The sequence below is a fragment of the Triturus cristatus genome, chromosome 5_2 (assembly GCF_964204655.1).
Source record: "Triturus cristatus chromosome 5_2, aTriCri1.1, whole genome shotgun sequence".
Classification (NCBI taxonomy): Eukaryota; Metazoa; Chordata; class Amphibia; order Caudata; family Salamandridae; genus Triturus; species Triturus cristatus.
Window position 1 is genome coordinate 838,908,087 of NC_140588.1, and position 288,358 is coordinate 839,196,444.

The window sequence follows — 288,358 nt, forward strand, 5'->3', positions numbered from 1 at the left end:
TCTAGCAAATGAAAAAAATGTAGACTCATTCGAGGTTTTAGAAATAATTGGATGGTTCCAAAAGTTATAGTAGAAATGCAATTATTTATTAATCGTTGTATAAAATCTAGAAATTATTTTCAACAGTGGAGAATCACAATAAGCGTACTTATGGTAGCACGTTTCATAATAAAACGCAATAAATGTGTCACTTAATCAGGGCTTAACAAAGATTGAGGATAAATGTATCAACTACAAAATAAGATAGGGGGCCGTCAACAAGCATGCACATATTGGACTAAAGACGTGACAACATTGACAGATAAGAGGAAAATGAGATATAGAACATAAAGTTGAAGCACCAGTGAAATTAAAACAAAAACTCTACTCAACATCACGAAAAATGCATTAAATCATTTATCAAGAAAACATTGTTAGAGCTAAATGATATATGTGGCTTAACATATAGCCTGAATCGAATTTCATTTTTAAGTATACATTGATTCGTACTACACCTATTAATAGATGATCAACATGAAGGTCACAAGCAATGCTATTTGGAGTCATTATTAAATATTGAATTAGAATAGACCAAATGGCTCTAGTTGCAGTCTTGTATTAGATGCTCACAAAAGGGTATGGGTGTGGTAGTGTTCACTGCATATCTCCTGCTAGTTCTTGGTAAACTGTGGCTGAATTTCCAGTTGGGTTCCAAGGGTTAGCAACTAATGAGGGAAACTCTAGTTAAAGGTTATGTGCATTAGGTACCAATGTTGATAATATTTAGTTGGTGAATAGGATAATTGTTTTATTTGGAAGGATCTAATCGTTTCTAAGTTTTAGAGTATGAGATTCATGCTCATTTCATCAATTCACTAAACTCATTTCAGGGGTGTGACCAGAGCACTAACCAGGGAAAGCCAGCTACATTTTGGGAGCACAAGGCACTGTCAGATTGTTTAAGGTCAAACCCCAGGAAGAGGCCTTTGCTCATTGAAGAAAGTACTTGCAAGGAGAACATCACAGAATATTGGTCTTATTGGACCACAACAATTTACTTCATCTCACATCCGTGAAATGTACAAATATGACAAATGTAAAGTGGGCATCATTCTTTTCTAGTTTAGACTACTTAATCACCTATGTATCTGACAACAAACATGGCCAAGCGCCACAAGCTTTACATTTTCTGCTTGTGTGCTCTACTGAATTTTTATGTATTCAAGTTTTTGAATGAACATTTCTTATTTATAAATGCATGCTTCATTTAGTTGTAACTGCACATACATAGTGTATTAGGTTTGTATTATTTTTTGTCATTTATTTTCTTGTTTTCAATACAAACAGAAGAAGGCAATGCATATCATTGGCAATGAGCTGTTTGGCAAAAAGCAAATGTTAATATTGATAAATATGATGTTGATGTACACCATGATGTATAATAACGAACTTGGCCTTGTGACCTGGACCTAAAACAACTGATTGATAGATCGCAGGTGGGAGGACGCAGAAACGTTAGACAAACATTCGAACAGGAAAACCCAGATTAATCCCACAGATAGGCAGCAACACTACAATGGCCTCAGGAGATTGGCCCCAATAAAACACGTTTGGCTGGAGGGGCGCCATGAAGTCAGATTACACACTTAGGCCCCCATTAGGATGGCGGGCAGACCTCAGTTCGCCTGCCACCCTAGCGGTGCTGGAACGTCCGCCAGTGGTGCGGTGGTCCCGCACTACCAATTAGAATGTTACCGCCACCCTGGCAGTCGCATTCCGCATATTTAACATTGTGGCGGGCGGTGCTTTGAGCAGCACCCGCCACAATGTTGAAAATGCATGTTGTACATTGGCATGCACAATGTGACAGGCACCGCGTGGTGCCTGCCACCTTGTGAATGCCAATGTAGGGGGGGTACCATGGGTATCCCCCACGTGCAGGCCCCTACCCCCAACCCCCTGAGGGGCCACAACGGGGCCCCAAAGTAAACTCTACATGCCTTTCCAAGGCGGAGTCTCTGCCACGGAAAGGCATTCCACAGCACACATAAAACAACAGAATGTGCAGCTCCTAGCAGTGGGGGGAGAGAACAAGTCTCTTATGGATTGCCCTCACACACCCAGAAGGGTGTCATGCTTCATCATAGGGCTGTGCTCCTCGTCGGGTTGGCGCTGCAATGACTTACGGGCTCCCGCGAAGGGGCTCTTTGCCGGAGATCTTTTAAGAGACAGCCGCTTGGTGTGTGAGGGTGAGTGCTCAAGGTAGTGTGTGAGTGTGAGTGGTGGTTTAAAATAGGTTTAGCACTGCCCTGAGGGAACTAATTTTATTCACGGAGTGTGCTAACGGAATTAAAAAATGTGTAAGCCCTGTTTAGAATAACAATGATCCCACAGGGTCTAGTACGTGAGTGTGGTCGACATGTTTCTTGCCTTCTACCCCTAGCGGGTCACTCGGCAATTCTTCAGGACCAGTGTCTATAAGAGTGAATACTCAAGAACTTTAACACTACTACAAGGCTGGTGCTGAGTACTGTCACTGTCACCAGCGTTGTTAATAGAAGATCCAGAGGGGAGGACCCGGATTGTAGAGTCCCCCAATGATGGGTTCGTGGGTTTTATGGGGTGGCTTTGCGAGCAGTTAGTTGCTCACTTTAGAGGGGGGCGCGCAACTAGCGGTGCTCCTACTCTTGCTCAGTAGCACCGGCCTTGTAGTAGTGTTAGAATTCTTGAGTATTTACTCCTATAGACACTGGTCAAGAAGAATTGCCGAGTGGCCCGCTAGGGGCAGAAGGCAAGAAACAAGTTCCTCTTTGATTCAAATTCCACCGCACACATCATAATATGGATAGCGGTGCCTTGCAGGCACCACCACCATATTATGGGCCTTTTCCGCCCTGCAGGCAATCGTGACGATTGCCTACCTGCAGAAAAGCGGAAGGACAGTCTGCCCGTCTGCTGCGGTACCCCCCACCATGCTAATGTGGCAGGTGTAAATGGCTGTCCGGTGAGGTGTTTTGGCCAGTCGGGCAGTGGCAATCTGCCTGCCATGCTAATAGGCCCCTAAGTTAGGAACACACAGCCAATCAGAACAAGTACCCACACTACACACAGTGAGCACATGCATATCATGCCTGACATCTAGACATGTAATCACTAGCCCTGCATTGTGTCCACACAAGGTCGCCGCCCACCTGCGCTTCTTATGAAACAATCCCCAACTATGGCCCTGTGACTAAGCCCAAAATTCTGCCTCCAGAGGAATTCATAAATTGTTTTACGATGCTTCATGTAATGGATTAAATGATGACTGAAACCCATGTGCTTTGAGACAGCCTTCAGACTCCGACTCTGTTGCCTGATATCCCGGCACCTCCGTTTTCTTGAACAACTGTTCTTGTTTTGCCAGACGCCTCTTACCTTTAATTTTTTTACAAGGTAAATTGATATTAAAGCAATACATATTCATCAGTAGTCCAAACTCTGTAAACAATATGAGAATAAATCAACATACAAATGCAATGAAAAGCAACAACAGCAGAGAAATCTAAAGGGGGATATAGGTAATGTCATATCAGAGCCCCATCAATCAATCAATACATCAATCAATCAATCAATCAAAGATCCTTTATACATTGAGGCAGTGATGATGATTGTCTGAGGTGAAGAGGAAGGGTTTTCACGACTTTGTAGTGCGGTAGGAGAAGGATGTTTCTCTGCCCATCATCCTGCTGATACCTGGAATTGTATTGTATTGTATTGTATAAAGATTTATATAGCGCGGAGAAACTGTAACCCTACGGGTATCCAGGCGCTCTGACCAGATAAGATGTTTTATCGCGCGAGAAAGGAAGATCAGGGACTTCAAGCTACTGGGAAAAGGCAGGTCTTAAGGCCCCTTCTGAAATCTGTCAATGACTGCGTCTGCCTAAGAGCGGGTGGGAGTGCATTCCAGCTTTGAGCTCCGACCACCCTAAAAGCCCTCCCTCCTAGTCTAGCCCGTTTAAAGCTGGGCTGTACCAGCAGGTTGGCCCTGGATGACCGCAGCTGCCTTATGGGGGAGTACCGGGCAAATCTTTCCTGTAGTGGGATCGGGCCTGTTCCGTGAATTGCCTTATGCACCAAGCACAGAGATTTGAAAAGGACCCTCTCTCTAACAGGTAACCAATGTAGTTCCCTTAGTGCCTGGGTGGAGGATGAGTCGAAATTGCGACCGAGTGCCAACTTGGCAGCAGCTGACTGCACTCTCTGTAGCCCCTGCAGAATGTGATGGGGGGCTCCGAGGTACAGAGAGTTACAGTAATCCAGTCTGCTGAGGATGACGCTTCTAACAACCATGTTGCGAGAGTCTATAGGCAACAATGGGAGAACACGGCGTAGGAGTCGTAGCAGGCCGAAGCAGGTGCTGGAGGTTTTCCTAGCCTGTGAGACCAACTGGAGGTTATTATCAAATAAAACCCCCAGGTTCCGTACAGTACTAGCTGGGGTCAGTGGAGCTGAGTCTGGTGTAAGCCTAAGTTCCACAGGAAGATTTTGGATCCGTTTCGATGGTGCATAGAGCAGCAATTCAGTTTTGTCTCCGTTAAACTGTAAACAGTTTTTCCGTAGCCAATCCATGGTCTGCCTCATGCAGCTTTGGAACTGCTCCAGAGGAACTGCCTGTTTGCCTTCCAGGGAGAAAGCCAGTTGGGTGTCGTCCGCATAGTTTATCAGCTCCACCCCGAACGCTTTAATGATGGAAAATAGCGGTTGTAGATAGATATTAAACAGGATGGGGCTGATACTAGATCCCTGTGGGACCCCAAATTCCACGGGTGTATTCTCTGAGACAAAAGGTCCCATAGTCACCATTTGGTGCCTTCCTGTTAAGTAGGAGTGAAGCCATTGTAATGCCTGGCCCTCCACCCCAACCTCCGTCAACCGTCCCAGCAGCATTTCATGATTCACGGTATCGAATGCGGCTGACAGATCTAGGAGCACCAGCACGGCGGTGCTCCCTGTGTCAGCCCGCATCCGCAGCGAGTCCATCATGGTGACTAGTGCAGACTCGGTTCCGTGACAAGGGCGGAAGCCGAACTGGTCCTTGTCCAGCAGACGATTTGTCTCGAGATAACTCGAGAGGGATCTGCTCACCGCCTTCTCCAAGATTTTAATTGGGAACGGGAGGAGAGAGATAGGCCGGAAGCTGGCGGGAACCGCTGGGTCCAATGTTGGTTTTTTAATGAGGGGGGAGACCGTGGCCTGTTTCCATCTGTCCGGGACCGTACCCTCTGCCAGCGACTGATTGCAAATCTGGCACAGCCAGGGGAATGGTGGCCAAGGCCAGTTGTGGGGGGTGGAGGTCTTTGGTGGGTGTGTGGAATGCGAGGTGGTGATTAAGGTATGTAGGTCCTGTGTCATGTAGGGCTTTGTAGGTGTGTATGAGGAACTTGTAGGTGATTCTTTTATTGAATGGGAGCCAGTGGAGGTCACTCAGGAGGCCGGTCATGTGGCTGTAGCAGGGGATGGTGAGGATGAGTCTGGCAGAGGTGTTCTGAATGTTCCGCAGTTTCTTAAGGAGTTTCAGGGTGATGCTGGCATAGGGTGCATTGCTGTAGTCAAGTCTGTTGCTAATGAGTGCATGGGTGACCGTCTTTCTGGACTTGGTGGGGATCCACTTTAAGAACTTTCAGCGCAGGCATAGCATGTGGTAGCAGAATGATGCGACTGCGTTGATCTGGCAGTTCATGGTGAGCGAGGAGTCCAGGATAATGTCACAGATTTGAGCATAGTGTGCAGGTGTGGGGGGTTTCCAACTGCTGCGGCCTGCCAGGAGTCGTCCCAGGCAGAGGGGTGGGGGGTAAGGATGAGGACATCGGTCTTCTCTGACTTTAGCTTGAGGCAGCTGTTCTTCATCCTATCGTGTAACTTGTTTTTGGTGACTGTGGATTTGTCGGGAGAGAATCAGCTGGGTGTTGTCGGCATATGAGACGATGTTTTGTCTGTGGATCCTGATAATGGATGCAAGTGGGACCATGTAGATGTTGAATAGAGTGGGGCTCAGGGTGTAGCCCTGAGGCACTCCACAGCTGATCTCTCTGGGTTGAGAGTGGAATGGTGGTAGTCTGACCCTCTTTGTTCAGTCGGTGAGGAAAGAGAGGATCCATTCCAGGGCTTTGTTGCAGATGCTGGCATTGTGCAGTCTTGTGTATAGGGTGTGAGGTTAGATGGTATTGAAGGCAGCCAAGAGGTTCAGGAGGATAAGGGCTGCAGTTTTGTCTCGGTCTACGAGGGTGCAGTCGTCATCTGTGGCAGCGAAGAGGGCAGTCTCTGTGTTGTGGCTGCAGAGGTCTTGGGTGGGTGGAATATCTGCTGTCTCTGTACTAGGTTGGTAAATTCTTTGACCATGACAAAAAGTTCTTTGTTATTGAGGGCCACTTTATTTCTTGTTCAAATGCGGTTGTGGTGTGCAGTGACAGCGGTTTTGAAGGCTGAGTGGGCTTCTGTGGTCCCCTGCAGCTCTTTTGCCATCTACAGGTGCGTGTGGACTCATGAAGGGTGGGAGAGAACCAGCTGGCTTTCTTGGAGTGTCACTTGCCTGGGGATTTCTTTATGGGGCCAGTGTGTTGGTGGAGCTGGAAATCCATTGGTGGAGGTTGCGTGCTGAGGTATTAGCGTCCATGCATGTTGGTGGTGGGGTTTTGCTGAGGGAGGTTGTGAGCTGTTCTTCGGTGACCTTGTTCCAACTTCTGCAAGGGTAGTGGTGGACGAGGTGGTGTACGGTGGGTTTGGTGAGGGAGAAGTGGACACAGCAGTGGTCAGTCCTAAGGAGCCTGAAGATGTGGCTGAAGGTGATGTTTTCACTAGCGGAGAAGATGGGGTTGAGAGTGTGTCCTGCTGAGTGAGTTGGGGATATGACCAGTTGTTTGAGTCCAATGGTGGAAAGGTTCTCCAGCAGGAACGAGGTATTCCTGTTGTTGGAGTTGTCCAGGTGAAAGTTGAGGTCACAGAGGAGAATGCAGTCTTTTAGAGGTGAGAGCGTGGGAGTGATTAAATTGATGATGGAGTCACTGAAGGGTGGACAGAGTATAGGGATGCTGTAGATGAGGGTGCTGCGGAGGGTGGTGTTGGGGTTAGCCTGGACCTGGAAGTGGAGGTGCTCATGTTGGTTGAGTGGTTGTTTGAGTGGGTGGTGAGGTGAAGGGTGCTTTTGTGTATGATGGCGGTGCCTCCACCTGGTTTGTTGATGCAGTCCTTGTGAATGATCTGGTAGCCATCCGGGATGGCGATGTCGGGGGTATAGGTGGAGTTCATCCAGGTTTCCATGAGGAAGGCAATGTTGGGGTAAATGGAGGTGAGTAGGTCCCATGTGTTGAGCAGGATACAACTGAGGCAGAAGGGTGTAGTATTTGTCGGTTGTGTGGTGGGTGGGGCTGGTATGCGGTGGCAGGTGAAGGTGCAGCTGCAGTTTCAGCAGGACAAAGGGCCTTCGGTGTCATTCAGTGATGCCCGGCAGCAGGTGGTGTGGAATCTGGCATAGAGGGTGCTGACGTCCTTGTGGTGGATCTAGGGGGAGAGGCTTGCACATTCAGAAGGGCAAATCTACACCACAGTGGAAAGTGTCCCCTTAATACTAATCTTATCATGCCTGCTTTTGCGGTCCTCTTCGGTATTATAGTAGCTGTTCCACCAAGGAAATCCAGCATCAGGGTTCCAGACTGTAAATCCGTCATCCCTTTGAATTTTGCTGGGGTCTTATTGTCTAAACATTCTTATGTCAGGCACTCAGATACCTTGGGAAATCATGGATTGGGGGCATTGGTGCAAATAACTTTCCCATAAGTAAAATACACTGCAAGGGTTCCCATCTGAACAATCAGTGCATTTAGGGTGGAAGGTTGTTGTTTTTTGCCCCCACCTTTCTGATGAACATCTCCCAGCACGCCTCCTCCTCCGCTGACCCCTACCCTAGTGGGCAGGTACATCAATACCATCGCCTCAGTGTGTTCCCACTGCAATAAAACAGAAAGCTAACATTGCAAATCCAGGGCCACTGAGGCGTCCTTCGAATTGGACAAATGCAAGGTCAATAAACTGATGGAGATGTTTATCCCCTTTAGCTCTGGGTCTCATACTCAGAAGGCATGATTTAGGTGAGGAGGTCAGCGAATGGTCTGCAACTTGGACACTATACTCGTGACTTCCACCCATGTTCTCTGCATCACTTATCATTCCCAGACATTATAATAAAATTTGTTTCTGTGTTTCTTACATATAGGTCAGTCAGAGGATGTTGTGTGAAACATATATGCGTTGTGGAGTAGGATATTCCTGATGTAGGTAGTTAAATTGGGTGAATTGGAATCTTGGGTTACAGGATACTTCCTTGACAAGCCGAAGGGCTCAGGTCAGTTGTGCATCTGTGAAAGGTTGTGGTAAGTCATCGGCCCACCTGTTCCTGGCTTTGGTGGTCACCCCCGCCTGCCTCGATGTGAGTGCATCTTACAGTACTGAAACAGTGATCTGCATGCCTGCCATTGACAACAGAATATTTTGTGTCTGTGATTGAGGTGATAAGGCTCCCTCTGGCCCCCAGCTACTATGTACCACATGTTGTATCACATGGCATGTCACAGAGTACCCTGCCGCCACACTATGAATGTCCATAATGGTCTGGAAGCACAAAAGTATCTCCTCATTAAAGGGGTCCCCTATGTAGTTAAATTTGACCTCATTCCAGGGCCCTATCTCAAATCTCCAAGCCACCTCTTTTAATTCAGGTAACCTGCCTTTCGGGGCTAGCATATGTACTCAGCCATCACATCAGCACAGCTGCCACATTATACCATTCATAATTAGGGGCGCCTAGACTGCTCTCAAGCAGAGGTCATTGCAGCACAGAGAGTACTACTTGTCTCCTGTCTGCTCCCAAAATCAATTCCAGAATAACACCATGCAGTTCCCTGAAGAAGCCCCTGGGTAGTGATAATGGCAACACAGTAAAAAGATAAAGAAGCTGAGGAAGTGTGAGCATTTTAGATATCACCAAACATCCCACAGGTGACAGCTGCAGTCACAGTCAAGAGGGGTGAGATTTATGGATCGCACCAACTATTCTATCTATATTGCCCTCTTTGACATCCTTATCTGTGTGGTAAATCTGGACTCCAAGCTATTTGAACGTGTCATAGTACCATGTGAGCCTCCTGGCAAAGACCATCAGTCAGGCTCTGATTCCAGAGACAACAGGAATAATCATGATTTGGGCCAATTGACACGGACACATCTCCAAACTCATCTAGAATTCTCATCAAGCACAGGAGTGAAGTAGCCACGTCCCACAGGAAGATAAGGGCATTATCCACGTAAAATAAATTCACATGGCATTGACCATTAGCTATCAGTGCTCACTGGGACACCTGCATGTGCATGCGACAGGCCAGGGGTTCCATGGCCAGGGCAAAAAATAGTGGGGACAGTGGACAGCCCTGTGTAGTGCTCTGTGTATGGGAAATCTGTCAGAGACTAGTTGCCTGTTTGGACCCACACCATTGGCTCCCAGTAGAGGGTCGTGATCTAACGAAGGTATTCATGCCGCACCCCCATGTACTCCAGTGTTGCCAACAACTATTCCTACCCAAAGTATCAAACGCTTTTTCGATATCAAGTGATACCATGACTTGCCTGTCAGACTCATGAGGTGTGCTATGCATCATACATGGCAGATGACTGACATTCAATAAGGTGCTATGACTGGGTATGAACCTGGATTGGTTTTTGTGTTCCAGCCCTCTGATTATGGAGAACAGTCGATTGGCCAGCACCTTACCCAATAACTTTTATTCTATATTTAATAGACATAATGTGCAATATGAGTGAACGTCCAAAGGGTCTCTGCTCGGCTGGAGCAGGACCAATATAAATGCCTCACAAAGTGATGGCCGTAGGAGACCCTTAGGTTTGGCTTAGCTGTACATGTTGAGGAGTTTGTAGGAGACATTCACACTAGAGGTGGCATAATACTTAACCGGGAGACCATCCATTTTCTGTGTTTTATTCCTGGTAGTTTAGGCAATAGCTGCCTGTATTTCTTCAAATTGGAGCAGCTCTAGGTCGGCTTATTGGAGAATGGTCAGTCAGGGGAGTGGCAGTTCTACCATGAAGCGCATCACCCCATTGGGAATGGTGCCTCAGTAGCTGAGTCTGATAATAGCCCTGAAAGGCAGTATTAATGGATACTTTTGTGGTAACAATAATGCCATGTTCTAGCTGAATTGTTCCAAATCATGGGTGCTGTTGGTCACCCTTAACCAGCCACGCTAAGCACCGTCCTATGCGGTCATCATCAGTGCACAGCAGGGCAAACCAACGCTTATCATCTTATAAGCTTCCCCAGTCACAGAATCATGTTACCTGTAGATGTGTCCATCTGGTATGTCGTGAAGCAAGTGGGTAATGTGGCTCATGGGGATACCCTTCAACCATCGAGGTATGAGGGATCACCTGTAACAATCCTCCCCCAATAGCCATACCACCCCTATACAGATGATGGCTCCAATCTGTACCTAAGAGATATTCAAGAAAAAAGTAAAGGAACAAGAACATAACAACCCAGCCAAGACTATGCAACACATCTTTAAACAGAAATAAAGTAAACAGAAGGAAAAACTGTCCTGTTTGGATACCATGTAGGGCATGGTATGCTACAAATTTGTATTATTCTTCAGTCGGGCCCATTGTGAATGTTGACACATTTTACTCCTACCCTTAACAGCTACCTTGGGGATATTGCTGTGCACCTTCCCAATGGTCTGTAACATGGAATGAGCCAAAGTGTATAAATCATCAGTCTGGTCATCAGCCAGTCTGGGTGTCAACACGGGTCCTTGAGTCGTGCCCTCCATTGAGGCTCCGGAACCCCAATATCTGAGTCAGTGTCCAACGCATGAGTGATATTAAATGTTTTACACACCTGTCTCTTGAGTTAAGCCTGACTGCCCTGAGCCAAGCTGCCAAGGGATGAGAAAGGATTAATTTATTGAAACTTAACTGAACTGGACTCTAATTGTGATTGTGATGTTATAGCTGTAGCTACCTATCTACACTTAATAATAAACCCCCTTCCGACAGCTTACAAGAGCTTTAGATTCTTCTCTTTACAGATCAATTGTCTTCCTATTTAGAATGTGTCGCATGACACACTTAGCAATAGATACAATAATAAGAATTGCATGATAGTTACTTGGTAATATAAAATTTCTCATGACTGTTAGGGATCTGAAATTTCCATATATCAGAATTGTTTCTACAGGCTTGCAGCTGCATCATTTGAAAAATCACCCCTTCCACACCCTGCACTTGTTCTTTGGCCATTAGGGCTTGTGCGGATTGAATCTTCTCTCCCCGAAGCCTCCTGCAGCAAGGCCAGGGCATCAACCACTCGTAATCTTTTTGGGTAGCCGTCTGGACTGTTGCCAGTCTCTTACCATGCAGCCAGGTCCACACATCCTCTAGTGTGGAGAAGAAATGAGAGGTCTCGCCTTCCGTTACTCTTGGCTTTGCAATGTACAATAGAGAGTAGTTCTCGGAGCCAAGTTTCCACCACAGTATAGGAGTTGCAGAGACATTGCACCTCATAGTGCAGTCCAAGTAACCAGAGATGACTCCCTTACTGAAGCACCAGGGCCCCTTCATTCCGAACAGCTGTAGTATCAAGTCTCTATCTGTGTAGTTCAGAAAGCAGATGACCACCAGGTGTGAAGGGGCCCCCCCAGGGGTTGAAATCTATCCATGTGCGTTGGGCACGCTCCACTGAGAAAAACTTGGGAACTCTGCCCTCAAGGGCAGTGAATAGTAACCAGTTCTCAGAAAAGAGCTCCAGACTCATGCCCTGAAGCATTCAGGAAACCCCAAAAGTGGATTTCATTTAATCTAGAGCGACCCTCTGCATGTTCTGCTCTTTAGTGGAGGGAGGACGTCTCATTCTTCATGCGTTTCATTGGGAATTTGATATCCAGCAACGTGGGGTGCAAGGATGTCACAGAGGATTCCATTTTATCAACTCAATCCGCTAGCTACCAGTGGTCCATCTGAAGCAGGTTCACCTCAAAGAGACCCTGTCAATTTTCCCCTCTAGCGTGGTTTTACAATTGAGGATAACATGGAGACCTTTTCAAACTGGGCCAAATGAGTGAGCAAGGTGGCTTCCAGATGACTCAGTGACCCTGCGTTGTGATCAGGGGGGACAGTGAGGTCATCTGTCCACGTAAATCTAAGGACAGGCTTTCAGGGGGGTTGTACTTCACCATCATGGCTTGAAGTAAGAGAACACCGAAACATTCTGTCCGGGTAAGATATCACTGCCCTGGATTTCAAGGTCAACATTGAGACCCACTTCTTGCGGGTCCAAGAAGTTGCGGTGGGGCAATTTGTTGTGCTAACTGTTTCATGTAGTCCCCCTAGAGTTCAGGTTCAGCAGCTCAGGCAAACGGTTGGGCAGTGGGAAGAGATGCAATGTCAAAACGTATCGTTAAGCGCCTAGTAGGTCTCACCCAAGTAGGCCCACACCAGCTCCCCAATCCGTCCTCTATACAGCTCCTGGGGGGGGGGGGTTCAGCTCACTACTTATGAAATGGCTGCTGTCTCGGCTGTTTGTCAGTGTCTAGTTTAGGGCTGGGGGTCCCCAAGGTAGTAGATGTGCAGTGGGCACTACGACCCCAGTCCTTCTGGTGGGAATTGGCACAAACAGCTCAATGCTCCCCCCTCTTCATATGCCAACAATCCAGTGCGGGCCCCAAAATCACTGAAAATATATTATGTGTTTCACGCTCTACACCAGGTACTTGGTGCCAGGCACATTTTCATCCATAAAATGTACGTAGACTCTGTGTTAACTCTGCTCGCTGCCATTGCTCATTGCGTTTCAGGGCCAGATTTGTCCTATGTAGCACCAGGCACTCCCCACCAGGATAGCTGTCTCTGGGAGTAGCAGGCCCCAGAGGAGCGTCCTATAATGCTCCCCGGTCTCCTCAGAGAAATGCAGGTGCTGAGTCCTGCCTGCGCTCAGCAGGTCTTGGGTTTGGATTAATGGGGCAGTGCAGTCCCAATTGAGGCCTCCACCGCTGAAGGGGAGAGGCCTTACTCAATCACAGTCTTAGGTGATCTCCCTTCCAGTGAGTCTTCGCTGGTTTTTCCAGTGGCACAAATGGATTCAGGCTGAGTTTCAGGGCACCACAGTCCAGCCTGCAGACCCACCCAGTCCAAGTCCATCGGGCCCATGGCACACTGCATCAGTGATAGCTCCCCTGCAGACCTTCAGGCCTGGCGGCACCTCACAGTCCACTGGGCAGTTGTGGTGATCATAATGCCTCACACGTCCACAGTCTCAGCGGGTCGTATGCAGGCCTCTACCACTCATCAGCAGTATCCTTGGGGGGATCACCAGCAGCACCCCGGATGTCTCGTTTCTGCCAGATTTGCCAGGATTCAACAGGATGAGGTGCTGGCCCGTATTGGAGCTAACAACAACATGTCTGATGCAGCCACAGTCTTGGCCACGCCCCCCTAAAGTTTGCTTGTTGTACATTAATAGCACATCAGTTATATATATATGAATTATTGTGATTTATAATGTGTAATATATTTTGGCAAATGTGCAGCAGAGTTCACAGGCTGAATCTTACATTTTGAAAAATGTACCATGAGGCCTGGCATTTTCATAATAATAATGAAATATAATTTTCAGGCCGATGCAGATACATCTTCAGGGGGAGAGATCTTCAGTTTTCCTTGGGAACTTTGTTTGAGCTGCGTACTATAAATATCCTCACCCTCACAAATGCTGCAATTCTTTTTGACATATTGCTTAATCATATAATTATTTGCAACTGTTCATTTTGTGCTTATAGTAACAGTTATTCAAATAATCTGTACTAGATTATGGGATTGATTTTTAAATGCATTCTTTTAAAATTCATAGTGTGCATTTTGAGTGTTTGTCTATCCACGGGGAAAGAAGTTTTGGAGTTCACTAATACAACAAATAATCCTGTAGGCCCCCAGCACTATAACCATTGCCCTTTGATGCCCAGGAGGCTCATGGGTTTCAGTCCATCAGATTCCTTGGCTCTGGTTGGTAAATTGTCTCAGCCTGCACTTTGTCAGAGGGTTTAGGGTATCTAAAAGTAGGACACCTTTGCTTCTAATGTTGCAAAAATGTGTAAGCACATCTTGAGCTTTCAGAGGGAGCTTTGTTCGAGCTCTGTACTGCAAGCATCCTCAGAGAAGGCCATGGGCTCTCAGAGCAAGGCCTTATCTGCATATTCTTCAGCTCGGTAATGCCATCATAGAAACAGACAATGACCTTCTCAATTCACAATACCTGATTGGAAGGAACTCGGTTATTCATCAAAGGAATGCAGGTGATAGATCACTTCAGAAACTCAGATGGACGCTGCTGCTAAGGAGGTTACCAAAGACAGGTTTTGTCAATTAATGTTTTGATTTAATGAATGCCATTTCAATTTCGTCGAATATCTGAAAATCTTTTTAAATATATTGCATACAACTATTCTCTTTGTTGTTATAGTAACAATCTCTTCAGATATTATGCACATTAATTATTAATAAAGCCGGTTTTTTTAAATATACAAAGTAGATTTCGTGTGTGTACTTATCCATCCGGAAAAAGGCTTCAGAAATCACTAAAATAAATAATCCGATATTTTCACAGGAATGATTGTTGCCCTACACGCCCCCATCTATTAATGAGTCGAAAGTTCAAGGGTTACAGTTCGCCTTATTTCCAGACTCATGTTGGGAGGCTGGATAATCCTGCTCCATCCAAAGAGTTTCAGATTTCTACCATATTTGTAGATACCTGTGCAGAAACATATCGAAGTCATTTGGCCTCTCAAGTTAGACAGAATATACAGACATTTCTTTTAGCCCTCCACACATTCTCCCCTCAACGACGAAGCAAATGAATGAACTGGCTATGCTCCTAACCGCAGTATAAAACAAATTCAATCCAGTAGCTATACATACAAATTGAATAAACATGAAGCAGACCGTGGAAAATGCAGCATAATTAATTGTAGTGGAAAGAAGCTCTCCACATTCTGAACAGTGCAATGCAACAACAAGCTATGACGTAGTGAAATTACTCCCGTGCAGCAGGAAATCTAGGATTGAGGAAGATGCAAGAAACCGTAGGTAGACATTTTTTGGGTGGCTACCTCTAAAACCAACAGTTTAGCAATATGCACAGCATTGTTTTTGTACGTGCAAAAGCCAACGCCAAACAAAGTCCTCCAGCTGGATAAAAGTCCTTACCAACTTCCACAAAACCATGGAAAATGATGAACTTTTTTGAAGGCCTACCACCTTCAAACGGGTTCACTTTGTTGTTCATTGTAGCGGGATACTTCATTTAAGTCAGTTACCTACAGCAGCAGGACTAGCAGGAATCATTTCAGTGCATATTTTCCGTTTGCTTGTACTGCTACAAACATTTATTACTGCAGATCAAGGTATGCAGTTCACAGCATTATTTTGGAAAAGAAATTATGAAAAAATAGGCATTAAACGTTTTGAATATTCCAGCTATCATCTCCAATTGGATGGACTGACAGAATGATTGAATCAATCTTTTTAACAGTACTAAACGTATTTCCTCAAGAACTATCTGAATGAATGAAGTGGATGGATTGTCCTTGCAGAGTTCATCTATAATAATTTCATGCATGCCTCCCTGAGAAGATCTCCATTTTATTGCAATTATGACTATCATTTAACTATGTGACCAGCCAGGAAAAACGTTTAATCAGTTCATTTGGTCATCATTTTTTTGAATCTCTTCCAAATTATTCCAGGAGCAGCTTAGCAATATTTGTAATATACAAAAATTATTTGCGAACATTTTGCAGACCACCAAGGAAAGACTGCAGTGACTTTTAAACGAGAACACTGTGCTCTATAAATTCTGGCGGACACACTAACTTTGTTTTGGCAAAACCCAGCACAGCAACCAAAATTGCAATGCTGCACTGCATCAATGGATGAGAGAAAAACAGTGCCATTATGATATGGCACAGTTTTTCTCTCTTAGGTGAACTTTAGTATGCCAGGTACCACTGCAAACACACATGTATCATATTACATGGGTGCCTGTGTTTAGACAGCACAGAATTTAAACTGGAAGGATACCCTTGCCTTGAAACACCCATGAACCACCCAAAGTTGCCTCCTTGAAGCTAAGTAGGTCCTTGATACTAGGTAGGCCGTTGGTTCGCTTCCCAATCACTCCCAGATTTGCAAGTTTCTTTGAAATTTAGAATTAGGAACCAACCTTAGCATTTCCTTTTGGACTTCCCCCACATTGGTTCAAACATCCAGTGCTTCATGCCCCTAAACTCGAGAGAGCCTCAAACAACATTTCTTGAACTTCATCCCCAGTAGTGATAGATGATTCCCCAGAGTACGAGGCAGAGGCTATAATTCACTCTACATTACACCTCAGACACATGCAATGCTTAATTGCATGGAAGGACTATAATATTTCAGAGGTATTTTGGAAAGTTGCCGGTTTGTTCACACAACCTTATTAGTTATGATATTTCAGAAAAGTTTCTAAAAAAAACAGGCCCAATAATTTCGTCATGGGGGTGGTTAATGTTCAGAAAGCCTAGGTACATCGTGTCTTCTGTAGAGTCGGAAAAGGGTAGAACGTTTGGATAAGAAAGCTCTGGAAAAGTGAATCATACTAATACTAGACCACACAACACAATTTACTGGCAGATATTCACTTCCTGGGTTACTTGATCACTTCCGAGTTACTACCTGAAGAGTCAATATTTAGGCTCCTGTCAAGATGGAGCAGATGTCATGCAACATGTTGCATGGCATCGTGTGTTTTCCTAATTACGTTATTTCGCACCTGTTTACCATTTACTGTCCTTGCACCTTTGTCATTTTCTCTCTTTCTAGCATCCTGCAGTTCTTGCCTGATATACTGGTCTTCCTGGAGCTTGCTACATTACAATCTGCCAGTACAATGGGAATGTTTACAGGTCTCCCAATAACTTTTATTATAGCCTGTCTTAACACAAGTAAATAACAAACTCCTGCACAGCTACAGCTGGTGTCGCATTACCCAAAGTCCTCTAGGTTGTGTGATAGAGGGCCCCAATATGGACACCTACTGAGACAAATTCATTCAGAGGGTGAATTCATTTCTGGTTTTCTACCAGTTTTCCCCGGGTTCATCCTTTGGGTGTATCATCTAACCCATACCCTGCATAGGGATTTAGGAACAACTGGGTTTCTCAAAGGTTCCGAATTTCTTGATAATATCTTACAATGATAAATTTAAAACATTGTGCAAATTGAACATCACTACCATCTGTCATATTTGCTAAAACATTGCGCTTTTGTTTGACAACGTGTAGTCTTTATTTTAAGTCGCAATAGAATATGCAGTGCTTAATTTGTAAAATATTAAGTGCCAGGGCTCTGACCAGGAGGCCACTGTAGCTTCACCACCCATCGCCCTTGTCATTGCTGCCAAAACAACTGCTAACCATCTCTCTCGCATGTAAATGCGACAGTTCTAAATATTCCAGATCCCCAAAGCTAAAGGAATGGCTGGGGAGGCAGGTATAAGCAACTTTTTAATGTATATTGTTTTCCTAAACAACTGTTATACTGCTCATCTCTAAATCACATGAGCAGTGCCACCTTGCGGCAGACTGCCTTAAGTGTGGTGTTGGCAATTAGGTGCCGGTGCCGAGCACCGGCAAACAATTAAGTGCCTGTGCTTAGCACCGGAAAGCACCGGCTCAAACTGAGCTCTGAGAATATGTACTGTATATTAGGGAACTCATTTATGAGGTTTTGACAGAGGGCAGCACAGCAAATCACCTTGCTGCACTGCCCTACTTCAAAGTGAAACGGGAAGGAATTTAATGTAATTTATCTAATAGGGCGCATTTCTGTCCTTCCCCCGTGTGCTGGTGCCATTTTGGCAGCTTAGCGCCAATGCAGGCACGTTTGCTCCATGATGCAAAGGTGCCTGTGTTGTTGGCAAGCTTGTTTTTTGTGCAAGAAGGGGCACCTTCCTGCACAAAAACAACCTTGAGAGACGGTTTTTCTTTCTATGTCTGCTGCAGAATGTCTGCTGCAGAATGCAACAAACATGGAAAAAGGAATAAATGAGGAGAAATAAAATAATTTCTCTTTGTTACGCCTCACCTGAGTGCTCCCACAGGTTTACCTGGTCTTGTAAATCTGGGGGAGCGTCAAAATCCATGGGTGAAGCATAGAAACACCAACGACAACGCCCATGGAATTCCTCCATAACGCAGTGTAAGGCAACGCTGCGATTTTTGTGCTGCCTTGCCTTACTCTGCTGGGGCCCAATTTTCTTGTTTACCATTTATCTCCAAGAACCCACTCTGATCGATTGAACCTTTTTACTTGCCCAATAGCGTGGAGGGCGCAAACACAATTATCAGAGAATACCTTCCGCAATTTGACATAATTAAGGACTCGAAACTAAATCTCTATTGCTCTCGGGATTTTATTATCAACATAAACATCTGGAGATATAAGCACCTTAGCACAAGGCACAACAGGTAGATGGGTACTAATACAAATGCCACTCTACGAAGAATCCGCATTCGACTAAATATAAACAAGAGTACAGCTTCTAAAAGCATGAGGTAGATAACTACCAAGCTAATGTCGATATTAGGAATCATTAAACCAAAGCATCTCTGTCCCTACTCTAAGCTAGATGACGTTCCTGCTTACCATTCCCTTAAGACCCAAGGAATCGTGAAAAGGTGTCAGAAGTGAACTTCCTAAGAAGTCTTCACTTAGAGAGCTTGATCTAAAACGCTCCTTCTAGCTCCTCACCTACCTCTTCTCTGCTCAACCCTCGGGGCGCTGTCCCTAATACAAAACCCCAAATCACAGAACACGCCCTCCGGCACACCTCCTCGACCTGGTCTTCTTCCAGTAATTTTCCATCCAGCTCTGTCCATCTTCCATCGTCCATCAGCTTGGCCTTGAGTCCCAGACACCGTCCGTACTAGGATTTGCGATTGGCACATTCCAATGCACTCCCATGTCTGGCTTCCCCCATAATTCAACTCTCAGACAAAGACCTTTTCTATTAACGAACCAACTGTCCTTGCACCTGCGGTGAGATCATGGGATGGAGAAATACTTTGCATCTTTTACCTTTACAATTTACTGCAGCCCAAAACCTCTCTTAGAATAAATCATTGCGGCCTACCGCATTCGGCTAACATAAGAAATACCAGGCCTTTCTTCTCAACGATATATGTGTATTCGGACCTCCACTAGGTTAAACACGCTATTAAATCACATTCTACACATTAGTGCTTTTACTTTCATATACATGAATAAACGACATACATGAGTTAATTCAATCAGGTTACACATTTAGCCAAATACATTGCATTGAACGTGAACTAATCGTTATGCATTTTACTAAATACGTTCACAATATGTGTTCACATCTCTTACACTTCTACATTGCGATCTAATCGATACATTTCTTAATACATTTCGCACGACACATCTAAATATACATTGATTATACGTGGATGCCAACTAACAGTGAATATGATGCACCCCTACAAATTTCAAAACCTTTAGGCGCTACATCAACTCCATATCTATGAGGACATTCATAGCCTCGCAAAGTAGATTTTACGTGACCTCATATATATTATTTTGGAGTTTGCGCCCTCGGAGCATCACAAAAAGTGACGATCCGGCACACTGGCATAACGAAAGTTGAGGGGCCTCCCAACAAGGTACGTGGAGGGGCCCCCACGGGACTCAATCAGCAGCTCTCTGGCAAGAGTGCAGTGCTGAGGGGTGATGCAGCAGAGTTCACCAGCTCTACACATTCATACACACAACACTCTTTTGGGCCTATATACATTCATACACGCAATGAGCTGGCAAATATCCACTGGTCATCAATTTCGTTTTTACTCTATGAAACCCTTTACACCAATATTCTTACCATTCCTGTCTCCTAAGTAAATGAACATCAATAAGATCTAGTGGTAGATTAGAATAGAGAGGAAAGACATTAATGCATTTAACTTTTATTTTAAACAACCACAGACTCTGAAGGAGTTTTAAAAGTTTATCTGAATTAATGGTTTTGTGAGTCAAATCAAATACACATGAATGTATTACCAGAAATCTCCATCAGGAAAAATAGTAAAATTAGCTCATAATCAGTCTGCATTAATAAATTCTTGCAATGACAGCACCTGAGGAGAGAAAGGACAGAGAGCAAGTACGGAGCATTTACCCAACAGATATATTTACCTAGATTGGTGTGAGGACCCCGACATCAGAGTGTCAAAGATTCAGGATCAGCTCAGAACAGGGAAGGTGACCTCTTCTAGAGCAACGCCAGCGTTACACCCCTCTCTGGTGCTATTCTCTCCAGCTCGGGCGCGTCCGGAACCTTCCCTAGATGTGCCTACTCGGTCTCTTCCGCAAATTTCCCTAGTGTTGGTTTCTTCAGTCAGATTGCAGCAAAATCGGGCAGCATCTCAGCATAGCATCAGCATCTTGTTGTGGCAAGTGTCTCTAACTATCTATACCTACCTCTTGTTATACCAAATTCAAGTGTATGATCCACCCCCAAATGTTTCAATTCCATGTTCACCCGCAATTTGATTGGGCCAAGCATTGGGGAGAGGACAACACACCATACCAAGTGCAATGATTCTTCATTAGTCTATTGTCTAATTCCCCGCCCATTAATTTTAATACCCACAAGCTTTATTCCCACAAGCTTTTCATATATTATGATCGATAATTTTAAGGTACAATGTTGCTGGGTCTTCCTCTCGTAGGGTCAGGAGTTTACTTTCTTATGTCCTTGCTAGGCTTGGGTTTGGCAGTCCGTCAAATGACTTAATTGACTCGAGAGCAGAGATGTAGGGTGCATGCGGGGTTGCCACAAAGAATGAGGACATCAGTCACCCTCCAAGGCCCAAATGCGAACTATTAATAAATTCAAAGAGAAACATGTTGGAATACGAAATTAAATGAATTCACTGTATACCACTTACTTCTACTCTAACCCCATTTACTTAACACATCTTTTGCATTAATAGCTTAGTAGTACGTGCATAGGTTAGTTTCAGCTCTACATGTGCATTAGTATGTTACCTTTGAAGCGGCCATATTAGAAGCTATTGCGCAGCTGCAAAGTTTCCCCCCAAGCGACAGAAGAACGTCACACCACGTGATGTGGTAGACGCATGCGCAAAAGAATTCCCACGTTTAAGCGGCCATTTTAGAACACTCGGGCTATTCATTAGGAAAAGCACATAGACAGGCATCCCCTAGATACAATAATATTGAATGTGGTGCACTGTTAGTACTCACAGACGGGTTGGTTACAGTATTACACGTTATTCGAGAGGATTGCATCAGAGCAAGTTTCTTTTCATGTGAAACCTTGCTCCATCAGGGGGCCCCCTGGAGCTTGGGGCCCCCCGCACCGCATGGGCTGCGGGGGCCTGTGTTACGCCCCTGATTCAGCAGTGCAAGGGGATCATAAATATACCTCTGAGCCTTTTGTGACATTGTGGCTCTCTACTGCACTAACATAGGCTTTATGAAAATCAAATATTACATTTTCAGAACTGTCAACAACGTAACTGAACAGGTATGTTGTGATCAAAAAGTGAGATATAATAACTTTAATGAACGCTTTTAAAGTGTTTGTTGAAAGAGATCATGTGCAGTGTTAAACTGTAAGGGCCGCTTGATAGAGTGCAGGTGGACAGCGACTTGAATGCATTCTTTGTCTAGGGTTCAACCATCAAGACATAACAAACCCAAACAAAACAGCACTCTTAACTGCCCTTGGATGTCATGGGCTAAGCATTCAAGGTGAAGTAAAATGAATGAATACAAACTTATTTATCACCGGCAGGGTGAACTTGCACTAAAGTTAAAGAGAACAACGGACTAAGGGCCATATTAGCAAGCAAATGCGATAAATATCGCAAAACACGCTTAGCGCGTTTTATTTTGTCGCCGTCTATCGCTGGATCACATCGCACTCTTAGCGGCGTATTATCAACGCTTTGCTAAGATGCAATGTGAAATCCAGCGATAGCGGGGATTAGCGGGAGAAATCCTGCGATAATGCGAGTGCAATACTGAAAAGCTTGCTAATGGCAAGCGTGGACTCAACTTAACAATCCACCTCCCATGTTAAAGGTGGTTAAGTAAACAATTTTACAGGCGCTAAATAGTTGCGATGAACGGTGCTTAGCACACCTTTATTCATCGCTTCGCGGATCTGGCTCCGCATTGATAACAGAGCGATGGTGTGTTAGCGGCATTATTCACTACATTTTAGTGGGGAACGCCTACTTTGCATGTCATTAGCGATAGATATCGCCGTCATGCAAAGCGGCAAAAAAACGAGCGCTATTGTCAGAAAACTGTCGCCAACACCTGTTAGCGACATCTTGCTGATAGGGCGATAAAAATATCGCTGCTTTAGCGGCAAAAAGTGCCGCTAAAGCGGCGATATTGTCCTTGATGATATGCCCCTAAATTAGATGGGAAAAAGCAGTCTTTAGTGTTTGTTATGGAAGATGAAACTCCCTTGGTCTGTAATCACTCCTTGTGTTCTGATCCCTGAAAAAGAACCTCAACATGTCACAGTAAAAGAATACTTGTCATTCAAAGCCGGCAAAGATCAGAACCGTGTTCCCTTTATTGAGAAATCCCGTTCCTCTCTATGATGCATAACAATTACACAAGTATTCCAGCAACATAATCTATGGTAACATAAAATAAAATTGTGGGCGCGCATTGCTGGCCAGCCTAGGGCTTCCCATATCGATGCAGTTTCAGCATCTATATATGATATTCATGTACTGTACGTTTCACTGAGTATTGTGGTAAGAACACAATGCACGTATTTAAACACTCTACTAAAAAATCTGGAGTATAACACTTTATTACATACAATACATAGACATAACGCAATTTCGTTTACACTGAGTACGGAGGGAAATCCCTTCTGTGGCCTGCTTACTTTTCCTTTATTACAGCAGAAACATAATTAAATGCATTTATCACAGTAAAGATGATCCATGCAGTAAGCACAGGACAGCTTCCTCGCGTTAGGACAAAAAACAATTGGACTGCTCCACTGTTCTGCTTGCACCATCTTTTAAAGCTAAAAAATCAAGTACAAAATGGATGAAAGGGATGGAAACAATTTCAAAATCATATTTTCAGAGCACACTCTTATCACTCACATTAATGAAACTGCTAATTTGACAAAAAGCATACAAAAGATAAAAAAGAGTCTTAACGACCTTAATATGGTTTATGTAGCAATAATGGATTGAGGTGCTCAATCGTATTTCTTTTTTCACTTTAGCATCTCTTATACATTTTCCCTAGAGTAGAAAGGTTCTGGAATATGGAGCATAGTTAACTAATTTCATAAATACGTTCACCAGAGGATGCAGTGAAGGGGTTCGTACGTGATGACTTTATTTGCAATCTCATGTTTAATGGTGCTTAATTTAGGTTCATTTTTGAAAATATAATTTGGTAGCATTTTGCCCTGCATTGTCTATAGTTCGACAATGTGCTGAAAAAATACAAACATACTGATGAAATTCCAGGGCACGTGCTACCTCCATGTTTTGGCCTGTCCTCATTCAAGGTTTTGAGACAGAGACACAGAACAGGTAGAATGGAGGTGAGAAGGAAATTGTGCACTGGGAAGACATGTGACTGAAAAGGCAGAAGTCTCAGCCAGTCGGACAGAGGGATGGCATGGTGCCTAAAAACACAAGCTTGTGCTTATGTAATGAATACGGGTGTATAGTATAATGGCTGCGTTTGGGTTTATAGTTCCATCAGTGGCTCTCAGGAGAGGTTAATATGTAAAGAGAGCCTGTGGGACACAGGGAAACCCCACTGTCCTACCTACAACATATGTTGTAGGTAGTTATTAGAAATTGGGCTTCTGGTTGGCAGCGGTATGCACTCTGCCAAAGCAGGAACCACAATCCTTGAAAGGGTAAGCCAGATACACACCATAAATTAATCTGTGCTCACCCTCCGGTAACTTAGCACATAGTAGGCAGGCTTAATTTAAGAGGCATTGTGTAAAGTATGTGTGCAACATTTCAAGCAATAACACAGTAAATACACCAAAAAAGACTCCACAACAGTTTCGGAAAAAAGTTTACATTTCTATTAACAAAACAAGATTAAAATGACAAAAATCTATTAGGTATAAAACCAGCGTTATGAATTTTTAATGATTAAATGGAACAGTAATTCTTAAATGCTTAAAACAGCAAACAGGGCTATCTAGTTGTGCGAGACCGGGGTAAATCCGAACGTTCATCACAACCGCGACAGATTATGGGTTGGATACAGGGACTAGCCTTGACCCACTGAAGAAGTACCTTGAACGTTTCGACATCGAGGAAAATGCGGGGAGCAGAGGAGGCGATGCGTGGTCATTAATCCTTATGTGGTAAATATTTCATTACCGGTACTATTTTTTATGCGGTAAAGTCTAGTAAGAATAACTCAGTAAATATAAGAGGCAGAATCCGTGGTATTAGAGGTTCTAAAAGGCTTTATTCCTCTACAAAGGAAATACAATTCGAATTGCAGGCTTCACACTCCATCACCATGAGGGTTCAGGAAGGAAGGCAATACATTATTGACAGGTAAGTATTTTTATAAGAAATGCATTATAGTGTAACAGATGCAGGAGGCGTAACAGTTGATAAGAGAGATAAAATATGCATACGTAACCAAAAAGGCGGACATATAGGCGTAACTTAGAAAACGTCATTATACATGATGTCACAAGTGGGTGGATCCATAAGAGAATCCTGCAAGATCAGCAGAAATATTTGGCAGAGATGCGTGCGCAGCCGCATGACGTGTGATTGACGTGCAACTAGAGGGTGAAGGGGACTTGACATTTAGCTCTACGTGTGGAGACAGAAGTCTGAGGGGTCATGTCAACCTAATCCCAAATCATATCTAATATCTTATGTTTAAAGAACTGTATTATCCAAAAGGAAAGGTCTCTCGGACGGAATCTATTCTATACTGACTGTTAGTGCGTGTACGAGCGTCTAAGTGTCTACATGAGATGCGAGGGGGCAGGAATCTTCCATGGTAACAGGGCTATGAATTACTTGCACGAGGACAGTGAGGCCTGGCCCCTTGCACGGTAGCTGGAGGAATGTTTACCTAAACTACTAGACAGGAATGCATCGGATGAGGAGCGAAGCAGATAATCTTGAAGGTGAAATACAGTTTTTGGCAGGCAACAGGCTGGATCAGGCACCGTTAGCCGCGCAGGGAGTAGGACAAAGTTCATGGATACAGATGCAAGCTCGGGCTGGAGCTTCCAGAGGCAGAAAGCAGGAAAGGCTTGATGGCAGAATTCAGGGCCTACTCGCCTGAATCTGTAAAATGTGGAAAGTGAACCACATAAAGTCGGTGGCCTTTCATACTTAGGAATGGAATATCTGACCCATTCATGGTGGATCTGAAAGAGGACATGTTGACGGTGGACGCACATGTATTTGCGTCTTCAAAACTGGAACTGGAGGGAACATACATGTACTTATAGCATGCACATGGAGCCGTTGGGGTCTACGATAGGGGACATAACTGATCACAAAATTCATATTTCCTCATTCCCTCCTTGTCCCCTACGGACCCTCAGGAGATATCGATCTTCATCAATCCATTGATCTGTTCATATAGCATCATTTGTTCTTCTTTCTTCTTCCGGGATTTTGAACGAAAACTTGGAGGTGGGATACACGTTGTGGCACACAGGCCACAAATCGCTGGCCCACATTGTAGACATAAGCAGCAACTGAATAGTATGAGAAAGCCAATACCTAGGAAGGATAGGATCCTCCATCCCCAGGTGGACAACACGCTCCAGAACCAACCGGACCAAGTCCAGGTGCCTGGACTCTGGTGTATCTGGCTTATAATCTTATGAAGGCGGGTTATGGCTTTATATACTGACGGTGAATTTTCTGGTATGAAAATGCAGCAACTTGATCCGATGACCCTACAAGCTCCGCCCCTATCGGCCAGGATGACGTCAAGGACAAGACGATTTTGAAGCACAACAATCCGCATAGCAGACTGCTCTTCTGTTAAATTGCCTAAGGCGGAAGTAGTCTCGTTTACTACTGCTTCAAGAGTTCTAGTTAATCTACGTATCAGTTTACTATTAGTGACTGTTCCTATATAAGGAAAGAAACCTTTATTGAAATCTGTGTATTGCTCCCATGCTGTTTCAGTGTAATCGACAATCGGGAGATCTCTCTGCTGTCTATTGTGTACTAAATGGGTATTTCTGTGATAATCAGGAGGAGCTAGGAAAACAGGTGGCAGAAGGAATGCTATGTAACAGGTACCATCCCAGTCTAGAGGTAGACGTATATATGCGGTTTGGCCACATATGAAGTAGGAATGACGGGAAGCTCTAAATGTAGATTTGCCTTGATCACTGAATTTTATTACAGTGGTGCATTTACTATGGCCCATGTGCATGGAACCATTCTTTCTTACACATAATTCCCCTTTTACTGGGAATACTGACATAGCGGGCAAGATTGGTGTGGCTTCGGATTCAACATTCAGGATCATGAGGTTAAGTGTAAAATTACCTAATCCATATACTTCATTTTCTAGATCAGTTCCTGTTCTTTTGGGAAGTCCCTCCTTGTTAGGGTAGCAGACTTTAAGCAAAACTAGGTTCAGGTTTCCCCATACCCAGTTGTCTTGATAAACTGCGGAATTTGAATCTAGGGAATTAATCAAACTAAACCATGCTCCACAGGAGCCATTGTGTGTGAACGGATATGGAAAGAGGGGCAAAACTCCCTTATAGTTCTGATAGGGAGGGAGTCGGCCACATATCCAACAATTTGTGGCATTGCTGGTCTGGTGGGAATGATGTAACATACTAATGAATGTGTTGTTGCGCAGCGCAAATCTATAGGACAACTCATGCGGAGGTAATTCGCTAAAAGAATGTTCAGCAGTAACATTGTAAGCACGTTTAGAAATAGGGTAAGACATATGAAGCAATATACTAAAGATGATGATCAGAAGACTTAGAAAAAACAAAATTAATAATGTTACTGTGCAGTGACTACGAAGTGATTTACAATACGCATGCTTTTTAAACTGCATCTGTTGATTTCTTTCTCTATTCCGGTCTAGAGGATACATGTCAGGGACAAATTCAACCGATTCACCTTGGAGAGGACTTAAACAATCAAATTGTCTGACTTGCTAGACCTTAACTTCAGTTTATAAAGTTCCGTTTTTGTGGGTTCAACCAAGGGGAGCTTTGAGTCTGTCTGTGATGAAATGCAGGGCTCAGTGTCCACACTGGACGGTAGTCCATAAAATTTCTTGATATGACTCGAGTGCAACCACCCTTTACGTCCCTCGATCTTCACGGCTGTCCTTGTTGCCAGTAGAACAAGTTTTGGCGATCTCCACCTAGGCTCCAGTTGGGTCTTCCGGTCGAAATTCCGTACTAGGACCAGATCACCGGGAACCACGTCATGGGGCTTCACCTCAGTGTTATCGGGAAAAGCTGTAGCTACCTGTGAACGACAAGATTGTAGTGCAGACATCAAGGAAGCCAGGTAATCTGTCAGCATATTACAGTCAACATCAGTGATTTTGCGAGGTATAGGCGTCCCCCACATATTTGGTGGTCTACCGAAGATCACCTCGTACGGGGATAGCCCTGTTCGAGAATGTGCTACCATTCTCATGTAAAAGAGTGCAACTGGTAAGGCTACTATCCAATCAACACCTTTTTCTCTACATATTTTGGACAATCTAATTTTCAGAGTTTGATTATGACGTTCCACGAGACCTGCTGCCTCAGGATGTCGGACACAGTGGAATTTCCATTGGTAGCCTAATAAGAGTGAAACGTGTTTCATTAGTTCCGATGAGAATGGCTGGCCGTTATCTGAGTAGACAACACGTGGCAAACCATACCGTGGGAAGAATTCTCGAACTAACTGTTTGGCAGTAGTCGGGGCAGTGTAATCTGAAACCGGGTAGGCTTCTGTCCAACGGGAAAGAGCACAGACAACTACGAGAACATATTTGAATCCTCGACATCGTTCCATCTGGATATAATCCATCTGGAGGACTTCAAAAGCATGATCGGGAGGTTGAAATCCACCCTGCTCTACGGGAATGCTTTTACCTGGATTAAACTGACAACATATCATACAGGTACGAACTTTTTGTTTAGCTGCGGCTCGTAAATGTTTGTTGAACCAAATGTGTTGAATGCTGTCTAGCATAGCTTTTTCTCCTAGGTGCGCTGGACTATGTATTGTGTTAATGATGACTTGAACCATGGAATCGGGAAGAAACCATATAGATTTTTCCTTCGTCATCCATCCTTGATCCGTTTGGATCCCTCCTAATTCAGTCCATTTCTTTATTTCTTCTGGTGTAGCATGTGTCTGTATGTCAATTATATCAAGGGCGGGATCCTTAACTGTCATGCAATGTGTTGGTGTCGGAACTATTGTCTTTGTCGCGTCAGTTGTATGAGTCCGGTTCTGAGCAGTCTGTTTAGCTGTTCTGTCAGCTAGGTCGTTACCCTGAGAAATGATATCGGTAACTTTTGTATGAGCTTTGCATTTCATAATCGATATTGCAGTAGGTAAATGAATCGCATCTAATAGGGCTTGAATGAGGGGTCCGTGTTGGATGTGGGCACCATGAGAAGTTAGATAACCTCTCTCTCGCCACAGCACGCCGAAGTCATGGACGACTCCGAATGCATAACGTGAATCTGTGTATATGTTGACTTTCTTATCTTTTGCTTGAGTACAGGCTTGTGTCAGAGCGATGAGCTCTGCTGCTTGAGCTGACAAAGTGTTAATACAATTTGTTTCAATGACTTCAGTGTCTGTTGTGACTGCGTAAGCGGCCACTAACTCTCCTGTGCTTGTTCTCATACATGAACCATCTACATACAATGTCAAGTCTGGATCTGATAAAGGGATATCTGTCAAGTCTTGTCTGGGTTTTGTCGTGATAGTAATGACTTCAATACAATCATGTGCTAATGGATCTGTTCCGTTTACTGGCAACAGTGTGGCAGGATTTAACGTATTACAACGTCTGATTTCTATGTGTGGTTGAAACAATGTCAATTCGTAACCGGTGAGTCTCGCTATAGTCAAGTGTTGTGTTTGTGTGCGGTTCAAAAGAACCTCTACTGCGTGTGGTACTTGTACTGTCAATTGATGTCCTAACACTATGGCATCGCTTTGTCTGATTGCTAAAGCTGTTGCTGCCACTGATTTCAGGCACGCAGGAAGAGCCTGAGCTACTGGATCTAATGTACTAGAGAAATAAGCACATGGTTTGTGTGATCCTGCTTGTTCCTGAGTGAGTACTGACAAGGCAGTACCTTCGCGTTCTGTAACAAATAGTGTAAACAGTTTATTGTAACATGGTGTTGCTAAAACAGGTGCTTGGCATAAAGCTTTCTTTAAGCTTTCAAAGGCATGTGTGTGTTCTTGAGTCCAAGGGAGGACAGTCGATGTGGCGACTTCCTGTGTTGTCAACTGGATGAGTGGTTTTGCTAGATATGCATATTGAGGGATCCACTGCCTACAGTACGAGGTGAGGCCTATAAAAGCCCGCACCTCCTTTTGTGTCTTTGGTGGTGGCATGTTAGCAATTAACTGGATGCGATCAGGTGTAAGCTGTCTTCCCTCCTTGGACAGCGAGTGCCCAAGGTAAACAACTCGCTGGACACAGAATTGCAGCTTAGAAGGGGACACCTTGTGCCCCTTGTCGGCCAGAAATTTTAAAACCGTCAGTGACGCTGTTTCACATTCAGGTTCGCTTCGGGCGGTGATCAGTAGATCATCGACATATTGAAGCAAGGCAGTGTTAACTGGCATGTGGATACTGTCAAGTTCTCGTTTCAGTGCTTGGCTATAGATGCTGGGGCTTTCTGTAAATCCTTGAGGTGCGCGTGTGAATTTAAAACTTCGTCCATTTAAACTGAATCCGAACAGATATTGACTTTCCGGATCTATTGGGACGCTAAAGAAAGCATTCTTGAGATCAATTACAGTGAAGAACGTTGCTTCTGAATCAATAGCAGTTAGTAGTGAAGAGATATCTGGGACCACAGGGTATTGTGGTACAATACATTTATTTAATTCGCGCAGATCAATAACTAATCGATATACTGGTGGTGCTTTTGGATCCGTTCTTTTAAGAATCGGAATTATCGGGGAATTGCATATATTGGAGTCTGTTTCTACAACCACTCCTTGTGCAATGAGTTTGTCAATGATTTGCAGCAAAGCCGCAACAGCATCTGGTGGTAACCTATATTGTCGCATTCGTGGTAGTACTACTCCTGTTTTTAGTGTGACTCGATATGGTGTAATGTTCATGCAACCAACATCAGTGGGGCCTTGTGCCCATAAATGCGTAGGTAAACTCTGCAGCCGGTGATCCATGTCTCTGGACACGTAGTGACCTTTAAAATCACGTAAAAATAATCGTACTCCTTCCGGAGAACAACATATTATAGCTCCTAGAGCTTTCAATGTTTTTATACCTAACAAGTTTTCTGGACATGATTTAGTAAGCAATAAATCTGTAGTACGAGTCAATGGACCAACCGTAAGTGGAAGAGGCTGTGTTACTTCATTAATGATAGGCTTTCCTGAGAATCCAAGGGAAATATTCTGTGAGCCTGCGAGGGGTGCCCCTGGAACTTCACTGCGTCGTATAGTTGTTCTGCTTGCCCCTGTATCAAGTAAAAACTTTCTGTCTTCCCCTAATAGTTCACTATGTACATAAGGTCCCTCTTGATCTACAGGAACCTCAATAAGGGGTAAGCCAACTTCCCTCTCTAGGCTATTTCATGTGTATCGCTGATAATCGGGATAATCTGCTTGTGCATACTGGTACATCTGTTGCGTTGTTGCTTGTGTGGCAGCAATAGGCTGCGCTGGTGGTGGTGCTACGTTCTGTTGTGGAGCTGCCTGTTGCGGAGCTAATTGTTGCGGAGCTGACCTATGTTGTGCATGCTGAGGAATTTGTTGTTGATTCTGATCTTGTCTAGGTGGACGTGGTCTTTCTTGGGTTCTACCTGTGGCAATATTATGTTTCAGGACTGGACAATCGTGTATATAATGACCTTGTTGTTTACAATAGTTGCATGTCCCTTTCGTTGGACCTGCGGAATCACCCTTTTGATGACCATCAGCTGGAACTGACTGAGCAACAAGCATTTTCATTTTTGTATCTTTCATACGTCTTTGTTCATGTTCTTGTTCTTCTCTAATTCTATTGTGGTGATATTGTAACATCTGTAACATCTGTGACGGGGTGTTACCCTGCCAGGTACTCTCAAATTTCAATACTCTATTCTTAACTTGCGGTAGGGAATTTTCAACTAATTTTGTCACAAACAGATGTGGATATGACACGCTACTTGCTTTTATGCCACTATTTATACCAAAACATTTTTCAAATCGGGAATAGAAATCACTAGTGTCTTCATCTTGCTTTTGTTTACAGGCTGAGATTGCACCCCAGTCCTCCTTTTTCGTAGTTAGTAAACGTGGCAGTACCTGCACTAGTAATCCGGGTAGTGCTGTAGTCTTTTCCCCAAGTCCTGCTCCTGCAGCTCGGGCCTTTTCTTCGTTTTCTAATGCTGTCCAATCTATCTTTTGGTCTCCCACCTCCCATTCCTTTTCTTTGAGTTTCTCGTAAACACCGGCAGGCATTAACACTTTTAATATTTTCATAATGTCGGGGTAGGTATACTCTCCCATGAGTAGCATGTCTTTTATCTCACGGTGGAAACCTGCTGGATCCTTGTCATGGCTGGGTACTACTTTCTTCATCTCTAATAATTCGATTTTAGTTATAGGCGTGTACACAAACACGCGTGTAAAGTTATTACCTTCACCTCTGATTGGGTGTACTTCGCGTAACGGATTCAGTCTATCTATGTGATACATTTTTCTTCCCATAATGGGAACTGGAACGTGTTCTGGGCACACGAAAGTTATATACTGGTTTCGAAATTCTAGAATTTCTTTAATCAAATCAGTACCTGACCCTCTCCATTTATTCGTGAGTAGTTCTATCAATATGTCAGGTAAGGGTCCTGGATCGGAGTGTTGGCTTTTATATAATATAAGGAGGTGTTGAATCATGTATATACTAGCTAAGCGTTGTTCGTATGGGGTAAGATTCAGAAACGTGTGTGCTAGTGCATCATCATTGTATTTGTCGGGACAGTCGGCCCATTGTACTGCTGACCTGGCTAATTCTTGTTCATCCATGGAATCGAGCATATGGTACCCCCTTCGATCTCGGAGTAATTTATCAGCGGCTTGGAATAGGTGTTCAGGGGACCTTGTATTTAACATAGGGGTTTGAAAATGTCTATTACATTCTGGACGTATCGAACATATCGGATCATTGAAGCCTCTAGTAATATTATGGGGTCTTCCTCTACCTACGTAAGCTATCGTTTCTATTTGTTCTGATTCTTGCTCCTCCTCTCCCTCTGATTCAATTCTGTCTGCTTCTCGTCTTTCTTTATGTATTCGTTCTACTTCCTTGCGGATTTTTCGATACATGGCGATTATACACGCCTGTTTATCATGTTTCTCTTCTGATATGTTCTGACCCCATTTGGCAAGTTTTTGCATGGTATCATGGTCTGCCCCAGGCCTGTCTTGGTTCCTGATCACGCAGTTTATGAAAAAACGTAGTAGTTGTCTTTGTACATCCACTTTCTGGTATTCCATAGCTTCGTTAATACTTTCTGGACCTCGCCCTGTTTGGACAAAGTGATATATATTGTCTAGGTGTTCAACCATTCCTGGTATTGTCATTAGATATAATGTAGCTCGTCGTATACGTAGTGATGATATTAGCAATCTGTCCTGTTTACCTGGCACTGGATCGTATCTACAATCCACAAGATGTTCTTTAAACATGTCGGATGTCACTAGTTGGGGTGTACGTTGGAGTGCTAAATCTCTAAGGGTCTGTTTATTTCGTGGCGGTGTGGCAAACATGTCTGTCGTACCTCCTGTAGCACCGTCTGAGGTGCTGGGCACGAAAGGATTCGTTGGGCGTAAGATAGAAATTGTAGATGCGGGAAAAACAGAAGAAACGGACGGACCTGTTGGAACTAGTGCCGGAGTTTGTTGCTGCGGAGATACAGACGGATGCTCTTGGTGTTGAACACCATCGGCAAGCGGTGTGTGTGGTATGGTATTAGCATACTCGGGAGCTACGTCATCTAAATAGGAGGAAAGGAAAACGTCCTTTGCTGTTTTGGGATGTGCTTTTATCGGGAGCAATGGAGGAGTCAAGTCTTTTGGTATCTCCGGGGTAGCCTTAGGTAATCCTTCGGCCAGAAGAGGATACATACCATTCATAAGAGTATTTCTTTGTCTATCTACTTGTTCTGTTTTTACTCGGGTACCTTCCTCTATTAATAAATTTTCTCGGGTTTTATTTGAATTCTCCCTACCTTTCTCTTCCTGTCTGAGCGCTTTTTCTGTACGTCTATATGATTCTTTACGCATAATTCAATGGCATCTTTCTGTGACTGTCTGGCTTTCTTTTTCCATAATTCTTCTTCTACTCTCATGATGCAATCTGCATCCCAGGTCCCCGCTGCGGGCCATCTTTGACTCTCTGGTAAATCTTTGGTGTAGTCCACCCATAAATCAAGAAATAACACGGCATCTAAGCCATGCTTATGATACATAAAGTATCCTGGAGTATCCCTAGGTGGAATGGGAACAGCTTCTTCGAGTACCCCTTTTCTAGTTTTGATCTGTCTTAGTTTTGAAAAGAACGGCATTTTTGATCTGGTTACTTAATTTTAAACACACTTAATACAATAAACATAATAATGAACAATCATTCACACCACAATGTATAGAACGTATTAAAACATTTAACATTTAACATTTAACGAACAATGATAACTAATAGGAAACTAGTTACTGACATAATACTGACACTAGGTAATACTTATTTATATGCAAGACATACTAGATATACTGCTAAACAGTACAGATACACTGCTAAAACAGTGCAGACCGGATTTGTGTACCCAAACCCGTCTTGACCGGCACAGATTATGTGCACGTTTAAATGCCTCCCCGGCAATGGTCCTCACCGGGTAGCTCGGAACGGAAGGCCTCGGAACTGAACTGAAACTGGACCGGACTGGACTCGACTCGACTGGACTCGGAACTTCGGAACCTGGTGGGCCTCTGTATACCTCGGATCATGCTCTCTCAGCTAGGCTCTGGTCGGGATACTTCGCACTTCTCACCGCCTCGTCTGGGTGTTGATCGCAGCCTCAGTCACCCCCGCTTGGCCGGAGGGAGATACAGGAAATCCTGCAGGTACGCGTTTTTGTCCGTTCAGCTGTGGCAGGAGACCGGGCCTGCAACGCACCTCCGGCGCGTGAGATGAGAAAGTGTCCCTATTCGGGCGCCAATTTCTGTGGTAAATATTTCATTACCGGTACTATTTTTTATGCGGTAAAGTCTAGTAAGAATAACTCAGTAAATATAAGAGGCAGAATCCGTGGTATTAGAGGTTCTAAAAGGCTTTATTCCTCTACAAAGGAAATACAATTCGAATTGCAGGCTTCACACTCCATCACCATGAGGGTTCAGGAAGGAAGGCAATACATTATTGACAGGTAAGTATTTTTATAAGAAATGCATTATAGTGTAACAGATGCAGGAGGCGTAACAGTTGATAAGAGAGATAAAATATGCATACGTAACCAAAAAGGCGGACATATAGGCGTAACTTAGAAAACGTCATTATACATGATGTCACAAGTGGGTGGATCCATAAGAGAATCCTGCAAGATCAGCAGAAATATTTGGCAGAGATGCGTGCGCAGCCGCATGACGTGTGATTGACGTGCAACTAGAGGGTGAAGGGGACTTGACATTTAGCTCTACGTGTGGAGACAGAAGTCTGAGGGGTCATGTCAACCTAATCCCAAATCATATCTAATATCTTATGTTTAAAGAACTGTATTATCCAAAAGGAAAGGTCTCTCGGACGGAATCTATTCTATACTGACTGTTAGTGCGTGTACGAGCGTCTAAGTGTCTACATGAGATGCGAGGGGGCAGGAATCTTCCATGGTAACAGGGCTATGAATTACTTGCACGAGGACAGTGAGGCCTGGCCCCTTGCACGGTAGCTGGAGGAATGTTTACCTAAACTACTAGACAGGAATGCATCGGATGAGGAGCGAAGCAGATAATCTTGAAGGTGAAATACAGTTTTTGGCAGGCAACAGGCTGGATCAGGCACCGTTAGCCGCGCAGGGAGTAGGACAAAGTTCATGGATACAGATGCAAGCTCGGGCTGGAGCTTCCAGAGGCAGAAAGCAGGAAAGGCTTGATGGCAGAATTCAGGGCCTACTCGCCTGAATCTGTAAAATGTGGAAAGTGAACCACATAAAGTCGGTGGCCTTTCATACTTAGGAATGGAATATCTGACCCATTCATGGTGGATCTGAAAGAGGACATGTTGACGGTGGACGCACATGTATTTGCGTCTTCAAAACTGGAACTGGAGGGAACATACATGTACTTATAGCATGCACATGGAGCCGTTGGGGTCTACGATAGGGGACATAACTGATCACAAAATTCATATTTCCTCACTTATGATGGAGGGGATGCGTTGGTTCCAATCTGCACAACATCGAGGATGCATCGGGAACGGAGGTGATGCGTCAAGCAGTCATATAAGCAATGTCCTTGATTCTCTCAGCTGCTGCGTTGTGGATGGAGGTGTGCTGGTTCCAAGTGCTTTTCGTCATCACACAGTTATTGAAGCAATGTACAGGATCCTCTCAGCCACCGAGATGCATCAATGGAGATGCATCAGTTCCGATCTGCGCAATGGTGTCAATGCATTGATTTTTGCAGTTGGAGCACTTTATGACCACTTCCAAGGGCCCAGGAATTTATTCACACCGCCTGGCAGGGCAACACTTCCAGCAAGCAAAGGCCAGGGGCTGTTGCATGTTGATGAGAAGTCTCTGATGTTCCTGAGATTTAGAACAGGTGGCAAGACAGCATGCCCTTGGAGTCTGGGTTCAAGTGAGATGGTTCCTGTACTTCACAGTCAAGGCATAGGGAAGGAGGCAGCCGGGCAGAACAGCAGTTCCTGCAGAGGAACAGTTCAGCAGAGTGGCAGTTGTTTTTAGCAGCACATCAGTTTTTCCTCTTGGCAGAGTTTTTCATAGGTCCAGAAGTGTACTGAGTTGGTGATATATCAGCGGTCCAGTGCTTATTCCCAATTGTTCCTTTGAAGTGGGAGAAACTTCAAAGAGATGTATTTGAAGTGCACAAAGTCCCTGCCCTTCCTGCCCTGGTGCCAGACTTACTGCAGGGGAGTACGCAGCCACATGTATAGGGACAGGACACAGCCTATTCAGTTGGAAGTTACAGCTCCCCCACCACCATTCTGCCCAGGATTGCACATCAAGATATGGATAGCCCATCAGTAACACCTACGTTCCCTTTGTGTGTGACTGTCTAGAGGGAATGCACAAAACCCAGCTGTCACCCACCCCAACAAGTATTAAGAGACAGGCAGAAGACACCAAAAGGCAAAAATATGAATATGCCAACTTTCTAAAAACTGCGCCCAGTTGGATCGGTGCCTATCCCGTGTGTCAAGTGAGTATATGTATATTGTTTTGAAGAAGGGAGTGTGTACATGGGTGCTGAACACACCAGTCTCTCTTTTGGGCACTACATCACCCATGAGATATTATAATTGAAACACTTTTTTTTATTATGTTGAGGGTGAAAACTATTGAACCTCCTGAGTGACTAAAGCATCAGTCTTGTGAGGTAATCCCATCGGTAGCTTTGAGATATTTTAGAGTTAGAGTTTAGAGATAAGTTTGGTTAATATTTGTTTATATGTTGCTTTTAGAAACAGACATCAGTTCCTTGTTCTGATGAGAACCCTACAAAGGAAACTTCAGAGGGTTCGAAACCCGTTGACCATCATTTAAGGAGCTAGTGTATTAATATTTGCATGATTTGAAGAATATCATTGTCATCCAGGGCATTATGCAATGTTAAATGTCTCAAATCATATCATGGGTGTAAAAAGTACGCTTCTCCAGAGGTGCTGTGTCCATTTTATTTGAGAGCAATGCAATGAATTTTCAAATTGTATTCAGACCCTCATTAATGATCATTCTCATTTGGATTTGTGCATAATGTGAACTGATAATTTGTTTTGTCTTGAATCCATAATTTGTTTTGTAATGTACATTGTCATTTGTGGTCTTGTCCAAATTGTGTTTATGTTTACTGTGTTGTTTAGATATATGTTGCTGCATTTTTTATGTGATCTTCTGTGTGTGTTAACAAAAAACAATTATTGCATGACATTCATATACAGTATCCAAAAACTAAATGAAGTACAAATTGTAAAATAATAGTCAGTGTAGCATTGTTTGTTTAATATACCTTGTTCAGAGGTTTAGCCTAACCCCTTTGTTTGATACAACTTTCTAAAAGTGGAATTTTCATAATTACAATTTAAAGTGCGACTTCACTATAAGTTGTGATTTCATATTGTGATTTCAGAGCACCAAACTTGGGGGTCCAAATTCTTCCCGTTTTGAAATTACATGTAAAAATGAAATAAGGTAATCCTAATGTTAACCAATGGGAGAGCTAGGCCTTGCAGTAGTCCTAGTTTTTAAATACACTGTCTCCTGCTCTTGGGCTGTCCAGGGTCTACCTTAGAGGTGGCTTATATGTTCTAAAAAAGAAGGCTTGGGTCTAGCAAGAGGGTTAACTTGCGAGGTCGACATGGCAGTTTAAAACTGCACACACAGGCTCTGCAATGGCAGGCCTGATACTTGTTTAAATGGTTACTTTAGGGGTGGCACAATCAGTGCTGCCGGTCCACTATTTGCATTTAATTTACAGGCCCTGGGAACAGGCAATGCACTTTACTAGGAACTTATAAGTAAATTAAATGTACCAATTGTAGATTCACCAATGTTACCATTTTAAGTAGAGAGCACATGCATTTTAGCACTGGTTTGCAGTGGTAAAGAACCCAGGGACCAAAAACCAAATAAAACTAATTCGACAAAAAGGAAGGCATAATGTTTGTGGGTGACACTGCAGAAAGGGTCATTTCCAATAGTAGGAAATGTCTTTTTGCTATTGAATCATTATAAAACTAACAAAATGCGTCTTTAACCTATATGTTGTACAGACTGAATATTGAACAAATACACAGCATGTCCTACATAGATTTACACTTTAACACATCTCGCCACTTCTTTATGACTCTATCAATCACTACATACTTCACACTTATTTAGTGGGTTCTAGAGATTTTAATCTTTTCTCTTTTTATGGGTCTATGGTTTGTTGTCAGGCCTACTAGCGTCTTCTAGACAATGACAGCGGATACAAGTTACAGGGCAAACTGAGGAGACTGGAGAAATTAAGTTGCTGTGAGATCTCTAGATGGTAAAAGGCCATCTCACTTCAGAATTACTTGGCCAAGGGCATGGTGCCATGTATCTTCGTATTTTTACAGTATTGTTGTATGAGTCCACCAAGAATGCTGCTGCCATTTTGAAAAGAATATTGGGCAGTCTAATAAAGTGCACTGAGTTGGGCAGAAAGGTCCTTCTTTAAGAAATAGCAGCAATCAAAGCTGAATTTGGTGGGAGACCTGAAAAAGAGAAGGAGACTATATGTCAATTCCTGACAGACATGAAGGCATGTCTGCAGAATTATGAAGACATCAAAGTACGTAAACAAACCAAACTACAGCGCAACTATGATAGTTATGAGTGCAGACAGATTTTGACTTCCAACCGAAGATATGACAAGGAGATGAAGAAACTAACAGCTTTAGCCCCAACAAGCAAATTCACTGCAGCGACAGATGACACAGGCAACATCAATGGCAATGGAACAAATATCTCAACAAGCAGTAATACCACAGGAAATGAAAGGAGCTGTTGATAGGGTAATTGTTTTTAGATGAGTGCAGACTGCTAAGGGCGGGGCATCAGACAGCATGAGGAGCAATGATGACACTGAAGAACAGAGGCCAGGTATCATTGACAAAGAACGAGAAAAGGGAAGAGGAAGAGGTCAGGGAGGAACAGGCAAAGGCAACAGAGACTCCAGCAAAGGAGGCAGAAGAGGTGAAACAAGAGGATGCCTGGTAAACAATGTCCACTAGTGGAACTATGATGGATATCAATGTGGAATACTGTCATTGATCTATCACATAGATGTCTCACCGACACTGAAAAGAGCTTGTTATGTTTGGGTCTGTCCTTTTGCTTCCTGCCAGGTTTTTATTATGAAGATACAAGAATAGACATGTTTAAATACATAAGGAAATTTGCACTATCCAAATGATATCACCTCAAATCTGTCCATGACAATCCCTCCTACCCCTACAGTGATCCCAAGTACACCAATATCACCCCGGCTAACATCACCATAGGTGACACCGGTCTAATGGTTACTCTCTATGAAACAGTGACCAGTAGTACTAATGGCAATACTCTTACCAACACCCACACTAGCATTGAAAGTCTAGGCAGTGTCCATGATGATGCCTTCCCCAGTGGTTTTAAACAACCCTTCACTAGAAAACATAAGCATGTTGCTAAGAACTTTAACATATCTTTTGTGCAGATGGACCCCTGTAAGGGGGTCAGGAGGATACACTTCTAAGATAAACCCTGCTCACCACCTTGGTAGCTTGGCACTACCAGACAGGCTTATCACAGAGGCAGTGTGTAAAGCATTTGTGAACTAATTCAGTAATACAGTGAAAACACTACAAATGGACACCAAATCTAAACCAACAAGACCAAATACAATAAAAATCCAACATACAATATTGTTGAAAAATAGTACTTGTGCAAAATAACCTTTAAATTGCAGGGAAATGAAAAAAAACACAGTTCCTCCGACTCGGTAGCTCCTCCTGGGGAGTCAGTGGGACCAGGGCTTGCATTGAAGGGTGAAACAATCCTCGCTGCAGTTCTGGCAGGTCACGGTGCGGCGATGGAGCCAGTTCATGTTCGGGTCAGGCAGCGACAGGGTCAGTGACGTCCTTGCAGCGTGTAGCAAAGCATTGCAGAGTGCAGTGCCCACAGGACACGGTGCAAGCAGCAGCTCAATGACGGAGTTGGTGAGACCAGGGTTGCGTTGGGAAGCGAGGTGTTGCTCTCAGCGGTGCTTTCAGGACACAGAATCCTGCGATGGACTTGATGACAGAGTCAGTTACCCGTTTTCGTCTGCGGAGACGATCAGAGATGGTGCCCACAGACACCGCAAGGTCTTGCTGTTCCTTAGACTTCTAGAACAGGTGGCAAGCTCAGTTCAAGCCCTCAGAGATCTTTTCCTCAAGCAGTGGACAAAGCAAGCAGCAAATTCCTTTTCTCCTTTCCTTGGCAGCAAGCAGCCTCTGCAGGCCAACCCCAGACTGCAATCAGCACAGGGGCAGTATTCCTCCTCAGCTTCTCTAGCTCTTCTCCTTGGCAAAGGTTCCTCTTGATTTCCCAGAAGGGATCTAAAAGTCTGGGGTCAGGGCCCCTCTTTTTATACACAAAAATCATTTGTTCTCTGAAGGCAGAGAGTGTTGGTACCCAGCCAAAACCAGTTCTGTCCTCACTGGTGCAGCTTCCTGGCAGGAGGTGGAGATAGCATTGATGAAGGCAGACCAGGCCCATTCAGGGGAAGGTAAATCTCCTCCCCCTACTCTAAATGCAGCTCAGGTATATTCAGCCCAGCCCTGACTCATCAGGTTTTCTGGAGCCACTGCCCCTTTCCAGCCCATGTCATCCAAAAGCCAGACATGCAATACACAAACCAATCAGAGGCGTTCTGGATGGCTAAGCAAGAAAATACCTACTTTCTAAAAGTGGTATTTTCAAACACAGAATGTAAAAGCCACCCTAACTAAAAGATGCATTTTAACATTCTGAGTTCTGGCATACTAAACATTATTTTCCTACCTTGTTCCCAGGGATAGTTATGTATATAAGATGTTATAAGATGTTATAAGCAAACTCCCCATTCTGTATGTATATAAGATGTTATAAGATGTTATAAGCAAACTCTCCATTTAGTCCTATGGGAATAGGTAGCCTTGCAATAGTGAAAAACGAAATTGGCAGTATTTCACTATCAGGACATGCCACACATATTAGGACTTGTCCTACCTTTCACATACAATGCACCCTGCCCACAGGGCCACCTTGGGCATACTTTAGGGATGACTAATATGTAAGAAAAGGGAAGGTTAGGGCCTTGCAAGTAGGTACACTTGCCAAGTCGACATGGCAGTACCAGACTGCACATAGGCTCTGCAATGGCAGGCCAGAGTTACATTTACAGGCTGCTTCTGTGGGTGGCACAATCAGTGCTGTAAGCTCACTAGCAGCATTTGATTTTTTGGCCTTGGGAACACACAGTGCACTGTACTAGAGACTGACTAGTAAATCAAATAGCCAGTCATGGAAACACCAATTCGTAACAGTAATTTACAAAGGAAGCACTTGAGCTTTTGCACTGAACAGCAGTGGCAAAGTGCCCAAAGCATCTACACTAGCAAAACGGAGTCCAACACACAGTAAAAACACAGGAGGCAAAAGCAAAAAATGCAGGGGAGACCACACACAAATAGTGCCAGGTCTAACAGTTCCTGTGTGTAATCATCGGCCAAGAGAAAGGGATTTCTGCTTGTGAACACTTCCTGTGAGCCAGACCCTTCAAGTACCTGGGGAATCTTTTCCTAGGCTGGTAGGAAGAACAGGTACTCAACAATACCATGCTGACTCTGGATCTTGAAAACATAGTTTTGCGGCTGAGATGCATCAATGGCCTCTTCATTATTTGGAGGGGCTCTATGGCCTTGGTCATCGAGTTTGTCCACAAACTCAACAGCAATACCCAGAATCTTATCTTCAAACACACGACCAGCAGTAGCAGCATCAAATACCTTGATGCCTGTATTGTGGTTCTCAATGGGGAGATACAAACATGGCTCTTTAGGAATCAGACGGCCAGCAATAGTCTCCTCTATGCCCTGGACACTTTGAAAATCTGAAGTGGAATATCCATTATGGGAAACTACTGAGGGTACGCAGGAAATGCAGCTGTGATGAAGCTTTCCTCAAGGAACAAAAGGTAATGATCCAAAGGTTTATTGAAAAAGGATATCCCCAATGGGCTCTCCGCAAGGCCATCACACTAGGCAACCTGGTCAATAGGGAACATCTGCTGTTAGGCAATACACCACACAAGACTGACAAATCCACGTTGAGTGTCATACTCAACTACAACAAACAGCTCCACAGCAGTGAGATGAATCCTGGCCAAGAACTGGGGCATTCTGAAATGTGACGCCATTATAGGCCACGAGATTGGCCAAAACCACAATATTACGTACCGTAGAAAAAAATCATTCAGAGACACATTTGTACATAGTGGCATCACTCTCACCAAGGGCATCAAAGAACACAGCCTACAGGGTTTCTTCCCTTGTCAGAGATGTAAGGCCTATATCAGAAACTACAATATAATTAATGGTTGTACTCATACCTTTAGACAATGTCTGCCTTGCAGGTCATGCCATGTAATTTATGCCCTGGAATGTCAATGTCCTCTACACAACACTCAAAAACACTTCTCTCTTGATCCAGAAAAAACATGCATTCAAAATTTTGGAGAAAATGTTATTCACTGGCAGCACTTGGTAACGTTCCTGTTACCAAGTGCTGTTATTCAATACAATGATATTGCTAGGGTTTTGAGTGCAGGCTTTTTCTGGATCAAAAGAGATGGGTATTTTAAATGTTAAGAGGCATACGTGGTATTCTTCCCATATCTGCTCCATTGCACGCCAGCCAACGCCATGCTTTGTTGTATATATATATATATATATATATATATATATATATATATATATATATATATATATATTATCTACTGGCGGTCGCCAGTAGATAGTTATAGTTAGGACCATAGGAAGTCCGCAACATTCTATTTGGAATAACTTTGGCGCCGGTTAACGAATCCTCACAAAATTTTCAAAATAGGTGGGGCGCTCTGCTCCGCTCCTACCCTGAAAGTCTCGGGGGGATTCGTCAAGCGGGGGCTGAGAAAAAAGGGGGGTCCCAAAACGCGTTTTCCCCATGTAATTTTCCATAGGGACCTTTAGTCCAAGGTACAGCCCGAACGGCTGAACAGAATTACTTGAAATTTGGCAGAGAGGTAGTCCTCAGCTCAGGGATGTGCCTTTTGCATATATGGAGTCAATCTGTTCAGTAGTTCCTGAGAAAATTGCAGTTAAAAGCACATACATATCTATATCTAACGTGCGCGAGCTTAATTCTGATTGGTGGTTACATGTTAGTCAACGTTCGAATCGGTCGAAATCAGGAAGTGTCGGCCGCCATTTTGTTTGTTTTCAGTGCGAGAGTGAAAAAGGAAGGTGGTGAACGTGAAAAGGGGGCAGGGTGGAGAGATCCTGACCCCCTAGCCTTTGTCAGGGGGTCCCTGAAGGACCCCGAAGGCAGAAAAAAACATTTTAAATTTTTTTTTTTTAAATCGCGGGGGTACCGTGTGGCTAGTTGGACCCCAGGAACCCTCAGGATTCAAGGGGAAATTATCCCCCAACTTAAAACGCGCCATGGAGGGCATCTGCAAACTTGTCACATCAGGCCCCGCCCCCTCTCTGCACCACTGTGCAAACGCACCCCATGGTGCATTTTAAGTTGGGGGATTAATTCCTGTTCAATCCTTAGGGTCCCTGGGGGCCAACTAGCCCACCAGGTACCTCTAGTAAGCGCCAGGGAGCTGCGTTGCCGAGAGGTGGTCCGAGCCCACGCCCCCTTTTTACACCACTCTACAAGGCAGCTCTGTGGTGTGTACTGGAGGTAGCTGGTGGGCTAGTTGGTCCCCAGGGACCCTCAGGACTCAAGGGGATTTAATCCTCCAATTTACAACGCACTAGGGGGTGCGTTTGCACAGTGGTGCAGGGAGGGGGCGTGGCCTGATGAGACAAGTGTGCAAACACGCCCTGTGGAGCGTTTGGAGTTGGGGGATTAAGTCCCCTTGAATCCTGAGGGTACCTGTGTGCCAACTAGCCCACCAGTTACGTCCAGTAAGCGCCACAGAGTTGCGTTGCAGAGAGGTTTAAAAAGGGGTGTGGCCTCAGACCACCTCTCTGCAACGCAGCTCTGTGGCACTTACTGGGGGTACCTGGTGGGCTAGTTGGCCCCCAGGGACTTTCAGGATTCAAGGGGAATTAATCCCCCAATGTAAAACCCACCAGTGGGCGCGTTTGCACAGTGATGTAGGGAGGGGGCGGGGCCTCATGTGACATGTGTGTAATTATCCAATCACTCCGCCAAAACCCAAGCACTTATAAATTCACCATTCACTCTCCTTGCAGTACTCTAATCATCCTATCAGTACCCATGTGCTCATGCAGTGACCCAGGCACTGACACATGCACTGCTACAATCCCCTGAGCCCTAGCCATGCAGTCCAGCCATCGCTCTGTCAGTACCCATGCACTCCTTCAATCACCCTGCCAGCACCATGCACTTATCCAATCAATCCACCAAAACCCAAGCACTTATAAATTCACCATGCACTCTCCTTGCAGTACTCTAATCTTCCAGTCACTAGCCATGTAGTCATGGAATGACCCAGGCACTAACACATGCACTGCTACAATCCCCTGAGCACCACACTTGCAGTCCAGCCATTTCCCTGTCACTGCCTATGCACCCCTCCAATCACCCATTCACCACCATGTACTTATCCAATCACTCTGCCAAAATCCAAGCACTTATGAATTCACCATGCACTCTCCTTGTAGTGCTCTAATCATCCAGTCAGTACCCATGTACTTATGCAATGACCCAGGCACTAACACATACACTTCTACAATCCCCGAGCACTACCCATGCAGTCCAGCCATTGTCCTGTCACTACCCGTGCACTCCTCCAATCACTCAGTCAGCACCATGTACTTATCCAATCACTCCACCAAAACCCAAGCACTAATAAATTTATGATACACTCTCCTTGCAGTACTCTAATCATCCAGTCAGTACTCATGTACTCATGCAATGACCCAGGCACTAACATATGCACTTTTACAATCACCTGAGCACTTCCTAAGCAGACCTCTAAACACCTACACACTACTGATTCACTCCGCTAATTACCCAGGTAGAACCAATGCACTTCACTAAACCCTCTGTCACTACCCATGCACTCCTCCAATCACCCATCCAGCATCATGTACTTACCCAATCACTCCACCAAAACTGAAGCAGTTATAAAATCACCATGCACCATCTTTGCAGTACACTAATCATGCAGTCAGTACCCATATACTCATGCAATGACCCAGGCACTAACACATGCACTGCTACAATCCCTTGAGCACTTCCCATGCAGACCTCTAACCACCTACACACTACTGATGCACTCCTCCAATCACCCAGCTAGCACCATGTACTTATCCAATCACTCCGCAAAATCCCAAGCAGTTATAAAATCACCATGCACTGTTGTTGCAGCACTCTAATCATCCAGTCACTACCCATGTACTCATGCGATGACCCAGGCACTAACGCATGCACTGCTACAATCCCCTGAGCACTACTGATGCAGTCCAGCCATCTCCTTGTTACTACCCATGCACTTCTCCAATCACCCAGCCAGCACCATGTACTTATCCAATCACTCTGCCAAAACCAAAGCACTTATAAATTCATCATGCACTCTATTTGCAGTATTCTAATCATCCAGTCAGTACCCATGTACTCATGCAATGACCCAGGCACTAACACATGCACTGCTACAATCCCCTGAGCACTACCCGTGCAGACCTCTAACCACCTACACACGACTGAGTCACTCCTCCAATTACCCAAGTACTACCCATGCACTTTAGAAATCTCTCTGTTACTACCCATGCACTCCTCCAATCACCCATCCAGCATCATGTACTTATCCAATCACTCCGCCAAAACTGAAGCAGTTATAAAATCACCATGCACTATCTTTGCAGTACTCTAATCATGCAGTCACTACCCATGTACTCATGCAATGAACCAGGCACTAACACATGCACTGCTACAATCCCCTGAACACTTCCCATGCAGACCTCTAACCACATACACACTACTGATTCACTCCTCCAATTATCCAGGTAGTACCCATGCACACCAGAAATCCCTCTGTCACTACCCATGCACCCCTCCAATCACCCAGCCAGTACCATGTATTTATCCAATCACTCCACCAAATCCCAAGCAGTTATAAAATCACCATGCACTGTCCTTGCAGCACTCTAATCATACAGTCACTACCCATGTACTCATGCGATGACCCAGGCACTAACACATGCACTGCTACAATCCGCTGAGCACTACTGATGCAGTCCAGCTATCTCCTTGTCTCTACCCATGCACTCCTCTAATCACCCAGTCACAATCCTGTACTTATCCAATCACTCTGCCAAAAGCCAAGCACTTATAAATTCACCATGCACTCTCCTTAAAGTACTCTAATCATCCGGTCCCTACCCATGTACTCATGCAATGACTCAGACACTAACACATGCATTGGTACAATCACCTGTGCACTGCCAATGCAGTATTAAAATCACAAAGCCAGCACCATGTACTTATCCAATCACTACGCCAAAACCCAAGCACTTATAAATTCACCATGCACTTTCCTTGCAGTACTCTCTTCATACAGTCAGTACCTGTAGGAAGGTGGAATCTGACTACTTGGTTGCCCTCACCTTTTTCCTGGTGTTTTGATGGTTTTTGACTTAGTTTGGCGGGGAACCTGCTATTCAGGTCCCCAGCCTATCTGCTTTCTATTTTAAAATGATTCCATGTTTCTTAGGTACACCACAGATTTGATTCTGGGTTCCCCTTATAAGTCCCTAGTGTATGGTATACTATGTACCTAGGGCATAGGTATCCCAGAGGCCTACCAGGGGGAGCAGCATATATTATGCCACCGCTGGGAAGCCCGCGAATATGACACCACAGGTCTGCTACTGCAGCCTGAGTGAGGTGGTGGTGACTTTCTTTGAAGTCTGCACTAGAGGCACATTTGGTGTTCCTGTGCATAGTCCAGCTCAAACCGGTTGCAGGGGCTACCAGCACCTGCTCTGGTACGAAACTGGATAGAGGAAACGGGTGTAGCCACCCCTCTTTCCTGACCCTCCCATATGTGGGTCCCCAGAGTATGTCCAACCCCTTCCTTGGGTATAAGAGAGGAACCCCTGGCTACAGGACTTTAGATTACACCTGGACGAAACTCTTCTACAGAAATCCTGGAACTTCGACGATCTACACGACTATATGACTGAAGAATCTCCCTTGGAGTAAAGAAGTTACTCCGCTGCTTAGCAGGCACCAAAGACGCATCTGTCCGGTCTGCATCTCCGAAGCTCCTGCCGGACGCTGAAGATTTTGCGACACCAGAGGTGGACTTCCAGACTTCCCAGAGGCCGAACCGAGTCCCCAGCAAAGCTAAGACCCGTAGTCCGCGTGGGTACCGTGGAACCGGAACCCCTGGACACTGTGCACATTTGAAAGTGGATCAGCTTCTCGACAACTCCTGAGGCTGTGCATTGGGTTACTTGTATCCCAGACCCCGAGAAAAGACTCCACTGAAGATTGTTGGCCTAGTCACCCCGAGTAACCTGTGGGCCACCATTTTGTTATTCCTCTCGAAGTCCCTTCGCAATCCCTGGTCCGTCAACTGGTGGGTCCCGGTGAAGGTAACTTTGACTTCATTTGGGTTTCCCTGGTTGCTCCAGATGTGCCCTCACTCCTCCTTGCTGGGGGAGTCCCTCAGACCTTGCTGGTCTGCACCGAATCATCTTTCTCCTTTCAGCATGGTTTGCTGTTGCCAAGGCTTGTTGCGTCCAATCTGGGCACCGACACTGCAGCACTCGACATCCTTCGTGGGACAGCTCGAATCCAGTTCCTGGTTGTCCTCAACACAACCTGGTCCTCGAGGCTGAAGAGTAAAGCTTCACCTTCTTCACCTGAAACACCCAACATCGGTGGGCATACGTCTATCGTGCCCCTGGTCACTGGCAAGTGACCCAGACTCTGTCCCCTCTGCTATCAGGTTCTTCATATCTTTAATCCAGGCTTGGATCTCTTCAGACACTTTGCATCTTCCCGGCAGCAGCACTTCTTCGCCAGCTTCTATTGAAAACGATGACGTGACCTGAAACCTATGCACCCGGCTTCCCTGGGTGAGGTAACTCGAGTACTCTGGTGCTCCCGTGGGTGTTGACCCTAGAACTGTCTAAGTCCAAAAGGGTTTTGTCCTAGTCCATCTCTAAGTGTCCTTAATCATTAAAAATCTAACCGCGACTTTCCCCATAGAAGCTAACTGGAGCTCGCGGCTGTGTTCTCACACTGTACACGGCCCCCGTGGGTCCCCTGTGTCACTACCTTGGGTGGTTCCTTGGGGTCCCAGTGATTCTACAGGCTCTAGGCCTTGTGTCTAGTTAAGTCGTGGTTCTTATAAGACAATTTTAGTATATGGTTTGGCTCGCCCCTAGGGCCTAACGTGTATTTCGTGCTACTTTACTGTTTATTTGAAGCGTAACTTATGTGCTTTTGCCTCTAGCCTCATAAAGAGACTAGAGGGGTGTGTTTAGTAATAAATACATATATTTTATATGTATACTTGGTGTGGTCTCCTTTCATTTAGTGACTCAAGAGATTATGAACTGGTAAAACAAGCTGCTTTACATTCCTTCAAGACTTAGCCTGAAGGCAGCTCTCCATAGCTACCACTAGGATAGCTTTCAGTAAAATTTGTCTTTAACCTATCATCAATAAGGGGTTGTTTGGACTGGTGTAAGGTGCCCACTATAACTAGTGGACAGCATCTACCAGGCCAACTTCTCACATGAATGGGTAGTGACAATGGGATTTCTGGAGTGCATGGGTACTACCTGGGTAATTGGAGGAGTGAATCAGTAGAGTGTAGGTGATTAGAGGTCTGCATGGGAAGTGCTCAGAGGATTGTAGCAGTGCATGTGATAGTGCCTGGGCCATTGCATAAGTACATGGTGCTGGCTCGGTCATTGGAGGAGTGCATGGGTAGTGACAGGGCAATAGCTAGACTGCATGGGTAGTGCTCAGGGGATTGTAGCAATGCTTGAGTTAGTGCCTGGATCATTGTATGAGTGCATGGGTACTGACAGGATGATTAGAGTTCTACAAAGAGAGTGTATGGTGAATTTATAGGTGCTTGGGTTTTGGCGGAGTGATTGGATAAGTACATGGATGCTGACTGAATAATGAGAGTACTGCAAGGAGAGAGCATGATGAATTTATAAATGCTTGGATTTTGGCACAGTGATTGGATGAGTACATGGTGCTGACTGGGTGATTGGAGGAGTGCATAGGCAGTGACAGCGAGATGGCTGGACTACATGGGTAGTGCTCAGGGGATTGTAGCAGTGCATGTGTTAGTGCCTGGGTCATTGCGTGAATACATGGGTACTGACTGGATGATTAGAGTACTGCAAGGAGAGTTCATGGTGAATTTATAAGTGCTTGGGTTTTGGGGGAGTGACTGGATAAGTACATGATGTTGGATGGGTGATTGGAGGAGTGCATGGCTAGTGACAAAAGGATTGCTGGAGTGCATAGGTACTACCTGGGTAATTGAAGAAGTGAATCAGTAGTGTGTAGGTGGTTAGAGGTTCTGCATGTGTAGTGCACAGGGGATTGTAGCAGTGCATGTGTTAGTGCCTGGGTCATTGCATGAGTACATAAGTACTGACTGTATGATTAGAGTACTGCAAGGAGAGTGCATGGTGAATTTATAAGTGTTTGGGCTTTTGTGGAGTGATTGGATAAGTACATCATGCTGGATGGGTGATTGGAAAAGTGCATGGGTAGTGTCAAGGAGATGGCTGGTCTGCATGAGTAGTACTCAGGTAATTGTAGCAGTGCATGTGTTAGTACCTGGGTCATTGCATGAGTACATGGGTAGTGACTGGATGACTAGAGTTCTGCAAGGACAGTGCATGGTGTTTTAAAAACTGCTTGGGTTATGGCAAAGTGATTGGATAAGTACATGATGCTGGATGGGTGATTGGAGGAGTGAATAGGTAGTGACAATGGGAGATTCTTCAGTCATCTGGCATTGAACAGATCGTCGAAGGTCCAGGATTCAGTTGCAGAGTTTCGTCCAGTAATATCTAAAGTCCTGTTGCCAGGGGTTCCTTGTTTACACCCAAGGAAGGGGTTGGACTAACTCAGGCGACTCCCCTATGGGAGGGTTTGGAAAGAGGGGTGGCTACACCCATTTCCTTTGTCTAGTTTCGTGCCAGAGCAGGGGCTGGTAGCCCCTGTGACCGGTTTGAATTGGACTATGCACAGGGACACCAAAAGTGCCCCAGTGCAGGACTTCAAAGGACTCTCAGAGTGCACCCACCCAGCCCCAATACACTAAAGCCTGTCTGGTAGGTGGTGACACTTCCCTGTGACAGGAAACCTATTGTCCAGGCCTCCCATGCTGGAGTTTTAGTCAACAGCAGGTGGCCAGACTCGTATCTGTGGCTGCAACATCCATTTTGTGATGCTAGGGCTCTTTTAAGTTGGTACCGGGTATACCGGTGCTGTCATGTCTATCCCTCTAGAAGGTTGGGATCATACTCCCACACCAGTTACTGATGTGGGGGTATGATTCCTTTTTTTTAATTTTTTTACCTTAATGCCAGGGGTGAACCTTGCCGGGTGGTGAAGCGTTGTGCTCCCACCCCTGTTCCTTTTTTTAATTTTTTTATATAATTCCAACACATCACAAATCAAATCATCTTTTAACAGCAACCCCCTCTCCCCCCACCCCGGGTCCAGAAAGAGAAAAAGAAAAAAACATTAAATAAAGAGGGCCATAATGTTTACACACTTGAAACATAATCATACAGTGTGAATGCAAGATTAGTTATCCTATCTAAAAGAGAAGTGCGGAGAGTTAAAGGGGGAAAACAAGGGGGAAAACAGGGGGCAGAGGGGAGAGAGAAAAAGGAGTGAAAAAGTCAAAGGAGAAGAACAATCCTTATTCAAATAAAATATTCTGGGTGTTGAACCATCTGGTCAGAGGGCCCCATACCATCAGGTCTTTCTTTCTTGCCCTTCTTCCCTTCTTAGCATAGATCGCTCTCTCAAGCCGATAAGTAGCAAACAATCTAGTTTGCCATTGGACGAAAGATGGAGGGTTCAGATCTTTCCAGTACATAGCAATACAAATTCGTAAGATGGTCATTGCAACAAACAGTAGTGCGCCCCCTTCTTTGAGATCAAGTTGATTATACAGCCCTAACATAATAGTAGCTGGCAGAAACTGAATATCTAACAAGAAAACTCTACTTAGAAACAATTGTACGTCTTTCAGTAGCATCTCCAATTTTGGGCATATAGCAAACATGTGAACAGAATCTACACTATATTCTGAGCAACGAGGGCAGGTAGTTCCGGGGCCGGTTGTCCATTTGGCAACTCTACTAGGGGTTATATACATAAAATATGCTGTTTTATAGAATTGCGCTTGCAATTTAGGAGATAACAAATATGTTTGTGCTAGGCCCAAGGCGGTACAAAAGGCATTAGGTGGAGTATTTAATTCCATCTGCCATTTAGCATCTATTTTACTTAAATCGTCTGGTCGTAATTTGTTCATTATACAGTAAACATCTCCTATCCTTGGTAGATTAGAGCCGAGCAATTTATCTATAAGGCCAATTGCTACAAGTCCAGAAGATCCACCAGTTTTATTGACTAAATAATTCATGATGGCATTATACTGAAATATCTGGTTGTTATTCAGATTATAACTAATTTTCAAGTCTTCAAATGACCGAATACGACCAGAGCCATAGAAGTCTCCTAATTTACAAATGTCAGCCAGATGCCATTGTCGTAAATATATATATTTTTAAATATAAGTGGCAGATTATCATTGTTTCTAATGGCAGTATAGAAATTAAGCTTGGCAATTCCAAATGTTTTACGAATATTACTAAAGACCTGGTAAGCATTGATCATCGTCTTAAATCTAACTCGCTTATAGTAGCTGAATTCCAAATGTCGTCACAGACACCCCCTTACGATATCCCCTATAAGTAAGAAATAAGGAGAGGGCTTGTCTGACGGCCTTAAAGTGTGATTCTCATACATCAATTTGCTACAATGTTGTAAAGAAGCAGCCCAGCCTCCCCTCTCCCTAGGTTGAGTAAGAAAGCTAAAAGCCCTTCTTGGCTGTGTATATGCCCAAATAAACTGAGTACAAATTTGTTGAACGACTAAGAGCATTCCACTATTAAAAGCCAACGGAATTGTATGAAAAAAGTAGAGCAGTTTGGGAAAGTACGTCATTTTTAAGATATGACATCTTCCCACGATAGTTAGATGTAAGTTGTCAATTTTCCTATGTGATTTCCTCATGTCGGTAGCCAGTGGTGTCAAATTTTCTGTGACCAGAGTATCTAAATCTGAGACAATGTTAACTCCTAAGTATTTTGCTTTATCAGTAAGTCTGTTATCTACCCAGGTTAAGTTTTTATTAACGACAATCTGCGTTTTTGTTCTATTTAAAGCATAGCCAGAGATCAGTCCAAATTCCAGAGTTTCTTGCTCTAAAGCCCTGATGGCCAGCTCAGGTTCAGGGGTTACTATGGCTATATCATCGGCGTAAGCCATGATCTTTGTGTTAACGCCAAATCTAATCACGGGCGGGATTGAGGGATTAGCTTCAATTCTTCCTATGAGAGGGTCTATATAGAGGGTGAAGAGTAGGGGCGAACAGGGGCACCCCTGCCTCCTTCCTCTTGTTATGTTAATTTGTTCTGTCAGCTGACCATTAATTAATATTTTAGCTGTTGGGTTCTGGTACAGTGCTTGCAGGGCTTGAATCATTCTTACTCCAAAACCGGACCGCCGCATGATAACCCAGAGAAATTGCCAGGAGACCCGATCAAACGCTTTTTCTGCATCTAAGAGAATTAGCGGCATCAAATAAGGTGATAGTCCGTCGGACATGCTCGGTGGTGCCCTCTTTTGGAATAAATCCATGCTGCCACCTGTATACTAATGATTCGATGTTTAAAGATATTCTAGTGGCAATAACTTTAGAAAAAAAATTCAAATCAGAATTAATTGTTATCGCTCGATATGACGTCATCTCCAGGGGTGATTGATCCTTCTTAGGGAATATCACAATTTTAGCTGATGACCAGGAATTCGGCGGAGGAATCCCCTCGAAAATGGAACTAACTGCTTCCGTAAAAAGATCTTTTATTTGTTCTGAGAAGATTTTATAGAATTCAACTAGTAGATTGTCTGTCCCTGAAGCTTTGCCATCAGGGAGGCTGGCCAGTGCAGCTGCGATCTCCTTCCAGCCTGGAGGGGTTTCCAGTGTGTCGTGTGTTTCAGCGTTCAGTTTAGTTATCGGTGTTCTTTCTAGATATGTTTTAATCTTATTATCTAAGTCTTCGGTTGTTTCACTGATCCCTTCTTAATATAACTTTTCATAAAACTTCTTAAAAGCCTCCTTGATTTTTTTCGGATCGGAGGTTAACCCTTCAGTATATGTATCAGTATTAATTGAAGTAATGGTGTTTGCAGTTGTCTGTTGCCTGGTAGAAATAGCGAGCTGATGACCAATACGCTCACTCAGCTCATAGCATTTCTCTCTAGATGTTGCCCATTTAGTAGCAATTCTTTCTGCTAATGCCGTCCCCATTTCTGATTTCATAACCGCGACCCTTGTCTGTGCTTCATCTATTCCTGATCCAGCCTGGACTGCCTGTATTAGTTTTTTTTCTGCTTCTATCATCTGTCTTTGTAATAAATCAATTTGTATTTTTTCCTTTTTATTCTTCCTGATTGAAAAGCGGAGTATCTCCCCCCTTATACCTGCTTTGAGGGTGTCCCAAACCACCATTGCAGATGCAGTCCCGATATTAATACTCAAAAATTTCCGTATCCATTCAGCCATATATTCCCGATAATTATTATCGTATAACAAGGCTTTTTCAAACGCCCAATTCGAGCTTAATCCCTGGTTTCCCTATCCCTCTAAATTTAAAATAAGTGGTTTATGATCCGACAGTAGTCGAGGGGCGATATCGATAGAGCAAGCGCATGTAAGAGCAGAGGAGACAAAAAAATAATCCAGTCTGGCTAACGACCGGTGTGGAGCGGAGAAAAAAGTAAAACCATTCTGATCTGACTTAGAATGAGCCCAGACGTCCTTCAAGCCATGAGTGCTTAATAAATTGCGCAGAGCTCGAGAGACTTTGGGATTTCTTCCTTCATAGTGCCAAGAATTATCTAAGTCCCAAATACTGGGTAGATTTATATTAAAATCACCGCACAGAATTATCGGGGGTGGCCAGAGTGCTAGCTCTTGATTAACATGATTTATCACGCCAGGGTCATCTAGGTTACTCGCATAGACAGAACAAATCGTAAATACGAGACTAGAAGATAAAGAGCACCTCGCCAGAACCCATCTTCCTAATGGGTCAGATTTGACCTGATTCACAACTAATGGTAGTGTTTTACGTGCCAAAATCACAACTCCCTTTACTCGGGCTCCTTGCGTAGTTGCCCCGATTAATTTAAAGCCTAAAGAATTCAATAAACATTTCTGGCCAGCCTCAATGTGAGTCTCTTGGAGACATACTATATCTGCCCCCATCAGTCATAGTGTCTGCGCAGTTTTCTGTCTCTTTAATAAATCATTCAAGCCGCAAATATTTAATGAAGTGATTCTAAGATTACATTGTATATTCATTTATTCATTTATATATATATATATATATTTTTAAACCTGCTAATTCCCAATAAGATAACAGAAGTGAAATCCTAGACAGTCAGGTCCTCCTGACCCTGGCCCTACTGAGTACTCCAGTCTTACACCCCGTGCACTCCCAGCCCCCCCCGGCCACCCATGCCCCCCCAGTACCCCTCAGAAGACCCCCCATCCTGCTCCCCTTATACTGCAAATATAAAAACATTTCCTATAGCATAACGTTGAATGTTTTAAATAAAGACAGTGACATTCTATTAATTTTGCCCTCACAGCATTCAATAAGGACCCGAACACCCTCCCCCCACACCCCCCCAAAAAAAAGACCCTGAATGATGGAGAGCTAATGTGAAGCCCCCCGGCCGCCGCCCCATGCCAAAGTCAGACCTATAATTTCAGGGATTGGCTAGCTTAGGTGTACCAAGTGGGGGAAGAGAGAGGAGTGCAGATAGTCTCGTTTTTTATGGGAGAGAAAGAAAATAAAAATAAAATAAAAAAGGAGAACAATAAACATAGAAAAATAAGCATGCAGATTGTGTTCTCCCTCTTTTTTTCCCCCCTTCCCTCACCCCAACCCCTTTTTCACCACTTCCCTCCCCTCCAGCCTTCAGTTTAGAAAGAGAAAGAGAGAGAAGGGCCAATGAGACCCCCCCCGATTACATTAAAGCTTAGGTTTTTAGAGGATCATCCCCAAGTTCTGGGTTTCAAGCTTCATTTTCGTTTTCTCCCCGCTATTTCCTTTAAGTATTCACCAGCTTTGATCCCGGATAAGAAAACCCGAGTCGAGCCCTCGTATATAACTTTCAGCCTTGCCAGATTCATCAAAAAGACTTGTGCCCCTTGCTGTTTTAGGGGAGTAATCATTTGGCGCAATCGCCATCTTCGCTCTACAGTTGCATGGCTAAAATCTGGTTCAGAGAAGAATTTAATCCCATCTACCTCTTTCTGAGAGTTAGGCCTGGCCTGGTCATATATTAATTGTCTTAGGAGAAAATGTTTAAAAAAAAACAAAAAAGCTCTGGGTTTCTCCTTACCAGCGTTACTACCATCCCGTCTTTGCTTCAAATTAAAGGGGAAACGGTGAGCCCTTTGAATCTCCTGTTACCAATTCCAGCTAGTCTGAGATGGAAAGGCAGACCGAAGCAGTTTGACAATGTATCCTCTGGGGTCATCTCCCTCAATGCCTTCCGGAATACCCAATAATCTTAGGTTATTTCTCCGTAACCTATTTTCCTGCTCTTCAAGTTTGGTCATCATGTCAGTGAGACAGGCCTCGTGGGAGGCGCCTTGCTCTTTTATTTGAAAGACTTCAGCTTTGAGGGTCTCTGTTCGTCCTTCTACCATCGAGACCCGGTCTCCGATATCAGTTCAAATTTTGTTTAATTGCCTAATACCCCGTGAAGTTTTTTTGAAGCACCCTTTGCTGCGAGGCTGTCCGTTCTAACTTCTTCCTGGAATTGCTTGATAGATGCTAGAATCGAAGATAGAGTAGGTTCGGAGTTTTCAATAGGTAGCTGTAGGCCATTGGGGCTTCCATCAGGCAGAGACACGAGCGGGTCTGTATGAGTCCGTTTTGACAGGCTATGTTTTTTACCTCAAGCTTTTTTTTGTCTAACAGTTCTGGGAGCAGAGTCATTTACCTCCCCTTCAGATTCAGTGGTTTCTATAGAGCTCACTAGCTCATTATCAGACCAGGTTAAAGATCCGTCTAAGACAGAAAAGAAGTTTTCATTTACTAGGCCACTTTCATCGGTCACTTTATTCAGCCCAAGGATGGTTTCTCCGGCTTCGTAGTCAGAAGGGTCGTCAGCAGTAGCAGTGAGAATAGTAATAGCGGTGGGGGTGATGGTGGCTGCATAGGGGATGGTGATATTCGTAGCGGCAACAGCAGTAATAGTGGTAGCGATATCTCGAAAGCCAGGGTTAGGCTCTGATGCCTGGGCGATTTCTTTAGTAGAGGCCTCTCCAGCAAGTTCATTTATAGCACTTTGGGTTAATTGTGGGGTAGTCGACAAGGCTCCTTGTTCTAAAGAGCCCTCAGTTAAGCCATTCAGAGCGGCTGCGGTCAGGATAGATGCATTTTTGAGATTAGTGAAAAGTCTAGCAATAGATGGGGGGGCACCAGTATTTCCCAGAGTAGTCTCTTTTGAGCAGATTCTCCGTCCAAGCCTCCCCATGTTTTTTCTTGCTCACCCTGGGGTCTCTTTTACCTTTAGGATCCAGTCTATCTGTCTTCTCTGCTTTGTCCCAAGGCTCCTCGTGGGCTGCAATGGTCTTTAACTTGAGAGTCTTCTGGCCGCGAGTGGTCATCGAGTTGCTGCTCTTCTTCCCCGTGTTTTACCCCCCCGTGGATCTGCCACCAAGCAGGTCCAACCGCACTCGGCCCCCCTCTGGCAGGATAACAATTTGGGTCTTGTCTTTGCCTGTAACGAGTCCTGCGTTACCACAAAAGCGCAGCACCACGGAGATCCAAAAGCGGGATTTTGCTTTTCTTGCTCCGCTCCAGACACGGACCGAGGCTGCAGGCGTCCGGCGTTCGAAAGCAGGTAAAGCTGAGGCGGTCGCGAGCATTGCCAGGTGAGAGTACCTGAGCAACGGATTAGGTCAGCTAGCCTATGACAGAGGCGATCGGATCAGAGCACCATCGGGTGGCAGGCGTTGCGGCGGGAGAGGGAAAGCACTCACACTAGCGCCATCTCCTGTCAAAACGCCGCCATCTGTGGGGGTATGATTCCAAGGTGTTTGACACCAAACACGACATGTTTCCGTGCATCCAGTCCAAAGTTAGCATATACCATTGGGTTCTAATGCACTTAACAGAATATGGTCAGACTGCATCACAGACAACCCCAGAGAAGAGATTCTGAAGGCTACAGAGGGGCTCAGCTCATGCCTGGGCACCCTCTCATACAAAACCAAGCACCCTGCCTTCAGGATTGATAAGGCCTGCCATAGGGGTGACTGAGGTTTCTATGTGCAGTGAAAGGTGAGATATAGTTAACCTATATCTCTGTAAGGGGTGCATGCACCACCTTACCTAGGCTGCAGTAGCAGACCTGTGGTGTCATTTTGGAGTGCTCCCCAGGGGTGGCATAATACATGGTTCGGGCCCTAGTAGGCCTCTGGTTTACCTATGCCCTGGGTACATATTATACCATATACTAGGGACTTATAAGGGCACCTCAGAATCCAATCTGTGATGTGCCTAGGGTACATGGAATCAATTTAGAGAGGAAGCAGCTAGGCTGGGGTCCTGAATAGCAGGGCCTGAGCCAGACTAAAGTTGAAAAACAGTGTTACAGCAGCGGAAAGTGGGGGTAACCATAAGAAGCAGATCCTACTCTCCTACACAACCCCCCCCCCTGACGCGGGGACATTAAACTAACCTTCACCAGTTGAGTCTTCATGTTCTAAGTGGAAATATCTGGAGAGTCCATCTGCATTGGCATGGTTACTCCCAGGTCTATGTTCGACTGTATAGTCCATCCCCTGTAGGGAATTGGACCACCTTAAAAGTTTGGGGTTTTCACCCTTCATCTGTTTTAGCAATAAGAGGGGCTTATGGTCTCTCTGAACAATGAAGTGAGTACCAAACAAGTATGGCCTCAACTTCTTCAGAGCCCAAACCAGAGCAAAGGCCTCCCTCTCAATGGCTGACCAATGTTTCTCTCTGGGGGTCAGCCTTCTGCTTATGAAAGCTACTGGCTGATCCTGACCTTTATCCTTCAACTGTGACAGTACAGCCCCTACCCCCAACTCAGATGCATCTGTTTGCACAATGAACGTCTTGGAGTAATCAGGACTTTGCAGAATGGGAGTAGTGCACATGGCCTGCTTCAGGTCATCAAATGCCTTTTGACAGCTAACTGTTCACTGAAACTTTTTGGGCCTTGTCTTGGAAGTAAGGTCATTCAATATAGTCACAATGGATCCATAACCTTTTACAAATCGTCTGTAATACCCAGTCAGGCCTAAGAAGGCTCTCACCTGAGTCTGGGTAGTGGGAGCAACCCAGTCCATTATGGTCTGGATTTTGCTCTGCAATGATTGAACCTGACCTCCACCTACAAGGTGGCCCAGGTACACAAACTGACTCTGCCCTATCTGGCACATAGTAGCCTTGCTAGTTAGGCCTGCTTTTTGCAGGGCTTCCAAAACATTCCTCGGGTGGACCAGGTGATCCTCCAAGGTGGAGCTAAAGACAGCAATATCATCTAGGTATGCTGCACTATAGTCTTCCAGGCCTGTAAGGACTTGATTCACCAACCTTTAGAAAGTGGCAGGTGCATTCTTCAAACCAAAGGGCATCACCACAAATTGGTAATGCCCACTAGGGATAGAAAATGCTGTTTTTTACTTTGCATCATCAGCTAGTCTGATCTGCCAGTAGCCAGCTGTCAAGTCAAATGTACTTAGAAACTTGGCTGAGACCAAAGTATCTATTAGCTCCTCTGCCATTGGGATGGGATAGGCATCAGTCCTAGTGACTGCATTGAGACCCCTGTAGTCCACACAAAACCTCATCTCTCTCTTGCCACCTCTTGATGTGAGGTTTAGGCACAAGGACTACTGGACTAGCCCAAGGGCTATCTGAGGGTTCAATGACTCCCAAATTCAACATCATTTGAACTTCTGTCCTTATACAGTCCCTGGCATGATCAGGTTGCCTGTAGATCTTATTCTTCACAGGCAGACTGTCCCCAGTGTCCTCTTCATGAGTGCACCAGGTAGTCTGACATAGAGTCAGAGAAAATATATGTCTGTACTGGCTGAGACGTTTTCTGCAGTCATTTTGCTGCTGGATAGTGAGGCTGCCTGCCAAGGCTACACCATCTACTGGTCCATCATCAGGGTTCTGAAAGAGCATGTCAGGGAGTGGGTCACTCTCCTCCTCCTGTCCCTCATCAGTAGCCATAAGCAAGCCCATGTCTGCCCTGTCAACATATGGTTTTAGTCTGTTGACATGAAGTACCCTTTGGGGCTCCTATGGGTTCCAAGATCTACCAAGTAGGTAACCTCCCCTTTCTGTTCAACAATGGTATGGGGGCCACTCCATTTGTCCTGGAGGGCTGCTGGGGCTACTGCCTCCAACACCCACACTTTCAGGCCTGGCTGGTAAACAGTCAGCACAGCCTTTTGGTCATGCCAGGCCTTTTGCAATTCCTGGCTAGCCTCAAGGTTTTTATTTGCCTTTTTCATATACTCAGCCATCCTGGAGCGGAGACCAAGTATATAGTCCACTATGTCCTGCTTAGGGGGTTTGATAGGTAACTTCCATCCCTCCTTCACCAGACACAAAGTACCCCTAACAGGATGACCAAACAAAAGTTCAAAAGGGCTGTAATCAACCCCCTTTTGTGGCGCCTCCCTGTAGGCAAATACAAGGTAGGGCAAAAGGATGTCCCATCTGCGCCTAAGCTTTTCTAGGAGACCTTTTATCATGCCCTTTAAGGTTTTGTTGAACCTTTCAACTAAACCATTGCATTGTGGTTGACAGGGTGTGGTGAATCTGTAATTCACTCAACACTCCTTCCACATTGCAGTCAAGAGAACTTGACATGAAGTTTGCATCCCTGTCAGATACTACCTCCTTAGGAAACCCCAATCTTGAGAATATACCCAAGAGGGACCTTGCCACCACAGGTGCTGTAGTGGCTAAGGGAATGGCTTCTGAGTACCTAGTGGCATGGTCCACCACCATCAGGATAAATCTGTGCCCAGATGCTGTTTGAGGATCCGTGGAACCAACAATGTCAATCCCAACCCTCTCAAAGGGAACCCCCACCACAGGTAGTGGCATCGGGGGTCCTGTGTGGTTCCACCTGCCTTCCCACTGGCTTGACAGGTTACACAGGAGTGACAAAACTCCTTAGTGTCTTCAGACATGTGGGGCCAATGAAAGTGAGAAACAATTCTGTCCCAATTCTTGTTTTGGCCCAGGTGTCCTGCTAGGAGAATATCATGGGCTAGTGTCAATAGGAAGCCCCTAAACTTCACAGGTATTACCAACCTCCTGGAAGCACCAGGCTTGAGGTCTCTACTCTCTGAATATAGGAGTCCATCATCCCAATAAATGTTATGGGTGCCACTAGCATTCCCAGAAACCTCATCAGCAGCTTGCGTTCTGAGGGGTTCAAGAGAGGGGCTGTTTTGCTGCTCCTGGCTCAGATCTGCCCTGTAAGGTCCTCCTGTCCCCAAGAACTCAACCTGGTCAGGTTCAATCTCCTCTGGGACAGTTCCTTCTTCAGGTCCAAGATTATCTCCCTCAGGAGACTGATCTGTATTCTGAGTCGGGGGGAAGGCACTGCCTTAAGCTTACTTCTCCTCCCCTTGGGAGGCACCTGGTCCATTCTTGCAGAATCCAGGGCCTGTTCAGTTTTAGACATTTTGGCCTATGACCTAGTCACAGCAGATACATGTGCAGGTATCCCTAGCATTTCTGCATGTGTTCTGAGCTCCACTTCAGCCCAAGATGAAGTCTCGAGAGCATTGCCAAGCAAGGATTCAACAGGGAGGTTTGCACTTACCACAACCTTTTTGAGGCCAGTTACCCGTCCACAGGAGAAATTAACAACTGCCAAGGAATGGTCTGTCCTGACATTGCTAGCATTGGTCACCTGGTACATTTCACCAAGTATAATCTGCCCAGGATCTACAAGAACTTTTGTCACCATTGTGACACTTGCTCCTCTGTCCCTGAATGCCAAAGCCTATTTTCTATTAATCAAAGGCTGCTGTCTGTATTTGCCCAAGTTACTGGGACTCACAAAGGAGGACATGTACATGCCTCCAGCACAGATCAGAACAGCCTGAGTTGAAACTCTGACGAGTCCATCTCAGAACCTAGGGTTAACCCTACTACACCCTTATTCTGAGTATTACCACCACCAATTATAGCTGCAGTAGGGGGGACAGTTGCCTTCGGGGCAAAGGTGGCTGGAGTTGCATCTTTGGACATGGTGCAATCACTAGTCCAGTGAGTTTTCTGTTTACATATCTTGCACAATGGTTTCTTTTGGCCTTTTCCTTTGTTAGATTGGGACTCCCCCCCGAAGAAGATTTTTGGGGCCTTGTGAAGACTTCTGGTCTTTACCCTTCTCCCCACCCTTGTCAGAGTTCTTAGAATCTTGCTTCTTTGGGTCACCACCTTGGTTCTGAACCTTCTGCCTCACCCTGGTTCTGACCCATTTGTCTGCCTTCTTTCCCAATTCTTGGGGAGATGTCAGATCAGAATCCACCAGGTACTGATGCAACGGCTGATTTTGACAATTATTAAGGAACTGCTCCCTCATAATTAAGTTGTACAATCCATTGAAATCACACACCTTGCTGCCAAGCAACCAGCCCTCCAGAGCCTTAGTAGCACAATCTACAGTGTTCACCCAATCTTGATTCTGTGCCTTTTGGGTATCCCTGAACTTTAACCTATATTGTTCAGTGGTTAGGCCAAACCCATCAATCAGTACACTCTTCAAGCTTTGGTAATCATCAGCATCCTCTTTTCTTACAGTGAGGAGCTTATCTCTGCCTTTGTCTGCAAAGGAGAGCCACAAGATTGCTGCCCACTGCTCCTGGGGGACCCTCTGAACTTTACAGGCCCTTTCCAGTGCAGTAATCCATTTGTGGATGTCATCCCCACTCTGGTAGGGAGGAACAATCTTGTTTGGGTTTCTATGGTCACGAGACCTCTCCCTAACAATAGGGATGTTGCTGCCACCATGGGACTCTAGTCCCATCTTTTGTCTAGCTCTATGGAGCTCTAGGGACTTCCTTTCTAGGGCTATCTGCTCTCTCCTTATTTTAAGCTGAGCTTCCTCATACTGGAGCAGTCTCTCCCTCCTCCCCTGAGAGGTTTCCCTCCTATGAGAGGAGACAGAGGTCCCGATGGAGGTGTCAGAATGGTTAGATTCCTGAGAAGGAGATCTGGACCTTCTAGGCACACTCCCAACTCTTCCTGTTGGAGTAAAGAGAGGGCCATCATGGCCATCTTCCTCATCTTCAGGAGGAGTTGCATTGTCCAGGTCAGGATCATTGTCATCCTCCTGGCCAGCCCCAGAGGTCAGGTCAGGGGTGTCTGAACCCCTAGGCCCTTCTTCATCAGCTGCCCCACCCACTCTGCCTACCCCTTCAGACCCTATGAGGTGTTGGGTGTTTGCACTTTTGCCTGTCTTTAACTTCCTAGTACTACACAATGCTCTCAATTCCAAGAATGGGAGTTTTTTATATTTGGAGACTAGAAGCCCATGACTTCCGGCAGGGACCCACTGGTTCCTGGCCTTGAAGACATTACTAGTGAGGTGTGGTGTATGCACTACCTACTCTAGTGTGGCCTACTAAACTCTCTTGAGTTGTAGAAAGAGTGTGCTAAGCTCTTAACACACTACTCTAAGTTCAGTAGAACTTACTGTATTTTAAGCTTGTTTTATATGTACCTTAGGTACCTTTAGAGGTTTTCAGTTAGTCACTCACTTGAGATTATCTGGTAAAACAATAGCAAGCTGGAATCCCACACGCTGCACACCAATGTGAGAAGTTGGCCTGGTATATGCTGTCCACTAGTTATAGTGGGCACCTTGCACCAGTCCAAAGAACCCCTTATTGATGATATGTTAAAGACAACCTTTATTGAAAGCTATTCTAGTGGTAGCTATGGAGAGCAGCCTTCAGGCTAAGTCTTGAAGAAATGTAAAGCAGCTTGTTTTACCAGTCTATAATCTCTTGAGTGGCTAAATGAAAGGAGACCACTCTGCCTACCCCTTCAGACCCTATGAGGTGTTGGGTGTTTGCACTTTTGCCTGTCTTTAACTTCCTAGTACTACACAATGCTCTCAATTCCAAGAATGGGAGTTTTTTATACTTGGAGGCTAGAAGCCCATGACTTCCGGCAGGGACCCACTGGTTCCTGGCCTTGAAGACATTACTAGTGAGGTGTGGTGTATGCACTACCTACTCTAGTGTGGCCTACTAAACTCTCTTGAGTTGTAGAAAGAGTGTGCTAAGCTCTTAACACACTACTCTAAGTTCAGTAGAACTTACTGTATTTTAAGCTTGTTTTATATGTACCTTAGGTACCTTTAGTGGTTTTCAGTTAGTCACTCACTTGAGATTATCTGGTAAAACAATAGCAAGCTGGAATCCCACACGCTGCACACCCATGTGAGAAGTTGGCCTGGTATATGCTGTCCACTAGTTATAGTGGGCACCTTGCACCAGTCCAAAGAACCCCTTATTGATGATATGTTAAAGACAACCTTTATTGAAAGCTATTCTAGTGGTAGCTATGGAGAGCAGCCTTCAGGCTAAGTCTTGAAGGAATGTAAAGCAGCTTGTTTTACCAGTCTATAATCTCTTGAGTGGCTAAATGAAAGGAGACCACACCAGGTGTATATATAAAATATATGTATTTATTCCTAAACACACCCTAGTAGTCTCTTTATGAGGCTAGAACTAAAAGCACATAAGTTACACTTCAAATATTACAGTAAAGTAGCACAAATACACATTAGGCCCCAGGGGCGGACCAAACCATATACTAAGAAAGTGGTATAAGAACCACCACTTGACTAGACACAAGGCCTAGAGCCTGTAGAATCGCTGGGACCCAAGGAACCATCCAAGGTAGGGACACAGGGGACCCGCAGGGGCCGTGTGCAGTGTGAGAACACAGCCGCGAGCTCCTGTTAGCTTCTATGGGGAAAGTCGCAGTTAGATTTTTAGAGTTAATGGACAGTTAGAAATGGACTAGGACCAAACACTCTTGGACTTAGACAATTCTAGGGTCAAGACCCATGGGAGCACTGGAGTACTCATGTTACCTCTCCCGGGGAAGACGGGTGCATAGGTATCAAGTGGTGTCAGGTCGCGTCGTTGTTTTCAATGGAAGCTGGAAAAGAAGTGCTGCTGCCGGGAAGATGCGAAGTGTCCGAAGAGATCAAAGCCTTGATCAGAGATGTGAAGAACCTGAAAGCAGAGGGGACAGAGTCTGGGTCACTTGCCTGTACCAGGGGCACGATAGATGAATGCCCACCGATGTTGGGTGTTTCAGGTGAAAGAGGTGACGCTTGACTCTTCAGCCACGAGGACCTGGAGGCATCGAGGATAACCAGGAGCTTGATTCCAGCTGTCTCACAAAGGATGTCGAGTGATGCAGCGTCAGTGCCCGGATTGGACACAACAAGCCTTGGCAACAGCAACCAACACAGAAAGGAGAAAGATGCTTCGGTGCGGACCAGCAAGGTCCTGAGGACTCCCCAAGTGATGGAAAGTTAGGGCACATCCAGAGCAATCAGAGAAGCTCAATCAAAGTAAAGTTACCCTTCTCAGGGACCCACAAGTTGACAGACAAGGGATCACAAATGGACCTCAAGAGGAATCACAAAATGGCGGCCCACGGGTCACTCAGAGGGGGCAGTCCAGCAATCTTCGGTGGAATCACTGCTCAGGGTCTGGGCTACAAGTAACCCAATGCACAGCCTCAAGGGGCATCAAGAAGCTATTGCACTAGCAAATGTGCATGGTGTCCAGGGGTTCCGGTTCCACAGTACCCATGAGGGCTACGGGTCTCAGCTTTGCTGGGGACTTGGTTCGGCCTCTGGGAAGTCTGTAAATCTACCTCTTGTTTTAAAAATTTTTTTTTTATTAGTGCATTATTAATATTAGAATACTGTATTACATACATACCGACATATATACATTAAGACATATATTAATGCAGTAGATATAAGATTAAATCTCACGCTATACAACATGCACATTATTTTAATAAACTTTTCATCCCCCTCCCTACACTCCCATCTCCGGGGTTGGACATAAGAATCATATACGTAATACTAACAAAACTAACTCAAGTTAAATTAAATTTATTTACCTCTCGAGCCATATAGCCAGAGGTTCCCATATCCTTAAACCTTTCCTTCGAACATGGACCCCTCTATCCCGATTAATAGCTTTTTCAAAATTATAATTAGATATTAATCGTGTTAACCATTGAAGAAATTCTGGTGGGGATGGATCTAACCAATCTGATGCTAAACAAAGCCGATATATTGCCATACAAATGAAGACCAGTTGTTCTCCCGATTTTCCACGGCTCTCCTTATCCACCCCAAGGCAAATCAGAGATGGTGAAAGATCAAAGTCCCTTCCGAGCATTTCTTTTATAAAATATGTGATCTCTTGTTTCAAACTATTTAACTTATTACATGAAGCAACCATGTGACAGATCTGTCTGGTACAATGAACATCTAGGGAAGAGGGTCCCCTTCCCTGTCCCCCATTTCGCAATCCTTTTTGGAGTATAATATAATGAGAAGCAGGATTTATAATACGGGGATTAACAGACTCAGTGCTAATTCAATTGAATAAAAAAAGAAATCTTCCGAAATGTCAATTTCCTCTTCTCATTTCCTAGCACGCAATATCAAATCGTCCGACATTAATACATTAAGAGAATTATATAGAAATCCAATGGTTAAATATTTTTTACACAAATTATCTATTAGAGTATGACTTATAAATCCTGCTGGACCACCACCTTTTTTCCTCAAAAAATCACGTACATATCTTTGTTTAAGGTTTGAGAATGAGATTATCTTGGATAGGGAATACAAATCACCCAGTTTCAATAAACATTTATCTTGCCATTTTTTAATTATTAAGTCATTAAAAATTTCTGGCAAGTTGGGGTTATCATAGATTGGAGTATAATAGTTTAAACGACCCAGTCCTACCATTTTACAAATCGATTTCATGGTTTTAAATCCGGAATAAGCGTTTTAAAGCGGACTTTCTTGTAATGTGAATCGCTTAGAAATCTCCAGATCCATCCCCATGCGTCCCTGCCCATTATAAGTTCTATTGAGGTGGGTATATCTCCCAAGGAGCTACCTGTAGACTTGTTGCAAAAAAAGGTTAAATTATAAAGAATAGTTGTTGCCCAATAATAAAGTTTTATATTTGGGAGTGCCAACCCGCCTCTTTCTCTTGGTAGGGAGAAAAACTTATAAGCTCTCCGAGGCTTTTCGTATGCCCATATAAATCGAGAAAATAAATCCTTAATCCTTTTCAAACAAGGGATGGTAAATTCTAATGGAATAGCTCTTATAAAGTACAGAAATTTAGGAAAGAAAAGCATCTTAATTAAGTTACATCGGCCCATTATTGAAAGATGTAAGTTATGTAGACGGATTAATTCCGGTTTAATTTTTTTAATCAGAGGGTCTATATTCCATTCAACTATGCGTTCCACATTGGGCAAGATATCAACACCGAGATAGGAAGCCTTTTCTACCTGACGTATATCGATGCCCATGCTGACGGTCTTACAAATAATTTGAGTTTTTGACCTGTTGAGAGAATATCCCGATAAAACTCCAAATCTTTCCGCTTCTTTTTCTAGCTCATTCATCGATGTTCTGGGATGCGTTGTCACTAGAGCTATGTCGTGAGCGTAGGCCAAGACTTTGGATACCCAACCATGACTGATAATAGGGCTGATCTTATCATTACTTTCCAATAAACGTAAAAAGGGATCTATGTATAAAGCAAACAAAAGTGGCAAACTCGTGCATCCCTGTCGAGTACCTCTAGTGATTTTAAATGTATCTGTCAACATGCCATTTATAAGTAGTTTAGCAGTAGGCTCAACATACAACATTTTAAAAGCCTGTATAAATCCCTGGCCAATCCCAACTCTTGACAGGGTCTCCCACAAAAAGGACCAGGAAACCCTGTCAAAGGCCTTTTCCGCGTCCAATAGAATAAGTGCAATTGGGTCTTTAGATATGTGAGCAGCATCAAACAATGCTATAACTCTCCGAATATGGTCTATGGTGCCGCGGTCGGGGATAAAACCATGTTGCCATGGTGAGATTACTTTATGTATGACCACGGCTAGTCAACCTGCCAAAATTTTAGAATACATTTTACTGTCTACATTGATTAGTGTAATAAGACGATAGGAGGCTGGTTCTAAAGGAGATTTATGCTTTTTCAGGATGATAATAATTTTCGCTTGTGACCATGATTCTGGTGGTTTCCCCCCCATAAATACATGATTAAATAATAACAGCATAACCTTTTTTAATTCAGTAGAATTTTTTTTATAGAATTCCAGAGGGATATTATCCAGGCCAGTAGCTTTTCCATTTGGAAGGCTATTAATACATAATAAAATGTCTATCCATTGGGGAGGCTCCTCAAATAGCTCCTGATCCTCCTGGGCTAACTGTAACGCTGGAATTTGTTTAAGATATACATTAATATCTTGAAGCGGTGCTGTGTTAGTTTCGCTATATAAATTTTGATAATAGGAAAAAAATACATTTCAAATTCCCTTGGGATCTGTAGTTATTTTATAAGTATTGTCTTTGATTTCTGTAATAATATTCCTGGTAGACTTTTGTCTTGCTCTAACCGCAAGATGGTGCCCAACCTGTTTGCTGCATTGAAATGCTTCCATCCCCCAAGTTGATAATCTATCCGCAGCTTTTTTAGCAATTTGCTCTAGCAGGAGTGATTTTACCTACATTATTTTGGTGAGTGCTTCTACTGGCTCAATACCATTTATAATGGCAGTAATTAGATTCTCCTTTGCGGCTCCCAGTTGGGATTTCAAATTGTTTACAAGCTGTCGCTTATCCTTATTTAGGGATAAAGAAAAACTCAACGTTTCTCCCCTGATTGCAGCTTTTAATGCATCCCATACAATCTCGATCCCGGTACTACCTAAGTTGTCCTTAATAAATTGTGGGATCCAGTGCTTCATACGTTTGCAATAATTATCATTTCAAAGAAGAGATCGTTCAAAAGTCCAATTGGACAATTTTCTAGTACCACCTATGACCCCCTTTATTTCTACCACTAATGGATTATGATCAGAAATGATACGTGGGGTCTTTTCAATTGAGCATGATCGAAGAATCGAATGAGATGCGAAGACAAAATCTAATCTTACCAACCTGTTATGTGGAAAAGAATAAAATGTATGGCTGGGGTCGGTAGGATGTTGTGCATGCCAGATATCAGTTAATGCCTGTTCATAACATAGTGTCTTTAAAGCTTTAAAGACCTTCTGTTTTCGCCCAGAATATATCCAATCTTTATCTAATACTATGTTCTTATTTGCAGGTAAGTTTATATTAAGGTCGCCGCAAAGAATTAGTGGGAGTGGCCAATTAGCCATCTCATTGTTCATAAAATCAAAGAAAGGTCATCAGCGGTGCTTCCGTATAAAGAACAAATCGAAAAAAAGTCCCCATTTTCCCTCTGACATTCAACAATGACCCACCTCCCATGTTGATCAACTAATGCCTGTTTGATAGTATTGCCACCCCCCGAACCCTAGCCCCCTGTGTTGTGGCCCCTACTACTATAAAATAAAGTGAATTTAAAATGTTGATCTGCAAACCTTGTATATGGGTTTCTTTTATACATAAGATATAGGCTTTAAGTAGCTGAAGGGCTACAGCAGTATTTCCGTTGTTTCTTGGGGTCATTAAGTCCACAAACATTAATTGTTGCTATACGTAAATTACTCATTAAAGATAAACAAAACTCCTATGCAAAAAAGAAAAAGAAAAAATCAAAAGAAAAACATGTGTCAACTTTCTCCTTGCCAACCCCTTCCCCCACCCTGGCCCGGCGCAAGGAATTCCCTCCCCCCACCCACCACCACCCATGCAGGCAACCTGGTTCACTGAGAACCAGGGTGTGGACATCTGAGCAACAGGACCTCATGCCGCTCCCCGGTCCAGCTCATTCCCCAAATGAGCTACCCATACAGCGTGAATGTTAATTATAATACTCAGTTTAAGCAGTGTTCATTAATGAAAAGTTAATCTTTCTGTCCATTAATGCCCAAAGGAGTCCATAAGCATCTAAAAGTTCTTTAAGCCTTGGTTGTGTCTCCTCTTGTTTCTACGACCTCTTTCAAATAAGCTTGGGCTTGCACTTCAGAATCAAAGCTACGTGTGACTCCATTAAGAATAATTTTTTACTCGCGCTGGATTATGCAAATAAACCGTTGCTCCTATTTGCTGGAATAGAGAAAATAACTGTCTCAGCCTCCAGCGACGCTCGACTGTGGCATGGGCAAAGTCGGGTCTACTGAAGAAGGTGACGCCATTAAAACGCCTCTTGCTTGTAGGTCTCGCTAAGTCAAAAAGTGCTTGGCTTAAAAGAAAATTTCCAAAATATACTAAAAATGCACGGGGATATTGCTGTGGAGATGGAGATCTTTTAGGAAGTATTAACGGGAAGCGATGGGCCCTTTGGATTTCCTTTTCCCAGTCCCAAGACTGCAACTCGGGAAATGCCCCTTTGAAAAGTGAGATTATATAGGCCCTGGGATCACTACCCTCCACTCCTTCTGGGACCCCAAGGATACGGAGATTATTCAGTCGCAAACTATTCTCCTCGACCTTTGTCATCGGGTCCTTAACTATACAATCGTGTGCTTCCCCTTGAACTTTTAGCATAGAGACATCTTTCTCGAGATTCTCTGTGCGCACTTTGACAGACGACTTTCTGTCAACAATTTCGGTGCAAGGACGACCAACTTTCCTGATTGCTCCCTGTAGTTTCTGTGTAGCTTGTCGATTCTTACGATTGTCCGACTTTACCTCTTCTTGGAAGCCCTTGATTGACTGTAGGACTTCCGCCAAAGTGGGCTCTTTTTCTTTATTTCTTACGATTTCAGAATTCCTACTGCCCAGATCCACTATAGCCGAAAGGTTACCACCCGAACGAATGGTACAATCCGAGGGAGTGGCAAACTGAGAAGAAGAATAATCCCATCTAAGCTCAGCACTGCTTCCTTGTTCCGTAGACTCCCTGCTTTTTTGTCTGTTTTGTGTTGTTTTTTTATTCCCCTATCTACTTCCTGATTATTTTTTTTTTCGCACAACGATCTGCCCTGGGGCCTCTGAATCAATCTCTGAGTCGGTAGTAGCCCCCCAGTCCTGCTTCTTCTCTCTATCCTCGGCTTCGCTGGATGTTGAAATACCAGTCTCATATAGCTCTGACTCATCTGTGACTGAATGTATTTTTCCCCCAATGGTGTCTCACATATCCAGGTTGCCTGAGTTATTAAGATTGTCTGGTTGAGTGCTTATAGAGTCTACTGATGTAAATACATTTTGAGAGCATGTAGTATTCGTATTTGTGGCAATTGTATCAAATATCATTGAATTTATGAAGGATTCTGTGACTGATATCCTTGAATCAGAGGGTAATGGTAATAAAGAAGTTTCTAACTGGACATTACCATCATTTGCCGTCATTTCCTCAGCTGATCCTAGATTAGTCATTGATATGGGGAGATTTGCAGCCAATATTGTTGTCATATCTAAAAGAATAGCCCCAGAGTCATTGGTGTTTGCGGCAGGTGCCTCTAGAGTAGTTGGGGCAGTTAGAGTAAGCTGATCCGCTGAAACCGCTTCCACTAGGTCATTTTGTAAAGCTACTGGGCCAAACATATTTGAAATTAGCGGTTGTGCATTAGGAACTTGAGCAGTATTAGCAATTTTCCCCTTAATGTTTTTTAGATTTGGCTTAGCTTGCTTTATATGCTTAGTATGCTTGGCCAGATTAATTCTCTCAACATATTCTTTATTTGTCTGCCCTAATAAAGTTTCTGAGCGTTGTTCTGAGTTAATCAGGCTGCCCTTAGCTTTAATGTCTTTTCCTAAACGCCCTGCCATCCTTACTTGACTTTCCGGCTTACTCCGTGATATCAGGATACAATGTATCTTCCAGTAGCTGCCTCTCCTGCCTCTCTTCTCGGCATCCTTCAAAACTGCCAGGACACTGTGGATTGCCGATAATGCCGTCACAAAGCACGGCAGCGTTGAGCGCTGTCATCGCAGGGCAGAGTGGAACGAGGATGTCTGAGCCGCCCGGCTGGCTGCACGGGAGGCTCGAGAGGGTGCGATCAAGCGTTTCCATTGCGACCGCTTTCCTTGAGTGTAGCTGTCAGGGGGAGACAACAATTACGGAAAAAAGCCACTCCATACGGTAAGCAGATCAGCAGTCTCTACTTCTCTCGTCACTGCCCAATGATCCTTGATTCGAGAGCATTATGTTCCATGATTTGGGATTCAGAAGCTAAACCGGCAGAGCTGCGGTAAGTGGCCGCTTCCCAGACGCCATCTTGCCTTGATTGCTCTTCTACCAAATCTACCTCTTGTGTTGCAAAGTCTTCAACATCCAAAGACGCATCTGCTCCCGCCAAATGCCGAAGACTGCAAAGTCTTCGGCATCCGGCGGGAGCAGATGCGTCTTTGGTGCCTGCCAAGCAGGGGAGTAACTCCTTTACCCCAAGAGAGATTCTTCAGTCATCTGGCGTTGAACAGATCGTCGAAGGTCCAGGATTCAGTTTCAGAGTTTCGTCCAGGAATATCTAAAGTTCTGGTTACAGAGGTTCCTTCTTTATACTCAAGGAAGGGGTTGGACTAACTCAGGGGACCCACCTATGGGAGGGTTTGGAAAGAGGGGTGGCTACACCCATTTCCTTTGTCCAGTTTTGCACCAGAGCAGGGGCTGGTAGCCCCTGCAACTGGTTTGAGCTGGGCTATGGACACCAAATGTGCCCCCAGTGCAGGACTTCAAAGCACTCCTAAAGTGCTCCCACCCAGCCCTAATCCACTAAGGGCTGTCTGGGAGCTGGTAACACCTCCCTGGGACAGGAAACCTATTGTTCAGGCCTCCCCTGCCGGAGTTCTGGTCAGCAGCAGGAGGCCAGACTCGAGTCTGTGGCTGCAGCATCCATTTTGTGATGTAGGGCTCTTTTAAGCTGGTACCGGGTGTACCGGTGCAGTCATGTCTCTTCTTCTAGAAGGGTGGGATTATACTCCCACACCAGTTACTGGTGTGGGGGTATGATTCCAAGGTCTTTGACACCAAACACATCTGTGGTGTACCTGAGGTACTAGGAATCAATTTAGAGAGGAAGCAGCTAGGCTGGGGTCCTGAATAGCAGGGCCCCAGCCAGACTAAAGTCGAAAAACAGTGTTACAGCAGCAATAAGTGGGGGTAACCATAAGAAGCAGATCCTACTCTCCTACATCTTTTAACATAGCACTGGCTATAGGCCTGGTTAGTCAGAGTCAGTTACCACCAGTACCCGTCAGCAAAAGGTTATGGGCACAGGAGAACTTTCTGCTCCTCTATTGATTCTTTCTGCACATCTCTTGCTTCTTCCTGCACTTTTCTTCTTCTTTCTGGACTTCTGTTGCCTCTTTTTGCATTGGTCTTGCTTCTTTATGCACTTTTCTTCCTCTTTCTTCACATGTCCTACCTTTGTAGACATAGTTAGTAATTAGCATTAAAAAATCCTTTGAAATTCACTGAAAAAACCATAGGTTTCAGGGACGTCTTAGTTAGAAATTAGCATTTAAAAAACTTTTGAAATTCACTGATAAAACCACAGGCTTCAGGGAAGTTATAGTTAGTTGGACATTTCACTCGTACAACACCAGAGAAATTCGGCCATTATAGTTAGTTCAGCTAACTATAACTCGCGCCCCCAATACACAGCTGATAACGTCACATATAACATCATTCATGACATGGTCAGTGACATCACTGATGACATCACTGATGACATCTCAAATGACATCACTGATGACATCATCTTAGTGATAATCTGATGCACCTCATCATACCCTAATATAACCTTTGATACACCCACTCTACAATAAAGACTACCATTTTCGAAACCATGGACACACCAATACCAGTAAGTACATACCAACTCACTAATTTCTAGGTCTACACACACATCCACTCATTCACCCATTTAGTCACTCATACATGTAGTCAAACATCAATACAGCATTATCATATGCACTCACATATCTATACAGACACTCACACACTGATCCATACAGCCACTCTCACAATCACTCACTCTCACATGTAGTCATTCATAATCTCAAACACTCACATATACTGCCTTTCACATATGCAGTTACTCACACATGCACCACTGAGGCATCCATTTTCTCACCAACACACCCATGCACACACTCACCCACCCATACAGACCTTCACAGATGCACTCTTGAACCCATACACCCAGTGAATCATCCACCCACACATCAATGCACAGAGTCACATCCCCCCACCCACCCACACAGAGACTTAGGCACCCATGCAGATACTCAGACAACCAATCAATAACCCATATAGATCTTCATTTAGCTACTCACCAACCCATGCAACCGCTTACACACCAACTGACAAACTAAACTGGGTGTATGTCTGTATCAGTCACTATCCCATGCATTCAGTAAGACGCATTTAATCACCCACTTATAAAGTCAGTCACGCACCTACTAAATCATCCATCCAGACACTTATACACCCACTCATTCTTCAATACACCTTGGCATATTTATAAAACATATTGAGAACTTTATAGAAACACATGGTCACTGGATATTGTCAATAGTGATGTCATTAGTGATGTCATTTGAGATGTCATCAGGGATGTCACTGACCATGTCATGAATGATGTAATATGTGACGTCATCTGCAGTGCATTGCGGGGGCGTGAGTTATAGTTATCTCAACTAACTATAACTGCTGAATTTCTCTGGTTTTATGTGTGAAATGTCCAACTAACTATAACGCCACTGAAACCTGTGGTTTTGTCAGTGAATATATATATATATATATATATATATATATGTTTATATATTTATATATATATATATACGCCAAGGTGTATTGAAGAATGAGTGGGTGTATGAGTGTCTTTTAAGTTCAAAAGAGTTTTATTAAACAAATAAAGGTGTCAGAACAGCAGCAAACCAAAAATATAGCAGTAACATGAGCAATGAAGTAAAATATGACTATGAAAAGAAACATGAGACTAAAAGATAACAAATGATTGAGGCTATACAACAAAAAGCAGTACTAGATAAATATGCAGTAAAAAGTAACATAATAAATGCAAAGGAACATAAAGGTCAATCAAGGAGGTTTAGAGACTTCTTGCTGAGAGGGGAGCAAATGAAACGAAGGAGACGAGCGTTTAGCACACTTATCAAGGTATAGGGTTACAGGGAGCCAGAGTTCCTGTCGTGTTTTGGCCAGATTGAGGGGGTAAATAAAAACAGTGTCTAGCCTATGATTATGACATACATTGTACCACCATGCTCTAAAAGACACATTAGCAGAATTTTTCCAATTGACCGTAATTTGCTGAAATGCAACAGCTAGCAATAAATCAACAATTTGCACATTAAAATCAATATCAACCCAACAAGGGGAGAGACTTCCTTAAAAAAATATTAACAAGGGAGAAAGGAAGTGCAGTGTGAAATATGACATTAATTTGGGTCCAGATTTGTTTCCAAAAGTTGTGCGTGGCGGTACAGGAAAAAAGCATGTGAAAAAGAGTAGCTTTAGAGGTCGAGCAAGACCAGCAAAGGTCAGGGACTAGAGGAAACCTCTTATTTAACATGTGGGGTGAGAAGAGAAGTCTATTGTAGATAAAAAAGAGGGTTTGTGTGAGGGAAGCAGCTCTGGAAGACTTGCGAAGCTTGGACCACAGTTTATCCCACAAAGAGGTGGGCCAAGAAATGCCGAAATCAGATTCCCATTGTTCTTCTACTATGGATTTTGGCCTAGGTGCAAGAGTGACGCGAAATGAGTGATAGATTGAGGAGGCTGTGGGCTGGGAGCGTAACAGAGAATGGAGGTGCGAAGAAGAACTGGGAAGATCAAGATGATTGGGGGAAGTAGAAAGTTTGGCAAATGTGGACATAATTGCAGACTTAAGTAGAGTATACTTACGAAGGAAGGAGTGAGGAAGATCAAATTTTTGGCTAAGAAGGAGGAAAGGTAAGAAGTCGGAACCAGAAAAGAGATGGGACACCCAAATCAAACCCTTTTGTCTCCAAGATTTCCAATAAAAGGGTTTATGATTAATGAGAATACTATTATTATACCAAATGGTGGTGTTGAGAAAGTCGGCTACAGAAGAGGGGGGACTGGGGGACGTGGAGAGGAGAAGCTTGGTGGTGAACTTATGAATGGGAGTGGAAAGAACCTGGGGCTTACGAGAAAATGAGAGATACTCAGCGAAGGTGAAGGGGGATAAAGCAAGACGTTCAAGAACAAGCCATAAGGGGGAAGATACAGCAGGATCTCGCAACCAAAGAGAGGCTTGTCGCAAAAGAAATGCTTTGTGGTAAGCAGGAAAATCTGGAAAGTTAACCCCGCCCTCTGATTTAGGAAGACGTAGTCTGCCTAAAGACATATGCGCTTTTTTGCCTGACCAGAGGAAAGAAGAAAAAACAGTATTGATTTTCTTAAAAAACTTAGCTGGGATAGGTACTGGAATATTGGATATGGTGTATAGAACTTTTGGGGAGAGCATCATTTTAATCGTGTCGAGGCGGCTCCACCAGGAAAGATAAAGTGGGTGCCATCTGGAAGTAAGGTCGGACAATTTCTGGGTACATTTAGTGAGGCACAGCGAGATAGTATCGGGGAGAGAAGGGGCAATATACAAACCAAGGTATTTAGTATGTGAGGGACTCCAAGGGAAATTGGACGCAACAAAATCAGGTTTAAAGGTAAATTTAGTAAGGGGTAAAATTTCGCATTTGTCATTATTTAATTTGTAACCAGAAATTTGGGAGTACTCGCGGACTTCATTGAGAAACGTAGGAATAGAGATGGCAGGGTTCGACATAAAGAGTAGGATATCATCGGCGTAAGCAGCAAGTTTAATATTTGTTTGGGAGGTTTGGAAACCATGTAGATTAGGATTTTGGCGGAGCTTTGAAAGAAAGTGTTCTAATGCTAGATTAAAAAGAAAAGGGGAGAGGGGGCAACCCTGATGGACTTCTCTACCTAAGCTGAAAAAAGAAGAGACTAGACCATTAGCACAGACCGCTGCTCTGGGGCTGGAATAAAGAAAATAAACAAAAGAGATAAAATTAGGACCAAACCCAAACCATCTGAGGGCGGAAAAAAGGAAAGCCCACTCTACTCTGTCAAACGCTTTCTCTGCGTCCAAAGCAATTGCTGCTAGCGAATCCTGGAATTTTGAGGATTTGGACAGGACATTAAACAGAAGTCTAGTATTGTCTGTAATAAAACGACCCTTAACAAATCCAGATTGTTACAGGCCCAACAATTCAGGAAGAAAACGATCTAATCTTAAAGCAAGAGATTTAGCGTATAATTTATAGTCAATGTTAACCAAAGAGATTGGTCTGTAATTCTTGCAGTGTTGGGTGTCTTTTCCTTCTTTAGGTATGATACAAATATGGGCATCTGAGAAAGTGCCAGAGGAAGCGCCACTAAGTATAAAGGAATCAATAAGCGAATGCAACCTAGGTTATAGAAATTTAGAGAAGTGCAGATAAAATTCAACGGTAAATCCATCCGGACCTGGAGCTTTATCCTTCTTAAGTGACTGAAGTGCAATGTGTTATTCAGAAACAGAAATGTGCAATTCAAGAATGGATAGATCAACAGGAAAATGAGGAAGTGCCTTAATGGTGGAAAAAAAGGTAGCTAGGTCTTGGGCGGAGGGATGAGTTTCAGAAGAGTAGAGCGTGGAGTAAAAACGGGAAAATTCCTCTAAAATATCAACATCTGTATGCTTTAAAACAGAATTAACATCATAAACAGACTCAATATTCAATCTGTTTTGCTTAACTTTTAAATAATTGGCTAAAATCTTACCCGCCTTGTTCTTTCCCCCATAAAATTTTGAGCTAGATTTCAATAAATATAGTGAGGCATCGTCAGTGGATTGTTTATTAAATTGCATCTTAGCTTCAATAAGAGTAGTCAAACCTTCCTGCGAATGAGAGGTATAAAAAGAGTGCTCCAAATTTTTAATCTTGAGGAGAAGATCATTCGCAATTTTACGAGCGATCTTACGTTTTCTGGACACATAATCAATGATGAAACCTCTGGCCGCAGCCATGTAAGCGTCCCAGATAGCATGCTTGGGCAAAGTGGGCGTATCATTAATGACAAAAAACTCTGTGGTGAATTCAACAAAGGAAGTGGTGAACTTGGGATCCAGAAGTAAAGTGTTATTAAAGCGCCAACGTTTTAGTCCAGTGGACCTGGGTAAGATATCAATGTTGGCTAGCACTGGGGCATGATCGGAAAACAAGATGGGGCCAATGTCAGCGTGAGTAAGGGACTGTGAGATATGATGGGAAAGGAAAATGTAATCAATACGGGACTGTGAGTGGTGGGATGGGGAATAGAAGGTAAACTCCTTAGTAGTAGGGTTACAAAGACGCCAGGCATCAATGAGTTTGTGCTGGGATATTGCTTGAACAGTTTGTGAGACTTATTAGGGATATAAGATACTTTAGAATGTCTATCCAAAAAGGGGTCAAGGGGCAAGTTGCAGTCTCCCGCCATAATAAAATTATCATCAACGTATTCAGAAATACGAGAAGCCATTGTGCGCCAAAAGGCGGGGTCACCACCAGTGGGTGCGTAAATGTTGAGAAGGGAGATGGGGATACCCTTCGAGGAAAGTTTGACGTACAACCATCTTCCTTCGGGATCCGACTCAGAGATCAAGAGCGAGTGAGAGAGAGATTTACGAATTAATACAACCACACCATTTCTTTTACCATCACCAGGGGCAGAGAATACATTGCCTACCCAACCCCTTTTAAGCTTGGCAGCTTCAATGTCAGACAAATGAGTTTCTTGCAAAAAGGCAATATCGACATTCAACTTGGCTAAATGTGAGAGAATTTTTTGTCTCTTAATAGGAGAATGGAGACCTTTAACGTTCCAGGAAACAATACATACTGCCATTAAGGAATATTAAAGAAATAATGCAAAGAAAAATTAAAACATCGAGAAAAAGCCTCATGGAATGTGAAAACGTAAGAAAAGGAAAAAAGAAAAAAGAGATAGGAATAAAGAGAGGATGAAGCGTACAAAAGAAGGAAGAGGGAAAGAGGATTAAGAGATATCATGAAGATAGAAAAAAGCCAAGGTGAAGTTAAGATCCATGAAAAGATAAAATGAAGTCCAAAGAATTCGGTAAGTAAGGACAAGTGAGGTAGAAAAAAGAAAAAGCACAAAGAGGTCAATGAATCAATAAGACAAGAGAAAAAAAGATCAGAAGAAGAAAAATATATAAAGGAGTCAAGGGAGGAATGAAGTAGCAGGGTGAGAATATATTGAAAATGAAGGGAATGTGACCAAGGGAGTCAACAAGTGATAAAGATAAAGGAGAAGAGAGATAGGAAAGAAGAAAACGGGCATGTAAAGGGTACTGACACCAATAAACCTGAAAGTGTGAAGAAAAGAATCAAAATAAGGAAAAACAAAACAAGAACAAACATGTCAGAAAAAGAATGAGGAATACTCACAAGGGGTAATTCAGGAAAGATACAATCAGGAACAGGAACAAACAAGGGCGTACGTGAATGCGGGGAGAGGGAGGTAGGACCAACTGGAGAAGGCAGGACACTCGGGGTCAGGGAAACGTCCAACCAGAGAAACGGGACGGAACGCATATCATTGATCTGTGGAGAAAGAAAGGTAATAAGGTTAGATATCGGCAGATGACAAGGGCATAAGACAAACAAAGAATAGGACAAACCAAGGAATCATATCAGCAATAATAAATACTACAATGGAGAGCAAGCACTCAACAAGAGAACAAACATGTTTAAGAACAGTGGAATTAGAAAAAACAAAAAAAACAACAAATGTAAGAAATTGGAGCATCAGTATAAGACTTCAGAAGAAAGTCACGTTGGATGAGAAGAGGAAGGACCAGAAAGCTCCATATCCGCTTGGCCGCAGCAATTCAGGAAACTCCGAAGTCGCGTAGGCTCCTCATAGGTCGTAGTCTTATTAATATAGGTGACTTTGAATTAGCAAGGATGGAAAAGGCCATATCTAGCACCAATGGAACGAAGGTCAGCTCTCATGTCCAAGAAGGCCTTACGACGACTTGCAGTAGCTCTGGCGTAATCCTGTGCAAAGAACAAAGTGGAGCCCGACCAAGTGATACGGGGAGAGGCTCTGGCCGCAGAAAGAACTTTCAGTAGATCCGTGTACTCCAAGAAATACATTATTACACCTCTAGGCTTCGCTGGTGTGGAGAGAGAGGTGGATGCTCGACCAAGCCTGTGGGCACGCTGGATATTGAGTGGGGTATCCTCAGGCAAGTGCAAAATCTCGGGAAGAAAAGACTTGAAGAAAGTGATGGGATCGCTCCCCTCGCAGCCTTCCACCAGGCCGTAAAGGCGAAGATTATTGCGTCTATTTCGGTTTTCCAAGTCCTCCACCTGCTTCTGGAGAGAGGAGATCTGCGCATGCATATGTGTGACCTTGGCTGCAGAATCCTGAAGAGAGGAGACGTCACGCTCTACCGATGACACTCGTTCATCCATCCGGGTCCAATTGTCAGTGAGAACCTGCAACTTAGCGTTGGTTTCTTCCATGAAAGGGCGCAGGGCCCGTATCTCTTCCAGAAGTAACTCCATCGAAATGGTCAGAGATGACTTGGGAGGCGAAGGCGGATCTTTTTTTAAACGCTTAGGCGTCATTTTTCCTGAAGACTGTGAGGAAGGTTCCATGTTCAGCGCCGTCTCGTTGGTAGGAGGAGACTGAGAAGCTTCCAAATGAGCCAATTCCGTGAAGAGCTTAGAGTTTTTAATGTAATTACGCTTTTGGAGCTTGCTGGAACCTTCGGCCATAGATGCGGCTGCGAAATGTGGATACACACTACCAAACCGGAGACAGGCACAGATACGTTACAGGGTTCAAAACACGTGAGATGAAAAAAGGGATCAAGTAGGGAAACTTGATGGGGAAAAAAGTGCCAATCCTGAAAAGCAACAGTACCAGAAAACCAGGAAACGCAGATGAAGAGACTCAAAATGGCCACCAGATGTGAGGAGAACAAATAAAATTAAGTCCAGGAGACATTTTTGTCAAATAACAGTGAAAATATTCACCAAACAGTGAAAAACCATGGCATTTGAGGTGCTAGAGGTGCTGAAGGCGGGTGAAGTCCAGTGCAGCAACCAGGAGTGGAACGCGCGATAGACGCGCTGCTGAAGAGAGAGACGAGCACATCAACAAAATGGCGGTCGCGGCGGATGCAGAGCCGCGACCGGGAGTGAGAGGTGAATTAAATATGAAGCAGGTTTACCGCGGCATTGAAGGGAGGCTCAAAACACTCCAGGGACCTTCCGAGAAGAGAGGCAGTCCTCCATTGTCCTTTTTGCAGGTGCGGACCGCCCGTAAACTCTGGCACGGACGGAGCCCTCACGCCGCCGCCGCCATCTCCTCGGTCACCTAGCCACGCCGTGTATGAGTGTCTGAATGGATGATTTAGTGGGTGCGTGACTGTATAAGTGAGTGATTAAACGTGTCTTAGTGAATGCATGGGTAAATGATTAGTCTGTGTTAATGTTTGTATTAGTCTGTCAGTTGGTGTGTAATTTGCTGCTTGCGTTGGTGAGTAGCTACATCAGTGTCTATGTGGTTTAATGATTGGTTGTCTGAGTTCATGTATGGGTGCCTGAGTGTCTGTGGGTGGGGGGGTGTGACTCCCTGCACGGATGTGTGAGTGGGTGGTTCACTGTCTTTATGGGTTTATGAGTGTGTGTGTTAGGGAATTTATGGGTGAGTTTGTGTGCATATGGATGTGTTGGTGAGTGAATGGATGTCTCATTGGTATATGTGTAAGTAACTACATATGTGAAAGGCAGTATATGTGAGTGCAGGAGTATATAAGTTAGTATATGTGACAGTGAGTGATTGTGACAGTGGCTGCATGGATACGTTTGTGCTTATGTCAGTAATTGTTGAAGAGAGTACGTATATAGTACTATTTGTATGAATAAGTGAGGTGGTGTACGTATATATCTGTATAGGCGAGTAAATGGCAGTGTAATTAATTCTGTGGGTGACTGACTAGGTGTTTGAGTTACTCTTTGGGTGAGTGGCAGTGTGTGAGTGTCCATATGGGTGTATGAGTGGATATATCAGTGGCTGTATTGTTGAATGACTGTGTGTATGAGTGATTGTATGGGTTAGTGAGTGGATATGTGTGTAGTAATATGAATCACTGAGTGGGTATGTACTAACTGGTATTGGTCTATCTATGTTTCAATATTGGTATTCTATATTTTAGAGTGGGTGTATCAAACATTATATTAAGGTGTGAGGAGGTGCATCAGATGATCACGTGGATGATGTCATCAGTGATGTAATTTGAGATGTCAACAGTGATGTCAATGACCATGTCATGAGAGATGTAATATGTGATGTCATCAGCAGGGCATTGCGGAGGCACGAGTTATAGTTAGCTTAGCTAACTATAACAACTGAATATCTCTGGTTTTGTACAAGTGAAATGTGAGCCTACCTATAACGTCCCTGAAACCTATGGTTTTTCAGTGAATTTCTAAGGTTAAATCTTAAGTATAAATTTATTGTAATCTTGCCTTTTTTACGATATTTCTTAACGTTTTATAGAATTCCTTTTATTTAAAAATGATTGAAAGTTTATTTTTGAACTTTTATTTTTAAATTTATTTTTAGTTTTTTACAATCTTCTTTAACAATTAAATCACTCTTTTTAAAATACATATATCATACACTACTAAAAATGTATTTTGTTATTTATGTGAACAACTTAAATTTACATTTACTTGAAATAATGCTTTTAATACGGTGAAAGTTGTGTTATTGTATTGTTATGCTTTTTTTCAAAAACATCTTTACAAATAAGTCACATACCCTATGCAAACCTACACGATGGGTGCGCGGATTCCGGGTTTGCGAACCCTGCTGGCACGAATTTCCGAAATCGAGCATGAGTCGCGATTCTGGCGTAATTTCAAATGTATGTAATATCACTGTCAAAATTTTAAATATTAGTTTTGGTTAAAGACCTTCACTAATATACTTTAGAAAACAATTTATAAACAGGAATTTATATTTTATCATTAACTGTATGAGATTTCCGGAGTGCGCGACATATGCATGTAGGGTGCGCAACCCTTGCTGGCATGTATTTTGGGGGTCACGCAGGGTTCATAATTTACAAAGTGTGAAATATCACTGTACAAATTTCAAATATCAGTTTTGCTTAAACACTTACACTAATATACTTTTTAAAGTATTTTATAAACACCGATTTATACTTTATAATTATCTATACAGAATTCTATGGGTGCACGACTTGTACGCAATGGGTGAGCCCACCCTATGCGACTCCATCTGACCTGAAAGGAAAGCTTCTGATTGATTGAAAACCTTTTGTTTCTGTTAGAAGGAGGTTCTAACACCTATCTTATTTCTTTTATTATTTGTCTGTCTTCCTGGCAAGGCCTGTTTATTCTAGCTTCTTACAATTTTTTTGGGGGGTGTTTTTTTTAACTTTTTGGGGAAAAATGGCATCCAGTCATCCAGAAGAAGATCTCCTGGAAGAGGTAGATGATGTGGAGGAACCTGTGAAAAAAAGAAAGGAGTGTGTGGTTTGGGCTTTCTTTACAGTGCCAGAGGTTGAGAAAAAGGTGAACGCAAGGAAGGTTACTTGCAAGTTGTGCAAAAGAGTACTATCAAGAGGATCAGAAAAAAATTACTCATGTTGAACATCTTCTATGAAAAAACACTTGGGGCCATATGTAGGTGGCATACAATTTACCGATTCTTAAATACCGAATTTTACCGATTCGGTATTTAAGAATCGGTAAATTGTATGTAGGTAATAATTCGGTAAATGTTACCGAATCGGAGAAAATCGGTAATTACCGAATCGGTATTTACCGATTCGGTAATGAGGCATACCTTCCCATTGATTCCTATGGGCCTGGAGGCCCATAGGAATCAATGGGAAGGTATGCCTCATTACCAAATCGGTAAATACCGATTCGGTAATGGGGGGAGCACATTCAAGGGTGGCAGGGTGTCACATTGACACCCTGTTGCACCCCTCATTCCTGCATGTGTGCACATGTGGCGGACATACATGCCCTAAGGGCATGTATGTCTGCCACATGGCACTCTTATTTCAGCAAAATATTGCTTTTTGCAATGTATTCGGCATTTATCACCAACCTATATTTGGTGGTAAATACCGAATTCTAATTCCTACACAACACTCGTTAGAGTGTTTCCTACATCTCATTTCAGGATTCGGTATTTACCGAATCGGTAATTTTACCGAATCGGTAATTTTACCGATTCGGTAAATTACCGAACCCTGAAATATGCCCCCTACATAGCAAATGCCTAAATACCGGTCGGTAATGGGATATTTACCGAAAATCGGCCGTTACCGACCGGTATTTGGCTTCCTACATATGGCCCTTGGAGAGCATTCACCCGGTGCATTTGGCTAAAGAAATCTCACGGAGAGAAAAAAATGAACAAGCTGCACAAGTTGACCCAAATGTTCCATCTACATCATCAGCAGGAGTTCTACCTTCACCTCGGCCACACATTTTTCCTGAGCTTGTGGATGGTACAATTAACTGTAAAAAGTGTGATGCCAAGCTCTGCATTGGGGAGCAATCCATTGACGTTATAATCAATGCAATTAAAAGACACAAGTGTTATTTTTTTATCTGCTGCCAAATCTTCTTTTCCTTTTTTTTCCAAATAGTTATTTTAAACTCTTGAATCTAGTTTTGTTTAAAAAAAGTCAAAAATACCCCAAAAAATTAAAAACTGTTAGAAAATAAAAAAAAATTAAATTGTTAAAAAATGGTTCTTACAGAGCTGCATATACTGGTTACAAATAGAAAGATTGCCTGAGTGATTGCACAAGTGCATTGATACTGCCTGAGTGATTGCAGGAGTACTTGTATAGTGCCTGGGTGATGGTTTGAGTGCATGAGTAGCACCTGGGTGATTGCATGAGTAAATGGCTAGTGCCTGGGTGATTGCCTGAGTGCGATCCGCGGCTTCTTGCTTGTTCGCGCTTTCAAAATGCGTGTTTGCAAGATATTTCCCCCGAGCACGCAAACAGTGTTTGCGAACAGGAAAAAAGCATCGCGAAAGGGCGTAACAAGCAATTCCACGTGTTTGCAGAATTTCTGCGTGCTCACGGAGATTTTTTACTGTTTCGTGGAGCTTTGCGTAGCACGACTACGCAAATTCCGCCCACCCCTAGAATATACCAGCGGAAAATATTTGATTGAATATAGGAGACAGATGAGAGGCAAATACTTCTGTTAGAAGATGGAAGATTCTAGGGGGACATGGATCCAGTGGGGAGCCAGATTTAGTAGACAGCAGGAGATTGGTGACCTCATCAGTAGTTAAAAAAGGAAAAGAGGATAATTCAGGGGGGTCTCTGATGTCTGAAGTGCCTGGGGGACTTTCCCTTTCCTCACGGCAAATAGCTGGAGTCCCTGAAGAGGGTGAAGTCCCTTGAGAAAAACTTCGGGAGAAGCCACTATAAACCGCTTTAACTTTGTCCTAATAGAATGTGGCCAATGAATTGCAAACGGTCTGGTTTATTGGTGAGTCAGTCTCCTCGGGGCATTTGGCTAACTTTTTCACTATGGAAAAAAGTTATTTTGAGGAATTTGTTGCCGTTATTATAGCTGTAGTAATTACACGTTTTCTCCATATGCACAGATTTTTTATAATTAAGCAAAGCTTGTTTATAGGCAATCCTGTCATTGGTTTTGTAGGAAGATCTCCGCTTTCTTTCCAAGCAGCGACATTTTAGTTTTTGCAGTCTAAGATTTTCAGAGTACCAAGGTTTAGTGTGTCTTGACCTATGGCTAATGATAGACTTAACTGGTAGCACCTGATCAATTAAACTTATAATCCATTCGTCGAAGGCAGCAGCTGCCTCACTTGGATCCTCTATGAAGTTTGGGGGATTCTGAGACAGGAAACTTTCGAGGGTACTGAGGGTATCGATGGCAATCGTGTTCCATGGCCGGACCCTTTTCGACTGATTGTTTTTCAATTTCTCTACCTGAGGGTTTTGGAAGGATAGTGAGAACATAACAGCTTTGTGGTCAGACCAGACGAGCGGTAGCGATGGAAGCCATTGTAAGTACTTAATGTTTGAGAACAATCCATCGAGCAGGTGTCCCTCTGAATGCGTGGGGCCAGTCACCTGCTGGGTGAGGCCTACACTGTTAGTAATGTCAATAAAATGAACTGCATCTCTATCTGAAAAGTCCCTGAGGTGCAGATTGAAGTCGCCTAAAAGTGTAAAGTCTGACGACTGAGATATTACATCCAGGGAGCTGCCTATGGTATTTAGAAATTCTGCTGGGGGACCAGGGGGTCGATAAAATAAAATGCCATTAAAAGAGTAGTGGTTATCTAATGAGATTGTAAACAGTAGGGATTCCAGATTTGGCCCATTAATTTAGGGGGTGAAAGTCCCTTTCCACATACTTCGAAATGTGACAGCCAGTCCCCGCCCCCTTTTCCCACCCGGTCTTGTTGGAAAATGTTATACCCGGTCTGGGTCTGTAGAAGCTTCCCCCCAAGTTTTGGTAATGAAGGCTAGGTCTACAGCATGTGCCTCAACAAACATAGCAAACTCGGAGGCATGCTTGAAAAGAGAACGTGCATTGATTGCAGTTCCTAGTACTGTCCTCATCCCACCCAACTTACTCAGGGTTTGATTTAAGCTAGGTGAAGTCAGTTTTAGTTTAGAGGGGTTGATGAGCAAGCTGCAATCAGGGCATTGTAAAGGTAACTCAGATGAGTAACTTCTAGGACTGACCCTCCGACAGCACCTACCGCTTTTGTTATGATCTTGTAATTGATCCCCAGTATAAATAAACTCAGAAGCAGAGTTGGAACTGAAACCGGCAGCATCTCTGGCACTAGGCACGGGCCAGGCGCAGACGGGTGCAGAGGGGCTTGCCTTTGGGGCGCAGTTGGCACGCCAGTGGCGTGCCTGCTGTGCCCACCTGCTGCGCGGCCGCCTTGCGGCCGTTCTTTTATCTCCCCAACGGCACAGCATCTAGAGCGGAGACCCATCCCTGAGTACTTCCTGGACAAGCGGAAGTGCTACAGCGTAAGCTGTCGCCAATTAACTTCCCAGAGAGGTGCAAGTTCTTCTAGCGAAGGTACGATTTACATTTAAAATTTCTAAAAATGCACTTTCTTAAAAGCAGCTAAGAAACACAATTCAGATTCAATACCATACAGTAAATACGATAGAAAGTGCAAATGTGCTGAGAAAGAAGTTTCTCGAAAAGCAGAGAGAAACGCTAAACAAACCTGATGTGCTGCTAGATCAAGGATGGAAGCTAATATCTGGTGCCAGCTATTCTGTGGGGGGTACTCTTTGTCTTACTCCCATATCTGATTCTGGAATGTTCTTCCCCCTGTCGGGGCTCCAAACTGTCTGGGGGTGATAAAAATCAGGACAGGCCTGGTCTCAGGTTTCTAAGGGCATGCAGGAGGCAAACCCTTTGAAATATAAGTGGGGCTTGGTCCAACCCCTCCCCAGTCCTCCTGCCATGTTTGCCCATAATGTCCACACCTATGCCTCCCTTTGTGTTACTGTCTGGAAGCAATACACAAACTGAAACAGCAGAGCCATTCACAGTCTTGTGACTTTTTAAAAGTGGCATTTTCAAAATTGTGACTTAAAATCAAACTTTATCATTAAAGGAGATGTAGCTCACAATCCAAAGTTGTTACCTATTTAATGTAATAAGGTAACCCAATCTTAGTCAATGGGAAAGAAAGGCCCAGTAAAAAATGACTTTACAAGTTTACATGTTTTTCACTGCCAGGAAAAACTTAAAAGCAAATGTCCTACTTTTTAAATACAATGAATCCTGCTCTATAAGATGAGCTTTTAAGGCCTGCTATTGGGTGATTAATATGTATTAAAAAGGAAGATTTAGGCCTGGCAAAAGGTTTATTATGATAGATCGAAATGGAAGTTTAAAACTGCACCACAAGCTGGAGTGGCAGATCTGAGACAAGTATTAAAGGTACTTTAGTTGGTGGTACAATGAGTGCTACAAGTCCAATAGCAGCATTTAATTGACAGATTTACTGGCCCTGGGTATAGGTAATACCATTTACTAGGAACTTAGAAGTAAATTAAATGGACCAATCAAGTAGATGCTAGCTGTACCATAATTTTGGGAGAGCACACGCACTTTGCAGCTGGCTAGCAGGGAAAAAGTGCACAAAGTCCTAATGCCAACCAACTGGTTCAGCAAAAGAAGGCATACATTTTTAGAAAACCTTAATTTTCATTTTTGCACCAGTGCCAGAAGTTTGCTAAATGTGATGCTTATAAATGTGACTGATTTATTAAATTAAATGGATAGAAGATCAAAAACGCCCCCTAAAACGATTACATTGAATTGTTTCTTGCCACTTAATCAGAGGGTCTGAGAAAACCTCAATACTACAAGAAAGTGATGGCATATACTTGGCTAGAATGTGTGACAGTATTCTGCAAGCCGGAATCACGATGTGCCTTCAGAGCGCCGTCATTAGAACAAATGCGTCTTTATTCTGCGTTCATTCACCACACAAGTCGTTATCACGACTTACCTTAGGGGGTCGCAGGATTTTGGAATAGGTTAGTTTACTATTCCAATTCCATTATGCGCAACAGTAGGGAAGGTGTTATACTTTAAATACAACACCATTCCACCAAAGCGCTCCCTCCTAAGGCAAGTCGTTATAACAACTTGCGTGCTGAATGAATGTACCAAAGACACATTTGTTCTTTTACAGGCACTGTGAAGGCATAGTGAGATTCTGGCTTTGGTCTGAAAGACGTTTCCCACTTGGCTTAGATTACTTTGGGAAAGTGGTTTCACACAAGGGTCCCTCGGGTTATTTGCAAGTTTGAGTAAGGCAAATTTTAAAGAAAATGCCTTTGACTTCAGTCCTTCCTCCAATTAAACATGCCTATTTGTGGTTTGGAACCAGACCCATAGGTACTTGTAGGAATAACCTCATCAATATGCTCTTTATTCATTTTCCAGCCCCGTCCTGAAAGTTTCCTTTAACTGTAAATTAGCACATTTGATTTATTGTTAGTCACTCTCAGTGCAATAAGACGCAAGACCACTGAGAGTGTGCTTATTTCTTTGAAGATCAAAGTATTGTCTGCATAAAGCAACTATGGCATGAGTTACACTCCTATTTTGGGTGGACAGGGTCTCGGGTTGGCTAAAATATTGACAAGTAAGATAAAATCAAAAACAAGCAATATTCCCATCCTTCCCAATAAACATTCAAAATATAGAAAAGGGTGTACCACACCCCAAGACAAACACCCGAGGCCAAAACAGACAACAAGGGTGAAACCAACAAGAAAGATACACGTGTACCACAAAGTAAAGAACACAGAGGGGACAAAAGTACAGGGCGACTTACACACAACAGCACCTGAAGTGCAGGGTGACTTACTCAGAACAACACGTGAGGAGCAGGATGACTTACACACAAGACACCTGAAGTGCAGGGCGACTTACACAGAACAAAAAAACGTGCAGCATAGCGCGACTAACAAACACAATGAGACCCAAAAAATGAACCAAACGTACAGCGCAAGATAACATACACACAAAGTGAAAATGGGGCTGACAGCCATGAACACACACCCTATGTCGGGATGTACCTTTGTACATGTAACTGGGGCTAACACCCACAACCCAACCCGGTGTAAGGGTTAACATCATAAACCGTGTATATGGGAACTCACCTATAAAGCTACCCCCATGTAGAGGTCACTGACTGTAAAATGTAAAAATGGGACTATTACCGAAACCCATCCCTCATGTAAGTGAGAAAACTGTGACTACCACCCACAAAGAAACATGGACTGTAGTATAGCGTAAACTGTGGCATTATGAAACACAAAAATTTCTACCAAAAGTCATGCACCAACTCTAAATGTAGTACATCAATAAAATAAATCCCACGCCGGTGAGCGACCTTCTTCCCGAGTTGTAGTACACTGTGCACACTAAGATACATTGCATGCCACCTGAAACTTGATGAAAAACAAATACAACATGTAGAACAATGGCCTTAACAATTCGAATGCCAGAAATCAAACACATTACAATCTTCGCCCACATTGGAATAAACTAGAATACACAGTTTTTGAAGTTGAAGCTGTAAACCCCAGAGCTTTGTCAAACCATATAACCTAAAAGCAGTATGTAAAAGTCACAAGGCACAGCAATATCTATAGTTAAGCAAACGAAACCATTGACAATCTATGTACACCAGAAAACGGATCTTCACCAAAATGATCCATAGCTTGTGCAGCAAAACGTTGCCCATGGTCCTTGCGACGTGCGTGGTCATTATCATACACAAAACCAAATGTGCAAATACAGTTGACTGGCTCTGGAGAGAAACATGGTGGACATAGTAGGACAATAATCAATGTAACCTTGGCTCCAACATACCAGCACCTCACCAAAAACATCACACTACGACGATTCCTCACGTAGTTTCCCAACGCCCGCAGCAGACAGTTGGACATTGTGACAGCCCAACGATGTTCATAAAACGAGTGTAAGCCACACGTGGATGGCAAAACAAACAGGAATCTCCAGAGAAAACAGAAGAAGCACCAGCCAACCACAAGATGGCGGCACGCTGAGTACGTCACGCCGGATGGTTCGCGGCGCGTCTGTGCATGCAGCATCCAGCTGCAGCAAAATACTGCGAACATCAAGGAACGTCACTGGGGATCCAAGGAGATATCACAGGACACAAGATGCAGGTAAGACTGCACACGCAGCTGACATACTCGTGCCTCACCTTTCAAATGTTGTGCAGCAGTTGAACTGTCACTTTTGTGGAAAATTGTGCAAGAGTCAAATACGTTGAAAAACAAGACTTGGCACACCCCACGTAATAACTGTGGAAAGTCATACCAAGCAAACAGTAAACGACCAACAGAGACCGCCGATTACAGCTTGCCTAAAACAAATGCCACCACAATTACCACCATGGGAGCACAAACATTTCCCCATGCTCCAACGCTGCAATCTTGGTCCAAGGCACAAACAGCAAAGTTTGACAAATGACGCTGGTAAACGGCTGTTCGCTTTGACCAGTAGCATTCAAACTAATGCGCTACTAAGATGTTGTTATATGGCTTGTCCAATTCCACTCGTTAGTGTAGACTGCAAAGAGAAGCCTAATACCAAAAGAAATAAGAATGCGCTCAGGGTCACCAATTTCATGGCAGAAATGCTCAAACGTAAGCCAACTGAATACACAGTAACACGTTCCTTAGATCCAACCTTGTTAATGTCAAAATAAAAGGCATGTAAGGGCAGCGTGAAGGAATCTCACCTCACCTGCAGCCACTGCTCTCAGTTAGTAGTAACTTCTCAAACCAGAGCAGTCGCAAAATAAATGAAATAGCGGCACAGAAGTAACCATAAAGTTGACCTTAGTGATCTTATGGTGCCATTGTCTTTGTAGGCGTCAGGAAAACGATGTGGCCGGATCACCCTCATATGGCAGTAGTGGAACTACACCTCCAACTCACAATTCCTTACAAAAGATCAATGGAGCATGTCTAGGCTGGGCAATGGGGGCTGTCCATTGATCTTGACACTGGTGGAGCTGGCTTGACTGTTGCTCCAAACACAATGCTTTTAGCTTTGTTTTCAGCTTTCTTGGTTCTCTTTGTTTCTGTAGTTACTTGTAGTTTCTCTTGTTTTTGTATCCTTGTCCAAATGTAGATGGCTTTTAATTCCTTAAAGACGTTTGAGTCCAGGTCTAGTCGTCACCAAAATACCTGAGTCAACTGGTGTATAGGCACAACATAGTACTTTGGCTATGTCGGAGATAAGAGGTTGCATTGGGTTTTAGGTAAAATGCTAATCTGGTTTAAGCCTCTATTGTTGAAAATGTTTGGTAACAGTGCTGGTGTCATCCAATTTCACCTTAATTCAGATGTCCAACTACAATGCTTGGACAGCTTTTAATAACGCATGGTCAATTCCCATGAGTTCAGTTTATACCAAAGCCAGTTTCTGTCTATGCTATTGAACACAGTCTTGAAGTCGATAAAGCAGGCCTATTGTTCTGTCAGTGAAAATGTAATTTGCTTAATTATTAGAATTGAGAGTGTTATAATGTCTTAAAGTTCATTAAATTTTGTGTTGGATTTTTACCTGATGTTTCTGTTGTTGCTATGCTTGCCACAGGGACTGACCTTCGCTTAGGGTTTCCACTCATTCCCTATTGTGTTTATGACTGGTGAGTTTTTTTTTCTCTTTTCCTTTTTTAGCTTTCTGTAAGAAAATCCATCTTTCTTCATGTTTTACCATTGATGTTAATTTTTAGACAACAGATAGCTGGTGAATTTGATATCTGGGTTATTTGGACTACCACAATTTTCCCAACTGCATGCCCTTTTCTCTGAAACATGCAAATCATTCTTGTCTCTCAGATTGACATATTTGATATTTGTATAGATCTGATGTCAAGTATACACAAATAGCACAAGTACCTAAATGTCAAATAACAAGTCTGAGCCTGCAGCAAAAGCTTTTGCCACTCATATTTGAAATAAGCTTAGAGTCAACAATGTCATCATCAAGGTTAAGATATTTATTAATGTAAATAACAAGTTTACCACTTAGCGTTAAATGTGAATGTGAACATTATGCACAGGTTCTTGGTGATAAACCACGAAAAATAAAATGTTTGTTCTACTTACTTCCAAAAACCTAAGAAAGGGTTGAACCTATGTCTGTGCCCGTAGCAGCCTTTTAAAAGTAACATTTCAGACTTAAAGGGTAATTTTACTAGTTTCATTTAGAAATGGCTAGAAAAGATAAACTTCACAGTCTGAAAGCATTAAAGACAAGTAAAAAGCAATAGTCTTCTTTGTTTTTCTTATTTTGTACATGATAAAAAGCACATCTATAAGATTGTCTGTGTCTTTTTAAGTAACTAGTTAGTGCTGGAAACCTTAATCGCTTTGTGCGGCTGAGTGCCATAGGGCAGTGTGACAACTGGCATCATAAAGAAATATAATTATTTATTAGAAGGAGAAGGGGGTATCTGTCACCCCTAGAAGCATTTCCTAAACAAAATCTTTCTTCTTTCACTAGACTGGAAGATGATATATCGGTAACCTTGTGGGAGCTTCTCACCGATATCGAAGAAGCAAACATTATTCATGCCATTTAGATACCACCCCCACTCTCCTATTGTCCAGAGTTTAAAGGAAAAACATGTTTCTAAGACTGTATAATTACAAAGATTGCAATCTTGGGATCACTGTTCTTAATTATTCAAAAATGAGGTATGTTAGACATGACATCCTTGGCTTGGAATTCCCCCTAACATTTGGCTTTCACCCCTTGTGATTTGCTCAATTTGTTTTTGCTGGTTTCACAACTCTGAGCACTTTACTATTGCTGGCCAGTACTAAAGAGCCTGTTCTCACGCAGTCAAACATGATCAAATTGGCCGATAACTAATTAGCACATCTAATTTACTTTTAAGTCTCTAGTAAATGGTACTACACGTACCCAGGGCCCGTAAAATAAATGCTGCTAGTGGGCCTGCAGCACTCATTGTGCCTCCTCTAGTAGCTTTTTTATAACCTGCCAAGCCTGCCACTGCAGCCTGTAGCTCAATATTAAACTGTCATTTCAACATGGAAAAATAAATCCTTTGCAAGGCCTAAACCTTTCTTTATAATATGTATAAAACACCCCTAAGGTAGGCCCTAAATGCTCATAGGACACAGTGCATTGTATTAAAAAGTAGGAGATGTGTACTCAATTTGTATATGTCCTTCCAATGTAAAAACTCCTAAAGTCATTCTTCACTGTTGTACGGTGTATCTCGCCCATTCACTAACACTGGATTACCTTATTATGTTTAATAAGTGCTATCTTTGGATGGGGAGGAAATAGAGATATGCTGTTACACTCAAATGAATTGTGAAAATACCACTTTTTGAAATTGCTGTTGGGGTTTGTGTATTGCTTCCAGATAATAACACAACTGAGGCTTAGTTGTGGACAGGGTGGGCCATCCTGGCACAATGACAGGGAGAGGCTATACCCAGCCCTGATTACACTTCGAAGGGCTTTGCAGCCTACACACAAAGGAATCTGACACCAGGCCTGCCCTGCATTTTGTCACCCTCAGAGGGTATGGAGGCTTGACAAGAGAAGGGGATGAACTTTCCAGAACCAGATGTAGGTGATAAGACAAGGAGCCCTCCTGCACAAAAAGGGCAGAACTAGGTATAAATATTGGACCTCCATATCCACTCATCAGAGGACTTCTGGACCTGTGGAAGTTACAGAAGAAGGACCACCCTGCAGCTTATGGGACTGCCCTGTTGTCTGTGAAGGAAGACTGGACCAGGTTAGTCTTGCTGAATGGTTACCTTTAAAGTCAGGCGCAAAGAGTTCTGTTCTCAGAGGACGAGGTCGCAAAGAAGAGACTGAGCATCTCAGACGGTTGTAGCTGTAGGACGAAGAGAAGGTCCGGCATCACAGATGGTCGTCTCTGTAGCACAAAGAGCAAGTCAGGTGAACTGGATGGTAGTTGCTGTAACTTTGTGCTGGCAGTCGTCGTGGACTACCATTGCAGTAGCGCGAGTAACAGGTCTTGCGTCGACGGTCATCACGGCTGGCCAAAACTTGTGACTTTTCTCCTGTTCTAGTGGGACTAGATGACTGCTTATTCTGCGATATACTGGTAGCCACTATTTTCAATTAAAGCTTTGAAACTGAATATTTCCTGTTCTGATGAATGGACTTTTGTTGTTTTAGTATTGTTTTATTCATTCAAATCCACTCTATAATTCTAAATAGGTTTGCAATTTTTCTTGTGCTGTGTTTTCACTTTATTGTTGTTTGTGTGCTGCATAAATAATTTACAAATTGCCTCTATGATTGCGGTTGTTGCCTGATCCAGAGATACCACGCAGAAAGTCAAATGTCCTATTCCAGGCTGAAAAGTATCTTAAAACTTGCTACACATTTACATGAAAAATATTCTTCCGTTTACAATATTTCACTGCACCAAATGATCACATGCCCGGGGTTTACATAAGTCTGCTTGCTTGATATATTTGCATCAAATCCACATACTATAGTGACAATGGCTTTTTCTCAAACAGAATGATAGCAAACTATCAGTGTCTAAAGTTAGTCTCAAATATACTTGTAATCCATTTATATTCGGTTTTCAATTTCTGTTCAAAATGATATTTCAAAGCAGGGTGCAGTGATAATAAATGTTTTGAATATTACACTCACAGTAAGGTTGATTTATATTTAGGCTGTCTAGAAACAATACCAAGGGCAGCTGGATTGCTTGTAATCAATGTCCCCTCTAAGTTTTTTCCTCTGTGCGGTAGTGTGCAGTCTCTGTGCGCTCCAGCCACGGCAATGTGGCCAAGAACCCGACCACAAGTGTGGGTGCAGCGACAGGGATTCTGACACTGGGATTCCTGCTTGATTGTGCATATAAATGACCTATGTACTGGAACGGAGGAGGCCTGTTTGATGGGGCAGGCAGGGCCGGACTGGGAACCCAAAGTAGCCCTGCCAATTTTGCCGCATCGGCTCCCACCCACCAGGGGTGGGTGGAAGGGGGGGCAAGTGTCAAGCACTACTGCTTAAAACTGGTCCCCAGCACTGGTGCTTTTGCAACTGAGGTCCCATATAGCAGTATCACTGCAAAACTGACCCCAGTAACAAAACTGGCCCCACTGCTCCAAAACTGATCCCCACCCTTCCAGCCTCCCAGGTAAATGCCCGATGCCTGCTAAGGCCAGTCCAGCCACGGGGGTGACCTTCGTATTGGTGACTGGCATACAATGGTTGTGTCATGTTGGAAATGAGAAAGTGTAGTGCAGAGCATCTGCAACCACAACAAAGCTACACTAGTATATATTAGGAAGCCGGGGTAACCGGCCTCATCTCACAGTGCCAGTGAACCTCTTCCTTCCTAACTAACTACACAGCGGCGACTCAGGGACATCTCAAGGACTTTGAGCACCCTAGGTCAAAGGTATTTTGGGGGCCTCTATGTGTCTCAGCTTTGAATTTATGATCCAGTTTCAGCTTTCTCGTGTCCTTTTGGCCAGATCACAAACAGTGCATAGATTCAAATTCCAAATGAGTTTATAGTTAATATTCCGGGTTAGTGATGTATTTTTCCAATATTATAACACAGTAGAAACTCGCTAATACGACTGCAAATAATCACTGTGACATCCCATTTCTCCGTTCTGAGATCCTGTTTGGATCTAAAATAAACATTTATTATGGATGTGGCATGAAACAAAAACACATTTGACATAAAATGTCTGTAATACAATCTCACACATTACCCAGATTAAAAATAAATGAAGGGAAAATGCTATTTGCAATAATCTGTTTAAGAATTATTCAAGGTCATCGGGGAAAACTCTCTGCAGAACAGATCTGGCTCTACCAAGGCGGGGGTCACTCCACTCTTTAAAGCTGATAATCATGAGTTCAATTATCAGCTCTGAAGATGGTTTCCTGGATGAGCAGGGGGGGGAATGGACATAAATCCACCATATGTCCTTTCAGAGTCACTAATATATGTTAGTTATTCTGAAAGCACACATGGTGCTTTTAGGCTTGCTCAGGGCTTTAAGTGGGATGAAAAAACTGAGTGGTCTCTCAAACGGGTGTGGCCTGATGTAATTAAAGGTGTGGCTTAAAAACAAAGCTAAAAATCTCTGCTCAGTATAGTGTGCCGCCCGACGGTTATAGTGCTGCCTCTGTCATCGCATCAAGCTATATAATACAACAAGTATCATTATACCTACAACAAGCCAGGACTATTGACTTTTTCAATGGTTGTTAGTTGCATAAGATAAATAAGCAACAACTATGGCTTTGTTGAATATAATATTGAAAATGCCTCAGTTCGGAAATGATCAGACTGTGAAAAAACTATAAAACGTCCTCTGAAGTTACACTAAAGGCTTTGAGCAGTTGCCATGCTGCAGAGTTGAGATTTTTTTTTACACTGAGGGTGAGGGCAAAAATGAAGAGCCTGATTGGGACCTGTCTCAGCACCGGCTTTTAAAAACTCAGCATCGGCAGGACCCGGCCCACTTAAATCCCTGGGCTTGCTGCATACTTTTTGTTAATAAAGCGTGGCTGCGGCCCGATTGTGTGCATTTTTGAAAGTATACATGTTAATTGAAGCAATTAACATGAATACTTTAAAAAATATACACAATCTGCCCGCAGCCATGCTCTATTAACAAAAGGCATGCAGCAAGTCCATAAGCAGGACTTGTGCTTTCAGAATCACTAACATATATTAGTGATAGTAAAAGCACACATTATGTTTTTAGGCTTGCTGCATACCTTTTGTTAATAGAGGGCCTTTTTGAAAGTTGTCATGTTAATTGCAGAGCCCGACATACTAATACACGGGGCTGCATTTAACATGAAAACTTTCAATTCAATTCAATTCAATTCAACTAAGCTTTATTCGATTTTCAGAACAAAATCATAAAAGCATACATTAAAAAGTGCAATAAACATTAAGTACAGTTAAAACAGTCACCTAGGTTGGAGATATTATTAAAATATCTGTCATGTGTAAATCGTATAAGTTCATTTAAAAAGAAGCTAGTATTCCTAAAGAACAACAAAGTCTAAAATATAGGGTTGGTACTCATAGTGATTGCATTGAGTTCCGAAACCTGATGACCAGTTTTAGAAAGCTAGATACAGCATAAATAACAGATTCATTTTCTAGCTGTAGTAACCTGGTTATAGCTAATCTACACGTGCGAATACCCCATGCCTTTAAAATTGGTTTCAGAAAAGCCCCCCTTGGCACCTGATAACATTTACAAATAAAACACAGTGAATATTTGATTGAGCAGAAATGTCATCACATGGGCATACTAAAATTTCGTTTGACCAATTATTACAATCTGGAAAGGTGGTCAGGCGAAAAAAAGTGCCTAGTCTTGTTGCAGGGATTCTGCTTATACACAGAACTATGCGTAGAACCCCAGGACCTCAGTGAATTGTGGTGTACCAGAAACTCACCTCAGAACCCAGAACCCAGTATCCGGCTAGCATAAGTGTCCCATTCGTTATCCGAGATTTGGCTCGGCGATCCCAATGAAAAGACAACCCAGAACAAGCGACTCAGTGTACTCTCAGGAATGGTGGGAATCGGAAATACCTGTTTGTATATTATTCTCACATCAGTCCACAACAAGAATAAACGGAGACACGGTGAAAATAAAAAGAGTTTATTTTTATAGACCACGTGTCCTCAGATGCAGTACTTTGGCTAATACAAGCAGACAAATGATTATAATTAAAACCATCAGCATCGTTACAATACCATAGAATATAAAGGGAGTGATCATGTTATAAATGACAGAGGATACTACCACCTTCCCTTAACTATGAAGCTAATATTATTATTATGCTAAATAAAAGGTCTCTTAGGCTTGAACAGGGGACCCCATACCTCACAGATCAGCTTAGTGAAATCACATCACAGGAGCATCAGAAGTCTTCTCGCAGGAAGTCTCGTCTTCGGTCTGAATATTAAACATGATGTCTGCAATATTAAAAGCACCAACTTTCAGGTATTCGCAGCTGCCTGTGTGTTATGGCTAAATAGTGGGTCGATCAACCTGAAGTGGAAAACATGCATTGTCTAAAGACCCAGACTGTTTGTTACACTATGTACAGACCAAGGTCACTGCGCAGAGCTCGGGATGGTAACAACAGATTGCTCTCGTGTGAGGCAAAGCGCGAGTCAGCAGTTCGTTTAAACAATAACATGTAGACGCAGTGTCATGCGCAAAAGCAGCAAGATGGCTTTCTAACATCTAACGTGGTTATGCTAACTTAACAATGTATGTACGTATTAAGGGATTCCTTACTACATGCCCCCTCGATCGAAGCACTAACCAGTAGGGAAGAAATGAGAGAACGCAGAGTTCAAATTCGGCAGAGCTGAACAAGGCGTATTCAATTTCGAAACCAAGTAAGAAAACGGGAGAAAAAGAAAAAAAATAAAACCTCAAAAAGGGAAAGGAAAAAAATGAAAAACCGCTGTTTTGACCAGCAATCCAAAGTCACCGGTAATGTTCAGTACATGGTAGAAAAAATACAGTGGAGTTCACTCAATCCATGAACGTGTATGCAGCATACGTAGCAACAGCTTCCAAAAGAAAATCGTTGGCACGGCCACTAAAAGTTTCAGCCATCCAGTTAATCAAAGAAAAGGAACATACATGTTCTTCAATGAGCGGAGCCTCTAGCACCATCAGAGGGCAACCGACGTGTTCTTCCAGATAACTCATATCCAAGAAGTCATAGGCAGCCCTTGCGATGTCCCAATTACCCAGGATACCATGCGGCGCACCCCAGGCCATAATCCGAACACCAGAACAGGCAAACTCGTGAGACACTAAGGGCCTCATCAGTCGATCATAATCCGGCACCGGAGACACCGTGTTGGATAAGCACAAATCCAGAGGCCATTCAAAGGGACAATCTAGGCAGTGAAAGACAGGTTGCACGCAGGTGAAGTAGGAATACCGGAAGGATAATCCATACGCCAGGCTCAAAGTCGCCAATGGCAGCGTACCATAATATTCAAGCATCCTGTCACGAAGAAGATGCAGACGGGACAGGTTGTCGTGTGGCACAGAAAGAGCAGCCGTTTCGTAGTATAAAAAGTAAAAGTAGCACACCTGCCACCAGCGCCAGAATCAGCGGGACACCGCCAAAGACGCTCGAGAAAATAGAATGAAAAAATGCCGGAATCACACCAAAAATAGTTTGGAAGGAGGTCACGAGGCCTGAGCCTACAAGTTTAAAAAAATGAGCCAGGCCAGTTGTGGACGAGGCATTGAAAATTGTTTGGATCAAAGCTCCAAAATGCAGGGGGAGGTCAGTATTCAAAAGCGCCTGTATTTGCTACGTGAAGGACAAACGTTTCTCGGGAGGAAGTCAATGGCACCTCCTTTTGGGACAATAGAGCTCTTATTCTGCTCATCTTGTTGAACTCTGCTTTCAAGGTCGGAATCGAAGGCCAGATGGAAACATCCAGCCGCCCATGCGGGGGAGGAAATAGAACATTATTGCAGCAGACTACTCTCTGCGATACAGTTACTATATATGGGATTCCCACTAACATCCCGCAGCAAGCTTCATTATTCAAAATCAAATAACTACCGTTTGCAAGCAGCGTGAAAAAGGGTGTAATCACTGGCACTGGGATACCTCTAAGGACGCAGGCCAAATTCGGGGCGTGTACATTGCATGCACCGTGTAACTGAATGTGCCTACATACTACAGAATGATCAGGTGTCGAGGCACACTCCTCACCTTTCAGGTAAACCTCTGTACCATCTCTTGTACATCTATACGTAAAAGGGAGAGACCAAACCTCATGCAGGAACGCGGTACCCAACTGTTCATATCTACCCAGGGCATAGTGTTTCATGCATGACGTAAACTTAAAAAGCGCGAAAGGGAGCGTGATCAACCCATGCACTATTCACACTGTTGAATTCAATTCCGCCACAGAGAAAGGTAACGGCTCCAACTTTTCAATGTGTAACAATGAATATGTAGCATCTTTCATGGACATGAACTGTTGTTTTACAGTAAGGTTAAAGGGAAGGAATAATGATGTCGTATTCAGATAGTCCCAGGGGACCTTTCCTGCCTTTAACGTTTGTAAAGTCCATGCAAACTGCATAACAGAACGCAACTGGTTTTGACCATGGTACAATACAGACATATCATCATGTACAATATCAACAATTGAAGAAACAATATTGTCTAAAGTATAAATTCTGGAAGAAAGAGTGTTAATGCTGTTATCTATAACGGCTAATACCTTTTCCATATTTGCTTGATCAATAGCCCTCAATCTAGAAGCCGCTTCAATTTGCGACAATTTCCATACTTCGTTGTAAATAGCATACGCCCACCTCTTGGATCTGCCACTAACAGGACCTTTAACAAAATCATTCAAATCCATTTTGTCATGTAATTTTGATAAATGAACTTTGACAGATGCCAAGGTGGAATGTCGCAGCCAGGATTGACATAATTTCCCTACAGAGTAGGTAGTTACTGTATGAGAGGACTCAAACCTAGGGTCTACGCGTTGCTGAGTATACCCCGGTTTCAAACCTGGAAAACGACGTTGACAGGTATCGGAACTGCTTTGCCAAATTAACCATCCTTCACTACTAAATTTCGAAATATTGAAAGATGTATTAGAAACTAATGACTGCAAAGCAGGAAGGGACAGATCTGTGTGGTTATCCCAATTTGGGTAAGCGCCCAGATCTGGAACAGAAGGGAAATTTAGTTTTTTAGAAGTGGCCAATCCGAAACAGGTGGTCTGGAAGATGGTTGAATTTAAAAACAACATATGATTTGGTACAAGACAGGCACGATGTAAAGCTTCAGTTCCCTGAACCTGCCACGGTTTGGAACCCCAAACCGATTTAAGATCAATAGTAGCCTTCCACAGATCATAACCTTTGATTGACAACTCATCCATAAAGGACTTAGAATAGAGTAATTTGGTGTGTGTCAGTCTAACCCTCGAGGCAGACTCTGACATCACTTTAAAATAAAAGGATGCCGGGTTGGAAACACTGAAATCAGTAAAATAAGTGTACTTATCAACCAATGTAGGTGAACTGCCGAAAGAGGGGGTGGGACAGTGTTCCCATTGGGTAAAATTTACAAAATTACGAAATGTGTTCGCTTTATGCAGGAAGTGATTGCCATAATGCTGAAAACAATACTGTTCTGCATAGTTAGCCGCATTTTCATATAAATCTTCTGCATCAAAAGCGGCATAATATTTCAAATCAGAAAACAGTGCTTCAATGGCATGAACATCCCAATCATCAGAACGAATGTTCTGTTTAACCACATCACCCATAGAAACACGAAACACATTAGGTACATTGATGACCTCTGTAGGACCATGAATTTGGAATTTAACAGCATCCCACGCAATTCCATCCAAAACGGGCCAGGCAGTAATATTCACAAAGGTCTGGTCCCTTTTCATGATGTGGGACGAGGAGTGGGGAGCCAAAGTTCCATTGATAAGTCTAATTGTAGATCTTTCTTTAAGATAGTGACCATTCACCAGACGGAAAAATACTATTACAAATCCAATGGACATAAACAAAAAAATACTTATAAGCACCAGCCAGATGTATGTCCAAGGAGGAATCAAAAAATCTCTTTTGAACCAACTAGCAAAAATAGCAATGTTCGAAGGGGAAGTATGAGGCAATGAGTTAGTGTCAAAGGAGAAACGTGACTGGTCAACCGCCGTAGATTGTAAAACAGGCGAGTGACCATTTGTAGGATAAGCATACTCAGTCTCTTCGGGCAGACCACCAGCCGGCGGTATTAACAAGGGATCAGTAACTGACTGCATCTCGATGGCAACATCAGACAAGGTGGTAGAAGCAGGAACCAACACTGAATTGCTTTGCATTGTCTGGCAGGAAACTGCTGGAGTCATACTAAGAAGTATCGGCCACTCGCTGAAGTTTGACATTGTCAATAGAGATGTACCTGTTTTCTTTGCGACCAGGAAGTGGAGGTAAAACGACTGTTCTTGTACCCTGCACTCCAAGCACTGGAACTGGTGCACGATAAGAGGGGCCGAACTCCTTCTTGTTCTCCACCTTTTCACGGACCAGGTCTCCAACTCGGGGTAGCCAGCCGACTACCGGAATCTGAAGCTCAGCATCAGACGTGGAGGGCAAGTGTTCCTTAGATAGAGTGTCTCTGGCTTCTTGTAGGGTCTGCAAAACAGCACAGTGATCATCTACGTCAAAGGGTGCGGTCGACGCCGCCATGTCTAGACCATCAAGGTCTGGGACAAACATTCTGATTCCGAAAAGCATCATGTATGGGGTCCGCCTACCCAGAGACCTTCTAGGGAGATTATTAAGTGCACGTTGGACGTTATACAAATGGGCTAGCCAATTCCGGCCTGTGCCCAAAACACGTGCTGTCAAAGATTGCTTTAAGTCACGGTTCATTCGCTCCACCACACTATTACCCTCAGGTCGGTAGGGGGACGAAAATTTGACTTGGACCCACAAATTTCTCATAGCCTCCTTGTAAGCCTTAGAGGCGAACGCAGGGCCCTGATCAGAATGGAAGGTACCACACGCAAAAGTTCCCACAAAGACACGCAAATCCCTTATGACAGTCCGTGAATCAGCACTCCTTTGTGGCCATACCCAAAGAAAACATGTGCACGAATCCACTGCAACCAAGATATACTTGTACGCAGTATCTGAAGAAAAAGGACCGCAGTGATCTAGATAAACACAACCAAATGGTTTATTAGATATGTACAACTGTGTTTGTGGTGGGCGCGCAACAGTGGAAGGTTTAATCTGTTGGCAAATGTCACAATCAAGAACATAAGCGCGTGCCTGTTTGTACAAACCGAACCACCAATAACGTTGTTGTAACAAAGATATAGTAGTTGACACGCCGGCGTGGGCTGACGCCAACCCCTCGTGCGCTGCTAGTATCAGAGATGGTCTGCAGTCCGCGTTGGGAATAATTCTGTCACCAACGTCGTTAATCCTCACTAACGGGACGTTATCAGGACTTAAGTGATAATAATAACGAGAAGGAAAACCCTTCGGGTAATCACTTCCCTTCTCTGTAGCAGCAATAGCTGCCAAGATGTCATCATCAATCTTACTTTTAGATCTTGTAACTGCTGCCACTAAGTATGTAGCCACTGCGGTTTTTGCTGCCTCGTCAGCCAAGCTGTTACCGACAGCATGGACACCAAGTCGTTGGTGACCAAGAGTGTGAATAACATTCACAAGAGGGAGACGTTCTTTAAAGTCTGCCACTCGAACCCAAAGCAGTTTATGCTTAATTGTGCTACCTTTGGTATCACGATAATCGTTTTGAGACCAGAAGTGTAAATTGTCATTGTAGGACTGGACACAATAAAAGGAGTCACTTACTATAAGAGTCGTGACTCGGGGATCAGCAAACTCCAGTGCAAGCACCAGAGCCCGGAGCTCCGCCAATTGCGCGGTACAATCACCCAATGACTGCGTATGCACGGCATCAGATTGGAATTCACCATTTACGAATGTACCCACGACTATTGCGCAAGCCGCAGAATAGGCATGCTTTGATCCAATCGCCGGCTGCGCCGAGCCGTCAGTGTATATGACACAATGGTATTCCTCGAGCGGGCGCAAAGACAGAAGAGCCGGATGAACGAATTCATACTGTAAGTACTCCTGAGTCTGTAAAGAGGCGTCAAAGATATAAGTGACATCTGGTGATGTCAGAGTTGTGGCCCATTGTATCCACCATGGATGCAAAGCTTTAGAATTTGGTACACTTGCCTTTGTCACTGCCTCCAGGGCAGGATACGGTGTTACAACCAGTATCTGTTTTCCATGTGACAGCGCGCGTTCTTTAAGAATCGCCATCTGTACTGCCGTCAGAACTTTCTCGACAGTGGAAAAACGCAACTCAGCAGAGGTGTACAAGTGTGATTTATACGCAATGGGGACTGTATCGCCCTCATTGAACGTCAAGTACGTGAAACCCACTGCGCCTGGTAATATTCTTATTACCAGGTTAGTGCGATTATCACGCGTCAATAAGTATTGTGAAGCAAGAAGATCAGCCTGTAAAGACTGAAGAATAGCAGAATGTTCTAGCTGCCAGCTAGACTTCGAAAAAGAAGGTTGCACCAAGGCGTAAAGCGGCTTGATACGCTGGGCATAATCAGGAATATACGTACGTCCGAAATTCAGAAAGCCCAGCAAAGATTGTAATTTTTTCAGCGTTGTAGGAGCGCGCAGGCATGCGCACTTCTCCAGAAAGTGAGGAGCCAATCCCTTTCCTTCATTGTTGAGCTCGTAGCCCAAAAACAACACTGTATATTCCGCGATGTGAGACTTCGCAAAATTAAATTTGTAGCCATAGTCTGCAAAACTCACAATAATATTGTCGACTCGAGACAGATGTGGCATCAGCTCATCATCCGTGAGGTAGATATCGTCAACATAGGAGTATGCGTCGGGGTCAATTCTCTCTAAGAGAGAGACCACGCGAGCGGAAAAGACGCCAGGGCTGTTTTTATAGCCCATGGCTAATCTTGTGAACTGTTTTTGTTTGCCGCCCGAAGTAAACGCCGTCCACTGGCTACTCAGTGTGGACAGGTTATGGCTAAAAAAGCCATTGGAGATGTCAAGTGTCGTTTTAAATCTCTTACGCACGAGACTGTCGACAAGAGCCGAACTGTGAGTATTTTGTACCGCGCAGGTCCGGCAATGCGAGTTTAAGTGCCGGTAATCCAAAACTAAACGGTACGACCCGTCAGGCTTCGTCACAGTGAATAAAGGGTTATTCATAGGGGACACACAAGTTTCAATAACACCCTGATATTCCAATTGTTCAAGGATTGCTGCAACGTGCGGTCTAGCCTCACGACGCATAGGATATTGGGGCTGTGGCTGGGGCATAGACCGCAATGGAATCTCATGGCAGGGGGACAGCCGGTCCCATCCAACCTGAGTGCGATACACTGCTGGCGCAAGCACCAGTGCCCACTCCTCAGCGTACACTTCAGCCTGGTCCTTAGGCACTGTGTGCGCAAAGGACGGGAGGATTACCTCCTCCCCTCTAGGAGCTTCTAAAATGAAAGCTGGGGGCCAATCTGCATCCGCTAGGAGGATATCATAGGTGGTAGTCAGATTATCCCAAAAAATCCCCTTTATTGTACGTTGTATGTCACCCTCAATTAGTAAGACTATTTCGTAAAGTCTGTTAGGGGGAGCCACTCTGGTGTCAGCTGTTTCAACAGTAACCAATATATCAGTTGCTGTCGCCGCCAGAAATGGACGCAGAGCTTGACGGACTATGGTAATTTCCGCTGCGCTGTCCAGTAGCGTCAGCGCCCATGTCCGGTTCCGAAGCTGTGTCCGCACTATCTGAGGCATACCTTGCCGTCAGAGCAGCCACTTTCTTCTTCTGAAACGGGGGTCTTTGTCGTGCAAATTCGTCCTGCTTGCCTTTACCCTCAGTCTGTCGGGGCTGGTCACGTGTTTGTGGAGCACCCCGACCTTTGCCACCACCTCCGCCACCGGACTGTGAAGCCGATGTTTCCTTTGAAGAACGAGGAGAACGTTGTTCAGAAACCTGAAATCTATCAGGAGACTTAATAGTAGCACGATCACGCAGATCATAAGTGCGCTCACTACCTGACTGAACGGTAGAGGCAGGCCGAGACCCCTGTTTCTGCTGCTGCTTTCCCTGTTGTTTTGACCGCCAATTCTGTTTCGGAAAGCTTGGACGGTCATCCTTACCAGAGGCGTCCGCCTTACCCTGCTGCTTAATTTCGGGAGTTTTGATCACAGGTTTAACTCCTAAAGAGCTACGACCCAAATCTCTGTACGCCGACGAGATTATTTTCGCAAACTCCCGCGGCTTATCCTCATCAGCAACTTTCTTCATTACGAACTTGGAACTGCATAGCATCACCCTTAAGGTTACACATTATCATGGTAGCCACCAGGTCAAACTGTCCGAGGAGCCGCATGCCTAATTCTATCGCAGACTCCGCACCGTGGTTATCTTGAACACGTTTAATAACGGAGGGCAGTACCGACATAGACGGAGTGCCAAAGCACTGCGAGTACGTCGCTGCAAAGACCTTGCCCCAGTTTACACAATCATCAATGTCAGGGACCAAGTCTTTAGGCAAACTAATGGTAAGGATCCTGTGTTTCTCCACAGGAGACGTATTCGGGTATACCGCTTCTATTTGGTCAAATTTTTCAGCAAGCCAAAAAGGGAAATCATCCCTAGTTTGGGGGCGCTTGCCCATAACAGAATTAACCATAACAGGACTAATGACCACCGCGTGGTGGTCAGTAGGCTGTCCCGCAACAGCAGGTGCCCCCGCCTGCACATTGCGTGACACGTACTGTACCAACGCCCTATATACTGTAATAAGGGCAGTGTGTAGTACACGCAATTCAGCCACCGTCACCGTGAGGTAACGGGGATGAGGCGTAAATCCGGCTAGTACCGGCCAAGTGGCCCCTGCAATTAATAAAGGGCCCATTCTCGGCGGTATAACTGCATGGGGAAGGGCACCATTAAACCAAATAGGATGCTGCCAAGCAGATATTGGTATTTCCTGTGTCCTATACGGTGTATAGTTCGCTGGCACTGCAGTGGCAGTGTAAGAATGAAAGGAGTTATCGTCCTCACTCACTGCCGGAAGCGTCACCCAAGAGTAGAACAACTCATAAGGATGAGCCGCATCTGCTCCTACCACAAAGATGACGTTCATACAAGTGTCCGGCACTCCATACTGCGTCAAATGACGTTTCAGAGCTGCACGGCTATGCGCCGCTATTTCTACCGCCATAAGGACAAACTACACTCGAAGTAATCAGTAGCACAAGGGTTCAATAACCTTTTTAATGATCAACTTGAAGAAACCTATGTGGACATCAACAGAAATAGGTAGGTTTAAATCCGTCAGACTTGTTATCCGGAAACAAGAATGAGGGTGTTGTGGACTAATATAAGCACTACTAAGGCGTTTCAACTCATAGACCAAACGTTAGGTGCGCCATGTTGCAGGGATTCTGCTTATACACAGAACTATGCGTAGAACCCCAGGACCTCAGTGAATTGTGGTGTACCAGAAACTCACCTCAGAACCCAGAACCCAGTATCCGGCTAGCATAAGTGTCCCATTCGTTATCCGAGATTTGCCTCGGCGATCCCAATGAAAAGACAACCCAGAGCAAGCGACTCAGTGTACTCTCAGGAATGGTGGGAATCGGAAATACCTGTTCGTATATTATTCTCACATCAGTCCACAACAAGAATAAACGGAGACACGGTGAAAATAAAAAGAGTTTATTTTTATAGACCACGTGTCCTCAGATGCAGTACTTTGGCTAATACAAGCAGACAAATGATTATAATTAAAACCATCAGCATCGTTACAATACCATAGAATATAAAGGGAGTGATCATGTTATAAATGACAGTGGATACTACCACCTTCCCTTAACTAAGAAGCTAATATTATTATTATGCTAAATAGAAGGTCTCTTAGGCTTGAACAGGGGACCCCATACCTCACAGATCAGCTTAGTGAAATCACATCACAGGAGCATCAGAAGTCTTCTCGCAGGAAGTCTCGTCTTCGGTCTGAATATTAAACATGATGTCTGCAATATTAAAAGCACCAACTTTCAGGTATTCGCAGCTGCCTGTGTGTTATGGCTAAATAGTGGGTCGATCAACCTGAAGTGGAAAACATGCATTGTCTAAAGACCCAGACTGTTTGTTACACTATGTACAGACCAAGGTCACTGCGCAGAGCTCGGGATGGTAACAACAGATTGCTCTCGTGTGAGGCAAAGCGCGAGTCAGCAGTTCGTTTAAACAATAACATGTAGACGCAGTGTCGTGCGCAAAAGCAGCAAGATGGCTTTCTAACATCTAACGTGGTTATGCTAACTTAACAATGTATGTACGTATTAAGGGATTCCTTACTACAGTCTAAAACGGGTCAATAGCATTCGAGCATAGCAGCTTGACTGAATTGAAAGGTACCCTTGAAGCCCTTCATGGATAGTGATTTGCTGATATCCAACGACTGCGGTTTTAGTTTTTTCCAGGTCCCACCTAATATTAGTTAGAGGGTTGAGGGCCAGCTTTTTTAGCGTCTTTCTGGACACCGTTTCCATACTTGATGGCCTCACAAAATATTCTGGGTGTCCGAGCTCAGTTAGCATGTTCTTTACATAGGTGAGCCATTTGATATTACTTATTCCATCAAGTTTAAGACAGTCAGTGATTAAATCTCTGTTTAATGAAGTCTCAGGGGTGACCCATATCTTGTGCCACAATAATGTGGGCGCAATTTTTAGGGTGTTTAGCCAAAATATCGAGTTTTAAATTTCGACCTACAATAATATCGTGTTTTTAATATCGTAGGTACAGAATATCGAAGTCAAGAATATCGACCGACAGAATATCGATCCCAAGGTAAGTAATATCGAAGTTAATAATATCGAGGTAATTAATTTCGATGTAAGTAATATCGTAAGTAAAAATTTCGATGTCAATAATATCGATATTTATTTAGTGTAATGTCATTTAATATGTATTTTATTTGTATGTTAAAGATAATTGTAATGTATTTTAATACATTTAAAAATAAATGTTTAGAGATTAATAATTATTTTAAATTTAATTTAGCGTTTTAGTATCAGAGCGGGTTGTGGGTTTATAGGGGAATAGGGTGGGAAGTAATTTAATTATAATTAATGAATTAATATGTGTTGTTTAATTGGTATTTATGATTAATTAATTGGTATTAATTAATAATTGGTAATTAATTGATTAATTAATTGTTAATTAATTATTAATTGTAAAAATATTTTATTAATTGGTTAATTATATACATTATAATTAGTTTATTATTAATATTTATTTATTGTTATTGTTAATTAATTAATTGGTAATTAGTAATTAATTGGTGATTTAATTTTATCAAGTGATTAATTGATAATTAAATTAATTATGTGAATTTTTATGTGTAGTGGGTTGAGGGTTTATAGGGGAATAGGGTGGGAAGTAATTTAATTATAATTAATGAATTAATATGTATTGTTTAATTGGTATTTATGATTAATTAATTGGTAATTAATGTAATTAATGTGATTAATAGATTAATTAATTGTTAATTAATTATTAATTGTAAAATTATTTTATTATTTGGTTAATTATATACATTATAATTAGTTTATTAATAATATTTATTTTTTGTTATAGTTAATTAATTAATTGTTAATTAGTAATTAATTGGTGATATAATTTTATTAAGTGATTAATTCATAATTTAATTAATTATGTGAATTTTTATGTGTAGTGGGTTGTGGGTTTATAGGGGAATAGGGTGGGATGTAATTAAAATAAAATAAATAATGATATATTTTATTTATTTGTAATTAATATTAATTAATTGTTATTAGTTAGTTAAATATAGTAAATATAAATAATTTATTATTGTATTTTATTTGTTGTTATTGCTAATTAATGTATTGTTAATTAATAATTAATAGGTGAATATTTGTAATTTCGTAGTTAATATGTATTAATTAGTCAATTAATAACTATATTAATTATAAAGAATGTATTATTAATTGCAAATAAGAGAGAAATTGATATATAAATCTATTGTGTATTTTGTATGTGTAGTGTGTTGTGTGTCAAAGGGGGAATAGTGTGGGATATAATTTAAATTTATTTATTTAAATATTTATTTTACATAATTGGTATTTAATAATATTTTTTGTTTTAAAACATTGTTAACATGCAATTTTTTTATAAGAAATTATTGAATTGGTTATAATGTTCATAGAATCACTATGCTATCTAGTGCTTTCACAACTGTTTTACTATCTGGAGTGGGAATAGTAATTTTTACCCCTACGCTATCCAGCGCTTTCCCTACTGTTGCACTCTCTGGAGTTGGAAAAGTAATTTTTACCCCTACACTATCCAGCGCTTTCCCTACTGTTGCACTCTTTGGTGTTGGAATAGTAATTTTTACCCCTACGCTATCCAACCTTTTCTCTACTGTTGCACTGTCTGGAGTGGGAAGAGTAATTTTTACCCTTACGCTATCCAACACTTTCCCTACTATTGCATTCTCTGGAGTGGGAATAGTAAATTTTACCCTTACGCTATCCAACACTTTCCCTACTATTGCACTCTCTGGAGTTGGAATAGTAATTTTTACTCCTACGCTATCCAACGTTTTCCCTACTGTTGCACTCTTTGGAGTTGGAATAGTTATTTTTACCCCTACGCTATCCAACGTTTTCTCTACTGTTGCACTGTCTGGAGTGGGAATAGTAATTTTTACCCTTACGCTATCCAACACTTTCCCTACTATTGCACTCTCTGGAGTGGGAATAGTAAATTTTACCCTTACGCTATCCAACACTTTCCCTACTATTGCACTCTCTGGAGTTGGAATAGTAATTTGTACCCCTACGCTATCCAACGTTTTCCCTACTGTTGCACTCTTTGGAGTTGGAATAGTTATTTGTACCCCTACGCTATCCAACGTTTTCCCTACTGTTGCACTGTCTGGAGTGGGAATAGTAATTTTTACCCTTACGCTATCCAACATTTTCCCTACTATTGCACTCTCTGGAGTGGGAATAGTAATTTTTACCATTACGCTATCCAACACTTTCCCTACTATTGCACTCTCTGGAGTTGGAATAGTAATTTTTACCCCTACGCTATCCAACGCTTTCCCTACTGTTGCACTCTCGGGAGTTGGAATAGTTATTTTTACCCCTACGCTATCCAACATTTTCCTTACTGTTGTTTTTGTTGAAGTTGGACTAGTAGTTTTATTGTGTCTGATATTAAATATGTTTTGTAATATTTTAGCTATTGTAATATATAATTAATAATAAAAATTATTCAAATTAAAATTATTGATTATTATTTGCTATATGTAATTATTTAATATTTATTAATGTTATTGTTTTATGTGTATAGATGTATTGGTAATTTAAATAAATATTTAATAATTTATATGTTACAGAAATTATTATTAAAAGTAATTATTAAGTAAGTGTATATATTATATATTATATATATATGTTTAATTAAAGTTTCATTTAATTACATATATTTATCATAAATTTACATATTATAAAATATATTTAATTATGTTTCTTTGATTTATAAGTATTATTTGGTTTATTTTACATATATTTTTAAACTTAAAAAAAACCGATATTTTTGAATTACGATATTTTTGACATCGATATTAAATTATCGATATTTTTGTACTTACCATGTTGTAGATAGGATGTCGATATTCTTGACCACGATATTTTTGTTGCGATATTTTTGTAGGTCGAATTTTTGTCTTTCGAAATTATGCCATACAATCAATTTTTATGACATCTGAAATGTATGATAGACCCAGCTCAATATGTACAATGTAGGTGGCTGATGATTTGGGGGCCCCTAATAGATAGCGAAGGAACTGATTTTCAGTTTTTTGTATCAGTTGTGGGTTTTCAATACCCCAAAGGCCGGACCCATAAGTGGCTGTAGAGATGCATTTTACCTTATAAATTGAAATCAGTTCTTTCACAGGTCTGCCCCCTAGTTTGGCCGCAAAATTGTTCAGAGCGCCTATTGCCCGGGTAAAAGCTAAATGTCTGGCATTCAGTGCTGCATGCCAGTTACCCTTCCTGTCAAAATTTATTCCGAGGTAGGAAAATCGATCCGTGGTCTCGATCCTCCTGCCATCAAGGAAGATTGGACAGGGTGCTTTCTTTGTCCCGGGACCACATGCTATGGTGTATGTTTTTGTGGTATTGACTTTTAACCCTCTGTCTCTCATGTAATTAGCGAATTTGAGGACGGCCCTCTGTAAGCCAATCCTAGTTCGAGACATGATAGCGGCATCATCAGCGTATAAAAATAGTGGTGCTGATGTTCCCAGGATAGTTGGGTAATCGTACTGTGACTCCCTTAGGTGTTGACCGATGGAATTTATATATAGGGTGAAGAGAAGGGGTGCTAAGATGCACCCCTGTCGCACCCCTCTCCTGATGGGAAACTTGTCAGAGCACTCGCCCATATTGCCATAGCGTACCCTGGCACCTGCATCCCTATATAGTGCTTTAATAAATTGGAGAATATTAAAATCTATACCCATTTCAGTTAATGTGGACCATAGTTTCTCGTGGTCCACACAATCAAAAGCGGAACTCAGGTCCACAAAGGTAACAAAGAGGTTTCCCTTTTTGGCCTGAGTATACTTAGATAAAACTAAGGCCAAATTTAGTCCCTGCTCTATTGTACCTTTACCCGACCTGAATCCATACTGTAGGTTTGAGACTACGTAGTTCTCTTCTGCCCATAGTTGTATCCTATTTAAAATTATCCGGCCGGCTACCTTCATTAGTGCATCGAGTAATGATATTGGCCGGTAACAGGTAGGGTCGTTTCTGTCTCCTCTTTTAAAAATTGGGACGACTATAGCTTCAGACCAGGACGATAAAAACCCATGTTGGTTTGAGTGGTTTAAAACATTTGTTAACATGGGAGCCCAAAGATCAAACTCAGCTTTGTAGACGTCTATTGGGACTCCGTCCGGGCCCGGTGCTTTACCTGAAGGGCTTTCTTTGATTGCCTTAATGACCTCCTTACAAGTAAAAATAATAACTAGCGGGAATGTATTCGGTGAGTTTGTAATATGTTGGGTGCCCGTCTCATCAGTCATGGGATAGACGGGGTCAGAGGGATTAACTTTGTCGTACAAGTGTTTAAAATGGTTGACCCAGATTTCCCCGTTGATGGCTATGTCTATAATGTCTGTCTATTTATTCTGTAAATAAGGAGCACTTACCGCTTTCCAAAAAGCGGTATTGTCCTTGGATTTTGAGGCTTCATACAGGGCCGGCCAAGCCTCTTTCCTCAGAGATACTTTCCTAATTTTAACAGCCGACTGGTATAGCTTTCTAGCTTGGCGAATCTCCACAGCGCATTTTGGTGATGCATGCAATGCCCTTTTTAGGGCTGTGAGTGCTTTTGTACAGCTGTTGTCAAACCAACCGTGGGGGCTATTTAAATTTGGTCGATACTCCCTGGTTAGAAGCTTTTTCAGTTCCAGTTGTATTTTTAAAAACGAGCCCATAATTTTTGGTGACTCCTCAGTTTCTGACAGACAAATGAGCATATCTTCTTGGGTTGTTAATGCTAAATTATATAGAAATCCTACAGGGTCTACCCTGTCCCATTTTATGGAATAACCATTTTTAGTAGCTAGGTTAATGGTGGGTTGGTATATAAATGTATCCATTGAGGTCTGTTGGCACCCTTTAATTTTTTAATTAAAAGAGATTGGGTAGTGATCGCTAAAAACAGCATCAAGTGTTTCCCATGTTAGTACTAACCCTGCATGAGTTGTGGATAAAAGAGTAAAATCAATTGTTGAGTTGCACCCCCGCCCGTGAAAAGTTGGCTGAAACGAAATATTTGGAGTGCATAACTCGTTAATATAGGACAAATTAAAATGGAAGATCATATTATTAAACATATTTCCTGGGTTCGAATGGGTGAAATGGGTGGGATTGTCATCCTTATGTTCACCGAGGCCACAAATACCCTTAGAACCATTAGGGCAGACAGTACAATTAAAATCAACCAGCCAAATCAAAACCATCTCACCTTCTATCTGGTCATTAAGAGTATTAACACTATGCATAAGTTTATCAATTACATTTTCTAAAATGTTTATTGGCACATTATTATAGAAATGTATTAGGGTCAGATTCTTTACATGACCCCAGCTGATTGTTAAAATCTGATAGTACTCAGTGGTCATGTATCTTTAATTTCCTCTATAATAGAAACGTATATACACAGGCCCCCTTTATTTCTCCCCTGTGGGCTTACTAGTGCGGGTGTATGAAAGGTCTGAAATCCAGGTATGTGCAATTCATCTACAGCCCACGTTTCCTGGAGACAGAATATACTATAATTGGTAACTATATCTAACCACGGTTGATAGATCACTTTATTTGTAAGACCTGCGACGTTCCATGATAAAATGTTATGGGTAGAATTTACCCTCCTAGGGGAGGAGTCGTCAGTACTATCTCTGAGTGTGACCACTATAGTTGAAAGAGGAACTAACTTTGTTTGATGTTCAGGTTGAGACATGGAGTCCATATATATTTTATCTAGATCATTCTGACCCTGGTCATTTGCTGCCTCTTGGGTTTTAATTCCCTTGTCCCAGTTTTTGTTCCCATCCCTACCTAGGCATGCATTTCTATGCTGGTCATTGGGGGCCACAGAAGTAGTTACATGAAAGTGGCCCTCCAAATTATTCCTCGTCTGTCAGTCCAAATCATCTAAACCTGTTAGTGCCTCAAAGTGATTGGCTAGAGGAATGGACCATTGTGGGTACTGGGATGTGTTTTGTAAACTGTGATGTTGGTAGGGGAAGGACCTATCTTCATGTGATGATAATGGATAAGGGTCTACCCAATGGCTGGATAACCTAGAGGGTTGGGCTAGAGGGGTATGTCTAGAGTTCTTAAAAGTCTCACGAGTTCATCTATTGTTACGGGGGATCAAGAGAGATTGAGGGTAAAAGTAGCTCAGATCACGGGTTGATATTCCTCCTCCTCCTCTCTCCAGGTACCAATCTACTATATGGGTAACTACCCTTCGGTCCTTGAAGTTAATGATTAAGATGTCCCCCTCTATATCTTTGGGTCTATGCCCTACCCAGGCTAGTCTTCTCACAAATAGAATTTCGCCATTTATGTTAGGGGGCAGAGGTCTATTTTTTCTTAACCAGTAAATTACTTTATTTTTAAGTTCTTTAAACCCCTCCGTCTTCCCTGCTGTCATCTCTGGGACTCCTGTAAGTACTATAACATATGGAGCCGCCTCGGGTGGCAGATCTATATGCTGACCCATTCCTTTCGTGTTCCTATCCGGAGGTGCCCTAGTGGTGGTTACGCTTTTACTTCCTTGTGCATTCAGGTGTGCTGATGGTCTCACCGCCCCTGTTGTAGTAGGCGCACTGACAGTGTTGACCGGGATCAATGTGCTATCTGTAGATGGCGGTAAGATGTCCCCAGTAGTAGAGGAATTAAAGAGTTTCTGACCACAAGTGGTATGAGGTTGAATGTGAGTAGCCAGTTCCTTCAATAATTTACTATTAGATGAGGATACTTCCGCTAAGGTGTCCAATTGTTCACTCAGTTTCTTAACTCTCTCAAAAAGGGGCAATAGTAGGGATTTTACTAGATGTTCTATATTCTCTACTAGGCCCTGGGTCAGGACAGACATAGGGGGTGCTTGGATGTTTTTAGCCTTTAAAGGGCTTATGCGTGATCTAGGTGTTTAGCGCGTCTGCCTTTAGTCCCCTCCCCACCCCGCTTTCTCTTTGATGTGACCCCTAGCCCTGATATTTTGTATGGGATACCGTTTTTCTTGTTCCTAGGTTTAGGGTTAGGTAGCAAAATTGGTGAGGACTCCTCCAGAATAGATTCTAAAGAAGGATCCAAGTTTACAGTGATGATATCAGTCCCCCTGAAAGATTCTATAGTTGGCGACCGATCTTGTAAGAGTAGAGGAAAACCGGAGTCACTATTTAGATTTTTTTCAGTGAGTTGTATAGGTGGAGAGATCGCTGTTTGAATAGAACCCAGGGATGAGCGTTTGTTAAGATGAAGGTCTGAGGACATGTGACGTTCGGTAACAGCTATCTCATGATCTAGTTTCAAGGCAGCCTTAGTCAGGAAGTGATCTAGCGTCCCTCTAAGGTTTCCTCCCACCAATGAATTCCTGCCTTTACTTAAACGTGTCGTCAATTTTTCAGACATTGTGTCCACGCAGCTTACAAAAGATCAACAATATGGAAATGCAATAGCAAATGTCAATTCAATTGTCAGTCCCAATCACAGGGCAAGAGTCTTACTTCATGTCACGGAGGAAGAAACCAAGAGGTATAGCACGGTCCCGCCCTTGTCCCGGGCTTCTCCCGGCGCAACCCACGCGCGATCCCACGACGCGGGGGCTGCAGGCAATTTGTATCTCCTCCGGGGGCGGGAAAGCTCGTGGGCGGCTCTTCGCTGCTAGGCAGCCTGGATCATGCAGTCCCCCTCTCTGCGGCCGTGAGTCTTAAATGTGGCGGCGGGAGGACTGCGGGCGAGGGACAGCAGGAGCTGTCATCAGAGCAAGTAGTGAGGCCAGCGGTCAATGGGAGACCCAGTAGTCAAACAGCAGCAGCACCCGCTCCACGGGGGCTGCAGGCAATTTGTATCTCCTCTGGGGGCGGGAAAGCTCGTGGGCGGCTCTTCGCTGCTAGGCAGCCTGGATGATGCAGTCCCCCTCTCTGCGGCCGTGAGTCTTAAATGCAGCGGCGGGAGGACTGCGGGCGAGGGACAGCAGGAGCTGTCATCAGAGCAAGTAGTGAGGCCAGCGGTCAATTAGAGACCCGGTAGTCAAACAGCAGCAGCACCCGCTCCACCGGGGCTGCAGGCAATTTGTATCTCCTCCGGGGGCGGGAAAGCTCGTGGGCGGCTCGTCGCTGCTAGGCAGCCTGGATGATGCAGTACCCCTCTCTGCGGCCGTGAGTCTTAAATGCGGCGGCGGGAGGACTGCGGGCGAGGGACAGCAGGAGCTGTCATCAGAGCAAGTAGTGAGGCCAGCGGTCAATGGGAGACCCGGTAGTCAAACAGCAGCAGCACATGAAAACTTTCAAAAAGGCACATAATCTGGAGCACGCTATTAACAAAAGCATGCAGCATCCCTAAAAGCACAACGTTAGCTTTATACGTGTAAAGCACACGTTGTGCTTTTGGACTTGCTGCATTTCTTCTCTTAAAGGAGCACGGCTGCGGGTTGTTTGTGGGGCATTGTGAAAATATTTATGTTAATTGCAGCACATTACGGTGCTGCATTTAACAAATATTTTTGCAAAGGCCCACAAACAGCCCCCAGCAGTGCTTCATTAAGAAGGAAATGCAGCAAGCACCCCATCAACCCCTTGTCCCCCTACCTTCTTCCTCACACCTTCTGCTGTCACACCACAACAACCCCCCACAACCAACACCAAATTTTCTTTCCACCCAAGGCGCTGTCCCGGTCAATCTGACTTGGGGCCGCCCCAGGCTGGAACCACGGTCCTTTCCAAGTAAGGTAATTCAGTGGGCTAACATGCAGGTGCGCGTGCATGTGTTTTGTGTGCAGGTGTAAGCCACTGGCATCTGTACCTGTTTAGATTGTAACCAGCAGAGATGTTTAAATAAATCGCAGAGCACATTTAAAGTCAGGGAAGTCAGCCAATATAGGGGCATATCAGCAAGGCGAGGCGTTAGAATTATCGCCGCTTTTGCGGCCGTTTTCAGCTGAAAAGCGGCGATAATTTTATCGAATAATTAGCAAGCTCACGCTAACAGGTGAAAACTTGCGTTAGCATAGGAATTCCTAACGCCCAGCTTTGCATCTCTAATGAGATACAAAGTGGGCGTTCCTGACCTGACATGACAGGAGAAATGTCGCTAAGCGACATTTCTCCTATCATCAAGCCCCACGCTATGAAGCATAGCGGCAAGCCCCGGTTATCGCTACTTTCCTTACGCCTGCTTTAAGACTGACTTAGCCATGATATCCTATGGAAGGTGGATATCATGGCTAAGTTTGTGAGTCACTATCATCACATTGCGTGAGATTATCGCTGGGTTTCCAGCGATAATCTCACGTTAGGCAGTTAGCGTGAGGATTTTTATCGCTTTTGAGATAAGCGTTGCTAATAGCACGCTATCTTAGCGATAAAAATCCACGCTAGCCGGTGATAATTATCCTAGCGCTAAGTGCGCTTAGTGATAATTATCGCCGGTTGTTGCTGATATGCCCCTTTGTTCGTTAGTTTGTGTGCTGTCTTCATCAGTGTATAACCAGCAGACATATGTTCGAATCTGAGTAAAAAAGCTCATTTGGTTGACTTGACATTTTCAGTTTACCTCTTTGTTTGCCTGTAGTTTCTATTTGTGCTTGCTTTGCGTCCCGTCTCTTTTTCTACTGTGGGTTTCATTTTCATTCTCTATGCGGCCCACTGTGCCTCGCTACTGGAGTTTGTGGTTTGTCTGCTCACCTCTTGTGGTTCATTACCCCCGCCCGCGGCGCCTCTCTGAGCTGAGCACTCGAACTCTTGTAGGTCTGTAATTTGCTTGCCTTTTCGAAATGTGCGCTATTCGTCATGTATCTCTTGTTTATAATTAAAATAACTTAGGGGCATATTATCAAGAAACGGCGTTAACATTATCGCCGCTTTAGCAGCAGAAAACTGCCACTAAAGCGGCGATTATGGGCTTGATAATATGCCGCAGAGAATTACCATAGAAGCCCATGTTCTGGTGTTAGCATGAGCACCACATCTTGCTCCCAACCATACAAACTCGCATCCGACTCTATCAACACCTCCGGTGTTTCCCCAAAGATCGCTCTCTCATTCCATGCTTCCATGCTCATCAACCACCATTCCAACTCCCACTGAGTTTCCTGATTCATCCTCACTTTCTGTGAATACTTCGCTCCTTGTCTTAAGTGATATGCCTTCATTCTTTGTAGCACGCTGTAGTAAAGTGGCGCTGGAAAATCGCTTGAATTGATGCTGAGAGTAACCTCGCCAACTGGCGCAGTTATCCAATCTGCATTCTTTACTCTTCACTTCTCTGCGAATCTTCTTCACTTTCTCCATAGACAACTTCAACACACATTCCATTGTCTGAATCTGAAAGACTAAAAATTGCATCTCCTGAGCCTATGAGACCTGTCTTCCAAAACTTTCACAGTAAACTCCGCCTGATCCATAGCCAAAACTCTTTCCTCCGCCATAATCAGAATATCATCCAGGTACACTATTAACTGAACCCCTGGACCTCAACCATGCCACAATCGGTCTCATCACCTTCGTAATGCACCACGGCGCCGATGTCAGACTGAACAGCAGACTTTTGAATCTCCATCGTCTTCCCTTCCACCTGAACTGGAGATAATCCCTGTGCTCCACACACACTGGAACCATCATATATGCATCCTTCAGATCCAACCTGGTCATCCAATCTCCCATTTCTCAACAGATTCCTCAGCATATGGATGCCCTCCATTTTGAAGAGGTTGTAACACGCCCAATCATTCAACTCTCTTAGATTTATCACCAGCCTCATACCTTTGTCCTTTTTTTCACTAAAAATATATTGCTTACAAAACACTCCTGAACCTCTTATGCAACCTCTATTGCACCATTCTCCGCCAGCGCCCTTACCTCCTGTGACACTAACTCCTCCAGCTCCTCTGCAAATCTTAGCATGCGCGGACACTCCCCCTGTACTGGAATCTCCATGAAATCTATACGATATCCCTTTACTGTTTCCAAGACCTATGGATCCTGTGTTATTTCTCTCCATCTTGAAACAAACTGGGGTAGTCTGCCGCCCAATTTTACATGTATAGAAATAAGGGTCTTTGCAACGTCTTACCTTTCCTTTCCAAATGCATTCCACGGGACCTCGTCCTCTGTTTCTGTGGGTAGAACCCACCCTGTTCCGATCTTGAGTTGAAACCATATCCATAACCATAGGGTCCGAGTCTTCTCTCAAAAGAATCCCGATTGATTCCCTCACCATGGTCAGGGAATTGACCCTGCATTCTCCAGTACCAAAAACCTTCCTTATATCCATTTGCGCCTTCTACAAGAAATTTAAGGTACCCCTGTACCTTGATGTATTCCTGACAAATTCATCTCCAAAGAGCATACCTTCACTCCTCTCTCCAAACTCCTTACTGGCTAACTCAGCCAATTTATGGTCAACCTTCATCAATATGCTCTTGCACCTCTCACCACATAATGCCGCATTCAAATTTCCCAACAGACAAATAGCCCTTTGCTCCCACTGGCACACCTCTTCCACATCCACTTCTGTATTATTTGTATGTGCCTCCTCAAACATCTCAAACACCTTAGTGAGTGGCCCAAGCACGTCAAGCAATCTGTCTTGACATCCCTTCAGACCCTTATCCAAACCCTTTCTAGGGTCACGACCAGACTTATTTAGAAATCTCAGCATTTTAGGGTCCAGTTCAGGAGTGTAAGCTACCATGTTCTCTAATCTTGGCCTCAGACACTTCAATCTAAGCCAAGTCCTAACCTCCTTTGGGATCTCCCTTCAGATCTAATTTGTTATATATTTCGCCACATGCTCTGCTGGCATCCATTATGGCGATAAAGGATGCTGTATCCAAAGAGGATCAAACATCTCCTCACCAAAAGGATCAACAAAGTCGCCCAATTCTAACTTAATCTTCTTGGCAATCACCTTTCTCCTCTTCCGCACAATTTTCTCATCATCCGAGTCCTCAAAACTTTTTGAGCATGTTAATTCCACATGCCCACTCGCAGATGAGCTATCACATGCCACCGCGCTGTGGCTTATCTTTTTTGCCTTAATGGCGTCCCCTTTTGCCTTTATAAAATTCCTTTTTTCACTGAACCTTACGTTCAGTACCTTTAACAATGTTTTCACTTCCACATTTTTCCACATTCTTCTTCTTTTGCATCCTCTTAATGCTTTCCTGTTTTGACCCACTGGCCACAACCTCCACCTCCTCAGTAGACCAGAATCTCTCTTCCTCTACTGACCTCTTCTTATTCACTTGCTTGTTCACCCTTTTCTCCACACTACTTTTAATCTTTTTGTCCAATGTAACTGTCAACTCTCTAAACCTCTTATCCATATATTGCTTTAATCTGTCCTAAAAACCTGATCCCTTTACCTGCTCCATAGTAAAGCCTTTCCTTACAATCTACACTCTACTTCACAATTAATAAACCTCCTTGATATAACAACTCTTTCTGCAACACCTTATTACACAAAATATACTTTCTTTAATCAAAAAAAAATATTAATTTCTACTTAAATATTTTATATTTTCTTGATTTCACTCTTCAAAGTGTGCCTCACAAAAAAAACGCTGCTCGTTTATACTCTGATAGACCTATGACTGAACTGATGACACTTTTCTCAGTCAGCCGGTCAATCTAAATTTCAAATCAAGGCGGTTCTCAAGCCATGTTGGGAATATACCTTATGCCCAAACATCTAAAATGGCGGCCGCATGATACATAACATGTAAGGCGGCTCCAATTACCCAAAATAAACACTCTCCTCAGCGAGCGCAGTTACTACCGTCCGTTCAGCATCTGCTGAGTCGACGTTTTAAGGAGACGCGCTGAGGAGATGCTTCGAACCGCCAAGACGCTCCCGCACTGCACGCGAGCAACGTGTACCAAATTGAACAGTGAGCTTGGCTCGTGACCTCGCACCTACCACGCACACTACCAACTGTCATAAACAACAGCAGGAATCAAAACTAATCCCTATTATAAATCACGGACCCATGCTCAATCCATAAATGAAACACACGCAAACTTACTAATCTGTTTCTTCTAAAATCATTTAAATCCTCCCTTAAATGTGATTTAATCAAAATAACACTAAAGACACATATATTTGACCTCAGTCATTCCATATGCCTTCCATACCAACACACATATCCTTATTAAGTCCATTAATTAAAACCTTAATCCATAATAACCAAACACATGCCCTCATACATATATCAAGAACATTAAAAGGATGTACTTATCTGTGTATGAGCAGCAACAAAAGAAGGAAGATGGCTGCCTGTGTATGGGTTTTATGCATGATAAGTTATTTGGTGTTTGATTTCTATGGTTCCTGTTGCTGTTGTGAGTGAGGAGCAATAAAAGATTATGCATAATATTGGCCTCCGGGCCTTGCCATAAAACATGTGTGAATTGTCTCATAAAAACACACAACTGGCCTTTGCTATATGAAGTCTCAGTAATCTGAAAAGAGTAAATTTGGAAGAGGGCAAATTGGCACCAAGGGTGTTGTACAAGAACAGGTACCATGCTAGATATTGCATATGGTGGCAGTGTAATTAGAAAATAGCCTAGGCATAGTCCTTCAGACGTAGTATCTAGAAATGTTTGATTCAATAATTGAACACAATCAGTTAGTAGAAGATGCTGGGAAGACGGCAGCATCACACAGCTGGCCACAAAGGAGCAAGTGAGCTCTGAAACCTGATTAAACTTTGCTTAACATACATGCAGAACAACGCTTATTGAAACGTGACTTCTTAATGAGTCAGTTTGGCTTGACATTACTTCACAATGGTGTCAAGTGAGTAAAATGTCCCAATCACATCCCAGAAACCAAGGTAAATATAGCTGTGCCATGGTGAAATAAAACAAAGTATGCACTGTATTGCAGCCTTTGTGTGTCGTACTAAGCACTTTATCTATTCATCCACTGCATATTGTAGCAGTGGAAGCATATTCTAGGGTTTCATTACATGTGATAGAGTGGAGCGCTCCTATGTTGCAATGCTGACAAATTCGCTATTGTAAGATGACTATGTCGGGAATGTTTCATTTTAAATTGAAGGTTTGTTTAGGCTGACTCCTCTGCCGGCGTGCACACAAGATTGGTTTTTACACTTCAAGAAAAAAGGCTTACGGTTTTCACTCAACGCTGCTTCTCTCCTGTGGTTACCACAAACCAATACTGGCAATGAGGATGGGACGCCTCCACTATTTAACAGGAGACCATCCAATGCATACACTTTAAACAAGGAGGGCCAGCTATTAATAGTCTGCTCCCAGCACATGCGCTCTTCCTCATTGCCTTCAATACAGAATCACTTTCACACCATTAAGTGTTTTAGACCCCGACCAGGCCTCATAAACGAATAGATGAAGTCGGTGTGCAACCTCATTGATCCAAGCCTCAAGCAAGCCTTGTTTTCATGTATGTAACCTCACTTCATAGCCTCTTCCTGTGCTTTACCTTGTTTTTGAATAAAGGAAGCTTTGTTCTAGCCTTGCTTTTAGTGTTGAGCCTGCGAATGCATGTGCTAACACATGCATCTTGCTTGACAGAGACTGTTGTTTACAGAAAGGGCTTTGAGACTTCCTATTGCTTGCCATTTACCATTCATTTGCTGAAGTGTCCCTCTTCTTTACAGCCACCTTAATTAGCCTCTCCTGGCCAAACGTCATTTCCAATCCTTTCCATGGAGCAGGGACCAAGCACAGTTTAAGTAAGTGTAATAAGTGTCTGTCTTCTGCTTCAGACCTGATGGTACTATGTCTTCCTCCCTCACACTTGCCCTGACTGCTGCTCTCTCCTTGGCACTTTCTTTTAAAAAGCATGATTAATCAAGTGAAAAATGTAATATCCCCTCTTATAATTATATTTCCCTTAATAAACACTACTAAATCACTTGTCACAAGGTCAAATTCACCTCTAAATTCACAGCCTAGTTCTGATTTGTGCACTTCTGCAGCACACCAGATAGAGGTGCACAGCTGTGCAGCTGAGCTCATGGATAGGAGCTCGCTCACTGCTGTTGCCCCCATTCTATCCCACTCAGCCCCATCTACTGTAATCCACTCTACCCCAATCTACCACACTCTACTAAATCTACCCCATTCCACTGTACCCCAATCTATCCAACTCCACTCTATAACACCCCAATCTACCCCATTCCACTCGACCCCAATCTATCATACTCCATTCTACCCACCCCAATCTACCCTCCTCAAAACACTCTATCAACTCCATCCCACTTTACCCCACTCCACTCTACCCCAATCTATCACACCCAATCTACCCCACTTTTCACCACTCCCCCCAATCTATCCCAAACCATTCTACCCCAGTCTACCACACTCCAATCTACCCCATTGTAGTTTACCTTACCTCAATCTTCCCCACTTAACCCAACTCATCTCTACCCCAATCTACCCCACTCTACATTACCCCAATCTAATCTATACCACTCCACTGCAATCTATCCTACTACAATCTACCCACTCCACCCCAATCTACCCCACTTCAATCTTCCCACTCTACCCCACTCCACTCTACCCCAATCTACCCAGCTCTTCTCCAGTCTGCCCCCTCCAGTCCCCCAATCAATCCCACTCCACTATACCCCAATCTATTGCACCACAATCTACCCCAATCACCCACACTCTGCATGACTCCACCCCACTCTTCCCCAATCTACCTCCCTCCACTCTACCCCAATATATCCCACTCCATTCTACCCAAATCTAAGCCATCAAAGTCAACCCCAATCTACCCTACTCCAATCTACCACAATCCTCTACAATCTATCCCAATCTACTAACTCCACCCTACCCCATTCAACTCTACCCCTAGCTACCCTGCTCCACTCTACCCCAATCTAATCTACCTTACTCCATTATAATTTACCCCAATCTACCCCACTCCTCTAATATCTACCCCACTCTACCCCATCCCACGCCACCCAATCTATCCCGCGGTTATCTATCCCAATCTACACCACTGCAGTCTACCCCAATCTATACCACTCCAATCTACCCCACTCAATCCACTCCAATGTACTCAAATGTACCCCAGTTCAATCTAATCCACTGTACTCCACTCCAGTCTACCTCTTACAAACCCACTCTGCCCCTATCTACCCCACTTCGCTCTATCCCACTTAACTCCACTTCAATCTACCTCACTCCAATCTACCCCATTCTACCCCACTCCAGTCTACCTTGATCTACCCCACGCCAAGCTTCACCAATCTGCCCCAGTCTACCCCACCCCAAGCTACCCCAAGAAACCCCAAGCAACCCCACCCATTCTACTACAATCTACCCCACTCCACTCAACCCCAATATACCCCACTCATTCTATCCAAATATACGCCACCCCAATGTACTCCACTCCACCCAATCTACCCCAATCTACCCCTCTTCAATCTACCCCAATCTCCCCTACTGCACCCTACCCCAATTTACCCCACTCCAATCTATCCTAATCCACCCCACTTCAATATAACCCACTCCACCCCACTCCAATCCACCCTTTCCACCCACTCTATCCCACGATAATCTACCTCAATCTACCCACTCAATCTGCCCCAATTTACATCACCCCAATCTACCCCACTGTACTATACCCTGCTGCAGTCTACCCCAGTATACCCCACGCAAATCTATCCCACTCTGCCCCAATGTATCCTACTCCTCTCTACCCCACCACAATCTACACACTCACCTCAAGCTACGACGTTCCACTACCACAATCTACTCCATTCTACCCCACTCCACACCACTAATATCTATTCCAATCTACCCCACCCCAGTCTACCCCACCCCAATCTATCCCACTGTACCCTGCTACACCCTATCCCAATCTACCCCACTCCGATCTACCCCATTGTACCCCACTCCAATCTACCCCAGTCTACCCCACTTCAATCTATCCCATTCTGCCCCAATGTATGCCACTCCACTCTACCCCAATGTACCCCACTCCACTCAATCCCACTCTTTCTCTACCTTCATCTACTCCACTCTACCCCAATCTAACCCACTCCGATTAACCCCACTTCACTCTACATCAATTGACTCAACTCCAATTTACCCCACTCTACGCTGCTACCATCTACCCCAGCCTTCCTCACCCATATCTATCCCACTCTACCACAATGAACCCCATTCCACTGTTCCCCACTCTATGTCTACCCCACTCTACCCCAATCTAACCCACTCCACTTTATGGCAATCTATCCCACTTCACTCTACACCATTCTAACCCACTCCATCCCACTCCACCTCCCCAATCTAGCCCACTCATAATTCCCAATCAACCTCACTCTATCACACTCCACTCTACCCTGATCTACCCTCCTCCACTCTACCCTAATCTACTTCAGTCAATCCCGATCTACCACACTCCAATCAACCTCAATATACCCACTACAATCAACCCCCTCCATTACAATCTACTCCAATCTACCACACTCTCATGCTCCCCGCTCTACTCTACCTCATCTACCCCACTCCATTTTGCCCTAATCTACCCCACTCAAAACCTAATCAACCCCACTGCCCTCTATTCTCCAATCTATCCCATTCCAGTCTACCCCAATCTACACCACTCCACTACAATGTACCCTGATCTAACCATACACAATTCACCCCAATGTACCCCAATGTACCCCACTCCAATCTTCCCCACTCAACCATAATCTACCCCAATCCCCTAAAATCTTCCCCACTCCACTACAATCTACCCCACTCCACCTACTCCACCCTCCCACAATCTAACCCACTCCATTTTATGCTAATCTACCCCACTCACCTACAATCTACCCCAATATATCACAATATATCAATCAACAGCACACTGTTCTACTCAACGCTACCCCAATCTTCCCCAACCCAATCTACCCCACTCTACCCTAATCCACTGTACCTCAATCTAGCTACTCCACACTACCTTACACTACCCCAATCTACTGTACCTCAATCTCCCCACACCACTCTGTTTCACTCAACTACACTCCACTACAATATACCCCACTCCACTCTACCCCAAACTACCCCACCCCACTCTTCCCCAATCTATCCCACTCTACCCAAGCTCCACCACAGTCCACTCTGCCTTAGCCTACTCCACTCCAATCTGCCCCAATTCACAGCAATCTACCCTAAACTAGCCCACTCCAATCTACCCCCTCTACTCCACTCCAGTTTACCCCACTCAATCCCAATCCACTCTACCCATCTATTCCAATCTATCCAATCCCAGTCAACCCCACTTGACTCTATATCAACCTACCCCACTCCAGTTTACCCCAATCTACCATATTCCACTCACCCCACTTCACTCCACTTCAATCTACACCAGTATACCACACTCCAATCTACACCACTCAACCCCACTTCACTCTACCTCAGTCTACCCACCCCACCCCAATCTACCCCACTGTACTCTAACCCAATCTACCCACCCTACTCTACCCCACTCTAGTCCCCTCTCCACTCCATTCCACTCACCCCAATCTACTCATCCCCATTATAACCCACCCCACTCTAACCAAACTATCCCACCACAATCTACTCTCTCCATATACCCTACTCCATTCTACCTCACCCCAGTACAATCTACCCCAATATACCACACTCTAATTCACTCCAATCCACCCTTTCCAAAAACCCTACTCCATTCTACCTCACTCCAGTACAATCTACCCCAATCTTCCACACTTTACCCCAATTTACCTCAATCCACCCTACCCCAATCTCCCCCCACACATCTATCCTACTCAACCACACTCCACTACAATCTACCCAACTGAACTTTACTCCAGTCTACCCACCCCACTTTTCCCCAATCTATCCTACTCTTCCCCACTCCACCACACTCCACTCTACTTAACCTACCCCACTCCACTCTACCCCACTCTGATCTTCATAAGTCTACCCACTCCAATCTACCCCCAAGTCACTCCAATCTACCCCTCTTTACTCCATTCCAATCTACCCCATTCTACCCCACTAACCTGTACCCCAATCTACCCCACTCCAATCTACCTTAATACACCCAACCCCACTCTACTCAACCCCAACCCACTCCACTAACCTTTAGCCATCCTGGACAGGAGTCACCTTGATGTTCAACACGGCTAAATCACATTGCCAAGTCCAGGAGCTCTTGCATAGGCAAGACCAATTGGTTTTGCCAGTGCTTGTTATGAGAAAACATTACAAAGAGGATTGACTAACCCTGACCAGCTTCATTGTCAGTAGTGTTGCTGCAAAAACCAACGTGCTGCCTGCAGCTCTGATCTCTTCACTATGCACAATATTGGCTAGCAGCAAAGAGATACAGCCCAAACAGGTGTTTATTGTTTTAGTGACATGTCTTCAGTGATGCTGTCACTTTCAACTGTCTACTTGCTTAACATCATGCCTGGTGTCATGTACCACGATGATATACACACCTCTCAATCAAATCAATCAATCAATCAGGCGATTTAAAGAGCGCACTACTCAGCCGTAGAGGTCTCAAGATAATGAGAGGCACCTCTGCATTCCCATATTTATTTCTGACGTAGACTCAACTGTTCCTTCTAGTTAATTAATTGCTGTGACACCCACACACAGACATATATATTTTACAGTATGCCTCATTGACAGAGTGCAACAGTGGCACATACCATTTCGTGTATTCACAATTTGACGGTGATGCATAGACCTTCCCTGGGATTCAACCTTCTATATGTTACCTTTTTTCAGCTGTGGAAAGATTGACATTTTGCAAAAGGACTTTCTACATTTGTTTAGTGTTTATATTTGTGTAGCAGCTCTCACCAGTTGTGCACATTTGTCTCTTCTCTTTGCTCCATTCTGTCAACAATTCTTAACCTTTTGTGCAGATGCCAGGTGGTCCATTTTTCTCCTAGAAGAATTAGTTCAATCATTTTAAAGATGCCCTGTTGCATTGGAGCATCACAATTTCACCCGGGGAAGAAAAGAGTTTGTTGGTACAGTCTCCAGGCTTTGAAGACAGGGTTGTGTTCAAACAGTTCCCGAACATTGTGTTCAATGAAGGGGAAATTATGGAAGAGTGTACAGAGGTAGTAAAAAACCTTTTAGGTTAGGTTCGACATTCAAACTAGCATAACGGTGCTTCATCATACATTTTATAAGAGAAGTGAAAAATGAGAGAAGAAGCTGCCATTTACATATCCGTTTAGGTGAGGGTAATTGATCTCTGTCAATTTGAAGCATTTCATATATCAATGAATTCGGGATGAAGTAATTTTCCAATACTTCGACAGGGGATTTCAACAGAAGCCACTGTCAGTGGGGCGTCCCTCTTTGGATGAAGCCATAAGAATAAGCAAATGCATTGACACCTCTCATTCGTCAGTTCAAACAACTGAAGGATAAATGCCACATACATTTCACACAGTTCCCTTCTTCATTAGCTGCATACACCAAAAGACAACTTGAAAAATGGCCGCACCTCTCACTCCTCTTACCATTTGAAACAAAATCCTCTGAAAGAAAGAGGGTGTTGAAGCTAGACAATAAGTTATTCAACAATACTGAAAAGTATTGATAGGAGAAATAAATGTCTTATGCCTTGTCTCGGGTTCTAAAAAAACTTGGTGGTAAACTGTAGCCATATATGACTTTGTAAACAACACAGAGCCTTCTAATATAGCCAACAACTAATGAGTTTGGGTCGCGGATGTGAATCAGTCCATATCGCCTTTCTAAGACTCCGAAAGGTCAACATACGCCCTCAATTTTGTAAGAAATTGTGTTCCTGGTTTAGGAGGGTAAAACTCCATTCAAACAGCATCCACAAATCTCTGTTATGGTGATGTTATACACCCCCCCCCCTAAAATAACGTGTGCTAAACCATGTGGTAGCTTGGCAGAAAAGCAGTCCCTCTTAGCCTATAGGCTATGTGGTATAAACTACTTATGCAGCACTTCAAACAGTAATAATGGGACATCCTGTGAAAGTGGGGTTTAGAAAGATGCACAGGGCTCTGCGAAAGCAACCTAATCTATGCTTTAGGTATAGGAATGCAGCGCATACAAAAGGTGGGAGGGTTTGTCCTTCTAAAACTGGATCTTGCAGAATATGCAGGAAATTGGGTCTCTTTGTCAAAGTATGCCAGAGGGCCAAACGTGTCGTGAGCAATGTGGCAAATGTGTCAGAGGAAGCTACTAAAATTAGTGTCTTAATGAAAATACTGGAGGAATGGAGAGACATGGTTTTAGTGATTAGTGAGAATGACGTTGTCAAGAGTGATCCTTCTGAATGTGAAGATCAAAATGTGAGTATTGGTGTAGGTTACAAGGACCTGTGATTTGTGCCAGACTATGCAGCTATAATTACTATTAAAATGCAAGAGTTGTTCCAGGAAATGTGGCCTGACAGACATTTACAACTCCTGATTGTTCACCTGTGTCTTATGAGTGGTGAAAAATGAAAAAAGTACAATTGATGGACACATTGTTGAACATTGTCAAACATTCACCCTAGTACAGAACTCTGGCCCTAAATTCATCATTTGTTTGCTCCCCATGCCATTGCAGTTTAAACCCAGACATATGCAAGTCAGACTTGTCCCTGATCCCCATGGAACAGTCCAACCTTAACAGCCCTGCCTGGTCCTCCCTGGAGTGGAAACAAATACCCTGGGACCTGTTTAGGGGTATCATCTCTCATCAGTCAGGCTAGCTTGACTCCAGTGGCATGAAGAGCATGGGAACCACGTCTGGCATACGTGTCCCATTCGGGGGTGACAAATGTAAAAAGAACAATTAATGGACAGAATGCTGAACAATTTCAAGCATTCACCCAAATAGAGAGATCTGGCCCTGAATCCTTTGTTTTTTTGCTCCCCATGCAATTCCAATTTAAACCCAGCCACTGAGTGGTAAAAGACAACACTCAGGTTATTTCGAGGATATTCTTAAATTCAGATGAATGAAAATCATTAGTAATATCTATGTTGGTGTAAGGAGTTTATGTATTTTAGGTTGATTTCACCAAGGATATTTACATGGAAATAAGACCTGGTAGAAAAAAACAAATGTCTGTGATTAGAAGTGACATTAAGGCTGAAGATGTTATTGGCAAGTTTCCTTCAGAATTCCCTTGAAAAGTTAGGGATGTTCAGAATAAAACTTGAGTCAAGGATGGAGTATTGCCAGTTAAGCAGAACATGAGTAGTGTAACATTCTGCATAAGGGAGGGTCTTGACAAATGATTTTTAGATCTCTTTAGAAATGTGTTGGACCTGGCTCTCTCTGCAGGGTCACCCCCCAAATGTTTCTCCCTCTCCCATACTATTTTTACTCAATTCATTTTTGTTGGCCATAGGGCTCTGTGCACTTTACCACTGCTAACCAGTGCCAAAGTGCCTGTGCTCTCACCTTTAAACATGCTAGAATTAGCTTGTACCCAATTGGCACGTTTAACTTACTTGTAAGTCCCTAGTAAAGGTGTATCCCATGTACCTAGGGCCTTTAAATAAATGCTCCTAGTGGGCGTCCAGCACTTCTTGTGCTACCCATTAAAACTGCCATCAAACATGTCTAAGGCACGTTACTGCAGCCTGTGTGGCAGTTTGAAATTGCTGTTTTGATTTGGAAAAACATTCTTCTGCCAGGCCAAAATCCATATGTCTCCCTGGGGGTAGGTCCCAAACAGCCCAGGGGGCAGGATGCAGAGTATTCAACATGTTGGAAATATACTTATGTGTTTTACATGTCCTAGTAGTGAAAAACCTCTACATTCGTTTTTCACTACAGTAAGTTTTACCTCTCCCAGGGGATAACATTGGGTTACCTTATTATAGATTTACAGATTTATTTGTTTAAGTGATCGGTCTTTTAAAAACAAAAACCATTACACCAATAACATTTTTAAATAGTACTACTGCATACTTGTATAAACACATAAAATCATTAGTAGATTTTTTACACAGTTGATCTACAAAATACTTCTGTGCAACAATTATTTAAAATGTGGTTTAAAAATGAAGATTTGGGAAGTTCATGTCTTTGTGTCAGCCTATTTATAATACGGCATTTTGTTTTTCGAAATTTTTCTGGTTGCCCAACAATATTTTTAAAAGTCTATTTCGATCTCCACAGAGTTTCAACCAATTTCTTTTACATACACATTTAAAAGTTTCACCCCCCCTGCATACTAGTTGGATTGAGGCCCCGCCGAGCCAGGTGATTACAGCTTCTCTGCACGTTCGTATATTCATACTGTTCAGTAGTGCTTTTATTAGTGACTTCCGTTCTTTTAATAACTTTGGGCATACACAGAAAATATGTTGAATAGATTCATATTTGTATCCGCATAGTCTGCAGTCTCGATTTTCACTTTTATCCTTCAATGCTGGGATTAAGTCTTTTGTTTCCCACATGCCAAGACGCAGCCTCATAAATTGATGTTTTAAGGTAGGTGAGAAATAAGCTGAGAAATATTCCTGAGGCTTCCTTTTCCCCTATGAGCTGATAACCGTCCAGGCATGCTGTCTTTGCAGTAAGGTACTCTCATCCGTTGAGTGAGGCAAGAGTTTTATTGTAGTGTTGATTAGTTTATTGAAAGCCTTTTTCCCAATGCTAAGATTCCAAATGTCTTGCGCAGACAGGTCCTCCATCACCTGGTTTAAATAACTACCCCAGGATCCTTGCATTTTCTTTTCTTTTTGTCTGTCTATTTCTTTCCAGCATAGTTGGTGTATGGTCCCGCTTTCAGAAGCACGCAACCTCCAACATAATTTAATGAAGGTGCCTTTGCTCCGAAATTCCTGATTTAGTAAGCCAAACTCTAGCCGCACCTGGGCTGGCGACGCACATTGTTGGATATGAAAAACTTTTTTATAGACTTTTGTTTGTATTTTGTTCAAGGCAGGGATGTCATATCCTTTCATTATTTCAGTGCCATAGGTTACTGTTGGCATTAACTGTGCTTGCATGACAGTTAATAGATTACCGTATGATGGACAGCTTAATTTCTTTTTTAAAACATTAAAACCGTATATCAGGTTTTGAGATTTTGACCTCATTGAGGTGAGCTGTAATTTATAGTTTAATTTTTGTTCTACCATGAATCCAAGATATTTATAGAAGGGGACCGCTTCAACTTTTTTTCCCTCCATATACCATATGAATTTCTTGTATTTGGCATCCACAAGCCATACAACCTTTGTTTTTAATAAATTCAGTTCTAGCCTTTGTGCTGTCAAATATTTGGCTAAGGCACTCATTCCTCGTTGTAAGCCGATTGGAGTTTGACTTAGTAGCACTAGATCGTCGGCGTACTGAATGCACCTGATTTCCTAATGAACTATCGATGGGGGATGACTGTTGATTTCCAGGAGAGCGTCTTCGAGATCAGATATGGACAGATTAAAAAGAGTTGGAGCCAACATGCACCCCTGTTTCAGACTATTTTGGGTGTATATTTTCTTTGTTATCCACGCCATTCCCTAATTTTACCCGACTCCATGTGTACAAATATAATTCTCTGATTGTGTTTAATAACTTTGTAGGGATGCCCCAGCTGTCCAGTTTTTCCCATAGACGTTTACGGGGCACGCTATCGAAACCTTATTATATTTATGAAGTGCTAACTTTCAATTGGGAGCAGGGGGTGTTTAAAGAATTATAATTGAATGCCCTCTTTAATGAAACAGTTGTAATTTTATTAACAAATCTGAAAACGTCACTTTTAGAAAGTTGACGTTTTCCTCTCCTAATTAGTTGGTGTCTGCAGCTTGTTCGCAGGGCACATGACTAGGTGTAGATGGCAGTTGGTCTTTGTGTATTACTCCCAGACAGTGAGATAACAGGAAGCTAAATGATAGCAGGATGGGCCACCCTGTGTTAAAGAGTGGGGGTAGCTGTCACCTACCACATGTTCACATCAAAAAGGCCCTACCTAGGCACACTTAAATGGGGTTTGATACTAGTCTATTGTGACACCAGACAATTTGGGACAAGGGCAGAGATACAGGAAATTCCAAGTAGCTCTGGGTGGTTTGGAAATCTCTGGAAACGTTTCCTATTTCAAACTGGGCACCAGGTATACATATTGGACCTATTGGACCTAAGACCCCAATGCTCAGTACACATCTGGACTGAAGTGCTGCTCTGCAGGAAGAACTGCCCTGCTTCCAGAGTGAAGGACTGGCCCTTCTTCTTGAACCCAGGGCCAACAGGGTGACTCCAAGGGCTAGTTGTCTGCTCTCCTGACTAGAGCCTCAGGGACAGAAAGCTCCAACCGACTTCAACCCAGAACCTAAACTTTGCTTGCTTTGAGTCCAACCCTCCCCTCCCATGTGGTGCCAACCCACTCCTGGACCCCTGGAAGTGGGCCTGAAAGTCGTCTTCCAGTCAAACATTTATCACAGTGGAACCAACGCTTCGGAGCTGGTGCCCGAAGCATCGTCAACCAAAAGCACCACATTGGAGCCGCTACACAATGCATTGCCTTGCCAAATTCCACATCCCGCTGCTGCCTGGGTCGTGTCCAGCGCAGGACTTCGCTACCCATACACATCCTTCCCAGAACCGTTGCTGTGCAACAGATCCTCAACGCAGGCCTTCGCATTGCAAACCGCACATTGACTGCATCCTCAACAACGACGCAGGCCTCCACATTGCAAGCCCCGTAGCTTCTTTGGAACAAGCCGGTGAGCAGCACATCTCGACACATGGCTTTGCATCACCAACGGCATCCTCAACGAAGATGCAGGACCTTGCATTGCCGCTTTGCAGCTCCTAGGAATCGCCGCTGCATAACACATTTTCAAAGAGGGACTCCGCAACGCTCTGTAACCAGGATTTCATGTACTTGTTACTTTGTCCTAATCTGGCAGATAACCACAGTTGGAGCTTTGGGGCTTTAGGTACTATTTTCACATAAATCTTTGAAATTCCATATCTTCGGTTCTACTTTTTGGATTTTTGTCATTCTGGTCTTAAAGCTTTATTAAATGTTACCATAGTTTTCTAAATTAGTGTGGGATTTTTCTTTTTTTGTGTTTCACTTTCTAACTGTTTGAAGTACTGCATAAATAATTCACACATAGCTTCTAAGTTAAGAATGACTGCTTTTCTGCTAAGCTACCAGAGGGTTAAGCACAGACTAAGTTTGGGGTTGCTTGTGACTTTACCCTAACAGATATTTGTGGTTGCTGTTTGTGTAGGGTTTTACCCCCCTAAAGATGGAATGTAATTTCTTACAAAATGAAATAACCAAAACCTCTTGGTGGTAGTGTGAAAACTCATTCGGGAATGGAAGGTGTGTGTCAAACTTTGGAAGTCCTAACAAGGCAATTTGAATGATTCACATTCTCGACTCTAAATCACTTGATTGTTGGCTATGTTAGATGTCTCTAAGTGGCTTGCAAAGTTAGATTTGGCTACAGCATACCACCAAGTTGTTTTAGAACCCAAGACAAGGCATTAGAAATGTATTTGTCCTATCAATACTGTTCAGTATTGCTGACTTCCTTATAGTCTAGCTTCAAGAACAATTAATGAACAGAATGCGGAGCAATGTCAACCATTCACCCAGGCTCAAAGATCTGTGCATAAATCCATTGTTTTCTTGCTATCCATGCCGTTCCAGTTCAAACGCAGCCGTATGCAAATCAGTCTTGACATTATTCCCCATGGGAACATTCTAGCGCAAACTGCCAGGACAGGTCATCCCTGAACCGGAAACAAGCATTCTGGGACCAGTTTCAGGGTATCACCCGTCATCAGCCAGGCTAGCTTGACTCCATTTATATGGAGAGCATGGGATCTATGTCTGGGCATACCCATCCCGCTCAGGGTGACAAATTCAAAAAGAACAATTGATGGACAGAGTGCTGAATGTACAGAGATTGCAAACTAAATCCATTGTTTATTTGCTCCCCACACCATTCTGGTTTAAACCCAGCCATATGCAAATCAGTATTGACCTTTTTCCCCATGGGAACAGTCCAGACTGAACTGCTAGGCAAGATCCTCCCTGCATCCTGTGATTGGTACCGGGGTATCACCCCTCATTAGCCAGGCTAGCTTGACTCCAGTGGCACGAAGAGCAGGGGACCCACATATGGGCATTACCGTCCTACTCGTGGTGACAAATGCAAAAAGAACAATTGATGGAAGGAATGCTGAACAACGTCAACATTCACCCCTGTGCAGAGATTTGGGCCTGAATCCATTGTTTTTTTGCTCTCCATACCAATCCAGTTTAAACCCAGCCACTTGGAAATCAGTCTTGTCCCTGTCCTCAATGGGAACAGTCTAGCCCGAACTGCCAGGCCAAGTCCTACTTGGACTGGAACCAAGCATTGCGGGATTGGTTTGAGGGCATCACCCCTCATCAGCCAGGGTAGCTCTAATCCAGTGACATGGAGAGCATCGGACCCACGTGTGGGCATGCCAGTCCCACTCAGGGTGACAAATGCAAAAAGAACAATTGAGGGACAAAATCCTGAACATTGTCAAGCATTCACTCCAGTACAGAGATCTGTGCCTCAATCCATTGTTTTCTCCCCCACATGCCATACCGGTTTAAACCCAGTCATAAGCAAATCAATCTTTACCCTGTTCCCTATGGAAATAGTGCAGCCAGGATTGGCTGGCCAGGTCCCCCCTGGACCAAAAACAAGCTTCCTGGGACTGATTTCGGGGTATCACCCCTCATCAGCCAGACTAGCGTGACTTCAGTGGTATGGGGAGCACAGGACCCATGTCTGGGCATACCCGACCCACTCTAGGTGACAAATGCAAATAGAGCAATTGATGGTCAGAATGCTGAACAATGTCAAACATTCATCCCAGTACAGAAATCTGGGCCTAAAACCATCATTTTTTTGCTCCCCATTCCATTCCAGTTTAAACCCAACCATATGAAAATTAATCTTGACACTGTTCCCCATGGGAACAGTCCAGCCTGAACTGCCATGCCAGGTTCTCCCTGGACTGGAAACAAGCAACCTGGGACAGGTTTTGGGGTATCACCCCTCATCAGCCAGGTTAGCTTGACTCTTCAGGATCCACGTCTGGGTATACCCATCTCGCTCGGGGTGACACATGCAAAAAGAACAATTGATGGACACAATGCTGACTAATGTCAAACATTCAGTCCAGGGCAGAGACTGGTCCTAAATCCATTAACTTATGTTCCCTGTGCCATTCCAGTTTACACCCAGCCATTAGCAAATCAATCACAGGCTCACTGTGCCACAGGATTCAAGATAGCCTGGCTTATGATGGGTGATACACCAAAACTGGTCCCAGGATGCTTATTTCCATTCCATGAAGGACCTGGCCTGGCAGTTTGGGCAGGAGTGTTCCCATGAGAAGCAGTGTAAAGACTATTTGCACATGGCTGGGTCCAAACAGGAGGGGTGTGGTGAGCAAAAAAATAATTGGGTCTGCCCAGACTTGGGTCACATGGTCACCGTGCCACTGGATCAAGCTGCCTGGCTGAAGGGGAGTGATACACCAAAATCAGTCCCAAGATGCTTGTTTCTGGTCCAGGGGAGGACCTGACCCTCAGTTTGGGCTGCACTGTGTGATTGAATTTTTGTTGTTTTAGTGTCAAATAATGTATTGCATGTTTCTCTATTTTAATAATTTGTTGTGGGAATTTTCTTGTGTAGTGTTTTCACATTCTTGCTGTTTAAGTTCTGCATACACACTTTACATATTCACTCTAAGGTAAGCCTGGCTGGATTTATTCCAAGCTACCAGAGGGTTAAAGACAGGTTAATTCAGTAGCTTTGTTGTGGTTCACCATGACAAGGATTGTGGATGTTGTTGGAGTAGGGTTTCAACCAACAACCCAATTTTGCATACTATGCAGTACACATATGCGGGTTACAGTAATCACATCAAAGTTCCACATACAAATCTGGTAATTAAGTTCTCAGACAGGGATTTGTTTAGGCGTTAGTGTTACCTGACATAATGGGCCAATGTTTATGAATTTTTTCATGCATTATAACACAACAATACATTTTGCTGTGCTGAACTCCATGAAATGGAGGGGACACACTCCTGTTCTCTCCTTGCGCTGGCACGCTCAGTGCAGCCCTGTGCCAATGCAGGCACGCTTACATCATGCCTCAAGCTTACCTGTGTTAGAAGCAAGATTGTTTTTGTGAACCGTGGGTCACCTTCCTGCATGGAAAGAATCCTTAGAGGCAATTATTTCTTTCTAAGTATGGTGCGGAATGCACACTTAGAAAGAGGAAACAGCAGGAGGAATAAAGATGTTTAACCTTGTTGTGCCTCCATTGGGAAGGCATACAATTCTGATGCTTTCCCAGGTCTACTAGTGTTGGTAAATCTTAGAATGCTTCAGAATACATGGGTGGTTGTGTGGGAGCACCCATGCACCACCCATGTAATGTTTCCCGTTGATAGTTTAATGCAAGGCAGTCACTTGTGCTGACTTGCGTTACACCAGATTTAGCAAGCCACATCGGGCCTCGCAGGTTGCCTCTGCCTAGCATGGTACATTTCATTCTTGGTTTTGCATTGCACTGCAATGCCTTGCATGGCACAAGAGCAATACCAGACTTTGATGAATCTGAGCCTTGGGATCTTCAATCATGAATGTGCAGCCCACAGTGTTGTGGTGAGAGACATGAAACTTGAGATTGCATGGGCTTATTTAGGCAGCCTCTACTTAATTTCTCCCACTTTGGAGTGATGGTAGTTGCAGCAGCACAGGTAAAGGTACTTCTATTGGTCAGTTCTAGCACTCACGGCTAGATGATTCCTTCCTGTAGCCTGGGATGTGAGGTCACAGTCATTAGGGTGCAGCAAAGGTGGTGTCAGTGCAGTTCAGTTGATCTTCCTTTATAGTGGCTTCTGGAGCAGGAAGACTAGTGAGCTGCATGTTCTTGTTGACTGACCTTGGATATGCAGAAAAACCCCACCTGTATGCATTGCCTTGTCATTTTGAATGGATTCAAAGTTCTCTGCAGTACTATGGATGTAAAAATGTCATGCTACCACCACACTAAATTTATCAATGGATTTTCCCAATGGCACAGTCACTAGTCTTGTCTCCTCCAGGGAGCATGCTTTTGGCACTCCTCCAGACCTCAGTGTCAGGCACTGCATCTCTGTGTTTATTTGGGCCCAGGCCACAGTATGCACTTAAAAGTCTGTGTGTTCAGGGCCCAAAGGAAAATCAGGAAACCAGTTGTGAATGCAAGTGAGTTACACTCGGGAGGGGTACACTTCAGTTTATCTTGCAGGGGACATTCTCGTCCCAACACAATGTTACAAAAAAACGTAACCAGTCCTGCTGGATCCATCCTGTGGAACTGCCCTAAAGAACATGTCTGCTTTGTATAAGTGTGCCCTAGCCTGGGAGATCATAGCACTGTGCATATTGCATGTATTGTGAATTTGGTGTCATTATGCAAATTTCATCTGCATATTTCCCTATGCAAGGAGTTTATTTAAACCCTTAACTACTCTAGATTTTTCACCCTCAGTGCTGAGCCTTTTTTGTGTTTGTAGTACTTTGCACCTTTGACTTTATAACTTTTTTTCAGAAACCCTTTCAGAGGTCCACAGAGCATGCAGGTGTTACTGGGCCCAACCATGGTGGTTGAGTTATTTTACTCCTGAGGTCTCAGGGTCCAACCTAATATTGAGCCTGAGCAATTCCATCAAATACCCCTTCTACACCTGACTCTCAATAGTAGCTGTGGAGGAGCACTCAAAGGCTCCTTTGGGGGGGGGGGGGGGAGTGTGGATACAGATTAGCTCAAAGAACACTCAGCAGTATCAATAACTCAAGGTCCACTCAAATACCTATTTTCTAACTCTCCAAATGCACAGGCAGGTTGCAACATTTATAGACAACATCACATTTCCCCTTGAGGTTGGGTCTCTAGTGTTTTAAAGCCGAATCCTGGTCCCACCTGCTCCTCTCAATGTGGTCAAGGTTTTTCCCAATTCACTGGTGGTCTCATCCAGGCAATGCTCACTAGTAGGACTATCGTAAGTCCACTCAGATTCTTGGAAAATAGTCAAAGGTGTCTTGGTGCTGCAGCACTCCAAGCATCAATTCCCCGGGGCCTGGTAAGCCCATTATCAGTTTTACATGCTCCAGCAGAGAGGAAGTGTGCAGCGTCTCAGTAGGTGCCCTGTCCCCAGACACTCTTAACCCTCCTGTCCTGCTCGGGGAGTCGGCTGCATGCAGGAGTTGTAGGTACAGGCCCTCCTCTGAGCCTAAGCTGTTGTCTCTGGCAGCGATTAAAGGTGTTCCTATGCTCCTCCTTCATGATAAGTCTTCCATTCCCCAACAGGCGGAGTTGATTCTGATGTCCCTGATCTTCGTCCCAGTGAAGTGGTAATGTGTCTACACCATCTTCAATGAGTCCACTGGGTCACGTGCAATCCTAGATGCTCCTTATGATCATTATGTTCTTTGAAGATCTTCAAAGTTCTCTTGATAAAAACAGTGTCCCACTTGTGTGACTAGCCTTAGTGCTAGCAACCTGAAAGACAGCAAAAAGTGTCATGGAGACATCTCATTTTCCTGGATAAAAAAGGACTGCTTTTGGTGATGGTTGTAGCTGCAGGTTTTGGGCCTGAATGCCATACAGAGAAACCTAGTGCCCGTGACAGGCATAGATCAAATCAGCAGCCATGCGAAGATCATAAAATCTTCAAATGGTCACCATTTTCATCAGTTTCTCTTGCAGGCTCCATGTCCAGCCACAGCAGGGGGCACAGTTTTTAATGGGAGAAGTGTAAGAATGTTGCGAGAAAGGAGTTTTGTGGATACCTACATATTCCAGAGGTTTTTATCACAGAAATGTGAGGAAAATGCATGATTTTCGGCAAAGTTTCAGGTTTGTAGTGCATTGTGGATAGGAAAACATATAATCCATGCAATTGACACCATCCTGGACATCCCTGGATGTCTATATTTAAAAAATGTCAGGGTTTGATAGTTTTCCATGACTGGCGGTCGAGCCCAGGCCCAAATGCTCCAGTTACCCCATTGCTCAAACAGGTCTTTTCTTTTTACAGTAAAAGTTGATGTCTTTATGTTGCATTTTGGGACCTTTTGTGTCAGAGGCACAAAGCCAAGTCACACCACTGGCGAATTCACACACCTTCCATCTGTACCACACAAAGTCAGTCTCACTGCCAGCCATTGACCCAACACAACACTCAGTTTAACAAACTGTCACCATTCAGGGGCCCATCACATTCATGCACATGCAAGACTGAAAAACCCATCAAACCACCACTCACTCAGTCATCAGCTACCTGTATACGAACACACCTACATCAAACCACTACACACATATTGCCAGCCAACAACTACGCATACCACAAAGCAACTGCTCTACATCAGCCATTGGTGTTTGATGCCTTCTTTTACGTGGAACTTTGGTCTTGGCCATCTTCCTTTTTCCTAAATGATATCCCTGTGAAAACAAAACCTAGGCTAAGCTTTGACTACTTTTACGGTCAGGAAGACATGTCTTTTATGCGCCTTCAGCGCACTCACTACCTAACTCCTTCAAGTGTGTGTCTAGGGATGCACATGTTGCCTTTTCTTGACAGTGTCAGCAAATCTACATGGTAACACTAGATTACACACACTGGGGCAGACTCTTCTAGGTTCTCTAAAGAGCATTTGCAGAAAGACTAAAAGGCTTGCCAGATCCTTGCACTGCCAGTGCATCACTTCTTCCCATATTAAAAGTGACGCAATGGCACTGCAAAGGGCTTGTAAAGATGCACCTTAGAGTTTGGCACACAGGGTAATGCATGTCTAGTCCTCTGTTATGTGCAGTGCATTTACTGTAAGACTCTTCTAATGTGGCAATGTTCACCTCATTCTGACGGAGGATGAAAGTGGTAAGCAGGCCGTAAGGAAGGCAAATTTATAAAGGGTTTCAAAACTAGATGAAACAATTTGATAGACTGCTTGCCTAGCCAAGTAATGGTCCATGGAAGCTATGCATCTATGCACACCCTTTGAAAGGAACATGCTATCAGTCTGCCATTTCCATCTCAGTCAGTTTCCCAAAACTTCACTTTTCTGTGGTACAAAGTGAAACAAGTTGAAATACATAGGCCTGGCTGAGACCGGCACCGGGGACACAATTAAGCTGTTTCCTACCTCTTTATTTTTAATAGTGAACTCAGCATCTATGTTATGGAATGCTCATTTTCTCTCTTGCAGGGATGCAGTCCTGAATTGGTTTGAGATTTTTCTTGTGCTGTGTTTTCACTTTATTGTTGTTTGTTGCTGTTGACCAGGTGGTAGTAAACAATGTATTTATTAATTTGGAATGGGGACATGGCAGGGTGAGCTATCCCCACCCTTTTTAGGTTGAGACTAGAAAGCACTTGTGCTGTCTGGAAGACCTGTTGTATCCTCATCTATGGGCTTAGGCACACCCACCGATTGCCATTAGTTGTTATCTGTGGTATCCAGAAATGCTGACTTGTTATTGGTGCATTTCTGTAAATGTCCCTCCTTTTGTGTGTTTAGCTCTCTTCCTGGTGATTTCACTCAGAGAACATTCTGTTTGGCCATCTTACTCTACAGCGTGTGATGGCCCCTCTTCCCTCCTTCTGTATGTCCCTTCCACCCCACACAGCTTGGTTCCCTTCCATGTCACTTTGTCCAGCTGCAGGGGTCTTCGACGCTTCGTAAGTGTGCCTCATTCAAACAGCTTTTTTTCTGCTGGCCTGCATTTTAGTGAGAGGCATTTGTGTTTTGTTTCCTCTGCTTCATTTGGTTCGTTTGTGCTACTGATATCAGGTGAGTTTGTTTTTGTTCTTTGTGGATATGGTACCATTGCGGTTTGAGTTTGGTACGGACTGAGGACCATTTTTGATAAAGGTATATGCAATTACTTTGCTCGGTAAAAATAACGTACTTGTTTTCTTCTTAAAATGCCAAGTCTTAGTAAAATCTTGCATTTGTGTTGTCGTTGTTGTTCTGCAGATGCTCATTTGGAAGAAGCTCAGCCGGCACCTCTTGAAGGCAGCCCTAATTTTGATATGTAAGTGAATCATGGTCTTGGCCCTATTATGTTTAGTGCATTATGGCACAAATATACAAGGGACAATGCTGAGTTACAGTGGCCGTTAAAATAGTTTTTTACAGGGCTATTGCTTAAGAAAAGAAGTAGACAGTCTATCTTTGACTCCCTCAGAACTTGGCAGAAGGAGGCTAAACAGAGATGGTTGAAAATGGAAAGGGATGCATGGAAGGGAAAAATACAAACATTAATGCAAAAAGCTGTGGTATATGATAGAGAAAAACAAGAGTCTGGAATTGAATGTGAAGATAGGAGATTTCGATTGCAGATAGATAAGACTTTAACTAATGAGGAAGATGATACTGTTTTAGAGGAGTTGCTAGATACTCGACCTCTGCCTCCTTACGCCCTGCAGAGGATATATCCCGTCACTCCCTTGCAACCCCAGCAGCCTGTTTTGACTGTTCTGACTGTTTCTGTATCTACGGCAATGTTTCGACTGCTTTGGCTACGGCACCTCCTGCTCCTTCTTTGTCCTAGCCATCTTTGGCAACTGTGACTCTTAGCACATCTACTGTTTTGACTCCTGTATCTTCTGTTCTTTCTCTTCCGGTGCAAGCGCCAGCAACAATTGTACCTGCTACCACTGTTGTTTCTCCTTCCATGGTTCTTCATCCTCCGATACCTTTGAATGTCTAGACGCCAGTGCCTCTGTTGGAGGATAGTGATTGGACACAATTTATGGAGTGAATGGACCCGTTTGTGCGATCTGAGGTAGGGGATGAAGAAAAACAAGTAATAGCTGACCAGCCTGCACGGTCGGCTCGTAATGCGATTTATAGTGTTGAGGATCTTTGAGAAGTTATGCGAGATTTTGAACCCTTTATACATGAACATGCCCTTAAGCATATGTCTGCCAAGTTGATTAGTCTTTGGCAGAAACACAATGGGACAGAAGCGCCTCAAATTTTATTTGATATTAAAAATTGAGTATATGCGGCTGACATGGAGCCAAGCCAGGTATTTGGGAATGTTACAACTTTAATTGCTTACAGGGGTAGATTACATGAGAGGAACCCTACTCAGGTAACTAAGTTTCCGATGTGGGAGGTCCATCCTATATATCACGAGAAATACCTGAGTTGACAGATCAGCACGGGACGGTTACCATACTGGCCCTGGCTGCTCATTTTCAGGAACAATGGAAAAGGAGTGAGGTTTTAGCCCTTAAGGGTCATTTGCCTGATACTAGGAAGAATCCTACAGCATACTAAAAAGAATTGACAGAAGCTGCATCTTCTACTGTAATGGCTGATATTGAAATGTTTTTTGGTCTCTTTTTTCCAGTTGATGCTTGGAGACAGGTTCATGCTCAAGACCATATTGCGGAGTTGGGTGGTACATGGGATGTGATGAAAGGATGGGATCAGGAAAGGAAGCCAGGTGATAAACCCCGAGCAGAGATACTTGCTTTGCCAGGTAACATTATTACATATATGCATTCCCATATCCCACCTAAGAAGGTAAGCTGGGACAAATTGACAGCTTGTTGGTAGAAGAAGGATGAAAATGTCTCTGATTTCTTTACCTGATTTGAAGATATGTTTTTGGACTGTAGTGGACAGGATATGTCTATCGAGGGAGGAGTTGGATTGTATGTGGACCAATTTGTTTCTAATTCCTGAAATAGCAACTTGATGACAGGCATCTGAGAGTACTTGGTCCACCTCTTCCCCTTCTGTTATTCTGAATATGGCCCAGTACTACTTACACTGAGATCAGGAAGAAAAGGATAGAACAGATAAGAAACATAAGGATTTAAAGACAAAGGTGTTGTTGCAGCAAGCGTTTAGGGGCAATAATAGGGGAAGAGGTGATCCTCTTAGACAGCTTCAGCATACCAGCAGATAGCCCTCCACGACACCCTTAGGACCAAATCAGTGTGCATATTGTAAGGAGGAAGGTCATTGGCATAGCCACTGCCCTGTGCTTTTACAGAAAGTTGCCACTCCCAGAGAGTGTAGTTCTGGTAGGAGAGGTCGTGGAACAGATAGTGCTCAGGATGCTGTGGTTTCACAGGGTTACTCTAACAATAATTATTTTTATGACCCCAGGGACAGACAGTATTATCATGATGATTACGATATGGATGAGGTGACAGGTATGTCCCATAGTGAGGGCAGCCAGGGACAGGGAGAGGGACCAGTTCAGATTCCTGTAAATTATTGTGGTCCTTACGTCACAGCAGATTTGCAAGGCTCGACCGAGGACTTTTTGGTGGACACAGGTGCGACAAAGAGTTCTGTTTCTCGACATATGGTCCATTGGGGCAGCCCTGTCTGGTCACAATCATGTTCTGGTAGGTTTTTCAGGTGTACCGGTTGTAAGCCCCATTTTATGCCACCTTGCATTGACTATTGGTCCTTTTACTATGCAATCTCCATTTTAGTTGACCTTGAACTGTGGTGAGAATTTGATGGGTTTGGAATTTCTCTCCTGCAGGCGTTTATATTGCTATGGGTCCGGATGTGAGAACTAAACAGTGTTTGTCTCAGTATGCACCTCTTCCAGCCGAATTTGCTGATGTTCCACCCACTCTATGGGCTACAGGTGACATGGATGTATGACTGTTGCATATACCACCGTTTCTATACAAGTTAAGGAGAATATTGCTTTACCTCGGATTCCTCAGTATAAGATACTGCAGGCATAAGAACGAGTTCTTCTTCAGATTATTCAGGTTTTGATACAAAAGGGAATAGTTGAGGAAACATCTGGCAATATATGTAATGGTCCCATTCTTCCGGTCCTTCAATGGGCAATCTCAGGCTCCTTTGAGGACACTGATGATGTTTATCGTTTTGTGATTGATCTGCACATGGTTAATAAAATAGTAGTTCCATATTTACCGGTGGGTCCTGATGTTACTACACTTTGGACTATTATTCCTTCTACTGCTAAATTCTTTTCTGCTATTGATTTGAAAAATGCTTTCTTAGGTATTCGTATACATCCAGACAGTTGATATTTGTTTGGGTTCACGCTAGCTGGTAGTGGCTTTAGATTCTGTTGTACTCCTCAGGGCTATACAGAGAGTCCTAGTATTTATTGTCAAGCATTAAAAGGTCAGTTGTATTCCCTATTGCTTGATCCAGGTAATGTATTAATGCAGTATGTTGACAATCTCCTTATTGCTTCTGATACTGAACAGGGTTGCAACGATAGTACAGTCAAATTGCTGTTGCATTTGGCCCATAATGGTCATAAGGTTTCCCTTTCTAAATTTAAGTATTGTCGAAAGAGGAGAACAAATATTTAGGTCACCTACTGTTGAAGGAGGGTAGGAGGTTGACCCCTGAGCGTATTAGTACTATTTTTAAAATGCTCCTTCATCAAACTCAAAAAGATGTGCAAGCTTTTATAGGTATCATTTCTTACTGTCGACAGTGGATACATAATTATGTGTTACTAATCAAACCTTTGCTTGCATTAACAATGAAAGAAGAGCATGAGCCTTTGCCTTGGACGCCCGAATGTCAGCAGTCTTTTGAGCAATTGAAAACTGCACTTTGTTCGGCTCCAGTCCTTAGCACACCTAACTATGGTAAACCGTTTGTTCTCTATGTCGACGAGATGGCTGACTTCACACTTTCTGTCTTAACACAATCGTTTGGGGATAAGCAATGGACATGTGCCTATTTCTCTGCTGTGCTAGATCCCGTTGTGAGGGCACTCCTGATATGTTTGAGAGCAGTCGCGGCTGTGGCCACAGTGATGGTATCCTATGCTGTGGATACACTTTTGAATAAGACAAAGCCAAAGCACCTCACTGGTGCACATCTTACTGGCTATGAATTGACCCTCTTTGCTATACATATTACAATTAAAATATGTACCTCTCTGGACCCAGACACGTTACTACCCCTTCCCTCTGTGAATAATGCAGTCGTCAAACATAACTGTATCTATTATACGGAAGAAGCGACAAAGGGACGGGAAGACTTGACTGATGTTCCCTTATCTGACCCCCAAGGAAAACTATATGTCGATGGCTCCTGTTTTAAATAACCCGATGGTACGACGACAGCAGCTTACGCTGTCACTTTGTTACGTACAGTGGTAGAGACATCACGGGTCCCCTATCAGTCGGCTAAAGCTGCTGAGCTCGCTGCTCTTATTCGAGCTTGTGAATTGAGCGAGGGACTGGTTGTCAATATTTGCACTGACAGCCAGTATGCCTTTGGGGTCGCGCATAATTTTGGGTCACTCTGGGAAGAGAGAAGGTTCCTTACTTCCCATGGTAGCAAGATTCAGCATGGGCACTATATATTGAGACTTTTGTCTGCTTTAGCGCTCCCCAGGAATTGGCTATTATTAAATGTAGTGCCCATAGGAAGGTTACTGATGATGTGGGGAGAGAAAAGGCTTTTGCAGATCAGGCTGCTAATGAAACGGCCTGAACAAAGATGAAGCATATGTTTGCAGCAGGTCCAGCTAGGCGGGTTCCTGAAGTTGTCATGTTTGAGAATAAAGAGATACAAAGTGAAGCAACGATGGAAGAATTAGCAAAAAGGAAGGAGAGTACAGCACAGCTGAATGAGGAAGGATGTTGGATTGATAAATCGGGGAAACAGAGATAGATGTTGCCGGATGCATATGTTCTTCCTGTGGTTACTACGGCACAGGTTCCAGCTCATAGTAGTGCCAATGACAATTGTAAGCTGTTAGCCGCTGTATGGCAGAACGACAATATCTCTAAGACAGCTGTGCATTTAGTCAAATATTGCATGGTCTGCATGATACATAATCCAGGGAAGGGTACCCCGACACCACCTGGTAATTTTGCACCACACACTTTTCCTTTTGAGGTCCTTCAGATGTACTATATTGAATTAGAGAGATGCAACAATCTTAAATATGTTTTGGTGGATGTATGTGCATTCAGTAAATGGGATGAGGCCTACCCAACTAAAGATAATACAGCCATTATGACTGCAAAGGTACTCCTGAAGGAGTTTTTTCCTCGTTTTGGCATGCCTCGAGTTATCTAGAGTGACAATGGAAGTCATTTTAATGCGAAGGTTATTCAATTGATTTGTGAGGGTCTCCATATAAAACAGAAATTCCATGCTGCTAATAATCCACAGTCAGCAGGTTTGGTTGAGAAGTACAATGGTACTCTCAAACTGAAGTTGGCCAAGATACAAGAAACTGCAGGGTTACACTGGCCGGATGCATTACCATTAGCTCTTTTGTCAACAAGAACGACAGCACATTCTAGGACAGGATAGTCACCCTATGAGGTTGTGTTTGGGGCGTCCCACGTCCCCATAGATTCTCTGATATTGAATACCCTATAATGCTCGATTACCTCGGCCAGTTAACCGAAAATGTACATTATATTCAGTAACAGATGCGTGAGTCCCTACCTTCCATACCAGAGGGACCCGGCCATGATATCCAGCCCAAAGATTACGTTCTGGTGTGCCACTTCCAGAGGAAGAAAAGTTTGGAGCCACGCTGGAAGGGCCCAGAACAGGTCCTGTTGGTGAAGCGAAATGATGTGAAGGTTGCTGCCCATAAGAATTGGATCCATGCAACCCACTGTCGGAGGGTTCCCTTACCTTTACCCTATGACCAGTGGGTCAAGGACAGAATTGGGAATTTGGAGTGTGAGCAGGTACCGCGGTTTGTCCCATTTAGTGATGTCCAGCTAACTTGGACACAAAGAGATAAAGAGAATGAGAAGGTGTTGATTGAGGCTGTTCCCCCAGAAATGCGAGCTATCCTAAAGCCTCTGTTCACTGACCACACGGTGCTTGGGGATATCAGGTATAATTTGTGCCCTCGGCTGAGGGAAGTTGCATCTAAAGAGAAAAGAGATTAGGGATGGACTGCGCAAGACAGGTTGTACTGATACTGAGTCATAGTACCAATGGAAAAAGTTGTGATAAGTGAAGGATTTCTGCTTGCCTTATTTGAGTTGTCTGAACATTAGATAGGGAAGACTGAAATATACCCTGAAGGTATACCATCATGATCTACATGGGATACGAGCTTAGAACAGAGCAAGCTCCACCGCCGGTGTTCAAGAGCTCCAATGCATTGATAAACAACAGCAGCCTGTACCAGTGAGGCTCTGATGGACACCAGGAACTTGTATATTTCTTTGCATTTTTGGCCCCCTTTTTCAATATTTGTTATGCATCCCTTTGGTAGACTGGTTGCTGAGGAAGAGCAGCCAATGATTCTTGTTGCTCAGCATAATAAGGTGTGGACCCGCAAACATAAACTAACGTTCTTGTGGTCTTGCTATTAATGATATTATGTGGGGTGTCATGGGTTTTGCTGAATGATCAGAATGTTCCTTTATGTACCAAGGTTGAGGTTAGCTCCCCAACAAGGAAGAAAAGGACAGCCCCAAGCAATATATTTCTAGATACACACAAGAGATTTTTGGAGAAGGGACAGCTTGTTACCCCACTGAATCTGTCACTAGTTTATGGACTGCGTATCCATTGTCACTTGTCAATCAAACATATACTCGTCCACCGCAATTCACAAAGGTAAAGGAAGTCTTTGGTTTTGGCTATCCAGGACTTTGTTTATATTATAGAAAGCCACTGGAAATGGGTTTTACAGGTTGCAATAATAACACATATTGCGATAACTTTTACGTGGAAGAACAGAATGTCACACTGGTGGGTTGGCATTGCAAGGAATTGATAGTCACTCGGGAGGATAGTTACTATCCCACTTGTTGTCCTATTGTGAATAGTACAGACACTTCTTTATATATCAATTATTCTGGAATAATGTTGTACAGAAATATGATCCCTTTAGTGAATAACAAAGACCCAAGTACTTTCGGAATGAACACTAGATATGCTGGAGTAGATTATAAAGGGCCAGTTTATGCACACCCAGGGTTTTATTTTTTGTCTAACAGTACCTATTATAACGTCCATAAAGGTACAGACGATGTGGCCCTTGGGATGGTGTTGCTTTTGGGAATACCCTGGAAATATGCTAAGCCTAATGTCTGCTGGGTTAAAAGGACTTTGACCAAAGAATTTTGTGAGGGAGTGACCGATATAGAGGTCAACAATTATAGTAATCGGATACCTTTTGGATATATCCCTACTTCCATTTTTACTCTGAGTGGTACTTTTATGGCCAGGGGTGAAAAGGCTAGAGAATATCACCCCTCAGTTGGAGAGTATGCAAATATATTCAGAGCAAACTAGATATGCAGTTGGTTTCATTCTAGAATGGTGGTGTATGCACGGTAGTTGGAGACCAGTGTGTATTCGGGATCAAGATATGGAAAAAATATCACCAAGCATATTCTGGACATCCTTGAGAATGTCAAGGGAATGGAAAGTGAAAATTGGAGTTGGTCTCTTTTTGGTGGCTGGGGTTGGATTCTCAAAAAGGCAATTTACCTGATTGTGATATTGGTGTTTTGCTGTGCTCTTAGTCAGTGTCTCCCCTTCTGTTGCTCCTATTACACCACTGTTCTCACCCCTAAATGAAAAATATTGATTCATGACACTAATGCTGCAATTATGGTTCAGAAAGAAATAGACGACCTTATGAACATTAATTTAGGTATTTTAGAGACTTTTTCCCTCCTCACACTTTCCTTCCCCGTTACTGAAAACAGGGAATGCTCATAAGGTTTCGTTGTTATCATCGTTTGTGGTTTCCTCTTTTACAGATTTTTTTGTTTTCCTTGTTGCTATTAGAAAATGTGTTAGCTCATGCTATAAGGAGGGTCTGTTAAACTAGAAATGTTCACTTTTGTGTATTCCTCTGTGTAAGTTAGCATTTGCTGCGCCATTTTATTTGCAGGCACCATTTTCGGCTACTTTGATTCCGGGAAATTTTCCAGTCTGAGTTATGTTTTGTCCATGTAGATCTGTTCCCATAATGAGTACACTGTTCCTATTAGTGCATACCTTTCTCACTAGATAGAGGCCCTCTCCCACTTGTCTGGTGATGGGCCTGACTGGAACAACCTTGAACTTTGCAACATTGCAACTTTGTGTGAGATAATGAGCTCTGAGACTGTCTCTCTTTGTAGTCCATTGCTTAGCTGCAGCTGCTTGGAAAGTTCCGCTATGGGCGTGTCTTAGCCCAGTTACGAAACTTACATGATGTATCTCTATGCTTGTCGATTTCAGTCCCTCTGCAGCACTCCTGGTGACAGGACAGATTGGGCTCCACTCTGAGTGTATATAAAAACATTCATTGGTTAGTATTCTCTACTGTCTGACCGACTCTTCATTTTGGTATAGAAGGCTAAGATGTGGTCATTAGTGACCTGAATTGGGCCACTTCCTTCAACGGCAAGCAGATAGCCTTTCTACAGGAGACATACCTCCCCATTTTGCTTCCTCTTGGGGCCCGCACAGATATTTCTCAAACTATAGTACGTACTCACGTGGACCAGCATGTTAATACACAAAACCCTTCCCTTTCATCCCTCTTTCAGTTTCCTAGATGAGGACAGCTGTTATGTTGACAGGATCCCTGGCAGGTCAGCGGATACTGTTGGTTCACATCTATGCCCCAAATATTGATTCTCCAGATTTACTTCAAAGACTCCTGTCCATGCTGGAGTGCATAGACACTGATCACATCATTACGGTTGGTGATTCCAACATGCTCCTAGACCCTCTGCCAAATACCACTGCTGACGCTCCGACAGGTAAGAGATGCTCGCTTCAGATCCTCAGCAACATTGGTTGCACCTATATCATCTAAGATACCTGTCATTTACATCATGCATCCACCCCGGCATAAACATTTTACTCCACACCTCACACACCTGAAATTGTGTAGACTACTGGCTTATATCATACTCAGTTTCAAATCTCACACACACGCTTGCAGATCACTCCCCAGTTCAGATGGTAATGAGGCTACCTTTGGGGGGAGCTTGGAGCACTTTCTATTCACTGCTCGACATGATGAGCTATTACACTCTGAGATCCACCTTGCCATCATGGAATATTTTGCACTAAAAAGGAGTTCTGTCACCTTTCAGGTCCACCTTTGGGAGGCCATCATGGTCTACATTTATGGGGGTGTATCTCCAAACATGCAGGGGTGCTGCATGATCTGCGCAATAGCTTAACCTGTGTACAAGCTAAACTGGTGGATATTGACTGAGTAGATAGTCAACATTGGCGTGGGCCACAGTTCCACCTCCGTGCCACTCTGCTTGCCGGGAATTATGACCTGGCTAAATGTGAAGCAAACTCCGTGGGGAAGTATGCCAGAGCCCAACATTATGGGGAGGGGGAGAGGCCAGGTTACACACTAGTGAAGTTGCTTCACCTAGAGGCAGCAATTTTATCCTTAAGTTACAAATAGCTGACAGGTCACGGGTGACTGACAACAATAACGATATTACTGCGATGCTCAATTATTACACGCAACTGTACATCTCCTATCTGAATGGCAATATCACTGCCCTGGCAGACTACCTTCCAGAAATAGCAATGGTCTGGATCACAGATGTCTAGTGGCAGTTTTTCAGTGAGCCGATATCGAGTAAGGAGATAGTACAGGCAATTGACTCACTGGATGGGTCCAAGACCCCCGTGGTGGATATAAACTTCTCCTTGCCCAAGCTTGCTTGAAATGTATGCTGCTACACTTGAAGCAGGGGGCACTCCTTCTAACCCGGCAGAAAGCAGTGATTACTCAACTCCTGAATCCCAGCAAGGACCCACAGTGCTGTGGATCCTACTGCCCTTTGTCACTGCTCAATTTTGATAATAAAATACTTGCTAAGGTCCTTGCAAACTACCCATCGCTATTGATGAACCAGATAATCTCCCTCATTCAATCGGATGTTGTCCCTTATCGTTCCACATCTCGCGGGCTGTTTTAAAAAAAATATACATATTAGAAAAATAAAACGTAACTTACCGCCCCGCCAGGTCCCTCGTCTTTTCTCCTGCTCGCCTGTGTCCGACTCCAGGTCGGAACAGGAATCAGGCAGCCAGGCTCCAACCCTTAAGCCAATCACAACGCTCCAATGGAGCATTGTGATTGGTCTGAGCGCTGAAACACTGCGCTCAGCCAGGAGCTGTAGGGTTCGGCATGTTCTCCATGCAGGCTAGCCTGCATGGAGAACAGGGGAGTGTGCATGACTGTTTTGGATGGCCCAAAACAGTCATTGTGCACAGGAGTGTCTACCACTCCTCCCCTTCAGCTTCGCCCCGCCCCATCACGCACTGCCACAGCAAGAGGAAAAATTAAAATGATAATAACATTCTGTTATTATCATTTTTATTTTTTCCTTTCTTTGCTGGTCCTGGCAGTGGGCCAACGCTCCTCCACCTTAGCGGAGGAGCCGCCACTGAGTTACATTGGAGGTTTTTGGCAAGCCATATTTTCCTGGCTCTCCATGATGATTGGGACTAACCTTGCTCCCGACCCGTTACAGGCCTTGCTTGGCTACGTTCAGGATGTACCAAAGAGTGTCTGCTGGTACACTGTTATTGCATTGCTGCTGTCTAAGTGTGTCATTGCCCTTCATTGGGGTAGCAGATGCTCACCAACTGAATAAGTCTGAATAAAAAGCGTGACATACTGCAACACTGCTAGTGAACTACATGCTATGTTCCAGCCCCCGACTTAGTGACCAAAATACATTTGCAACTGCTGCATGGCTACCTGTTGACATTGGAGCACAGTGCTCTGGATTAACTTGCACAAATGTTGTTTCTTATTGTGTTTCGCCAGTTCCACAGTTTTGTGTACAGGTGTGCTATGGCCGTTCTAGACTGCACTGAGTTTCTTGCCACTAATGCACTCCTTTCCCATTCTGGTGACTCCTGTATACTGCAGTACTATGTAAGCTGTTGCCATGTGGCCCTTACGCTGCAATGCTAAATTGTCCTAGTTGCACTTTCTTCCATGTTCATGGGATGTTTGTTTGTTTTGTTTTGTAATATGACAAATGATTTATGTCAGCATTTCAAACTGTCAGAGGGTTTATTGCAGGTTTTTGCAGAGGTAAGAAAAAAAGAGCCAAAGAGAAAATATATTTTTTTTTTGTTTGTAAAGGTTTACACCTGCAATGTTCAAGGTTTCTATGGCTATTACGCATTATGGGGCATATTATCAAGGTTGGCGTTAAAATTATCCCCAGTTTAGCGGTAGAAAACTGCTGCTAAAGCGGTGATAATTGGCTTGATAATATGCCCTAGAGAATTCCAATAGAAGCCAATGTTGACACCAGAACATGGGCTTCTAATGGAATACTCAAGGGCATATTATCAAGCCAATTATCACCGCTAAACTGGTGATAATTTTTAACGCCGTCCTTGATAATATGCCCCTACGTTTTATACCACTTTGTATCAAGGAAATACCAACTCCATAAATGTTATTGTTTGTTTATTTACTATATTTCATTTTTGTACTTACCTTATGACAAACAAACTTGCTGAAAGATACTTATGGACCTTCTTTGCAGAAAGATGTGCTTCTCCAGTGGACATTCCTACATTTGGTGCAACTTTAGGACTTTCTGCATTTCATCAAGCATTTTAAGCGTACCCCTGGGAAGCAACAACTTTCACACATGCTTAAATATGCACAAGCTTAAACATGCATGCTTTCAGAAATGTAGCCAGTGTATTTTGCCCGAAAGTGTAAATGGAACAAAACAGTGCATTATGATTAAATAACTTTTTTTTGTATCTCCACATGTAAAATGTTTTTAGATTTTGCAGAAAGCCATTTCCCAACACTCCCACCAATTATTATGGTTGTCTCTTTCCTTCAATAGTCAGAACCGGAATAAACTCTTCTCCTTGTTTGGAGAAATAGCCCGGCCCTTTTTTTTCAGGCACGGGGAGCTGTTTGTATTAGGTATGTGAAAAAACGAAGGGGCATATTATCAAGAAACGGCGTTAAAATTATCACAGCTAAAGCGGCGATAATGGGCTTGATAATATGCCCTTGAGAATTCCAATAGAAGCCCATGTTCTGGTGTCAACATGCCCCATTAAATGTGGTCTTTATTTGCGTAATTTTTAGTTGAGTAAGTCCATTTAAGAGTGCTGAATCATGCTACGCTAATCAGAAATGAGAATTTCCAATTAGAATTGATGGCACTTTTACAATAGTTTCGCGAAATAAGCCCTATGTGGCAGGTAGATGAATAGCAAGACAATGTTCGGTAAGTTTTGGAAAATATAAATATAACATCAATAATAACAATCTTGTAAATAATTTTGATGTAATAGTGCAACATGTTTCTAAAACTGCCAATTTATACAAAGGCATATAGCCATAGTTGACCCAATGATTGTGAAGGTCAGAATCACTGGAAAGTAATAGGTTGAGTAAACTGGTACTTTAGAAACCGTGGCCAAACAGAGCTCGCTAGCACGCTTAACTGCTTCTCTTTTAGTGTAGAAACGTATATTTATTGTAGTCAATAAAAGGCAATTTAAACTTTTCATCTGTTAGAAGCTCTTCCATCATGAAGAAGTGCTGCCTAGTGATGTATTACAGTACTCTCAAAATCCATAACTCTTCTGTGGTCCCACTCCTGTAAGTAAAATCAATTTCTTGTTTAAAGTATGTGGTTTATTAAACTTTTGCACAGGCATGCTCTTTTTTAAAATACCATGTGCAAGTAATGTTTTTATGCCAGAATATGTGAACCAGCCACAACATCCCTCTTAAGTTAACACATTTAAGGTCATGCAACTGAAAGGAATGCAGTTTTACCAAATAGACTCTGTTTTTACTTACTATATATTTAATGTATATTGTGTAGTGTAAACGGAGTATAATTGCATTTATAATTTATATACAAAATCATATGAATCCTAATATCAAGGAGTACTCTGTTTTTATAGTGCCCTTAAATCATATAAGAAATAATATGGATATGATAAATGATTTACGAAAATGTATTTTGATTCATTATTCATTTTAAGTTGAGTGGGAGGACCACTAGTATGCCAGACAATTTGCATCATTTTGTATTTTACAAAGAAACCTCCAAAGTGGGTGGATGCTTTGGATAACACTGATGGGTTGAGACTTTTCTCCATGCCTGTCTGACCCAGGCAGAAAAATATGCATTGAAAGAACAGACCCTATAGAAGGTGTGCTGTCCAGTTCATTCTCCTTCACTGTTGTGGCCAGATAGCTACTGGGCAATAGGTTTCTTGTCAGAACCAGCCAAGGCTTCTCCGTCAGAAACATTGATGCTCCTCTGCTCCTAAACGAAGTTGGGAAACAGAACATTTGCGAGGGGTCAGAGGAAGCGCCAGCATTGTATGACAGGGATCCAGCGCAATCATACCCTAACTGACCCCTTAGTGCATTCAGTATAATGAGGAGTTCAATAGTGCATGAGCAAATAACTAAACCACTGATGGAAACACACAACAAAGTCATCTGATCTGCAGGATCTTTGTCCAAAGTATACAGGTTTTTGGAAAAAAGAAGCCCCTTTTGAGAGACAAAGACTTAAATATTATGGAGCCTTTTAAGTGAAGTATAGATGTATTTGAAAACACATCTGTACCTAGACCCAAAAATGCTTCAAAGATATTTGCTACTTAGTTTTTTAAATCTACTTTAACGGGGTAATCAGGTTTGTGCTACCTGAGCCAAAACCGGTCTAATACCAGTTTTGTCACGTAGCCTCTGCAGAGCTGTAATACACATACTTAGCTGGGAGAGTTAATTACCTGGGCTCATGAAACAATAGCCTGCCTCTGAGTTCAGGTAAAGCAGGAGGATGCAAACTGCTGACCACCTAACACGGATTTGGTGGCTGGCAGTGGACAGAAACCACTGGCAGAATAATGGGCAGGTTTAGCACCACCTATTATTTTTACCTAGAAATGTGAGTGAGGGAGGGCATGTTCTATTCATTCCAAGGACCTACCTGACATAAGGCTTCAGTCACAGTAGAGAGAGCCAGTGTTGAGACAAAAGATTATATCATTTGAATAGGGGAGTGGATAAGCATCTCAAGAGAGGCCTGTCTAGTGTCAGCTGGTTATTCCAACTTGAACCAGAAAAAAATAAATTTGGGTGGTAGAATTTCTCCAATCACTGGCTGGAGCATAGGATCTGGAATCTCATCCACCACTTCACCAGAACATTTTGGTACCTGACAACACACCACCTGAAGGAGAAGTCCCTGGTGTAAGGAAGCTCCTGACACCTGCAGGAAGAAGAGGACTCACACAAGAATTCAAGGACTCCTGACTTCTGCTGTCACTCTAGGCGGGAACTGCTCCTCAAGGGCCAAGAGGTTGCCCTACTATGTGCCTGATTCGGGGAATCAAAAAGAAAAAGAGGGCCCAGTTGATCACAGAGGAATAGACCCAGTAGGAAACCTGGGTGGAGAAAGATTGGATGCCTAGATGGCTGCCCTGAGAAGCTTATGTAGGAAAGTACCCTTTTTGTATGGTCACCCTGCACCACCTTTTGCTCCAATGATGATGGTTATGACTCTTGCAAAAGAAACAAATGATGGATGGAATGCTGGACAATGCAAACATTCACCCCAGTCACATCAATTGTTGTTTTTGCATTTGTCACCCGAGTGGGACGGGTATACCCAGACGTAAGTCCCATGCTCTCCATGCCACTGCAGTGAAGCTATCCTGGCTGATGAGGGGTGGAATCCCATAACCGGTCCTGTGATGCTTGTTTCCAGTCCAGGGAGGACCTGGCCTGGCAGTTCGAGCTGGACTGTTCCCATTGGGCACAGGGTCAAGACTGATTAGCAAATGGCTGTGTTCAAACTGGAATGGCATGGTGAGCAGAAAAACAATGGATTTAGGCCCAGATCTCTGTACTGGGGTGAATGTATGGCATTGTTTTGCATTCTGTCCATCAAGTGTTGTTTTTGCATTTGTCACCCCGAGTGGGACGTGTATGCCCAGACGTGAGTCCCATACTCTCCATGCCACTGGAGTCAAGCTATACTGGCCATCAGGCCCTCTGTGGGATTAATTAAATCCAGATGGTCTAGTGCATTGACGGAACTGTAGTCCTGCCTTCCACGAATTTCCATGCAGATACTGTGTTTCCCTGGAACCCGGACATCGAAGTATCTTTTTCTAAGGATTATAGCTGCCAAGGCTGGGAATCAATCCCTTCTCTCGATGCTGCACCTAGAGGGACCTCCACTTGACCTTAGACCAACAGTAGCAAGTACCCTGTTGTTGTGTCTTTGCATCTGGTTTCCCCACAGCACGGTGTAAGCGGTAAAAGCAAGCCTTTCATGGCTCCCATTCAGCGTCCAGGACAGCCAGGACAACTTCGCAGCCAGGATTCACGGGCCAGAGGAAATGGAACTGACTGTTGTGGCCTGGTCCTGGAACCCACGTAACCTTTACCCTGCAAGGGTACCACGCAACTCGACCCACAAGTGGCCGATTGCCACTAGTGATTATTACCATTTTCTGCAATGTTACATTTTCACTGTATTATTTTTCACTGATTTTATATTGCTTCTAAAATTCATAACTCCTGATATATGTTTGCTATTTTGTTCATTTTGGTGTCTGTCGAGTCATGTCAATTACTTATCACCCATGTTGGTACTCTGAAATACTTAACACATGCTCTTCCAGTAAAACCTGTCTATTCTTTGCCACCCTACCAGGACTGAGCTAAGGATTTATTAGTGTGAATTCAAGGACCATATTTGGGATTTGTGACAGTACTGCATGGTGAATCCTAACCAGCATCACCACATTATACTCCACCTTCCTACAGCTAGGTACTTATATAGGGACACATTTACAGTTCTTTGTAAAAAGTAGCACTTAACAAGTTTTTGCACCTCCAGAGGACTGAACAAAGTGCCTAGGGATGCTGTACCTAGTGTGGGGAAGATTGTTTGATTGAACCAATCTTCCCTCAGCCCCTCCACCAGCTCCGTAGAACTCCTACCTTGATAGAAAAGTTATTTTATTTTTCTAAATAAAGAATTTCATCTTCATGTCTTAATGTGGGCAAAACACAATATTTATCTCACTTTGATCCTTTTGCCACACTTAAAACTGATCAAATGAGGTCCTGCAGTGAAGGCATCATGCCTGGGGAAGCCCTAACTGGCTACATCTTCTAATCTTGCCTCACTGGAAAATTAAGACTTTTAAAGAAGTGATTAAATCTGAAGTTAAAACTTCAGAACGAGGTGAGGCTGCAAATAAATCCAACCTTTAAAGTGATGTCAGTGGCTACAAACTCTAGGATTGTCTCACTCAGAGTTTTTGGCTCGAAAACCTATCACTTCAACCGGACTCACCAAAAACAGATCTGGCTTCAAGGGTCCCTCAGCGGCCACAGGCTTGAGCCTTGCACCGCAGGAATGTTTTGGGTGATATTTCAGAGACCAAGGGCCAAATGTATGAAGAGCTCAAATAGCAATTTCCTATTTGCCAATTTTAAGGACTCATATACCCAGGGGCCTGTAAATTAAATACTGCCAGAGGGCCTCCAGTGCTTTTTGTGCCAACCACTGAAACAGCACCTTAAAACATGTCCCAGGCCTGCCACTGCAGCCTGAATGCAGTTTTAAATTGCCATATCGACTTGGCATTAAATTCCCTATGCCAAGCCTTGAACCCCCCTTTTTTACATATACGTCACCCCTAAGGTAGGCCCTTGGTAGCCCATAGGGCAGGGTGCTGTGTAATTAGAAGGTTTGACATGAACTTTTAAGTTTTACATGTCCTGGCAGTGAAAAACTCCTAAATGCGTTTTTCACTGCTATGAGGCCCATCCCTCCCAGAGGATAACATTGGGGATTCCATTTTTAACATTTAATACAATGTCATTCCTAATTGGGAGCAGACAGATATGTCATTTTTGGTCCCTTTGCAATTGTAACGATAAACCTTCTTAAATGGTGAAATTAGATTTTTCATTACAATTTTAAAAAATACACTTTTAAAATGTTGGCATTTTCCTGCCCTTTTTGCCTGCAGCCTGTCTTGAGTCAAATGACTGGGTGTAGCTGACTTTGTAAATGTGTCCCAGACTGCTACACAATAGAGGAATTAGGTGTACCTGAATGAGTTACCTGCTGGCAGGATGGGGGGGACAAAGCCTAGCACTGCCCTACTTACACCTGATTATCCTGTTTTCTGCCTTCGAACAAAGGGCCTAATGATCTGCTATTGCTGCTACAGCCACCTTGGAGCCAGGGCAGAGAAGTAAGGAAATTGTGTTCATCCTTTCAAGAAGAAGGGCACTAGGGCATAAAAATAGGGCCTTCAGAGCCATGCTTCAGTCTACTGCTGGACCTGTGGAAGGAGTCTCAGAGGACTACCTGCTGCTGTGACTTGCTGTGCACTCTTACAACTTCTGCTATACCTGGAAGGACTGCTTTGCTGCCTGAAGCCTTCCTGAGCCTTTAGAGGCCAGCCCAGCTGGTGACCCCTGCATCTTGAACTGCACCCAGGACTACGAGAATTGACTCCAAAGCTAGTTTGCTGGCCTCCTGTTCAGAGCCACAGGGATATAAAAGGATCCCATCATCTTGAACTCGCACCTGGACCCTGCCTGAGTTAGTCCTAAACCCCCGAGAGGTGTCCCATCAGTACTAAGCCCTTGGTTGTGGTTTAAAGGTGCCCAGATGGGCAAAAACCAAAACTGAGAAAATATTTTGGCCCAAAAGATGTCTGAGAGCCAGGAGGAGACTGGGACCAACCTGCGTGTCTACCCGCCCAAGGTCAGATTGACTTTGCAGCTTCTCCCCCTATGTTGTTCTGCACCACAGCAAATCTTTTTCAGCGGTCCTTTACCAGAAGGTTATCCTACCTCTTGGAACTGTCTTCAGCTACATCCTTATGCATTGTCCCACTGGAGACTTTGGACTGTTATTTCGATGCCTAAGTCTGAATGTACAAATCTTCACGGCGGCTTTGACCCAAGCCCACCTGATGACAGAGCTCCCTCCTCAGACACCTCCTGCAGCCTTGCCCTGCTGAACTTTACCTTCTCAGACACTTTTCTCAGTATTTCTTCTAAGTCTGTAGGTAAGCATTGACCAGGCCCAATCTACTTCTTGCATCCGAATGGTGCTCCATCGAGGTCGGACATATTTTTTTACTTTGATCCAATCTCGAACTAGATGTCCGGGGTTGGCACTTTGAAGCTTTGTCTGGTGTGAAATAACTTATTAATATGTTTTCTTTTTTTCCAAATTAGTTTGGGACTTTTCTAATGTTGGTTTTCACTTTCTTGCACTTTGTGTACTACATAACTACTTTTACTTTGCCTCTAAGTTGTGCAAAGCTACCCAGGGTTAAGCAAAGTTAATTTAGCGACTTTTTGTACAAGAGCTTGTGGCTGCTGCCTGGCCAGGGCTCACACCCCAGTTAACCAACAACGCAATTTCTCAAACTCTAGTTGTGGCGAGGTGTTTTTGTTCCTCTGGCAGGAAGACCGATTTTGCTGTGTCCATTAACATTTTTTTAGGAAATGTCAGAAGGTACCTTGCCCTCCCTGTCAAGTTGGCATCAAACGCAGCTGCCCCAAAAAGTGGATTGGAGAAACAACAGATGATTGTCTGCTTATTTTCCTGGCCACGCTTAGGCTCTCTGCAAGGGGAGAAGGGTTTAGTGAGTGAGGGACACTGTTATTGTTTGCAGTAGGGCACAAAGGAATTGCTGCATAAATGGGTAGGATCATCCCTGGGAACTTTTCCCCTTTTGGTTAGGGAGAGGCTACGAGTCACCCCACCCATAACCTAGTGACAGGCATGAAGGTGGGCTCCTAAGGCACCTTCTTCAGAACATTTTAAACCTGCGGAAGAACAGAGGATGGATACACGAAATTAGAGTGTTAATTGAAGCGGCTGAGAAACCACTTCAAATAATGATCATACTCCTTGTCAAAGTAAATCACTGCAGTCACTAATTAATCTGTTCTTAAAACTCTGGTAGCTTGGCACAAAGATGTTAGGCTTCCATGGATCCCCCCGAATCAACGAAGACCGTCACCCAAGCACTCATAACCATCAGACTGGACTACAGGAATGCCCTCTACACCAGGATCAAAAAGTCTCTGCTCCACAAACTCCTGCCATACAGAACACCACAGCCAGACTCGTCCTTGGCATCCATCGACACAAACACATCACCCAACACATGAGAAACCTCCACTGGCTTCCCGTCGAGAAGAGAGTAACTTTCAAGATACTCAACCACGCCTACAAATGCCTCCGCAACACCGGACCCCAATATCTCAACAATAGAATCTCCTTCCACGAACCCAAGAGAAACCTCCGATCCACCGACCTCGCCCTCGCCGAACCCCTGCGCATCTGCAGAGCAAGAACGGGTGGAAGAATTTTCTTCTACATCGGGGCCAAGACCTGGAACGAGCTCCCGATCGACCACCGACGTGCCAGCACCCTGCAAATCTTCAGGAAGACACTGTAGACCTGGCTCTTTGACTGACCGGAGCGGCTCCTCCCAGTGCCTTGAGACACTTACAGGTGAGTAGAGTACTTCAAAATTCCTGATCGATTGATTGGTTGATTGATTAAACGTGTAAAGCACTTATGCAGCACTATTTCAGTAATAAAGTGTCAGCGAAATACAAGGAGAAATCCAAACCAATTTAGAAAAATAGAGAATTTTTCAACAAATGTGATGACATCCAATAAGTAGAACCAGATATATAATGTTTTGAACTTTAAATTAAAAATAGTGCCAAAAATCCAAATGCCCCAATCATGGGTATCTTGTTTTGCAAAACCAAGTCAAAGTCAAAAGTTAAGCCCTGCTGCAATGGCTTACCGGTAGGATACAGGGACCAGATTTGTCCCTGTGGAAAGTTTACCTTCTGACTTAGCAAATTTTAAGGTGAAAAATTGGTCGTTGATGAGTTGTTGGCAGACAAGCTGCAAGCATTATCCAAAGACTGCAGGGTGTTGGTGATCGGGCCCCTCTGCAGTTGTAGATGAAAGTAAGAGACCTCAAAGCAGGCAAAAACCATGCCAAGCAAGGCCTCTATTTTGATTGGATGCCCTGATGAATCCCTCTACTTTCGTAATTAGAAACTTTTCAGGAAGTCAGATCTTCATCAGTGGGGAAAACCAGCAAGTTGAGGCTGACTGGTGCTTCGGCATTGGCAGCTCCTTCTTTTGACCGCAATCCCGGTCTCTGTTAGTTTTTAAGGCAGAAAGTTAGCAAAGGTTTCTAAGTCAGGGTAAAACCTGGTTGTTATATCTGACCCGAGCTCCCCCGCTGTCAGCCTGTAATCGTGCCTAGGTCCAAGTCTACTATTGACTACCATTGCAGCTTTGTGCATTTTGACACTATTTTTACAAACAAAAATCAGAATTCATATCTACGGTCCCCTAATTTGATGTTTGTCATTTGGTGTAATTTTGCTCATTAAATGTATCTCTATTTCTATTAATTAGATTGCAATTTTTATTGTGGTGTGTTTTTGACTTTATAACTGTTGTGATATTACTATATGCTTTACACAGCTTCTATAAATTAGACATGTCTGCTTTGTGTCATAGCTACCAGAAGTTGAGCTTAGGTTAAATAGTTAACCCTTTTACAGGACCTAAAATTAAAGTGCCTTTATTACTTGTGGTGGACTTCAATCCCCCCCAACAAGTAAACCTCTTTCTCATAAATATGTGTATGCTTTTTATGTCTATCTAATGTTCGTATAGTTTGACGATGTTAAAAAAAATATTGTCTGGAAGGCTTTTAGACACTTTCTCTAATGTATTGTGAGATGTAGTTCATATACCAAAAATATTGTTTTCAAGGTACTTTTACATTTTTTAACAATTCTGAGTATGTTATAAATATTTATTTCTATTTAATTGTAATTGTTTTAGTTTAGGGTTTTTGGGACATGTACAAATACATAAGGTTAGATCACTGTGCATGGTTTATGCAATTACTAATATGTAGACATGCACCTCCCAATAGACAAAGGTAATTGTTCAACATGTATGAAATCATTTGCATTTCAAAAGTATTTTGAATATCGGAAATAGGTATAACCACAAGAACATGTTATAGATATTTTTCTGACTCATAAGAATGTTAAAATATATCAATAGGATTTTTACACAAATTATAGTTTACTTTCAGATGTTTCTGACCAGCCAGAAGAAATTGAGCAATGTGAGGATTCAGAATTTGATGTTCCGGATTTAGAAGACAGCAAAACTTTAAAACATTTCTCCATCATAAGAGAGCCCCCAAGCGTGCCTCTGGTGCAAGAATCAAAATACAACAGTCGGCGTGTTCGTGAATAATCTGATTTTGAGCACCTATGAGACATCAGGTAAACCGTGAGAAATTGAGTCACTTACAAGCCCTGATTGTGTTCAGGAGTCTAATGTTAGTGTACCTACTGCTAGATCTTTTAATTGTGTCTAAAAACATCAGCGGTTGCTAGACAAGCAAGTAAAGCAAAGATAGAACTGATAACAGTAGAGTTGAGTACAATAACATGTCATTGAAATCTATTCAAAACTCTTCGCTTTTTTATGAATAGGTTTTCTCGAGAGATTTCATTATTTATATTTTAATTGTACTGAACTCTGTGGTTTCATATATTTTGCAACAGAGCGGTGAATGGTTGTTGCAGAAGCTTTGAAATTATGATATTCTCAATTGATCCCTTATCTAGTGCATTGTGTGAATGTCCATCTTCTACATACATTAGCCGACATTGATTGAACAACTTCGAACAGAATTTAGTAAAATGCAGTGCGATCAGGTCCCACAAAGTGCATTTTTCACCCTGAGCTGCAGACAGTTCCTAAAGCAAAATGCACATATGCTAAAAGAATTTAGCATCACATCTTTTCCCTTTTTACACTTGCCAGCTTATGCCGTAGTATGCATTGATCAAACAACATCAGATATGATTTAATAAAGTACAGTGCTTTCAAACACCCAGTAAATTCCTATAACCCAATAGGATTATTCTATTAAAGTGCCTCAACTCATTTTCCATCACAAGCTGCATATAATACCTAAAACCAAGTGCAATTATGCTAAAATAAATTGACATTAGACTTTTCCTTTACACTTACACTTACTGGTTTTCCACAAGTTCCATATATCGCCATAGGGTGCTGATAGCACCAACCCATTTAGCATAGGCCTCTTTGAATTATCTTATTCAAATAATTGTATTCTAAATAGGCTGGTACTTTTGCAGTCCGCCAGTTCTGGAGAAACAGGGAGTGCGTCACTAAAGAGGTGTTTACTACAAATGTCTCTTACCCTCTAGACATTGACAGACTTAGTCTCTGGGTGATGAAGCCAAAAAGTGCTATTTCTGCCGACGGGCTCAATCTTTTCTGTAGACCAAGGCTAAGACCGGCAAAGACTCTCTCCCAGAACTGTCCTAACATCACGTATGTAAAAAATGTATGAAGCCCTGTCTCCCTCGCCTGTTAGCTGACAGCAAAAACATCTATTCTCCATTTCTGGTAGCATCTTAAGGAGCGCTTTGTGGGTATAGTGCCCCATCCAGCCTTATAAAAATGACATTTTTTTAAATTGCCTGCACTTAAAGCCTTGCTACCGAGTTGCGAAATGGCTTGCCATTCAAGGTTTGAGAATGTACATTGCGTTTCCTGAGTGACCTTTTTTAAAAATGTGTCAACCACAAAGGACTCTCCTTGGGTCTGTAGAAGATGATACCAATTTGCCACCCCCTTAACTTTGTTCTAAAGAGAGCAGCCGTGACCGGTGTGGGACCTGTACTAGATGGAAAACAGTACTTGTTTAACAGATGTATAATCTGGAGATACCCCACCCCCCAAAAGCTTGTACCGATCTCCACACCTAGCTTGGACCTCTTGCCAATTAATGCATCTCCCACCAAGTACAAAATGACCCAGCTCATTAAACCTGTTGGCTGTCACAAACCCAATCTCACTGGATTTGGAGGCCCAGGCTTTTACATTCTGTAAGCTGCAAGTACTCATACCCTGCGGAATGAGCGTTCATGGAGTAGAATGCCTGAAGTCTGGTGTGATGCTCCTGCAATGTCTTGTGTCTAGTTTTTGGGGGAAATGTTGCTGTTTTTATGAAGACTAGGATCGGGGACCCAGCTTCCTAACCCATCTTGTCAAGAATGAAATTATCGCAGGAGCCCTTGCAATCAATTAAATGCACAACAGTATCTAAAAAAGATGCTTCAAAGTACGTAGGAGCTTGGGGAAGTGCAAGCCCTCCCTGATTGATGTCAAGTTGACTCACAGGAAGTTTTACCCTTGACGCCTTCTTATTCCAAATAAACTGCTGAAAGGTTGTTTCCAGCTCTTTAAAATACAATTTTAAATGGGCACACTGTGAAAAGAAAAACCAGTAGAGGTAAAATCAACATTTTTATAAGAGCAACATGACTGATCAATGTAAGAGGAAGAAGTGGACATTTATCAAGTAGATGTTTGACTTTTGTCAGCATATATTTCTGCATACTGGTTGGTGACATATATCCCTAAATATCGGATAGGGTCAGGAGAAAAGGTTTGCCGTATGAAATTATCGGGGAGAAAATCGCTGGAAATATTGAAAATTTAGTCTTTTTGTGATTGATTTTATACCCTCCAATTAAATAAAACTCCGTTCGTTACTACAGGCCTTCATTCCAGGCACTGAGGTAAGGGCTTGCTGAATTTCAGCAGCTGTAATATCTGCTTGGACCTCATCTACCTGCGTACTTGATAACTACGGGAGGTTCATATTGCTGTAATGGTTCTTGTGAAGCCATATATTTAGTCCCATATATCTCATTATAATGGTCTAAAAAGATTTTGGCGATCCTTTCCTTTTCAACCACTAGGGCCCTTGTCCCTGGCTCCTGCAGCTCAGTGATTAATGCAGCTTCGTGTTTTACCTTGGTCGACCAGGCTAAAAACGTACCTACCATTTGACTTTCATCATAGACTTGCTGCTGAAATGTCCGTGAGCTATTTATTTCTTCTATGGTGAAAAACTCTCTTACCTCCGGTTTTGCTTTGTTGAGCGTGTCCTTCGCATTTTTGATTGTGCAGCCATAAAAGCCACCATTTGCTCACACATGGAGGCCTTAAAGGCCCCCAGATTGAGTAAAGTGTCGCCGTACCCTTGTTGTCCTGAAAAACTCTTTTATCCATTTTCTTGTGCTGATCACCCATTGCTGTTTTAAGAGAAGGACTTGATCCATCTGCCACCTGGATCTCACTCTCCTTTTTACATCTATTTCCATTTCAAGTTTAACCAGTGAGTGGTCTGAGAATGAATTAGCCCATATTTCTGTACTAGAACAATTCAAAGAGCGAAAAAGAAGGAAAAAAATCAATACAAGATGCAGACTGGTATTGACAGGAATAGCAGGTATACTTTGAGGTTTGCCAATGGGCTCTTTGCCATGGGTCGATTAATTGGTAGTCTTGCTTTATTACATCTAATACTGTTTTAGTCTTAGGCTTTAGTTGTTTTTTCATTTTTATTCGAAGTATCCTTCGCCAAATCTTGAATAAAGTTAAAATCCCCCCTAGAATGTAAGGGCCCATTGCTCCTCTAAGTAAATCATTGATTGTTATAGTAAATGTGGGATCATCTAAGATTAGTGCATAATAGTTCACAAAATTAAAAACATTGCTGGTTACCCTGGCAGTGACCCATATTCATCTGCCATAAGGATCTCTCCAGGGTTGGGTAATCTCCCAATCTATCCCTTGGCCGAAATAGATAGCTACACCCCTTATTGCCATCCCCGCAGTGGCAAAAAACACTTTAAACTTTATTTTAGGGGATAAGGAGCTTTGGAGTGTTTGTTTTAATGTGGGCTTCCGGAAGAAACAAAACTTGTGGCGAAAAATTAGCCATCTTATTAATCAACCATATTTTTGCTTATTCGATATGCCATTTACGTTGACCATTACTATAGGAAGTTTAAGGACCATCCCTGAGATTGTTTCTTTGGAATTGAGTATTACCATCTGTACTCTTCTCCCCAATACCTTTCCCTTTATGATTTTGTTAATTTTTTCTACCCGTGCCCACCTAACCCCTATGTTTCCTGCCAAAATCTTTCCCTCTATGATTCTACTAATTTCTTTCTAGCCATACCACCCTACCCCTATGTCCACTCCCCCCGGAGGAAGGGAAATTGACCCCAGTGCCCCTCTCCTCTCCCCTCAAATTGATATCCTTACTGTGTTCTGTGGTGATGCACCCTACGTGATCAATTGCACCCCCTCACCCTTAATGCTGTTGCAATGATCCATTTACTATTTCATATCTATTTTCTTATGGAAATTTCGTGCAACAATTCCTGAGCTTCACCTATGTCCGCAAACATATGAAATTTTCCTCTCACTAATGCCCTTAACTTGGACTGCTGTGCTATCGCAGCCTGTGCACCCTGCACCATTAAATAAGTACAGGAGCTTCCAAATTTCATTTGACAACATGCTGCAGCCGCTGGCATGTCGGAGAATATACGGCAGCTGGATCCTTCATTGATAAAGAATTGCTTTTTCTGAATGGCTTTAGTGAGTATCTGTTCTTTAATCGGGAAATCTGCAAAGTTGACTAAGATTGTCTGCAGCAATTTTGAGTGAAGAAACAGCTGAGACGGTACCCTATGAGCTCTTGTAATGGTGAGGTTTCCTGAAAATTCTGGTATTACATTTTTTAAAATAAATATCTCGACCCATTGAAGGGTTTGGGCCCTTTCGCATCCTTCTGGAACCCTAACTAGATGCAGATTAGACCTACTAGAATGCTTTTTCAGCTCCTCAAGCTTGTTCTCTAATGAGATGTTATGCTTTTTGGCAGAATTGACTTGCTGCTGTATAGAGTTCATCTGGTCCTCAAGCTGGGAAATCCTGGACCCTGCCTCTTGCATTTTGGCTGGGAAGGTGCCAACTGCTTCCTCGATTTTCATCAGACGGTGATGGAGAGATGCTATCTCACTTGCTTGTGTTATCTTGAGTTCTCTTATTTTGTCCAAGATAAGGTTTAGCATAGTCTTTATATCACATTGAATAAAAGTATCCTCTCCTTGCAGCTGCACTGGTTGCTTGGATGGAAGCCTGCCTGGCTTTGTCTGTGCCTCTTCTTGCTGCCCCATGGCAGCACCTCCTTTTGCATTTTGAAGATAGGGCTCTAGCTGGGGCTGTGACAGGGAATCCACCTAAACACTGTTGTCCTTCTGAGGGGAACTATGATTGCCCTTGTTTTCCCAAAAACTTAGATGTAAGGCGGTGGATAGATCCCCTAGCAATAGGTGGGTTGTGTAGCAGCAGACGGGCCATGCAAGACAAATGGTGCAGCTGGTGTTGTTTTAGCATTAGAGAATAGTGGGTACTCCTTTGACTTCTCACAGGCCTGACTGATGGTATTGTCTTTTGCATTCACGTCCTCTTGTGAAGGACCATCTTTTTTCACCCCTTGGGTTACCCCTGTGGTCAGTTCCTCTCTTTTGTCCTCTAGAGCTCGGTTGCCTTCATTTAGAGTTTCCAGTGCATCATTATGTATGGGGAGCACTTCCTCTGGCCTTGTTCCCGCATCCAGCCACCGTTGTGGCAGACTCTCCATGACTGTGTTTCCCGTTCCAGCCTCCCTTCTGGACTCCAATGCATCTTCTTCTGAGCTCAGAGGGCTTGAGATTGCTGTGGATCCGCATCTTTATTTGAAGCTAGGCTCCGCTCTTGCTGCTGCTGGTGCTGCCTTCAAATGAGCTGTGGGTGCTTTAATTTTGTGGCTAGCTGCAGTTTCCACATTGGCCAATATATGTGGGATTTTTAGATGCTTTCCCATTATGTCCAGCACCAGGGTGCTTCTACTAAATCGACGGAAGGGAGAAGGAACCAAAACCAGCGACCCATTGCCAGGACCCTCCTCAGAAGTATAAGCTCCTTTTGGGTTTTTATTACTGGTGTGAAACCTGAAGGTGACCCTACCCTTCCAATGCAATGTTGCACTTTGTGGAACACTATTGATGCACTATTCCTAAACCATTTAGATGTGAGTTTTCTGCAGGCACTGGAACTTTAAAAAAGTCAAGTTTAGTGGCAACAGCCATACAGCGTCCTAATAAATAATTGATGATATTTAACAATATAGCCTGCAATGACACAGAATCCCCCTTTATTATTCAAATTACTGATTAAGGCTCCCACACTTACCACCTTTGTGGGTCTCTGAAAGAGCCCTGCCTTCAGTCCAGCAGCCTTCGAATTCCTCTCTCTGCCTCTGCCGCCGTCTTACGATTTTTTCCCCATTCCTGGTATGAGTCAATCCAGTTTGCTTAGGAGCAGCACAGGGGTCTGAAAGGAGCCAATGTCCAAGGTATTTTAATAGTAATTACCTTGCAACTACCATCTTTGTTAGCCTGCCACCATCGACTGAAAAATGCACCCTGAATGCCTGCAGGCAAAAGATTCAGTATCTGCCACTTCTCACCTGCCTTTTTGGTGTTTTCGGCATTTCATTGTCTCTTGCCAGCAGCATCGCAGAGCCTGTAGTGATCGACTAATCATCGGTCTAGTGTTTATGCAGTTTGTGCCTCAACCACACTGTACACCCACCCCTCACAGGCGTCACCAGTCAGGTGACCCTGACAATAAAAAGGGCTGAGCGCACATGCTCGGGGCCCAGTTCTGTACCCGTACCAACTGTGTCTGTGTCAGTTATTTGCGTATGCATGTGGGCCTTGCGCCCAGCATGAGACCACCACATTTGTGACGAGCGGGCTAATCCCACGTGTGCAGCCGCCTTTTTCAAAGATGGAAAGGGGGAGTGGCACCCCCTGGAGAAGGCGAGGGAAGCTCCTGATCGCCCACCGGGCGTGTGAAGAGCCCCGGGTGTGATAAGTGCTCGGGAGCCCACCCCGCACTGAAGTTAAAGACCCGCAGGGTGGTGTGAAGTGCCCCGTGGTGAAGGTGAGAAGATCGGGAGCCCATCCCGATCCTATAGTGCTTGCGGGGGGGGGGTTGTATACTCCCGGAGGAGGTGCCCGACGCGGCCTGCGAAAATGACGATGTAAGACCCGGGGCAGGGCGGAAGAAAGAACAGGCGGGCCGGACTGCTGAGATGCCGGCTGCCGCCACTGATCACCTGCGAGGCGAGTGAGGAGCCGGTGGCATGACCCCTGCCAACGACCTGAAGAGGCCCGAAGGAACAGCAAGCCGATCGGAGCCCACCCGCATCGGTCGTGAGGCCTGCCGGGCAGAAGGTGAGCCCTGGCTGCGGGGGCATGGGGGCAAGGAAGACTGAATGAGCCCAAGGCCCAAAGACTCAAGTAAGCATCCCCCAGGTGCAGCGTGAACCTCCCCCACCCCGCGCGGTGTGAGAGGAGTGAGCCGACGGCGGTGGGGTGGAGAGGGGAAAAAGACTGTTCCAGAGGGAAACTGACCCGGAGCCACGGAAGTTCATAATCTCTGGTGGCAGCTCCTACCCCCTCCCGCATAGCGTGTAAACTGTGAGAAGCTGCTTCGGTGGGGGGGTGAATCGATGAAAGATTATCATGTGGCAGCGGCCCGATGGAAATGGCCAGTGTGAACAGGATGCCTGCCACCCCCGCATCCCGCAAAGCCTGTGAGCTGTGAGGCTGACGGCGGGGGAGAGTAGGGGGTGAAGTGGCCCGTTTCCAGAGGCTGTTTATGAGAATGGAGCGGGAGCTCAGCTGGCCGTGAAAAGTCACACCGGGGCAAGCGGAGTCCTCCGGTAATGTCCGACTACTGGCGTGGGCACCGAGAAGCTGCCATGTGGGTGGCAGTGTTTGGCCATGGAGAGAGCCTCTGGCTGTATGTGCAAAGAAAAGCAGCTGGAGGTGTTAGGACCTGGCCTGTGGGAAGAATGAGTGCATGGCCGACAGGAGCGTAGGATACGCCAGCCTGCTGGGTGGTCCCAGCGTGGCCTGAACACTATTCCCGCAGGACAGAGGCTGTGTTAAGCAAAGGGACAGTAAAGTGAGGCCCGCAGTGCGTGTGAAGCTGCTGTGGGGCCAATCGGAGCATTGCGGGGCATGTAAACGAGTGTCGTATAAGTACCCAGGGCGTGGGGGCACATGAAAAGTGACTGGAACCACAATGCCCGGAGGGATGACCAGTGGCAGTGCTGGCTAGAACAAAAGGAAAACACTAAAGTGGAAAAGGGCTTACCCGGGGAAGGCATGGCAGGAATCCCAGCAATCCTGCAAGAAGGACTGGGAGCAAAGCGGCAAAGTCCCTGAAGCAAAGCACGAAGCCCGCAGCATGTGAAAAGCTTCCGAGGCCGAAGGAAAAGAAAGAAACACTGCCATCTAGTGGCCCGGTGGCAAGAGAGTTCAACAACACTGAGACACAAGGAAGGACATTGAGGCGCAATGTTGATCAGCAGAGAGAGGCAGATTCAGACTGTGTAAGTAAAGAAACATGAAAGAAGGCAAAGGGGCCAGATGCAATCCACAGCAGCTTGATGACACAGTGAGGCAAAGTGGACAAACTGTGCAACTGCCTACGCTGAGGTGACAGACCCCACAAGTGTGCCTGTTAGGACGTCTCAAAAAGGACCTGCTGCCAAGTTTGCGTGAAGTGCAGTGACACCTACTGGCCAGGGGTGGTCGCTGCAGGAGTGATGTCATCAGGGAGCAATGCACGTGGATGGCATGGTGTGAACAAGCAGATCCAGGAAGCCAGTTTCTGAGTGACTGGAGTAAGTGCTCAGTGTGCACACCAAGTGGCAAAAGGACGCCACCACGAACAGAAGAAGAGCGTAAGAAGCGACCTTGCGCAGAAGAGGTACCCCGGACGCGGACGGTACTGGAAGAAGCTCAAGAAGCATCTGGGGCACAGGACGGCGCGAGGAGCAGTGACCGACGAAGAGGTCAGAGAGCAGTGACCGATGAAGAGGTCAGAGCAGTGACCGAAGAAGGGGTCAGAGGGCAGTGACCGGCCCAGAGGTCAGAGAGCAGTGACCGACAAAGAGGTCAGCGAGCGGAGACCAGGGGGAGAACTCGGTGAGATGAGACCGGACAAGAAGTCCGACAAGGAAATTGAAGGATTGGTCTGTGAAGAGAATGACCGAAGAGAGGGTCACGAAGAGGACCAAGGAGAGGTCCGGGACAAGGACCAAAAAGAGGTCAGAAGAGAAGTCTGACAATATTGATCGGAAGTAATTGAGTGGAACAAGGTCACGATGACAGGTTCAGTCACAGAGCGAAGTGAAGGTAGAGTCCTAGTGTTGGGACAAGACCAGGGAGAAACGTGTGGAGTGCATGCTACAGGGAGAAGCCTGGTCAGGGCAGACAAGCGCAAGAGAAGACCAGACTGCGTCACAAAGAAAGGAAAGAGAAGATAGTGGCAAGACGCCATGAAGGGGAAGAAAAGAAAAGGAGAAGAGTAAAGAAGTGAGACAAGTCAACTCACACACCAGAAGGAAAACACCTGAAGGGAAAGGTGAATAGTGCATGCACATCGGAGCACAAGGCCTGGAATCAACATCAGGAACAAGGAGAGTAAACGTCTATCTACAACATCTACCGACGAGTCCCCAGATCTCCTGGTAACGGCAGAGGCGAGCAGGATGGACCATTGGTAACACCTACCTTTGGGATAGAACGGGAGACCGTGGATATCCAAGGGGCAAGGGCCTCAGGAACGCCGGTGGCAGCGGGTCTCGACACGAGAGATGGATCCACAACCGCTCGCTTGCAGGTTCCAGGGGGACGAAGGTCTCGTGAGAAAGAACAGGAGCCAACAACAACCCTTTCAGGCGGAGCGTGGGACAAGAGAGGTGGCCTGTAGCAATTCCTTCAACATGGTTGGAGTGACACGGCGGAAGTCCACCCAGTCCAGTGGAAGCCTGGCAGAATAGGGCCTCCAGGTTATTCGGTGAGAGAGAACAAACCCGAGAGAGGGACATCTGTGAGAGGGATGTCCTGCAACTGCAAACCTATCTGCAGAGAGGATCAATACTACCGATATTGATAGAATACATTAACCAGGACTGTGTGGTGGAACACAGAACATATCTCGTCCACCAACACTCCACATGTACCTTCACTGCGCATGGAACAGGCAGAGAGAGACTGTGGAGTATCAGTACAAGTGTGTGGGTCCAAGAAAAACTAGATCCACCGGGCACCCTGACATCGTGCCAAAAAGAACTGGTGAGCCCGACTGCCAGGATACCATTGGCGGCGGTTGGCAAGCAGTGAAAGAGACTTTGTGGAAGTTGTGTTGTTGCATTGTATTTTATTTCAATTGTATTTCCTTCCCACAGGTTTGGACTTTGTTTTGACTTTAAAGAAAGTTTAGGAGGGATGTAGTGATCGTCTGATCACTGGTCTAGTGTTTATGCAGTTTGTGCCTCAACCACACTGTACGGCTTTCATGTTGGCTGTGTTTTCTCAAGGTGGTAAATTACTGTTTGCAATTGTGAGGAGATTCAGTGTTTCACCTATTCCTTAACAATTGGCTGTACAGGTGGTCTTTCTCGTATTTAGCTATATACTCGTATGGCCATTTGAAAACAATTCACTGTTTATTGTGTGTCTTCTACTCAATACCACAAGAATAATATGAGTGAACTAATATATTTTCTTCTTGTTCATGAATCCAGAGCTTGGATACCCTCACGGTTGACAGGCAGCGCTCTACAAATCCACCTTGCATTACATACTTTACATTAAAATAAAAGGAGATTAGATTACTCTCCTTGTATAACATATACAGACTGCAGGGAATTGTAAACACATCCACTTTAAAAGGAAGTCGGAAGAGGGATCATAAACGAAATCAATCTTACCTTAGGTGAGATGGAAAACAGAGAGGTTGGCGCATCCTTCTATCTTCCTGGTCACATCCATCCACAGATAGAAATGGCTAATCTGAGGGGGCCTTGGTTATGTGACGCCTGACCCTGGGTGTGGTTATAATGCCTAGAACCTCCACAAAACTCAATGTGCTTCAGATAGACATACTGGTGATGCCAGCACACACTGCTCAACAGTAGATGAACTGGATGCTGTGTTAACATTTGGGAAATATACACTTTTGATTACTAGCTTCATAATACAAGAAGGAATGGCGACCAAAAAATCCGTTTTTAATGCAGAAGTGTTTGGGAAGAGCTGAGCAACTGAGTGACACGGTTGCCCTATCTGTCCTAGGAAGAGATGCCAAAGTGAAGCTTCTTGGCTACAACAGAATGGAGTCATGAAGAAATGACTCTGTTCTAAAAAGTTTGAAGTAGGTAAGTTTGAACAAAGTAAGTTGTACCTCGCAGATATGTGTTGTGTCAGAAGATGAAGTGTTCATTGTATACAATAAATTTAAATACATGCACATTAATATATATCAAATATGCTGTTATTTTTCCTGTAATTCAATTCACCCCTCAATTGAGATAATGTATGCCAGCAATTGAAGGAATGTTGTATTGTTGAAATACTATGGGCCTGAATATGATTATAGGTGCCATTTATTGCACCAGGGGGCATATCAACAACAACCGGCGATAATTATCTCTAAGCGCACTTAGCGCTAGGATAATTATCGCCGGCTAGCGTGAATTTTTATCGCTGAGATAGCGTGCTATTAGCAACGCTTATCTCAATAGCGATAAAAATCCTCACGCTAACAGGCTAACGTGAGATTATCTTTGGAAACCCAGCGATAATCTCACGTTACCTTGTTGATAGGGACAGGGAAACTTAGCCATGATATCCTCCTTCCATAGGATATCATGGCTAAGTCAGAAAAATACCAGACGTAAAAAAGCAGCGTTAACCGCGGTTAGCGCTGCTTTTTTTGTCTCTAACAGGGTTAGCGACATTCTTGATAATAGGAGAAATGTCGCTTAGCGACATTTCTCCTATTATTTTACTCTGGAACACCCCCTTTGCATCTCATTAGAGATGCAAGGGGAAGCGTAGAGTAAAAGGGTGCTAACATGCAAATTTGCATGTTAGCACCCTGTTGTTGACAGGGCGTTAGTTTTATCTCTCCTTTTTTGGCTTTTAAAGCCAAAAAAGCAGAGATAAAGCCCTTGTTGATATGCCCCCTAATAAATAACAATTCTACCGGGTATGTTATTTATCTGGTGCAATAAATAGGGCCTATCACAGATTACAGAGAATAACATGCTGATTCTGGAGTTTAATGCACCAAAGACACATGATACAGTAAATACCTTATAGTGCCCCCCCCCCCTGCCCCCCGTTACATTTTGGCAGGATTGACTTGCCGACATTTACCAAAGGTTGAGTTATTTTAACACATCTATCCAATAGGCATTGGATGATCTAAATACCTTCAAACTCATAATTCCGACCTATGCGTAAATAATGGTATATGCACTGGTCGGAATTTACTGATCCACCCGTAATCAGAACCTGTATGTTAAAAATGTGGTACTCGTACTGAATGAATTAAATAGTGTGGTAATTAAATGCTGCAGGTAGGATGCCGGACAATGGACGAGTCCATATTTTCCACTATTTCTCTGCATCTGACACTAATAATTGTTCGGGAACTGTGGATTTATATGCAAGGTTGTTAGAAAATGAATTTGCTGGACAAAAAACGGTGGTTGTACAATGAAGTGTTCTACTGGTTACAGAGAGTGCACTGAAAAAATGTCCACAAAAAATCTAGTGTTAGTAAAAGCAAGAAAAAAGGAGAAGATAGGGTGCAGGCCATTCCGTCCCTCATTTTAATCCATGAGCAAAAGATGAAAGGAAATTTGGTAGATCGCAGACTTGCTTAAAAATGTTGGAGTGGACGTAGGCATGACTAGCAGAGTTGCTATTAGGCATTTCTGTAAGGTCACAAGAAAATTCTAAGCGATACACCGAATCACGAGTGGATGAACAGAGATGCTGCCTGTTTTGTAGGAGTCTAGAGTGGCTTCAGTTCCACAATCGTTATTAACATAGTGAATCATACAAATAACAGTATATGCATGTACATTTATATTAATATGGAGGTACATTCATAAGAATTTAGTTATCCACATGAGTATGTTTTAATTATTGCCAACTAGCAGACAGGTGCATTTAAGTATGAGCGCCTCACTAGGTCAAAGACCCCAAGCTCTGCGATGTAGAAATACATTACATGAAAGAAATAGGAATACTATATTGCTGAAATCATTCACAGTGTGATTGTGTACAACCACGAGATCCTGAGAGACTGAAGCAATAACAATTTCTTTAAGCCATTCAAAATTCAATTTTACTGGAATCTGACACCAACATAAAAGCTTTATTTGACCAAATCATAGACTGCAAGCTAACTGCATTTGTTCTCTCAAACCTCATATATATGCTGTGTAATGGGTAAGCACTCAGAAAGTCATTCCAGTTGTATCTTACTGCAAAGGTATTTTTCTTAAACTGTGTAAAACCAAAGCCATTGCCACACAACCGAGATTTTGTTATTTCTTTGAAACTTGGCTGGCTGTTTCTCTCAGTCTCTCCTCACACATGCACACACACACACACACACACCCGCACACATGCAGACATATAAACACATTCTCATAAACACACTTGTATATACATACACAATACACACTCTCATACACATACATACCCTTATGCACCTAGACACGTGCACACACACATGCATGCATACACACACACACACAGTACACATACACACACACAACATAACATACCTATTATTATAAGGACCGGCCTTTGACCTTAATGAACTGTGTATTTACTATTCTAACTCCATGTGTGCTTTGATAGTAGGGTAGGTTATAAAGCAGACCGAGCAAATCTAATTGCGCTTTCAGTTTTTTTATGCACTCGCTGGAAAGTACCTAAACACACTATGAGGAGGGCTCCTCACAACACACCGGTCCTCACAAAGATAGTGTTTGTCTGGTTCCAACATGGTAAGCCCCCACTATAAGGATCAAGTCTGTCCCCACAGCGTGGGTTATACATGCCTAGGCACACACACATATTCATATAAAAGGAATTGAACATTTCCAAGATTACAATAATTGTGATCAGTCTCCTCAAATTCGAAAAATTATTTTGATAAATATGTTCGGCAAAACTAGGTCTTTTGCCAAAGAATGTTCAAAAATATAAGAGATTCTTTTCTCATTGGTGTTAAACCCCATTAGTCCTGCACTCTTAGCTTTAATGGCCATTTTAGACATTCCACTGTGTATTTAGTGCTGGTTAGTTAGAGTCAGTCTCTCCCTAATTCAGAACTGGAAGGTATACAAGGCTACTGTGAAATATTTTGACAGAAGTTGCCCTCAATACTTCTCTCATCTCTCCTGCTTGCCACCCTAGCTCTAAGGCTGCAAAGGAGACTGTTATTCACCAAAAACGTAGGACCTTAGAAGATGGTCAGTGTTAAGCAATGCCACTTTCAACAGGTGGTATCATCTCTACCACATATAAAGTTGTGTGAGAGAGACAGCGGCATAAAGAGAGAGAGGGAGAGTGAGAGAGAGGGAGAAAGAGAGAGAGCGTAACAGATGGAAAATAGAAAGAAACAGGGAAAGCGAGAGAAGGGTGGTTATGTTGAGAAGGCAATGGTAAATATGCATATTAAACAAGACATAGAGGGGGATATGTACATTAGAAGTGGCGGAGTCAGGCGTTAGCTGTCATGGCTTAACGCCTCACTCCGCCACTTCCGAAACGCAAGGCTGCACCATATTTACAACAATATGGTGCAGCCTTGCATTTCCCCCTGCGATTGCGCTACACTTAGCAGTGTAGCGCCAATGCAGACACCCTTGTTCCATAGTGCAAGAGTGTCTGCGTGCAGGGGAGGATGTTTATGTGTAGGAAGGTCCCCCTTCCTGATCATAAACAATCCTGAAATGCCATTTTGTCACTTTCATGTGTGCTGCTTAATGCAGCACAGATGAAAGTCACAAAATGTTTTTTTTTTAAAAAAAGATTGTTTATGTTCAGGAAGGGTGACCTTCCTGTACATAAACAATCCATGGCATTTTGCTTTTTCCATGTGTGCTGCACAAGGCATCACACATAGAAAAAGCAAAAACGAGGAGAAAAAATGCACTTCTCTTCGTTTCGCCAACTTTTTGGGCGCTGCCTCCTATGTACGCTGCCCTTGTACAAAGGGGACAGCGTCAAACTCAATGGGTGTTGCGGTTGAATGCACACCGTAACACCCACTGCCTACCTCTTTCACGCTAACCATAGCGTGAAAGGGGGCCTTATTTACAAGGCAGCATTAAGTCACTTTAAGTGGCTTGACGCTGCCTTGTAAATAAGGCGCAGCCCCTATCGCCACCACAACGTCGATAAAAGTGACATTGTGGTGGCGATAGGGGCTTGCACATTTGCCCCACAGACTCGTGCCTTATTCAAGCGGTACAAAAGGGGGTGGTGATGGACGGAGCATCAGAACCAATCAAACACTCACACCCAGTCAACAGATCTGGGTTTGATCCATCACCGTTCTTTAGCCCACTCTGCCACCCCAGTTCAGACATGGCCATATGCAAATCAGTCTGACCCTGTGCCTCATGGGAAGAGTCCAACCCGAACTGCCAAGCCATGCCTTCCCTGGACCGGAAACAGGCTTCCTAGGACTGGTTTCTGGCATTTCAGCCATCTTCAGCCAGGCTTGCTTGAATCAGTGGCAAAGTGAGCAAGGGACTCACGTCTGAGCATACCCTGCCAACTTATGGGGAACAAAGCGGTTCAAGCAGCAGGCAGTTTCTGTCTCAACGTTACGGAGTACCACAACAGTGACCTTAGCTTAAGACCGACGAGCTTTAGTGCTCATAGGAATTAGGTATTTTTAAAAGACTATTCAGGTTGTCATGCTCCCCAATAGAGATGGATAGAGATGGAAGGAAACGTCTCAAAGTGAGAACTCACACAGATGGACTATAACGGTTTAAAAATCGCAAGCAAACATTGCCTGCGAAGAGCTAAAAATGCATGCTTGTCAGTCATAGCCTCGGGTTTGACTCCTTGAAGGACCGAAACCATAGAAACGGCATAATCATGACAAGAAAGGGAGCGATTAAAATAGCTCCAGTGACTTGGATGGGAGAGAATTCTAAAAATAGAAATAATATGTAAGTGAGAAACGGCGGTTTTCAGAAAGCAGGTGCATTTTTTTTTGGTATCTGATATGGAAGCTTAGGGATAAAGGAATAAAGGAACTATATCATGGCTAATTGAGAAAATCTAAAGTGAGCATGGGACGCCACTTACGAAATTACATTATGAAATTAGCAGTCACCACTGTAGCTGTCGCCTTTACTTTACGTTGAAAGAAATGGATCCCCACATGCAATCTCATAGAAAGAGAGAAGCAACTTGAATACATGAGTGGAAATGCGATGAAAGGATTTCCAGATGTTCAGTTCAAACAATAGCTTTACATTTCCATGCAAATTACTGTCACATCAAAGTGAATTATTCACGTTTTTAACTTGTTATGCCCATATTCTGTTGCAAGTCGACTGTCTTTGCTTTACTGGAAAACGACCTGAATGGATGCAGAGAAAATAATCCTTCAATGCTTTACACTGCATCATTACAGCAAAGAAAATAATATTTAGATAGCACAGTGTTAACTCCCGTTTGTAGGAAGAATGAAGCTAGAATGTGTTGTACAAGGAGTTATAACTGGCTCATACCTTAACTCACCCCCTCCTACAGAACGGCGTATATCCTGGAGTGTAGGAAGAATGAAGCTAGAATGTGCAGTACCTTACCCCCCCTCCCTTGCTGCCTCATATAGACTGGAGTGTAGCAAGCATGAAGCTAGAATGTGCAGTACCTTACCCCCCCTCCCTTGCTGCCTCATATAGACTGGAGTGTAGCAAGCATGAAGCTAGAATGTGCAGTACCTTACCCCCGCCCCCTTGCTGCCTCATATAGACTGGAGTGTAGCAAGAATGAAGCTAGAATGTGCAGTACCTTACTCCGCCCCCTTGCTGCCTCATATAGACTGGAGTGTAGCAAGAATGAAGCTAGAATGTGCAGTACCTTACCCCCGCCCCCTTGCTGCCTCATATAGACTGGAGTGTAGCAAGAACGAACCAAGGTAACTGCCCCCCCACACCCCTGCTGCCTCAGACATGCGCATATTCTGGAGAGTTGTTGTGGGAACAGTGCAAAGGAAAGGCAATGAGATTCCCCCACTCCGCCATTATGATGGCAAAGGAGTACATGCACCAATAAAAAGGTTTGTGCTGTTGCTGTTAATATCAGGGATCTGCTCTCAGCAAGGATACCCATAGCTTCATGGTGGTCAAGCGATACACTCGTCTATGCTAGGCATATGTAGGCCGGTGTCATACGCTGGACATTCATAGTCCAAGCATATCTGCCTACACAATATGTCTGGGCAGGGATATCACAGTCTCTTCTTTTAGAGAGACATTAATTCATTACAAAACCCACATCCCATCCGCTGTCACCAGTGGCGCCCACGCTTGGAGAACTCTCTTCAGCCTATGGGGAGTAGTGGCTTTAGTGTTTTGTTTGCTTTATCTAAAGGATGGAGTTTTGAATAGAGAGTGGTCCTCTGACCGAAGAGTTCTTGTCATACATATAAGAGGTCCACAATTGATGAAACATTCAAAAATTAAGGCAGCTCATCTTATTGCAAACCCTTTTCTTATGCGAATCCTCGTGTAAGGCTCTATGGTCATCTTCATAATGTGATTCTATTTATGAACTCTTTGGCCAGACATACCTCTACCTTATGGGTGAACTGAAGCCACTGGATGTGACAATGAGGACAACTGGCAGAGAATAAAATACTGTGGACTAATTTGGCATTAATCTCAACCCACACCGCCCTTCTCCGATCATTATGTTCAAGGAAGAGGTTTGATAGCTTACAGGGATTTTATTGCCAGAAGCAGTTTTTCACTGGGTTGGATATCTGGACATTTAGTGCCACTCCAAAGCTCTTAAGGAAGGAGGAGATGTTGTAAGGTGAACTGCGTAATTTTCTTATCATCACCCTAAAAAATCATGACATTGGTGAAGACAGCTTCCAGAGATAATCAGTGACGGATGGAACGCTTCAAATAATATCAGTCGTTAGTAATTACCCTGGTATTTGTTCTTTTGTCCACTGTGCTTATTCAGACCGATATCAGGCATATGGATAACAATATTTCCCACTGCCCTAAAAGGGACAGTAAAGCTCGAACTGCTGGACCATGCCTCTCTGTCTGGACAAGAAGCCACCCCAAACATTCAGCCTTCTTGAGCCTAATCAGTTATTTGAACACTGAATCCCCATGAGACATACATCTTGGCATACCTGCTCCTCTCTGGGCCACCGGCCACTAAGTAAGAAAACCCAATAGTGATAGATTGTTTGTTTGAACATAACTTAGCCACTGGGCAACATTTTAGTCCATAAATCATTTATACATGGAGATCCAACAGTTAAAAGTCAGTCATGTGAAAATCACTTTGACCCCCTTCCCAAAAAGTATGGTAAAGCCGGAACTGCTGGGCCACGTCGCTGCCATATGGAAACATAAGCATCCATATAATATTTAGACTTGTTAGGCCTCATCAGTAAAGTGCACCTTAGGTCTTCTGGCACAGCAATACATAAGGGCAATATCAACTTATATAATAAAATTTAGCTTTGCCCAGCAAAACAAATTAAGTCCCTCATTCAAATGTGTTTGCTTTCCAAACAGATATTAAGTTACAGCATTCTGCATTGACATCATATATGTGTGCATATAAACACACCAATGTCATGCTAAAACCTACTACAGGATGACTGTGCAATCCTAAAACATGTAGCAGAATCAAATTGCCATAAATAATGATACTAGCCAGTTTGCTGAAAAGGATGGGATTCATTTTAAATGATGGTTTTGTCAAAAATGAATGACTGGACGATCCAAGGGCATAGCATGAGATTCATTGAGAGATATTCTGCTTTTATAGGAGTTTGACATGATCCGGCATATCCAATCCAGTGGACAGAGGCAAACGAATTGTTGAACCACCCACATCAAGAAATGTGAATTAGATCATCGTATGCTCCTGCATTTGCAGTTTCAGATTTCTGTCTGGGGCTGAATCCCAACGAGATAAGGTCAGACAGAGAACTGTCCCCATATGTCCAACCAGCTCAAATGGGCATTTTTTTCCATTTATTTGGATGCCAGATTCACAAATGTAACATGACAGTAACTGCTCAGCACAAGATGATTCAAGAAGCATTTGATGAATAACAAAGAAACACCGACTGTCTTCAGGCTCTTAGGTAAGGTGATAATTATAAAGCCATTTGATCCTAGGAGGAACTGTAGGAGAGAGTATGAAAGTATTGCTTGAGACTAAGCGAACCATGACTCTACGAGTAAAAAAAAATTCAGTTTTCTAAGAATCATTTTGTGACAAACTAGGCAAATGCTTTTCTTCAGTTCAGGCCAGGAGGCTGGAGCAGTGAAATACATTTTAAGATTTTAAGAGATGCTTTAGAAATGATGTCAAGCTGCTTTATAGTGTTCGTATTTGATTGAGGTAGAAACAAGAGTTCTTAAGGCAGAATAACTGTTTTTCTTTTGGAGAGATTACCAAGTCTTATTTTCTGGATTTTATCTTCAAAAGAAACATTCAATTCATCATAAAATTGACCATAGAGTGTAAACACATTCTTAGTTGTAATCAGGATTGTGACTAGCTGGGGCGTGGTTTCGGCGCCGTGCAATATGGCGGCGTCAATCCGAGCTCCGCGTTCGAGCTCCAACAACATCGCACCTCAGCAATTTTTTCTCTACATTTTTAATATGTTTTTAGTCTTTTTACTCGCTCTATTTGAAGTGTATGGAATACTTTCTTTTTTTAGTGTCTTGCTAGTTTCAAGTGGCAATATCACTGTGCGCTTACACTCATTGTGCTATGACTCTTTCATATACACTTCTACCACGCTTTATCTTCTGGAGCTCCATTGTGTCATTATATTGATCTCACATTCCACAAACGGTATGGGCTCTTCTGAATTTTCGCCAATCACCCAATGTAGTGGACATCACGTGCCGCAATGTGCCAGGTTATTTTTCTACACTTTAGGTTTTTCTTCCTCCCTTGGGGATCTTTGAAGTTCTATCAGTGACGCTCTCTGTTTTTTGCAAAGATATCCCATGGGAAGACTGAAAAACCTTAAATTAAGCTCCTCGTCTCAATCTTCGAAACCTTCTACACATTCAGACTCTGATTCTGCCCTCAACGAAATGGAAGAATCACCTACTCACAAATCTGATCTTCCAACAGGAGCTATTCCAAAGTCACATCCTACCAGTAAACTTCCTGCGATTTCCACTAAGCGGACGAAAAAGGATCCTCCTCCTGTGAGTTCTTCCTCTTCCGCTATGGATATTATTATTGAGGAAATCCGTGCTTTGACACCCTTCATTGAAGAAACTAAAAATACTCTACAACATCTCGATGACAAATGGTCTTCACTGGAGCCTCGTATGCTCGTGATGGAACAAAAGACTGACTCTCTTTAGACCTCTTGCTCTCGTATCTCTACATAGCAATCTGAAATCTCTCTGCTCAAGAAACAAACCGAAGGAAGATTTGGAAAATCAAAATTGCCGGAACAACCTCCAAATCTATGAACTTCCTGAAAATATTGAAGGATCTAATCCTACAACATTTTTCCAAACTCTTGTGCCAAATGTCTTGGAAATGTCTCCTATTTCTTCCCTAAATATCAAGAGAGCTCATAGACTGGGTCCCAAAATTTCAACAAAACCTTGTGGAGTTATTATGTTCTTTTTACAATACACTGATCTCATGCAAGTTTTATCTGTAGTGAAGTCTAAAAAACTAATTTTTGGGGAGGGTCACAGACTCTATTTTTCTCAAGATGTGGCCAAAGTCACAGCAGAGCGTCGCAAAAAATCTCTAGACCTTCGACCTCAACTGCGTTCCCTGAATGCCCGTTATGGATTAATTGATCCCTGCATTTTCAAGGTCACTTACAAAGAAAAGACTACGACATTCGGCGACCCAAGTGCCTTGCAGGAATTTCTTTGTCAACAGGGAGCAATGGCCATGGACACTTCTCGTCCTACTGATTTGTTTTCTTTGTTGGTCTATTTGATTGTATTCAGTTTGTATAACTCTCTTACTTGTTTTTTGTCGTTTCTTGCATAATGATGCTCTATTGTTTCTTTCTCTTCCTCATCTGCCTTAATATTTCTTCTTCCTTTGCAGGTACAATTTGTTCTCGTCACATACTCCTATGTGGTCTCTCCTCTGTGTCATTCTTTTCCTTATTCATCTGGAGTTCGACGGAGTCCTGCAGTTTCTGACGCTACCTTCCTGGTGTCACCACCCCCCTTTTCTCGTTCGGTGTCATAGGTATGTGTTTCAGTCGTCACTTGTTTGATTAATTTTCTCTTTATGCAATATTGTATGACTTGCACTGTCTCTTTGTTCTTTGTTCTCTTCTCATTTCCTCTCTGATTCTCTATACGTTAATACTACTTCTTCCTTTTCTCTCTTTCCTACTCCTCATGGTTTTCCTTTCCCCCTTATTTCTCAATTTTGAGATTGAAGATGACACTGTATGCTTCTTGTTAATCTCTGTTTTTCCTTGTTGGTTACATTCAGAGTTACAACTTGGAATATTAAAGGGTTAGGTAACCCAATTAAGAGACAACGGGTGTTAACCTATTTAGCTAAGTTACAAACTGACATTGCTCTTCTCCAAGAAACCCATTTGTCTGATGCTGACGCTTCCAAGCATAAAAATGTTGGGTAGGCAATGTCTTTTCTTACCCCGCCTTCAGTAAGAAAAATGGTGTATTGATTCTCTGCCACAAAACATTTCATGTTAATGTTGTTCATCAAGAATCAGATTCCAAGGGTTGTTGGGTCATTATTAGATTATTTATTGATAAGTTACCATTAGTTATTTTTAATGTTTATGGTCCAGTCTCTGTATGTAAAACATTTTGGACCTCAATTTCTGATAAATTACTTACATTTACTGATGATTATATTATTTTTGGTGGTGACTGCAACCAAGTCCACGATCCTATATTAGACAGACACTCCTCAGTTAAATTTGTCAACACGAAAATGCATTCGCAATTTACTTCCACCATACGCCGCAATTCTTTAGTCGATATCTGGAGATGATGCCATCCTGACCTTAGAGAATACAGTTATAACTCACCTTCACATGATTTCCAGTCTCGCATAGATTATTTATTTTTAAGCAAATCCTTAACCCAACACGTTATCCAATCTGAGATAGGCTCCATTTCAATATCAGATCACGCCCTAGTTTGGGTTGATTTTGACTTAATGCCCTTTGTCCCTGGTGCTGCTCGATGGCGTTTTAATAATTCTTTGCTTGCAGACCCTGATTTTTCCAGCCAATTCAGTTCCTTTGCCTCTGAATTTTTTGTTCTTAATACAACTTCAGATTCCTCTCCTGCATTGGTATGGAATTCCTTTAAGGCCGCCGCTCGGGGTTTCATAATCAATTTTGCCTCCCGAAAGAAAAAGGCCCTTGAGAAACGAAGTACTCAACTCCTCACGAAAATTAAACAAATGGAATATGCTTATTACCACTCAACTATTGAATCCTCCCTATCAAACCTTCTTGAGGCCAAACTTACTTTTAACTGACTATCTACAGAAGCCGCCTCCTCCTTCCTTTTGAAAAGTAGCTCTCGCTACTACGGGGGACAAAACAAGATGGGAAAGCTCTTAGCTAATTATCTCAAATTAGGCGAGATAGAACAAAAATAGAATCGTTACAAAGCTCTAATGGTTCTCCACTTTTCACGGATGAAGATATTTTAAAAGATTTTTGTTTCTTTTTATAAACATTTATATTCTCCTGAATCCTTACCCACCCATGCAAATTTATCTTCCTATTTCCAATCTCTTTCCCCTCTGCCCTCTCAGGACATTGACTTCGCTTCCTTGGCAACTGATTTTTCTCTCGTTGAAATTACGCATGCTATTTCCGTATTACGTCGCGGTAAAACCCCCGGTCCTGATGGGTTTGATCCAGCGCAAAACCGGGTAACGGGGAAAACAACCCGTACCGATATCCTCCTTGTGTCACACACCCGACGTCACACTAACTCATTCACACATGCAGTCATTGGTGGGGCCCATAACACCAACACTCACACGTTACTTCCACACCGGTCTGCCCACACAGGAGGGATGAGTGATTCAAGCGCCGGACATGTGAGGGGAACACCTTATAACATGTAGGGAACGAAAAGTCATTTACAAAATATACATTAACGCCCTTTCGCCTACAGATCCTTAATCCTAAAACATCAAGGCACTCCTCCCACTTTGGTCAATGGACCAACTTAGTTGGATCGGTTGATGGTGATTTAGAACCAGCTAAAACACATTTTAAGACTTCAGAATCTATCTCTTAAATGAAACTCACAACTCATGAATTCTCGCTAATCAATAATTGTTTATCTAAAATTTCATAATTATTTGAATTCGCATTTGTCTCGTCAAAGTTTAGAAAATTTTATATGAAAATTTGAGTAAATCACAGAACATCATATTTACCTAATCTGGCTATTGGGAGTCCTCTAATTCATTGGCTCTGCATTATTTTGTCGTAAATTGTCCGAAAGCAGACCAAAGCTCAAAGTTCTTTGCTCAGCACGCTACAGTCCCAAAGATCGGCAAAGGACCAGAGACGTGCAAGCATCTATCATTGCCCGTAGATTTAGAAAAGTTTGCAGTCATCAGATAATGGGGCAGCATCCGGACCTTCAAGGATTCAGGAGAACGCACAGAACGTAGCAAGGCAACGTAAAGCAACGTGACCCAAAAAGTACGAGCGAATCGGCATATGAATCAGCATCCCCTCTCTATTCTACTACCCTTTTTATAATACAATGAAGTAAAGATGATACAATTTAATATTTTAGGACAGTCGTGATTTACTGGTTGAGATCGTCCGATGTCAGTGTTTGGTTCTCAGTTCAGTCTGAGGGGTGAGGTCATGAGTTAGTCCAAAAGTCGTCTTGTTCCGGTTTATTGTAAGGTTGATTGTTTTCTTGTCTTGGCTGACTTTCCACTCTGTCCTTGTTCGGGTACATGGTGAACAAAGGTCGTGACGAGGTTTAGGAGATTTCTCGCGCATTCGCTGCTTACTCTGCGCCTCATGGAAGAGTGGCCACTTCGTCGTGTGGAGTTAGCGGCCATCTTGGATTTAGGCCCAAATGCCAACTTAAGCAAAACAAACACAAAAGAGTAATTAATACATAGAAATAATGAATCTAATGTTAACCCCTTACTAATCCCTCTATGTGCTTGTATTTATCTAGCATATAGCAACATTTAAAGCCATTATATTCACCTTTTCGGTCCTCCTCTTGGGGCAACACTACAAAAGCAACTTATTTCATGCAGTATTCTATTTACCACTTATTCTATTGTTAATATGCGTACAGATTTTAATCATAAAGGTTATTTAGCCGTGCAAAATGGAAAATCCCACGTGTAATTCGAATATTAATAATGTTGGTTAATCAACATGCAAACTCGTTTAATAATATTATAGTTAATAGATTATTTAATTAGTATTTTCATGCAAAATAGAGGAGGTATACAAAATTTTACACTACCTGCTCCATCAGGTTCACGGTTGAATTTTATGCACATTTCTCTAAACCTCTCCTTCCACATCTTCTCCTTTTGTTTAACTCCTTTATGTCTTCTGGTTCTCAACAAGGAACTTTCCAAGATGCTGTGATCTGCTTAATCGCAAAAGAAAACAAAGATTCCTCCCTGTGAAAAAATTACCACCCCATCTCCTAAGTTAACATAGATTATAAAATTTTCGCGAAATTCTTAGCATTACGAATTGATCCCATCCTCCTGGATTTTATTGGACCAGAACAATCGGGCTTTGGTAAAGGACGGCCCTCCTCTGATAAGTCCCGAGTCTTTTTCAACGTCCTCAGTAAGACCTCTTCTCTAGACTATCCCCTTGCTGATATAGCTTTGGACGCCAAGAAGGCATTTGATAGAATTGGTTGGGACTTTATGTTTTTTTGCGTTGAAATGGATTGGTTTCCCCCCAAATTGATTTCCCTGATCTCCTTATTGTATTCTGGTCCCAAAGCCTCTATTTTTGTAAACGGTAAGATCTTGTCATATTTCCCTCTTTTTAGAGGGGTCCGACAGGGATGTCCCCTTTCACCCTTATTGTTTATAGTAGCACTAGAGCCATTTCTCACAAAAATTAGGCAAGACACTCAAATCTCTGGTTTTCAACTTGGTTCTCAACAAGTTAAAATGTCTGTATATGCAGACGATATCCTTCTATATTGTTCTAATCCGGATATCTCTCTCCCTTCCTTCTTAAACCAGGTTGATATTTTCTCTTGTTTATCTGGTTACCGCCTTAATCGAGATAAGTGTGAGGTCTTGCATCCTAATGTGTTATGTCTTAAACACTCTTTCCTTCATACGGGTTTCTCCTGGCAACCTTCCAAGATAAAATGTCTTGGCCTATGGTTTTCCTCAAATATTTCGGAAACTTCAAAACTAAATTTTACTTCTATCACTAAAACATTAAGCAACTCCATCAACCGGTGGCATCCCCTTTTCCTTTCTTGGTGGGGTAGATTAGATTCAATTAAGCTGATTCTCACTCCTTTAATTCTTTACTCTCTTTCCATGATTCCTGTACGTGTTCCCGGATCTTACTTCAAGAAACTTGACTCACTCTTAGTGAAATTTCTTTGAAATAATAAACACCCCGTATAGCATTGTCCATGCTAAAGAAGGATAAACTTCATAGTGGTCTTACATTTTCTAAGTTTAAATCTTACCATTACGCTTTTTCCCTTGAACACGCTTCTCGCTGACTTTCCCCACTTTATCTACTTATTCTCCGGTGTGGCTAACCCTTGAAAAACTTCTTGTCTCTCCTTTTGACTTTCCAGAAATCCTCGCTTTTACCAAAACTTTTCTTCTTCTCGGCTTTCTATCATTGCTCATACTCACTTTTATCTCCTCGCTTACCATCTTCCTATCCTTCTATTATATCGTTATCTCAACAACCCATCTGGCATAATAACTCTTTACGAATCAAAAAACGTCCCTTTTATTGGAAATCTTGGCGTTCCAAAGGTCTGGTCTGGATTTCTCAACTCCTAGAGAATCAATCTCCTTTATCTTTTCTTGCACTCCAATCCCAATTCTCTTCCTACTGCTTTCAAAACTCAAAATAATCTTTTACTTCCCTCTCTTAACCAGTATCTCCTTCTTCTCCCTCCTATTTCTAACCCTCCTTCATCATGTTCTACACTTTTCCCCCTATTAAATTCCTCCCCCTCATCATCTTCTATCTATAAGGGTTCGTTATCCAACACTGAAAGGCAGAAAACTAAGACTGAGTTGGCATGGGAACAGGATCTCCTACATTGCTGGTCGACCTCCATCTGGGACAGGTTATGGCTTAAAATTCACAAAACCTCACGAGCCGCAAACACCACTCAAACCATTTATTTTATTTATCAGCGTCTCTTGCTCTCTCCTGGCTTCTTTTTCCTCTACTACCCATTCTACCTGCTGGCCCTGTCAGTCCCCCTCTGCCAATTTGAAACATATTTTATTTGATTGCCCTCCTATTTCCCAATTTTGGCACTCTGTTTGGTCCCAGATAAATAAGGTTTTTAAAGTCAATATTCCCCTTTCCCTATCTAACATTTTCTTGGGTTCACTGTCTCCTCAATGGCCCCAATCAACATCCCCCTTTCAATTGTTAGATCTATTTATAGCTATCTCTTTCCGTTTAATCACTTCAAATTAGAAACAAGCTGATAAAGTAACAATTAAAGCTTGGTGGAATGCTGTGTGTTTCCATCACAGACTTGACACTAACTATGTTACCCCCATTTCCCTTGCAATTAAACAAGATTTGTTATGGCTTCCCCTTACCGCATACCTATCTTGGTTTGCTTCTCGGCATGTTTCCTCTGCGAGTGTTGTTAATACATCGGATGATGTTCAGAAGCCACCGTGATAATACCTTGTTGTCTTATTACAGTTTTGAAGATCTAATTTCATTGTACTGTTTATAAAATGCATATTTATTCTGCATACGGTGTTTAACTGCAATATTTTCTTTTTCAATTTTTATATTGTAAATTATGTATCCCCTCCCCCTTCCCCTCCCCTCTCTCCCTATACCCTTCCTATACTCACAATTTGTTTATTGTCACCAGTATCTCCTTTGTACCCTTTTTACACCTTTTAATATCAATTGATTTTTATTATGCTACCATTATATTGTATTTCTTTTTTTTCCTCTGGTTCTAATGATTGGGGTTTTGTCTTTTTGGTGTCATTTTTTATTTTAAAATATTTTTTATTTGTTTGAATTAAATTGGAATTGATCTTGTATTGTGGTGTCTCGTTATTACTGTTTTTGAGTTCTGCATAAATACTTTACACATTGCCACTAAGTTAAGCCTAACTGCTTTCATGCAATGCTACCAGGAGGTTAAGCACCAGTTTATTTAGTGACTTCTGCAAAGATGAAAAACCCTGACAGAATGTGCAGCTGTGACATAACAGACAGTTTGTTCTTGACACCCCAAAATCCCGTTGAGAGCCCCTAAACCCAAGAACACACGTAGAGAGAGGCACACTAATCCCACAATTGTGCATTCCTGAGGTACTAATACTTGTATTTTGATCCCTTTATATAGTGGTACTGATTGTTGTTGTGTCTGAAAAACGCAGTCTATTGCTCCCCCAGTTTCTGCCTATAATCCAGTTGTCTTTAGTGCAACATCTGCTGCAATCTACCTAGCAGGGGCCCCTTTTCCAAAAGACACCAGTAGGGATACTATCTCAGGTATTAAGACTCACCCAAGAAAAATCATTGTTGAGCCCGTACAAATCAGTTTGTCACCTATGTAGCCATCTTTGTTAGAAACTAAGCAGGGCTCTGGAAATGTTTGTGTGACGTGGCCTTAGTTTTTCTAAGACATACCCTTCCATCTCATCAATGCCATGCCATTTCTCAATATAGTGCACAGAACGTTTTGTAGCATCCCTTCTATACCTAATGGTGCTCAGTAATCCGAGTGCACACTTTCCTAGTCGTCATTCCGATGTACATGAGATTACACTGGTATTTTATCAAATAAACAGCATTCGTAGTGTTTAATTGGTCAGATTGGCAAGCTTTCAGGGCGTCTTCAGGTCCAGGTCTAGTTCTTTCAATCTCTTAGTTAGGGGACACACACAACAGCTGCCGCAAGGCGAGTGACCAACTAGCGGTGGCTAATTTCACAGTTTGGTCTGATTTCTTTGGGTCTCCAGCATTCTTGGCCTGGGGTGTTTAACTAAATATTTTATGTTCATTGCTCGCTTGAATGAATGAATGTGCGTGGCAAATTCTAGTCCCCCAGATTGGAGGATTGCCCAGTTTTTACTAATGTTTTGTCAACCTGTCACAGGGCTGTTTTTCATGGGTCACTAGTAAGAGATCTCTATTGTTATTTAGAGCTCACTTGTTTGCTTTTCTGATTATATCTGAGGGGTAAATTCTCAAAGTTCATTTTTCAGTCAGTTTTCTGGCATGTATACGGTAATCTCTAACATCTGAGCAATTGCGCCTTAGACACAAAACCTGCTCGACTGACATATTTTTGTTGCAGTCCACGTGGGTGACAGCTCTCAAAACTCAACAAATTGTTGCGACCAGTGGGTTTATAGAATACTTCACTTTTCAGCATCCCATTCTTTTCTTTTATGATCAGGTCCAGGAACAGTAATTTAGTCTCTCCAATTGTGATGGTAAACTTCCGGGGTTCAGTGTATTGAGCCATCTCTCAAATTCAAAGGCCTCATCCCAGGTGCCTGTCCAAATTAAAAGCGTGTCATCTGTTTAATATTTTCACAATTTTACTTTATCCTGATAGAGATTGAGGTCACCTAGATTGAGTTCAGATTCAAATGAGTACACATTCAGACTGGGCCAGGCTGGGAGCAAAAGTGCTCCTCACAGAAGTACCATGCACCTGAAGGTAATATTCCCCCTGAAACTTGTGAAAAAAACACTACGAGTGGGTACCAGGTGGGCCAGATACAGTAAATATTCACATGGTGTGTTGGATTCCCATTTAGTCTCCTTTAGGATCTTACTCATTATCTCTAATGTGGCTTCCTGTGGGAAGATTGGTTACTATGTGAGTGTTGGGTTCTGCTGGTAATGTGCATTATACTCGGTATACCTTGAGCAAGCGCATTGTGCTAATAATCCTAGAAGTAAGATAAGAGATGGGATATACAGTCTCCTTTTCCCATATTTGGGTCCGATTCCGATTTCGGCCGGAAGGGCTCTGAATGATGGCCGGAGCCCTTCCGACCGAATCGGAACGTGTCGGCCGGATTCCATTCCGACCGAGCCATTCTGATGGGCTCGGTCGGAAAGAAATCTGACTCAGGTTTCCGGATGGCGGACGACAGGCTTGGAAAGCCCGTCCGCCGTCCAGAAATCCCTCAGTACTCCCCCAGCCTTTACGACCGAAGGAGTATGATGGCAGTTTTTCACTTCCTTTTCATGCCGGTCTTTCCGGCACAAAAAGGAAACTGTCTTTGAGGGTCCCCAGTAGGGCCCCCATGGGTGCGAGGCTGCCGAATGGCTGCCTGGGGGCACCTATGGTGCCCCTCTGTGGATCCCTGCACCCGGTGGCAGGCACCTTCGGGTGCCAGCCACAGGGTGCAGGGATGAACTGCACCCCTGCTTTTCACAATGCAAGCATGCATTCCGCTCGGAATGCATGCTTGCATTGTGAAGTATACGAGTGTGACCTGTTCGGTCGCATCGTACTTGCAGGGCCGTAACCGACGACAGCAGGTTGGTCGGTTACGGCTCCTGACTGATGTCGGACGGACCTGAGTCTGTCCGACATCGGAATCGGCCCCTCTATGTGAGTGTGGCCTGAGTGATTCAGTATGGGTAAGACTTGTGTGACTGAGAAAGTGCTTGGTGATTCTCTGAAGAGTTCCTGTGATGCATATACTTCTGTCATTAAATTTAGGGGCAGATTTTTGCTGCTAAATTGGCTATATTCTTATCGCCCTATTAGCAAGCTGTCGCTCACAGGCGTGAGCGACAGCTTTCAGGCAATAGCGGATGGAATTTCCATCGCCTCGCATGCCAACGATATTTATCGCTAATGACATGCAAGGTAGGCATTCCCTGTCAACATTTCACAAAAACTCACGGCAACACCACTTCGCCCTATTATCAAGGATGGCCCGGACCCGCAAAGTGATAAAAAAAAACTCGTGCTAAGGCCCGTTAGCTGCAGGAAGCTAAGACCAGAAAAAAGCAGGTCTAAAAAATGGGGATAACTATTGGGGCCTCATCAATGCAGCTTTTGGTGCAGGACAGCGCTGCAAGCAATGTTGCAGCACTGCCCTGTGCCAAAACTACAGTGCAGGAATGCGCACAATCAATAAGATAGTGCGCATACCTGTGCCCCAGTCATAAAAAGTGTTGCTGCGCTGCGACAAGACAGCGCTGCAACACTTCTCACTACACCCTTCTTGTGACAACATGGATGCGCTGTAATCACTGGAAAGTGCTCCATGATGCAGGTAATGACAGAAACTTCAGGAATCCTGACGTATCCGCCTGTGCTAAAGTCACGCATTGCTGCAGTCGTATCACAACCATGACGCAACTCCAGCAATTCATGGGGCCAGCCTATCCCTGTGGCACTGCCTCACCCTCATGCCTGCCATCAGGCAGGCACAAGGTACTGACGCATTGCCGTTCATGAGGGGTGCTCGAATGTCGGCGTCGTTGGAGGTCCATCGGTGGTGGTTCCACGCTGCTGTGTCATCATTTGGAAGCATTCGTGGAGTGTCTGTGCGGAGGGAGTTGTTGAGACGTTCTGCGGTGGCCTTGATCCAGCTGTGAGGGGGTGCAATGGCACTGGCGTCCGGTGGACAAGGTGAAGACGTGATTCATTCAATGATGGTAGTGCCAGGAGAGTCTGTTGTTGTGGCTGTAGTTGAAGTACCCGCTGGTGGAGGTGACGTGCTCAACTGTGCGTCCTGCAATGTGGCCTGTTGAGGTGACTTGATGCTTGCGTCTGACGACGGTGACAGGAGGGGGTGATGCTCATGTCACTGGGGAAGCCCAGGTGGAACTTGAGTTAACAGAGTTGGCTGTCGTCTGTGGAAGGGAGACCCTGGTGTGCAATGAGGTCTACAAGGGGATTGGAGAATGGGGGCCATGGCCCGGGGGGCCTGCACATGAGGGTGCCGCAGAGGATGCTCTTGGGCTTGGCCCGGATCTGGGACTTGACGTGGTCCATGGTCACACTTGGCATATTAGAGTGCGTTGTCAGGCGGAGTGTGCCCTGTAGGTGATGGCAATGCCTCCTCCTTGATGTCTGGGTGCCCCTTGCGAGTGAAGCTGCAGCCGTCAGTGTTGGCGAAGGCAATGTCCGGAATGGAGCAGAGGTTGGCCCTGGCAGGTGAGGGGGCGTTCAGGGTTGATAGCGAGGAGGGTGCAGGCGCCGTAGTGGTGGAGTGTCCAAGAGGAATGCACCTCGGTGCTGAGCACGGGCCAGGGGCAGACAGACGCAAATGACATAGCCCATGGGTTGACCTTAGCATGGGAGACGACCATTAGAACGCAGGCAGTACATCGTTAACATCACAACTACGACAACGCGGGTGCCTTAACATCGCATTTGAATGCAACGCATTCTCAGGTCAGTAATGGGATAATTTTGAGGTGTTTTATGGGGTAAAGTATGAAAAATGGGGTGTTTTTTGGGGTTAAATATGAAAAATGGGGTGTTTTGGGGGTAAAATATGAGAAATTGGGTGTTTTTAGGGTAACATATGAAACATTTGTGGGGTGTTTTTGGGTACAAAAATTAATTTCTGAGGTGTGCATTTATCTCAAATGTGATTTTTAGGTGTCTTTTGGGGGTTCTAAAATAGAATTCCAGGGTTCACGTTTGGGTTTGTTGTGCTAAGGTTAGTTTTGGTTTGCACTCACTGAAGTGGAAACAGTGGTCTTCATGTGTCCGCCATGCAACACCTACTCTACTGTTGCAATGTGCCTAGTATTAGTATGCATTGGAATGGAATGCGATGTCATGACATGCATCGCAACCACGTATGTGCCTCTGGCACTTGAGTGGTACACCCACTGTGCATGTGCGCACACCGGCCAACATTGAGAAGTGCGGGGGTGTCTGGACAACTGTGCGGTGGTAAAAGCCATAAAGAACAGTGGATGGTGCATGGTCGCGGGGATGTGTGTGTGAGCAGGTGTTGTCAGAAATTTATTGAGGGAAGTCTTACCTCTTATCCGTCTCTCGTGTCTTCATAGCTCCTGCTCTTCTGCGTCTGCTTCCATTAAAATGAAGTAGGCAGCCAGGCTCCCTCCCCTGATTCAATCACAACACTGCGATGCAGTGGTAGGATTGGCAATTGGCAAACGGGACAAGTCATGCAGCCAGGTGCAGAGAGTGAGCATGTTATTCATATAGGCTGCGAACAGGCAAGAGTGCATGACTGCTTTGGGCGGCCTGAGTGGGCCGACCAAACAGTCATTGCACACTTGAGTGTGCATGCCCATCCGCCCGTGTTTGAAACAGTCCTATCCACCCCCCCACCCCTGAGGATACATAACATGATTACATCAGTTAGTTATCCCTTGTTTTTCCCATTTTGTACATTTTTTTGGCTTCTCTGAGCCCGCACTTCACGCTTCCCGCCACTGCTGCCCCTGCGGGCCCGCACCCCTGTCCTTGCCCATTCCTGCCTCCCAGGTGATCGGTCATCCACCCTCCCCTTGAAGAACCGGGCTTTTTAAGGCCGGCGGCGTAGGGTACGCCTGAAATCTTCTGAGTTCGCCTTCCAAATTACAGAGACACGGAACACTCTGTCTGGCATAGGAACTTCAGTTTATTAGCTGCAGCTAGGTACAGTTGTCCTAGAAGTACATCAGTGGTAGGTTCTCAGGAGACTGCCACTTCAATTTGTGGCTCACAGTCTTTTGTAGCGCTTGAATCCCCTAAAGCAACAACCCCCACAAGGTGCAATAAAAATACAAATCATCCACAAGAATACATTCTTTGTACAAGATACAGGATAATGGGTAATAGAAATTCCTTACCTAAGGTCGTGTTCTCTCCCCGACCCTATAGGTCAGGTGGCATAGCCATTCCTAGGTTGAATTAATTTACGACAGGACGTGTTTGCGTGTTGAAGATGGTGATTCCTAAAACAACTGGCGAGGCCGAGAACGGTCACCAAGGGTCAATAGATGGTTATCTGGGGGATTAGTTGCTTCGAGCCGGGTCTCAGAATGGACTTAGCTCGGGAAAACAGGAAAGGTCGTGTAATACGTGCAACAGTATAGAACGTGAAAGAAACGCTATGAAGGCACAAGGGGCCTGAGTGAGGGCAACAGCGTAGTGGTGTTATAAGCAAAGATGGGGCCGTATTTTGAATTTCCTCAGACCCTCCTTTTGCCATTACTCAGGCAAAGAAACAAGAAGCTGGTGTTAATCTGAATCGACTTCAATGGCCATGAAATCTACAAGCTGTTGTTGCAGCATTATCTTTGTGTTTGCTGCTTTCTGTGCTACCGGATTTGGAACACACAGGGTGGCGCAGAGTCCGCATATAGCTGGACCACATTTTAGGCAAAGGCAACATGAGAAGAGAATAGCCAAAGTCGCTCCGACAAAGGTAAGAATCTTCCATCCCCGTGTAAACAGTAGTCCCCCAAACCATCCCATCAGAGACCAATTCCCTTCATTCTGGTGAACGGACTCAGCGATCTTATGTAGCTTAGAGATGGCTTGGTATACTGTAGGGGCGTTGTCTGGAATAAAAATGCAGCAGCTAGATCCGATCAATCTGCATACGCCCCCACGGTCAGCAAGGATATATGTAGGGGGCAAGAACCAAGCTATGTAACAAGTGCCTCTCCAATTACCTGGTAGAGAAGTGTAAGCCTTATTTCCACACACGAAGTATGTATTACGTGAGGGAACCATGCAAGGCCAATCTGTCCCATTCAATGTCACAATATGTTGGCAATTGCTTGTACCTTTATATTCTAACCCTCCTTTCCTAATACAGAATGGTTCTTGTCCAGGTACCACTAGAAAAGTTTGTCCTTTTCGAGAGGTTCTATTAGAGGGCAGAAAATACAAATCCGTAGATTTAGTTTGGCGATCAGCATATTCTGACTTCTCACTATCCGTCCCATATATCCTTTTTCTGTCTCGCCAACATAAATGGTATAGATGTACTCCCAAGCTCCTTACTTCTCGTGTATCCCCATCTCCAGAAAAGACCCAACTGGCGCTCAATTCCCACCATGCACTACAAGAGCCATTAAATGAAAAAGGAAAGGTAATGTATGGCATTCCAGTATTCACCGAACTTGGCAGAAGACCACAAACCCAACAGTTTGTCGCATTAGTGGCCAATTGATGTTGGTGTAGCATGGAAACAAATGTGTTGTTGCGGAATTCACTCCTTCTTGACTCAACATGAGGTGGTAGAGTGCCATGTGTATGCATTTCAACCGTAACTTTGGGAGTAGGCTGTGTAAAAATTACGTGTAGTCCCCATCATATACAGGACAATATAATACATATCAAAATCAATATTATTAAACCACTATAAAACGATTATGCAATAATTTACAATGCTTTGTGCCCCTTGTTTGTATTTTGTCCATTCCCTTGTTAACAGTCATTTCCATCTCTAAATATTGCCCGTGACGGGAGGTTGCTTCACTCAGCTGTGATTGTCTGTAGTTCTTTGTACTTTCCTACAAGTCCCACAGGCCTAGAGCCACATTTGGGTCACAATTCTGAGACTTACGATCACGGCCCTGCAATCATGTGGAAATCGGGATAAAGACAAAAATCAATAAAGCACTATTGAGGTATTTTGTTCAGTCTGGGCCTCAAATCGTACCTCTGGGAACCAGGTACAGTTTGTTCTTGGAAAAGGAGATGTGGTTTAGTAGTGTCCAATTTCACTGCCGGTGGTATAGCTGTCTGGAGGACCTCGTTGTCGTCTTGTCCTGCTCCGGCAAAGTCTAGGCGTGCATCGCTGAATAGTCAAAATTTTGGTGTTCTTCCGGTTTCAGAGTCACTAATTTGTTGATGAACCCATTGATCATAGGGCAATGGCAGGGGCACTTTCTTGCAATGTACCCCATGTACCCAGTTCTTTTTGCCGACCACCTTTACTGCAGTACGCGTCGTCAGGAGCACATGACGAGGTTCTCTCCAGCGAGGTTCCAAGTTCTTTGACCTCTGGAAGTTTTTGACACAGACCCAGTCTCCCGGCCGTATGGTGTGACCAGGATCCGTTGAAGCCTGGGGCAAAGTATCTTGTACCTGTTGATGAAGGACATGTAACTTAGTGGTTAGGTAATGTAAATAGTCAATCAACAATGGATGCTCTATCTCAGAGTATTTCTTTGGCCTTGGGACTCCCCAAACGTTTGCAGGGCATCCAAAGACAACCTCATAAGGACTAAGTCCCATACGGGAGTGGGTGGTTGTTCTGGTGGATAAGAGAGCCAAGGGCAAGGCATCAGGCCAGGCAAGACCCGTGCTGGCTTGTATTTTCGCCAGCTTAAGCTTAAGGGTGCCATTATAGCATTCCACCAAACCTTCTGACTGAGGATGGTTTGCTGCGTGGAATTTTGCTGAATGCCAAGGCCTGCACATACTTTCTGCATGATCTGACCCACAAACTCACTTCCGTTGTCACTCCAGATAACTCTTGGTAACCCAAATCTTGGCAGAAACTCCTTCAAAAGGACTTTTGCCGTGGATAGAGCAGTATTATATTTCAGGGGATAGGCCTCTACCCATCGGGAGAAGGCACATACCACAACAAGAACGTACTTCAGATTGTTACATCGTTCCATGTGGATGTAATCTATTTGTAAAACCTCAAAAGGATAAGTTGGGGGAGCAAAGTGTCCTGCTGGTGTTGGTGTTCCCTTCCCCGGGTTATGCATTAAGCATACAATACAATGCTTAACCAGATTGTCTGCACATTTAGGGATCCCCACATTCTTCCATACCGGAGCCAGAAGCTTGCATATACCTTTAGAGCTAATATGGGCTGGACCATGTGCCATGGTAACTACTGGGAGTACATAAGCATCTGGTAACAACCAGCGTTGATGTTCTGACAAGTCTGTCCAGCACCCTGTCACATCCAATCTTCCTATACTTTCTTTCCACGTACTCAATTCTTTCTCTGTGGCCTCTGCCTGGATCATTTTCACACTGTCCACAGTATTCTCACACATCCGCCCTTGTGCAACCCATCTAGCAGAGCCCACAACATACATCCTGCTTGTAGTGTCTCTAGCTGTCTCTTTCGCTATGTAGTCTGTGAAAGCATTTCCTTGACCTACATCATCAGTGATCTTCTTATGTGCACTACACTTCACAATCGCTATCTTAGTGGGCAAGGTGAGCGATTCAAGAAGGTCATTTACCAATTGGCCATGCTGTATCTTAGTGCCATGGGATGTGAGAAACCCTCTTTCCTTCCACAGGCGGCCAAAACTAAGGGCCACTCCAAACTCATACTGACTATCAGTATACACATTCACCCTTTTTCCTTCAGCCAACACACAAGCTCTAGTCAGTGCTATCAATTCAGCTGCCTGGGCTGAGTTATGTATAATACGCGCTGTTTCTACAATAGTGTAAAAGGTAGTGACTGCATAGGCTGAGGTCGTTTCACCATTGGGAAGCTTAAAACAAGAACCGTCCACCCATAAGGTCCCATCCGAGCCCAGGAGTGGAGTATCCTTTAAATCAACTCTGCCTTTTGTCTCTTCCTCCGTGCGGAGGAAGCAGTCGTGTTGCTCCTGAATGTCATTTTCTACTGGAATTGGCAGCAATGTCGCCGGGTTTAAGGTATTACATCGCTTAATGTGTATGTGGCTAGCCAAGAGCGTCAATTCGTACCCCGAAAGGCGTGCACTCGTGAGGTGTTGAGTCTTTGTTCTATTTAGGAGGGTGTCTACAGCATGCGGTACCATGACCATAAGGGTATTGTCTAATACCAATCCAGCAGACTGGCAAATGGAAACTGCCGCTTCTGCTGTAGCCCTCAAACAGCTAGGTAATGCCTTGGCCACTGGATCTAACGTGGCCGAGAAATAGGCACGGGGCGTTGCTTGTCCCCAAATCGTTACGTTAAAACTGATAACGCGCAACCTTCATTCTCATGAACATAGAGTGTGAAAGGCTTACTGTAATCAGGAGTACCTAACACAGGGGCAGAGCACAAGGCAGTGCGCAAATCAGTGAAACTTTTCTGACATTCCGCAGTCCATGGAAGCGGGTGTGGTGTATCTTTAAGAGTGAGTGCCAACAAGGGTTTTGCCGGGAGGGAAAAATTGGGGATCCATTGTCTACAATAAGAGGTAATACCTAAAAAGGCAAGCACCTCTTTTTGTGTACATGGAATAGGCATTTGGGCAATTGCTTGGATACGTTCTGGGGTCAATCGCCGTCCCTCCTTTGACACGAGATGACCTAGGTAGGTAACCTCTTGGCAGCAATATTGCAATTTTGATGGTGAAACCTTGTGGTTGTGGTCAGATAAGTGGCATAGCAGTGAAATGGTAGCCTTTTTACAAGTGTCTTCAGAATCTGCTGCAACCAACAGGTCATCCACATATTGAATGAGAGTGGCCCCTTGTGGTAAACACAAAGTATCGAGCTGTGATTTCAATGCTTGACTATAAATGGAGGGGCTCTCGCAATAGCCTTGAGGAGCTCGCTTGAACCGGAAGCTTCGGCCTGCTTAAGGAGAAGCCAAAAATATCCCTACTTTCCTCAGCAATGGGAATGCTGAAGAAAACATTTTTGAGGTCAATGACGGAAAACCAGGAAGCTGAGGCTGGTATCATCGTCAGCAGGGCATTATTATCCGGGACAACAGGGAATGGAGGTATCACAATCTTGTTGACCTCTCTGAGATCAATCACAAAACGATAGACAGGTGGCTGAGAAGGGTTGGTTCGTTTAAAAACAGGCAGAACAGGGCTATTCCATACATTTCCCCTAGTCTCTTCAACCACATTGTTTTGTACCAAATCATGAACTATAGTCAAAAGAGCTTTTTTGCCGTCACTGGAAATTTTATACTGTGGAATGCGAGGAAATTTAGTATTAGGCTTGAGTGTTACAATGTAGGGAGGAATCCGCAGGAGGCCCACATCATTGGGGCCGGTGGCCCAGAGGGTGGCTGGAAGAGATTGTAATTCAGGGGGAAGCTGATCTTTAGACAAGTATATCGGTGAGGCCAATTTCTTACCTAAGGTATGACGTACAGCAGAAGGGGAACAGTGTAACGTCGCATACAATCTCTTCAATAAACCTAAGCCCAACAAATTTTCACCACAACCAGTTGTTAAAAGGAGGGGGCCTCCAATTTGTAAGGACCTATTGAAATGGGCAAAGGGCATGAAACTGGGTTTTGAACTGGGGCACCAGAAAAACCTACAGAAACATTTGTACAGCCAGACAAAGGTGCCCCAGGGAGTTTAGAGTGAATCATAGAGCTCTGTGTTGCACCAGTGTCTAATAGAAATGGCTCTGTAACACCTAGTGCTTCCACATCAACATAAGGCCCACTTTGGTCCACTGGAACTGATACTACTCCCTCACTTTGTCCATGGCTGTCCTAGCTAGGTTGGGAATTCCGACTCTCATCCTCAGTATAGTAATCACTGTTGTAATAGTTGGTAGACTGAACATTTTGCTGGTCAAAATAATTCGTGGAGTTTCCAGGGGGCATGGAACGTTGGTTATTAGGTGGCGTACCTCGTCCTCTACCTCTTGGTGCTGACTGATAACAACTCTGGCCTCGTGACGCGGGAATACCGCTCGTGCACTGTCACAAAACCGGGCAATTATACTTTAAATGGCCTTCTTCTTTACAATAAGCGCATTGATTTTGGCCCAGTGGGGGTCGGGGAACGAAAGGCCCAGACCTCTGCAACTGTCTCTGGAATTGTGGAGACGGCTGATATTCACGTTGGGCAGGGCGAGGAGGATAAGCTTGTTGTAAAAGAACTTTTGTTTTCAACTCTTTGGTCTTTTTATCAAGTTTCTCTCTTTCCTCTTTATCCCTATTTTCATAATACTGGGCAGTAGCCAATATCTGGGCCGAAGAGGAGACCGCCCACGCGCTTTCGGAATTCTTCAACTTATTAGATATTTCCGGAACCAAATTAGACACAAATTTGTCTACAAACAATCATTGGCCACCTTCCGTGCTCATATCCTGACCACTATGATCGATGAACGTCTCCTCGAAACGAGTGAAGAAATCAGAGACGTTTTCATCCGCTTTCTGCTTACAAGCTGCTAACTTATCCCAATTAACTCGCAGAGTGGGCATCATAGTCTTTAGTAAGGTAATGATCCTAGCTGGGAGTTCTGTAATTAGAGGCTCAGGTTTGGCACCACCCACTTGGAGTCTGTCCGCGGCGATTATGGCAGCCCAATCACCCCCCAGTTCCCCTACATGGTCCTCCTTCCGAATCCCAGCCCATAACGGTTGTGGGACCACATTACCCATTAGCATGTCTATATTGACCAAATTCATGATACATGCATCGACAGTTTGAGACAACTCTTTGTAGTACCCTGCAGGATTTTTACGGGGGTCCGGTAACGACTGTTTCAGGGCAAATACCTCAGATCGCTTCCACGGAACGTGTACCCACACGCGTTGAAAGTGAGCAGGTATAAGAGGATTAGCACCCTGAGCTGCAACCTCCTCTCTCCACACTGGGGGAACCTCTCTCATGGGATAGTGCTTTAATTTTCACCTGACGGAGGAATCGCGTTTCGGCAAGGACCGGCACGCAAGCATCGTTCTAAAAGTGAGAAGCGTTCCTACCGCGTCCTCGACCTCTGCGCCCACAATCAGCCCTCTATCAAACTCGGCCTGTACATCGAGCAGGCCCTGAGGGGCTCGTCCCAAACCCATATCTTCCCACTCTTGACTTAAAATGTTACACATAATATCAAAAACATATCTCTGCGTTGGTGCCTCCCACTGCTGAAAGGTGACCATAATATCTTGCACACTATAATGGGGGTCATTCGTGATCCACCTTCGGGCTTGAAGATCTAGCACTTCCCGTTCCTCCGGACCTGGTAGCTGACTACGAGTTTGTCTACGAGGAGGAACCGGGGTAATTTGAAATGTCCCAAAGAGAGGGGACAAAAGGCCAGAAACGGTATCGATCATTCGCCTCCGAGCGGAGGGAGAATTCGTCATTAGAACAGGGGACAGAATATTAGGCGGGGCAGAAGAGGATGCAACATTTACGGAGGGAGCCGAAGGTAAGGGAGAGCTTGGCAATGCCGGGGAAAGCTGTGGTGGGGGTTCAGGAGCCGGTTGGGGAGCGACAGGTGGGACAACGGGCGGAACAGGCGGGGCAGGTGCTAATAATAAAGGTGCATTCGCTCCGGGGGCAGGCGGTAATCCAAAAGGTACATTAGCTCCCTGTGCATAGGGCGGGGGTAATCTCAACAAATGGGACATTAATGGATCCTTCTCAGGGTCCACATTTTTCTCCGTAGGGGAAGTTGGCAACACTGGATAACATTTACCGCCATACGATGTTGCCTATCTGAAACCTCAATCGCATGATCGGTTTCATTATTTTTAAACTGTTGCGCAGCTTGCAAAATAGACATATCCCTCCTATCCCTTTTAGCTTGTTTTATTTCTTTCTGTTTGGCCTCCTTACGCCATAGGCGAAAAGAGTCAAACATAGCCGGCCGGGCTTTTCGTTTAAACAAAGTGTTCTGCAAATTATCAAAAATATTGAGCTCAAAACTGCCGTTCTGTGGCCATTGTAAAACACCATCTTTACTAGTATAGCGAACCCATGCCTCATTAAAAGCTATGGGGCCAATACCATGTTTAGAATATACTTCATAAGTCGGAGTTCCGGCCGGAGGAATTGGACAAGAGTCCTCCAATCGGGGAGCCCTATCGCGATTACAACAAAACCATTTTCCAAACTTACTGAAACCAGGCATCGCTACCACAATAGTTTCTTTACAAACTTCAAGGGGTTAATTAGTCACTTTATAGCACAAAAACTGCACTCACCCCTCGGTTTCGGCTTTTGCAAAAGTCGAACAAAGACAAAACAAAGACAAAGGAGTGGCCACTATACTTAACTTATCCAGATGTATCCATACGCCAACAGAGGTCCGTCTGATGTCTCGCGATACAAATTACCAAAGGTAGCCAAAGCGTGGCCGCAGTCAGGGCAGCAGGTCTTTTCAGCCGTTGGGAGGGAGAAGCCACACGGTAAAAAACCTTCGGTCCACTTACAACATGCAGGGGTCGATCACGTGGTGCGCGTCCTCCGAAATTTCCTTGCGGGGCTCCTCACGATCCTCGGGCTGGACCCACGACCTCTGAAGCTGCCTCACTGAGGGCACCAAATTGAAGAACCGGGCTTTTTAAGGCCGGCGGCGCAGGGTACGCCTGAAATCTTCTGAGTTCGCCTTCCAAATTACAGAGACACGGAACACTCTGTCTGGCATAGGAACTTCAATTTATTAGCTGCAGCTAGGTACAGTTGTCCTAGAAGTACATCAGTGGTAGGTTCTCAGGAGACTGCCACTTCAATTTGTGGCTCACAGTCTTTTGTAGCGCTTGAATCCCCTAAAGCAACAACCCCCACAAGGTACAATAAAAATACAAATCATCCACAAGAAAACATTCTTTGTACAAGATACAGGATAATGGGTAATAGAAATTCCTTCCCTGAGGTCGTGTTCTCTCCCCGACCCTATAGGTCAGGTGGCATAGCCATTCCTAGGTTGAATTAATTTACGACAGGACGTGTTTGCGTGTTGAAGATGGTGATTCGTAAAACAACTGGCGAGGCCGAGAACGGTCACCAAGGGTCAATAGATGGTTATCTGGGGGATTAGTTGCTTCTAGACGGTTCTCAGAATGGACTTAGCTCAGGGAAACAGGAAAGGTCGTGTAATATGTGCAACAGTATAGAACGTGAAAGAAACGCTATGAAGGTACAAGGGGCCTGAGTGAGGGCAACAGCGTAGTGGTGTTATAAGCAAAGATGGGACCACATTTTGAATTTCCTCACCCTAATTAATGGCGGACGCTGCACCATGGCGCAGTGGACGAGCATATCTGGCATGCAGAAGACGCGCCTAAGCCAAACCTCTCTGCGCCCATCCGTGACCCGACCGCGACCAGCGCCAGGAACCCTGGATCCCGGGCCACCCACTGCTCCAGCACAGCCACACTCCACGTACTTAACCCTGGAAAAGTCAGAGACTACCAACAGGCCTTGCCAAACATGACCCACGGCCAGTTCTCCAGCCTCCACTGCCGCCAGAGCTTAACCACCACCCCGGACTAAAACACAGCTTATGCCAGCACCGGTGACACCCTAAGGTGCATCCTCCTCAACGTGCTCTCCGTGTACGAACACGCCCAACATCGCCTTCTTCACAGAGACCTGGACCAATGCCTCCTCCGCCCCGACATCAACAACGCCATCCCGGACGGATACAAGATACAAGATCCAGAAGAAGGGACGCCACAACCACCCGGGAGGGGGCCACCAACCCATGCCCTTCTCACATCTATCACAGAGCGCATCCACCATCGCACATAATCGCACATAATCTACAATGCACCATCAACACCGCCTTCAAAACCAGCACCTACACAGATGACTGGCAGCGTGCAGAAGTCTGGCCCCTGCTCAATAATACAACAGCTGATCCCACCGACCTTAAGAATTACTGGCCCATCTTGCTCCTCCCTTTGGCGGGCAAAGTTGCTGAGTAAACAGTTAACAGGGAACTGACACGATTCATTAATGACAACACTATCCTCGACCCATCCCAATCCGGATTGCCTAGCAACCACAGCAACGAGGCCGCACTACTCGCCACCACAGATGACATACGCACCCTCCTGGACCAAGGCCAATCAGCAGCCATCATCCTACTTGACATTTCACCAGCCTTCAACACCGTCTTCCACCACACACCAGTCACCAGACTACATAACGCTGGCATACAAGGACCAGCCCTAGAATGGATCGGATCATTCATCACAGGAAGAAGCCAAAGGATCAGACTGCCACCCTTCTTCTCAGATCCCACATAAATCACCTGCAGCGTCCCGGAGGGGTCATCTTCAACATCTACATGGCCCCCTCAACGCCATTGTCCGACAACACGGCCTCAACATCGTATCCTATGCTGATGACACCCAGCTCATCCTCTCCCTCACCAAAGACCCCACCACCGCCAGACACAACTTCCAGAAAGGAATGCCGGACGTCGCAGTCTGGATGACCAACAGCTGCCTGAAACTCAACACCGAGAAGACAGTAGTCCTCGTCCTTGGAACCACACCTTCAGCATGGGACAACACCAGTTGACCTCTGCCCTCCGAAACCCGCCTACCCCCTCGACCCTCAGCATCGTACTCGACCCTATCCTCACCATGAAACGACAGGTCTACGCCGTCACCTCAAGCTGCTTCAACACCCTCTGCATCCTCCACAAGACCTTCAAAGGGATACCACCAGAGTCAAGGAAGACAGTCACCCATGCACTCATCACTAGCAGACTGGACTATGGAAATGAACTCTACGCCAGCATTTACAAATCCATACTCTGCAAACTCCAGACATTGCAGAACACCGTTGCCAGACTCGTCCTCTGGATCCCCTGGCACAAACACATCAGCCAACACCTACGTAGACTCCACTGGCTCCCCGTGGAGTAAAGAGTCGTATTCCAAATCATCACTCACGCCTACAAATGCCTACACAACTACGTAACCAAATACATCAACGACAGAATCAACTTCCACGTAACCAAATGAGACATCAGATCTTCCAACCTCGCACTGTCCTAAACCCCGCACATCCACAGAGCCATAGAAGCCCGAAGATCCTTCTCCCACATTGCATTCAGGACCTGGAACGTACTACCAGCAGACATCAGAGGATCCCCCTCCCTGAACACCTTCAGGAAGACCCTCAAGACCTGGCTCTTTAGCTAACAGATCTGCGCCCCCCCCCCCCTCAGTGCCTGGAGACCCTCACGGGTGAGTAGCGCACTTACAATTCCCCTGAGTGATTGATTGATTGAGTTATGATCATGTGAGGATTGTTCCTATTCTGCTCTGCCTGAGGTGGTGGGGCAACGCTCTTCCATCATAGCAGTCGAGACGCCACTGGGAGTGTGCCATCTACATATGATAGGCATGAGCAACTCACCCCCGGCCCTCTTGAGCTACGCATCCCACCTTCTCCTTGCCTGGACACTCTCTCCAAATCTGTGACTCAGCCAGCAGGAGCCTGAGCCAGGTGTGATTTCACTGGGCTGTGTACAGCAGTCACCGCGTAGTTTGCAGGTGGACCTCCCAATGCAGTTGATGCAGCAGGGCTCCCTTAGGCGTGTAGTTGCAGCACTCAGACAACACAAGTTGGGCGTAGCACAGAGGCCTCACCCTTCACAGCGTCCAGCCATCCCAACATCATCCATCCTGTGATGCAGGGAGACGGCAATCACCGTTGGTAATCCACTCCATGCACACCGGTGTAGTGGTAGACGTTGGTGCGCAGCAGCACCTCTACCATTGACTGCTCCAAGGTGCGCAAGGCAGACTTCTCACACAGGCCGGCAATGTGTCTTCATTCGACCTGCCAGACTTCACCACCAGGTACGGGCGATTGTCGCACATCAATGTCTCCTGCCACGAGTCATCGACTCCACAGCTACTCCACATCGCACTCCAGGCACCAGACGCAGGTCCAGCAGGCACCCAGGCACCAGACCCAAGTCCAGCGAGGCATCCAGGCTCCAGGCGCAAGTCCAGCAGGCATCCAGGCACCAGACGCAGGTCCAGCGGGGCATCCAGGCGCAAGATGCAGGTCCAGCGAGGCATCCAGGCGCAAGACACAAGTCCAACGAGGCATCCAAGTACCAGGCACAAGTCCAGCAGGCATCCAGGCACAAGTCAAGCAGGCATCAAGGCACCATATGCAGGTCCAGCGAAGCATCCAGGCACCAGACGCAAGTCCAGTGAGGCATCCAGACACCAGACGCAAGTCCAGCGAGGCATCCAGGCTCCAGGCGCAAGTCCAGAAGGCATCCAGGCACCAGATGCAGGTCCAGCAAGGCATCCAGGCACAAGACGCAATTCCAGCGGGGCATCCAGGCTCTCATCCTGGTAATCCTGGATGTTTGGGGGGATTGAGGATGTTGTGGATGTGTGCTGCACTTGGCCCGGGGTGCTCATATCTGCATTTGACTTTTTTTTTGTACATCTTTTCTATGTTAGGTGGACTGATAGGCTATTTTTTCAAAGTCCACACTTGTGGGTTAGCGTGCGTTTTATTATCGCTAAAAGCTTATCGCTGGATACTGCCCGCTATCGCCGGTTTATCTATCGCCATCGCGCAGCGGTTAGCGGCAGTTTTCGCAGAAGCTATCGCCTGTTAGCGACGTGTTGATAATACGTCGCTAACAAGGCGAATTAAAAGGGCAATAGACGATGATAAAAAACTACCGTTAAACTAGGTTAGCGATAGTTATCTCTAGGCCTTGATAATATGCACCTTAGAGCCTCGAATTATGTCTGCATATGAAATGTGCTTTAAGGTGACTCATACTGAATGTATATAGTTGTACTGAGGTGCTGGTGGTGATTGCATTTAGACTGAGCGATCTGAGGAACAAGCACCTTTTCTTGGAGCTTGATGCACCTATGCCATGTTATTACTGTCTTTTTTAAATGTTTGGATGGGCTGTATGATCTTTAGCCCACTTCTACCTACTAAATATAGTTTGAGGGAATCATAAAAAGAGCATTCGCTTTAAAATGAATGGGTGCTCAAGAAGGAAAGGGGAGATCTGGTGATATTCATGTTCAACACTTATTATGTGCTATTGTCCTATTGTTTTCCGTGATTAGTGTGTTACTACAAAGGACACCACCACCTCCTTGATCAGATAACTAGTATCCCCTAAAATCTACTGTAAGAAGTAGTTGTTCAGTATCTATTTGTAGATTACTTAATGAGGTGTTATGAAAGATTTTATAACAGCAATACTTCATATATAAGAGCGTTGCGTGTGGCTTCAGGAGGCGTAATCACATTTTACTCATCACGTTTGACATGCAGTGTTGTGCAGTGACATTCACTTGCATGCTCACTATTGTATTTTGAATTATTCACTATTGGATAGTTTTGGAAAGCTATATTTTTTTTATTTAAAAAAATATACTTTTGTTCACTTAAACCTTTGGTTCGAATATGTCCAATATAATGCTCTTATTTGTAAAATCTCCCACATAGGGTGACTTACTCATATAGTTCCAATCTCAAATAGGTATAACCTGGGTGTTTAGTAGATTTGATGTAACTGAATGGGTTAAATGAAGTATATGCTTTAGATTTAGAGAACATCAAGCCCTGATGAATGTCTCAGACTAGATAGGCTAGTTACTGTGGGCAGAAACATATTGGCCAGTATGAGAAGGGTTTGAGTCATTGTTCTCTGTTTACTCACCCAATTAAGGGGTCTATTATGATGTCAGGTGAATCATCCCCTGTCCGCCTCCCATTTCCCCCCCGCCATATCATGATGGTGGAGGGTACCGCGGTGGACGGGAAGACAATCCACCGCTTTTCTGCCTGGTTGACTCGTCGACCGGGCGGAAACGGGTTGAATATGGTGGCGGTGTCTGCTAGACACCACCATCCATATTACGATGGGAGTGGGAAGCAGCCTTTCCGTGGCGGTAATGAGGCATGTGGATTCCACAGTTGGGGGCCAGTTGCGGGCCCCCAGGATGTTGGGGGGGTGGGGGGCACATTGGGGGTACCTATGGTACCCCCCTGCATTGGCACAGATAAAGTGGCAGACACTGCACGGTGCCTGTCACTTGTGCATACCAATGCAGAACGTGCATTCCCAGCATTACCGCCCGCCACAATGCTGGGAATAGGGGATGCCACGGTGGTGTTGGCATCCTAATTGCCTGTGCGGGACTGCCACACCACTGGCGGCCGGTCCTAGCACCGCTAGGGTGAAGGGGGTAAGAAAGTCCGCCCGCCACCCTAATAGACCCCATAGTATTGAGTCCTCACAAATAAAGGTGATATACAGAGTAACTCTAAAGTATTTTTAGGTCATCTGGTTCCCGCCTTGTCCAGTATTTTTATTCAAGAACGACCTCCTAGCACCAAGTCTTCGAGGCAGTTGATTTTGCCCCGGTGGTATTATCCTACCAGGGTGGGGAGAGGATGGCGATGATGAAGCATGACACTGTTATGTGTGTGAGGCTTCTTCTTCCATAATGGATGGATTTGCCACTCAGCCTAACAGAAGTCCTGTTGTGTCCATTTGGTGCAAATGTTGAACAATTTCCTGAAATTTAGGAAACTGTTTTCCTTGTGATTTTTTGTTTCTTCTTCCGTGGTGAGCCCCCATACCTATTAGTGATGTGCGAAACATATATATCCACTCCTTTAATATAATGCATTCTCCCTCCTGGGCTTATGTGGACATACTTAAGAGTGACTTACTTATATTAAGGCAGTGGTGTGGCCCAGCAGCCCATGCTGTGTGAAGAGTCGCTCTTGAGCAAAGAGGCTGCTTGTGCAGGGCTGCAATGGCAGAAAGACTTTTACTTGGATCACCAAGGGTGGCACAATACAGTGCTGCAGCCCTGGTGACCCCTTTACAACCATTGCCCTGGGTACCACTGGTACCATATAGTAGGGACTTATTAGGGGGAAACCTACCTTGTCAATTGGGTGTACCAATTCACATCAGTTTTAGAGGAAAGGGCACAGGCACTGAAGGAAAGTAGGATCTGCTTTCATGGTTACCCCCACTTTCTGCTTGATGCAATGCTGTTTTTGACTAGTCTGACAGGGATCCTGCTAATCAGGACCCCAGTCTCTCTGCTTTCTCCCCTAAATTGTTATGACAAATACTTAGGTACATCCCAGATTGGATACGGGGGTACCCTTATGAGTCCCTAGTATATGGTACTAAGGTATACAAGGCATAGGTACCCCAGAGGTACCCCATAGGCTGAAGCATGCATTATGCCACCTATGGGAGACCTTTCAAAAGGTATAAGTTTCCCTATATCTAAGGTCACTGCACTTAAAATCTATAAGTCACCTCTACAGCAGGCCTTTTCAATCATGAAGGCAGGGTGCCTGGTTCTAAGTGTGAGGGTGTCCCTACATGAGCAGGACACCCCTCCAGCCTTTGGAGTCCATTCTCCTGGGTTGTAAGTAAGACAGCCATATAACATAGAGAGGGGCACTGGGTCATTACGCGATGACCATCTCAAAACTTGCTATAACAAACTTTGTCTTGTTTGGTATCAAACATGTTGGAATCATACCCCCACGCCATAAATGGTGTGGGAGGTATGATTCCAAGCACTGTGAAGGCCCTCCATTAGGGCCTCAGTTCTCCTTGCACCAGTCTTCCAGACCCGGACAGCAAACTATGGCTACTGCCGACAAGAGACACAAATATGCCCTCCTGCTGCTGAGCCAAGCTTGAGCAGAGAAAGCCAGAACGATAGGCACTCTGTCACGGGGAGTTGTGACCATGTCCCAGACAGGGTTTAGTGTACTGGGGCAGGGTGTGAGCGTCTGCCAGCGCCACATAATCTGCGTGCAGGGCACATTTTGTGCTCCTTACAGGAACCCATCCAGGGCCTGTGGACATTCAAGACACCTGAAGGAATCTCCCTTGAAGTGAAGGAGTCACTTCCCTGCATCTGGAGGCACCGCAACTAAGCTGACCAGTCTGCTGATTCTGGGCTCTTACAGACTCCAGAAGGCTCAGCAATACAGTTGGTGGGTTCCCTCATCACTCAGGGCCTACCCAGTCCTCTCACCAAGTTAGAGGCCAATATCCCTTGTCAAAACCACAGGAACCTAACCCATGTGCACTATGTTGACTTGAAGTTGCAAAGGCTTGTTGGCTTCTTTCCACCAACATCTTTGGGCTCCCAGTAGCCCCATTCTCTAGCATCTCCAGTGACTAAGATCTTTGTGCTCACCACATCACTGGCACCGTGTGCCTGCATATTTGGCAAGCTGATCAAGGTCCTCTGCAACTCCAGTGCCTCTGGCCTGTGGGTCCTCTTGAGAGACAATTTTGAAATCTTTTGGGCTCACTGATTTCTCAGGGACTGTCCAGATTCCCCTGCTTGTAGTGAGTCTCCTGGACCTTGCTGGTCCCGAAATTGCACCTTCTTCCAGATCAACGTTTGTTACAGTTGCCAAGGCTTGTTGGCGCTTCCGCCAGAAACTGACACCTCAACTCTCGACATCTGATGTGGGACAGCTTGTGTATGGCTACTGGTCTTCCACAGAGTCACCTGATCCACATAGCTCCAGTTCCAATGTCATCGTCAATTCTTTTACAGCACCCGACATTGGTGGGCATTCGTCTTCCGTGACTCCTGGTCACTTCCAAGTGACATAGACTCGTTCCCCTCTGCTTTCAGGTACTGCTCAACTTTAATCCACCTTTGGCTTCCACCAGACACTGTCACCTTCTTCAGCAGCGGCACTTTCCTGAAGTCCTTCACTGGGTTTGATGCCGGTTTCCGACGCCACTTCACACCTATGCACCCGGATCCCCTGGGGCAGGTATCCTGGTTCCTAAGGTATCCACGGGTAGGGTGGCTCTCCAACCTTCTGTTTTCCACAGGGTTTTTTTAGGGTTCACTGGGTAGGGTCCTTCTTCTTATTCAAAATTGCAGATGTAACTTACCTATTAACTTGCATTGATCCTGCAGTTGTTTTCCCACTCTGCAAGCGGCTTTGTGGGGCTCCTGGTTACTTACCTTGGGTGGTTGCTTGGGTCCCCAGCACTTCTACGTCTTCTGGGTATAGTCTTGACTTGAGTCGTGGTTCGTCCTTTATACCTGCATACCACTATTTTAGTATATAGTTTGCCCCCCCAGTGACCACTGTGTATTACGTGCTACTTAGCTGTTTCTATTGAAAAGTATTGTATACATTATGCGTATCTCCAGCTAGGAGGTACCTGCACATGTTAGTGAATGTTATATAATAAATACGTATTTTTATAAATACACTGTGTTGTTCTTTTTCACTTAATCGATATCAATACGATTATGTTCTGGTAAAACAAGCTGTTTTACAGTTCTTCTGGACTAAGCATGAAGGCTGCTCTCCACAGGTACCACTTAGAGAGCTTTCTAAGGTTGTCTAAGACCACTAAAAGCACCATAAGGGTTGTCTGGATCAGTGCAATGTGTCCACTTACATAAGTGTACATCATACACTGAGCCAGCCTCCCTAAGGCACTGGGGCCTGTTTAGCTAAAACCATCAACTAGCAGTTCTAATGGCGGCAGAAAGTGTGGGTGATCTGCAATCAAGCACAGTTTCTAACATGACAACCTCCCAACCAACCCACCCCTGGTAGAGTATACCTGGCTTGTTAGGTGAGGAAGCAGGGAGGAAACTGGATATTTTATTGTAGTGCCTATTCTTACCTCACGTCCTCTCTGTAAGGTTGCTCCTTCTGGGAGGCTGACCCATCTCAACAGTGATATGACCCATTTTAAAACTAACCTTTTGCTACAGCTGTTTTATAATCCTTCTCCCCTTTTACCTCGGATAGTCAGGAGCTCACCTCACTTATCCCTATCTTAGGTAAGGAGATGCCTAGCTTACCCACAAAGCTTACACAACACTGGAGCAACCCCACCATGACCAGCACAGTCAGGCACCTTACTTGCTATTGATATGGGGTCTGTCTCTCATGCCAAAGTTAGTGCACCTATGAAGGCCAGCACCCAGCAGAGGCTACTGAGAGCTGTCAGTATCCAAAGTCCCTGAGCTCTCCACTGAGAAGTGGCTGAGCTGCCTTAGGAGCAACTGTGGGTTTCTGGAACCTCTCTTTCTTCTCTGAGTGGGGGGACTACCATATCATGTGCACACACGCTTCTTCCATTCAATCAATCAAACATTTGTAGAGCGTACTACATACCCATGAGGGTCTCAAGGCACTGGGAGGGGGGGTGCTACTAATCGAACAGCCAGGTCTTGAGTAGCCTCCTGAAGGTCAGCAGGTCTTGGGTCTGTCGTAGGCTCAGTGGGAGGGTGTTCCAGGTCTTGGCGGCGAGGTGGGAGAAGGATCTCCCACCGGTGGTTGTTCTTCGGATGTGTGAGACGGTGGCGAGTCCGAGGTCAGCAGAGTGGAGCCGGCAGTTGGGGATGTAGAAGGAAAGTTGCCGAGGTAGGCTGGGCTGGTCTTGTGGAGTGCCTTGTGTGCGTTGATGAGGAGCTTGAAGGATATCCTCTTGTTGACGGGCAGCCAGTGCAGGTTTCTAAGGTGGGGGTGATGTGCCCGTGGCGTGGTACGTCGAGGATCAGTCATGCTGAGGCGTTTTGGATGCTTTGCAGTCGTTTGATGAGCTTGGTCGGGGCTCCCGCGTAGAGGGCGTTTCCGTAGTCGAGTCTGCTGCTGACGAGGGCCTGGGTGACTGTTCTTCTTGTATCTGTCGGGATCCACCTGTAGATCTTGCGGAGCATGTGGAGGGTGTTGAAGGAGGAGGAGGAGACGGCGTTGAGTTGCTTAGTGATGGAGAGTGTTGAGTCGAAGAGGATTCCCAGGTTGCATGCATGGTCAGTGGGTGTCGGGGCTGCCCCAGTGCCGTCGGCCACCAGGAGTCATCCCAGGCTGAAGGGTTGGAGCCGAGGATGAGGACCTCTGTTTTGTCCATGTTCAGCTTCAGTCGGCTGATCTTCATCCAGTTGGCGACGTGCTTCATTCCTTCTTGGAGGTTGGCTTTGGCGGTGATGGGGTCCTTGGGAGGGAGAGGATCAGTTGTGTGGTGTCGGCGTAGGAGATTATGTTGAGGTTGTGCTGTCAAGCTGCGTGTGCGAGCGGGGCCATGTAAATGTTGAACAGTGTCGGGCTGAGGGAAAATCCCTGGGGTACGCCGCAGATGATCTCGGAGGCTTTGGATCGGAATGAGGGGAGGCGGACGCTCTGGGTTCTGCCGGTGAGGAAGGAGGTGGTCCATTCCAGAGCTTTGTCTCGGATCCCTATGGTGTGGAGGCGTGCGCGTAGTGTGCAGTGGCAGACGGTGTCGAAGGCGGCGGAGAGGTCCAGGAGGATAAGGGCTGTGGCCTCACCGTTGTCCAGCAGGGTCCTGATGTCGTCGGTGGCGGCGATGAAGGCGGTCTCAGTGCTGTGGTTGCTGCAGATCCCTGACTGGGAAGGGTCCAGGATTCTGTTATCTTCGAGGTATCAGGTTAGCTGTCTGTTGACGATCTTCTCGATGACCTTGGCCGGGAACGGGAGCAGAGAGATGGGCCAGAAGTTCTTGAGATCTCTAGGGTCTGCCTTGAGTTTTTTGAGTAGGGCGCTGATCTCGGCGTGTTTCCAGCTCTCTGGGAAGGTCGCGGTCTCAAGGGAGAGATTGATGACGTTGCGCAGGTGGGGTGCGATGGAGCTGCTGGCTTTGTTGAAGATGTGGTACGGGAATTGGTCTGACGGGGAGCCAGAGTGGATTGTGCTCAGGGTCTTGATGGTGTCATCGATGCTCACACTGGTCCAGGCTAGCAGGGGGTCGTGGTCGATGGTCTGCGGAGAGTCTGTTGTGTTGCTGTCTGTTGGGGTTGTCTGGGTGTTGAAGCTGTTGTGGATGTCTGCTATATTGCAGCGGAAAAAAGTGGCGAGGGAGTCGCTTGCGACGGCGGGATGTTATTGTTGTTGGAGCTGGGGTTGGAGAGTTCCTTCATGATGTTGAAGAGCTCCTTGCTATTGTGTGCATTGTTATCGAGGTGGTTTTTGAAGGACGTCCTCGTGGCAGTCCTGATGAGCTGATGGTGGTTGCGGGTGGCGTCCTTGTGGGCTGCATGGCTGTCCAGAGTCTGTTTGCTGTACCATTTCTTCTCTAGTTTCCGGCAGGCTCGCTTGGAGGCTAGGAGTTCTGGGGTGAACCCGCTGGCCCTCTTGCTGGTGTCTCTGTGGGGGGGTTTCTCCCTACTATCAGAGAAAGGACAACACCCTTTTTCTGCACAGCTGCCTGACTACTCAGGATTTCTCTAGAAATGAGGACGGTCTCACCAGTGACAACTTTGAGCTCTAACCCTACTGGGTTGGAAGGCACTTGGCTCACTGGTTCCTTCTTTAAAAGTGGCTTCCTTTTCCTTCTCTTCTTTGTTTATTTTGGGATACTTGCCTCTCAATGACAGGGACTGGTTCCCCAGGAACTTTGTGTTGGGGCTATTCTGGGCAGCCACCCACTTGGGGTCCTACCAACTTCTGGTAGGTCATATCTCAGGAGGTAATCCAAGGGGAGGTCAGAACTGACCACCACCTTGTGCCAACTAAAGGTACTCTCCCCCTCTAGGGGCACTAACCGAGACCTTCCATGAGGCTACCATTATTTCCTGTTTTTTCCATTCACATACTGATCTGGGGGTCATCAACCAGGCCACCACAGTGGTGTGACTGGCACATGTGTCTATCAGGCCAGTGGCACGGATCATAGACACCTGAATGGAGCAGAAGTGCCTAAGCCCACCCTCAGGCATTACCAGCTTACCATATAGTCCTAGCTTAATGCTAAGAGGACTCCCTCATCTGAGGAATCCTCCCCTATGGCTACACTGTACAGCCCAGTGCTAGCCACCTTCTTCCTGGAACAGGCTGGGCCACCTCTGTAGGGACCTGAATGCTGGCAGTCAAAACACAGCCTGTTGTCCAAAAATGTGTTAAGTCCTGGCTCCCCCTGCCTCTGCTTGTCAGAGTTGGGTTGAGATTTACTCTCATCCGTTTTAGGGTTTTGGTGATCAGAGGGAGTCTCTTTGGTGGGCTTACCCCCTTCCTCCTTTGACTTTCGTGGGCCTAACCCCCCTGTTTAGAGTCACTCCCACCTGAACTTCTTGGGTACTCTTGAGCTTACCCACTTATCTGCTTTCTTCCACAACTTGGTAGGGCAAGTCAAATCAGAATTTACCAGCCGCTATTTAAATAACTCTGTGGTACAGTTACTCAAAACGTGCTCCTTCATAATTAAATTGTACAGCCCATCATAAGTGCCCACTTTATTACCTGATATCTAGCCATCCAGTGCTTTGACTGAGAAGTCAACAAAGTCCACCTAAGTTGGTTCCTGCCTCCTTTGGGTCTCTTTGAACTTTACTCTGTACTCCTCTGTGGTGCGTCCAAACCCCTCAATCAGTATCTCCTTCATGTGTGAATGCCACAGTCTCATCAAGGGTCAGAAGTCTATCTCTGCCCTTCACTGAGAATAACTCCCAGAGTTCACGACAAAACCTCCTCAGTCTGCAAACTCTCTCAAAAGGTGCAAACTGCGTGGTTACATCATCTCCATTTCTAAAATTTAGGGATAATCCCTTTGGGGATTTTTGAGCCAAACGACTCCTTTTACCTTTGTTGCTGACACCATCCTTAGAAACTAGGCCCCACCTAACCCTATTGTCGTTACTGGCTAGTATGCTCTCTTCCAGCTACAGTCTTTTTTTGTCCAAGGAGAGTTTATCAAGCTGGTCAAGGAAGTTTCATATCCCCAAACCAGTGGAGAGTATTCTAGAGTGACCTTGGATACTTCCCACTGGTGAAGGGGGTCCGGGGAAGTTCTGTGATTCAGGATCATCAGAGTCTTATCCTTTGTCAACTTGGGCGGTGACCAACTCCTCTTCTTCTTCTACTGGTTGACCAACAGAGGAGTGATCAGCGCTATCTAGGTTTTCCACCTAATATTCTCTTAGGGCCTGTTTCAGGTCCTCTCTCTCAGAAGTTGCTCCAAAGTTAATGCCTCTAATCTTGCATAATGCCCTAGATCACTAATCTTCAGAATGGAGAGAATGGGCGGATAGAGACTACACATTCTCCATTATGCACTACTTTTTTTTAGACTTTATGGAAACCTATTAAAAACTTTAACAGCTTTTTAAACCTTTATCCTAACCTACTTACTGCAACCACTTTAAACTTTTATTGTAATTAGAGCAGGGATGTAACACAGGACCCTAACAACTTACAATTAAATGTTATTTTTAGAAAAATCTAACAGTGGCGACGTCAAACTTGCAGCACTTTATAATTCCACACTTGGAGATTGAGTTCCACTCTACCCATGAAGAGTAGAGGCCTTTGGGGTCCTAGGAACCGGGTTGAACAGCTTGATTTCTTCTACCTTGCTCGGCGGCTTGGGTGCAGAGGTAGCTGGCAGCTGTCAATCACTGGGGCAGGTTGCAATAAAGGTGCTTTGCCACACAGTCAGCTACATCAACTTCAGGATGTAGTAACATAGCAGCAGGCTCGTTGCCGACATTGGTAGCCATCGCTTTGAGTTGCTCTTGGACTAAAGTTGTACTCAAGGGGTCGATCACCCGATTGGTGATCACCAAAACTTGGCTGCAGCAAATGTAGTCCACCGTTACTTTATCAGGGCAGGGCATGGTTGTGTAATTGGTCCACCTTGTAGGTAGAGGCCCATTTCAGCCCTTACAACCCAAGATTAGGACAAATTTGGACTAGGTAGCACCAAAACCCAGACCCAAGTTAGAGCATTACTTGGCTTGACTGGGTACTACAGGAGGTTTGTGAAGGGTTATTGGTCCATTGTGCCCCCCCTTACAGAACTGACTTTGAGGAAGATACTCAAAATGGTTAACTGGACAGTGAGCTGTCAAAAGGCTTTTGACACTCTAAAGGAAGCAATGTGCTCAGCAGTCAGCACCCATTCTGAAAGCTCCCGATTATACCAAGCAGTTCACAGTGCATACAGATGCCTCTGAAAATGGGATATGAGCGGTTCTATCCCAGACCAACTATGATGGCCATGACCAACTAGTTGCTTTCATTAGCAGGAGGTTACTCCCCAGAGAGCAGCGTTTGATTGCCATTGAGAGGGAAGCCGTTCCTGTTGTTTGAAGCTGAGATGTTAATTGTATGGTTCTCACTTCCTAGTTCAAACTGGCCACAGTCCTCTCAGATGGCTCATGCAAATGAAAGGTAAAAACCCCAAATTGTTAGGGTGGTCCATGTCTCTACAGGAAATGAACTTTGCAGTGGAACACAGACCTGGGACTGACCATGCCAAAGCAGATGGCCCTTTCAGGTTCCTGGTAACCAGGTTCCCAGTGCCAGAAGCTCTTTTCCAATACTGTACCACAATTGGTATAACTTTAGCAACCACTAAAAATCCCCAGTAAATGGTACCCCTGATATCTGAGGCATTGGGACTGAAGTGGGTCCACTAGGGCTGCAGTAAGAATTGTGCCACCCTAGAGAAACATCACCAACACCATACAAACTACCATTGCAGGCTTCAGTATGGTGCAGAGAAAAGTGAAGTCAACATGGCTTACATCCATGTGTGCCATGCCCACAGACCCTGCATGATACATGGGTAAGTCACCCCTAATAAAGGATTTCTAGCCATAAGGCAGGGTACAGTATAAACACATGTGTGGTCATATCAGCACCGCAATGGTCTCTGATTGACAGTCCTGCCCATCATACGATTCCATCCATGATCTGCAATACTAAATTGTTTGATAGTGACATAGGTTACTTTTGTGTATTCTGCATTGATCATCATGGTAAATTCTCGAGGATGTTTAAGTATTATCTAATGCAACTGAATTCCTCTGCTACTGCTTTCTATTGCAACTGATTTCTACTGCAACTGTTTTATACTGCAACTACATAATCATATAAAGCCACTCTCCTCGTTGCAACAGATGACATCCGCACCCTCCTTGACCGAGGCAAGATTGCTGCACTCATCCTCCCAGACCTCTGACCCACCTTCGATACCGTCTCCCACCACACCCTCTACGCAAGACTCCACAACGCTGGCATCTGCAACAAAGCCCTAGAATGGATCCGTTCCTTTCTCACCGGCCAAACACAGAGAGTCAAACTTCTGCAGTTCAACTAAGAACCCACATAGAGCAGCTCTAACTACCTCAGGGATTCCCCCTAAGCTCCACCCTCTTCAACATCTACATGACCCAGCTTGCAGCCATTGTCAGAATCCATGGAGTCAACATCGTCTCCTACTGAGATGACACCCTGCTGATTCTCTACCTCACAGATGAACCCCCAGCCGTTTGGAGCAACTTCCACAATGGGATAAAGGCTGTTGCCACCTGGATGAAGAGCTGGCTCAAGCTTAGCTCAGACAAGACTGAAGTCCTCATCCTGGGCTCCTCCCGCTCCAACTGGGACAACTTTGCTGTACACCCCCCACTCTCACAGGCCAGGCACAAAACATATGCTTCATCATGGACTCCTCACACTCAATGAACTGCCAAATCATCACTGTATCTTCCTCCTGCTTCCACACACTCTGCCTACTTTGAAAGATCTTTAATTGGATCCCCAGTGAGTCCAAGAAAACAGTCACACATACGCTTGTCAGCAGCAGACTCGGCTAGGGCAACGCACTCTATGCCTGTATGTTAGAACTGGGGGTCTCTAGTTGGCAATGGTATACACCTTTGTCCAAATAGGAACCCTTGCTTCTAGTCAGGGAAAGGGGATTACACTCCTGGATAACACCTGTTTAACACCTTGGTAGCTTGACACAAGCAGACAGGCTTATCTCAGAGGCAGAGTGTTAAGCATTTGTGAACACATACAGTAATACAGTGAAAACACTACAAATGGACACCACAAAGGTTGTATAAAATAAGTATTCTTTATATAGACTTAACACAAGACAATCAACTACAAAAATTCACAATACTGTACTCAAAATAGACTTAAAGATGGTAGAAGTAACTTAGTTCAAGTTTGATGATAAATGCAACACGTTTCTCACAAAAGTACCTGGATGCGTAATGCAAAACAAACAAAAAGTTCACAGGGAGGGTGATGAATCGGTTCCTTGCTTCGGGGGAGTCGATGCGTCGCACCTCAATGCTTGCGCAGAGTAGGGGATGCATCTTGTTCCTTACCGAAGAGGAGCTGATGCGTTTATTCTCGTACTGCATTCCAATGAGGATGCCACAAGATGGCGCCTCGATGCGATGTGACAATCTGGTGCGATGCGAAAAGATGGTACCCTTGATACGATGTGACGATCGGAAGACGATGCGTCCACGCCCGATGGCCGTGCCGCAAACTCTGTAACTTTGGGGCCGTCAAAGGCCCTGCGTCACGCTTCTCCGGTGATGCGACAGCAAACAGCTGCGACAAAGACACGCTTCTCTGGTGATGCGGCTGTGGCATCTGCAGCGGTGACACGCTTCTCCGGCGATGCGACAGCAACAGCTGCGCCGGCGACACGCTTCTACTCGTTGAGTCACGCTTCCAGCTCCCAGCGACACGCAGGCTTCTGCTGACAGAATTTCCCAGCAAGGAAATTCAGGGGGGAGCTGGTGGTGAAGTCTTGTAGCCTTGAGACTTCAGCAGGAGGCAAGCACAAGTTCATGCCCTCGGAGAAATATTCTGCAAGATGATGAAAGTTCCTTAAAAGTTCCTTCTCCTTTCCTAGGTGTTGGACTTGGCCCTTTTTGCAGGGTCATCCCTAAACTTTTTGCCTTTCTCATAGCCTTTTTTCTGACATGGTGTTGATGGTTTTAGGACTCTGGGCACTTTAGCACTACTGTCCAGTGTAAAGTGCATGCGCTCTCTGTGATAAATATGGTAAGATTGGTCTATGCCTGTTTGGCCTATTTTATTTACCTGTCAGTCCCTTGTAAAGTGGTATCTCATATACCCAGGGCTGGTAAATTAAATGCTACTTGTGGGCTTGCAGCGCTGATTGCGCCACCCAAAAAAATAGGCTTTCAAACCTGTCTCAGGCCTCTGCCATTGCAGGGCCTGTGCGCCCAGTGTGACTGGCGCTGTGACGTGACGCCTAAAGTCTGTGCCATTTCCGTGACCCCCCTTTTACTACATGTCATTCACCGCTAAGGTAGGCCCTAGCTAGCCACATGGGCAGGGTGCATTGAAGGTAAAAGATAGGACATGTACCTTAAGTGTGTAACATGTCCTGGTAGTGACAAACAGCCATTTTGGTTTCTCACTACTGTGGGGCTGCCCTCCCATAGGAATGCATCAGGGATTCCCTGATAAGAGTTTCAGTGGTAATTCCTGATATGAGAGGCGCAGTGAGGTCAAGTTTGGTATATTTGGAATAGTGATAATAAATGCTGCGCAATGGTGTGCGCAGATTTATTATAACTATTTTAGAAATGACACTTTTAGAAGTTGGCATTTCTGTGTGCTATGTGTCTGCCTGCCTGGTGTGAATTGCATGTCTGGCTTTTGAGTGACAGGGGCTGGGAGTTTTGTGTGGCCCCAGGAGGGGCAGGGTGAGTCAGCACTAGGCTGAATGGGACATCTGCATTTGGAGTGGTGGGAGGAGAAGTCCCTGGTCCCTGAATAGGATTGTGACTGCCCTAGTGAATGCTGTTTCCACCCCCCTGTGGTGTGTCTGATTGCTGGGCTCCCATCTCCCAAAGAAGGGTGTGAGCACTGTAAACAGAGTGCTCCAGAACCAGTTCTAGCTGGTCCCCCCAAGCCCCTGTGCCAGCGCAGACAAAGGAGGAAATATCAGTATAAATGGAGGGGCTGTGACCCCATGTAAAGGTGGTGTTCCTGGACCTTTGGGGGGCTTTTTGCTGCTGTGGCCCAGGAGGAACCACCATGGGTGCTTGCCTCCCTGCTGGAGATCCCTGTGTGCTGGCTTCCCTGGGCCCAGCCTTGTGCCCCAAGAACTTTGCCTTGAATCTAGAGCCTCGTGAGCGCCTGGCTTTTGGGACCTGAAGAGAGCTTTGCTTGGTGTTGCTGGGAGGAGCTGGCATCTGCAGCGCTGGGCTGCATCGTGAGCGCAGAGGGAATCCCAGCGTGGGGATTCCCCTGCATGTCGGGATTAAGCGGGAGCCTACCCCACATTCACCTTTACTTTTGCGGGTGCCCACCCCACATTAATGATGGATTTAACTAGCGGGTGCCCACCCCACTGGTGTGCGTATCTAGCGGGTGCTCACCCTGCTGTGGTGTTTTATGCAGGCGGGAGCCCACCCCGCACTGCTGCTGCTATTGGGAGCGGGTGCCCACCCCGCATTGGATCTTTGGAGGAGCAGGTGCCCACCCCGCAATTGCCTGTGTTCTACGCGGCAGCCTACCCCGCATTGCCACTTTGTGGTGGTTTCTAGCAGGTGTCCACCCCACATTTCACCGCCAGGAGAGGAGGAGCGCCACACCTCGTGTGTGACGCGAAAGCCAGGCAACTTTCGTGCCTGACTGTGGGCGGGTCTCCCGAGCAGAAAGGGAAGCCCCGCCAGTTCCTGGAGACAGGGGAAGGTGATGCTGCAGGGCCGAGGAGAGGAGGAGAAGGAGGTGAGGCCCCCAGGAGCAGTGCCGGTCAGGGCACACTGCAGGTACCCGTCCCAGCACCATTCAGAGAAGCGCAGAACCCACGGAGAGCCCGGTGAGTAAGAGCTTCTCCATTGTTTGTGCCAATCAAGGCACAGTGCCTGAGCGGTCCCGCTAGAGAGTGGGCCACTCCAGTGATGGGGGGCAGATTTATTCAGAGAGCCCCAGGGCAGGGGCTCCAGAGGCGCTGCCAGGGCCTCTTTGTTTGTTCAACATTGCCCACAATTTATCCCTAGGGCCCCAGTGGGGGTCCGGAGGCACAGCGGTGCCCGTGTGTTTATTACTGATCCCAGCTGCCCTGCGAGAGTGCAGACAGCTGCAACATTTGGCAGCAATTTATTATAGAAGTCCCTGAGTGGGACAGGAGGGGCACAGTCGTGCCAGGGCCTTTATTTGATTCCCAGCACCAGCGCGGTGAGGAAATTCGATTTTCGATCTCGCTTGTATTCAGTTGTGTTCCACCGCCATTTTGTGTTGCCCTCACTCAGGCAGCATAATGAACAAAGTTTTTCTGCTGATCTTACTGCGACGTGTCAAATAACCTTCTGCCTCTGTTTACGAGACTGATGTCAGGGACTGGCTGAGTCCACTAATCCTCGTCTGGTTTGACTAAACCCTGTCTCAACTGTCTGTCGGTTCACACCATTCTTTCCTGACTTTATCTTATCTTCTGGCCTTCGCTATTCTCTACTTGTATTCTCTCATTTCACAACTGTCCTCCAAACTCCAAAGCATACAAATATGTCCTGCCACCTGCAAGTTGAGTTGTAGACACTACCACTGATTAACTTGTGGGGAGGGGTGACAAAAACAGTTGGAAGAGAGGTTTATTTGGGTTACTTGATATCTTGTTTTCAAACTTTTCTCATTGGTTATATCTTGTTTTCAAACTCTTCTCATTGAATAACCATGTGTGCATTGGGAGTGTTCTTGGTGAATCTATGTGCTATAAAAGATTGTGCGCCATGGCGTAAAGTGGCAGTCTCCTAAGAACATACTGAGTGTACTTCTGGGACAACTGTACTTAGCTGCATCTAATAAACCTGATCTTCTACGCTCAACAGAATGTCCTGTGTCTCTGTTCAACAAAGCAGGTGAACTCAGGAGATTAAGGCGTGCCCTGCGCCGCCAGGCCCATAAGGCCCTGGTTCTTCAATTGGTGCCCTCTGTGAGGCGGCTTCAGAGGTAGCGATTTTGCCTGAGGGTCGTGAGGAACCCCGCAAGAAAATTCTGGAGGAATCGCGAACCACGTCAAGCGACCCCTGTATGTCGAAGTGATCTGAAGGTCTTTTTCAGCGCGGTTTCTCCTTCCTGACGGCTGCTGACAACTGCTGCCCTAACTGCCGCCTTGCTTTGGCCCCTTTTGGTGATGTATGGTATCGCGGGACATTAGACGGGCCTCTGTTGGCGTAAGAAGACACTTAGTTAAGTATTGGTGGGTAGCTCCCACTATTTTTGTTTTGATTTGGGTCTTTGATTCGGCTATTGCAAAAGCCGAAGCCGAGGGGTGAGTATGTTTGTGCTATATTATTTGATTTAACCCCTTGATGTTTGTGAACAGTCCAGTGAAATAAAGATGCCTGGTCTGAGCAAGTTTAGAAAGTTTTGTTGTTTTGGTTGTAATAGGGATCCCGGCTGGAGGACTCTTGTCCAATTCCTCCGGCTGGAACTCCCACTTATGAGCTTTATTCTAAACATGGTGTTGGCCCCATTGCCTTTAATGAGGCATGGATCCGATACACAAAGAACAATGGTGTTCTACAGTGGCCACAGAATGGTAGCTTTGAGCCTGACATATTAGATAATTTGGAAGCAATTTTGTTTAAAAGAAAAGCCCTGCCGGCAATGTTTGACTCTTTCCGCCTCTGGCGTAAGGAAGCCAAACAGAGAGAAATTAAATAGGCAAAACGAGATAAGAAAACACAAAGTATGACGATTATACAGGCTGCCAAGCAGTTTAAAGATAATGAGATTAATCATGAAATGGAAATTTCAGAGAGACAGCATCGTATGGCGATAGATAAATGCTATCCGGTGTTGCCTATTTCCCCTTCTGATAAAAGTAAGGATCCGGAGGAAGACCCTTTGATGTCTCACTTATTGAGATTGCCTCCTCCCTATGTACAAGGTGCTAATGCACCCCCATTGTTACAACCAGTTCAGCCATTAGTTGCGCCTCCGACTGCTCCGGCTCTTCCGCATTTGCCCCTTCCGGTAGTGCCACCCCCACCTCTTCCGCCACCGACTTCTTTGCCTCCGTTTCCTGAACATCAATCTCCTTTGCCTTCGGCTCCCCTTATAACTGTTAATTCTTCTGTTAGTTCACCTAACACCTTGTCCCCTGTTCTTATGTCTAATTCTCCTACTGTGCGCAATCACAGACACTGACTCCTTTCTTTGAGACTTTGAATATGTCTCCGGCTTTTTCTCGAAGACAGTCTCATAGTTAACTCCCAGGTTCCGACGAACGGGTGGTATTGGACTCTCTCGCTCGCAAATGGATCGAGAAGGGTCCCCAGTATAGTGTGAAAGATATCATGACCACCTTTCATCAGTGGGAGGCGCCCACGCAGAGATATGTATTTAATGTTATGTGTGACACTCTCGCTAAAGAATGGGAGGATATGGATTTGGGTTTACTTCCTCAGGGTTTGTTAGATGTTCAGGCTAATTTCGATAAGGGACTCATTGTGGGTTCTAAGGTTGAGGATGCCGTAAGGACACTTGTCACTTTTAGGTCCTTATTTTCCTCACAGACTTTTTTTATTCCGATCCTGCTGTTAGGCTGACATCCAAACATTATCCCATGAGAGAGGTTCCTCCAGTGTGGAGAGAAGCGGTTGCACCGCGCACTTCCAGCGTATATGGGTACATGTCCCCTGGAAGAGATCTGAAGTTTTGGCTCTTAAACAGTCTCTACCGGATCCCCGTAAAAACCCTTCTGGCTATTATAAGGAGTTGTCCCAGACTGTTGATGTCTGTATTATGAATTTAGCCGATATTGATATGTTGATGGGAAATGTAGTCCCACAAGCATTATGGGCTCAGATTCGTAGAGAGGATCACGCCCAAGCATTGGGTGGCGATTGGGCTGCTATAACTGCGCGGATGCAGCCCAAGTGGGTGGTGCTAAGCCTGATGTTCTGATTTCAGAACTCCCTGGTAGGATTATTACTTTAATGAAAACGATGATGCCCGCCTTGCAAGTTAATTGGGATAAATTAGCTGCATGTAAGCAGAAGAAAGATGAGAGTGTCTCTGATTTCTTCACTTGTTTTGAGGAGACGTTTATTGATCACAGTGGTCAGGATATGACTACGGAGGGTGGACAGCGATTATTTGTAGATAAATTCGTATTTAATTTGCTTCCCGAACTGTCACATAAGTTGAAAGACTCCGAGAGTTCATGGGCGGTTTCTTCTTCTGCACAGATATTGGCTACTGCTCAATATTATGAGAACAGGGATAAAGAGGAGAAAGATAAGCAAGAGAAGAAGACGGAAGAATTAAAAACGAAGGTTCTTCTGCAACAAGCTTATCCTCCTCGTTATACTCAGCGCCAGTTTCAACAGCCTCCACAGTTTCAGAGGGTGTATCAAAAGCCTGAGCCCTTTATTCCGCGACCTTTATTAGGTCCTAACCAATGTGCCTATTGTAGAGAGGAAGGTTATTTTAAGAATAGCTGCCCGGTTTTATTGCAACGTAAGGGAGAACTATCTGCTCCACGAGGCCGTGGTGGTTTCCAGATAATATACAGGGGTAGAGGTCGAGGTGTGATGCCTCAAGAACAGCGTTCCTTACCCCCTCCAAATTCTACGAACTACTTCGATCAGCAGAATACTCAGTCTACACAGTATTTCAATGATGATTATCATGTTGAAGGTGAAAATGAAAGCCTTCACGCTAACTAGGACAGCCATAGACAAAGTGAGGGAGTTGTATCGATTTCAGTAAATCAGGATGGGCCTTATGTCAATTTCACTACAATGGGTGTTTCAGAGCTATTCCTTTTAGATACTGGTGCGATGAGAAGTTCTTTCTTTCATTCTAAACTCCCTGGGGCGCCTCTGTCTGGCTTAACAAATGTATCGGTAGGATTTTCTGGCGCCCCAGTTCGTAACCCGGTCTCCTGTCATTTGCCTATTTCAATTGGCCCTTATGATATGGAAGCTCCTCTTCTTGTAATGACTGGTTGCGGTGAGAATCTGTTGGATTTGGATCTATTGAAAAGAATGCATGCAACAATATATTGTTCTCCTTCTGGTGTGCATCTTACTTTAGGGCAGAAATTGACTTCTTCAATGTATTTGTCTAAAGATCAATTCCCACCTGAATTGCTCTCTCTTCCTGCAACGCTCTGGGCTACGGGTCCAAATGATGTTGGTTGTCTTGAGATCCCGCCTTATGTTGTTACTCTCAAGCCCAATGCTAAATTGCCACGCATTCCTCAATACAGAATTTCCAATGAAGGTGAAGGAGCACTTTTGGATATCATTTATGATTTGGTTCAAAAGGGTGTGATTGAGGAAACGAGAGGAAATGTATGTAATAGTCCTATTCTTCCTGTTCTTAAACGCACTGATCCTTTTAAGCCTCCTGTTTATCGTTTTGTGATTGATATTCGGGAGGTCAATAAAATTGTTGTACCACAGTTTCCTGTTGTTCCAGATATCACTGCCCTGTTAACTATGATACCTGCCTCAGCGGCTTGGTTTTCTGTTATTGATCTGAAAAATGCTTTTTTCAGCATTCCCATTGCCAAAGAGAGTAGGGATATTTTTGGTTTCTCTCTAGGAGGCCAAAGTTTCCTGTTCAAGCGCGCACCCCAAGGCTATTGTGAAAGCCCCTCCATTTATAGTCAAGCTCTGAAATGTCAGCTCGATGTTTTTCCTTTGCCCCCAGGTGCTACTCTTATTCAATATATGGATGATTTGTTGATTGCTGCTGATTCAGAGGATGTCTGCAAGAATGTGACTGTTGCACTGTTACGTCACTTGTCTTACCTTAATCATAAGGTTTCGCCTTCTAAACTACAATATGTCCGTCGAGAGGTTACCTATTTGGGTCATCTCTTATCAAAGGAGGGAAGGCGATTAACCCCAGAACGAATTCAAGCAATTGCGCAAATGTCTGTGCCATCTACACAAAGAGAGGCGCGCGCCTTTCTGGGCATCACTTCATATTGTAGACAATGGATTCCGAATTTTTCTTTGTTGGCCAAACCTTTGTTAGCACTCACTTTGAAAGACACACCCCAACTCCTTCCTTGGACTGATGAATGTCAGAAGAGTTTTTCTGATTTACGTACTGCTCTGTGTTCTGCTCCTGTGTTGGGTACTCCAGATTACAGTAAGCCCTTCACGCTTTATGTCCATGAAAGAGAGGGTTGTGCGTTGTCAGTCTTAACACAACAATTTGGAGACAAACAGCGGCCATGTGCCTATTTTTCAGCTACGTTAGACCCAGTAGCCAAGGCATTGCCTAGTTGTCTCAAAGCTACAGCAGCAGCAGCGATTTCCATTCGTCAGTCTGCTGGAGTGGTGCTAGATAATACTCTCATTGTTATGGTACCACATGCAGTGGATACCTTGCTAAATAGGACAAAAACACAACTTCTTACAGGTGCTCGATTGTCTGGATATGAGCTGACGCTCTTGGCTATTTATGTGCACATCAAACGATGTAATATTTTAAATCCAGCCACACTGTTACCTCTTCCTGAAGTGAAAGATATTCGGAAACAACATGATTGTTTTCTCCATACTGAGGAGGAGACAAAAGGCAGGATTGATTTGAAAGATACGCCGTTAGTGGATCCAGATGGGATCCTATGGGTGGATGGGTCTTGTTTCAAACTCCCAAATGGTGAGACAACTTCAGCTTATGCTGTTACCCCCTTGTATACAATTGTGGAGACAGCACGCATCAGACATAATTCAGCTCAGGCAGCTGAACTGATAGCTTTGACCAGAGCGTGTGTGTTATCTAAAGAAAGAGAGTGAATGTGTATACCGACAGCCAGTATGTGTTCGGTGTGGCGCATAGCTTCGGTCGTTTGTGGAAGGAAAGAGGATTCCTTACCTCCCACTGTACTAAAATACAGCATGGTCAATTGGTAACTGATCTTCTTGAGTCACTTTTTTTGCCTACCCAGATAGCAATTGTGAAATGTAGTGCGCATAAGAAGATTACTGATGATGTTGGTCGCGGAAATGCTTTTGTGGATGAGGTAGCAAAAAGGACAGCCAGAGATGCTACAAGTCGCATGTATGTTGCGGGCCCTGCGAATTGGGTCAGGGAAAGAGGGATATGTGAGGACACAATAGAAAGTGTGAGATCGATTCAGGGAGATGCTACAGAGAAAGAGTTGAGAAAGTGGAAAGAGAGTACAGGAATGTTAGACGCAACAGGATGTTGGATAGAATTGTCAGAACACCAGCGTTGGCTGTTACCAGACGCCTACGTACTGCCTGTAGTTACTATGGGGCATGGTCCAGCCCACATCAATACAAAAGGAATATGTAAGCTTCTGGCTCCAGTGTGGCTGAACGAAGGGATTCCAAAATGTGCAGATAATGTGGTGAAGCATTGTATCATTTGCTTGATGTACAATCCGGGAAAGGGAACCCCAACTCCGGCAGGTCATTTTGCTCCCCCAACATATCCTTTTGAGGTGGTGCAAATCGACTATATTCACATGGATCGATGTAACAATCTTAAATATGGTCTGGTAGTGGTATGTGCCTTTTCCAGATGGATAGAGGCTTAACCCCTGAAAGACAACACTGCTTTGTCCACTGCCAAGGTTCTTCTAAAAGAGTTCTTCCCTAGGTTTGGTTTGCCGCGCATTGTCTGGAGTGACAATGGAAGTGAATTTGTAGGGCAAATTATGCAAAAGGTGTGCAAAAGGTGTGTACCGGTCTTGGTATAGGGCAGAATTTTCATGCGGCAAATCATCCTCAGTCCGCGGGTTTGGTAAAGTGCTATAACGGCACTCTCAAACTTAAGCTTGCAAAAGTACAAGCCAGCTCAGGTCTTAATTGGCCCGATGCTTTACCTTTGGCTCTCCTGTCCACTAGAACAGCTGTACTCGTTTGGGACTCAGCCCATACAAGATTGTTTTCGGGCGCCCAGCTAATGTATGGGGAGTCCCTCACCCTAGAAAGTATTCTGATATACAGTATCCAATGCTTATTGACTATTTACATGACCTCACCACTAAATTACGTGTTCTTCACCAACAGGTTCAAAACGCTTTACCAGAAGCCTCCCCAGACCCAGGTCTCCTGACAACTCGCACAGCAGTAAAAGTCGAAGGGAAAAAGAACTGGATCCATGGCGTGCACTGCAAGAAAGTGCCCTTGCCCTTGCCTTTTGATCAGTGGGTTCGTAAGGGTATAGGTGATTCTGAAGGAGAAAAAGTCCCCCGATTCATACCTTTCAGTAGTGCACACCTGGATGGAACTCGATCGGAGAAAGAAGATGACGACATTCTACAAGAAGCCGTTACTTCCCATTTCCGATTAAACACTACAGAGCCACAGACCCTATTTCAAGACCAAACTGTACCAACAAGGACTAGATACAATTTAAGACCTAGATTGGTCAAGGACACCTGAGATTTCCATCTCTTCTGCTACAGTTATCATTTGTCCAGGTTGCAGGGTCACAGTAGGAGTCTTGGTTTGTGACCTGTATAGTGGCTAGGCCCCCAGGACTTGCAGTGTCATACAACGGCTAATAATCACAGCCAAGTGAGTAAGGAAGATTGCAGTGAGCAACAATTTTAGAGGATGGATGTTAAATTAGGAAAGAAGGATAATAAGGAAGAGATGAGAAAGAAATATTGTAAAATATTGTACAGTCGATGTGGCATAACATTGTGTGTTTCTATATTTTTGTGTATCTTATTGGCTTGTGTAGGTTGGGTTGTTCATGCTATGCAGCAAAAAGTTGTCCCTAATTCTATCTCCTTGCCTCTTCATTCTACTATCTCCCCACATCAATTATACACACTTCCCCAACATGAACTAATCAGGAGAACAGAATATTTTAATAATTCATTTATCCAATTGTTGCACAGACACCAATTGGTAGTCAACACAACCGACTGTTGGGTGTGTGGACTTATGCCTCATACCACAGATAAAGGGATGCCATATTTAGTCCTTCCATTTTCTTATGAAGGTTCCGCTTGGGCCTATTTTGTAATATTTTCAAATGCATATCAGAGCCGATTTAGACGTCCAGTTGGTTCCTATGGTAGTAAGCCAGATTTTAGTCATAATTCTCTGATAAAGGGAATTGTGGCTATGACTAAAATTGTGGAGAATAATAAGGCTCCTATTGACGAGAGACAAACATATACTAATTGGAACGTGACTCGTTACATTACTAGCCTTACAGATAAAACTAAACAGGGAAAATCTCCACCAATTTGGACTGTCCCTCATCAAGGTAATTTCTGTTTACAAATGAATGGCCAGACTACTGACACTGGACAAAGAAAAAGCTTTTGTTCCCATACATACATCTACACGTCTCAGAATTCACCGCCATTAGTGCCATCCCAGGGCACATATTTTGTCTGCTACGATAGAGCTTACACGTGGCTACCAACGGATTTTTCAGGAACATGCTATATAGCTTTTCTTCTCCCTCCTACATACACTGCTCCTTCAGGCCATCATAGAAACAGATATGGCAGAGGGATTATTGATTCTAAAGACACGGCAGGACAAGAGGGAAGTGATTTCCTCAAAGGATTTCTTCCTTTTTGGGGCCCAATGGCCAACAACAGAAACATGAGACAGCTGGTTCGTGTTGTTAAGACTACCATAGATGTCACTGTGGGAGCCTTGAGTAATCTCACAGCTGAACTTCAGGCGGATCGTCTCATGACTTTGCAGAACCGGATTGCACTAGATGTTATTCTTGCAGATCGTGGTGGAGTCTGTAAATTGATCGGATCTAGCTGTTGTATTTATATACCTGACGACGCCCCTACGGTATACCAACCAATCTCCAAATTACACATGATCTCTGAATCGATTCATCAAGACGAAGGAGATTGGTCTTTATTAGGATGGTTTTGGGGATTACTATCTAAATGGGGATGGAAGGTACTAACCTTCCTTGGAGTGGTTTTGGCCATCATTCTTTCCTGTTGTCTCTGTATGCAGTGTGGCCCCGCCATCCGTGGTCTTTGTGCCACTCTGTGTGGCCCAAGACCTGAGTCACAGAAAACTGAGAACATTAAAATGATGTTGCAGCAACAGTTTGATGACCTCATGGCTATTGACATTGATTCAGATTAACGTGAATCTGTGTGTTTTGCCTGAGTTATGGCAAAAGGAGGGTCTGAGGAAATTCGATTTTCGATCTCGCTTGTATTCAGTTGTGTTCCACTGCCATTTTGTGTTGCCCTCACTCAGGCAGAACATTGAACAAAGTTTTTCTGCTGATCTTACTGCGACGTGTCAAATAACCTTCTGCCTCTGTTTACGAGACTGATGTCAGGGACTGGCTGAGTCCACTAATCCTCGTCTGGTTTGACTAAACCCTGTCTCAACTGTCTGTCGGTTCACACCATTCTTTCCTGACTTTATCTTATCTTCTGGCCTTCGCTATTCTCTATTTGTATTCTCTCATTTCACAACTGTCCTCCAAAGCATACAAATATGTCCTGCCACCTGCAAGTTGAGTTGTAGACACTACCACTGATTAACTTGTGGGGAGGGGTGACAAAAACAGTTGGAAGAGAGGTTTATTTGGGTTACTTGATATCTTGTTTTCAAACTTTTCTCATTGGTTATATCTTGTTTTCAAACTCTTCTCATTGGATAACCATGTGTGCATTGGGAGTGTTCTTGGTGAATCTATGTGCTATAAAAGATTGTGCGCCACGGAGTAAAGTGGCAGTCTCCTAAGAACATACTGAGTGTACTCCTGGGACAACTGTACTTAGCTGCAGCTAATAAACCTGATCTTCTACGCTCAACAGAATGTCCTGTGTCTCTGTTCAACAAAGCAGGTGAACTCAGGAGATTAAGGCGTGCCCTGCGCCGCCAGGCCCATAAGGCCCTGGTTCTTCAGCGGGCATCTGCAACGTTTTGGCATATTGTTTTAGAGAGTCCCCAGGAAATGCCTACAGTACCTTCACAGCTGTACAGCACTTAGTGACCATTGCAACATTTAGGCCAGCGCCAGTGCGCACTTTTGGGGATTCTGCTACATTGGCAGCCGAGCCCTGACAATTGGGACATAGGGCATTTGAGCCCTCTAAGACGGTCAGTTGGCCTGGGGGTCAGTTGAAGGTTGGAAGGGCGCAATGCCCTACTGTGTTTTATGCCTCTAATAATGTGATGCCTCATGTGATTCATGCCCCATGATTACTGCGTAATGTGTTTATGCTGATGAGGTTTGGGCCTAATATGTTTGATGCATAATGTGATTTAGGTGATGTGATTTATGCACCCTGATTTAGGCCTCTAATGATGTTTATGGTTATAAGGTTATTGCATAATGGGTTTATGCTGGCGAGGCCTAGTGCGTATTGTTTTTATGCTAATGAGGTTTGGGCCTAATGTGATTTATTGCCTAATGTCATATTATGATATTTTAGGATGGTGTCTAATGCTAATGTGATAATGCTTAGGTCATTATGGTACCAGTGGTTACTGGTTGTATTTTGTATTTACTTACCGGTTCTGATGGTTCTGACCGTGGCCTGATTGGCCTGGTCCTGTATAGGGGTGGGCAGAATTTGCGAAATTAACTTTCGCAAATTATCGCAAAAATGTTTAAAATTATCGCAAACAAGCGGAAATATCGCGAAGATGCAGACTTTTTTTCCGGCATGTTCGCGAGATTTTCTGCATGGTTGCGGGTCGCCAACTTACCCATGTGGTTGCTTGCGGGCGCGGCCATCTTGTTTTGAGTTGTCTCGCGGTGCATGATCGCGAGAAGAAAGACGTGATCGCGCGACGCATGACGTCACTGCGGGCGCGAACTGTCACGAGACAGCGCAAATGGCTTAAAACATTACAACATCTCATGGAGAACGCGACCGGATCAAGAAAACTTGTCAGCGAACGCAGGGATTCAGGTAAGTCGATCGCGCGCGCGCGAGAATGTATTATTTTACAGCGCGAGCAAGAAACAAATTATCGCCAAGCTGCGGAAACCGGAAATTTTGACATTTTTGCGCTCTCCGTGGAACGCGAAAATGTCAAATTATCGCAATTTCCGCGAACGGAACAAAATTTTCGCCCAGGCCTAGTCCTGTATATAATCCCCTGTGAATTTTGCCCGTGCCAGTTGGCGCACTGTAAATGTGTGATTAGGTTTCTAAAGTTTTTATGATAATACAAAGGCTATTTTTTACATAAACATGTGTGGAGTTTCTTTTGGCTGTGCCTAGTTTTTTGCTACTGTGTGTGTGTGTGGCACAAACGCTTTACACATTGCCTCTGAGATAAGCCTGACTGCTTGTGCCAAGCTACCAAGGGGGTGAGTAGGGGTTATCTTCAGCATGTAACTCCTTTGCCCTGACTAGTGTGGTGGTTTCTGCCTGGCTTTGGCGCAAGCCTTAGCCAACCAGAAATCCCATTTCTAACACTTGGCAATAAACAAACCACTGCAGGCCAACCCAGCAAACAGCACACTGGCAGAGGGGCAGTCCAAACTCCTGCAGCTTCCTTGGTTCTTCTCCTTGGCAACGTTTTGTCTTGTTTTCCCAGAAGTGATCTAAAGTTTTGGGGCCTGGGTCCCCATATTTATAGTACTATTCTCTTTGTTCTCTGAAGGCAGAGGGTCCTGTACCTTGTCCAAACCAGTTCTGGGTGCATTCTCCCAGTGCACACCTTCTTCCTTTGTCAGTGTGGGCTAGGGTTATCAGATGCACCCCAGTACGTGGAACCAGCATAGTGGAAGGCAGGCACAGCCCTATTCAGGCCCAGGTGCTACTCCTCCCACCAATCTACATGCAGATAGGTCTATTTAGCCCTGTGCTGACTCACCCTGTCTTCTGGAGCCCCCGGTTCCTGTCACTCACAAAACCAGACATCCAATACACATCCTAGCAGAGGCAGGCTTGGATGGTTAGGCAAGACAATACCTACTTTCTAAAAGTGGTATTTTCAAACACAGAATGTTAAAACCAACTTCACTAAAAGATGTATTTTATCATTCTGAGTTTAGGCATACTAAACTCGAATTTCTACCATGTTCCCTGGGTCAGTTTGGATTTTAAGGTGTTATAATCAAACTTCTCATTCTGGCCTATGGGGACAGATAGCCTTGCAATAATGAAAAACGAAAAAGGCTGTAACTCACCATCAGGTCATGCCACACACATCAGGGCATGACCTAACTTTTACATACAATGCACCCTGCCCCAGGGCCTACCTTAGGGGTGTTTGATATGTAGAAAAGGGAAGGTTTAGGGACTGGCAAGTGGGTGCACTTACCAAGTTTACATGGCAGTACTAGACTGCACACAGGTTCTGCAATGGCAGGCTTGAGACACACTTTACAAGCTGCTTCTGTGGGTGGCACAATCAGTGCTGCAAGCCCACCAGCAGTATTTGATTAACAGGCCCTGGGCACACATGGTGCACTATACTAAGGTCTGACGGGTAAATCAAATAATCTAATCATGGAGTCACTAATCAATACATGAATTTACAATAGGGAGCACTTGCAGTGGCACAGTGCCCAAAGCATCTAAACCAGCAAAACATATCAAAAACAGAGGAGGCAACCAGTGAAAAATGGAAGGGAGACTCACGCCAATGGTACCAGGTCTAACACTGTACCTCCCAGAAACTCCAGAAAATACTGCAGAACATCCAGCACGCCTCTGCCAGACTCATGGGGAACATGCCACTGACCACCTGAGCGACCTACTCTGGCTGCCTGTCAATAAAAGAATCACCTTCAAACTCCTCATGAACACCTACAACGAACTCCAAAACTTTGGAGGAAGATCCGTCTCCTAACTCACTGTGAAGTCATGGAGCTCCCTACCTCTGCACCTCAGACAATCACCATTGCTGCTACAGTACATGAATGACCTCAAGACCTGGCTCTTCGACTGAACCGCAGATCCAACCCCCCACTTAGCCCCTTGAGACCCTCATGGGTGAGTAGTCACACTATATAAGTTTACTGATTGATTGATTGATACTGATTTTATTGCCTAAAACATATATAAAGACACTTGTTAATGTTTCAGATTGGTCTTCGATTTATTCTTGAGTGTGTGTCCCATTTGTTGCCACTGTGAGTACAACAAATGCCTAGCACTACACTCTGATCAGCCTAACTACTCACCCACACTACCACAAATATAGCATTAGTGTTATCTACCTTTGCCGCCATATACTAATTTGTGTCTCTGAACTGTGTACTTCATTATAGAGCTTCCTACAGCCTGTCTCTAACCCAGTCATAGAGCGAGTAAAAGCTGTTTTTCAAGTCTAAAATCCATGTTTAGTACACATAAATCACTTCTGAGGCATGCTATAGGAATGCCATAAAGCACAGTGCTTTGTGCAGCTTATGTATGCAGCAGTATCAAAGGCAGTTTCACAGACACGTACATATCCCTCTATTACCTAACACAGGCACTGAGGTATTTGTCAGGCCACTTACATACACATTCTGAGAGCCACTGAGGTACTAAAACAGACAGTCACATACCGGCACTTACACTTAAACATCTCATGGCACTGCTGTAGGTGGACTCCTATACTCATTGAGATATGTAGGCAAGGAGTGCCACAACCTCGTCATCCTTCCAGACAAATTGTCCTTAAACATGGGTCAGGCCTACTAGTGCAGACTCTGTCCGTGCAATCTCGCTGCCAGCTTCACTTGGCATGTAAAAGCCATTTGGCAAATCTAAAATCCATGTTTCAGTACACATAACTCACTTCTGAAATGCACTGTAGGTATGTCGTAAAGCACTATGGTTTGTCCTTAAAATATTGACAAATGTTCTTTTGACTTTTAGTAAGTTATTCATTCAGTTCTTGACCTCTATTCCAAGGACTACATAGAGTATAACACCCATCCTACAACTGACATAGATGTTCCCAAAGGAATAGACACTCTCTCTCACCACGTCAGATAGAGTCAGAGAGATTTTTATATCCACTCACATAGTTAGAAACCTGTTCGGTCTACAATAGTATCAAAGGCAGTTGCAGATACACCTACATATATCTCTATTCCCTAACAGAGGGTCTGAGGTATTCGTTGAGACACTTACATCCACATTTAGAGAGCCATACAGTTACTAAAACAGACAGCCATGTACCAACCCAGCTACCTAAACATCTCATGACACAGCTACAGTTGGACAATGCTACAGGTGGACTCCTCCACTCACATATATAGGCAAGTACTCACAGAATCTAGCCTCCCTTCCAGACAAGTAGCCCTTTTAAACATGGGTAGGTACTATATAACTGAGTAATGGACATGGTAGTATACCCAGTGACAGGGTAATGCATATAGTGTCACATAGAAAGAAAGTCATTAACATGAAAATTAATAGAGTAATGTTGCCTCTATTATAGTATGAGAACTATTTACGTTGGTAGTTAACTACTAAAATATGTAATGTGATTGTCACATTACATATTTCAAGTAGTTAATTACCAATGTAGATATCTACTAACATATTTTAAGTAGTTAACTACTATTTTGTTTTCCTTTTCAGACATTAATTCCTAGTTAACTACAGGCAGTTAGAATGCCATCATAAAGCGAGAGAAGTAAGAAACAGTGGCAAGGATCCTATCCAGTCACCTTTAGAAAACAAAAGGGGCAAAATGTAGAAAAAGTGGTGAAAAAGAAAGGAGCTGCTGGTAAGAGAACAAAGTCATTTCTCAAAATAGAATGTGAACACTTGGAAAGTCAGCAAAATCAAGTAAATAAAAAACAAAGTTTTAGATTTACTAAGAAAGGAGAAAAAGTTCATAATATCCAGGGTAAACAAACATACAAGAAAGCAGAAGGCAGAGGTAGTTTAAGGAAGTTAGAGCTCGAAGATTAAATAGTAAAGAAATTCAGATTCTAATAAAAAATATGAAGAAGTATAAAAGAAAGAGAGAAGCAGTTACACAAAAGGAACGTGTTAATGTTGTAGTCCATAACGTCTTTGCTCTCAAAAGGAAGCTACTTTTTTTGATTCTAAACAGAATGAATACACCGGATAAAATAGTATTGTGTACGAGGAGAAAAAGCTGAAAGAATTGACTTTTGAATAATGCTAACTTTTGCAACGTTTTCAGTGGTGAATGGATATATATACTTCTAGTTCTGGGCCTTTATTTAATAAAGAAAGTTACTTCCAAGAAAACACACTAGTGTATGTGGTTGAACAATCTGGATGATTTTATGAGATGAAAGATAGTTCTCCTATTCAAAAATAGGTGCTGGTACCTAGAAATGTAGAGGGGGGTCATAACTGAAGAGTTACAGGAAAGGCGTAGGCAGGCCGCTGTATATAAATGGAACAGTAGAAGTGTTTGTAGTGTCTGGCAGGAATCAGTTGATATACTGAGGCTTTCGTATGTCAGCTCCTCTGTAAAAGTTTTAAACATAAAAGTTAGATTTTGCAAGGTTTAGATCCATGCAAACTAAGAAAGTATACTAATTTACAAGGTCATTCACTAGCATTTCTATCAAAGAAAGTGTGCAGAAGTACCTTTCATCACCTTAGAATGTTAGCTGTTCACCAATCTGAAATATGAACTTTAGTTATAATGCTTTACTATGTTAAAATTCCTGCTCTATGTTTAGGAGACTTGAATAGAGCTCTTTTGCATGGTACAGTAGCTGTGGTACAAAAAGTTTGTGATGATGTTCAGTTTTGTTTCTTTGGTCCTGATGAAAAATGAGGAAATGAGGACTTGGTATCTACAGGTATAGCAGAACAGGACACAGGTATCGATGTTGATAATTTTCAAGAAGAGTGTGTTCAGAGAAACCGGACTATGTTTGTATATGTTGTTGATGCACTCACTCCAAAACTTAAACTCGTTATGTTATTGTGTCTTCGAAAACGGGAGAAGACAACAGAAATAAGTGGCGAGAATTTGCAGGATATTTTTTGGGGTAGAGAAATACTTTGATTGTTTCAAACGACAAATTATATGTAAGTGCTGTTATATTAAGTTGGAAGAAACTAAAAGACCAGCTGGAGCAGTCCACAACAAGTTAGAATTAGTTCCAATCCCAAAAGAACTTCAAGATTTCAATGTTTATAAAATTAATTCTAATACAGCGTTTTTATTCATTCCAAACCAGTAGCTGCTCCTCGAGAGAGTGCTGTGGGGCTGTGGGGTGGGATGGGGGAGGGAATACGGCCGAACGAGGTAAGTAAATAAATAAATAAATGAAACAATTTACATTGCGAGTGCTGCAACGCCAACTCGGCGATGCAGTGAGCGCAATGTGAATTGTTTTATTTATTTTTTTACTTACCTCCGTTCAGCCGTATGCTAGAGTTTACTACCACCCACCCTGTCCCTCCCCCGCCCTGCCCACCACCCCGCAGCACTCCATCAAGGAACCACCACTGTTCAAAGCTATAGTTCATATGGAGCCAAAGACAGGGAAGTTACTTCCAACAGAGTTACAGAAAGGTCTTAAAGGTAGAATTGTGTACTTGCCATTAGATTTCAAGCAGAATATTGAGACTGGAGGGATACAGAGAGATATAGAAGTAGTACTTATTATTCTAGTCAGTGGTGTCCCTACTAAGAGCAAAAAAATATGGCAAGAATTAGTGGATGCTGGTAAAGTGAAAAAACAGCATTCTATGTGGTACAAAATAATATTCATAATAAACATGTATATGTTCTTCAAAATATAGCACATATGGAGGATGACACATCAACATCAAGATGCCAAATGGAAATGTGGATAGATTGAGATCAGAAGAAATTTATGAACACTACAGTATTCATCCTCTGCATTCTAAAGCAATTATTGATGATGCTAGTGATCTCTTTCAAAGGAAAAAGGAAGGAGCTAACTTGAGTGTGTGGGAGAAAAGTTTAGAAGCTCACTGTTCTTCACATCTGTTTCCTATTGGAGTAGGTAGTAGATATGATGAGCGGCCTGTACAAATACCAGCAACCGAGTACAGATCTACTAGACTACATTCAGGCAATCATAGATTTTGCCAGTGTATTCCATATATATTTTATCTACTATTTGATAGTGACTTGTCAGGAATACCTTATGCAGTAAACCACATTCTCAAGATAGGAGTGAATCTGAAAAATCTCGCAGCAAGGGAATTTTTTGAGAAAGTTCAAGGAAAAGACAAAAACCTGGAATATTACTGGATTAATTTAAAGGTGTGTCAATATGGTACCAAAGAGTATCGGTATTGTAGTCATGGTGAGCTGAAATGCATGTTGAGAAAACTAGGAGCACCTATATTTTTTTTAACTCTCAGTTGTGCTGAGTGTGCAAGGGTCGACCAGCTTGAATTCCTGCAAGAAGCAAACTCAAGCATAAAAGACATCAATCAATCTGAAGACATCAGGAGAATTTTGCCGGTTGGACCCTGCAAATGCTTGCAGGTATTGTAACCTCAGGTTTCAAGCGATGATGACTTTAATCTGCAAAAAAACTAATCCTACACATATTCACATGCTGTTATGGTTAAAAGATGCCCCAAAATTTGGAACACACACTGATGAGTCTATCTTGTCTTTCATATAACAGCATGTAACATGCGCCATCCCGAAATACACTGCTGATGAGGGCTTAAGAGAACACGTTTTATGATTTCAAACTCATAGATTTGGTAAATGCTTTCATTGAAAATACATATGCAAATGAAAATGTTACACAATATGTTGTTTGGAATTCCCACAACCTGTCATTTGTGAAGAAAGAGTAAAAAGCGTTTTGTCTGCAGTCAGACATACTCTAACATGAAAATCACAAAAAATACATACAACCTCAGAAGAACAGAGGATTTAAATAACTACAGTCCTGTTATTTTACAATTTGTTTCAGACGACTCCATTGCTGTTGCTAAGTACATGACTTCATATATAACAAAATCAGAGAAAACAGAAATGTGGAAGGAGATTTCTGCAGAAAAGAGACTTACCAAAAATTGTGTGGTTTCAGCTTGAAGATGCTTTCTCACAGAGAAATAGGTTCCTATTAGTGTTCAGACTGTTTGAGCTTGGCTAGTTTGTTCTCAAAGTCAAGGGGAATTGTATGACTAAGTCTAAGTATTGCAAGCAGTCGAAATAGAGTGCTAAAGCATTTTTAGTAAGAGCACCAACAGGATTAGCTGTACATAATAGTAAAGGAATAACTCTACACAGACAACTAATGTTACCTGTTGACAATGATAATAAACTGGAATATCTGAAATTATCTGGTGACACTTGCTATGAGGTATCAAGGGTATTGAAGAAACTGAAGCTTCTAATCATTGATGAAGTGAGCATGGTATGGAACTTAATGCTTGCCTTCATACACATAAGAATGCAGCAGATTTTAAGAACAAACTGCAATGTACTCTTTGGAAGAAAGCATTTAATTGTGTTTAGTGCAATTTACGCCCATAAAAGTGCAACCTGTTTTCAAAACATTTGCGTATAATGAAACAAGATATTCCATGGGGAGTATTGGCAATGTGAATATTTGGTTAAACTTCTTATACACGAACTAGTGAAAAATATGTGTCAAGCATCTGAAGCTCCATTGAAAACAAAGGAGTGCTCAGGGCTTATAATGGCTGGTATAAGCACGGAGCTCCAACATTCCAATGATTGTCTTTGTTCACAGCTGTGGCTGTGAACATAGGCCTCAGGGAGACTGAGGGGATTTAAATCCCCTCGCGCTCCCTGAAGGCTTTGTTTTATTTGTTAGAACATTCTGCCCTCTAGTGGCAGAATGTTCTTATAGACTTATAGCCCTTCATAGCAGGGCTATACCAGCTATTAAAGTCATGCTGCTTTGTTAAAGTCCCTCGCCTTCGGCTCGGGCCTTTAACGCTGCAGCGGGCCTTTAATAGCCGGTGTAGACCGCTACAGCAGACTATAAGGCTATATTAGAGTAGGATTTATTACAAAAGAGGGGAAACATGCTTTGGAATGTTGCCTTATGAAGAAATAATTTTCATCTAACATTACAGCAGCAGAACTAATGTGCAAAGTCCTTGAAGAACAGAAATCTATAGTTTTTTTAATGCCGACACCTAAAGAGTGCTGCAACTTTAACCCCTTCCATGCAGATCACGTAATAATTATGTTCTCTGCTGCGGTATCGCTGTGCCAAAGACGTAATTCTTTCGTCCTCTGCACAGCAGTCAGAATTCCCTCTGCTGTAAACAGCAGAGGGATTTTTTTTCAGCCCCAGGAGCTATGGAAGAGCTCATTTCACTTTCTTTTTTTCCAATTTTTTTTCTTCAATCCATAACATGATTCAATATACAAAATACAACAATTTCATTAGAAAATAGAAGCTGCGACCCAATCAGGGTCCATAACATTACTTAAAATCATCCGACAATTACAAACAAGGTAAAATTGTAGTACAAAAAACAGGGATATAATACAAATTAATTTTACTCTTTCTTATGATCAGTGTGGGACCCCATATCTGTGAACCCAATTTCCATCTGTATGTGCCCTTAAGGGAGTGCAGGCTGTATTCAAGATTATATATAGCATAAAATCTAGCTCTCCAGATCTCACAGATGGGAGATTCTTTCTGTAATCAAACTGAAGTAGTATAGAACCATGCTACAGCTGTAGCTATGAAGATTAAATAGCAAAACTTATGCTCCACCTGTCCCTCCATCAAACTATCCCGACTCCTAATAACAATAATTCTGGCAAAATATTAATTCCTACCCCAGTGATCTCTGTTAAAAACCGTTCATTGTTTCCCACCAGTGGCGCTAGAAAATATGCACAATATCTGCCTGCTCCTCCCCACAATGAAAGCATTTCCCTTCATTCGTCCCACCCCATTTTAACATTTTACCAGGGGTGTGGTAAAGATTAAATATTGTCTTATAATGTTGTGCTTTCAGCTTGGCTGATACCAAAATCTTTTCAGCCATGTCACTGAAATGCTCCAGGAAAAACCCTTTCCGCCCCAACCGACTGTTCCATTTAAGATCTTGAGCAGCCAGGTCATCCTGCTGTGTGTCCAATAGACAGTTATATAAAACACCTATCTTATCCTTACGTTTTATGGCCTCAACAAAAGAATTAGGCTTTATCACCCTCTGCTTCTGGCTTCTATATAAAAAATCACAACTCTGTAGGTAGTTAAAAAATTAGGTTTTAGGTAGAATACATTTTTCAGCCAAAGTTGAAACATAGGAGAGACCTTCATCATTATAAACATCACCGATCTGTCTAATACCCTTAGATCTCCATCTATCAGTTGTACAATCCCAAAAGATAGTGGGCGATAGGTTGAAGCAGCAGTGGGTGTATAAAACAAATCCCCTCGATCTGAAGGCTTTTCCGCGCAACCTTCCAGACCTTAAAAACAGTTAACAAAACCTTAAACTGTTTTTTTTAATAATAGGTTGGATCCAACATCCTAAATAAACAATTCTTGGCCTCTGAACCAAGCAAAATCCAATAAATCCCGGATCTGGGTTCCTCAGAACATACCAAACATGAACCAATCCATGATCAACCAATAGCCACTGCAAAGCCTTAAAAACTTTGGGTTCGCTACCACCATAATTATTGGTATCTAGCTCCGATTCCTGACAGCCCAAGTGGATGTTAAAATCGCTGCATGCAATCATGGGCGTAGACCAGGAAGCCAATTCTACAATCAGCCCTTCAAGTACTAGTGCCTCTTCCAGGTTCGACCCATAGATGGAGCACAAAACGAACTTAGCCACCCCTATGGCTAATTCCGTGATAACCCAGCAGCCTTGTTTGTCAGCCAGTGTCCTACCCGTACCCTGAATCCCCTGTTTAGCCAAAATAGCCACCCCCCTGTTTGTTGTAGCCTGTTGTGAGCAGGCGATCAATGAATTGCCAAACTCATTTAGGATCCTCCGTTTACCCCACGGAATATGGGTTTCCTGCAAACAGACAATGTCAGGTTTCATCAACCGCAGTTCTGCTGACACCCGCTGCCGTTTCCCACAAATATTCAGCTCACATACATTGACAGAGCAAATACGTACCCCTTGAGGTGTCACCCTACCCCCCATAATTCAAATTAACAATAATCTGACGGATGACTCTTCTACCTGTCATGACAAAAATACAACCCTCCTGCTTCCTCATGTTATGAGTTGATTTTTCCTTCCCAGAAATACCCTACTTTCCATCACTGCACCCGTTGACCCCATCCCACTCCGTGCACCCCTACCCGACCCTCTGACCCCCCCACCGAACACACCCTCCGTGCCCCCTCCCAAATACGAGGCATTAGGACACTTTGTCTCTCGAGATGAGAAGCTTCCATGCTACCCGGTAGACCTCCCTCACATTATCTTACCTACCAAATTTCACTGATACCACAGTTATTTTTAAATTAAGAAAAAAGAAAATAGCTGTCCAGAGTCCAGAATCCAGGGACCCCGCTACAATGATTGTAAATATTCCTTGGCTTGCACCTCCGATTTAAAAAAGCGTGTTTGCTCCTTGTAAACTATCTTTAGCTTTGCCGGGTTCAGCAGAAAGCATGTGCCCCTTTGCCTTGAAATGGTGTGATTAGTTGGCAACATTGCCACCGTTTTCACCGTTTGGTGACAAAAGTCAGGTCCAACAAAAAACTGGGACCCCTTCCCTGCCCGCTTCCTATCAGGTCGCGCTACATCGTATACTGCCTGACGGGCATGGAAGATGCATAAGCAGATCAAAATAGCCCTGGGTCTAGGAGGGGGCTGCTCTGACCTAACTGATTGCTGTTTGAAAGGGAATTGGTGTGCCCTCTGAATTTCTTAGTACCAGTTCCACTCTGATAACTCCGGAATGGCCTCCCTAAAAAGATACACCACAAATGTTCATACATCCTGCCCCTCAGTTCCCTCTTGGATGTCCAAAATTCCGAAGTTGTTCCGCTGTAGGCGGTCTCTAAGTCAGCTAGTTTCCATTGAGTGTCATCCTTATACGCCCACATGGCCTCAGTTACGGATCTTTTAGCTGCAAAATCATCCTCTAAGGTGGATATACAAGCCTCTGCTTCGTTCATCCTTTTTGCGAATTCTGTGCAGGATTTTGCAATCCTTCTGACAGTGTTCTGGAGTTTTCTACAGGCAGCCTGCATCTTCTGACTCTCTGTCTGTGTCTCTGCTCTATGAGCCATTACACTTTGATAAATCATGGCCAATGAGATCTCTTCCATTTTTATTTTAGGAAGGGCTTCCTCAGTGTGATTGGAGGGGCTTTCCCCCCATCCAGCGCAAGCCCAACCGAGAATGAATAGTCCAAACAATAGTGTGCCTGTATCATCCGGTAGTGCTGCCCTCTCCAGTAGTGCTCAGTTCTTTCGCACTATCATCAGGCCAAAGTCTACATTACTACTGACATCCTCTTCGAACTTTGTGCTGCTGAGTTCACTTCCACCACTGCCCGGTGACTGTCCTTCAGAGCGTAATCTCAGATCGACTCCATCTCCTCTTCTGATAAGTCAGAAGGACCCGACATAGAGAAAAAAAAATCCCCTGATTCACTTTCCTTCACTATATCCTATGTGCTGCCATCATACTTTGACCCTTGCGTTTTGGCCGCCGATGTTCTTCCAGCCTTAAATTTACTCATAGAAAATCTGGGTTGAAGCAGCCATGCTGGGTTCAATATGCTCAATGTGCCCCTTGAAGATGTCTACGTGACTTCCAACCTGAGGAAATGCTGTGCTTTGGTTTCCCTTCAATGCCACATTAATGCCTGCATCCCCCCTCCTTTGTACTCCAATTAGAATTTTCAATTATTAGAGTTGTTCAGGGTCCCATGATCATGCTGAACACACTCCTATTTAGACTGGGGGTGCTCACTTGCCGCAGACAGGTAAGCACCCTAGCAATGTGGAGAAAACTCTGGTCGTTTCCGTCTACTTGAGGAGGCTCTAGAGGTGACATGAACAAGAAGGCAGTTACCTTTCGCCCCGCTCACCTCCATAAACCCTTTCAGGCTTTGCTGTTGTCCCTTCCTGCAGACCGGCACCGTTCCGCTGTTGTCCAACACTGGGACCACAGCTTGCTATCCCGGCAGCATCTGAGGCAGCGCAAGATTTCCCTCCTCTGGCTGCTTTTGGCAGCATGTCGATAGAGGGCGCTGCCAGTGCTGAAGCAACTCCGCTCCGAGCTGCATTGCAGGAGCAGAGAATCAAAGGCAGGAGCTGGCACACTGAAGGAAAACTTGGATGCATCACACTCAGCAGTAGAGCAAAAGCCCTGCAGGTACATGGCAGCCGAAGACACTCGCAAAAGTTTGATACTAATCACTGGATCAAAGCAGACATTTTCGGCATGCACCCTACTTCATTACGGCATAGAGGGGGTAGGTTCGGAGCTACTGCTTACATGTCCGATCCAGCGGATGCCATCTTGACTCTCATAAAAAGCAAGTTATTTCGCTTTCACTGCCTACCGGCACATAGGGCTATCTCAGCCTCCTAAGCACGTAGGCAGACAGGAGAGGTATCATCATTTGAAAGGGGAGACTCTCCCCTTTCCAATGGGATCCTTTCCCAGTGGAACCCTGCTTGGGGATCGCTTCAGGAAGTTGATCCCCATGCAGGGATCCACCCCCTAGACACCAAGGAGGGGTGCGGCCCCTTGGGCAAAGGCAATTTGTTAGACCTGGCATTTCTTGGCGTGTTTACCCCTAACTTTTTGCCTCTACCGCCTCTATATTTAAAAAGTGTGATGGATTTTGTTTTACTGGCTTAGATTCCTTGGTCACTTTGCCACTGCTGATCAGTGTCAAAGTGCAAGTGCTCCCTGTAAAAAGTATTATGGTAATTGGTTGTTCATAATTGGTATGGTTACCTTACTACTAAAGTCCCTAGTAAAGTGCACTATGTGTGCCAGGGCTGGTAATGCAAATGCTACTAGTGGGCCTGCAGCACTAAATGTGCCACCCACACAAGTAGCCCTAAAGAGAGAAATCAGGCCTGACACTGCAGTGCCTGCGCGCAGTTTGCTAACTGCCATATAGTCCTGACAAGTGCACCCACTTGCCAGGCCTTATCCTTCCCTTTCCCTGCAGATCAGACACCCCTATAGTAGGTCCAAGGTACCCCCCTGGGCAGGGTGCAGTATCTGTGAAAGGTAGGACATGTACTGAAGTGTGTACCATGTCCTGACAGTGAAATACTCTCCATTTCGTTTTTCACTGTTGCAAGGCCAACTTGCCCATAGGACAGAATGGGGAAGGCTGTGTAATATGTTTCCAGCCTATCTTCATAGGCTTAAGATGAAGAGGTGAAGTTTAGTGCGCCTGAACTCACAATTTAATAACACATCTTTATATGAAGGTGTTTTTGGAATTGTGTGTTTAGAAACCACACTTTTAGAAGTGGCTGGTTTTTTTGTACTAACAATTCTGCCTGCCTCAGCCTGATTGTGGATTGACTGGCTGGATTTGAATATGGTAGGATCTGGGAAATGTCTTGACCCGGGGGAGGAGTAGGTGAGACAGCAACAGGGTGACCTGCATTTGGAGTGTAGGGGGGAGGAGTAGCCCCCTGGAGGTGAAGAGGCCTGGGTTGCTGCCATAAAACAATGGCTCCACCTCCTCCTGAGAGATTGAGGAACCAGACCCTCACTATCAAAGGAAGAAGGTGTCACTGGCAGGGAGAAACCCAGAACTGGTTTGGACAGGAGTCAGTGCCCCCTGAACACAAAGACTTCAAAGACATTGAGGGGTATAACTATGAGAGCTGAAACCCCTGGACTTTGGACTGATCAAGACTGAAAAGGATTGAAACTACTTTGTGGTCAAGATGAACCTCTGCCAAGTAAGTGGTACAAAAGGGGGTGGTGATGGATGGAGCATCAGAACCAATCAAACACTCACACCCAGTCAACAGATCTGGGTTTGATCCATCACCGTTCATTAGCCCACTCTGCCACCCCAGTTCAGACATGGCCATATGCAAATCAGTCTGACCCTGTGCCTCATGGGAACAGTCCAGCCCGAACTGCTAAGCCATGTCTTCCCTGGACCGGAAACAAGCTTCCTAGGACCGGTTTCTGGCATTTCAGCCGTCTTCAGCCAGGCTTGCTTGAATCCAGTGGCAAAGTGAGCAAGGAACTCACGTCTGAGCATATCCTGCCAACTTATGGCGAACAAAGCGGTACAAAAGGGGGCGGTGATGGACGGAGCATCAGAACCAATCAAACACTCACACCCAGTCAACAGATTTGGGTTTGATCCATCACTGTTCTTTAGCCCAGTCTGCCACCCCAGTTCAGACATGGCCATATGCAAATCAGTCTGACCCTGTGCCTCATGGGAACAGTCCAGCCCGAACTGCTAAGCCATGTCTTCCCTGGACCGGAAACAAGCTTCCTAGGACCGGTTTCTGGCATTTCAGCCCTCTTCAGCCAGGCTTGCTTGAATCCAGTGGCAAAGTGAGCAAGGAACTCACGTCTGAGCATACCCTGCCAACTTATGGCGAACAAAGCGGTACAAAAGGGGGCGGTGATGGACGGAGCATCAGAACCAATCAAACACTCACACCCAGTCAACAGATTTGGGTTTGATCCATCACTGTTCTTTAGCCCAGTCTGCCACCCCAGTTCAGACATGGCCATATGCAAATCAGTCTGACCCTGTGCCTCATGGGAACAGTCCAGCCCGAACTGCCAAGCCATGTCTTCCCTGGACCGGAAACAAGCTTCCTAGGACCAGTTTCTGGCATTTCAGCCGTCTTCCGCCAGGCTTGCTTGAATCCAGTGGCAAAGTGAGCAAGGGACTCACGTCTGAGCATACCCTGCCAACTTATGGCGAACAAAGCGGTACAAAAGGGGGCGGTGATGGATGGAGCATCAGAACCAATCAAACACTCACACCCAGTCAACAGATTTGGGTTTGATCCATCACTGTTCTTTAGCCCACTCTGCCACCCCAGTTCAGACATGGCCATATCCAAATCAGTCTGACCCTGTGCCTCATGGGAACAGTCCAGCCCGAACTGCCAAGCCATGCCTTCCCTGGGCCGGAAACAAGCTTCCTAGGACCGGTTTCTGTCATTTCAGCCGTCTTCAGCCAGGTTTGCTTGAATCCAGTGGCAAAGTGAGCAAGGGACTCACGTCTGAGCATACCCTTCCAACTTATGGCAAACAAAGCGGTACAAAAGGGGGTGGTGATGGACGGAGCATCAGAACCAATCAAACACTCACACCCAGTCAACAGATCTGGGTTTGATCCATGCCAATGCCCCCATCCCAACACAAAAGGGACAGTCTTTCTGCTCCCCAGAGGTAGATGGGGGTTATTTCCCCCAATCTGCACCCAAGGCGGGAGAAGGCCCCCTAGACACCAGTGATTTTTTCTTCTGTCTAAATGAGGGGTGGGGCTGCCCAGAATGGTAATACTAATGTCCCACACCCCAAAACAAAAGAGACAGTCTTTCTACCCCCTGGGGAAAGATGGGGTTAATACCCCAGATCTGCCACCCAGAGGTGGCAGAAAGCCCACTGGACACCAGGGATTTCTTTGTATTATAAAAGAGAGATGGGGGCTGGCCACTATGGGCAAGGCCATCCCCCCGCCCACAATTATGAAAACAGAAGTCTTTTTGCCCCCTCTGAGGGCAGATGAGGGTACTAGCACCTGATGTGCCCCCTCAGGGGCAGAAAGCCCACTAGGCACCAGGGATTTTTTGTTTTGCATATGTAGAGGTGGGGGCTGCCCACAATGGGCATGTTAGTGCCTCCATCCCAAACAAAAAAGGGAAAGTCTTTCTGCCAGCTTTGAGGGGGCAGATGAGGGTTATTTCCCTCGATTTGCTCCCAGGGGCGGAAACCCACTAGACACCAGAGATTTTTTTTAAATAAAAGAAAGATGTGGGCTGCCCATAATGGGCAATGCCTCCCCCCAAAACAAATAGCCCCTGTCCTTCTGCCCCCTGGGGTTAGATGGGGCAATAGCCCCGCCCACTAGGCACCAAAGATATTTGTATGGGCATGTCAGGGAGTGGCCCCTTAGGCAAGGGTGGCTCCCTTTGTTTTGTGTACATATTTTGGCTGCTTCTGCCTCCCCTTGGGAGCAGATCAGCAATATGTTTAGGCTCATCTGCCCCCAAGGGGGCAGAAAACCACTATACACTAGCAGAAGTTTCTGTGTGTGTGTGAACTGGAGTTCGGCTCATGGTCTGTGTGTATTGGCGTTTGGCTGACTGAATGTGAACCTGCATTTTGCTGGCAGTGTGTGTGGCACATGTCTGGCAGTGTGTGTGGACTGTTGCCTGGCTGGCAGTGTGCATGAACTGTTGCTTGGCTGGCGATGTGTGTGGATGGTGTTTGGCTGGTGGTGTACATGGATGGCGCTTGGCTGGTGGTGTGCATGGATGGTGCTTGACTGGCAGTGCGGCTTGCATGAATTTTCCAGTGTTTTATTACCCAGAATCCCCTACATACCTTACATTTATCTAAAAGGTGTGAAGTGGGAAGAGCTGTGGCGCAGCGGCCAGGGCAGCTGACTCCAGAACACGGGCTCACGGTTCAATCCCCGGCTCTGGCGGCAGCTCAGGCCTGCACCATGTGACTCTGGACAGTAGGTTGCTTAATCTTTTTGACGGCCCCCAGCACCTTGAGACCCTTAGGGGTGATTTGTTTGCGCTTTACAAATACCAGGTGTTTATGCTCGGTCAGAAAATGTCATGTTTACAGGCGCAATTGATTTAATTTTTCTCAGAAAGATGCACCAAACTAGGGGCAAGGGAATTTCACGTTTAGATGTACTTGATGCATGTGGTTTCCAGACACCACATGCGTTATGTGCCCCACTTTCAACACATTAGCTAAGAAATAAAGCAAGCTTTAACATTATGAAACGGGGGTAGTTTGAATGCAGAACTGCTCCGTTCAGTTGGTTCGAAAATGTTTTGAACAAATGAGTAAACAGTGACCTTGAAAACAAAAAGAAAGAGTATATTAACCCAAGTTAAAGTAAGTGATGCAGTTAATTATAGCTGGTATGATCCCTGCGCTGAACATGAAAATGTAGCTTGGATTACCGGTCATTATCGTGCAAGAGCTGGCCTAAAGACTGGATGGTTATTTAAAATTCCTTTATCCCAAATTAAGAGGCTTAAGAAAGAGCCATGTTATCCGCCGAAAATGCATTTAGAAAAAAATCAAGGAATTCGCAAGAGCAAAGCTTCGCTGTCTGGTGATAATTTACGGATTAATGCTGAAGTGTATTGATTGTTTAAAAGACGGTCTAGAGAGAAGAGAGAAAAAATAACTCCAAAGCAAGTGAAGGAGAATTTTATAGACCTTGAGAAAATGATCTATAAGATTGAAGTGGTTATGAGCGGCAGGCGGACATTTGTCATGGAGGACTAGTCAGAAAGAAAGAAAAGCTGCCGGACTTGAAAATACCCAAAGTTAACGATCGGAATACGAATGCCTAAAGAGACCTTAAAACGTTGATACTGGAACTCAAATCACTCTAACATTATGAAAGAAATCACAACTGAAAATGCACATTGTCCGCAATATTATAAACCTCCCCCCAGTTCTATGAATAAGGATTTATTTTACTTTGAAGTGTTCAGTCGTCAATATTTATAATCTCGGGATAGGTGAAACTAATGAAACCTCCAAACTATTGTTTCATAAGTATTGTGGTGCAACAATATCCTGTGAAACTATCGAATGATAGAATATACAAGGTAAGACTACTGTTTTTTTAATGTATATTGTATTGTTTTCTTTTAGATAACGTTATATATAATATTGTTCCCTTTAGCCACATTGTATTAAGTATCAGTTTAATTAATTTATTATATATCACATTATATTTATGATTTAGTATTGTTATATTAATTGTTAAATATTCTGAAGTATAGTTAGTAAGTTTTGAGCAATTAATATGTGTTTACACTTGGTTAGAAACTGAACATGTAGTAGTGGGTTGCAAGTGTTGGAGGGGAATAGGGTGGGAAGTTCTTTAAATGACAAATGATTGTTTAATATTTGATAATATTTTTTAAATAAAATATGTAATTAGTAATTATTTATGTTAATTATGTATTTGATAGTATTAATTTAGTTACTTCAGTGTATTTTGTGTTTTTTAATCTGTAATTTCATTTCTCTCTAGTTTAATTTCCACTTTATAATTTAGTAGTGGGTTGTTGGTTATGTAGGGGAATAGGTTGGGAAGGTATTTAAATTATAAATATTTTTTTAGTTACATTTAATGGTAACTAAAGATTTAATTGGTAATAAATATGTAAACCATTTATAAGATTCCTATCTTAATGATTTGTTATTTTTGCATTTGAATCAATTAGTTTTATAGTTATTTTTTGTTCATTACTATTTTAATGTTATTATTGTGTTTCCTTATTCATTTTATTTTTTGTTTATAGTCATGTGGGTAGAGCGGAGCGATACGTATTTATTTTAAATGTAGCTCGCAAGCTATACCTCTGAACTGAGCTATATTACTTTTAAGGCGACCTAATTAGGTTCTAAAATGCCATCAAACCCAACATCTGTATGCAAAAAACCAAGTATAAGCAGAGATAGTGGTTTTCTTTATTGTATTAGATCTCTAACATCTATTCTTTAAATATAACTTTTTTTTATATAGGATTTGTTTCCGTTTTCTTTTTTGTGTACATTTAGTTTAAAAATATATACATATATCATTGTCTGTACATGTGATAGCTTCTAGTTTGTAACTAACACAACATTAATAACTTTAAATACATATATGCATACCCCCGCAGCAACCTTCAACAATTCATTCTCACCACACAAACCAAACTCATTCAATCCACAGTCATACTTAAAAGAGAAAGAGATTCAGCCTAATGAGGGGTCCAAATTGATCTGGAGAGAATATATCCTGCAAATTGTAGTGATCCTAGATCCCAAACATAAACAGCTTCTGATGGGACTATCTCTCAAGGACCACTTCTCATAGGTGTTATTGGTCTCCGCACGTTTCAGTGGCTTAGCCACTTTCTTCAGGACCAAGGTTGATAAAATGAATCTCAAAAACAATAGGCCAGGGTTATCTGTGGCTCCTCAAACAGCAGTTATCCCGTTCAAGAAGAGAGCCGTTTATTTAAAAGATATAACATCTATGTTCGATGCTCGAATCAAGTCCTGTGTAGGAGAACGTCATTATGTCCTGTTCGGAGCTTCTATTTTGCTTGTTCTTTATTTACAAATGATCGGCATGGCTGAGCCAGGCCCTTTAGTTTCTCAATTCTTGTTTCTGATGTCTTTTTGGAAATGCTTCCCAGCTCTGTGATGCTACTTCTGTCGTGGAATCAGCGAGTCTCCTATTCCGGGCATCTGATAATAACGGCAATAACTTGATATTATCAGATGCCCGGAATAGGAGACTCGCTCATTCCACAACAGAAGTAGTGTCACGGAGCTGGGAAGCATTTCCAAAAAGACGTCAGAAACAAGAATTAAGAAAATAAAGGGCCTGGCTCAGCCATGCCGATCATTTCTAAATAAAGAACAAGCAAGATGACAGTGGTGTTCTGAATTGTCTAGAGTCTTTGTGTGAGGTGGATTCCAGCATAGAGTGTGTGGCGTAATCCAGCCAGCTCGTGATGAGGGCTTGAGTGATGGTGCATCTTGTGGTTTGGGGTAGCCACTTGAAGATCTTATGTAGCATTCACAGGATGAGGAAGCAAGAGGATGTGATGGTATTTACCTAAAGTGCAATGGGAGTTCATTGTCCAGAATAAGTTCTCAGTTTCTGGCTTGTTCCAATGGGATTGGTATGGGTTCTAGTTTCAGTGGGCTCCAGAAGCTCTTGTTACTGCAGATCATTATTTCCTTTTTTCTGTGTTGAGATTCAGGCAGTACTGTTTCATCCAGTCTGCCATGCTTGTAACGCAGCTTATGAAATTGTTTCTGGTGCTGCTGGTGTTGTCTGCCAGGGATAGATATAACTGCTTTTTCGTTTGCGTAGGATCTAATGTTGAATTTGTGGGCTCTGATGAATGTCTGCGAAGGATGTCATGTAGATGTTGAGAAGTATTGGGATGGGAGACGACACTTGTGGGACTCTGCAGAGGAGTTTCTTAGGTTCTGAGGTGTATGCTGGGAGCCTGACTCTCTCTGTTCTGTCTGTGAAGAAGGAGGCTACCCACTTTAGAGCTTCTGATGTGGTGGAGCCTTGAGACGAGGGTGTAATGAGAGATGGTGTTGAAAGCTGTAGAGAGATTGAGCAGGATGAGAACTACGGTGCCTTCACAGTCAAGGATGTTCTGGATTTCATCCATGGTTGCAACAAGAGTGATTCTGTGCTCTGGTTGCTCCTGAAACCTGATTGTGTTTAGTCCAGTAGTTAGTGATTTTCTAGATGTCTGGAGAGTTGTCTGTTGATCTCTTTCTCCATGACTTTGGTCGGGAAAGATAGTAGTGAGATGGGTTGGGAGTTGCTGAGTACGCTCTAGTCGGCCGATGGTTTCTTTACAAGCGAGTAGACTTCTGCATTCTTCCACTTGACCAGGAAGGTTGCCTATTTGATGGATGTGTTGCTGACAGATGTGAGCGTGGATCCTTCTTAGTTGTAGATGTGGTTGTGACATGGTTCTGTGGGGGCTCTCTCGAGTGGATGGATTTCATGATTACAGCAATGTCCTCACTGGCGAGTGGGTTTCCATTTGTTATGTGATTGTCATTGTTTGTAGTGGTGGGTAGTCGGCTGATATTGTCTTCTGGGTTACGCTTGGGGTTGAAGTTGCTGTAGATCTTTATGATTTTGTTGTGGAACAAGTTGGAGAGCTTCCTAAAACGTTATTGGTTGGTTGTTCCCGAGAATGTTAGTCCAGTCTGCTTTTGGCATTATATTCCAGCTTTGTTTGCTGGTGCTGGATAGAGTATGAGTGATTGCTGGTGGTGGGTTGATGAGGAAGTGCAAGATGGAGTGGTCCATCCAGGCAAGTGAGTTGGTTTTGCTGAATTAAATCTTGTTTCTGGACGTGAGGTGGGCTTCCAGGTTGTGCACTTCATTGCGCGTTGAGTCCTGGATGAGTTGGGCGAGTCTGTTGTTGTTTAGGTTTTCGAGTAGGGTTGAGGAGCTGGGGCCCATGGGGTGGTTGAGGTGGAAGTTGAGATCGCAGAGGAGGATGAATATGTTTGAGCTGATGGCTAGGGGGGCCACGAAGTCTGTGATGAGGTTGCAGAAGATGGTGCACAATCTTGGGGGGGTCTGTATACAAGGATTCCTCTAATGGTGGTTTTTCCATGTGTTTGAAGTTTGAAGTGCATGTGTTTAGTGAACGGTGTATTCTTGTCTGAGGGTGAGGTACAGTGAATCGTGTCTTTGTGGATAATGACTAAGGCGCCTCCTGGCTTGTGGAGTCTGCCTTGGCATGCTATCTTGCTGTGGCAATGACGGGTAAAGGTACTGGGTGAGTCAGGTTTCGGTGAAGAAGAGGATATCTGGGGTGAGTGTTTTGATTAGCTTCCAGATATTGGTGGTATATTTACAGAGGAGGCATGTGTTGAGGAGCATGGACGCATGGTGGGGAGGTGGTGAGGGTGTTATGCGGGTAGAGGCTTTTGTCGGGGTGGTGGGTGGAGAGTGTTGTCACAGGTGAAATGAGAGTGTGAGCAGGTGAAAGGTCCTGCCATTGTGTAGGGTCTGGAGTTAGTTGGCGGTGTCACCGGAGGGGCAGTTGGACTAGGGTTTGCGGCTCTGGGTGCAGTCCAGGTGCGGGTTGGCCTATATGTGCATATAGTGTCAGTATCAATTAGTTTATTTCTGGATATAACCAACCCATAAATGTGTATACATATATGTATATATACACACACATGCATGCAGCTCCATAGAGTGTAATTTTGTATTTGCTGCTATTATTGAGTGTGGGGAGAGCCATAACTCATTAGAGTTGAAGACTCTCATATAACCAGTTTTCAATCACAATCTGTGATTATTATTTTTTTTTTTTAAAGTTTGATCAGAATGTGAAACATGAGGGATCCAAATAATAAACAAAAATGATTCATGTTTTCCAAATGACGTGCACAAGTGTGCAAATGGCCTGTTTTGCATGTGTAAATACATGCTTACATTCACAAAACGAACATGTACTCTGGAAAACGGATGTACTTGCGTATAACAATCTATCAGTATGGTTTAATTTCATAGGTCATGGTATCTTCACACTTGGTCAGAGAGCGGGCATTCTGCTGTGGGGATGATTGAAATGTTGGAGAGCGTTCACAAACAAGTGGGTTTGCAGTTATTCACATATATTTGGAAGTCACAGTCTCACCATGGATGGAGTTGATAATGTATTCCTGCCAAGAACTGAGTAAATCCCTAATCATGTTGTAGACGGGGGAAGCACCGCAATAATTTGTGGGGGTGCCAGGGAATATTTTGTGCTAATACATATACACATATATCTTTTAAAATGGCAACGATCACAGAAATAAAATGTACTACAAACATAGAAGTAAATCTATTGGTATGCATTTTTTTTTTATATCGGTCCCTTCGACTTTGAGTTTTATTTTCCTTTTGTGTTTTATTTACCTTGTGTGAAGAATATTCATTTAGACAAAAAAAAAACAATTCTCCTTCATCGGCAGAGTGGCTGAGTGAGGGGAATGTTCGCTACTGAAACATGAGGGTATCTGAAGCTCAACCGTATGAACGCGACTCATTTCTCAATTTTCCGAGCTTGGTATATTGATTACTATTCCTTTGGATACTAATAATTTGCAGCTCTTCAATGCTGCAGAGGTGCAGAGTGCCGCGCTGTATAAAAATTAACGTTTATTATCAAATGTAAATCGGAAGAAAAGTTTGCCGGGTAAACTACAGTAGGGTCCATAATCCTCGAGTGGAAACCGAGCCCTGGCTCCCGACTCGAGTGATTCCTGCGGAAGGACGTCAATCCCCAGTGGCAGGTATTACTCACAGTGGGGGATGGGCTGCTGCTGCCGCCGGATGTTTGTTTTAGTAATCACCGGCAGGCTTCTCGGGCACTCGGCAGTCGTCACCACGAGCTGATGTCAAGCATCTGGCAAAGAATCATGTGTTTTTCACCGTAATGCTTACTTTAACAAAAGGTCAGTGCTGTCTGACCAGCCTCGTTATTTTCATTGATGAAGTGACTAGAGAAATCGATTGGGGTAATCCAAAGGAAAGAGTCTATTTGAACTGCAGCGATGGCTTATGCCACAGCTGTGAAATTCATAAGCAAAATCTTCCCTTGAGTCTTATGAAATAAAATTGGGACTTTTTTTTAAAAGAAATATACAGTAGTCTGCAAATCAGATGTTTCTATTCAAATATGAACATATTTGTATTTGTAAAACCAAAACCGATATCATTGATACGGTTTCGAAAAAGACCCGCAATTGATGAACGTGGTACAGCGTTTCAAACTCGATATCTGCAAGTACCAGACGTCACAGTTGCTTAGTGTATTTCATCTTAATTTGCCTAATTCAAAAAAATAGAAGGCTGCTCTACCTTCTCGAATCCTGCTTATATACCAAAAGTAAGAAGTATGGGTTATTATATATATTATGAAAATAGGTGGGTTTTTATATATATATTATGAAAATAGGTTCAATACAGAATGGCTTGTTTTGTGAAAATACAGCCAGTTTTACATTTTTTTAAATATTACATTTATAAAAATTGCAAATGTAGTTTGTCTGGTTCACTATTATTTGAACAGTATGCACCTGATTCTGTGTTAAAAAAACATAAGCGCCTGATTATGTGCGGCCCAATAAACATTGATCTTTGAGAGCATGTTTGTATGCATATGGTGTTTTTATAATGCAAACTTAATCAAAAAGCGGCAGGTTCAGTACAAGGTCAAACACAGGCCTGAAGTCAACAAGAGAAGGATGTAAAACTGATTGAGGATGGTAAATGCATTGTGATGCAGTGTTCTTTAAAGAGAAGGGTCTTGAACTTTTTCCAAGGTTGGAGCAACATCTGCACAGTAGTGATTGATAAGGAAATGTTTTTCCATATCTTGCATAAAAAAATTGAAAATTTCAGTTTATTTTCTTTTTCTACACTTCTCAGTCTGCAGTCTGATGGTGTCTTGGCTGCAGGTGTGCCGAGAACCACCAGAAGTAGTGATGTGGTTTGCAAGATAAAGTCTCACTCTAGGCTGCCTAGCACCAATGCAGGCACCCTTGTACCATTGAGCAAGGGTGTACTGCTTTGTAAGTGGGATTGTTTTTGTACAGGAAGGGACACCTTCCTGCAGAAAAACAATCCCATGAGGCATTTGAAACGAGGAGAAATTAAGATAATCCTTGTCGTTATGCCTCACCTGAGGAGGCATAGCATTTGATACATTCCCAGGTCTACCAGTAATAATAAATCTGGGAATGTGCCAAAATCTATGGGTGGATGCATGGGAGCATCCACACTTCACTCATTGAACACCTCCCTGGGGCAGAGTAATACAAGGCAGTGATTTGTGGTGTGTGTTCTCAAGCCATGCAGAGCCATGAAGGTGGCCTTGCGTGGCTTGATAGATCTGACTTTGTTGTTGCGTCACCCTAGTGCCACACTGCGTGGCCCAAAGGTGAAGCAACAACAATGATAAATATGTCCTTTAGTCTACTCATATCATCAGTAAATCTTGGTTCGGCTAGCTCACAGTACCGCATCTAAACTCCTAAACCTCCAGAGTTGTAAATGTTACCAGTAACCTCGAGCACAACCACTCTTATTCACAAAGATTTCTTGGAATCAGGTCTAAACCTTTCGTTTGTCACTTTGGCAAGCCCAAAGCTTTACAAAGAAAAGAAACAATAGTACATTTTGAAGTGTTTATTGAAAAGATCGAATCCTTGCAAGTAAAACATGAACTTCGATTATTAGACAGATGAAACACATCATTTTGATGAGCAGTATTAGAATGGTGAAAAATGCAAACAATTCAACCATGTTAATTGTCCCTATCTATCCGTAGTATCCCTACTCTATGAACAGCATGATGAGAGTACCCTTATGCCAGACCCTCTTGGAATAATATAACCCCATACCACTGTGTAATCTATCAGGAAGCCATCTCCATTTCAATGTGAAAACCTGCGGACATCTCAGCTTGCACAGCTAACTTCCTTCCTAGGATGAATGTCAGGCTTGCGGGGCTGCTTCTCATTCACAGTTTTCTGCAGCATTTGTGACAACTCCGGTGTGAAGTGCCTGTGACCAATTTCAAAAGGAATGCCGCTTAAGTAACATAACACCACCCTTATTGCATTCGGCTAGAGACACAGAATAACAACTTTACTTAGTGCCTGATTAGGAGTTTGGCGGTCTTGGAACAGACCACCATTTTAAGAGTTCCCTCATGGTCTGGTGGGTGATGCTTTGGCGGTCCTGCAGTGATGCAGTTTTAAGGGACATATGTGAGTCTTAAAACTGCAGCACAGAGGGAGAGCCAAAGCCTGGTCTTGCACAGCATGGACTGTGGAGTCTATGCTGTGCAGGAACAGGGGTGCATACAGATAAGGGGCACAACATGTGCCCCCCCTACATGCACCCCAATGCACAAGGTCACAAGGGGCCATGTATGACCCCCTTACTTTCCTGACTGCCACACCTTACATGGTTGTCTCACTGCTATGAAAAGTGTGGAGGTCTGGAAAGTCATAATATGCTTGGCATTGTTGCCACAGCACTGTCACCATGTTACTGCCCCAGACCGCTGTGCCTAAGCCGAGGCATTGCGTATCCCTGACGATTGTAGCAGACATGTGGTGGTGGGACCACCACACTCGTAATCAGGCCCTTAGTCTGGAAGAAAAGAGTTGTCTCCTATGAGCACATAATGAAGCAAGGACAGTGTGCTCTAATATGTTATTCCTTGAAACTAACAGTGCAGGCTACAGAACAACAATGGGGCATATTCTCAAAAATCTATCGCCAAGTTATTGGCACTGTAGCGCAGCCAAAGTTGTGATAAATGTTTCGCCCCATTCACAAGCTGGTGCTAACAGCCGATATCGCCAGTTTTCTGGCGTTAGCATCCTCCAAAAACATCGCCACGGATGACCCCGGCAACTATCGCTAATGAGATGCAGAGTAGGCGGTCCCGAGCAAAAAGCAGCGACAACACCACTCCGCACCATTCTCAACGACCATCCACATCGGCAAAAAGATCCCAAAACAGTCAATAAGGCACATTAGCAGCAGGAAACTAACACCTGCTCTAACCTGGTGCTAAGTCGGATGACAACCGGCACCAGAAAAGGAAGCCCAGACCATATCCACACCTTAAGACCAACAGATGCCATGGAGCCACTGGTAATGCAGCTCGGAGCCCAAACAGGGCCACAACATCCACCGCCACCACCACCAAGACCGCCACCCCACCGGATCCCCCCGGACCACCACAGAGGCAGCGCAGACAAAGACAGCCGACCCCCAGAAAATGCACCAGCCCCACAGACCCAACACTAGAGAATGTCAGTGCCCACCACAGGCTCAAAAGGGCAACCATCCCATGCATCCTAACCACCATTGCCCACAGGCAGATGACACCAATACAGTGGACAACCAACATCCCACCTCAGACAAAGCTATTGGCTGTGCTGCACCTGTTGGCCTCTGGTAGCTTCCAAACAACAACTGCCAGAGTCGGAGGAGTCTCAGTCAGCCCAATCCAAGTTCCTCACAACTGTCTTGGATGCCATCATCAGCGTGGTACCACACTACCTATACTTCCCCCACACTGTGCAGGAACCGCTGGAGACCAAGCAAGGCATCTACACCACAGCTGGCTTCCCGCACCTGTTGGGGGCAATCGACTGCACACATGTCCTACTTGTGCACCCTGGCAACACTGCACACCAGACCCACAACCGAAGGCACACATATTCCATCAATGTGCAGGCAACAGTGGACCATTAGGAAATCTCCACCAACCTCAACACCAACCACCCAGGCAGTGTGCATGATTCCTACATCTTCCGACAGTCCATCATCAACCAGCACTTCCAGGCTGGCACCAATGGAATTGCACTGCTCGTTGGCAAGTACCAAATGAACACACCACCACCTCAACTGCACAATCATGCAACTCACAACACTGGGAATGCACACGTCACAAACTCACAAACAACATGCCAAACAACATGCCTACCCACCAGACACGACAGCACAACTTACTGTGGCAACCTGGGCCTGCCATGCACATAAGCCTTCAATGGCATGGCACCTCAGCCACAGGATAGCAGATTGTGGGAAGAGGTTGGGACCAGGCATGTGCGAAGGAGGCAAGTGACCGATGAATGAGAATGTACACAAATCCAAGTGTGGCGTGGACGCAGTGGCCAGACTGCAGTCTGCAGATCACACCCATATCCATGTTGACATACACCGCTGGTGTCTCGAGTGTAGTGGACAGTGTACGCAACCATGTCAGCCTAGCCAGTGGGGAAGATCCCGGAAATGTAGCTTGTTATGTCCTTCCCTGTAAGCGTGAGCAGAGTGGGCTGGCCAGGCGTACGCCAGGCACGTGTATGGGTATGAATAAAACGCACGTAGCTATGGGCGTGGTTATCTTCCGGAATGGCCAACGTCTCTGCCAGGGCGGCGCCCCTCACCCCGCCATGATGCCGACGTCATCGCCGTGAGCAGTGTTGCCTGCGATCCTGTGCACCTCCTGCACCCTGGGCCGCTGGTCCATGAACCAGTCCTACCCGGACCTGCACACCCAGGCCTCAATGCACACCTGCCGACACCGGCGTGTGTCGAAGAGGGCCCCCCATGTGCCGGTGCAAGCTCCAAGCCTGAGTGCCGCGACCCTGGCAGCCTCCTCAGACCATCACAGCCTCAGAGAACATCAATTGTGGATGATTTTATGTCACTATACTCCCTTCAATGTGGTTACACCAAGTCTGTGTATAGCATTCTAACCACACGTGTCCATGGGCCCATGCGGATTACTGCCCTCAGGCCACACTGGGCTCGAGTCGGTCGCACATTTGGGACTGAGTCTTGATTTTTCAATGGCAGAGTACATATCATTGCACGTAAGGAGAGGTGTAAGAGGATGACGTGTTTCAGTCAGGAGGAAAAAAGGACCATTGTTACAGAGGTGATCGAACACTACCGACAACTGCCCTGGTGTCACTAACTCTGTGCATCGCGATGCAAAGACACATGGCTGTGGGCCATGGCTGTGGGCCACTGCTTAATGCTGCCTCCAGCCTACACTGCGGTCCAGCAGGTCTCACACCAATCCAATCTAGTCCATACCAGGCAGGACACTGCATCGTCGCTGACTGAACACCTGCTCAGCTCTGGGGCTCCTACCTCCATCAACCACAAGTCACCCCCATGCCATTTCAACATCGTGTGTTAGAGTTCCAGAAGGAGCTAGCTGAACAGCGGTTGTCCCGCGCTGACCGTTGCCTCCGGCCAACACTGCGGCCGAGTAGGTCACACTTTCAGAACTCAGTCTTGATTTATTCATGTCAGATTTTATATCTTTGTACAGGACTCATCTCAGACTGCATCCCCTTTCAGCTCCGGTGCCACTAAGTCTGTTCCCCGACATCCCTGAACACTTTCTGGTTGAACTTTGGTGGCGACTGAGTCTATGGACTGGGGGGTGTCGTCATCATCTTGTCGGTGATATTGACCTATTGGCAAAACGAGGCAGTAGCATTGCACTCTTCCATTTGCCGCTTCCGGCAGGCTTCTACCCTCTGCATCCTGACCTGGAGGACACCTTCCACTGTCCCCCACAATCCACCACCACATTCACCTCGAACATCGATGAGGACCCGCTCAGCTCGCGTGGCCCTATCTCACTGCACCGCAAGTCACTGTTCCGTGGTGGTGTGCCTGTGCCGGCTGCAGTGCATCCGGGGCTACTAACTCTGTGCAGCTCAAGTCAGGGACCCTGTCTGCTGAGATATTGGATGGCCTCTGAGACGATGGCCTTGGGTCATCGACGCCATGTGTCTGTGGCCCTGCTCTGTCCGCTGCCTCCGGCCTCAACTGTGGTGCAACAGGGATCACATGTCAAATCGAGTCCTGACTTGCCCGGACATCACATCACCGCAGGAGGCACACTCCACCCCCGCCAGGCCCACCTCCAAACACCAACTGCCAGATTCGAAATGTCTTACCTCCGGACTATCAGAGTTGCTCATACCTGTCGTGGATGCTATCATCTGCCGGATACCCTGATCAGCACTACAGGTGCCACTGACTCATGGACACTTCTGTTTGCTCATTGGGTGACCTCTAAACTTGCTCCGGCTACCACCATGATGCTCCGCAGTTGTCTCTGTAAGGCAGGTGTTTTCTGCTTCCGTTTTGATGGTGTTCACTGTTGTAGTTGTTGCCAGCACCAACCACGCATTGCGGGCTGAATTACACTGACCGAGCACAGGTGTCACTGTACATGTGACCCTGCCAATAAAGGGGCCGGGCGCACGTGCCTGTAGCCAGTCCCACAAACTATCTGCGTGTGTCCTTGTGGTCATGATGTATGCATGAGGGCCCCGGGCCCTACAACATTACATTGTGCTGTGTACAGTGGCCGCAATCATGTCCCTGCTGGCAGCAGGTAGGACCTTGGACATGTAGCTTTGTTGTCACCCACTCTATACGTAAGGGGAGTGGACTGGGCTGTTCATGTCCCTGCTGGCAGCAGGTAGGACCTTGGACATGTAGCTTTGTTGTCACCCACTCTATACGTAAGGGGAGTGGACTGGGCTGTCGTACGGAGGTCCGCCATGGGTGTGTGCATGATAATTCCAGGGCTCTGGGCGTGGTTCATTACAGGACATGTGCAAATGCATGTGCCTCTGTCACAGTGTGGGTCTTCTTTGTGGGGTGTATGTGGTCCCTGATGGGACTTAGACACCCACGTATGTGCTCTAGTTCGGCTTCCATGAGCTCTGTCCCCACCCGCACCTGTTTGGCCACCTCCTTTTGGCATTCTGACACCTGGCATTGGAATGCGATGTGTGCCTCGGTGGAGTGTTGGGAAGCAGCCGTGGTGGCGGGTGCTTCCTGCTGTGTGGTCTGTGCAGGGGCTGGGGTCTCCACTATGTATTTTGACTGCCCTGCTCCTGGAGGTGGGTTGCCTAAGATGTCCATGAGGTGTCGTAGGGCATCAGAGGTGTGGTGGTCCTCTCCGCATCACTGATGAGTTGTCTGCTCTGCTCTGCTGGAGGTGTTGTTTGTCCCTCTGCAATTTGAAGGGAAGATGCATGTTGACATTGTGTTGACATGTATGTTGGCGCATTGTTCTTGTTTACATGCAGACTGTATGACTATGTACATTATGACTGTTTGGGAGCTGCTGCAATTTGATGCGGGACAGTGGACATTTAGACTACATTGACGGATTTGAGTTTGTGCACGTACATTTTCATCTCACAGTTTCATGCTATGTTTTTGTGATTGGCCTGTTTCTGCGCCAGGGCGGACCTCTGTTTTGCAGTGTCGGTGTTGCACTTTGTACCACATTGTCATAGGATGTGCTGTGATTGCTATGTGTGTGTGCTGCAGTGTGCCACGGGGATGAGGGACATGATCCAGGGTCATTGTGGGTGTGCAGTGTGCTACACATGGTTGTGTATGTGTGCTATTGTGCCCATCACCCCGTCCCCCCAGTCCCTGGTCGTTACTCACCCTGTTGATGTTGTGTCAGGTCCTATCGAGCTGTGTCAGTACTCCCAACTACTTGCACCATCTCCACCCTGCTGACTGTGGCCTCCATTTGCTCCTGCTCCTCCTGTGGCGCACAACTCCCACCTCCAGTCGCCGTTGCTGCCTTCCTGTTGGCAGCGGGTTTGTGCTTGGTTTGGCTTTTCACATCATTCCAGCGCCTCTTATCTTCCTCCATAGACCTCCTGGACACTCCAACTGCATTCACGTTTGTCATATTGACGTTCAGTTGATGGTAGTGTTCTGTTACCTCCTTGGCACTGATCTGGTTTTCCTGTCGACTGCACCCCGTCTTCCTCTCCCTCTTCTCCTTGGCCTTCCCCGACACCGTTGTTATTTGCTGGTGGTCTGTGGGGTTTGTGGGGTTCACGTTGGCCTCTGCACTGGGTCTGGGTGCATCCATGGTACTACTCAGTTTAATTTTTTTCTCTGCTTTCATAGTGCATTTTCCCACATGACGTGTGAGTATTGCATGCCTGTCTCTGGTTTTCGCTGATTTTTGGATCACGATTGGCCTCATCGCAGCTTTTTTTGCATTCACGTTTCGCATTTTTGCGGCGTCGCAATGACTTTATCACGGACATTTGACGCGTTATCGTGAGCCTATCGCATGGTACCACCAGCTTGTGCATACCACGTTACCACTGTGTTAATTTCCCGCAATAGACTGTGATGTGAAGAGTTGCGTTAAGCTAATTTTACGACGAATATCACACATTCTTGAGAATATCCCCCAATGTCTACCAAAAATAAATGCGTGGCATTCTCTCATGTTAGTGAAAAAGATGTGCAAACCACCATCTTAAAAAGATATTGAGGTAAAAAGAAAAACTTAAATGGAGTCTAAGTATAATCCCTGTTACAGTATTTATGCCAGTAATTTTGTGCAGAGTTCATGCAACCACCTCCCAAAAGTAAAGTATCCATTTGCATTCTTGTGCCAGATGCAGGAAACTTCCTTGGGTGCTCCACATCTGCTGTACAAGTCATCAGGTCATAGGCCCCACTTATAGAGTGCCATCACAGTGTTGTATAGTTGGTAGTCTACTGCGGGGTAGGATATCATTTGTTTTGGGAAAAGCGGTAGCCCCACATCTCATTGGTGAAGGGGCTTTTCAGGTTATCATCCCAGCCCACCTTAGCTAAGGTTGCACTGGTGGGTATGACCTCCTACATCTCTCTATAAAACTTGGTGATTAGTTCGCTGGGGTAGAGAAAGGAATTTAGGGGAGTGATTGCAGCATGGGTACCGAATGCATCTACAATAATAAACGTGGAGGCTTATTTACAAGCCCCTTGCGCCGCTCGTACGTCACTTTTTCCCATGTTAAAAGTGACTCACAGGCGGCGCAAGAGGCTTGTAAATAAGCCCCGCGGTATCTTCATATAGATTCCCCCATTTAGTTAGTCCCTGTTTATATAACATTGATTTAGCTTTTTCCTCTTCTAGCATTAGAAACCACAGGTGTAGAGTCAGCTGGACGTCCAGAGAGTATACTAGTGGGGCAAAGTTTTTGATAGGTGCACTGCAGTTTCCAATTGATTGGGATCTCCCACGTTCCACTTGACCATCAGTTGAGCCACATATATCTGAAGATGAAACTAATAATGTGCAAAGTGCGCTTGTGTGTTTAAATAATAAAGTTCCATGTTGGGGACAGTGTATCTCCAACTTTTATATGGCTGCAGCAGTGTCTCACGGAAAATTCATTATTTTCCTCTCTTTAGGTCCATGCAGTAAGTAGTGGTGTGAGCATCTGAAAGAAGCCTTTATGCAAATAATGGGGATGTTGACAAAGTGATATGTGTTTTGGAGGACGATCATTCTGGTGAGGTTCAGTTTGCCAGCCATCCATAATGGCAGCTTCAACCAACTGACTATTTGGTTCTCAGGTTGGGCAATGGCACAGCCATAGTTTAAGTAAATTGTTTCTTCCTGATTAGAGCTAACCTAGATACCCAGGTATTTAATGGACATGCCACGCTATTCTAGAAGGATGTCTAAGTTTATGGGAACCATGTTTGGCAAGAGTAGAAATACAGCTGATTCACCCCAATTTACAACCAATTCTGTCCGTTGTCCAAATCCTGTGAATTTTCAGATTACTGTGTTAAGGCCATCCTGAGGGTCTCTAAGATATAATGTAAAATCGTCCTCACATAGGGAGGTTTTTCTGTGTATTGTGTGTGCTGCTGCCTGAATTGAGTTGGAAGGGGATTCAAGGTGTGGGGAAATCAGAGTGGTGACAAACGGCACCCCTGTCTTCTACCCCTGCATTTCTTTATAGGGTCAGAAACCTGGTCATTGATGTATAACCACTTCTGTTTTAGGGCAAAATAATTTGATTATAGAGAGAAATGGTTTGGGAATGCCCATTTGTTGGAGGACAGTAAACAGTATGGCCATTTGAGAGAATCAAATGCTTTTGTGCAATCTAAAAACCGCAACCAGTAAATATCTGATGCAGCAACGCAAACAACATACCGAAGTTGTGAGCAGTACAGCATCCAGGAATGAAACACATTTGACCAGGTAATATGAGATTTAGGAAAATTGGGCGAAGCGAATTATCGAATACTTTAATGATACATACAATAGAAATCACAGCTGTCCGCTGCTTTAAATGATTTTAAAATCATTATTATATCTGATTCCCTCACAATGGAGGGCAGCTATCGATTGTTGGCAGCCTCCTTGCGGACCACCAAAGCACACAGGGCCAGTAGGTTAACGTATATTTGACTTATTTTAGTGAAAGTCCATCTGGTCCTGGTGTCTCACATGGCTTCTTTGACCTTGTCTTGTGTTATCCAGTGCACCAGGAATTCTCTATGTGCAGAATTTAACCAGGCTTACACGGTGTCCTTGAGATACTTCTGAATATTGGCAAAGTGCTTATGGTAATGGGATGCATAGCTTCATCTAATATTGTATAAACACCTTCATGAGTTCTGGTGTTTCATGCATAGTGCTCCCCATTACAGTAGTAATGCAGGCTATGTTATTTGCTGTCCACGGTTTTGTAATTATGTTTGCAAGTGTTTTACTGGGTCTCCGCAAGCTCTAGCTTTAGCACATCTTTCTAGGTAGCAGGCTTCATAGTGCCCTGTGTCATTGTATTATATCTCCTTACATTTAATTTCTTTCCTAATGGTGTTGTTGTCTGTTAGACTTGGCATCCTTGGTGTGGTTTCCCGTTGATTTTTGCCTCTACCTCCTGTATTTTTGATGCTGTGCTGGATTTTGATTTTGCTGGCTTAAATGCTTTGGGGACTTTGCCACTGCTGATCAGTGTCAAAGTGGAAGTGCTCCCTGTGTAAATTGTTATCATGATTGGTTATCCATGATTGGCATTTGTATTTACTGGTAAGTCCCTAGTAAAGTGAACTGAGTGTGCCAGGGCCAAGTAAAATCAAATGCTACTGGTGGGTCTGCAGCACTGGTTGTGCCACCCACATGAGTAGCCCTGTAAAGGTATCTCCTACCTGCCACTGCAGCGTCTGCGCACAGTTTTAAACTGCCATGTCGACCTGGCAATGGCACCTACTTGCCAGGCACCCCCACCTTCCCATTTTCCAACATGTAAGGCACCGCTCAGGTAGGCCCAAGGAACCCCAAACCGCATGGTGCAGTGTAGATAAAAGTAAGGACATGTGCTGGTGTGTTTTGCATGTCTTGCTAGTAAAATACTGCCAGTTTCGTTTTTCACTATTGACAGGCTATCTGTCCAATAGGCTAACATGGGAGTTACTTTGTAACATCTTACAAGTGTAACTTTCCTTTGGGACAAGATGGAGGCATGGAGTTTAGGCTCCCTGAACTCAGAATTTAATAACATATCTTTTTAGGGAGATGGTTTTTAAATTAAGTGTTTGAAAATGCCACTTATAGAAAGTAGACATTTTCTTATTTTACCATTTTGTGTGCCTCCGCTGGTTTGTGTATTGACTGTCTAGTTTTGGAATGGCAGGGGCTGGGCATGTGCATTCACTGTAGACAGCCACAAGGGGGGGGGGGTTGAGATGTGTCCTGCTTTTCCTGGGTGACTCAGAACTGAGCAGAATAGACCTTGGCTGCATCAGAGATTTGGAAGGAGTTTCACTTACGCCTTAATAGGTCATGTCTCCTCTGCACAATGTTCTTTTGCCAAGGAGAAGAGCTGGAGAGCTGTTAGGAGGAGTACTGCCCCTTTGCTGTGTGCTTTGCAGGGTTGGCCTGCAGTTGCTGCTTCTGCCAAGGATGAGGACAAAGACTGGAACTTTGTTGTGAACCTGCTTCACGAAGAATCTCCAAGGGCTTGTGTGTGCTTGCCTCCTGTTCTGAACATTAACTCCCCTGAACCCCACTGCTGGACTTCTGACCTGCCAGGTGGTGCCTATTCCAGTTATTTGCCTCTGGAAGTTGTTCCTGCTATTGGGAGCTGGAAGAAACATAAAAAAGAAAAGCAACTCCAATGCCACCAGTGATGCCGCGACCTGCACCAAGGCAAGGGGCACCGATCGTGAAGTGCACAATGCCATTCCCCACCTGCACTGCTGCTCTGATGCCCTTTGACGCCTGCAGTTATCAGGCTTCCCTACACTGGCGGTCACACCGATGCCACCAGTGCCAGCATCCTGTTATCGTGGAGCCGGAAACCGACAAGGGTGACCTCACATACTCTTTGACTTTGCATCGCATCGCCTCACCAGAACCGATGCCTCACCGCCAATGCTGACAACTTCCCCTGTCCTGGACTCGACATGTTGCCACCTTGCGGACAGGATGCCTTGCCTCCCCTGTGGCAACCAGGGAACCAGCCTTGCCTTCGACACCAACGCCTCCCCTCCATGATGCCATGCATCATCCATAGACTTCGTTGTCCAAGGTACCATTGTGAGGGGTCTACGTGACTCTGTGCCTGATGCCGGCACCTCACAGTCAGCGCCATGCTTTGGATTTATGCCTGTCATAGTTTTGCAATAGCCCCAGGTAGAGCTATTTGTTTCTACAAGTGCTATTTCTACAAGTAACGGTTTTTAAGTGCTATTTTGATATATATATGTTAGATTTTAGTCGCTTCGGTCTTGTTTGGTTTAGGTAAAGATACCTTATTTTTCTAAACATGTGTGGTGTCCATTTGTGGTGTTTTCACTGTGTTACTGTGTGTTTAGAGCACAAATACTTTAAACATTGACTTTGGAATAAGCCTGTCAGCTCGTGCCAAGCTACCAAAAGGGTGAACAGGGGTTATCTAAAGTGTTTGTCCCCCTTACCCTGACTAGAAGCAAGGGTCCCTCTTTGGACAATGGTGCATACCTCTGCCGATTAGAGACCCCTATTTCTGCTCTAGTTGTTTACTTCATGACTCTGTTTTCTCTAAGTTTTTCTGAAGAGTCTTTGAGAATGTCATGCTGCAAAACATTGGCCTCTAAACAGCAAATTAGAGGCCTCCCATAATGTGGTCAGTCCTTTCACCTACCTTTGAGTTGCATCAAATTGTTGCTTCATTTGTTTGGGTATCTCGTCTAGAAATAGCTTCTCCAACAGTTTTTGGGGCAATCAGGGACACAGATGAACTTCACAATGTATGTTTGGGAGTCTGATACTCATTATGGCCAAGAGCAGTCTAACACATGTCAGGTTAAATGTGTTATATGTTTAGTCAAGGTACTTATATCCCTGGATGTTATCCTATAATCTAGTATGAACCACATGTTATAGGGAGCTGAATAGAATGTACCCTCCTTTAAAGGTCCATGTCTTTGTTAACATCAGTCTATGAGGCCAGTATCATTGAATATACAATCTAATGCATGTGATGCGGCTAAGTGACCTCACGTTCTCATATGTGATTCCTCTTTGTGGCTCAAGCATGAGGTTGAAGTCTTCTTCTCATTTGAAAGATCTGGGTTCCAGTATTAGAAATTTGGCCCAGAGCTTATTAAAAAACTCAGGATCACATGTGTTTGGGTCAGAAATATTGACCAGAGGAGTGAGTTTCCTATCAATGAGCCTTTCAATCATCACATATCAGTGTGGGTGGGATGGGCGGAAACAGAAGCGAGGAGGCCGGATTGGTGTAATTTTGGGGCGCTTTATTGTCAAAATAATGGTTGGTCAGAGCATATACAGGTATTCGCTTCACAAAAGAGGAAAAAAGACAATACAAAAAAATATTGTCTTCGCTTCGGGTTCCTGTCCCAGACATATTCACAAATCTGTTCCACGTATATGCTGTTCGTGTTTTAATGTGACTCAAATGAAAGTAGAAAGTTGCTTCACTTAATCCTTTTTTTCTCTCTTTCCTTCTTCTTAGGTGTTGCTGGAGGGGGTCCCAGGAGGCTTGCAGAGGGAGTAAGCACACAGGACAAAGATGCAGTGAGTATAACTACAAGGGATTTTCTCTTTCTACCATTTTGCCACAGCCAGGTGGGAAGTATTTGTGTATAGGTAGGGGAGGCGGAGAGGGGGAAGAATCCGATGAGAGAGAAAAAAGAAAAAAAAAACAGCAACAAAACCGTTTGAATAGATGCTCAATATTCAGGCTCTGAATGGTGCAGTTTTAGGGAAGTATTTTCAGGCTTTTAGGAGAGCGGAGCTGTGCTATTGAGGAATGACAATGAGTGAGGGAGAGAGAAAACGAAAGGAAGAAAGATAACAAATCACCAAGCGAACGGAAGGGTTTGTTCATGCGTATAGGCTTCGTTTCCCCTTATCCCACCTCCACCCTTTTAGTGCTTACGTACCGCCTCTAGCCACAACTCTCCAGAGTTGCGGCGGCTCGTGGGTGTCCTCCGGTGACCACCACTCCTCGCTCCACTTGTCTGGGGCTTCTTCGGCTCCGGTTTCCGTCTCGGCTTCGCCATCCCCGGTGGCGTCTCCACTCCTTGCTTCTTTCTCCGTAGCCTGATTTTTCCCGGCTTCTTCTGTTTCCGAACTCCTCGCCGTCTTCCTGCTTCTCGCCGTCTTCCTGCTTTTTGACTACTCCTCCTCTTCGGCAGCTGATTGGTCCTTTTGTCATCCGCTCCCATTCCCAGCTGTTTGCATCTGTGAGTGCTTTAAGTGGCTTGTATATTACTTCTTGTGTTATTAAGGTGGCTACCCCTCTTGCATATGTTGAGGAGGTGGATGCATAGCAATGCCCTGCCCATCAGTGAAATTGAGTCTTGTCATTATGTGCAACAAGATGCGTTTCCTGCAACAGCACAATGTCAATGCTGTGCTGCATGAGGTATGAAAGGACCTGGCACTTCTTTCTAAAATTATTCAGTTATCACACATTCCAGGTCAGTGACATATTATTTTTACTCCCTGGGGATCTGGCATCGTGTGCTTATGAATAGATAGGTCTTGGCTAGTGCATTCAGTGATGTGCCAGAGAATGTGGTTTGCAGTGCTGATATGTTTTTAATCAGTGGCTGCGGTTCTAGGCCAGGTGTTAGAACTGGGGATCTCTAGTTGGCAGAGGTTGGTACCTTTGACCAAATAGGGACCCTTGCTTCTAAGTCAGGGAAAGGGGATTATATTACTGGATAACCCCTGCTCACTTCCTTGGTAGCTTGGCGCAAGCAGACAGGCTTATCTCAGAGGTAGTGTGTTAAGCATTTGTGAACACATACAGTAATACAGTGAAAACACTTCAGATGGACACCATACAGGTTTTGTAAAAATAAGTATTCTTTATATAGACTTAACACAAGACCACAAACGACAAAAATCCACAATACTGTACTCAAAATTGACTTAAAGATGGTAGAATTAACTTAGTTCAAGTTGATGGTAAATGCGACACAGTTCTCACAAAAGTACCTGGATGCGTAACGCAAAATAAACAAAAGGCTGTCAGCGTTGGAGATGCGTCGGTTCCTTGCTTTGGGGGAGACGATGCGTCGTGCCTCAATGCTTGCGCAGAGTGGGGGATGCGTCTTGATCCTTACCGGAAAGGAGGTGATGCATAGATCCTTGTGGTGCGGCCCGGTTGCGATGCAGCAAGATGGCGCCTCGATGCGACAATCCGGTGCGATAAGATGGCACCCTTAATGCGTCAATGTTAAGACGATGCGTGCACACCCTGGCAGCCTTGCAGCGACTTTGTACTTTGGAGCCGCGACAGGCCCTGCGACACGCTTGTCCGGTGATGCGACGGCGAACCTCACGGTAGTGACATGCTTCCCTCCTCCCCCCAACCTCTAGCATCAGCCACTAGGTTTTCGCCTCCACCACCTGCTAGCCAACTTTGCTCCTTGCCCTCTCGCTCAGTAACTAACAATCAACTCACCCTCAGCTCACCGACCTTGCCCTGAAATATTCCCGGATCCCCCTCCTCTCGGAGATTGCCTAGCACTCCTCTCTCCCTGCCTCCCGGTAACCCAACCATAGGGGGGTCGAGTTCCCTCGCCGGGCCCACTGCACATGCCAATAGACCCTGTCTTGACCCCCGGGTCCCCTGCCCGCAAGCTCAACCCATACCCTTGGACTTTGATACCCTGAACACCAGAGCCTCCATCATAGTTCAGAGAATCCAGAAATCCCTATCTGATCTGGAGAACATCCTTCTCCTCACTGAACACTATATCGCCATCTCCAAGCCCTCTCTTAACTCTGTCCCCCCTTGCTCACCATACCCACTCTCTAGCCCATGCCATAGGCCAGCTGACACCTTCGCCCTAGCAAATTTCCTAATCACCTCTCGGAGGAGGAGACCCAAACCCTCCTTTCACCCTATATGAGCCCCCCCTGATGCCCTCTGTCCTCCTGATAAGGAAGTCAATTGCCTGATTCCCACTATTGCAATCAACACAACCAGGTTATCATCCCTCTGTAACAGAGGGGTAAACAGTAACAACTTAACCAAAGTACCTTTAACTTCCCTTCTTACAACATTCATTCTGATGCCCCACTCTCCAGCCTCCTACTTAAGTGCCGGTCAGCTGAGAGTCACGCCTCGGACATTGCTGCCCTCATCCCTAACCATAACACTGATGTAGCTATCCTAACCGAGTCGTGGCTCAATGAATCCTCATCTCCTTACCTTGACCTATTGGTCCCTCCCAACTATAACATCTCCAGACTCGACAGACAAATTAAGAAGAGGGGAGGCATTGCTTGCATCTCACCCTCGGACCTCCTCGTCACAGAACTCCACGCTGAACCTAGGACTCTTGTAAATGTCTTGCCCTCTCCATTAGTAGTAACACTTCTCAGCTATGCAAATTGCACATCTTCGACCACCCCCCTGGCAGGAACGACACTTTCTCTAACCTCCTCATGGAAATCATCACTGCTAAGGTCACGCCCCACTCCAATGACATTTTCCTCAATGACTAATATGCACTGGAATGACCATAATAACTCCCAGATCACTACAACTCGACTATGACTAACATTTTGGACGATCTGGCCCCGCTTAAGCTCAAAAGGTCCCAAATCAAAGACAAAAACCCTTGGTTCAGCGGACCCCTCAATGACAAAAAAAATCTCTCTGTCTGAAAGAAAGGAACTGGAAACAACACCCCTCAGCTTCCCATCTTAAACTCCTCCGTCAGGCCAGAAATACGTACAACAAGAATATCCTTTTGTCCCCAAAAAATTTCTTCGAATCAGAGCTGGAAAATGCCAAGAACAGACCACGCAAACTTTTTGAAATAGTCAAACTTCAATCAAACAAACTAGTGAAATCATCAAAAGAAACTACTAAATCCCCACTAACCTGCGATGAGTTCTCCTCCTTCTTCACAAACAAAATCAACTTGCTTGGTAACAAACTCAATGCCTCCTCAAAATTCCCTCATTCTCCTTCTGGGACCCTTCTCTCCTCTCGTCCCCACCAAGCAACACCCCAAAACAAAGCTCACTGGTCCAAATTCAAACTTTATATGACCATTCTATCTCGAAAACTCTATCCTCTTCAAAACAAAACACCCAATTTAACGAACCCCTCCCCACCAACTGCTTGGAAGTGACCGCCTCACTCATCGCTCCCATCTGGACTACCATTATCAATGCTTCCCTTCTCCAAGGGACCATACCTGACTCCCTGAAAACCGGGCAAGTCATCCCCATCCTAAAAAAACCCACTCTAAATCCGGGAAATCCAGATAGCTTCAGATCCCTCTTCTCGCAAAAGTATTTGAGAAATGTGTGAAGCTACAACTAAGCCAACACATTGCCAATTTCAATCTACTTGACGAATTCCAATCTGGGTTCAGGACTGGGCACAGCACTGAAACTACTATTCTTCACATTGTTGACGGTGCTCTCCTAGCCCTCGACCAAGGCAAAACCTGTCTTTTGATCCTTCTGGATCTCTCCTCGGCATTTGACACGGTCAACCATGAGAAACTTCTTGAACGCCTCGAGCACAGGATGGGTCTAGGAGGTACCGTCATCGAATGGTTTGGTTCCTTCCTCCAGAACTGCACCCAGAGATTCCTTGTCAACAACAACCTCTCTGCTCCCTCCCCGATCTCCATCGGTGTTCCGTAAGGCTCCACTCTGTCCCCTACCCTCTTCAATCTCTACCTCGAACCCTTAGCTGAAATTCTCCACTCGGCCAGAATCTCCTTCCACATGTATGCTGATGATACTCAGATCTACATTAAAGTCTTCTCTCTTGAGGAGATCACTAACTCCATCACAGCACTCAATTGGACCCCTACCATAGTGGATTCTGCCAAATCTCTCGGTATTACTTTGGACCACAACCTGAATATGACTGAACATATCAACGCGATGGCCAAAGCTGCCAGATTCCATCTATGTTACTTGAGAAAACTAAATCCCTTCTTTGGAACTGCCGACCTACAAACCGTTGTGCAGGCGTTAGTTATATCCAGAATTGAATATGGCTGCTCCACACTATTTGGCCTACCTAAGACTTTGACGGCCCCCTAAAAGCTTGCCTCAATGCAGCAGCTAGACTCGTATCTGGCTCAAGAACATTTGACCATATCTCACCACACCTGAAGGCCTTGAACTGGCTTCCCTTTGAAGGCAGAAATCAACTCAAGCTGGCCGGCATCACTCACAAAGCCTTGTACATGAACTCCCCGGCATATCTTGCCCAGAAAATTGTGTTATCTGGGAGATCCAGAAACTCACGATCCTCCAGAGACCGTGTGCTTCAGCCACCCCGCTTCCGCAAGGTAAAAACATACAATTGAGCATTCTCCGGGGCAGACCAAGAATCTGGAACTCGCTTCCTTCCTCCAGCAGAAGATTACCTTCTCTGGCGCTCTTCAAAAAAGAAGCTAAAACATTCCTAATGAGCAAATTCTTCCAATACCGCTCCCTTGGTGCACATACCACCTTTTCTTGATTTATTTCTGCACTTAATCCACTTTTACGATTGACCTTCTACATGTTACAACCCTCACTCCTTCTATTGCTCCCTGCACCATTTATTGTACCTATCTCTTCTTTGTCCTATCGTAATGAAGTCGCTCGCTGATTTTGGAACTGTATTGACTCAAGTATATATCCATGGCTTTGTCCCACTATTGTCATTTCCCTCACCCCCCCTTGTATTTTGCCCAGGCCACCCTGTACTTGGAACTGTACCATTTAATGTAGATATCTCTTTCTTGTGTCCTATTGTATTCAAGTCGCTCACTGATTTTGGAACTGTATTGACTCATGTATATATCCATGGCTTTGTCCCACTATTGTCATTTCCCTAACCCCCTCCCTTGTATTTTGCCCAGGCCACCCTGTACTTGGAACTGTACCATTTAATGTAGATATCTCTTTCTTGTTTCCTATTGTATTCAAGTCGCTCACTGATTTTGGAATTGTATTGACTCTTGTATATATCCATGGCTTTGTCCCACTATTGACAGTTCCCTAACCCCCATCCCTGTATTTTACCTGTGCCATCCTGTATGTAACGTATCTTTCCTCGTAAAACGCTCTGATACCCTAACAGGTCATGTTCGCGCTATATAAATCTTCAAATAAAATTAAATTAAAAAAAATTAAAAATGATGGGCCAATGAGGCGCACTAAGGGGGAAGCCGTGCAGTATGTAAGTGTTGCACCCTCTGCACAATCAGTTGTATGGAGAAGCTGTCGGATTTGAATAGCGTGGGGAGTGGTTTTTCCACAAATGATTCAATTTTCCCAGCATTTGTGGACTAGACTCTGGTATGCCAAGGATGTGGAGATTAATCCATGCGGAACAAGCTTCAAGGTACTTAATTCCCGGCTTGGATCATTTATTTATTTCCAAGAGGGTATTCGAGTGATTTACATGTTATAAGAACACGTTTATCAGTGAATAACATGAGGGGATTCATGAGGGTAGAAAAGACATAAAAAGTGAAGAAACCATGCATTATTCAAGTTTTAGAAAATTAACACCAATCATATATTCGAAAATGAACACTAATCAAATATTACAGTAAAGCATTAAGGTAATGAAGATAGGAGAGATGAAAGACTGAAGTGGGTCAGATTACTGTCTAGGGGTATTTAGTCGATGAGGGTAGGATCCGTGAGAATAGTAAATCAGTTTGTGATTGTACTGAAGTTGTAGTTGAGTAGTAGAGATTTGAGGTCCTGCTTGAAACAGGGGAAGGAGGGGTTGCAGCAGATATGTTTGGGTAGCAAGTTCCAAATCTTAGGCGCATTACCTGAGAATGAGCGTGCAAGAGATGATTTATTCTTCAGCTTTGGAGGGATAAGAAGAGCGTTGGAGCAGCGTAGATTGCAGCTTCTTCCTGCTCTCAAATGTTTGGTTTCAAGGCATTTTGGATTTTTTGGATGAAGTGCAATATAGGCTGTCTTGAAAATGCATCTCACTGCATTGGGAAGCCGGTTGAGACTCAAGCGGGCTGGTGAGATGTGATCAAACCATAAAGTTCTTGTGGGGAGCCTGGAAGCCACATTGAGTACTGCTCTTAGTGGGGCAAGGTGACTTTTTGAAATTCCTGTTAAGATGGCAATACAGTTGCCATGTTTGAATAGGAATTGTGACTGAACTACCATTTTAAGGTCATCGAGGGAAGGAACGGCTTGATTTTCTTGAGATGTGTTAGTGTGAAGAGCACTCTTTTGGCTGACATTTTTTTGTCCAAGGCGATACTCAAGGACTTTAGGGAGTTACATGATAGAGAACAGTTTAGGGTGCCTGGGACAACTCCTGGGGACCCGCAGTGCTCCTAGCCCTCCCAACCCACAGACTAAGAATGTAACCTTAGGATCATCCTTGACTCAGCACTCTCTGTGAACCGCTAAATCAACGCCTTCTCATCCTTTTGCTTCTACATGCTCCACTTGCTTCAAAAGATCTTTAAGTGGATCCTCTCCGAGTCCAGAAGAAGGGTTACCCAGGCACTTGTCAGCAGCAAGCTCGACTACTTCAACGCACTCTACACTGGCACCACCCAGAAGCTCCATATGAAATTGCAGAGAATCCAGAATGCCACACCAGGACTTATCCTGGACATCCCCTGCCACAGCCACATCTTTGTTCACCTGGGAGACCTCTACTGGCTCCCGAACAAAGGAATGACCCTCAAGTTCCTCACAGATGCCTACAAGGCCCTCTACAACATCAGACCTGCATACTATAACCACCACCTCTCCTTCTACACTCCCACCAGACACCTCCGCACCGCCAACTTGGCCCTGGCCATGATCCCACAGATCCACAAGACCTCAGCCAGAGAAAGATCCTTCTCCTACCTCACCAAAAAGACCTGGAACTCTCTTCTTCTACATTTCAGGAAATAACCCTTACTGCCTCAATATAGGAAGGACCTCAAGACATGGCTTTTCGATTGAACTCGCTCTTTGAATGATCTTTAGAACCCTCCTCCCCCCAAGCCTTGAAACCCTAACAGGTGACTAACCACACTCTATAAGAACCCTGATTGAGAACATCCAGGTTCTTGAGCCATTCTTGAATTGGTAAGGTATTGTTTTTTGGGGAAAGGAGCAGTAATTCATGTTTGTGGGGGTTTAGCTTTAGGTTGTTTTTGCTTATCCATGTTTGTACTTTGATCAATGTGGTATTTAGGAGGCTGATGTCATCGGGTGATTTCTTTTTGAAGCAGAGTTGAGTGTCATCAGTGTAAAGATGATATTTGACGCCATATTGGTTCATAATAAATGTGAAGGGTTCCATTAGGAGACAGGAGTTGCCTTAATATAAGGTTCTGTAAATGTCATCTGTTATATTGTTCATAGCAGTTTCTGTGCTGCATCCTTTTCTGAATCCTGACTGGAATGTGTCATGGAGGTTGAATATGTCAATGTGTTGATTGAGTGGTAGCAGGACACACTTCTCCATTGTTTTGGCTAGGAACAGGAGGTTGTTGTTTGGTCTTAGGTTATTAAGGTTGGTAGTGTCTGCCTGTGGCTTTCGAGAATAGGTGTGACTTGCTCAAGTTGGAGGGAGTCAGGAACAAAGCTTGATGAAAAAGACTATTTTAGTCCAAAACTGGGATATGATATGGTTAAGGTTCTGTACTACAGTGGATGGGAGGGGATCAGCAGTGAGAGATGTGGGCGCCCTGTGTGCAATTTTATTAAAGACTTCACTTATGTCATGGGTTTGAAGTCTGTCCAGTTAGCCTTGTTTTTCGGTTGTGGGTGATCATAGTTATCATTGGATTGTTTTGTGGCACTCTGTGCCTTAGTTGTGTCTAAAAGTGGAGTTTACGAGGTGATCTGAGTAACAGTGGAGCATGTGAGATGGGTTGGCAGACTTGTGTCTTGGATAAGAGATTGTTCAATTGTTAAATTTGTCACAAAAGAAGTAGGATATTTCTTTGCAGTGTTTGTTGGTGGCTGCGATGTTGTATTTGGGGTCCAGGTTAGTTCGTTGTTTGATTATTTTGAAATGCCGCTTAGGTCTATTATTCACACGGTCAAGTTGTTTGCCAAAGAAAGTGTTTTTTCCCCTAAATTTGTGTTACCTTAGGAGTGAGAGGTGAGCCAAGGAGGGGTTCTGTCTCCGTAATCTTTCGGGCTGTCTTTACTGTCTCCTCTCTGTTTATTCAGGTCCATGTTTTACCAGGATCTGGAAAGGATTTTTCTTGAAAGTTTGAGCGGTGCCATTTGGTCAAGAGCATCAGCTATCATTGAGCTGTAGTGAGCAGTGAGGTCATCTACAGTGAGAGGGAGAGGTTGCACATGTAATTGGGCACTGATCTTTGATTCAAGCTCTGTTAGTAGGATTTGTTTGATGTTCCTTGCCCAGTGTGTAGGTTTGTTGGATGGGGCTGTGTCAAGTTCGGGTGGTTCCATAAGGTTGAACAATGTTGAAGGTGGTGTGACCAGTCGATGGGCATGATGGATTGAAGAGAGATAGGTTTGTTTCAGATAATGATGGCATCTAGATTGGAGCCTTTTTTATGGCTCTATGCATTGCAGAGTTGCTTGAGGTTGTTAATTTCAAGCAGGTTTAATAGATTATAAACTGAGGCATCTTCAGTGTAGTTCCAGTGCAGGTTGAAGTCACCTAGGAATACGTCATTGGTATCAGTTTGGGAGAATTGTATTATTAAGTCCCTTAGTACTTCTGTGAAGAGTATGTGATTACCAGGTGGGTGACAGATTGTGTGGAATTTGGTATGCGTGGTGCCTTTAGTTGTGAGTTTGACTCTGAGGTATTCGAAAGTCGAGTAGTTTATGGTCTCTTGGGTGCTGACCTGGGTTTCTTTTTTATGGATGATAGCTAGCCCCCCAACTATTCGGCCTGGTCTGTCGTGTCTGATGATGGAGTAGCCTAGGGCAGTGATCAGGTCTGGAAAAGGGGTTGAGTGATCATTAAGCCAGGTTCTGTGAGGAATGCACTGTCAATTCCTTCAGCCAGTATGGTGTCCGCTATGTCAGTAACTTGCTTAACTGCTGATCTACAGTTAAGGAGCATGCAGGTAAGGGAACTATGGTTATTGTTGGGGGAGTGTAGTGTCAGCATGGTGATTAGTTCACTGAGGGAAGTCTATTTGTATCTGTGATAAAAAGGATTGTAGGTGGAGGATTGTGGTCAATTTCCAGTTTTTTGTTGTTGTAGGAATCGCTGAGTGACTGTGCTTCCATAGGGAATGTGGGTTGACAGCTCAGTATGGTCTATGGGACAGGCAGCACAAGGGAACAGAGGGCTGGTGGATGGGCTGTTGGAGACTTGATGGATTTTTGTGTGGAGTCCCTTTCTCTAATTTTGATATGGGATTGTGTATTAGTGAATCTTGGTTCGCAGAGTCATTTTTATTTATTTTTATTTATTGGTATTTCAAAATAAGTACATTTTATGCAACAACAAATAAACTTGGTGCATTAGTGCCAAATATACGACATTTCAAATCACATACATCAATCTTGAGTCATCATTTATCTGACATAGCAATGTGCCCGGTAGGCTCAGAAACTGTTTTCATGTAACAGTAAACAAATGGAGGTTGTGGTGTCTACATATGACAGCAGTCTCCCGAATTTATCTTACAGTGTCCATCCTATACACATATCAAATCTACATACACTAGTAATTACACGTCTCCCGTTTGAACAGCATTTACCACAGCATCTTCAGTTCTACTCATCCTCTCCTGAGCCCAGGTAAAAAATAATTTCCCATATCTCTCGGAGTCTAGAAGTGGGTGGCATCAATTACCAGAAATTAGTTAATTGAACATGACTGTAAGTAACCTTTCTTATCCACTCCGTGGTCGTGGGCTTCCTCTTTCTCCCCCAATGGATTGCGATTTGGCGTTTGGCGAACAGTAGCAATAGTGCATGTAATTTACGTTTTTTTCACATGTGTGTCTTTGACATATCCTAGCAATCCCAATAGCAATCCCAATAATGGGGATGGGGATAAGGACATATCTAGATTCTGATTTATAGATGTAAAAATGTTGGACCAATAGCTAGTGCAGAGCACTCCCATGCCATGTGGAGGAAAGATGCAGGGGTCATCCCACACCGCCAGCAGCATTCGTCATCTCTAAGCCCCATTCGATGTATACTAATGGGTGTTCTGTAATATCTATGGAGAAATTTGAAATGAATCAAGCGAAGCCTATAGTTCGGGGATAACTCAGTCAGCTGAGTGCAACAGTATGTCCACTGATCTTCAGTCAGGGGAGGTGTTAGCTCACCATTCCACTTCAGCCAAGCACTAGGTTTTGTCACAGGGGCATTGGTTTGCATCTGTGTGTAAAGTCTGTTTATAAGTCTACGTGGCGATGGTGAACGGAGTAGATTCTCCAGGGCCAGTAAAGGGGGTGGTTGCGCCAGGAATTCATGGTGCAATTTGCGACAGGTGGGCCGTAGTTTATGATAGAGGAATGTCTCCCCAAATGATACCCTTTGTCCCTCTTCCGACAATCGGGGGGGTCTCTAAACTTGTCCCCGGGATAGAGGTCCACAAATGTATGAAGTGACATCTTCTGCGCTATCTTCTTGTTTATCTTGTCTTTGATGTTGGGTAACAGTGGATTTTGTGCTAGGGGGATTGAGGGGGCATATAGTACCTGGGCTCCCGCCCGCCTGCGTAAACCATCCCAAGCCCATCTTAAAGTTTCAGAAGTGTCAATACCATCGGTGGGGCGATGATGTGTCTGATACACTGCCACCTGTAAGGGAACTGGTGCCACCGCATCTTTTTCAACAGCCACGTGCGGCTGAAAGGGCGTCGGGTGTACCCAATAGTGCAGAAATTGCACCTGTGCGCAGAGTGCATACAATTTCATGTCGAGAGCACCCAGGCTTCCCTGTTTGAGCGGAAGAGACAGAAGTTCCCACGATACTCGAGCCTGTCCACCTGCCCACACCAAAGAAAATAATAGCGAGCGCAGTGTATTAAAGAACGGTTGTGTAAGTATGATTGGCAAATTCACAAAGAGATACAGGAATTTAGATAGCACAACCATTTTCACCAGAGTGATCTTTCCTGCTAAAGATAATGGAAGCTTTGCCCATAGACAACCCTCTCCTCCAACCAAGTAATGGCCCTACCATAGTTTAAGGTCCATATCTCTTGTCCATATATCTTGTAGATCTTAGATTCCCAGATACTTCACTTTCTTATCCTCCCATTGTAATGGGAACTCATATGTTACAGCCTTGGTAGTGTCTGTTAGGGGGAATATTACCGATATGGCCCAGTTTATAGATATGCCAGCCAACCCACCAAACTTGATGAACTCTCTTAATACAGTCTCTAAGTTCAGTGCGGGGTTCAGAATATTCAAGGTGACATCATCTGCATAAAGTGATATCCGGAGGCTCCTAGAACTGAACCCTATCCCCTTATCCGTGTGATGTTGTCTGATGCGTGCAGCTAATGGCTCCATCGCAATAGCAAACAGCAGGGGGGACAGAGGGCACCCCTGGCACGTGCCTCGCGTGATCTGAAACGGATCAGATAAGAGACCATTCGCTCGTATCCTAGCCGTCGGTTCAGTGTATAACAATCTGATCCATTTGATAAATAGGGGGCCAAACCCCACCCGCTCCAATATCTTAAAGAGATAGGTCCATTCAAGCGAGTCAAAGGCTTTGGCTGCGACCAAGAACACCGCCACTGCCTGCACATCCCAGTGTAAATAGTGGAGGACCGAGAAGAATGTCCTAAGGTTGTGGGAGGTAGCCCTACAGGGTATGAAACCCAATTGGTTTGGTAGGACTATGAGGGGGAGCATAGGTTTCAAGCTGTTCGCTATTAATTATACCAGAATTTTGACATCCACATTAATAAGCGACAGGGGACGATATGAATCTAAGTCAGTTTCCGGTTTCCCTGGTTTTAACAAGGTTACAATTATCACTTCTTGCATTGTTTGGGGCAGAATACCCGTTTCATGAGCTTCCTCATACACCACCAAATATCTGGGCGCAAGGTCCTCCGCATAAGCTTTATAGAAGGCGGTCGTCAACCCGTCCGACCCGGAGGCCTTATCCAATGGTAAGCTTTTAATCACTTCAGCCACGTCCTTGACCGTGAACGGTAAGTGCAGGTACTCTCTGTGTCGGTTGTTGAACCAGACCAGTGCCAGAGAATCTAACAATGCCAATGTGTAGGTGTATATAATTGCACTGTTCACCAGCTTGGGGTGTCTCCCCAAGAATCCATTTTCTCACACAAATATTTCGAGTAGCAGATTCAAAATGTGAAGAAACTTGCATACGAATATTTAAATGAAAGAGTTTTAGTAATAAACCATTAGATTTCCAAAAAGCAAAAGATTTCCAAAGATGAAACTTGTTTAAAGTTCACAAAATTGCAACAGATTAATAATTTCTTAACTGTGCATACAATTACAATTTTTCATTGTTAAACAGACATAACAGCTTTGTACATAAAAATTGCTTTCCATTCGTTGGTGGAGAAAGCCCAATGCATTTCGGGATTGAAAATCCCTTCGTCAGGGGCCAACCTGAAATAGACATGTGTATTTTGAATATTCATGTAGCAAATCATGGTTCTATATGTCTTAATGGCGTGCAGCCCAAGTAGAGGTTAGTAATAACTCGCAGCATGTATTACAATTCAAGACATGTTAGAATGTGAGGTGTCAAATTCTGTTTAAAAAGTTACCATGTGATAAAGTGATGACCGTGATGGAATAAACCGGATGAGGATGGTGTGTATGTTTTATGTGGGATACCCTCGTGGGAGGACATTGGGATTAAAAGTGGAATATGAAAGAAGCCAAAGGACAAGTGCTGTTTGACCGATTAACCAGAAGAAGAAAACAGAAGTGGGCTGATTGTAATACGCAGACCTAGAAAACGCTCACCTGGAAGCAAAAATTGCAGGTATAATCACTTTAACAAATGTGACAACCACTGAAATAGTAAAATCTGGAACATAAAAAGTGGTGATATTATGTAAATTGCGACCGCTTGAAAAATGGTGGGATAACCAATGAGCAGTATGAACTGTGATAAGAATCTGCGCTTACCTAGTGTTCGAGGAGCGAAAAAGCAACGCTGTGTCTTCTACAGGAAAATTGAACCCCATATGGTGTGGGGTGCCATTTTAGCCATTCAACAGCTAGAACAAAAGAAATAATGTGAAGTAATGTGAAATGTCTGCGTTGTGGCAGTCCGTGAGCGAGAAGTTTGTGCGGGTAAATGCGTACCTTTCCTTTCGTAAACCGGAGCGTATTCAAAGTATGGTTCGAAATCTGTAGAGGGATCTGGAACAGACGCCGTAATTGGTTGGATGCATTCTGTTGTTTAATAGGGTGTGCAGCCGGAGAAAATGTCACATGCAATGATGGACATGAAAAAAATACTCCTCGATGCGCGAAGCAGAACTAAATAAGCAATGCTGATAGGAAAATGAACTGAAGCATTCAGTAACTGCGAAAAAATAGTTATAAACATATCGTACGGGCGAAAATCCTGAAGTGTTGAGGGGGCTGACAAGGGTGCAGATAGGAAATACCGTGTGAAACCGGTGTGATTCGAATAGTACCTATGAAGACATGTCTATTAGAAAGGGACGTGAAAAAGATGCAAACTGAATATGTAAATAAGACCCGAGTGATGTGTTAGTAAATAAAGTGCTCTTCAGTGAACCTAAACTCTAGCAGCATACAAACACTGCGACTATATGCAAATTGTACAGTTCCACGAAGAACAAATAATAAACATATTGGAAATAACATAACAACACCCTGTGGTTATATTCCTTATTGAAAAAAGGTAAGATGAAAGTTAAGAGTATAAAATGTAAATGTGAGAATTTATAGAGGTATAGAGTGAAAATGTATTGATGTTCATAGGAAACAATTCATATCTATACGGTCATTGAGACCGAATGGAATCAAGGTATTGAGGTATTTGATCCAAAAGATTTCTCTTTGTAGCAGTTTTTGAGCCGTGTCAATGCCAGAAGTGGTGTTGATCAATTCAACTACTTGGAACCTTAGTTGAGAAATGGTATGGCGTAATTCATTCCAATGAGTGGCAAGTGGAGAAGAGGTACTCAAGTTCCTGATTTTACTTTTATGTTCCGTGATACGTACTTTGATTCTTCTTTCCGTTTTTCCAATGTAGGCTTTGCCACAAGGGCATTTAATGCAGTATATAACATTCGTTGAGTTGCAATCACATGCATGTTTTAGGGTAATTGCTTTACCTGAAGACGGATGTGTCAATGTATTGCCTGTAATCACGTTATTGCAATGTACACAATTGTTACATTTGGTCATTCCCTTATAGTGGGTCGTAGTTCGGCTGGTGTGTGTAGTAGATAGAAGTGTCTGAAAGTTCTTTCCGCGGGTATACGCAAACAAAGGCTTGGTGGCAAAAATTTTGTTGAAATCATCCTCTGATGATAACATTTCCCATCTTGTATTTATAATGTTCCTGATCTCTTTTGCAGCTGTGGAAAATTTTGAAACGTAGACTGCTCGATCAATTGGTTTTTTAATTTGTTTTTCAAGTAACGTAATTCTATCCTTTTGTTGTGCTCGCTGTAAGCATTCAAGGAGAACATAGTCAGGATATCCCCGATTTCTGAAACGAGAAGTGTATTCAAGTTCTTTATTTTTGGTGGTTTCTGGATTAGAACAGATTCTTCTTATTCTGAGAAATTGGGAAAATGGCAGGTTTTTGATGAGACTGTTGGGGTGAAAACTGGTATAGTGTAGGGTGCTGTTGCGGTCTGTGGGTTTCAAAAACACTGAGGTTTCAAATTTATTGAGGTCTTCTGTTTTGGTAATGAGGACATCTAAAAAATGGATCTTGTATTTCTGGATGTCCCAAGTAAATTGGATCCTGGGATTGATGGTATTCGGATCTGTAATCATGTTTTCTAA